This window comes from Mangifera indica, unplaced genomic scaffold (assembly GCF_011075055.1).
Source record: "Mangifera indica cultivar Alphonso unplaced genomic scaffold, CATAS_Mindica_2.1 Un_0018, whole genome shotgun sequence".
Classification (NCBI taxonomy): Eukaryota; Viridiplantae; Streptophyta; class Magnoliopsida; order Sapindales; family Anacardiaceae; genus Mangifera; species Mangifera indica.
In genome coordinates this window covers 34,377-281,285 of record NW_025401110.1, presented here as the reverse complement: position 1 = coordinate 281,285, position 246,909 = coordinate 34,377, and the positions used below count along the sequence as shown (strand labels likewise).

Below are 246,909 nucleotides of genomic sequence, written 5' to 3'. Positions count from 1 at the left end.
AGTTTCAGTGTAAAATCCCTAGCCACCATCGTAACCGTCATAAACCGACGCACATTCTCAGAAAAAATATTTGTACTTGGTTTTTCAACATAAGGGTAAAAAGAGTAAAAAAAATATGGTTTGCTTATTTTGGTAAAACTTGTCTAGGGTGGCCTAAAAACGTATAAACGCTTAAAATTTTGCTTATTTTAATTAATTACCCTTTTTCGAGTTATTAAGTGTACCACCAAGGTTTGCCAACATACCTTTTTACCTCTTGACGGTATAAATCAAGTTTTCTCACCCAAAATTAACCCATTAATATAAAAGAATCCAAACATATTAGATAAAACCACGTTGATTGGTCTATAAGCTGTGAACTTGAGTTATAAATCCGAATTATAAATTTTAGTTGAATTTTAAATTTTAAACTTAAGAATGGAATCGAATTCAAACCACCTTTATATAAATTTTAAACAAAAAGTGTTTAGCTTCGGTTTTGATCATATCAAAGCCTAAAAGCCTTTGAGTAAAATAATTCTACCTCAGACTAGATTAGACTAGCAAAATTGAGCATAAATTTTAGAAACTTAAACATATGTTATGATAAAATATAGTAGTTATTATGTAAGATTAGATACGAGCCGAACCGAGTTCAAATAGGGCCCGACTCATTTTCAACTCGTTTTTTATGAGCCCAAGCTCAAGGTCGGGCTCAAGTTCGAGCTTGCTGAACTTGTTAAACATATGTTTGTGTTCAGTTCGTTTTATAATTTTAGTGTTTAAGCTCGTGTATTCTGGCTTGGGCTTGCATTTCAAGCTCGAAAGCTTGACTTTAGACTCGTATTTTAAAAAATAAACGGTGTTATTTATTCCAAGTTAAAATTTTTTTCATTTGAGTGAGCAGCTTGTAAGCCAAGCTCAGCTCACTCAACCCATGTTTGGGTTCAAGCTCGTATTCGTTTTTCGTTTAAAATTCAGACTTACGTTCGTATTTGGGTTCATTTAAGGAAAGCTTTGGGCTCGTTCGAGCAAAGCTCATTTCAAACCCAAATAAACTCGTTTCAAATTTAACCTTATTATTATGTATTATCTTATCAACTTATAGTTTTGTTTGGGTTGAATTTTGAATAGCCACCTCACAAATTAGTCTTTTGAATAGTTATACGTGTCACTTGAAATGTTTTAAAATCATAGGGATGAATTAATCGTATAACAAATTACAAAGCGATCTGTAAAATTTTAAAATTCATGTGATGATTTAAATGGGTTCTAAAACTCTTATCTTATCTGCCCCAATTACAGGTAGGGATGGCAATGGGGAGGGGCAGGGAGGGGATATCAATCCCCGTCCCCGTCCCCGCCCCTTCCCCGTTACGGGGATAAAAAATAATCCCCGTCCCCTCCCCATCCCCTCCCCATCCCCTCCCCGTCCCCGCGGGGAAAAATCTCTTCCCCATCCCCGCCCCGTCCCCACGGGGAAAAATCCCCTCCCCATCCCCGTGGAGAAAAATCCCCTCCCCATCCCCGCCCCGTCCCCGCGGGGAAAAATCCCCTCCCAATACCCGTAAATATAAATTTTAATTCTTTTATGTATTTCAATAAATAAAATAAATCATATTCTCTCAAAATATCACTTGCTACAAGAGCTACAAAATATTCATTATTATTTTAGTTCAAATACAAAGTTTTTATAAAATCTAACAATATGCAATAATCAATCTCTTCATTAGTAGCTCTTCATGTATGTGATTTAGGGTAATTTTATAATAACATTAAATTTAACACTTTTCATTCACTTCAATTGATTTTATCAAGTTTATAATTTGTTTTTTTTTTTTGTGTAAAACCTGGTGGATTGACTAACTAAGTTTTGAAGTTGAAATAAAATTAATTTGGTGCATTTGCATTTTATGATAATGAGATTCTGGGGTCTTTTTAATATATTAGATTAATAGTTCAGAAATTAGTAAAAGCTGATAATTGATAATTCAAAAATTAGTAAAATTCAAGTTATAGTTTTAATAAATCATAATGTAAAAATTTCTAGAACTTAATAGTTTAGAAATTATTATATTAATATATTAGATTTAAGGGGTGGGAAGGGGTGGGAAGGGGTGGGGTGGGGAGGGGATGGGCCGGGCCGGGCCGGGCCGGGGAGGGGAGGGGCGGGGCGGGGAAATATGTATCCCCGTCCCTAACTACGGAGATTTTTTTCATCCCCATTCCCGCCCCTTTCCCCGTTTTTATCGGGGAATCCCCTCCCCGTTAGGGTTGGGGAGGGTCGGAGCCCCTAAAATCGGGTCCAAATTGTCATCTCTAATTACAGGTATTCCTGCTTCAATTTGATACAATTTGAAATTTTTTTAAAATCAAATTAAAACAATAGTTTAGAATTTTTTTAAATCAAATCAAATCATTTTAAATTTTAAATTAAACTAAATTAAAAAAATACAATTTGATTCGATTTAATTACGATTTGAATCATAGTTATCAATACCCTCTAATACAGGATAGATATCTTATAAGATAATATGATATAGTTGAAAAATTATATATATCATAAGATATATCGAATTAATACGATATAATAAATATATCATATGATACGATACAATTATTAATACAGATCGATACAATTTTTTAAAGAAAATGATGGTACAGTATAAGTGTTTATAAAAAATTTTCAAATGTTAAAAATATTTATGATATTTTTTAAAATAATGACGTCAATTAAATTTTCTATTATTTTATTAATATTTTATTATTTCATTTTTTAAAATGCATATCATACAATACAATACACAATACATGTATGAAAAATTAGGTTTTGATACACGATACAATATATAATTTGACTATCATGATTTGAATTATTTAAAATCATTTATTTATATATATAATTTAATAAAATTAATTGAATTACAGTTTTCTAAAAAATAATATAAACATATAAAATAAATATGAAATATATATAATATATTTTTAAAAAATGGCAAAATAAATATTAAAAAAAAGTTATACACTTAATTGTTTATTGAAAATTTTTGTTCAACATAGTTTTATATATATATATGTTAAAAAAATATGGTTTACAATTTGATTTGGTTTGAAAATCGTTCAAATTATAACCCAAATTAAAAAAATAGTTTAAAAAATTTTCAACCTAAACCAAACCGTTTTACAAACTAAATCAAATTAAACTATAATTTTTAAATTATTTAATTTGATTTTATAATTTGAATCAAATTATGCACACTCCTAACCTTAACTTATATATTTTTAATTCAGGAGAATCGGAAATCAAATATTAGGTAAAATCATCTAAAATTAATTAATCTAATTTAAAAGTGATTCGTCTTTGAAGTTCCAATTGGATGGGACTTCTGATAATTAGTTGACATTGGGTGATATGTATCAATTTTTTTTTAAACAAGAATCCTTATGTAAGACATTGTTTTACGAGATTAATCGATTATATCAAACAGATAAAATCTTAAATCTAATTATTAGTTTAACAACTACTATACCAAATAAATTAAATTTTTGATTTTGATATATTGTCAATAGATTTTAAATTTATACCCTCTTCCTTAAACACTCTGCTTATACCATTCATACTGTTGCTTATTACATCTAATACCAACAAGGATTTCTGTAATCAAAATTTTTGTAGCTGACCTCCATAAATCTTAGCACTTTGCAGCTATTTTGAAATAAATTATATTTCAAACCTTTGCTCTTGTTTAAGTCTTTAATCACTCTTGAGAATCTAACTCCTTCCCATTATTATGAGGTGCATTTTAACTCTTCCCCTTGCTTCATTTATAAATTTTGTAACACCTTAACTTCTGAACAAATTCGAATTAGAATGTTACTTATTTCTATGACATCACTCTTAATAATTTGTTTTGGACAATATGACAATTTATATACTTTCTCATAAAGAATAATTCAATAAATCGAACAATTTCTCGAACTTGAGTCTCAACCTTTACATAAGGTGGGAAGAACCAATAGGCTACATGGAAGTTTGGTTTATTGGTTTTTTTATTTTTGGTTTAACCTATTTTTTGTATTGTATAAGAACAATTAAAAAAAATTGTAATTGCTGGGGTTTAAATCCAACACTCCATCTATTAATATAGTGTGTTTGTATCATTATGTCAAGTTTATTTATCTGTTAAAATAAATTTGCATATGGTTCTTTTTATTTATTAAAACAATTCACCAATTTGATCATTGGTCAACTGGTTTGACCTCCACTTGAAATGAGCCGCCCCTTCATTGAGTCGACGTCTGGTTCGGCTTTGAAAACATTGTTTTATTAGATTGGTTTTAGAGCCTTGCAATTCTAAGGACAAGAAGGATTGATATCATCCAAGATGAGAGTGGAAGATGAAGGATGATCTGACGATTGACAGAATTGGAAGCATGAGCAATAGGGGAAAATGAAATCTGTTTTCATTGTGAAAGCAAAGAGGAACCAAATCATGACTATAAGTTGTTAGGGAAAGAGTCTATGTGAGAAAGAAAGAAAGAAAAGAAAGCTAAGCTGTCGGGTGAAGAAAATAGCCAAGCAGAAGAGTTGACTAAGAGCAAAAAGCTGTTAAGGGGACAAGCAGCAGACAACCTGGAAGAGTCAAAGTTCAAGCCATCAGAAACCTGGACCACTGAAGTCCTATATGCTGAGTTGGCAGCTATAGAGAAAGAAAAGGACAATGAGGAGATGCACAAAAGGGAGAAAGGAAGAATGGAGAAACAGATAGGGAAATAGAAGAAAGAGGAAAAGGAGAGACCCAGCCTCTCGAAAGCTAGTGAAAGTGTTTTTGGTGTTCATTTCCATTTTCTGTATTATCCTTTTGGGTAGTGCTTCATTTTCATTTGTTTTGTGTTATCCTTTTGAGTTGGAACTATTGTAAACAAACTTTGCAACTTGTATTTTGCAAATACTGCAATACATTCAACTCAATATTACATTGGCGTTGATTCAATCAGTATTACTGTTACATTGATATTACATTCAGTTTACAACAAATATAAACGGTAGTTGTTTCTAAGCCTTCCAGGTCTTATTCCAACTTCCATTAACCAGCAGATTCGCAGGTGAACTAGGGAGCTCTGGAGTCCAACCGCAGGTTCATAACATAAGTATAAGTCAGGTTGTCCTTTTGGTGGATGAAGATAGATCAAATGACAGCATCATCCTAATCGTGTACAACGAGTGACAAGAGAAGAAAGAAATTGAGTCAACAATGAATTCTAACAATAAATTGATCGACAAAATTCAATAAAATCCAATTATTGAAATTTGATTGTTTATCTATTTATCTTGCTTCTCGGCTAATAGAGAAGAAAATGGAAGTGATTAAAGAGAAAAAATTTTAAAAGGGATGAGAAATTAAAAAGAATCGACCAGTTTGAAATCTCATTTGTTCAACCAACAACATAGTCCTATGTCTACTCAAAACCCAACCCTTGTACCAGTTAATTACAACCTAAGGCCAAACTTAATTACATACCCAAGTTTCAAACATAAACCCAATCACACCCTCAATCACTCCAACTAGATACACCCAACACAACCCATTATCACACCAACCCAATTACACCCACGAGTAAACACTCTAGCCCTCTTATGAGCAATCCAAGCCCAACTAATAGACTTGATCCAAAGCCAAACTAGTATATCCTAACACTTAACAATCTAAACCCACCTCACTCATATTTGACCTAACCCAAGTATCAATTAATCACCCCAAATCAAATTAACCTAACCCTGTTCCAATTAAACTCATTCAATCCATCCTTGACTTGACTCATTTCCTTCTAACTCTTCCAAAATGCAAGAGAAACAACCCATAATCCTCAAACTCCCACAAGCTCACCACTGTCCTTATCATGCAACAACCAATTGACACCAAAGTCAGCCTTACCTTCACCTTTCTAACATTGATCCTTCCCTACAAAAATCATCTTTTGGAATAAACTTTTTCAATACATTCATTGAAAGCCAAGCACCAAATGCCATAGAATTCATTGCAAAGCTTGTTCACATTGATTCAACCCCCGATGACTCATGTTGACTTGTCAAGTTTGTCTTTGACTTGTTTTGCACATCTATAATTGAAGTTATGAATGATATTGAAGTTCCTAGCTATGTTTTCTACACGTTGAGTGTGGCTTCTTTAGGTTTGGAATTTTACACGCGAGCTCTTTGTGATGAGCAACACAAACGCCTTACTAGTTGAATGAATTCGATAGAAATTGAAAGATTGGGAAATTAGAGAGTTCTTGTGAGAACTATTTCTATTTTGGTTCTTTATTGTTGAAAGTGGAATTGGAAGTGATAGCCCATGAGCCTTTAACAAGGGAAGAAGCGTTGGACTAGGCTCGGCTCAATTTAACTATGGTGGTATAAGTAATTGTAATGGGCTTGGAACGTTTGAGGGGCAAGCATCTCCAAATTGGTTCAATAGTTTAACTAAGTCCAATGATTTAAATGAGGGATAAGCCTCATTTTAATTAGGCTCACTTTTCAAGACCTAATAACAACAACTCCACCCGTTACTTTACTTAAATTCCAATAATTGAAGGCAAGAATTTGAAATTGGTAGGTGGTCATATACCTGATGTTGTTAAGAGGGCATTTATGTGAGAATTTTCAATAATGGTTGCTGGCACAAATGAAGCTCTTATGAGCACATGATCAATTTTCTTAGTGTTAATTGAGAAGCTTTATATTATCTAAGGGAATTGTGGTGTTGGAAGTGATGTAAAAAAGGTTAATCAATTGCTTATTGTAGTCCATATAGCAACCATAGTTGAGTTGATGGTCTTTGGAGCTTGATTGGATTTTAATATAAAAGTTCTGTTTGATATCATCTTTGACAGTAGGGAGTCTAGAATGTTTGAGAATTGCGGTCCACATATGTAGATGATATGAACTTTAGGAGAACTATACTTCAAAAGTTAGCTATTGAGATTGGAGAGTTTAAAGTCATTTAAACTCCACATTGGAAGTCCAAACTTTCTAATGTAAGATTTAAGTCTCATACCTTGCACTTAGGATTTTAACATACCACCACACTTCGCAATCTCGTTGTCCATACGGGTTGACTATGTGTTAGCTCCGGACGAACACTAAAATGTTGGTGTCACCACCTGTGTTGCACAATTGTAACTGAGAGATATAGTGATGACTCTAATATCAAATGATTTGAACCTTAAGAGAATCACACCTCAATAACTAGCTATTGAGATTGGAAAGTCTAAGATTATATAAATCTCACACTAGAAATTTATACTTTTCGATGTGAGATTCAAGTCTTATACATTGTACTTGAGATCCTAACAGTGAGATAATGACTACAGACCTCTCTTTACACTTGTTATTTCGTTGAGAGATTTGGGAATTGTTACTCATGAAAGTTCAACTAAAAAAGTTTTTTTTACAAATTTTGACCATCGCACATCATCTATTCTTGGCAAGTTCTGCTACTAGCTAGGGTCATCAAAACAATGTTCTCAAAAACCCACAGCCTCGTTTGCAACAAACCCGAAATCAAAACAAAGAATTCAATAGCCTCACAAAACGAACCCAAGGCCACAAAACCTAAACCATTGATAACCAATTCGAAATAGACACTCGATCTTGAGAGGGTCTTTCCCTCTTCCATGAGTATGACAACGTGGGCTCTAAACATGATTACCCTTCATATGCTTCTCATATTTACTAACCAGTGTGTGCTTATGATTTTAAGGCCATTGAGATTTTAGACCTTTTCATTGCTTTGATTCAACATTTTGGGACGACCCACTTGGTTGATGAGGCGATTGAATTTCTTCACAAAATAACTTCTTATGATTGTGTTCGTACATTGTAGTCTAAATATAATTTTCCGTACTTAATGACAATGATAGGCTTCATGATGCTAGGGACATGTTTCGCAGTTTTTATAAAATGGATCTTCACCCAAATTCGATTTCTTTCTATATAATGTTCAAAGGATGGTTACAGAAGGGCAACTGGGAAGAAGCTAGCGAAGTGTTTGATGAAATGCTTGAAAGAAAAGTTAAACCAAGTGTTGTGACTTATAGTCTTATTGCCTTTTTGTGTAGCAAGGATGATGCGGAGGAAGCCAAGGGTTTGTTTGAGGACATGGTTTAAAAGGGGAAATACTCTAATGTGGTTACGCATGCATTGTTAATGGAAGGTTTGTCTTCTATAGGTGAATTTAAATAAGCTAAAAATAGATAATGTTTGATATGGCATATGGAGGGTGCGAACCGAAGCTTATAAATTTTGTTGTGGTGATGACTGACCTTGGTAAGAGCAAGAAGGGACAAATGCGAAGGAAGAGGAAAGGTGTTGAATCATCGAAGAACAATTTTCCAACCTTCACTTTGTGGACAAGGTGGCTCCTGTGGGGTGGGGTAATTCTAGGACTAAGTCGTGCCCACTGTATATGTATATCATAGAATGGTGGCACAACACAAAAGCAAGGACCACTTGGAAAAGGGAATACACGTGGCAGATGCAACCTTGGGCAGTTAGAGGAGAAATGGAATTAAAAGGGAACTCTAGGCTAGCAAGGGAAGAGAATTTTTATATTCCTTGTGGGTTGTAGGAGAGAACTGACACTCTAAAATTTGCTAGGAACTTAGCTTCTTTTTTTTTCCACTTTTGTCTTGTTCTCTTCAATTCTGTTCGGCAATCAAGTTGTTTGCCTTACAGCTGATACTGTATTTGTTTCATTCAATCAATATAAGCAGTAATTCATTTCAGTATTTCTGTCAATAATCTTTGCAATTCTAAGCTTTTTCATTTGCGATTGTTGATTGTTGATCTGTGAGCTTGAACCATTCTGTTTGGATTAGAAATTGGCTGGGACTATTCAGAAACTATAGTAGAGAGGCAAAACTGACTTTAAGGATTGCATGATTTGTAAGATTTACCTACATAATTTATGTTAGTCAACGTGTATGTGAGAAGAAAGAATATAAGGGGCTTTATAAGAAAGACATCTGGCAGCAAGATGAAGGAAACAAATGGAATACAGCAAGGAAAAGGTGAAACAACAAACTATCCATCCTCCAAAGAAGGTACTGTACGAGGTAGCCGTGAGAGGAGGCAATCTGCATGCTAGGAGTTGCTAGAAGCTGACTTGGCAATACCAGATTGGAGAAGCATTAATGAGGGGAAAGATGAAATATAAGGGGGCTTGAGTGAGGGAAAAAGGGCATTATGTTTTTGCATGTAAAAACTGGGAAGGGCCAGCTCTAAAATGCTGGCATTAGTTCAAGCTTTTGTATTTGGTTATGTTGACTTGTGGTTGGATATGTAAACCGAGGAGTAGTATTGTTCATCTGTAAACATTTCCAAAAATCAATATAATTTCTATTGTTCAAACACTGTTTCATTACAATATTCACATTACATATTGAATCATTTTACAATCTAGAAACTATTGTCTTGCTTGTGGCTGTTGCGTTATTTGCTGTTGGGAGGAGTGTAACTGTTGGCGTAGTTCTGCCGCAGAATGCTAAGATATTCCATAGCACAAGCTCCGGGTACCTAATAATTTAGCACAAATACTCAGATAAGAGCCCAATAATAATATTTAGTCAGCGTTATAAAGAATCACCTAGCCTTTTCAGGTTTTTTTTTTTTTGTAATGCTGACTAAGGTCTAATTCATCCACTGCTGTAGATCTTATCAACAATTCTATCTTCATTTTCCCCGCCTTGGATAAAAGATAAAAAGATGATAACAAACAAAAAGCTTGTGTCTAAGCTTAACTGTTTTCTTCTTCCCATATCTAATATGACCAAATTTAGATTAAACAATCTAAGCATAGATTCAAAATTCTAAAAATTCTGTAAATGTTTTGTTTTTAGAAAAAATTAAGAAAAAAAAATTATTAAACCTTATGTTTTCAGAAAATGATACTGATATTTTGTTGATGTTTCTCTAGGCTCATTATATGTTTAATTAATTCTGCTAATGTTCATGTGCAGCCCTTCACATGGCTGCAGCTTCACATGGCTGCAGCCAATGGACATCTTGGCATTGTGGATTATCTTGTCAGCAGAGAAGTGGTGAGGAAGAAATCTTCAAAAATATTTCCATATGATTGTTTGCGATAGCTCTTCAATCGGTGGACAATTATCTGTTGGTAAATTTGGGGTTAATTTTTTTTTTTTTGCCATTATGAATCTGTTCACTCAAATAGTACATTATTGTTTTTAAATTGGTAAAATAATTATTGGTAAAATAATTATTTGGGGTTAATCTTGGGATGTATAATAAATTGGTAAAATAATTATTTTATATATATATATATTTGTGGCCAATAGCAAAAAATTATTTTTTGTGTTTAAACTACGCTTAATTTCTGGTGGTCTGTGCCATCTATCTTTCCCATGTCTGAGCTGCCTATGACTTCTTATTAAGCCAACACACAAAAATCCAATCTGATCTAAACAAAGGATTGGATAGCGATGATTACTAGCAATGGCCAATGAATTAAGGATGTTTCACTGATAAATTTCTCCTGCATGCAAAACACTTATTTGGAATGAAAGCCTCACTTGATGAGATTATTGTAGACATTTGTCTGATAGTAGTAGTGTTTGCAACTTCCGGTATGGTTGCATTTTGGCAATGAAATTCCCTTGTCTGATTGTTTGCCTTTCATGTTCTCTTCTGTAGAGCCTTGCTTTTGTATCTTCTTTGTCTTGGATTCTGTTTACTACCACCTCTTTAAGTCTGCAAAGGATTAAACCATAAAAGTATACCTCTTATTACAAATATCATTGTCATTATGTTTAGTTATAATTGCTAAATTATATGTATGGGAAAGCTTTTTTAGTTTTTGTATCTTCTATTTTAGCAGGATGTCAATGCTTCTAATGAGGAGAAGAACACACCTCTTCATTGGGCTTGTCTCAATGGACATATTGAGGTAATCACCATGATCCATATGTACACAATTTTCTGCCATTCATTTTTAAAGTTCTTTAATAGATGATTGGTGTGGCAGGTGGTTAAAAAATTGATTCTGGCTGGAGCAAATGTAAGCATGTTAAACAGGTATTATTTCTAAAATCCAATCCCCGAGTTTGGTATCTCATTTTTCTCTAATATTCTCACCAATGTTTAATATATGTGTATAATTAATTTTGCCACCTATTGTTGTTCAGCCACAAGCGGACTCCAATGGATGAAGCTGTGAGTAGGGGAAAGATGGATGTCATTGACGCAATTAATGCAGCAGCAGCACAAGTTGAACTTGGTGATGTCTCAGTTTCCTAACTGTTTCAACTTGGTGAACTCTTTCTTCCCCCCACCCTCTTATTTTGCCCCAATTTTGTGAAGCTCTAGTGGGTTCCTCTTTATATTTCTTTGTTCCTGTGGTGATTTGGAATAATACAAATCCATTTTTTTATACAAAATTCTCCAAGATAGTGCCTGGTTGGGAGCAAGAAAGTGTGAGTTGAGTGGTTGCTTCTTAGTGCTTTAATATTTTCATTATTTCTAAGATTTCGTTTGCTCTTTCGCTCAAAAGATTTCAAACTATTCTTGGCATAAAACTAAGTGACACTAATGGAGGAATAAAGGCAAAAAGATCCTCACGCCCTTTACAGATTCATTATTGCCTCTCTTTTCTTTGTTATGGCTTTGTTTAATGATTGAAAAGAGGAATGGAACTTATCTTGGAATAATTATTTTTTTACTTGCTATTGCAGCTGCCTCTTTCACATTCATAAATAGCTTTCACACATAAAGTTTGTATTAGGAATTCCATTTTGTATCTCAATCGAGCAACAGATTTTTGTTTTTCACCTGCCCGTACAAAAGTTGGAATAACTTTCTCATGGAATATTTGAAGGTAAAAGATGAAAATAATTTCAAAACAAATAGCTGACGATTGCATGCTTTCTACAATCAGAAGCATCTATTCTAAAAAAGCATCATATGCAAATCCATTGAGGTTTTTATTGAGATTTTAATTGTCATTGCTGATGGCTCTATGGCAAAATAATACTTCAAAATGGTAGGGGATAGGGGAAAAGGAAAAAACAAAGGTCCAAAGTATCCCATATAGCGAGAATTAAGTCAATTACATTTTCCCTATCAGGTAACACCTCCAGGCCATGTTATGATGGTGAAAGACACCAATTGGGAAGCTACTGTGGGGGAAGCTTTTTGCCCATTTGTGCCATATCATTTTTTTTTGTCTCTGCAACAAAAAACATGAAGAAATATATTGAATAGAAGTTGTTTTAGGTTATTCAATTATTTAAATTGCATCTAATAGTTGTCATCTGTCCATGTTTGCTACATTTTACACATCTCTGTTGATTTCTCATACTGATAATTTTTTGAAACTGAGGTAATAGCTCAAAATAATGTTATACCATATCAGTATTTTAGTCAAATCTTTGTATTGATCATCTTTTGTATGCAGCTGATGAATGTCATCTATAAGAGTTAGAATTGTACTGGGATGGTGTGTTTTCATCTTGGTGTAATTTTGTCTGAAATCGCACCATCTCAGTGCAATTCTGTCAGAATGGCATTGTAGGATGCAGAGGTTACTCCTGATTTTTTTATCACTAAATTTCTCGCAGTAGGTGGATTCCCAGGAATGACTGTCCCAAATGGTATTCTTGGTTTTTGGCTTTTGGGATTTACTTTGGCGGATTAAAGGGCTCAGAGCCATTGGTTATAGACATCGCATATGGATTTTTGCAGGCTACCAAGATTAGGAAGGCTCCTTCATTCAGGAATGGTAGCGTGTAACTTGGAGTTCTTGGATCCAATGCAATAAAACTGAGCTCAATAATTTGAGTCCTAGCCTTTTTGATGCAATTTTAATCATAATTTCAACTATAATCGGTGCAGTTAGGATTATATTTTATTTTTTCAATTAAAGATAAAGGTTTAAGTGATAAATATTTGAATTAATAAAAAATGTATTTTATTCGTATTTTAAGTGTAATGATATTATACTAGCATTGTTAGAAATCAAGGAATAAAAGTAGTATTCTCAATTCTTTGTTACCTTTCAAGGAGAATCACCAGAACCCTGTAGAGTCAAAGCACAAAAAGGTCTGAGCTTAACTCCAGGGAATAGCAAAATTATTAAAAATTTCAAATAAAATATTAGGTTTTGTTATAAAGCAGGTGGTTTTCCACCAAAGCAAGTCAAAAAAGGCAGTGGGAATTCTTTTATTAGAGCAAGAAGAAAATGGCAAGGCTTACGCAGGAGAAACCAAAGGAGTGTGAATGCATTAATGAAATTGGAAAATTGGCTTGGAAATTTGCTTCCTTTGTTGACTGGAGGGCGGCAAATTACCTATAAATCCCCCCTCCTCTCTTCATGTAAATATAGATTTCTCTTCTCTTTTTTTCATCCGGAAATAAAGTTTCATAGCCTTGCTCTCTTCTCCTTTGCTATTTCTTCCTTTCATTTCTTTATCTTTTATACTTGCTTAATTAATTTTATAACACGTTATCAGCAGGATCAGTTTAGGTATATTATATCTTTATATTATGCCGTTATGCTACTTAAATATTATAAATACGGATATCCCAATTGTGATGTCCCAGTTGACTTTTAATTTATGTTATATTTCTGCTTAATTTTTCTTTATAATTATACAATATTTGCAACCCGAAGTTTACAAAATTATAAATCTAGACCTGAAGTCCTGAATATTATTTGTAACCTGAAGTTTACAATATTATGAATCTAGACCTGAAGTTTGGACTATTATAAATCTGGACCCGAAGTCCTGAATATCATGAATCTAGACCTGTAGTCCTGAATATCATGAATCTGGATCTGAAATCCTGAATATCATTCGTAACCTGAAGTTTACGAAATTATAAATTTGTGACCTGAAGTCATAAATATTATTTGTAACCTGAAGCTTACAAAACCAAGAATCTGGACCGGAAGTCCTGATATTATTTAAATGTTTATTTTTATTGTATTCCATTTATTTGAATATTTATTTATTTGCATCTTTATTTATTTGAATATTTATTTTTATTTATATTCGATTTACAACCTGAAGCTTGTAAAATCGTGAGAAATTCATATATATGGGCCGGAAGTCCCCAATTTCATCAAACTCTTTATTTTAATAATGATATCACCTTTGCAACCTGAAGTTTGCATAAAGTGTGAAAAATATGGACTTGAAGTCCAAAACATAATCAGAATATGTATTATAATATTCTGAAAACTAATTACAAAACCAGAAGTTTTGTATATATGGGATAATATATGGACTTGAAGCTTCCAAAATTAATCCCAATATTTCTCCTACAAAATCAGCTGTTTTGTAAATATGAAATAATATTTGAACCTAAAGTTTCAAAGATTAACTCATATATATTGTTTACAAAACCAAAAGTTTTGTAAATATGACAATAATTGAACCTGAAGTTCCTAAAATTAGATGGATAATATTAAATGGGCTTTTTACATGAGTCTCCACCTAGAATTTGTGAGCCTTGAAAAACTAACTAAAGAAAATATCCCAGAAGGACAAATACAAGGCTATTATCTTTTGGCATCATATCCCTGAAGGATTACAAGCCGAAATATGAATACAATGACTCTATATTTAGTATAACTCTGTAATATTCAGAATCTTTTCCTGAATGTGGAAGATAAAATATTCTCCACATTTTATTTTTACTCCTGTAGTAGCAATATCAGAAAAGAAATTCTGAATTAATATTTTCTCATTATACATCGTTCCCTGAAGTGAACGCAACTACCAGAAGTAGTTATTATGAGTATGAAATGCCCAAAATTTTTATAATTAAATCCATCATATATATTTATTTTGGAGTCATGCATATTATTTTGTATTTTATTGTCATGTTCTCTTCCTTTCAATATTTTGTGTACGTTATAACTAACGTAATTTTTAAATGAAAGGAAATGGACTCCAAAATTGAAGCGTTGACTTCAAAAGCTAATGTGGGAGACATATGTTTGGTGGATAGTGCAACAACGCACACAATTCTTAAGGAAAAGAAATTTTTCTTATCTTTAGCATTAATTGAAGCTAAAGTAACCACCATATCAGAATCAATTGATCTGATAGAAGGCTCCGGAAGAGCCACAATTATGTTAAATAATGGGACCAAATTAAGTATCAATGATGCATTATATTCAAGTAGATCTAGAAGAAATCTACTGAGTTTTAAAGATATAAGAAAAAATGGTTATCATCTTGAAACCATGAGTGAAAATGGTGCAGAATTCATCTGTATAACTAGTAATGCCTCCAGAAGAAGACTTATACTAGAAAAATTGTCTACTTTATCATCTGGATTGTATTATACAATCATAAAGGCAATTGAAACCTACGCAGTATCGAACCAGAAGTTCGTTGATCCAAAAGCATTTATGTTTTGGCATGATCGTTTAGGCCACCCAGGATCTACAATGATGCGTAGGATTATTGAAAATTCACATGGACATACATTACAGAATCATAAAATTTTATTGTCTAGTGAACAATTCTGCACCGCCTGTTCTCAAGACAAATTAGTAATAAGACCATCTCACTCTAAAATTGGAGGTGAATCCCCATCATTCTTACAAAGGATTCAAGAGGATATATGTGGACCCATTCACCCACCAAGTGGGTCATTTCGTTATTTTATGGTCTTAATTGATGCATCTGCACGATGGTCTTATGTTTGTTTATTGTCTACTTGAAATGTTGCATTTGCTAAACTGTTAGCACAAATTATCAAATTAAAGGCACATTTCACAGATTATTCGATCAAGTCAATACGGCTAGATAATGCTGGTGAATTTACATCCAAAACATTTGATAATTATTGCATGTCTATGGGGATTGAGGTTGAACATCCAATCCTGCATGTCCACACACAGAATGGATTAGCTGAGTCTTTTATCAAACGACTCCAGGTAATTGCACGTACTTTATTATTAAAAAGTCAATTACCTACTTCTATATGGGGACATGCTATATTACATGCTGCAGCGTTAATTCGCTTGCGACCTTCTTCTTATCATCAATATTCTCCCCTACAATTGGTCATTGGTTACCAATCTAATGTATCTCATTTGAGAATATTTGGTTGTGTTGTATATGTCCCTATTGCATCTCCTCAACGCATAAAAATGGGACCCCAACGTCTCTTGGGAATATATGTTGGATATAATTCACTATCTATTATCAGGTATCTGGAACCATTAACAAGTGATCTTTTTACTGCACGATTTACAGATTGTCACTTTGATGAGACAACTTTCCTATCTTTAGGAGAAAAGAAAATGTCTCCTGAAGTTAGGCATGAACTTACTTGGTATGTACCTACCATGTCTCATTTAGATCTTCGCACATCCCAAAGTGAAACTGAAGTGCAAAGGATAGTGCGATTACAAATTATTGCCAACCAAATGCCTGATGCATTTGTTGATACAACAAAAGTGACAAGATCACATGTTCCAGCTGCTAATACACCAGCAAGAATCAATGTGACTGCTGAACAGTCCATTCGAGCCGTGACTGATCCATCTACCTCACGCCAGAAGCGTGGTAGACCTGTTGGATCGAAGGACACTGTTCCTCGAAAAAGAAAGGTAAATAATCAAACAAATATTCCTCCAGAAGAGGTTATGGTCCATGAAGAGACACAAGCCCCTGAAGTGGCACAAACCTCTGAAGTGGTACAAAATCCTAAAGAACAGGAAAATGAGAATATTGAAATATCTTTAAATTATGTTCATACACAAGAAATGTGGAATCGTGAAACAATTATAGTTGATGATATATTCTCATTTGCAGTAGCTACTGAAATTCTGAATGATGATGATTTTGAGCCACGTATTGTGGCTGAGTGCAAACAAAGACATGATTGGCCTAAATGGGAAGAAGTAATTCAAATAAAATTAGCTATTCAAATAGAATTAGCTTCTCTAGCAAAACGTCAAATGTTTAGGCCTGTAGTTCCAACACCTGAAGACGTACAACTCGTTGGATATAAATGGGTATTTGTGAGAAAAATAAATGAGAAAAATGAAATTGCTAGATATAAAGCCAAGCTTATAGCCCAAGGCTTTTCCCAAAGGCCCGGTATAGACTTTGATGAAACATATGCACTTGTGATGGATATAATTACATTCATATATTTAATCAGTTTAACAGTCTCTGAAGGACTGGATATGCGTCTAATAGACGTAGTTACTACTTATTTGTATGGAAATTTAGACGTTGAAATTTATATGAAACTCCCTGAAGGATACAAATTGTCTGAAGCAAAAAGGGTCAATTCAAGAGGCTTATACTCAATTAAATTACAACGATCATTGTACGGATTAAAACAATCCGGACGTAAGTGATACAATCGCCTCAGTGAATATTTGAAAAAAGAGGGTTATGTGAATGACCCTATATGCCCATGTGTCTTTATCAGAAGGTCAGAATCGGGATTTGCTATTGTGACAGTTTATGTTGATGATATGAATTTAATTGGTACTCCTGAAAAGCTCTCAAAAACTGTTGAATATCTGAAAAAAGAATTTGAAATGAAAGATTTGGGGAAAACAAAATATTGTCTCGGCCTGCAGATCGAGCACAATTCAAATGGAATACTTATCCATCAATCAGCGTATATTGAAAAATTATTAAAATGTTTTAATATGGATAAGGCTTATCCTTTGAGCACCCCAATGGTTGTTCTGTATCTTGATCCAAAAAAGGATTCATTTCGTCCTAAAGAAGAAGATGAAAAGATACTTGGTCCTGAAGTACCATATCTTAATGCCATTGGAGTCTTATTATATTTGGCCCAATGCACGAGACCGGATATATCCTTTGCAGTTAATTTATTAGCCCGATTTAGCTCTGCACCAACCCGTCGCCATTGGAACGGAATCAAACATATACTCCGTTACCTATGTGGAACTAAAGATTTGGGATTATTATATTATGTCAAATTTCCTAAAAATCCTAGTTTGATTGGATATGCAGATGCTGGTTATCTTTCTGACCCCCATAAGGCCTGTTCACAAATGGGATATATTTTCACTTATAATGACACAGCTATATCATGGCGCTCCACCAAGCAGACCTTGGTTGCAACTTCTTCAAATCATTCAGAAATTTTAGCTCTCCATGAAGCCAGCCGAGAATGTATATGGTTACGGTCTGTCATCCATCATATTCAGAATGTATGCAGTCTTCTTTCTACGACAAACACTCCTTCCATATTATATGAGCTCCAACAAAGTAAAAAGATTGATGTCAAGCAAATAAGATCCAGTGAAAATCTTACAGATTTGTTCACTAAGACACTACCGACATCAACATTTGAGAAGTTAGTGTATAACATTGGTATGAGGCGGCTCAACAAGCAACCAAGTTAATCCTACTACAAAGAGGGGGAGCGTTCATCAGGGGCAGAATTCATCAGGCAAAATTTTGAAATTTATCAAATATTGGACAAAAGGTGTACTGTACTTTTTTTTCCTTCACTAGGTTTTGTCCCACTGGGTTTTCCTAGTAAGGTTTTTAATGAGGCGATTTAAGTACGTCCAACGCCAACTTACAAGACATTTAATAATTATGTTCTTTTGCTTTGATTTTTATCCCACTGGGTTTTTCCTTAGCAAAGTTAATATAATTATCTATAAATGATGAAAATCCAAGGGGGAGTGTTATAAACCCAAGTGGCTTTCCACCAAAGCAAGTTAAAAAAGTCAGTGAGAATTCATTTATTAGAGCAAGAAGAAAATGGCAAGGCTTACGCAGGAGAAACCAAAGGAGTGTGAATGCATTAATGAAATTGGAAAATTGGCTTGGAAATTTGCTTCCTTTGTTGACAGGAGGGGCGGCAAATTGCCTATAAATCCCCCCTCCTCTCTTCATGTAAATATAGATTTTTCTTCTCTTTTCTTCATCCGGAAATAAAGTTTCATAGCCTTGCTCTCTTCTTCTTTGCTATTTCTTCCTTTCATTTCTTTATCTTTTATACTTGCTTAATTAATTTTATAATAGGTTTGAATTTTTATTATATTTATAAAATTTTGATTTATTTAATATAATATTTATAAATATAATTATTATGTTTTAAATCAATCTGTTCAATCAATGACTTTCATATGATGCCCGATTATATAATTCATTCTATACATATGATTACCAATGAAAAATAAAATATAAATACCAAAAGTCTAAAATACCCTTGTGTCTACTTTAAATGATACGGGGATTATTTATTGTTACCTCGGTTGATTTTGGGAACAAAATTGTGCATGATAGAACAAGACAAAAAGTTTTATAGATTTGGAGTTGGTAATACTCCTAGTCTTCAAGAAATTTAATCATTTAGAGTTTGTAACTTCATAGCATCATATTCTACCTTTTTAATAAATAAATTGACTTTTTTTCTTCACAATACAAATTTGAGAATATCCACAAAATATTTTATAGGTAATTAATTAGATTGATCAAACTATGAGAGTTTATATGGTTTAGTCAATACTCTAAGAATTATATGGAAATAGATAAGAAAATGTAATTTATCAAATTTGCCCTAATATATTAAGGAGTTTTGACCACAGTCGAATTACGCCCACTAAAGAAAAGTTTGTCTATTAATGATATTTGTTGATTTTTAGCCAAAAATCATTCAACATTTTCACCAAATTTTATTTAAAATGAGTCTAAAGGCTAGTGTGAAGTATTTTAATCGTTGTTTTTTTTTTTAAAGTTATTGTTATGTTTTGTATTTTGGTTTAAGTTTTAAAAATTTTGCATATGAATGTTGAAAATTGGTTGTTAGTTGTTAGAAAATTATATTTGGATAGTCTATCATATGATTTTTGGCTTAAAACTATTAATTTGATAAAAAAAAATGGTTACTTTCCCATCATTGGGCATTAAAAACCTAATACACACGATCACACATACTAGGTAACTCGCATCTATCCACATTGTTCATTGAATGGGTGTTTTTGGTAGGCATTGCACCTAGTGGGGGGAAAAAGGTAGGTGCAATGCCTAGTGGGAGTTTTGTGATATTTTTCACAAAGAGGTAAGGATAAATTAATATTTTACATTTTATGGTTTTTTTTAATTTTAATGAAGTTGTTAATTTTCTTTTTTTTTTTAAGATAAGTAATCTTACCCTTTTATTTGTTTTTGATATTTGAATTAGCCAAAGTTTTGAATTGTTTTTAGATATTAGCATTGAGAGATAAAAAGAGGAAGTCAATTGCTTATGATGTGAGCTGTTAGCCAAGGTTGAAAGATTCCACCCCCCAACACAACACTTCAAGGTGTAGTTGACAGTTCAAGATCATAAAGGCATCATAGCGAAATATTCACAAAAAGCTTGACAATCAAAAGAAGCTCTTTTTGCAATACCTTCTTCAAAATGTTACTAGATTTAAAGGAGTATAAATTCAGTGTAATCCTCATACATTTTGTTTACCTATGTCTAACAAATTATGGGGACCTAGCTTTAAAGTTTTGGTCAAGAGTAAATAAAATTGTGTTTGTTTCAACACATAAAAGTTCGCCCTATAGATGGGGTTGAGATTTAGTCACCTAACTGACACACAGTCATATGTGTTGGTGAAAAGAGCAAACCATCCAAAGAAAAAATACTTTTTGGGTTGCATTTATAAGATTTATAGGGATTTGAATTCAATTTTCAAGGTGGTGGGGGAGGAGGGGGTGGTTGAGTTTATAGTCATCTGGCTTTTACATCAAGTTACAACTTTCATCCATAAGTGATTTTCCAAATAGACAAACAATAAATTTTCCTTATGGTTATTATGCCTATGAATTTAGAATTTCGTTTATATATGTTTATGTGTTCATTGTGAACTTAACAACTTCAACATTTTTAACAGGATTTCGATATTGATATACAATCACTAGATAACTCTCTATAACATGGGGTCATCTATAGGGCTATTAATTGGGTCAATTGAATTAGGTATGGTTTGTTCAAGGCCAAACTAAAAAAATTTGGACCTAAGCTTCAGATCGATCTATTAATGTCTCAGATATTTTGTGTCTAATTCATTAAAAGTTTTCAGGTTCAACCTATTTAAGGCCTAATTTGGGCATGTTCTATAACTTTTAAAACATGTAAAAACACCTCTACATTTTCTAACAGGTTTGAAAAAACCCTATAAATGTTCTAGCCGAACTTGAGATAAGAGATATTCAGACTTGATTTAATTAATGTCTGTCCCTAAACATGAGTAAATGAATACAAAACACCTTATGAATGTTTTGTTGTAGATTTATAATGCATAATATATCATATAAATTGATCTTGTTCCATTCATGGTTGAATAATGTGGATTTCAATTTTTAACTATGTCTCTTTTGCGCATGTCGTTATTTTGAGACCATGAATGACTTACATTGCTTTGGTGAACCTTTTAACTCATTTAAAGCTCAGTTTTTGACTCATTCTATTTGCATGTATGATATATCAATCTTATGTATGTCTATCATATTAGCAATGATTCTTTTGATCTATAAACATGATCAACCATGATAAACATTATTTTTTTCTTAATTCAACCTAGCACACAAACACTCGTTTGTCTATTAAAGAGCATTGTTTGATCCTAAAAATAAGTGTGATTATTATCTAAACGACACAATTAAAAGTAGTTACAACCCTTAATCTTTGATGTTTGTGCCCTTTATCAATATTATTCATGCAAACATTTAATCTTTCATTGAGACTTGATTGACATCATAACTTTGTATTTTGCCCCCTTTCTAAACATACCACCAAAATGCATTTTGTAACACATCCTTATCATGAAATATATCATTAACTTTAAAATCTCTTTGACCTTGTGCAAAACCGTTACCAACACCTGTAATAGGAAAGTTAAGAAAAGGTGAAAAGTCAATGCATTGACTTGGGAATAGTGACATGCACATTAACGGAGTAACATTGTGAAAAATTGGACTTTGACACCTTCTACTACACATAGTTTCCCCCACTAGGTTTCATAATGACTTTATATGCATTTGTTTATCCATAAATTGTATCACCAAACTCCAGATTTTTTATACTAAAACTTTTTCAAGATCTTCTGAATCAATACCAATGTTTGAATTACACCCTTGTTCTTCATATCAACTAGGTTAGTGACCAGATTATGGGTCACAATACGATTGTAAAACTATACATTAACTTGAAATGACACACAAAATTGGTCCTCTTTCAATGCAATGAGAAGTCTAACAATGTGTTGTTTTTCAAAACTCTCTTTTTAAAGTTTTGTTTATTTTTCTTTACAACTATCTATCACATAAAGAGGTATCACTTTTGTCATATTTTTAAGTAATGACAAAATACATCAAACATCATGACTACTTTAATCTTATTTGAGAATACAATGATGAAATTTTTAACCTTTATTGTTAAGTGGATACATTTTTGCCCTAGGTTTATTCTCAAGCAGAAGCTCTATGATTTCACCAATCCTTGGGTTAACGTTTCTTGTTTAATAATTAGCATTTCTGTTTCCCATCAATGTAGATCATTGTGTTGTTATCAATTGAAATCCATTTGTTCATTGTAACCAACCAAAAAAGCTACTTCAAATATTTTATCAATCATGTTAAAGAAAAAAAATTGGTTATTATATTTGTAAAATTAGTATATGAAATTTTTATGTTCATATAATTCTTTTCATTGAATATCACATAATCCTTTCATTGTAAAATATCAAATAAATATCTACTTTAAAAATATTGTATAAGGCTCAAAAGTTGAAAAAATCACACTTAAGCTCACTAGATGTACATAAAATACATACATATACATATACCACATTCACAACCATCGAAATTTCAATTCAATTTCACATCAATCCTTAACTTAAAAGAATTGAAAATTAACATAAAATAATTTTTTTCTATTTCGAATTCGCCACAATCCTCACTAAAAATGTAGTATTGATATGAAAATATGAATAAAAAATTAGACTTAACTTTATTTACCACAATTACATCTGCTTCACTAGTACGTGACAACTAATAAAGAGTAATATTATACGTATGTACTTTTTGTATACAAATAAATATGTATTTATATGTGTTATGATATGATTGGGTATCATTTTATTCTTAATTTAAAATCATTTAATCACATTACAATATATATAAAGTATTTACTTATTTTTGTATTTAAAATATATACGTATAATTTTATTGACTGACAAATTCTAACTTAGTTTCATAACATTAATTCATAAAATAAAAATTAAAGTAAAAACAAATTTAAAAATCACACCTTTAGCTCAAATTTACAACAATCCTTTATTACGATGTAGAATTAACATAAAACATATTTTAATATTAGGCATTAATTCTACCCATAGTTTGTTCATAATTTACACAAATTATAACTTTATTCACAACCATAGTGATCGATATTTTATAATATGATATAATACAAATAAAAAATTATACATGTTATAGAATATATTATAATTAATATAATACAGTAAACATATTGTACGATATAAAACATATTACTAATACAGACTGATACATTTTTTAGAGAAAATGATAATATAGTAAAAATATATAAAAAAAATTTTTAATTTTTATAAGTGTGAATAGTATTTTTCAAAATGAGGACGTATCTATTATATTTTTTATTATTTTCTTAATATTTTGCTATTTTATTTTTTAAAAACTATATCGTACCATACAATACTTGATGCACAATATATAAAACTAGATTTTCAATACGCAATTTGACTACCATATTCACAACAATCTCATTCTCTTGTTATATCCACTTTCATCCCCTCTGGTTGGCTATTTTAATTAATTACCCATATTTCTTTCTTTGCACTTGCTTATTTGCTTGTGTTGAGACACATCCATGCAGATATTCACCCACAGTTAGGCTTCACAAAATCGCAATTAATGTTTAAACTGTAAACTGAAATTGCAATTCGCTCATAGGAGTGGACTTGCGTTTGCTGTGAATTATTATAATTGAAAGATTATTATTATGAAAACCCAAATAATAGAAGAATTTGCAAGGCGGAATACAGAAACATAAAAATCCAAATGAGCATGGAAATTGTCACATTGGGAATTCAAGAGTTACGTTTCAGAGTGATTTAAGAATGAGAGAGAGCCTGCAATAACAATGAAAAACAAACAATGGCCAGCAGGATCAAATTAATGGTAATGCCAAGAGAATGAAAGAGAGACTGTCAACCAGTAAACAGATAAACAAAATTCATTGATATTACTGCCAAAGTGAGATTGATTTGAAACCCTTATTACACATTTCTTCCAGTTTTCTTATGCATAAATGAGGATAGAAAACTGTTAGTAAAGCTGCACTTCATAATACATTAACCAGTAATCCTGTGAAACATAGCAACATAAATCAGATTGAAGAAAACTACAAATTAGACACAAAAGATCAAGCTGAACATTGCCAGACTAGAAAGCTTTTTTTGATAACAAATTGCCTTTGCGAGCAACCATATGATGATAGGTCATATTGTAATATGTATGGAAGAATTTTTCTGAAGCCATGCGTGAAATAGTGTCGAATGATAGTAGTAGTATCATTGGAATTTCCAGGTTTATGTGAAGAAATTCGACACAAATGCTCAAGTGCAAAGATTATTAAGAAGAGAACTCCATCAAGAAACATGAGATGAGAAAATGAAAAGTTTGTCTATCAATGAAGCAAACAGGCCTGAAATTTGTAACACATGCATTGCTAGCTTCTAAGATTACCAAAACTGGCAACAAGTAGTAATATTTATCTATTGATGAGAAAGAGCAAAAAGGAGCTTCTCCATTTAACTTGTGTAACTGATCCTAAAATTTCTAGTGCTCTTCTGAAAACATCAGCTATTAATGACAAAGAATGACAGACAAAATCCCTATTCAAGCATCTGAAATTGGAGATGGAGATGAATAAACAAGGAGCAACTATGGTTTTTTTTTCCCCCTCTTTTTTCTAATTCAATTTTAAATACATGAATAAAGGCAATAGCTGTCTTAAGTGGACAAAAAAATATTTAAGAAACATAAACTATAAACCTTGCCAAACGGGGCAAATGCTTTAACCTACATGTGCAATGAAAAAGATAAGTATGGATGCAGGCAATGTCAGCAATGATCGACATGAAGTGCCTGATTAAAAAATTAAGGCATGTAAATGCAACAATTATATTTAAAAAAAGAGTATCAACATGTCAATTCTAAGCAAGTTCTGATCAACAAGTTTGAGCGACAGATAATGCAATCCATCCACATGGAAAAAATCAGTTCATTTATAAAATATAAACAGACATCTAAAGGGGGACAGCATGTCTGCGGGCCGAAAGGGAAAAGGCCAAGCAAGCATTTACAAATACACCAATGTTTGTAATTCATGCCACTCAACCTTTGTACTCTACATCTTTACCAAAAGTACAAAGTCCCATATACAACTCCAGAACGTAAAGTATATCATTAGAAGCCAAATTAACACTCATAACAACAAATTATCCTGATTAACATTGAATTATATCCCATCTAGAATGCTGAAGGAGTCATATAAGCAAATTCAGTTTGCTAAAACAGCTATGCAAGAACGGAAGCTTCGGCATGTCATTGATCAGAAAATATATACATTGGGTTCAGAAATGAAATGTAAAATAGATACATTGAGGTCTGGGTGGATAAAGAGCAATGTTAGAAGTGAGCAATAACAATTTACAAATTAGGATAAGTGAAGAAGCCAAGAGTACATCAAGTGTTCCTGAATGCATGCGATTTCAAGCTTGTGAAAATTTCAGAAATGAAAAAGGGGTCTAAAAAAGACATCCTAGTTCCTTGCTTGGCAATAAATGATAGTGACACAACAACTACTTCTGATGCTAAAGTCTAAAGCAGCACAATAATGATGAAAGCCACATTTGCTTCCAAGTTCAAGTTGAACCAAACAAACCAAACTAAACCAAAAGGACAGTAAACACAACCGGTGAAATAATAATCCTTTAGGGCTCAAACATGATTAATTTTATGGATTGGGAAATGTTTAGAAGAAATAAGCAAGTTAAACAGTAAATGCAAACAAGACAATATTGGAATACGTACATACGAAGGAAAGAACTATACCAGCACATTGTCTCTACTGATGATGAATTTATATACTTTACACTGTAGATTTCACCTTTGTCAAACAAAACTCTGATGAAGAAAAAGACTTAGAATAAAAGAAAAAGGCAACAACTTGAAGAAAGCATACAGAATTTATCATTACAAAATTTCAAGAACTGATCAGTACATCTACTAGCACAGAATTTTTCACCTTTATTCTCTATATTTTGTAATTTTGGTACAAAAACACATTTTCTAACAGTGGGAAAAGGTAGTTTTTTTGGACAAATGCAGATCCCTCTCATCCGAATTCAATGCCACCAAAGGCAAATAGAAATGAGGGACAAGAAAATTATAACCAAATAGCCGAAATATAATTTAAAGAGAGACTTAATAAGATAGAGGTCTACAAGGACATTAACTTACCTAAACCCTATCAATAATTAGTTGGCAGAGAAGAGGAATTAAAACTATGAAGTTTTCCTTTCAAATCTCATCCATCCACCTTCTTAGAACTTCAATTCATTGGATTGCCATAGCCCAAACCACCAAGTGAGACGCCGCCCCCGCCTGCATAAACTTCGGATGGATCTAGAATTGTAGGAGATGAAAAGCCCGCATTTCTTCCCCCACCTCCTCCCCCAACACCACCACTACTTCCAGCGCTTCCTAAATGCAATTCAGAAATGTTGGGAAAGCCCTCTTTTGTATTATCAGCTCCTTGATCATACAGAAACCCCTTGAAAACATGCCCACCAATCTTCACCACAGCCTGATATGCATACTCATCCTCACCATCCTCCACCGCCGTCACTCTAACACACTTGAACACTGCCGGTGCTCGTACTTGCCCCGGTAATGTCTCTTTAAAACTCGCATCTGTAAGCAAAATTCAACAAACCCTACTCAATTCTCTCCCTCGACAAACCCTAAACATTGAAATTCCAACACCACATAAAAACTGAACGTAAATATGAAATCTTTCAATAAAATGAGATTGAAACAACAAACCTTGATGACTAGAACTAGTATCAAAGCTTCTTGGTGGAGTTGTATTAGAAGTTGAGGTATGAGAAGTTGTAGTCTGAGAGTTTATGAGCCTAGGCTTCTTGATACCAGACGTCGACCCAGAAGAGCCAGCGCCGCCCATGGCACCAGCAGTGACCATGAGTTGCCGCTCCCGTCGCCGTGCCGCCGGAACCCATGTGCTCTTCACGTGGGTAGCGCAATCAAAACCACGACTTTTGCAACACGTCCTACATCTTCTATGGCTACAGTCTTTCTTGGCTTGGTTTCCACAGTCTTGACACGTAGTTCCTGAACTCGAAGCCAAACCAGCGCCATCACACGTAGGTTCTGAACTTTTCTTGAGGTATGGATGAGAGTTCTGATTCTGCCAAAACTGAATTTGGCTAACTTTATTACGACCATTATTCAACAAATCTTGATCTTCCAGACTTTGAGGGGGAGCTAAACAAGGCCCAGTGGTGAGCAAAGGGATAACGCCTACACCGAGAGCGGTGGCATTAGCTCCGTTGATTGGATCGGATGCCACATTGAGGGAGTCATGGTGGTGGTGATGTTGATTGAAAGACGAAGCTGGAGCCACAACAAAGACGTCACGGAGACCCACCATGCCCATGCCCATATCGTGAGGGAAGCCACAGTTGATGGGTCGAGAAGAAGAGGATGGCCAAGACCCAGGCGTAGAGTGAGCAGGAGCCGCACCGGGAAGGGGGGCGGTCGGACCGGCATTGAAGCCGAGAGAAAGGTCATCGGGAGCAGCACGTATTATGGAGGAGGAAGAAGAGGCCCAGTCAGCAAAGGCGCCAGAATCTGAAGGCAATTGTCTCCGTGTAGTAGCCACAACTGGTAATCTTGAAGGATGACTCACCTAACGGTTTATATATTCATAAAAGGATAAAATTTTTATGAAAGGAAAGACTGAGAACAAGATGATGATGATGATGATGATGAGCAAAATCTAAGGATGTATCAGAGAGTATGTAGGTTTATATGAAAGGTGGGGTCAAAAGAAAAACAGAAAGCTGAAAAGGGCGATCTGTTGTGAGAGAGATGTCAATATTACTGCTGTGTTGCAGTCTTCGCCGCAGAAATCTACTTCTGTCACTAGGCTTTTCCGAAGAAGAAAGACGAGGTTGAGAGAGAGAGAGGGGACTGAGTTTTTTTTGCAGAGCGAAAAAAGAAAGAAAGCAGAGTAAGAAAAAGTGGGGGAAGCAAGCGAGAAAAATGTGCACTAACGACTTGTAATATTCCTTCCATCTATATTTACATTTTCAAAATACAATCTTTCTACAGTAATAATAATAATATAAAACACCAAGATAATGATGATGATGAAGAAGATAGAAGAAGAACACCAACAACTTGAACGCGTCTCTTCTTATTTCTTTTGGTTGTTTCTCTTGTTTCTGAGTCTGAATTTCCCTATACAAAGCAAGGAATAAGCATTAAACTGAAGTGGTTTTGAATTATTTGGTTTCCGTCTTCTTCTTCTTCTTCTTCTTCTTGTTCAAGTCGACGTTCAACTGTGTGTGTCTCTCTCATATAATTAAAAACAGTAATAATAGTAGAGACTAGAGAGGAGGCAGAATAGGGGATATTTAGTTTTATAATTGAGTGATTAATGTTTGTCCATTCAAGGGTTGGTCAAAGAACACTTTTTCACTGGTACAATATGTTAAAATTATAAATTTTTAGCTCAAAATTTAACTTAAAAAACAAAAACTAAGTATAGACACCTCCATCCCGGTTATTTTGAAAATGGACTCTTTGGCCTTGTTTTATTGCCACTGTCCACAACGTTTCGAGTTACTTTTTCTTCTTCAATCTTGCTACTTTGTTGTTATCTTGCTCATTGGCCATCACATTACGGATGAAAAAATATCATTGCTTACCCATATTAATTTGCTAATACAAGCAAGTTTTAGCTTGATTTAGTTGACTTGTGAGATGGGAAAAGACAACACAACAATCTTGTAAGGTATAAAGTTTCACGACAGTTGTAAAAAAAAGATTTTTAATCTCTAATTAGTGAATGTAGACTCAAAAAATGACTTATGACCATGAAATTTTACATGTTTTCATTAAGACAAATGATAAAATAAAAAATTAACTTCTTATGAATGTTGTAATTGGCTAAAGTGTTATTTTTTAACGAAGATTAAACATTATTGGTCAAGTGGCATCTCCTCCTTGTCTTGGATCTTGGCTTTAACATTATCAATAGTCTCAAAATCTTCAACGTGAAAAATAATAGTTTTACCGATAAAAGTTTTGATAAAAATCTACATGCCTCCAAGAGATGGAGGACAAGATGAAGTGTTGACTCCTTTTAGATGTTATAATTGGCCAAAGTATGGTCATCCTCAAGTTGTTTTTTGGTGAAGAGCGAACATTATTGGTAAGATGAAATCCTTTTTTCATCTTGAATCTTGGCCTTGGTATTGTATAGAAATTGTCAACCTTGAAAGTGATGGTATTATTGGTTAGGGTTTTGATGAAGATCTACACCTTGTTGGGAGAAGAACTTGAGAGAAACGAAGAATAATTGTAATATTGAATGAAAGTAATGAAATCTTATCAAAGTCGCAAAAAGTGACTCACGGCCTCTCGTTGGCAATTGTGGCCCTTTCTTTGGCTATGGTAACTTTATCTTTAATTAACAGTCGAAATCACACCAATCAAGGAGTAATCTTGACTTCTAAATTTGTAAGGCCCTCTTTTTGGCAATGACAACTTTATCCTTAATTAACAATCAAAATCACACCAATCAAGGAGTAATCTTGACTTCTGAATTTGTAATTTCTTCTTTATTTCAAACTACTCCATCCTTTTTTATTCTCAAATGATTCAAGAGGTGAAATATAAAATAACAAATTAATAAAGTTATTTTAATAAAATTTTTATATTTTAAAAAAATTAATTAAAAAGTTTAACAAGTAGAAGTAATATGGTAATTTTAATCACTATTCCTAAATCAAGGTCCACTTTGTATTAATAGGGTTTAATTTTGAATAAAAAAAATGTTTTTAATTCAGATGGGGGGAAAATTGTTAAATCCCTTTTTGGTAATTTTGTGGATCTCTAAAGTCACATGGCACCTCTCCTTCACTTTGCCCAACCCCAACTCATCTTCTTCCTCCTTCCTACCTATTTCCCCTCTTATTCCCTTACTCTCCTTTTCTACGCGTGGCTTAAACTCGCCCTTTCTTTTTTAATTTAATTTTTATTTAAACTTCTCTTTACATTGTAGTTTTAGTCCTTAGATAATGAATATATATATATATAATATTTAAAATTTTATGTATATTAATAATAATAATATATTATTATTATATAATTAAATAATTTTAATAATATTTAATTATATAATAATTTATTATTAAAAATTTATTATTATATTTTATCAGACAATTCTCACCGTGTCAGAAAAATAAAAAATCTTATAAATTAAATGCATAATTTTTGAATTAATATTTAATATCAATATAAAAATTATTGAAATGAATCGAAAAACTTTGTGCAAAAATTTCAACGTAGGAAGAAAGTGAAGGGCGCAGATAAATCCCTCGAACACGCACTTTAAATAATAAAATTGAAAAAGATTTTATTATAGCAGATAATAGGGTAAAAGTCTTATTCCCACCCAAGGATTCATGAATGTCCCAATTTTCACCTGATAATTTTCAAAAACATAAAATCTAACTTATATCCTATTACAGTTAATAAAAACGGTTAGGTTAGTTTTAGAGGTAAAATTATCATTTAATTATTAATTCTAAAAAAATATAAAAATTTATATCATCTCCTCCCCCCCTAAACACTAAAAACTCACAAATTTCGTTTATAATTAAACTTTAAAAAGTTGTATTTTTTTCTTAGGTTTTCAATTTTTTAGAACACTTTTAGTACGATGATCAGCTTCTATGGGGCTCTTTATCTCTCGTGATGATGTCCCTCCCTCTTCAACAATTTGAAAGTTATTTTTCTCAACACGATTCATCCAGTTGAATAGACGAAGACGAGTGTCTTTATCGATTCTTCTTCGTTCAAATGAAGACTTGTTTTTTTCGACGAAGACCAATCTAGAAGAAGCGAGAGAGAGGGTCAGAGGGTGCTAGTTGCTGGAGAGGGGAGGTTTTGTGATAAAACTAAAATCATAGAGAGAAAACATAACTTTTTAAAGTTTAATTGTGATAAAATTTGTTAGTATTTAGGGTTTAGAGGGGAAAATTATATAAATTTTTATATAATTTTTAAAATTATTGGTTAAATGACGATTTTACCTCTAAGACTAACGAATTTTGTTAACTTTAACCATCTATGTATAATATTTTGAGTTTTTAAATGATGACATATAAGAGTTTGCAAATACATCAAACGTTCGGGTGGGAATAGTGTTTTGGCCAAGATAATAAAATAAAAAGAAATATGAGTCTGACTGTGACAGTAGGTTAGATTTTGGCAGACAAATTGGGTGAAGATTGACAACAAAAACATGTGGGTTGATTGAATTTAATAATTTATGTCAAAATTTTCAAACGCTAAAGATATGTCTAGATTTGTAAGCAAAGAATCCCACAATTTACATGTAATTTTTTTCTTCAAATCTTATTTTCACACTGCAACATCGCCCTAAAACCTATTGTTTACTCACTCTATGATGTTTATGTATTAAATGCACATGGAATAAATAGAAATGATCAAGGGTAAAAGGGTCGTTGAATCTGACTATAATAATTAGAAAATTAACATTAAAACAAAAATATAATAATAAAATTATGTATATCTATTTAGAGTACGTAAAATTTTTTTAATTAAAATCGTTTTATAAATTAATTTTTTTATCCTATGGAAAATAATTGGAGTCTAGAGAGAAAAAATACTTACAATACAAAAGTAAATCACTTTTGCCACCTGAGGTTGGGATAAAAGACTTTTTCACCTCTTATGGCATAAATAACATTTATATATCCAAAATCAACCTCCATTAATTGAAAAGAATCTCGAAACAATATCAGAAGGTTAAAATATCATTTTAACTATAACTATTTTATATTTAGAAATTATCGTATTATTCAAAATTAACAAAAATTAAAAAAAAAACCTTTGAATATTAAATTTACATTACTACCCTCTTCTTCATTTTTATTTCACCTCCACCCTTTTTCTCTTTGGGGTCAATCAAATCTTAGTGATTATTCTTGCTTTCGATGACTCATCTCCTACACTTATTCGACTTTCAAACTCATTCATGATGTTGATCTCTCCATCTGTAACTCATTATTGTAACGATATTATCATTTCTAACTCATTTGGATCGATAATGTCTCTTATTACTCATACTAACAAAACTGAAAACACCATTATGTGATCTCTCTCCATGATATGACTCAATTTCTCTCTAGTATTGGTTGCACAACCTTGTCATTCTCAACAACCTCTATGTCATGACTCAATCAGAGTGGCAATAATGATGGTGCGATTAAGTGATGGCTAGGGTTTTAGGGACTTAATGAAAGTTTTCAAACCTATAAATTTGCTAAATTCTCATGCTTAAAACATTAAGGTTAAATGTAAAAAATATGTTCTTTGTTTCTTTTTTTTTTTTCAAAATTTATTGATATGAATGGATGTTAGGGCATGTGAAAGCAGAAGAAAAAGTAAAAAGTAAAAAGTAAAAAATTTGTGCAAAAGTCTCCCTTACTCAAAATCGTGCTACTTGCTACCCACCTGTCTCCAAGGTTCATTGAATTCTTCATGCCGTAAAGACGACTTGCTCATTAGGTAGCAAACGTGTGCAAAAGTCTCCTTTATTCAAAGCACAACCACCTCTTTCCTTTTCCTCTCCCTTTAGTCTTGAGTAGGATAGATTTCAATTTCAAATTCAGGCTTGTAAGAAATTTTTCGATTATGATTATTGAAAAAAAAAGTTACATAACACAAATTTTGAGTATCTAATTAGATATTTATGATATATCATAATATGATTAAGTGATTTTGTTTTTACAAATAATTCAAACCAAAGTTTTACAAACGTAACAAGAACTTTCTTTATGAAAATTCTAATACTTCACTAGTTTTGTTAATATCTGATATTTTGATTAAGTTATTTTAAATTAAAAATAAAATATTACTTAATTATATAATGACATATTATATATATATTTAATTAAATACTCAAAACTGTATACACATAACATTGTTAAAAAATTTTACATGTCAATACATATATGAAAGATAGACTTTTCTTTTTCAATATATTTATCATCAATCATGTTAATTATAAAAACAAATTTTAGAAAAAAATTAATGATGCTAATGTCAAATTTACATTGACATCATGAGATTGACAATTTTTTTTAATTTAATGCTAATGTGAAAATACAAGTATGAAAAGCACTAAAATTATTTCGAATATATAAACTAATTCAATTGATGTACTGATATGTAATTTAACATATAAATAACATTACTCTTTATTATTTTAGGGTTTATGTTATCTCGGTAAAGGAAATTAGGGTTTTGAATTGTAAGAGAGAGCAAGGCAGCTGATTGTTCTTACGAAAGATCTCAAGTATTGCTACCCATAAATATTGTGTATAGTAATGTAGATAATTTATAAGGAGTTGGAAGAAGAAAGAATTCATAAGATTGTTCTTGATCAATAATGCATGTTTCCAACAGAAACAGTGAGCCTGTTAAACAAAGAAAGAGGCAAGCAATTCATCTTCCCTGTCAAATTTGTGAGTTTTATGTATATTATCAGATAAACAGTTTCGACTTGACAAAAACAATGAAATAGACAGTTTCTATCACAGAAAATCATCTAACACAAACACGATTCGTCGTCTTTCTTTCTAATGAAGACAATCAAGGCCAAGATGGAGAGAGACTAGGAGAAAAAGAGAATCCGACCAGAGATAGCGATGAGCATTGGAAGTGGTGACGAACAAATTTAAACTTTGAATAGAGAAAATTGTTAGAGTTTTAAATTTAGAGAAAATGTGATAAATTTTTAGTTTTTTTAATATTTATAATTAAATAATATTTTTATCTTTAATTTTAATAATAAATTTTAACAAAATGTGAGTATTTAAATTTTTTAAAGTTAATAGATTTAGGAGGGAATAATCCTTTTGGCCGAAAATAATATATATCAACATAAAATTTCAATTTTATAAGGTGAAACTTATAAATGACTTATTTTTGTCGTTTCAAATGGTGATTAATTTGCGGGTTTGATGTAATTATTAAGTCTTTAATTAGCTTAATCGGTAATTTTAAAACTGATTAGATAAGAATTGAGGAATTTCTGAAAAGGATTAATGTTTGCTAATATTAATTAATAATTAGTTAGGAAATTAAGTGAGTAAATTTTGACCCTTCACTAGTTAGGCAAGCAGTTAGCTTTTATCGATCTAGGAAGAAGAAGAAGAAGAAGAAGAAGAATTGAATCAGATGAGCCATTATTGAAGTTTACTTTTATGATTAGCCTTTTAAATCATCATTATAAACCCTCGAAGCTTCAACTTCCTTAACCCTTTTTTTTAATTAATTAATCAATTCCATTATTTCAACCCAATTTTACCATTTTTTTAATATACTTTGAGTCATTAAAACCTGTTTTATATGATAAGATCGGTGTTACGTTTTATAATTAACTAATATTTATTTTCCCTCGTTCATTTGTTTAAAAAAAGATATCATTGAGATGTTGTTTTATTTATTTAATTATTGAATTCATGAAAATATTTAAAAGTAAATTTTTACTGTTTGGTGAGCTCGATGACAGTAATTAACAGGATAAATTATGTTAATTAAGAATGATTTAAACATGATTTTACTCCTTTAACACGTGCAGGATAATGAAGAAAATGATTTAGATATTGAACTTGTCACTTCAAAAACTTTCATTATGACTATTCTTATTATTTTTTCCGAAAAGACCAATTTCCACCCAAAGTCTGGTGAAAGGCCAAACCATACCTACTAATTTTAAAGAAGGCCAAATAACTATTTCCCACCCAAGGTTTGATGTTTTCCCAAGTTTCCACCCTTTAATTATAGAAACACCAAACACCCACCCATGGCCGGTTAAATTTAACAAAACCCTAATGGTGGTAAGGGTAAAATCGTCATTTTCTCTATAATATTAAAAATAAACTAAAATAGAATCTAATTTTTCCACAGCTTAAGTTTTACAAAATCGCAGTTTCACCCTAAGGTTTCGTTTTGAAATCTTCAGTGACATCTCCGGCTCCATTGTCGACAACCTCTCCCTCTCGAAGCATCCTCTCCTTCCGGCGATCTCTTTCCTCCCATTTGGACTCCCGATCGGAGTTAGAGAAGCCATGACGATCGTCTTCCCAGACGATGAAGACGAGATCGATCGATCTCGTCTTCGTCAGCTGGGAAGACAATTTCTCTTCCCAGATGACTTCTCTCTGCGTCGGATGGGTTGGGGGGGCCATCGATGGAAGAGAAACCGTCGAGAGGGAAGGACGGCCGGCGATGGCGCCAGAGAAAGTGAAATCTCGTCTTCGTCGTCTGGGAAGACGATTTCTCTTCCCAGACGACTTCTCTCTGCACCGGATGGGTTGGGGTGAAGTTGAGGGGGGCCGTCGGTGGAAGAGAAACTGTCGAGAGGGAAAGACGGTCGACGATGGCGCCGAAGAAAGTGAAAGGGTTTGGAAATAAACCCTAGGGGGGAAATGCGGTCTTTTCAAACTTAGCTTAGAGAACAAATGTTAGTTTTTAAACTTGTAGAGGGAAAATGAGATTAAATTTTTAAGGGTTAGGGTTTCATTAAATTTAACCGGTCATGGGTGAGTGTTTGATGTTTCTATAGTTAAAGGGTGGAAACTTGAGAAAACATCAAACCTTGGGTGGGAAATAGTCATTTGGCTTTTAAAGAACTCAAATACCTATCTTACTATTTAAATTCATTGTTGGAGTTAAAGATAAAAATATTTAAAAAACTTAAAATTTATCAATCCTCCCGCCCTTCTCAATGTTTAAAAACTAATAATTTTTTCTTTTTAAAATTTGAAAAATTATCATTTTCCCTTAGGGTTTCTTCTCCTTTTCGGTGACTGTCATTCTTGGTGTCGAAAATCGGAAGATGATGAAGCGTTCCCTTGGGTGGAAAGATTGACCATCATTTGATTGTTGCCCTAGGTTTTTGTCAAAAGACAACAAAACGTCATGTTCTTCTTTTCGGCTTAACAAAAATGATTTGTGTTCATTTGACCAAAGATTAGTATCTCTAAATAAGGTTGATACTAATCTTTGGTTAGACGAAGACAATGTTTCATCATCTTTTGATAAAAACCCAAGGGAATGGTCGATCTTCCCATCTAGGGGGACGTTTCGTCATCTTTCGATTTTTAACAACAAGAACAATGGTCGTTAAAGATACGGAGAAATCTTATAAAAAGTAGTCACTTTTTAAACTTTTAATAGAGGAAAATTTTTAGATTTTTAAACCCTAATAAAAGAATATGATAAATTTTAAGTTTTTTAAATATTTTTAATTAAGTAACATTTTTTCTTTGATCCTAATATTGGGGATTTGCTGTTTAAGTATATAAGAAAGTGTAAATTTATATGGTATAAAAAGAGTTTAAATTTAAAATATTTTAATAATATTTTAATATCAATTTTTTTATTTATTTGATTTAATAATTATTAAATTAATTATTAAATTTAAAGTTTAGTTCAAACCAAAAAAATCTCCCTAACTCCAATTGTATTTAAAAAATAAAATAAAATGAAATACCTGAAATGAGGTTAGGTTTAGGTTAGGATAGTGACCAAACAAAGACAGATATTAGCGATAGCCAGCTAATAGCTTCGCCTTCTTTCACTTTCAAGGAATCATCTCAGATCTCTCTCATAGTCACATCAGAAAGTGAAGCTTTCTTTCTATTCATGGTTGACCATTAAACAGTGACTTCTATTACTTTCTTAATGAAATTGTTTTGAGCCACCTCTTAATTGAACGAGCAGGAATGGCAGGCAGGCAGGCTGGCTGGCTGCCCATTTGGAAAGTGCAGAGATTAGAATTGCAGAATCCAGAATAGGGTTTAAATGTTTCTAAAATTGGTGTGTCTTCTTTAATCAACGTGAATGCATGTTTCAAATTATTTTTATTTGCAACGGATCCTATATATATATATATATATATATATATATATATATATCTCCACTATTATGATTTTTTCTTTGGACATTCCATGCTCGACTAATCTTACACTACTACTATTAATGTATCTTTTTCAATGTATCCCTTAAAAAATAAGATATAAGCCCTGTATTAAGAGTTATTTTTTTAAATCAAAAATTTAATTCTCATATTTCATATTTGAAACCATAATATATTATCATATTTTATGGTCTTGATATTCACACAAATTGATTGTGCACTAACAAGCCCTAACAGCCATGTGAGTTAATTGTCTATTAGCTCTCTGATAACCCCAAAAAAATACTATAATATCGATATTATCACTCGTACTGTATGATTATGACTGAAAAATATGATAATAATTTTGATATCAAATGATAAAAATTTTAAGATAATCATATCTAAAAAACTAGTTATTGAGATTGAAGAGTCAAGACTATAAAAACCCCATACTAAAAGAGCATATTTTTTAATATCGAATTCAACTCTTATACCTTATACTTGAGATCCTAACATTTTTATACTCGTATATATTTATTAATATAAGTATAAGATGCTATTTTTCATTGAGATTACTTGTATTTGCAATGAGATACATTAATAATAAAATTATACATATTTATTTTAAATACATAAATGAGTACATAATTGATGCATGTCATCATGTGATTTCATGATTTTGAATTAAAGATAGGCCAAGAGACTTATTATATCATTTTCCCAAGATTTTTCTTGTTAACTTTGAAAATATCATTTACTCACCCATGAATTGTTAAAATTAACTGATTATATCATTTTCCTTATAAACTCTAAAAGCTAACAATTTTCTCCCAATCCAAATTTTCAGAAACTGCATTTTTCCTTAAAACTTGGGTTTGGGGGAAATTGTTAGTTGTTAGAGTTAAGAGGGAAAAATGAAATCAAATTTTATTTATTTTTAATATAAAATATAAAATAATGATTTTACCCTTAAAACTAACAGATTTAAATGGTCATGAGTAAATAAATAAGATTTTCAAAATTAACAGAGAGAAACTTAAGAAAACAACATAGTTTGGGTGGGAATAAGTCTTTTAGCCGTAAGGATAAAGTAATTTATAATTATATAATGACACATATAAATATGTATTTATTTATATATTTAAAATAAATATACATATAATATTACCTATATATTAATTACCTTTTTACTTAAGGAAACAATTAACATGCAGTCGACTAACTATGATATATCTTTAACATCTGTGTGTGCATTCAGTTAGAATACATACAGCTTATTTGAAATGCAATAAGATGTACAAAAACTATAAGAAATACTCTCTTAGCAGCCTAACACTACTTTGATTGATTTATCAGGAAGTACAAAATTTCAGTATTACTAATAATGATATATAGTGGTAGGTATATGGTATATAATACAAGATATGATAAATAATATAATTCGGTTATTACTTCTATCATATATATTAAAATATTAACAAAATAATCATGATTTAAGTAAAATATTATTTTATTATATTTAAATTAAATATAATAATTATTTTTATATATAAATTTTTATCATCCATAATAATAATTTATGTTAATAATCTTTTAAATAATTTATACTTTTTTATTATATTCAAAATTATGTGTATAATTTTATATATAAATAATAATTATTCATATATAATTAAATATTATTTTATTTTAAATTATCAAATTATATAATGATATGTAATTATTTATACACGTAACTCTTACTTAAATGTTTATATCATGGAGTATTTTTGTGCCAACCAACCGCATGATTGAAAGCTTAACAATTTTTTTTTTTTAAAGTTAAGTTGTCCGTTTCAACCCGAAACCTATAAATTATCAATAATATGAATAAAAGTACGTGTAAAGGTAATTTTGATCAATTTATTTATATAAATTGATATAATAATATTTTTTTTATAATTTTAAATTATTTAATTATTTAGTAAATTAATAAAAATATTTATAAATATGCTTTTTTTGATAAATTAATTACAAATAAAATAATTAAAATAATACTTGCATTGATCATGACATGAAGCAAGTAGAGCAACAAACAACAATCATCCCATTGCCATGCCAATAATAAACAAATAGTAAATAAAAAGAGGGAAACTAATTGGACGGTCATAATCCTCTGTTGAAAATTAAAGGACCACACTAAAATTAGTACGGGCCAGATGAGACAGCACGCCACCTCCGTAAATTTAGGCTGGCTTGTTCCCCCTCTATTATTATTATTATTATTGTTGTTATTATTATTACAGCATTTCTCTCTTTTCTTTGCTTCTATTTTGTATCATGTCTCTCGAGCACCGTGCTCTGGCTTTGTGTCTGGGCTTGGGTGGTGTTAATACTTTGTCCGTGGTCCTTGACCTCTCTGCCCCTCACTATTTTTATTATTATTATTTTAATTATTTTTATCAGAATTTGTTACGCCAACTAGGCTTCATGCATACACTGACAATGGAATCCTTGTGTGTTGACTTTTTTTTTTTTACATGGAAATACCAATTTTATCCTAGCAACAACATTAATAATAATAAATCTTTGAAGTTCATCCAACCTTAAAATTTAACAAACAAAATTAGAATTAAATAGTTATTAAATCGATGATTTAATTTAAAATTTATAATATTTAATATGATTAATTTAATTTTAAAAATAATAATTAGGTTAAAGTGAAATTTTTTATCGCCAAAAAAAAATTAGATTTGGTTTCACTATAATTTGGGGGTTGTATGTTAGTATATGGAACTTAAGGGGTTTAAAAAACAGAAAGTTGGATGTATTATTTTTTATAAGAATCACGTGGGTACAGTGCGGTTAAGGCGCCGACCATCACGTTTGTCTCTCCGCGTCATCTTTTTGTCCAGGTCCTTTTGCACCAGCATTTTTGTTTTTTCTTTCTTTCTTTCTTTTTTTTTTTTTTTTAAATTACATATCCACAATTTTCTTTTTTTTTTTAAATAGAATTATTTTTATCCGGGTTAATATACAGCAACATTTAATATAATATCATATAATATATATAAACAATAATATATATCAAATTAATATAATATAATAAATATATTATACGATAACATACATATTATTAATACAAATCGATATAATTTTTTTAGAAAATGATGATATAACATGAGTATATATGAGAAATCTTAAATTTATAAGAATATTTATGATATTTTTTAAAATAAGGATCTATCAATTAAATTTTTTTATTATTTATCAATATTTTATTATTTTATTTTTTAAAAGTTATATCATACGGTACATACTCAATATACGACACAAAAATTAAATTTTTGATTCATAATATGAGATACAAATCTACTACCATGTTAGTAACAAGTTATCTCTAAATGAGTGTTCGAACGGCACTCTAAATAATTTTTATCCCATTTCAATAGGAGAAAATTTTATTTAAATAATAATCTTAATGATTAGTAAAATTGATAAAAGATAAAATTTTTAAGAAGAAAGTCTGGTTTTAAATATTTATTATGTTTATAAAAATTAACTTATCTAATATAATAATTATGGATTCGATTACTTTGTCCATATTAAAGATATGATTATGATGAATGTTTTGTTTTATTTATGATTTGAGGTAGGGATATGTGATTTAGGCTTTGGTAATATAAATCTATATATACATGCATATGGCTTGAATAATGTGTGTACTAATTCGGTGAGGTTTTAAATTTACCTTGATTCAATTATATAAGTGCTACTCTTAATGTGAGATTAATGAATTGTGGAAAGAATTGGTAAAACACGACCAAATGACTGAATTACGTGAATCCACCCATAATGTGATATACAGTTGTCCTAAAGATAGAAATGACCATGCATTTGTGTTGAATATAGGAATGTAAACAAGTGTAGACTCGTGTAGAAGGAAACACACAATCATACACTAAATAGAATAGAACATTGATTATTAGCGAAAGGTCATATGTAGAACTTTTACAAGTTCGTAACGTGTAGGATCAAATATGATGAATACATGCGCAAAAAAGGAGCATGTATAAGGTCAATGCACGATCATACATAAAAAGAAAATTAAACACCCGTCCAAGATCAATGGAAAACCATTCGTAAACCTTTTCTGAGTGATTTTTAGAGATGTTTATGATATTTGAAGTACCAAGATATGCCATAGAGAAAGAAAAAGATAGCGTATAAAAAATACAATAAAACTATATACACAAATTTATGTATAAATAATGATATGTTACCATATGATTGTGTATTGTTTGATCTTTAATTTTAAACTACCCAATTTTATGGTGACATATCATTAATTGTGTACGGAGTTATACAAATTGTTTGTATAAATAACATTACTCTACAGAATAAAGGTATGTACACTAGATGAAAGCTAGATAGTAGATGTGTGCATAATTCGGCTCAAACCAAAAAATTGGATTGAATGACTTAAAAAGTACAGTCTGCTTTGTAAAATAGTTTAGTTTGAGTTGATAAATGTTTTTAAAACATTTTTCAATTTGAGTTGCGATTTGTACAATTTTAGAACTAAACCAAATCATAAAATCGTATTTTTTTAAAATACATACATACATACATATATATATATATATATATATATAAAACTATATTTGATATATTTTTTTCAATAAACAATTAAATGTATAATTTTTTTTATATTTTTATATTATTTTTTATATGTGTATATATATATATATATATATATATATATTTTATATTTATTTTACATATTTATAATTCAAACTAGACCAAACTGTTTCTTTTTAGTTTGGTTTAAAACTTAAAATAGTTTGAATTAATTTGAAAGTTTTCCAAACAATTTTTTTAGTTTTGTATGAAAATTCTATATCAACATTAATGTAAATATACATATCCATAAAAACTTATAGTTTATCAAACTATTTTCATCGCAGCATGTGTATAGAAGTAATTAAATTAAGGGAATTAATTAAATTACCCCAAAGTTAAGGTGACAAAACGAAATTATCCCTGTATTTAAATTTTAAATAAAAATGCCCCAAATTACTATATATAATGTGTGTAGTACTTAAACATAAACAAGACATAGGCTGAATATATAAAAAGCATCAAACATAACTATAATGACTGTAACATCCTCATGTCAGCTTCATGCTTACTGACCTCACATTGTAATCTCCATTTTTACTTTTTACCTACAGAACATTGAAAACAAAAGATCGAGTAATAAATCACTCAATAAATAAGAGAACTTTTACTTACAACTTGAATATATAGTCTCTTTTTTAACTTAAATTTATTTCACTTGGACTTTGTCATTGAGAGTATACTTTGGAACTTCGAACTTTGATGACACGGAACATATCTCACTTAACTTACTTATCTTGAAAACACCTTTGGTCATATTTAGTCATCTTCGCAAGCACTATGGTCCCGTAACTATGATGACTTCATCTTAGTCATCTAAGACATGTTTTATTAAAATATTTTTTTTGTGTCGATCGATCTGAATCAAGACATAGATTTGACATCTTGACCACATGAATTGTATAATGCATAATCCTTTCTCCTTACACATACTATTAGACTGCTATACACATGACTATGCCCCATTGTGGGCGTGTAAAGAGAGATTCTTACAAGATAGCAATCACAATGAAAATATATCAAAACTCATGAGAAAATCATGTTTTCATGGATATTTTATTAAAAACTTTAACTGAGGAAACCATTCCACACATCCCTGCGGATACTAGGTTTTCAAGTGTCTTATGAGAAGCATTATGGTCTCACACATACTTTATAGATCACTAGTTACTCATGTATCCTATGAGATTAGTTTTGAACATCTTTGCACCTTAACTATGTGAAAACATTCAAAAGAAAACTGGTCTCACGAAAAAAAAAACTGGTGGGATATGTTTTCATGTAAAAACATGCATGCATTCGAGCCCTTAACTCATGCTCGTAACTGACTTTCACTCTTAAATTGAGTATCTATGATACCCTAATACATTAGTGTACTCTTTAGGCATAATTTGGTACTATTATATACTTTATATGTCTTTACAATCCTTTGGGGCATTGTCATTAACGATTGAACATAAAACTTAAATTCATATTCTTGTTTTGTTTGGATGTATGATCGTACATCATAGACTAACGATCTTAAGTCTTCATGCGTCATCTATCCATGCAGGAAAAGGTAAATAGTTTTTAAACTCCTATTTGTACCCTATAAATTGGGACAAAACAATTATCTTATTTATGTGAATAGAAAATTAATTTTTGAATTTAAACTTAAATTGTATAGATATAAAAGGCTTTAAAAACATTGACGAGAAGACTTTAAAAAAGACCTAGTTATCCTCTTTAAATTTTTTTTTTAAAATTAACTCCTCTTAAGCTCTCATGACAATCTCTTTTACGTCTTTTGTAAAATTATTCATTATTTGCTAAAACACTTTTTCAAAATTTTTAATAACATAATTATAGATATAAATTTTCAAATTATAGACTGAATCATAGTAAATTTTTCTACTCATAGTTTTACTATTTTTTTTATAGTAGACAAAAGAGTTACATAACTAATGTTTTCTGATAATAGAGATTTTACCAATATTTTTAAATTCGGATAGATTATTAAATCAGTTATTTTATTGATTTATGGATTAATCTGATAATCAATTGGTTTAACCTATTATCAAATTATTATATATTTTTTAAATAATATTAAATATTTATCATATTTTTTTAAATATAAAACATATAAATTATAATTTCAAATATATTAATTAAACAATAGATAAAAATACTAATTATAAATTATTAATTTTAAATAATTTTTTGATATAATAAATTTATCGAATTTAATCTAATTTAAATAAATTAATATTTATATATAAAATAAATCTGATTAATAATTAAATTATAAACTGGACTCATAATTTGGCTAGTAAATCCAGGTTATTTTAAAAACTCTGAATTTTACACAGCACTAAAAATTGTATATATCAGGTGGTGAGGTGCAGTGAAAAAAACAAAAAGTGAAAATTTTAAATGAAAAAAAAATGGCATGATGAAAATACAAAAACCAAAATAAGTCGACACCCCTTCTCCCATCAAATGAAAGCGGCGCTCCGCTCTCCAACGCGCTCTCCTCTCTCTCTTTCTCTCTGTTTCTGTGTTTTGTTTGTGGTGTAATTTCAAGAACTGTAATGTAAAACAGCGCAGGTCTAGTTTAAGTAGGGGGCGGGAGGAAGACGCAGATGCCGAGGAGATCAGAGAGAGTAAATGAAGGCTTCCTCCAGCACCTCGAGCCGCGTGCCCACAAAACCCCCGTGTTTTTACTAGCTTTATTTTTTTTTTCTCTTCCTTCTCTCTACTTCTTCTCTCACGCGCTTCCTTCCCACGTTTTTCATCTCCAAACAAACTATTTTCTTTCACGTTTTTACTCTTTATTTTCTGTTAATATTTAATATAAAAATTATGAAATAATAATACTTTTTATTTAAAATTCATAAAACTATTTTTTTATAAATTTATAAAGTTTATTTTAACAGAAATTGCCATAATGAGAACATTTGCAACGTTATAATTTTTCCAACTTGTCATATATAAACACATATTAAAATGGTTTTATATTCTAAAATAATAAAATTACGTGTTGTTTAAATAAATAATTTTAAATTAAAAATAAATATAATTATATAATTACACATTATTTATGTACCTAAATTATATATTAAATATATGTACATATAATATTGTAAAAGATAAAATTCTGATTAATATGTTGGATTTATTTTTGCTTTAGTGTTCTTATAATTCTATTTAATAAAAGTTATATTTTTAAATTAAATAAAAATATCTCTTTATTTTCTACTTATATCTCATATAATTGAAGGAAAATAAATTAAAAGTTTGATTTCATTTCTAACTCTTGTACCTTTCAATTTATAAAAGAAAGAATAATAGTTAATTAATTAAAACATTTATCCAAAATAAAACAAAATAAACATTAATAAATCAAAAATTAATTCAAAATAAAGAGGAAATGAGGCGCGTGGTATGGAGGGGAGTGGGGGAAATTTTCTGAAGGTGGAGGGTATAGGGAAGCGTGCGAGGAGATTCGGTTTTGATGAGCCTAGGAGTAGGAGTAGGAGTAGGAATAGGCAAATCGGTAGTACAAAAGGCGGAGAGTATTACGTGGCACAATATGGAGAGTTTCAGTGACTGTTGTGAGTGACGGTCAGTTGTTCCTGATCTGGCAAAAATATTTTTACTTTTTACTATCCTTAAATTTAACCCTTTACCTCTGTTCCGTTGCCCTACATTCTCCTTAAACTCCTCACAATTTTTTGAATTTTAAATTTTTTTAATTAATAATTGTTATATTTTCTTGTCAATAAAGCCACCGAATGAGCTTCCGTCACTAACATCTCTGACCGCGCATGTAAAAAGAAATATATATTGAAAATAATAAAATTATATATATTTATTTTAAATATATAAATATATATTTTTTATATGTTGTTATATAATTAATTAATTTTAAATTAAAAATAAAATAATATTTTATTAAAAAATAACATGACATATATAATTATATATATATATTATTTGATAATGAGTATATTTGAAAATTTTTATTATTTGAAGAGTGTTTGTAATTTTTTTTAGGCTAAAAGGCTTATTCTCATCCAATGTTTGTTTTATTCTTAAATTAATATTTATTAAATATTATAAATTTAAATATTTATTTATGAGTGGTTAAAATTAACAAAACTAGTTAAATTAACTAGTAATATATTAAGAATATAAAAGGTTATCAAATTTTTCTATAAATTTAGAAAACTAACAATTTCTCTCTTAAATTAAACTTTGAAATATTATAATTTCCCCGTAAAGGTTTTTTTTTTCTCTCATTTTTTTATGTTGTCACCAATCGGTTTTCCTCTCCCTCCCATTTTCTTCTTGAAATCGAGCACCTTCTCCTAACAAAGACAATTATTGGACGAAGACAACGACTTCGTCTCTGAATGATGATGAAAAAGTGGAAGAAATGGAGAGGGAGAAAGAAGCTAATTGGTGAAGATGCTAGAAAAAAAGAAAGAGAAAAGAAAAAAATCTTGGAGGAAAATGTAACATTTTAAAGTTTACTTCTAAGAAAAAATTATTAATTTTCAAAATTTTAAAGAAAAATAGATAACATTAACTGGTTTCGTTAATTTTAATAGCTCATAAATGTGTGTTTTAGTTTTTAATACTAATGAGTATTAGTTTAGGAATGCAAAAAACTTTGTATGACCAATTAACCCTTTGACCTTTTTTTTAAGATGATAAAGTGATAATTAAATTTTATAATTATTTTTTAAAAAATTGTATCTTATAATATTATATACAATTTATGAGAAAAAAATTATATTTTTTTACATATAATACAATCTATAAATCTATATGTACATTTTTTTTAAATATATAATTAGGGTGCATAGATGATGTGTCATTATATAATTGGATGATTTTGAATTAAAGATAAAATAACACCTAATCACATGATGACATATCATCTGTATATTCAAATTATGTATCGAAAATGTATACACATAGTGTTGTTCTAATACAATAAGGGATTGGAGTACCATGCAATCAATGTGAGAATTTTCTACATAATATTATTTGATACACAATAAAAAAGATTGGACAACTCCTACAATTTTTAACAATTAAATTATATATATATATATATATATATATTGAATATATAAATAAATATATATTTGATATGTATCATCATGTGATTTAATAATTTTAAATTAAAGATAAAATAATATTAATTATATAATAACATACATAAATATATATTTATTTATATACTTAAAAGAGATATACATAATATTACTTAATTTTTTAATGATAAAAACAAATTGAAATTCGCCTCTAGAAAATCAATATGATCAACCATTTTAATTTATAAAAAATTATTAAACATTATTCTGATAATTTAAAAAACAAAAATTTCAAAAAATTTAAGATTTATTGATATCCCGATGAATAGATGAAATTAATGTTAAATAATTTCGTTATAAATTTAAATTTTCATGCATTTAAGTTCGAATATATACTACCTTTTATTATTTATTATAATATCATAATGATAATAAAAAAATTGAAGGGGGATCTTAAAAAAAAAGGGTTTGTAAGAAAATTGATAGTGATGGGAATTAGATTATATAAAATAATATATAATTTTGAGTCATTAACAAAAATTATCATATATTTAAGTATTACTAAAATAAATCAAGAGATTGAAATCTATACCAATAACTTAACAAATAAATTAAGGCCAAAAGACTTGTTCCCACCCAAGGTTAAAGTGTAACTTTAAACTCACACATTCCAACTTTTAAGAACCTAAAGTCTCACTTATAAGGAAAATTCTGTTAAAAATTTCAATTATATTTAAAGACAGAACTGTCTTTTAATAAAAAAAAATTTAAAAATTAAAGTTTTATTATATTTTCCCTTTCAGTTTAAAAATTTAACAAATTTCTCTAACTTAAAATTTAAAAAGTGATAATTTTTCCTCTAGAGTTTTGAAATTATCGCTAGAGACGACATTTACATTGGCTCTCCCTCCGGAGCAAACCCCATCCTTGGACAAAAACACTCCGACGAAGACGAAATTATCTTTGTTGAAGGGTGGGGTTTGCTCAAGAGGGAGAGTTGATACCACTGGAGACGGTGAATTTCACCTTCTTCGGTAATTGTTTTAAAACCCTGTGGAAAAATTATCATTTTTCAAACTTTAGGTGAAGACAAATTTGTTAGATTTTCAAACTAAGGGAAAAAATGTAATAAAACTTTAGTTTTTTGAACTTTTTATTTAATAAGGGTTTAGATTTTAACTTTAATTGAAAAATTTAACAAAATTTCACTTATGAGTAGAACTTTAGGTTTTTAAAAATTGGTGAGTATGAGTTTGAAATTGCACCTAGCCTTGGGTGAGAACAAGTCTTTTGGCCGTAAATTAATGAGGAATACTATGTGTACCTATTTTGGGTACGTAAATGTATACACACTCATACTTGTTATCATATAATTGAGTGTTGTATTATCTTTAATTCAAAATCATTCAATCATATAATAACATATATAAGTATGTACATATTTTTATGCCCAAAAAGAGTACACATAATTTTATCGTAAATTAATTAATAATTTTATTATAACCTCTAACCTTTCAATAAAATAATGAAATCCTTAAATATTAATTGTCATTTTTATTGTCTTAAAATCTTTTTATCTAAAATATTACACAAAAAATAAAAAACATAAATTGAGCCAAGAAAATTGTTTAATTCAAATATTAAAATCAATTTGCACTTGCTTTTCCCTTTTAGGCTACTAAATTGTTGGATTTTAAGAAAAAGAGACAAAATTGGTAGGTCTTATGATTTGAATGAAATCTTAAAGGTTTTCCAAAAGTTTAGCATATTTCAATGAACTTTACATATTTATACGTTAAACTTCAAATGAGGAGTTAAATGTAATATTTTACAATATAATAATTAATATAAAATATATTTTAAAATAATTATATATAAGGGAATTTAAGTAAATTATTATCTTAATATTTTATCATGAATATGTAAAATGAATAAAATAAAATATCGCAACAAACATTTTCTCTATTTTTATGCTAAAATATGATTAAATCTTTCGAAGCAAGTTTTAAAATCACAACAACTTCATTGGATGGGGATGAAGAGCATCGACAAAGGAACACATTCGAGAAAATGATGGAGATGGACAAGAAACTCATTTTGTAGGGTTTGAAAGATGAATATAATTTAATCACACTTTTGCCAAAAAATGTGATAGAAACTAGACGGATATATTAAAAACAATAAAATTATATTCACAAATAATAATATATTATTATATAATTATATATTACTTCATTTTTAATTTAAAATTACTTAATTATATAATAATATATTATTATTATTTATATATACAAATATATATTATTTATATATATAATACTATCTTATTAAAAATGTCTATGTATGCGGGAATTTTCTGAGATCTGCAACTAATTGCTTTAGCCTTCTAAGTATTTCGGTATTTTTCCACAACCCTATAATTTAAAATCAATCTATTACTTGCCAATTTCTGGGGATAATAACTTGCATTTTCCAAGAAAAAGGTCTTTTCCAATTATTATTATCAAAATTGAAATATTATCTTAAAAATAAATAAATTAAAAAATTATTAAATATAAATAATTATTATATTTAATAAAATTTAATTAAAATAAATAAATAAATAAATAATTATTGTGTTTGATTAGAGATAATAAAATAATATTAATAAATTATTTTATTTAAATATATTTAAGTAAAATTATTTTAAAATATTTTTTATATTACTTATTATATTAATTGAAAATGAACTTATTTTTATCTAAAAAATTAATAAATAAAAATATAATTATAATAAAATTAAGATTACTTTAATAATTTATTTAATATTTAAGGTGAATGTAGTAATCAAATTACCACCTATATTATCTGTCATATTACTATTTATAAATTGTAATATTTTATTACTGATAAACCAAATAAAGTAATATAAATAATAAAATATAGATTAACAAGATAATTTTTATCGGTTGAAACCAAACAACTCCTATTTGTAATATGGATGAATCTTAGGTAGTGGAAAATCAATTTTTATTTCATAGTTAAACTATTGATATAAAAATCGATAAACAAGTAATATATACAAATTTATATCCAAATAATAATTATTATTATATAAGTAAATATTAAAATTATTTAATTATATGATAATATATAATTTATTATATATAAATTTATATTTATTATCTATATATTTGTAAGATATAAAATGAATTAGGATCCCAAGTTAAAATATAAAGAGAACCACAATTTGGGTTAAAATAGTTACCCTATTCTAATAATTGGGCCCTAATGATGTCTAGCATAAATTAAAGTAGGAAGGATGGAGCTATGAAGTTAGAGTTGCTGTTAGTATTGGGTTCAACCTAGGCCTCTCTATATATACAAGCAGATACATATTTTATAGAATAGAATGGTCCCTAACTTTGTTTACATAGTTTGCAAGTTTTAAAAGTTGATGTGATTGGCAAGAAGTTGAGGAAGAAGAAAGAGGAAGCACCCCTGCCACCCACTTTGATACATTTATAAGATTCTAAAGTCTTTATCAAAATAATTGACAAGAAGGGTTTTAAAGCTTTGATTATTTTTCACTTTGGTCACTAATGAGAGACATTGGGATTTCATCTCTTGCTTCAATTATGTGCATAAATTATTTATCACACCCTTTTGCTTAAATAACTGGCAACTTGTTTGGTCTACAAAAAAGGTCAAACTTGGGATTTGCCTACTATTTTCAATTCTATTCTTAATAATAGACTTTGTGTTATAAAACCTCCAACAGTTCATCACCAAACCTCTTTCTTAAAGTCCCATGTGGGAAAGTTGTTTACTAGCTTTCTTGCTAATGGTTTTGCTTGTAATTATATAAGGGATATTATTAGATTTACCTTGCATTAATAAATAACATTACACGCGATAATGTAAAATTATTAGGAACCATTGATACATTAACCACACAAGGAAAGCATGAGCAATTATACTCTCAGATTTAACGGATATTATTAACTTTATCAGCTTATAAGTGGACATTTAAAATTTCGAAACTTATAAGATAAGAGCGACAATATACTAAACCTTAGGAGAGAATAAGTCTTTCGGCCTTTTAGTTAAGCTGTAAATGGGCCAAAATTGTATGTAATCAAAGTATATTGTTGGTGGGCTACATCTTTAATGATGAGACCCTGCTTTGAGAAAAAATACACAACATGTTGAAGATAAATAGACAATTTCTAGTGTATCATCTAAAATTTTATTCTTGAATGTATTGGGCCTCTTGGGTTCAAGAGTTTCTTGATTTAATGGGCCCTTTTTATTAATAAAAAACTTTGGATATTAACACAATTCTCGTCGGGAAATGTTTTTCACCCCCTCCATTTCTATGGTGACTAACTCTCATATATTGTTTTGACAAAGGCTAAAATAGTAATAAAATTTATCATTGTTTTTCCTCAAAGCCTATTAAATTTGTTCTAAGAAGGTTCTTGGAAGATTTCACAACTAATATCTGTTTACATTAAATATATCATCAAAATCAACTTGACACCCTAACTCATACAATTCAAATTATCACCTAAATAATCAAAATCATAACCAAACTCCATTTTCTATGTGTTTCATAATGAAAAATATGTTAGTGTTGATCAATATGGTTTAGAGTTTCAAAAGTTTATTATATATTTATTTACATCCCCAACAAAGTTATCAATCAGACCTATTGAATTAGGTTTGAGCTTTAGGTCTTATATTTTTTATTCAGACTCAATTCATCCAAATTATTTAGACTTCTGGCTTGTTTTGAGCATGTTTCATATTAGTTCTATAACTTTAAAGACTTGTAAAACACCCCTACGATCCCTTGTAGATTTGAGAACCTCACAAATGTATACTCGCCCATAATAAATTTTCATGTTCTATTAGGTCTTGGGCATGAACAACCTAATGTTCAAGCCCAAGCTTGATAATTTAATGAACAAATTTTTTTTGTCCAAGTCCACCTAAGGCTCAAATTATATTTAGTCTGAAATTAAATTTTTTGTATTGAATAATTGGGTCTCGGCTTGCTTGGTTCAATTAACCCCAACATGTGGTTATTTTAAAAGTGGTTATTTAAAATAATAACCTTAATTTTTTGTTATTAATTAAAATAACCATTTTAAGGGATTAACACAAAAATAATCCTAAACCATAGGGTTATAACATTGTAGTCAACATATTAGAATTTGAAAAATCACAAAATTATCCTCATATATAAACTAAAATTTACTCATTTCCATTCATTCCAAAAATTTTTAAACTCAATCATCATTGTTGTAATGGTTTTTGTCGTAGATATTTGATTATTTAGGGTGACTTTTGTATACATAATGGGAACAAGGTTGTTACATTGTAAAGATTTATCATTTTATTTATTACATTATAGAGATTTATATGTGTGTGCAATGATACTGGAAATGTTATACATGTGTGCTTAAAGGTTTTTAAACTAAGTTTCAATTTTAATATTTATTGGGAATTTAAATTGAATCAATTATTATGTTTTATGTCGTATATAAATGACATTATGATTGAAGAGAGTTTGAATAGAGTATTAAAGAAATTGGACATGACTGAGAGTGTATTGTCATTTTTGCAAAATGTGTGATTTGTAATCTAGTATGTGCATCACACATACTCGAAACCAATGAAGGTGGGGTGTTAAATGTAATTACTCATGCATACCATACGTAACGCACATAGCAAGAGTTATTAAAATTCCACCATATGTTATATATGTACACAAAATACACGTAGTAGGGGGTCATTATAATTTTACCATGCTTAAATAATAGGAACGTGTAATACACATAGCGAGGTACGCATGGTACTAAAGTATTCGTGAAATCTCGGGTTAAATGTAAAATTTGATACTATGGTTACCATGCATAACTTGGACAATGGGGCGTTAGAAAATTTTACCAGCATGCAGAATACATATAGAGGGGCTTATTACCAATTTACCGTTCTATCATAATAGGTATGTGAAAGACAAACGGTGGGCTACGTGCGTTACTCATGGCTCCATGGTGGGCATGTGCGTTACTTGCATTAATAGGTGGGTTAATTTAGGTAATATTTTATCACGAAAATTTTAAAATTAGTTTGAAAATAAATTATTTAAATATTTTATTATCAAATTTTAAAAATTAATTTGGAGATAAATTATTTAAAAGATTATTGAGTATAAATAATTATTATATTTGATAAAATTTGATAAATATAAATAATTATTATGTTTGGTTAGAGATGATAAAAAATATTAATAAATTATTTTACTTAAATATCCTCAAGTATAATTATTTTAAAATATTTTTATATCGCTTGTTATATTAATTGAAGATATGGTTATTTTTGTTATAAAAAATTAATAAATAAAAATATAATTATAATAAAATTAAAATTATCTTGATAATTTTTTAATATCTAAAATAAAAATGATAATCAGATTATTACTTATATTATTTACTGTATCAGTATTAGTAATATAAAATTACTATAATATTTTATTATCATAAATTAAATAAAATAATATAAATAGTAAAAATAAATTATCAAGATAATTTTTATTAATAAAAAACGAGCTACCCTAAAGTGTGAAATCTCAAGTTAAATGTAAAATTTGATAGTCAGGTACATGTTAACCATGGACTATCTATTCTTAGTCTCAAAATTTAGTAGTTACTCATGTAAGTGACGATCGTATTCCTACAAATATTAAAATCATTATAATCCATCTTCTCTTGGTCTCATACTTGATTTAGGTATTTAGAAGATGTATTACCATATGATTAAATGATTTGAATTTAAAATAAAATAAACACTTATAAGATGATATTTTATGATGATCAAACTCAATAACTAAACTAATATCTCTTATATGTTATTTTTTATTGGATTATAATTATTTTCTCTTTTTCTCTGATATAACTCATTGTGTTATCCATTATCATTATTTATTATCTTTTATACTCTCCGAAAAAATAATATCTAATATTTTGTATATATAAACAAATTATTTAAGAATTGAAAAACCTAAATTACGTAAAAATATTTTATTTACCTAAGATTTTATGTATCGCACTTATACTCAATGCTAAATATCAATAAACCCTTTCACATATTATGCATTATGGCATTTAATAAGAACCGCACATAAAATATATTGTAAATTATCAACAAGCCTTCTCACATATTATGGATAGATACAAACTAAGTCGAGTCTGAATATCCCTTTGACTAAACTAAGCCTGCCCACGTATTATCAACACTTGCTATAACTTATAATCAATATTGATCAATAATCACTAATGTCTTCTTAATTAATGACACTAAGTTATAATTAATAACAAGAATATTATAGAATAATCGATTAACAAGCATTCTCTTGCTGTTTCCACTTCAACCCTATGAACCTGCAAGGCGAATACCTAATTTTGTACTCAGAGATTGGCTCAAGCTTTGGCGACCAAACTTGACCCCTTAAGCCGACTAGCAGATCGTAGTGCTTCTTTAACTCCGGCGTGCTGCAAAGCAACGGGAAGGAGGATCCATCTTCATGATGATCAAACTCTTTACTTCTCTGTATTAGCCTGATTATGAATTCGGGCACCACCTTGATAAAAACCCTACCGTTTTCACCCTTTGTGTATTCGAAGGGACAGCAGTGGTGGTCGAATTCGATCATGGGGGTGACCCGTTTGCGGCTGGCTGTTGAAGACGAAGAAGAAGAAGAATTGAAGGCTGCTAGTGTTGAAGCTGAAAGAACGTTGCATGTAAAACGATCAATGGGGAGAACGAAATACGTTTGACCAGGCATGAGCTCGTCGTCGACGGCAAGAGCCGGAAGCGGGTGACCAATGAAGAAGGAATCTGCACGGCAAACCATTTTTCCCGGGGAGTTATACATGATTTCTCCGGCGACGTGTTTGCCATTGAGAATCATTGTGTCTCCTTCCCAAAAGATAAGCTTCACCGAATCCCTCATGGAGTTTTGCTGGAAACATGAACAGATTGCATTACCCATTTGAAAGAAAAAGAGAAAGATTGAAGTGTACAGAGAGATTTTGGACAATTATATAGAAAATTTTTGATTTTGACTTAGAGAAAGTCTACGTTTGTTCTTTAGTTTAGCAGAGAGAGAGAGAGAGAGACCTGGGTTGAAGGCCATTGGGACGGTGGTCAACCAAGCCGGCTTTGAATCTCTCTTTCTCCATGTGGTCAAATCTTAATCAAGCATGCATGCATCTAATAGGCTTCTTAACTTGAACTTTGACATGATAAGAAAGTTACATGGTAAATATACCAATGGTTTGGTGTGAAGAAGGTAACCCAATCTTGTGATGGCCTCAAAATTAATGCTTGTGAAATGTAAATGGTTAGAGGTAAGGCTCATGGATTAAAATGGAAAAAGGATAAGGGAAATTAATTAATTCAACATTTTTTAACTATACTATATTTATTTAATCAATTTTTTATAATTATACAAATGACTATGTACATAATATTTCATTATATTGTTTGAAGATTTGAAATTAAAATTTTGAGATCTTTTGTGCTGTGATGAATCATGGTTTGTTAATTTGTAAATTATTGTTTTGCAGTTAATTTAGTTATATAAATAATTTATTTATATTAAAAATGGAAGAATGTCTAGTTTTTGAAATTGAATTGGTAAAAAGCAGAATGTTTTGAATTTTCTGAGATGGGTATAACCGGGTAAATGGGTTGACAAGACAATTTTAAAATTTAAAATGTTAAATTATTTTAACTTATTTTTAAATATATTAAAATTTATAGAGATTTCATAATATTTTATAAAATTTTAGGAGATTTTATATTTCTAAAATACCATAATAATTAAACAAAAATATTAAATAGAATTACTAATGGGTAATATTATATGTATATAATTTTGATATATTAATAATTTATTATCATATAATTAAATATTATTTTATTGTTAATTTAAAATTATTTAATTATATAATAATATAAAATTTATATATTTAAATTATATATTAAAAATATATCTATATAATTTCTATTACCTTTTCATTATCCTGATAAAAGGGTAATCATTTCTGTCCATCAATTTAATGGTTCCACGTTTATATGTCATTTATGAACCGATGGAGATACCTTATACTCTCATACTTTGTTCAGAATGCAACAGGCACGCAAGTGGTTGACGGATTAATTGAAATCACATGGGTTTGATTTTTTTTTTCTTTCATCATTAATTTCTTTACTCTTGATTTTAATTCAATGAATTTAGTTTATAAAATTATATGTATAAATAATATATAAAATTATATATATAAATAATGATATATTATTATATGATTAAATATTATTTTATTTTTAATTTAAAACTATTTAATCACATAAAATATGTTAATGTTTGTGTACAAAATTATATATATTATTTATACATATAACACTATTTTTAATGTTAATATATTACCCACAAGAGGAAATTTAATCTCATTTGCTGACTATAATTAATATTAAAGGCCAAAAGACTTATTCCCACCCAAACTTATATCCATTAACTTTTAAAAATCTAAATACCCATTATTTTGTTAAAATTTATTTTTAAAGTTAAAGGTAAAAGTGTTATTTAGTTAAAAATATTAAAAACTCTAAAATTTCATCACACTTTCCCCCTTAGTTTACAAAAAGAACATTTTTTTCTACCTAAAGTTTTAAAAGTGACAATTTCCCCCCTTGGTTTTTTCTTTCCTTTCTCTAGCAACAACCACAATTCCAATTGACGGACAATGAATGCTATAATCTTCTTCTCCCTTCGATCTGCCTGCATTGCTATCCATTTTTGTAGGATGAAGATAGATTTGTTTTTGTTCGATGAAAATATGAAGATGAATCGTCTTTGTCTCCTCAGATGGATGAAGAATGTTCTTTGTCCGACTGCTATCTGGATGGACAAAGACAAATCTTTTTTCTTCGTTCGAGGATCGTATCCTCATCAGATGAACTTTGTCTAACAAAAATAGACGGTGACATGAGTAGACAAGAAGGAGAGAAAGATTACAGTATTCGTTGTTTATTGGCTGAAACTATGGTTGTCGTCAGAGAAGAGACCTCAAAATCCTAGGAAAAAATTGTCATTTTTCAAATTTTGAATGAAGAAAAATTGTTAGATTTTCAAACTAAGAGAAAAATATATAATAAAACTTTAATTTTTTTTGTTAAATAATATTTTACCCTTAATTTAATTGAGATTTTTAATAGAATTTTACTCATATGTAAAATTTTAGATTTTTGAAAATTGAATAGTATGAGCTTGAAATTATCTCTAACCTTGGGTGGGAAAAGTCTTTTTGCCAATATTAAAAGACATTTTGAAAAGTGAACCTCTTCTATTGATAATAAAAGTAATTAACGACTAATCACTGTGGGTTTACATTTGAATAGGTAAATTTTGATAGTGATTAACATTTTCTCACCCAATTTTCAATCTAAAAGCACTCATGAATACATATTTTATACTTTTTCATATAAATATAACACTGTTAACGGAAAAAAACTATAAAACATGTGCAAAAATTGTAATTACCATATTATTGTAATTGTTTTACTTTTTAAAATTTTCCATATAGTCCTTAATGAAATATAATTAATATATATTTACCATGTTACCCCTAAAATAAATTCACAAAACAAATTGATGATCCAAATTGCATCTCTCTACCCTTCCACTACTCTTTCCCTTCCAATCTCCTTTTCCTGTAGTCCCATCTCCTTTCCTACTTAAACAAAAACACAAGAACCCACAAAATCTTGCCAGTATCTAGAATTGCATCTTTGGGCAACCACTACTCTGTCTCTTCTACCAGTCCAAAATTTTCTCTCTTTTCATCTTTGGCTCCATTCTTGCATTTAATATATACATTAATTTTATTTCTACCATATGCATTTGTGAATGTAACACCTTCTCCAGATGGGTACCTTCTGAAAAGAATATATACTAGAAAAAAAAAAGTGTTAGTTTACTTCACTCAAATTACTCATGCATACGAAATATCTGCAACCTAACTGAACATCTTTATAAATGAGACATCCACTAGCATGTTTCTAGCGTGCAAAAGGGTATAAAAAATCAATAAAACATTCATAAATAAATGTGCATAAATATCAAGTACATAAGACATAAACTCAAAACATTATCCAATTGTTTAGGGACTAAAATGCAATTTGTAGAAGTTTGATATGGGTCTAAGTGCACATAGATTGAATTATTTTGGGATATACCAGATATGGTGAATTTAGATATTTGAAATTGTGTATTGATATTTAAGAGTATCTATTAAAGACATTCAAACTCCATTTAATATTTATCAAAATAATTGTGTCAAATAAGCAATTAAGATAACCTATGGGTGAACTATATAAAGAATTGGATTATGATTGTAACTTGTCTCATATAAATAGAGATATTTATCGTAACTCATTAAGGTTTTACAATATTTTTATGAGTTTTACATCAAGAGCTCGATTAGGATTGTGAGACTCTATCTCATGAGTTTTATAATATTTCTATGAATACCCATTAAAATATGTTTTCTTACAAAGTCTTACAATATATTTTTAGAAGGTTGTTGCAAAGGGGCATTTATAAGATTTTTCATACAGATGCTTATAGTAGGGCACACCCATAGTAGAGGTGGTAGGACAATCCATTTATAAATTTTTGTTATGGAAAAAGGAATTACAAGAGTTTATGTTACTCATGGCTAGGGTGTCAAATTATTGTTTCAACCTTATTGGATCAACATAGTGAATTACAAATTTCAGTAGATGATTTTATGAAAATGATTTCACCAATTTTAAATATATTTTATATCATGCATTACGTCTCATGTTATTGTAATTACAGTTAGTAGACATATCTTGGATGACGAGTTCATTAAATAAGAGATGTAAAAAGATAAATAAGAAAAGGTAAAGAAAGAGAAAAGGAACACTTTACTAATTGTTTAATACTTTACATTTTCCTTTTATTGTTGTAAGTAAAGGATGATCAACGATCGCCTATGAGTCAATAGAGTAAAGTCATGAGAGGATTTACTATATTATGACATGTTTTAATGAGTTATTTATTTTGTATTACTACACTTTATGTTATGTTTGAGTTTTATTATTTGATAAACATCTTTTACATGCACAATGATGGATGACGATTGAATATTATTATGATGGATACTATATTAAGAATGGATATGAGATGGTTTTGTTTTTAATTCCACTTGAATAGGTTTATAAAGCATGTTTGTTAGTTAAGTAGTGTTATCCTCTTTGGATGAGCATTCTCCTCGGAGGGTAGTAATTTAGAGAGATGTATTATGGTAAAGTTTTCAAAAAATGTTTAACAAAAGGTTTTCATGAGTTTAAAAACATTTTTCAACATGCATTGCATCTCATATTATCGTAGTTAAAGAATAACAGCTTATGTCATAGATGACAAGTTTATAAGATAAGAAATGTAAATCATGATAGACAAGTTTAGTGTCACCTGCTTTTTGAGTGTTTAGCATTCATTCATTTTCTTTCATGTTTGCAGGTGGACAAATGAGCAATGATGACTGAGGAGGAGTGTGAGGGGATTTGCCTGCTATGATATATTATGTTATGTTTATGAATGGATATACATTGTGATAGACCTGACCACGGTTCATGAACCGTCGGTTTCGGTTCCGAACCGTCGATTCACGGTTCGAAAATATAAGGACCCTGAACCGAAACAGTAACAGGACAGTTCATCCACGGTTCGGAACCGTCGGTTCCGGTTCATGGCCCCGGTTCGGAACCGACGGTTTCGGTTTGAAACTGATATTGAAAAGTCAATTCTAATACATGATCTTGATTTAATTTTTAAATTATTAATTACAATAATTGAAAATTAAAAGAAAGGCTCGGACTTAATTATAATAAATAAAATTAATTATATAAATAAATTATATGATTAATTATAAACGATAATAAAAAAATAATAAGTAAAATTAATTATAGAAATAAATTCTATAATTAATTATGAATTGTATAAAAAAAATTAAAATTGAAATTAATAAAAAATTAAGAAAGAATTTAATTAAATTTAAGAAAATTTGATTGAATTGAAAGATTGAGAGAGTATTAAGAGTTTAAATAACGAGAATGAGAGTTTGAAGGATTGAGTGAGAGAGTAGAAAGATTGAAATTTGAAAGAATGGAATTTGGAGGAGTATATATAGGAAAAAACTTTTTTAAAAAAAATTAAAAATAGGGGGGTGAATTGAGATTCAGAGAAATTGCAGGGAAGCAAGTCCCTTGCATTTTCTCTGAAAATTGCAGGGGATTGGTCCCCTGCAATTTTTCCTTCAAAAGGCAACGGTTCCCTGCGCAGGGAACCGTTGCCTTTTTAAATAAAATTAAAAAAAAAATCAAAAAAATTTCAAAAAAATTTTAAATTTTTTTCGGTTCAGCACAATAAACCGCCGGTTCATAAACCAGTGTGAACCGGCAGTTTCATGGTTCCAATTTATGTGAATCGAAACCGAACTGTAGAGCCATGGTTTCGGTTCCGGTTCAGTCCGATTCCGAGTCTGCCGATTCCGGTTCCGGGTTTATCCGGGCCGGTTTCGGTCCGGTTCACGGGCCAAACCGGCACCGGACCGTGGCAAGGTCTACATTGTGGTATGTTTTGTATTATTTCTTTTACAACTGCATAATACATTTGGGATCATATTTTTTATTGGATTTTGTTTCTGACACTTTTTGTATTCTTTCGCATATGTTATGAATTTTGAAGTTTTATTTCTTCGCAAATGTAATTCACGCATGTTTAATATTGAGTCTAAGTAATGACATCTTCTTTTCGGATGTGCATTCTCCTAGGAAGATAATTATTTAGAGAGGGATGTTACACACACACACACACACACATATATATATATATATATATATATAAGTAATTTATATACATGTGGACATTATCTATTCACAGTAGCTTCAGAACCTTAATCATTGATGTCAATACATTTGAATGCGTACTACAAAGGAGATTAATTACTAAAGTTATAAAATTTTAGCCAAAGGACTATTTGCCACCCAAATTTTAATTTAATCTCAAAAGTGTACTCACAATAAATGAAAAACCCAAACACCTACTAATGAGTTAACTTCTATTAAAATTTTTAATTATAGGTAAATGTAAAATTATCATTTTAATAATAATATTAAAAAGATATATAATTCATTATATTTTACTCCTTAGGTTTTAAAAACTAATGGTTTTAAACTTACCTAAAGTTTTCAAGCTTTGAAAAGCAACATTTGCCCTTCTAATCCTAGGTTTTTTTTTCTCCTCTTCGGCCATTGGTAACAGTGCTATCAACCCTAAGCTGTACACAAAACTCTAGCCACCATCCTAAGTATAAACTTCATTGATGAAGACGCATCTTCATCTTCGTTGATTCCAGAAGAATCGATTATACCATTTTTAAAACTAGAGTTGACCCTATTAAAGTTAATTTCAGGTAGAAATTAAAATAAAAAACAATTGAATACGAGATAGTTTTGGTTTGTTTGGTCACCCCTAGTAGATATGTGGGTAGCGTATTATCTTAATTGAACTTTTGAGATTTAAATTTTTCTCTTATATGTTTGATTTTGTTAGATGTTTATGACCATAAACAAAAAATCTCATTTTTGATAATACAACATCAAGATGGGAATGAACTAATGTCACATGTAAATATTTTTATAAAATTGCAAGCCACATGACAGTGTGATTCATACAACCATTAATATAATTAAAATAATACATATTTGAATGAGTAAATAAATGTCTATTTAAAATAATATATATATTGCCTATAAAATCAACCAACAAACTTTAACTATTTAGTACTAAATATATTTGAATGAGTAAATAAATATCCATTAAGAGATTGAAGACAAATCAGTAGCAAACATTTTCACCTTTATTTTGAATAATGCGATTAAATGACATGAGAAGGGGATTGCATAAAATGTTATGATCTAGTATAAGCACTTTCAGATTACAAACATTTATAAGGACCATTTAATCACACATATTAACTAAAGTAAACTTAGTTAATGTAAACTCATATTACTTTATATGTGCAAGTGCAAACTTGAATATGTGAATTTTCAACTTGAGTTGACCATTATATCCCTCTTCTGAATGATTTTTGTTAATGATTGGAATATAAATGCACTTGCACTTGACCAAGTCATTGTATGCAATCCTCTTTTTATTAATTCGATCAATATATAAGGTTAAATTAGAGTTGAACTGAACTTGAGTTCAGTAAGTTTGAGCTCAACTCAACTTGAGCGGGGTCAAGTTTGCCTCAAAATTATTTAAGCTTGGTTGGTTTGAAGGGAGCTAAGCTCGAGTTCAATTTGAGTTTGAACTTTGAGCTTGGCTTGGTAGTGTAGCCGAGCAAAAAATGACTAAAATAACATTGTTTTAATATGTATTTGTCAAAATTATGTTATTTTAGTTGATTTGTATATAAATTTTAAAGTTCATGAATTTGACGAGTCGAACACATTTAAAGCTCAATTTTGAAACATTTAGTTTTCAAGCTCAAGTTCGAGCTTGTGTTTGAGTTAAAATCAATATTACCTAATTAATGTGTACAATCCTTTGTTGATCTCAAGTCACGTGTCACACCAACATTCCTACACACATAAAAAGAGAAATAAACCTTAAATTGAAATAAACAATAAATTCAAAAGTCGGTCGAAATACCAAAACACCAACAATGTGTGATCAAATCATGACATTGATCAAACTAAACCCTAAATGGTGATTTGTTGTTGTTTTATAGAAGCTAACAACAAAACACCATATTTAACACAAAATGATATGCATTTAGATAAATCACAAGGACCCTAATGAAACAACCTATTAGGCACCAAATCCTTTGTAATTCTTATGAATGTGTATAAAACTTTATGATTACCCTATTTCTTATGAGTCATTGACTAGATCTTGTATATCATGGTAAATTGTTTCAAGTTAGACATATTATTGCATTTTAGGCAAATGTACACCTTAAAATAATCACTCAGTGCAAAATGTTGGTCATGCAAGTAGGTGGATGCTTGATGTACCAACTTGTATGAACAATTTTTTGCACTAAGTGATTTCTCTAAGGTGCACATTTGTCGAAAATGCAATAATGTGCCTATCATAAACCAATTTACTATAATATACAAGATGATCACCACCTTTTCAAGTAAAAGAGCAATTATAAACATTGATATCCTGTTTCCTAAAACATTCTCTTGGAATATGTTGTTTCAGTAAGATTAGACAAAATTAGAGTAATGATGAAGCAAAAGGCAAAATATTGATAGAAATTAAAATTTTCACTTAAGATAATATGCTAATCGTGTATTCTTTATGCTGAATGGAAATTATCAATTACCCTCTCAACATATTATTTAAGTGGAATGCAATTACACCCTTTTATCATATAATGCTGAGTGAAAATTATCATAACACTTATTATGTTTAGTAAAATTTTGTTTACCCTTAGTGTTTGTCATTTGATTAAAATTACTATAACCCAATTACCTTTAGTAAAAATTTTTTACATAGGGGATCCAAAATTATTAATTAAGCGCTATCTTTTGAAGTCCTTTGAGAGATGGTTAAGAGGAGTGACTTTAAGAGTTTTGGAGTATTTGTTGGTTTTATCTTTGTTTGTTTGTGGTTGGGTGTTTTTTACGGGCTCCTGTGTTTCTTTTTCCTCTTTTAATATATTTTTGTTTAGAAAAATGAAATTCTACTATGAAGATCAACGGAAAAATTTATAACCATTGTGAACAATGACAACCACACCAAATGTGAAGAAAAACCACAATAGTAAGAATGATGAAATGAGTGAGAATGAGAGTTGAGGACAATCCAAACCATTGATTTTTTATTAAATAATTTTTCATAGTGTTTGAGATGAATTTTTGCATAGGTCAAAATAAATCAAAACCATTGATCTTTTATTAAATATTTTTTTAAAGTGTTTGAGATGAATTTTTTGCATAGGTCAAAATAAGTCAAAATTCTATTTATATAGGTAAGAAATAAGTACAAGTGAATTCAAACTGAATATGTTCATACTAAGTTTGAATAAGTCCAAAATAAATTCGATTTAAGTGAGTTTGAGTCTAATAATTTAATATTTTTGATCTTAAGTTTTATGATTGTTTGACTCATAAAACCCATGAGCTTAAAAAATTTGACACGAATAAACTAAAACGATATTATTTTAATTTATACACATCAAAACAGTATCGTTTGAGTATCGAATTGAGTTTAAAACTTGATTCAAACTCAAATTTGAGTTTTACTCTTCTCAAATAAGTTGAGTTTGAACATATTTAAAACGAGTTCGATAAATTCAAACTTAGTTTAATTCAAATCCAGTCATAAAAATGAGTGCAATCTTAGAATTAATGAATACAATTGATTACAATACTGTATAACCTCTTAGTAGTTATTGATTCTCTTAATAGTTAAAAACCCAAAATTTATTAAACTTAAGGGGCGTTTGGTTTCTATATTTAAAGATTACCTTGATAATCTATCTTTTATTCTCTTGTTTGGTTTATCAGTAATAAAATATTACAGTAATCTTCTATTACTAATGCCCACATGACAGGTAACATAAGTGATAATCTGATTACCACTTTTATCTTAGGTATTTAAAGATTACCTTGATAATCTTAATTTTATTATAATTATATTATTATTTATTAATTTTTTGAGACAAAAATAAATTTATTTTTAATTAATATAATAAATAATATAAAAAATATTTAAAAATAATTATATTAAAAAACATTTAAGTAAAATAATTTATTAGTAATCTTTTATTACCTTTAATTAAACATAATAATTATTTATATCTATCAAATTTTATCAAATATAATAATTATTTATATTCAAAAATCTTTTAAATAATTTATCTTTAAAATAATATTTTAATTTTAATAATAAAATATTATTTAAACTAAACCTCCTTGATAGTTTTCTTAAAATTTTCAGTTCCTTGGGAGGGGAGGGTCCATGAGAACTGCGCAGGTAGTAAGATCTGTGATGCTGATATGTGAAAAAGTGATTGGACCCAGGATATCAACTGACGTGGCTTACTCAAAAAGTACCCGCATCAATACCATGACTTTAATTTTTATACCTTCCCCATCCCCTTCCATGTTTTAAAAAATTACTGTTCCCACATATACTTCCCTTGTATGCCAATAAAATTACGCCACGTATCAACAAGCCCTGCCAACAAGATAATCTGCTGCCCTATCATTGGCGGTGACAGGATTATATGACAGCCCTGTTCGGTTGTGAACAGCCATTAAGAGAGATAAATTGAATCATCACTCAGCGAAGAAAAAACTAAAACCCTATCTAACTGATCGGTGCGTCTTCAGAGTGCCCGATCTTGTCCTTTGGAGAGAGAGGAGACGCGATTCAAATCTTCATTTGTCTCTTTCTTGTTAGGTTTGGTTCTGATTTGATTTTCTAAATTCTAGAGAATTTTCGTTCAATTTTATCTAATGTTTTGATTTATTTGGTTGTAGATTTTTTCTGTTATTCTTTAACGTCATTTGGAGGCGGAATTGAATAAGAAAGCCATGAGGAACAATGAACGGATAGCGAATTTGGCTTTGGCAGGTTTGCTTTTCTTGATCACGGGTGTTTTAGTTGTTTCTGTGACTTATTTATTTATTTTTCTGTTGTTCTTATTGATTCAGGATCTTGTGTTAATACTGTGAAAATTTTCGAAAAGCAAATACAAATATTAGGAAAAAAATTGTAGAGTTATATTAACCCTTCTTGATGTTTGGATTAATAGAGGGGAATTTTACATGTTTGTGATGAATATTTGGAATGTGGAGGATATTCCTATATTTTAGTTAAATTTCAAGCGGTGTCAGTAAAATAAGGGTATAGAATTTATACATGTGCCTAGTAAAAAACAGGACAGAGTGTAGGTCCTTGTATTTTTTGTGTTCCATATGATTCATTTTTGCCTTGTCTGTCAGGGAGCTTGCGTATTTTTCATTAAATGATTTATGGTTGCAGGTTTAACTTTGGCACCCCTTGTTGTGAACGTAAACCCAAACATAAATGTTGTTTTGACAGCATGTCTCGCTGTTTATGTGGGATGTTACCGATCTGTCAAGCCAACTCCACCATCAGTAAGTAATGCATGTTTTGATGCACTGTATTTCTGTTTTTTGTTTGTTTACCTGCCCTCTAATCCCAGGAACTAACTTGTCTGTTATTTGTTTTGTTTAATCATGCAGGAGACAATGTCTAATGAGCATGCTATGCGCTTTCCCTTTGTTGGGAGTGCAATGTTGTTGTCACTGTTCTTACTCTTCAAATTTCTTTCTAAAGACTTGGTTAACGCTGTGTTGACTTGCTACTTCTTTTTTCTGGGGATAATCGCTCTTTCGTACGAATTCAGTTCAATATTATATTTTGTAGAATATTGAACTAATTTAATTTGCATCAATTTCATTCATGATGTCTTCCTTTGCAGGGCAACGATCTTACCAGCTGTAAAAAAATTTCTGCCAAAGCATTGGAATGAGGACGTTATTGTTTGGCATTTCCCATATTTCCGTTGTATGTAACCTCCTTGCATCTCTTTGTGAAATCTAGTTGAAAATTCTCTGAAGATTCTCGAATTCCAGTTCTCATTGTTTCTTCTGACATGGTTCACCAAATGCTGTTTTGAATTCAGATTTTCAGTTGCTTTTTTATTTTTTGGGAAAAAAAGAAAAAAATTTATGCGGATTATGCCTTTGATATCTGTTAGCTCTGGAAATAGTGGAATATTGTCTGAAAAATGGAGGCCTTACAATATCGTACAGGATTAAGCTTTTCATTGACATAACTGAAACTAGTCTCCATTGAACAGGCTGCATTGCCTTTTTGGTACCAATTCTGTTTTCATTCGTTTTTCCCATTTCTTTTTGGCTTACATGTTATGCATCCAAGTTTATTTCAAAACCAGTTTCTTCCCCTCTCATCCCATCATTACCACCCCAAATGCTCTTTCATTAATAGGAGTGTTGCCATTGTGCGTAGAGGTAATTGGCTTGTATCAGCATTTGTTAGTGTTTTGTGGTTTCATCCGCTGGATCGCTACTTGTTGCAGCTTCCTCTGGACAAAAACCGACAAATTTAGAATGAGATTACTCTAGTGTCATAATTTGTAATTTTGGACATTGCTTAGGCAGTCTGCTCTGATTTTATGTGTCATAAAAGCAATGTGTCCCATAATGACCCCATATAGACACTTCAATGAAAACTTTTAGCAGAGTGCATGGTGGTTTTTCACTTTTAAGATGAGTCTTTCTGCTTGTTTGAGAACTATGGCAGTCTAATGTTCCTCAGAATTGTCATTTGATCCCGTTGTATTATCTTGCTTGTATTATGCAGAATGATGTTTTTCTTTACACATTTCTTACACAGCTTTGGAGATTGACTTCACAAGGTCTCAGATTGTTGCAGCAATACCTGGGACTTTTTTCTGTGCATGGTATGTTTCCCAGAAACATTGGTTAGCTAACAATGTTTTGGGCCTCGCATTCTGTATTCAGGTTAGGATTCTATTCTAAAAGATATATGTGTAGTTTGTGCTTCTGGTTTCTGATTTTTTTTCCTTAAAATTTTGATTAACGAATCTATACCTGTTATATTTATGTAGCTTAATTTCATTGTGTAATTTAATTTACAAATTTTATAAAGCTGAAATTTTATGATAGCTGGAGAGTGCTTGTTAATTAATATATAAAGAAAACAATTACTCTTCCGTTAGCCTGTTATAGCACATTTCTTTCAGACTCTATTTTTAACTTATAGCTTATGAAGTTTTCTTTCTAGAAAATTCTTTCGCTATTCTTTGGTTCAGTTTCATCAAGGTAGGCACTTTATTGAGTGACATTTTTTGTTTCTGTGCAGACATGGGCTGTATGTAAAATGAATTGGATTTATTGAGATTCACCAATTACTTCTGTGTTGTAATAATCTATATTTGATTGTTTATACAATGATAAAGATTTTTGATGTCAAGGACTTCCTTTTTGTGTTATTTACAGGGAATTGAAATGCTTTCCCTGGGGTCTTTCAAGACTGGTGCCATTCTTTTGGTAAGTAATTTTGTTTTTTCATCAACTAGTTCCAGAAAGTGCGGACATTTGACAATTTGGTCCTTAGATTTGTGTTGTAATATTTATATAGCAACTAAACTTATGAAGGATTTATAATTTTTTTTTTTTGTGAAAGTGAATATTATTTTAATAAGTTTTCTTGCACCGCTGAGGCTTTAAAAATAGTAGACAATAGGATTTTCTGATTTTGTTCTTAAAATATTATTACTGCCTAACCCCTTTTTTGGCCTCATCTCCTGGTAGAGCATTCTGAGTTGTCTGGATTAATGGTATATGTGTCTTTTGACCTTTTTACACTTCCTCCTTTTCTTCTTTTTTAATTTTTATATACATGTATCTGGTTAATTGATGTATTATAGAGTTGTTCATTTCATGTTCCAGTTATGGATGCTACTGTAGTGCCTGATTGTTCTTGTTCGTTAATAGTTATCATTCTTCTTTTTCATTTTGTCAATGTCCATATATTTAAATGCTGGAGTATTTACCTTCATAAAGGCATCTAGAGTAGTCGTAACTGTATATTGCTGAGCACTTCTTTCCACTTCTTCTAAGATAAAGGTGACAATGAACTTGATTCCATTCATGAGAACCACCATGTTTAATCTTGACATTATAATTCATTGAAAGTTGATTTTTATCCGGTCAGCTCTATATACATATGTTTGTGAGTTTGATATTTTGAATCTGTTTGAATATGTGGCATTGTTGTCTGCATGACTATAACATTGTCTTCAGATTTATACTATCAAAATCATGAATTAGTTTTTGGATTTTGGTCTGTCCCCTTGCATTTATGTGACAAAGAGTACATCTCTTCAACCATGGGTTTTGCTGTCACCATAGATTGTTTAACATGATATGATATCAATTTAATGAACTCCTCTGGTGATGTTAACCCTGTCAGTGATTCTGTAATTGATGGCCCAACTCTGCAATCACCCATTCCCAATTTCTCTCCCGTAGAGGACTTCATATAGTTGAAGAAACAGAGTAATTGTTTGTTGCATATATGTATATGATTTTATTTTTGTCTGATTGAGTATTGCTAACCTTACAGCTGTTTTCTCATCTACATGCCTTCCCATGCCTTAGCAATTTCTTCTTTTATGTGATTTTGACATTCGAATCCACTGCAGGCGGGACTTTTCGTGTATGATATATTTTGGGTTTTCTTCACTCCAGTTATGGTTAGTGTTGCAAAATCTTTTGATGCTCCGATCAAGGTTAGTGGTCCAGCTTATTTAGGATATTATTCTGGCCTGATTATTGGTTTTTTTTTTTTTTTTTAAAACTCTAGTGTATGTCATATTTTGATAATCTTATCACATTGTGTTTGTTTGACTCTGTTCTGGTTGCCATGATCGATCATTTTCTCTGCAGCTTTTGTTTCCAACAGCAGATATTAAACGGCCATACTCTATGCTTGGACTTGGTGACATTGTAATCCCTGGTATGTCATTGAAAATTAAGTTCAAGGATCATCTGGTTGATGTTATTGTCAAAGTTGTGTGGGTTTGTGTTAGTAATTATCCTAGGAACCTGGGGGTTTGAACTAAAATGATGAGCCTTTTCACCAAGAAAATTGCTTATCTACTATCATTGAGTTGACAATGAACTTATCAAGTATGCGCTCTAAGTGTTGATGCACGACCTTTGAGTTTGAATTAAATTCCTCTGCAGAGTTATACTATGGTGGAGCTGCAGATATGACCTGTCATTATCTGGGTTATAAGAATTTGTGGTTTATATGTTATTGGATTTTGAAATAGTTACTCGGAGAATTTTAAGTTTTTTTCTTTTTCATTTGGCATTCAGGTATTTTTGTGGCACTGGCACTGCGATTCGATGTATCTAGGAGAAAAGGGGGCCAGTATTTTAAGAGTGCATTTCTAGGATACACGGTTGGTTTAATCCTCACAATTATTGTCATGAACTGGTTTCAAGCAGCACAGGTGAGCTATCACATGTTTTGTCAATATCCTCTACCATGGTGAATATCTTTCACATTGATTTCATATGGTTTCTCTAATTGTGATGTCTTGTTATTCAGCCTGCACTTTTATATATTGTACCTTGTGTAATTGGATTCTTGGCTGCGCATGTCCTATGGAATGGCGAAGTCAAACCGGTTTGTTCATGTCCTTATAATCTTGTTTCTGCTGCTAATTTTTACCTTGGCTAATACGACAATTTACTCTGAAATTGTTTGCAGTTGATGGAGTTTGATGAATCAAAAACTGCTGGAACATCTGAAGAAGGTGGTGACGCCAAATCTAGCAAGAAGGTAGAATGAAGTGAACACAAACCAGTTTAGTGAGAAATACTGTAGTCGCCCTTTTGAGGAACTGAAAACCTTTCAAAGCTAACTTATGCAACAGCAACATTGTAACGGATTTTGGAATTCAGCAAGAAATAATATTTCAGCCCTTTATATCTAGGTTGCTAGACCCATTTTAGACATGCCATATTGAATTTCTTTCTCATTCTTTTTCTACGACTGTGTTTTGCCTTGTTAAGGAAGAAATTTTCTCTGCATTAAATTTCAGAAAAAATTCTTCTTTTAAATTACACCTCCAGCTTTCTTGGATATGAAATATACTTTCAAGTGTATTTAATTAATACGATACGATAAGTATATTATATGACATGATGATATGGTGTTTATTTTTGATATGTACTGATAATTTTTTTTTTTGGAAATTAATAACATTAGAGGGGTGTGTTTGATAAATTTTTAAAATTTTAAAAGATATTTGTTATATTTTCAAGATGATAGTGTAATATTTAGAATTATTTGTTATTTTATTATTATTATTTTTTAAAATATTATCTTATGATTTAATATAATATGTGATATATGAGGTTTGTGATATATGATACTAGATTCGATTACTAATTTCTAAATGTTAGTTTATAGTTATTAATATTTAACGATATAAAAATATATATATAATATAATATAATATAATATAGATAAAAAATGATATATTTTATGAGATGTATCATAATTAATATAATACAATAGATGTATTATATAATATGATTCTTATTATCAATATAAATTGATATATTTTTAAAGAAAATTGTGATATAATAGAGATGTTTATAAAAAATTTTAAATTTTTATAAATGTTTATAATATTTTTTAAAATGATAATTTATTTATCATATGATTATTTTATTTTTTAAAAATTATATAACATAACATATATAAAATTTTTATAAGTGTTTGTAATATTTTTTAAAATAATAATATATTTATTATATAATATTTAAAATATGTTATATAAAATTAAATATTTAATAGATAATATGATGTAATATTTAACTCTCTGAGCACGCGTCATAATTGGGTAATTTTCAAGATTGAGAGCAGTGGACCAGGCCCTGACAAGGCTTGCCTGCGTTCATCATCATATTGTTATACATTTACTTTCCTCTTCCTCCCCATCATACCAAATTACATTTTCTGCCTTAAAAGCTAAAAATACACACAAAATTTTAAATTAAATAAAGAATTTTCTGAGGTTTATTTATTTTTTTAATGGCTAGCTGTTTTGAACAAACACCAGAAAGTATAAAAATACTCATCCTTTTGGTCAAAACCGTTGACCATTATATTCTTTCCACCCTTGCAATGACAACACCTCTATCTGCATCTGGGGGTGTCTTCATTACTTTCCGAAATTTGGAGGAGACAAATTTTTGGACCAAAGTTCAGGGTTGAAAATAATTCGTCTGTTCATTGTGCCTTCCTTGCGTTGTTCTCTTCTGTTCTTTCTGACAAAAGTTCATTAATTAATTAACAGGATAATGAACAGGAAGGAACGAGCCTAATTTCACATTTAATTAACCAAAAAAACCAATACCCAACTGATAAATAATTCAATGTGAAAAGAAAGCAAATGAAATCAAAGCCAGAAGAAGAAACAAATAACTTCTCTCCGTCTCTCTCTCTTCAATTTCATCTCTTCAGGTTTATGCAATTGAGTTTGGGTTTAATTTGTTTCCTGTTTTGAACCAATCAAACGAACAAATTTGTAGATTCGGCTTCTGACAATTTCGCCAGCCATGGAAGGTGAATGTTTTTATGTTCTGTTCTTAATCTCGAATCCTTTTTCCGCTTTGGGCAATTTTTTTTTTAAATAAATTTTATTGCGTTTATGTAGGATTTGTTTTGTTGAAAAGTTTTGTTTATGTTTTTGCTATGTGGGTTTTGTTTTATTATAGCATGCATTATAGGATATTTATTATTATTTTAGAAGAATTTAGTTTGGATGCTGAATTATGATGCCAGTTTGTTAGTTGTATTGAAATTTAAATGAGGTGTTTCCTTTCTGTTTCGAGAATCTTCTTATGTAATGGGGATGTTTTATACTTGTGCATACTTTTGTATGTTAATATTTCTTTGTTTAACCTTTTTTTTTATAGTCTGGATTGAAAGGAGTGTCTATTGATTAGAGTTATGATGATCCCATTTGATTTGTCTGTTTACGTAACTACCATTGATTTGTAAGTCACTCTGTAGTGGCTGTGCCAAATGGTTTGATCCATTCATTTTGAGATGGATATGGATGATGTTTGACGATCGGGGTTACTTTGATGTATGATGCAATGCAATGTGAACTTCTTAAGGCTTCTATTTGGAGAAGAAACATGAAGTATAAAGCATTCAGCATCCAATGATAGTAATTATTTTTCATGACAGAAGGGGTACTTTAGGAGAGGAAGAGAGGAGTCAGTGAACTTTCTATGACATATGAGGTTTGTTTTTGGTTATCTGAAGGTTTACGTCTTGTAACTGGTGCTGATTTTCATTATAGTATAGTAGGAAGCTCAAGTTTTCCTTTTAATTTGAAAGAAATTTGATTATGGGTTTCTCTCTTGCAACCATTAACTGGCGTTTATTGTTGGTATTAGCTTTTTGCTCCATTTTGTTGGAGAGAAATGTGATGGAAAGGAGTAAAATGTTAAGTAGAAACCATATGCCCTTTTGATTGGAAAAGGAGTCTAGCTGCCAATATATATATATATAAATTAATTTTTATGTTACCAAGCCCTTAGTATTAATCTTTTGTTTACCTCTAATGTAATTGTTTTATTTTTATCTATTCTAGATTCAAGTGAAATGCATTTTGAAGAAAGTAAAGTATCTCTGGAGAAGAATGTGAAAAGGCGGTTCAAGACTCAAGCTCAGGTTATGGCTTTGGAGAACTTCTATAATGGTATTGAAGTTTTGTGTGTCATGTCTCATTTTGATGTTTTACTAAACTGATTCAGTTATGGTTTGAAAAGAAATATGAATAAATGTTCTATTGGTTTTTTCCCAGAGCACAAATACCCCTCAGAAGAAATGAAAATGCAACTTTCAGAGCAGATAGGCTTGACAGAAAAGCAAATATCTGGATGGTTTTGCCACAGGCGGTTAAAAGACAAAAAAATTGATGAAGGATTAGCTAGTGGACGACAAGATCGTTCCAGTGTTATTATTCAGGATCGTGGGAGTGGACTCTGGCAAGATTCTTGTGGCAGCACCAAACAAGGGGATATTAGAACTATTGATCCTAGGGAGGTTGAGAGTCGCAGGCTCAGTGGCCAAGATGCTCCCTCTTCAGATCTTGTATATGATTATAGGAGTCAGTATACAGGACATATTAGTGGGATGGAAAGGGATGATACTTCTTCAGAAAGCAGCTCATTCTTGCAAGATAGGATTTATTCTCGAATTGATGATCTGTATACTATGGAAGCATCTAGATACAATAGACAAAATGGAGCTATTACCCCCATAAATTGCAAAGCCACTAGAAGTAAGGAATATAAGCCATCAGGATATTTGAAAGTGAGGGGTGAAACTGAAAATGCTGCTATTACTGCTGTTAAGATTCAACTGGGGAGGCAATATCGAGAGGATGGTCCATTACTTGGTATTGAATTTGATCCACTTCCTCCTGGTGCATTTGAATCCCCAAGTAATGAACCAGTCAATGGTAAGTTGTCTTTACTTATATTTATGTCTGATACTAATAATTTTCTATTGGCCCCATTACAAGGAATTCTTTAAATTGTCATTTAAACTTTTGTGCACCTTTCATTGTCAACTATTTCTAGTTTTTTCCACCAATTTTCTTTTTGTAGTTTCTCAATTTAGAAGGAAATAATTAACTGGTTCTTCTGTTCTTTGGCATTTGATGATCAAATGAATGTAACCATCACTAGCCGAATTGAACAAAGTGCCAAAATTGTTTTAAGTTAACAGGAAATAATAATTTCTGAGGAAGTTGTGTTGTGGAAGTGTGTGAATCTTCATTTATAATGATGTCATTGCTTGTCCATTGTTTGTTTATAAAATAAACATGTTGGTGTTTGAATAACGTGTGCATCTAACAAGGAATAATTTTTAACATGTGTTTTATGAAAAAAAACTCTACTAAGGTTAGTCTCAAAGTTTTATGACAACCAAGAAAGTTGTCTTTTATAGAGGTTTAATATTTACATTTTAATATATGCAGCCAAAATTCCTCTGAATTGACTCACTTTATTTAAATTCAAGCTGTAAACTCTGATTATAAGCTTTCCGAAATTAATTGTTTACAGTATTAGGCATTTATGCTTTCTGGGTTGGTAAAAACAAATTACCTGCATGTGCAGAAAGTTAAAAAATGAAAAAAAAAAAATTTGAAGTTGATTGTAATATGAGCTCCATTTGAACTCTAACTCTTAAGTATGTGACTTGATTTCCTTTTTTGGCTTTGTTTGCAGCTACCATTTCAAGTTGTTGCTTTATTTTTGCTGAATCCTTTAGCTCTTATTCTCTCTCTCTCTTTCTGTCTCTATATTTTTAAAAGACACAAAAAACGTATTTAAAGAAGTATTATTTCACAAAGAGTTGCAGTACAAGTCCGTAAATTAAAAGAGAAAAAGCGAGAATCAGGATTTTATTAAATTAAGAAACAACGGCAGCCCAACCCCTTTTGAATGTAGAAAAAATATCTTATCAAATTGCTTTGTAACTGAAGCCCTTAAAGAAGTATGAATGCCCTCCTATAGAAGCTCCACATCCTCATACTCAGCTTCTTCAAAGATGCTTATATTTCTTTCATTTCAAACAACCCAGATTGCAGTCGATATACAGCATTTCCTTGGGAAAAAAACTTTCTTACCAAAACAAAAGATCCAGGACAGTTGGAATGACACTAACAAAATCAGCCTCGCAAACATTCTTACGAAGCACTTAATGACAGAGGTGTTAATTTAATACATATAACTTTAGCTCATGCCTCATGAATGACTGTAGGTCCATTCTCTTTTTACTTTTGTTTGCTTTGTTGTAAAACTCTAATGCTGTTTGGGTCATTTTTTCTGAAGGACTTCGTGTGATTTGGAGTTTTCATGGTGTTTATCTTGTTTGGTACTACCTATTCATATAGGCTCTGTTTGTGATGAGCTATCAAATTCTCCGTCATCTCTGCTGGTAGAGCTGTAATAAAATTCTGCCATGTTAAACCTTACAACCATTTGAGCCCCATGTTTCCTAAATCCCTAATTGTAATTGCTCCTTTAGTAACCATGATTGAATCCAACCCATATCAGTTAACGAGTGGAAGAATATATATCCTCAATGTAAAACCTGTTAAAAATGACCTAAAAGCAGACTTGAATAAACTACCAAATTAGTTCTGATAGAATGGAACCAAATGAGATTTAATCACGAGATCAGGCCATTTATTATTTATTGCATCAGTGGCTTCTTTTGTTAGCTTGATTTGTTTTACATGAACCTGCTAATTAGTTTAACGTTGTTGTTAATCAGTATTATTTATTATGTTTTGGAATCTTTATGTGACAGAATATGTGCATGTCTTTTCTGTTAAATACTGCAGAGCCATCCCATGTTGAGGAATCCTCATGGCCCCATTCTTTGGATGTACCTGGAGTTGAAAAGCGAAGTGATCTTGGCACTGTAAGTGGACTTTCTGACACATTCTTATATTTCTGCATCTCAAACTGTCTGTCTTAGGGCAAGTTTGGCAACTATGCTGTGCAGTACAAACATTAAAAATCTTTGCATATACCAATGAATTTTAACTAAGATGTTTATATATATTCGATAATTAAATTTAATTTTTATTAATAATTAGTAGATTTTTCCAGTTGGACATATCTGCTCTTTAGGTACTATATTTCTGGAGCATTGAGCTCCTTAGCACAGACACATTTATGCCACACAACAGGGGGCTGGAATAGTAGCATCATTGATATGGTTGTTGCTATCACCGCCCACCAGTTCACCTCTTCCTTCGCTTGCCATTATCATCCCTTCCACTTCATGATACTAGGCATCCAAACTATACACTTCCTGAAAAGGGTAAAAAGGGGCAATACAACCGGAGTAGAGCAACAGATTACCAAGTAACCTGAAAAAAAAAAACTATTGCATATATAGAAAAATTGCGTCCTATGTGAGATTCAAAACCTTTTAAGGTAACAATTGATATGATAAAGTCATTGAAATGTTGTTTATTAGATTGAAATGAAAGAATACCACCAATTATGACCACGGTTGTAGAATTACATTTCTCTAAAGCTGATCAGACTTGCACTTCATCTTTGTTGAAGCTGTTATACATCAGTAATAATCAGATTTCTGAAAGTGGAACAGGATAAGCATAAACAATTAAGTTTTCTTATGGTTTTCTTTTGCTTTGTTCTGTTTTAGAGATATGAAGTGCGTGGTTCCAACTCCAAGATGGAGATTGAGGATTCTTATATTGGCTCGGAAAGCCTTAATACACTGCATGGATCTGATTGTCACGGCATGAAATCTTACCGTCAATCAAAACAAAAGTCTTCTCATCTATGTTATTCTAATTTCTCTCCTGGACCGAATTCTAAGATGGATGTATATGAAGATTCTGCTGGAGAAACCCCTATATACAATGCCAACCAGGGTTATAAATTGAGTAGCAAGTATGATGCTGTAGGGAATTCTGTTTTGAGAGATCATCATTGCCGTGGTGTTAGAATCACTAATGAACAAATGAAGCCTTTGTTTCATGACTACAATAACATAAACCCTAAGATTGTCCAAAACAGTGATTACTTATCTAAGCCTTCAAATATGACGCTGGGGAGCAGTAATTTTCTTGATGCAGCAGAGAGAATCACATCTAAAAGGATAGCAAAGGTCTTGTTATTATTTTATATCTTCTACTTATATTTTCACTTATTCAATGTCTCCTGTTGACCGTATTTGGCTTGAAATTGACTTATAATTATGTTTTTGTAGGTGGAGAAACTTTTCAGGGAGAAGAAGGTGATAAAAGAGAATCATGACCCGGTAAGATTAAAGAAGCATCTGAAAACTGAAATGAAAGTGAGTTTTGGCTGTGATTGACATGTTAGGTGCATACATAATTATTTGTATGTAACCAGTTTTCTGCCTTTCTTTTGACTCTTTTCCATGTTGAACTTGACATTGAAGGTTGCAAAACGACAAAAAGTTGGTCTTCCTCGGCAAGATAATCTGGTCAAATCATTGTATGGTGAAATCCCGAGATGGAGAAATCAGATTAAAGGGTTCGCATAAGTTTCTGCATTTGGTTGTAATCTTTTTGTGCTTTTATGCAACATGCTTGTATCTTTGCACATTTATGCGTCCTCACACTGGGTTGTGTATTTATTGTGCAAATGTGAAACTATTTTTCATTTCACTGATAATTTATTCCCGTTGAGTTTCCAAATTATTAATGCATTGGCATAATGAGATTACCAGTGGTTGGCAACTTTTAGTTCCCTGAAAATTAACCGAAAAAAAAAAAAAAACTTCTAGCTCCCTGAAATTTGACCTCCCAAAAAACAATAAGATACTGTTATTTCAGATCTTAATTTCTGGAATTTTTTTGGCTGCATTGGAAGTTTGAGGATAAACAATTTCAGATCATATTCCTCTCCTGTGTACATTGAAAGCTATCCATCTCTTGTTGTTTTATTTCTTTCTAAATTTTTTACTGGATATTACAGCCATCTTTTTGACTCCATTATGTTTAATGTAGGTTTGCTGCTGATATGCCATCTAGCTTCAGTGAGGATGAGACTGCAGAAACTAGTTCTTCTATGGAGTGAAGATTTTCCATTTAATGGATGGTTCAAATGTTTGAGAGTTTCTCAGTATCACATGCAGGAGACTTATATGCTCGTGTGTGACTTGATGGGGTTGTACAGTTGAATTTGTCAATATGCTAACATTCTAACATGGTAAGATCTACTAGTTAAGATCACAATCTGGATTGAACTTAATTTTTTGTCACCTTAGTGTTGTCTATGTAATGCTCCGGTGTTTATATATGTGTAAAGCCTTTTTCCCCCTCCCTATAGAGTAAACTTTTGAAATGAATTTTGATGGTATCAGTTGAATCTACTAGTTGTAGATGTATTAAATACATAGCACTTTTGAGTTAATAGTTGAGCTCTAGCTTTTTGTGAATTCATGTCCTAATTTCATGTATTAGTGGACTTTAGTGTGGATACTTTTCTGGTGTGGACCAAAGCCTGGCTTTATAAAACTGTTAATTGGTCAAAAATCTTTTGAGGTTTCTGGAATAACAAAAATTCCTCTGTTAAGAATTGCACTATTATGAGTCAAAAGTATTTATATAATTGCTGTTTTATATAGGTCTTTAGTTTGCATTATAAAAAACCTTCAAGCCTTACATATCAAAACAAATAGATTTTCTTTTTTCTGTTTGAATGGGTTGATTTGTTTAGCTATTGAGCAAACATTCAAAGCACCTAAAAAGTGAAAAGGCAGGAATGAATGAGTGGATGAGTTTGAGAAAAGAAAGCTTGAGTTTCCTCTCTTACTGAATAAGCAGTCTACATTATTGAGAATTGATGTTTCTTTAGGTTTTTGGATGTGGGAGATGGAAAAAGAAAGAAGTTTTGTGGTAGGTATTGGATGATTTGTTGGGCCTTGTTGATAAGCACCATCACTTCATGGATTAGAAAGTAGGGACCAAAACTTCCACAGTTGTGTTGTGCATGGCACTGGCTACAGTAGACATAGCAGTGTGCTGTGTCGAAGAATTTTATGGATTATAAAGTAGGGACCAAGACTTCGACACATGTATGACATTGGCTATGGTAGATATGATAGTGAGTTGTATCAAGTCAGCTTCGATATAATTCATTATGTCTAAGGGTTAGGTGTTTGAATTGATCTACTAATATATCAAGGCTCGTAGCACGATCCAACACTTCGTGATCATGCATTTGTGGTTTCTTAGTGGATCGACTTGTAAAATTATATATTTTTACAATTTTTAAAATTATCTTAAAGCAGCTTGACCCTCTGCTATGTCATAGGCTATGCCTACATTCTCTCTCTCTTTTCCCAAAAAGTGCACCATCATTTGTGTTATGTAAGCATAAGTCCCAATCAATTCATTTAATACACCCTTTTCATGCTAATTTTTATTTTCCTATAAATAACATATTTAATTTTATTTTTTATAGAATTTAAAATTAACACCCATTTATTTATTTTTTTTAATAATTTTATCAACGGAATTTATATAAAACAACATTAGGAGTATTTTAGACTTGTTAGAATTTGATAATTAAAAAGAACAAAGTACTTTTTGATATCAATTCAACAGAGTTGGAAAGAGGCCTGGCCATTATGAATGGCTGTGGAATTTCAAGTCTTCATCCCACTTTGCACATGCTTTCCCTTTTCATCATACCTTATTTCTTTCTTTTGTCCCTCCATTCAGTATTTCCTTTTATTTTCTCATTTAGATTTTCTTTTTTTTTCTTTTCCCAATAATACCATTTTCTTTTCCCTTTTATTACATTTCATTCACGTTTTAAATATGTTATTCCGAATTTTTAAATCCAAAACATATTAAACAGATATTTTCACTTTTTTTTTATGTTTTACATTTTTTACGAAGTTTTAAAATACAAAAATATCTTTTATATTTCAATTAATTGTCATAATATCATAATTATATAAAATAAAAACTTAATTTTTTGTCATTTAAAACTCTGACCTCTTTCGATAATTTTTTGTAATAACTGAATCTTGATTACATATTATATTATATTAAGTTTAATAATTAATTACATAATTTACATTTAAATTGTTAATCAAAATATTCATGAAATTTGTTAAAATTATTATTGATATTGTTGTATTTTAAATATATATTATTGACGGTGTGCTGTATTAAATCCGTATATATATGTTTCGTATTTTTTTTGTATTTTAATTTTGTGACTTTTTTAAAACATATTTTTTATTATTTATTGTATAATAGTCATATAATTTTTGTGCCATTTTTTTCATTTTTTGTATTTACTAACTGGATTTTCAATAAATCAATTAACCCTAAATTTACTTGTTTTTATTTTACAATTTAAAAAATAATTAACTGAATTTTCTATCTAAAAATTTAATCCAGGGCCATACAACTCGCTGACACGTGTATCATTATCTTTCAACTCAGACTGGAAATTTTTCTCCTAAAATTTCCAATTTGCTTACTTTCCCAGCACAGTTTCTTTTTACTATTTATCATTTTCTCAGTCACCAAACAGCCCGAAACGGAAAAATAGAAAGTAACAAAGTAGCATCCTCTTACAGCAGCCAAGCCCAAGCTAGCCAGCAAAGGCAAAAAATAAAAGCTGGCAAGTGTCAAATTACATATAAATATTCTTCAGCATTGTCCTTTTTAACCTTTTAGTCAATTCATTTCTTCCTTTTTTTTTTTTTTTTTTTTTGCTTTTTCCTATTTTTCTCTCTTTGATAAATAATTAGCTAAATAAATTTGTAATTACTCTCTCTCTACTCTCTCCTCTGTAACTTCTAATCAGATCTTCATTTCATCAAATTAAAATTTCTCTTAGATTTTCTCTCTCTTTCTCGCCAATCAAACACCTTTTCACTTCAATTATCGATCGGTTCTCGGTTTTCGGTTTTCGATTTTCTTGACTTGGTTTTCGCAACTGCTTGTTTTAGCTGTTCATGAACGTTGTTTTGCTTCGGTTTTTTGTCTCTGGACTTTCACGTGGACTTTCACGTGAGTGCAGTTGAATGAAGGAGCTAAGATTGAAGTGAGTGATCGTGATGGTGGAAGTAAATTTGAGATTGTGGTTGAAGGATGCTGTGAAACTAGGGTTTAGTTTGAGAGTGAGGGAGTTGGTGGATGGACGCGTTTGATTGTGAGAATGGATGAGTTTAAGATTGTTTAGTTTGTAGAGATTGGGAGATTTGATAAGCTTTTGTACAAAGCCAAGGACTGAGAGGATGGCTTCGGATCTTAGCAGAACCGGCCCTGTTGAGAGAGACATCGAGCAGGTATCCTTGAATTAAATGCTTACTTGGTTACAGTTACGAAATTAGGTGCATAGAATATTCTTGTTCTTTTTCTAATTATTTATTTGTTAATAGTCACTTGAAACTGGAAGGGGTGACCAGATGAAAATATGGCTCTCATATTTGTGTAACACGATATTTGAAGCGTTTGACATCAAATGGACAATAAAATAGGAATTTTAACACAACTTCATTTCTGAAGGAGTACCATAGTATAACGCCTGACCTAGATGTATAGTAATTTTACTTTGATTTTGTGCTATGGTGTGGAAGATATGGTTGGTAGCTATATAATGTGTTTAGGTGATTAGGCTAAGTGCTCACAGTAGACTAATAAAAGCTTCGGTGAATGGCATGGAGTTTTAGGCTAAGCTGTGACGATGGAGCTTTTTCTGTTTTACTTCTTTGGTTGCTTAAATTTGACGATTGGGAGGATGAAGAGGGAGACAGAGTTTCATAATTCTAGCTTAGGGAGAACAGTATTATGTTTGATATGAGTGCAGCAGTATGGCCTTAGTTTTTGACAAGGGAAATGAAATCACCCAATAGAGTGTGCTTCCAGCCAAGCCAACCAATGCTGTTAATGAAGATAGAGATTCACAATGTCAGAATATCCTAATACACCAATTATTCATATGTTTAATTTAGCCGGTGTATAACTGAATATGATATGTGGAATCTAGAATGTTTGACATTGTATATGGCTTGTTTTCTATGAGGGCTATCCTTGAGCAGATCAGAAGTCAAAGAAAGCCCTTGGGAATTAAAATGAGGAATAATCTGAGATGTTGTTTTTTGGTGAATATATTTTTGCATCAAAGAGGAAAAGCCAGGAGGAAAGAAATGCGGATGGAGATACTGATATAAGGTCTTTAAGCACAGTGGCTCCTGGAAGTGTATTAATTGATTAGCAAATTGGTATTTGCATTATGTTGATGGATTCCTTATTGCTTAAGAAGGGAAATAAGAGTGGATAAGCTGAGCAGAAGTTGCTGAACCATGTCTTGTTTTAAAATCTTGAGTGGGTCGTCTGCAAATTCAGTCTATTGATTTTTCTTTTGTACACTGGAATGCAAATTTGTCAGTGTTCCTTTCTGCTAAATCTTGCCATTGCCATTTTTGTGGTCATTTGACTATGTTCTCAATTTTCATCTTCATTTTTTATCTGCAACTCCTGAAAGAACTTAGACATAATTTTTTATTTTTCACCACAAATATGATTCATATGCTGAAGTTAGCATTTTGGATGATCTTGAACAGGCCATTACTGCTCTAAAAAAAGGGGCATACCTGCTCAAGTATGGAAGAAGGGGAAAGCCCAAGGTTTGTCCTTTCCGACTTTCCAATGTAAGTTTGATCTGATTCTTATTGACTCCAGAACACCACTTTAATCTCATGTACGATCTCTTTTGGCCATCCTCTTCCCCTAAAAATGCACCTGCCCTTTCTGGTAAATCCAATTTATTTTGAATGTGAGATTCTAATGCAATCATTTGATTCGGTTCCTATATCTTAAATAGTTATTTTTAATGTTTATATGCACTAGGTGTGTACCTTTGGTCAATGATTGTTGTTTTTCAGTACAATTCTTGTTATTTGATTCTGCTAATAGTCAAATAGTTCCTCCTGCAGATCTAAGTGTTTAATTTTGCTATTGCTTTCAGGATGAATCTGTTTTAATATGGTATTCTGGAAATGACGAGAAGCACCTTAAACTGAGTCATGTGTCTCGAATCATCTCTGGGCAACGCACTGTAAGTGTCTTGGTGGAGAAAACATATTTTTTGTAGTTACTCTATGTTGATTTTTACCATGTTTGTGCTGTTCAGTTACTTGTCTGCAGCTTGTGAAAGTAAACACATTTTAAAGGTCTGCAAACTTTAAACCTATAACCTTTTGTATCCCTTCTATAGTTTTAATTAGAAAATTTTTGCATGGGCCAGACAACTGCTATACAGTCTTACAATTATATATGTTATTCTTAGTTTGTTTTTCTTAATGAATTAGGGCAAATTAATCTGCAAATGAATCATCTCTCTTCTCTAAATCAGTCTTTTTGAAATGTCTTGGCTTTGCTCTGGTGCTATGAATTTCATTTGGGAATTCTGTTTTTTTTCATTCTGCACACTGATTATATGTGGCCTATTCTTTTCCAGCCTATCTTTCAAAGGTATCCACGACCTGAGAAGGAATATCAATCATTTTCTCTTATATATAATGACAGGTCACTCGATTTGGTAAGAATGTTTTCATTTCAATGTTTAGTTTCCTTTATTTTGTTTCTACGATGCATTTGCTTTTGATATGATCCTCTTATTGTAAAATGTCATCCTGGTGCTATATATTATTGTCTAAAAATTAATTGTTGTTGAAATTTTAATGTTTTCGGGTGATCTTAAATTATTTGTAGATTTGCAAAGATAAAGACGAAGCTGAGGTATGGTTTAGTGGTTTAAAAGCATTGATTTCACGAAGCCATCAGAGAAAATGGAGAACAGAATCAAGGAGTGATGGAATTCCCTCTGAAGCAAATAGCCCTAGAACGTACACACGTAGAAGCTCTCCTTTGAATTCACCATTTGGTAGTAATGATAGCCTGCAGAAGGTATAATTAATTCCTTTATCTACCTTTATCCCCTTGTGAGACTGTAACAGTAGGGACTTTTTTTTTCCTGATTCAGGAAGGGGGAGATCACCTTCGCCTTCATACTCCGTATGATAGTCCCCCTAAGAATGGTTTGGATAAAGCATATTCAGATATGATGCTATATGCTGTTCCTCCAAAGGGTTTCTTCCCTCCAGATTCTGCCAGCGCTTCAGGTCATTCTGTGTCTTCAGGAGGCTCAGATAGTATACATGGTCACATGAAGGCAATGACAGTGGATGCTTTTAGAGTTAGTTTGTCAAGTGCTGTTAGCTCATCAAGCCAAGGTTCTGGTCACGATGATGGTGATGCTTTGGGTGATGTTTTTATTTGGGGGGAAGCCACTGGGGATGGTGTTTTGGGTGGTGGACCTAATAGAGTCGGAAGTTGTTTTTCTGTGAAATTGGATTCTTTATTGCCCAAAGCTTTAGAATCTGCTGTAGTACTAGATGTGCAGAACATTGCCTGTGGTGGACGACATGCTGCCCTAGTAACCAAGCAAGGAGAGATATTTTCTTGGGGAGAAGAGTCAGGCGGCAGACTAGGCCATGGTGTAGACTCTGATGTCTTGCATCCAAAGCTTGTTGACTCTCTCAGTAATATGAATATTGAGCTTGTTGCTTGTGGTGAGTATCATACTTGTGCCGTAACACTTTCTGGTGATTTGTATACATGGGGTGATGGGACTTACAATTTTGGTCTTCTCGGGCATGGAAATGAAGTGAGTCATTGGGTTCCAAAAAGAGTTAATGGGCCCTTGGAGGGCATACATGTCTCATATATCTCTTGTGGACCATGGCATACGGCCATTGTAACCTCCTCTGGCCAATTGTTTACATTTGGTGATGGTACATTTGGAGTTTTGGGCCATGGAGATCGGACAAGCATCTCTATTCCAAGGGAAGTGGAATCTCTGAAGGGACTCAGGACAGTTCGGGCAGCTTGTGGTGTTTGGCATACTGCTGCAGTTGTTGAGGTTATGGTAGGGAATTCGAGCTCAAGCAACTGCTCCTTAGGGAAGCTTTTTACTTGGGGAGATGGAGATAAAGGCCGACTTGGGCATGGTGACAAGGAAGCCAAACTTGTGCCTACCTGTGTTGCTGCTCTTGTTGAACCCAACTTTTGTCAAGTTGCCTGTGGGCATAGTTTGACAGTTGCACTTACAACAGGAGGCCACGTCTACACTATGGGCAGTCCTGTTTATGGTCAACTTGGAAATCCACATGCTGATGGAAAGCTTCCCACGCGTGTCGAAGGAAAGCTCAGGAGTTTTGTGGAGGAGATTGCTTGTGGTGCTTATCATGTTGCAGTTTTAACTTCAAAAACTGAAGTTTACACTTGGGGCAAGGGAGCAAATGGTCGATTAGGTCACGGAGACACAGATGACAGAAACTCCCCATCGCAGGTGGAAGCCCTGAAGGACAAGCAAGTCAAGAGTATTGCTTGTGGTACTAATTTTACTGCAGCTATCTGTCTTCATAAGTGGGTCTCAGGTGTTGATCAGTCCATGTGCTCTGGTTGCCGCTTACCATTTAATTTCAAAAGAAAACGTCACAATTGTTATAATTGTGGACTGGTTTTTTGTCATTCATGCAGCAGTAAAAAGTCCCTTAAGGCTTCGATGGCACCTAATCCCAACAAACCTTATCGTGTCTGCGATAATTGTTTTAATAAACTAAGAAAAGCCACTGAAACTGATGCTTCATCCCAGTCCTCTGTTGGTAGAAGAGGAAGCATTAATCAAGGTCCTAATGAATTTATTGATAAAGATGAGAAGTTGGATTCTAGGTCTCGTGCACAACTGGCAAGATTTTCTTCAATGGAATCCTTCAAGCAATCAGAAAGCCGATCTAAGAGAAACAAGAAACTAGAATTCAATAGCAGTCGTGTCTCTCCTGTACCAAATGGAAGTTCCCAATGGGGAGTGCTCAATGTTTCTAAATCTTTCAATCCCATGTTTGGGTCATCCAAGAAGTTTTTCTCAGCTTCTGTTCCTGGATCTAGAATTGTTTCTCGAGCAACATCACCAATATCAAGGCGGCCTAGCCCACCTCGTTCAACAACTCCAACGCCAACACTGGGAGGACTTACCTCCCCAAAGATTGTTGTGGATGATGCAAAAAGGACCAATGATAGCCTTAGCCAAGAGGTTATTAAATTAAGAGCTCAGGTATATAATTTTCCCTAATTCTGCATCTACTTATTGATTTTGATGGTTATGAAGAGAACATCTTTTCTATAGTTTGGCTCGAAAAGTGTTTGTCTTCATTTTCTTTGATTATGGAAGAGTGTTATATCTTTGACTGAGGTACTGTCATACTCTCTGTCTTGTAATTTGAATAGATAAATTTATTCAAAAATGTATTTTCATAATGAGATCTTGATTGAGGAACTTTTGGAGTTTATCTAGGGATTGTGTCCATTAGTATTTTAATTATCAAGATTGTCATGTTTAAATTTGTTCCTTTCTCTCCACCCCTCTATGCTGAAGTTTGGAGGCAGTGTCACAAGTTGGTAGAATGATTAGCAGAAGGCTGGCTTATTTAACTTTGCATTCTAGTTGTTCATGAATCAACTTGTGCACGTGGAGCTTGACATCTACAGTAATACCTTCAGAAAATGGATTAACTAGCCAATTTTACTGATGAAATTTAAAATAATTTTTGGTTGGTTACATTTTTTCAAATATAATAGTTGATTTCATCTCTTAGGAAGTGGTGCATTCATACTATTCTAAAGTAATTGTAGAAACACTTAGGATGGTATTTTTGTGAATGAATGTGTACGTGCTTCCTTATACATTCTATAATTTTTCAAAATATTTTTACTGTTTGAATGTTCTGGGGTCAAGTTTACTATGCTTAAGTCCACTGTTCAGTTAATGTATAACTTGGGCTATTTTTAATCCTGAAACTACTTCCTGATGTTCAGGAGATCAAAGTGGGTAGAACTATCAGGTTTTGATAGAGATCTTTTTCTCTTCCCCTTTAATATATATAATTAAAAATTAGTTTTTTTTTAATTGCTAAATTTTATGATTTAAACAAGGTATATTTATACCTTCAATTTTTCCAAGCCATTTGTGTTTAGAAGGGATCTCCAAGCTTTATCTCCGGCCTAAGCTGTGTCTGAACTCTTAAGTATACAAATTCAATTCTTTTTATTTTTCAAGCCCATGTTGAACTTTGCGGGGTTGTCAATTTTTTTTTTTTTGCATGACAACTAATCAGTTTCTCCCACAGGTGGAGAATCTTACTCGCAAAGCACAGCTTCAAGAAGTTGAGCTGGAAAGGACAACTAAACAGCTGAAGGAGGCTATAGCAATTGCAGGGGAAGAGACTGCAAAATGCAAAGCAGCAAAGGAGGTTATCAAGTCTCTGACTGCCCAAGTAAGAAGGATGTCTATTTACATAAAGTAACACTTATTCTGTGGAAGTGGCATGGAATTAAAATCACTCTTAACTGACTCTAGATGCAGAATTTTCTTCTTTTTATATATTTGTTTTCTGCATTTCTTTTAATTGGTTTGGTAGTTAATTTTTTTCACCATTTTTATTGCTTTCTGGATGCATACCACACTGCTTTGTTCTGCAAAAGTATATAAACCATATTTATGCTGAGAAGAGAAATAATAGTGGACGAAGCCACCTATCCTAGGTAGTAAACCCTCTTATTACTTGACTTGTACCTTCAAGTGGCATTTGGGCACTGCAAGGTCATCATTCTGATTATGCCACTGGTTGACTCATATCCCTGTGCAATAAATCATTACCCTTTGATGAGGGTACTGTCTCGGTTTGATAAGAATGAGCCTATTGTGAGTTTAGTGAGGCCGAATGCACTCTATATTAATTAAGGTGTTTTCAGCACCTCCAACCTTGTCATTAGCTGGCACATAATATTCAATTTCAAACATGTAAAATGCCATGATATACAATTCTTTGTTCCGTGATAAAATTAATTTCTTTCTTATGCTTGAATAGCTAAAGGATATGGCTGAGAGGCTTCCTGTTGGAGCAGCACGGAACATCAAGTCGCCTTCCTTCACTTCTTTTGGTTCCAGTCCTGCTTTCAACGATATACCTAATATTTCACTTGACCGACTGACTGTTCAAACAGCATTACCCGAACCAGAGTCCTATGGATCAAACAATCTGTTGCTATCTAATGGGTCTGGCACAGCCAGTACTCGCAGTTCGGGTTATACCAAACAGGGACATTTGGAAGCAGCAACACGAAATGGGAGTAGGATGAAAGAAGGTGAATCACGTAATGATAATGAATGGGTGGAGCAAGATGAAGCTGGTGTTTATATAACACTGACCTCCCTCCCAGGAGGTGTCAAGGATCTTAAGCGAGTTCGCTTCAGGTAACACTCTTATCAAAATAACACATTCTCTTTATTAAGTAGAGGTTCAATTTTCCTTGACTGTAATGGTATATGGTAATGCAGCCGGAAGCGTTTTAGCGAGAAACAAGCAGAACAGTGGTGGGCAGAGAACAGGGCGAGAGTATACGAACAATACAATGTCCGCATGATTGACAAGTCAAGCGTCGGTGTCGGGAGCGAGGACTTGGCTCATTAACACAACAGCATCTTAAACGTTTGTAAATGTAATGGTCTTTGGATACCATTTATAGGGAATTCATATTGATCAAATTAGATTTGCCTTCCATCTTTTAAAGTATGAGTTGGTGGAAGCAAAAGTTGGTATAAAAAAAGTGAGCCAGAGGGTTTGATTGTGGTTTTTTTTTTTTTTTTTTTTAAATTTCTCCCTTGATTTTTTTTTCTTAACAATATTTTTTTCCTTGTGTGGTGGGGGGAGTTTGAGGGTGAGAAATGTAAATTCCTAGTAGGTTTCCGTGTAAATTCTTAAAGCCAAAAAATGCATATGCAGTGTTGAAGCTTGTGACAGCAAGCAGCAGCCATGTGTATTCATGGGGAAATGGATATCCGTTTAATAATTGAGAGTTAACGATCAGAAAGAAATTAAACCAAAGAAATTTATTCAATTATTTCTTAATGCTGCAATTTGACTGTAACCCTAACCCGTAAAAATCTAGATTTTTTTGATGTTATTATTAGTTATCAAGCATAAAATTTATTTTACAGGTTTAATCTGATTAGACTGTGGATACAGCTGAGTGTACATGAAAATGTATACATATTACTCACTTGTTTAATTTTGAAAATCTAAATGTTTATTTATTAATTATTAAAATTAAAAAAAAAATTAGTATTAAAGGTATAATTGTATTGTCTTTTAATAAGTAATATTAAAAAATAAAATTTTATCTCTTTTCTTTATTCAAATGTTAAAAACTAATAATTTTTCTCAATTTAGTTTTGAAAATTTATAATTTTTTTCTTTCTTCTTTGGTGTCCGAGATTATCTTTTAACCTATTTTCTTTCTTTGTTGCGGATGATGAGAAAAAAAATTTAGGGAGAAAATTGTCACTTTTCAAAGGGAAAAGAGGGGTGGACGGATGGATAACGAAAAAAACTCTAGAAGAGAAATTGTCATTTTTCAAATTTTAAATAAGAGAAATCATTAGATTTTTAAACTTAAGGGGAAAAAATGAAAATTTTTTAGCTAAATAATATTTTTACCCTTAACCCTAATAATGATATTAACAAATGGATAAATATTAAGATTTTTAATAACTAATATATGAATTTAAGATTTCACCAGACGTCGGGCGGGAATTAGCCGTTTGGTCTTTTAGCAAATATTCAACAGACTGAAAATGAAAACGGAAACTACTCAAACAATGTGTGCTTTCAAAATTCTAGTAGGGTATGAGTGTAGGCTACTTAAATTAATTTTCAGAAACTATTCATCAATACTAATGGGTTCAAATTTTACTTATTAAGACCTGTATACAAAATAATGATTCTGTATTTATATATAAATAATAATATATCATTATATAATTGAATGATTTTAATTTAGTAAATAAAATAACACATAATTACATTATAAAATTTATCTAACAAAATCAAATTCTGTGTTAAATAAACTTAGTGTCTACTACAAATAAAGATTAAACACAAGCTAATACTCATGTAGCTCAACTAATTTCTCATTTTTTCTCAAACAAAATCCTAATCTCGTATCTAAAATACATCAAACATCTTATTTGGTTTTTGAGTATTCTATTGGAAGTAATTCGAGTTCATCTTAAACTTTCAAAGATAAAATCCCTTCGTTTCGGGTCTCAAAATCTCTTCAAACATTAGTCTAGAATCATATTCCACAATCTGTTTAATAATACTAATCTATAAGATGAGTGTAAGAAACCAAATGCAAAGAAAAGAAGGACAGAAAATAGAAACCAGGCCAAGCTAAATCAAAACTAAAATGTAAAATGTTCATACCAGTTATAAATGAAAGAAAAATAGAGCTAACAATTTTCAACACAACTCACTAATTGGATACAACACAACATGAAAAATAATGGGTTATGATTGAGTTTTTTGACAAGAAATTTATTTCGGATCAACCTGACACGACACTAAATTTAATTGGGTAGTATTAGAGTTCACACAAAAATAATCCAATACGATCTGAATCAACTTGAATATTTTAGAGAAATATTACTTTAATATAATTTGTTAGAGATAAATTATATGAATGTTAAAAGACAATATCAATAACAATTGAAATCTTTATAGATTACATATAATTATATTTTTGTATAATTATCATTATTCTTATTATTGTTTATTTTTATTTTAATATTAAGTTATAGGAATTTGATTTGGTTGGTCAAATTATAAATATCTTTTAAAATTCTTACTCTTATAATTATATGTTGTATCTTTGTAGTAAAAATTTAAAATATTTACAGAATACATATAATTATATTTTTATATAATTATAATTATTCATATTATTTTTATTTTTATGTAAATATTTTATTTTATTATTAAATAATAAAAATTTAATTTAGTATATAAATTTTTATACCATTTGTTAATAAGACAAAATATTATATTATGTATTTTATTAATAATATATTGAGATAATTTAGTAAAATAATAAAAATACTTTGAAAAATGAAAATAATAGATAATTTCGGATCAATTTGAGTCAGATTAAGTCAATTAAATATTAAAGAGTTTGGTTAAAGTTAAAAAAAAATTAACATAATTTTAATTCAGATTAAGTTAAAATTGAAGGTTTCTAACATAAAATTTAAATCAATACGATACAAATATGATCTGTTAACACAAACGGTCAAGCCTAAAAAAAAAAAATAATAATACTAGTTTAAATACCCAGCTCAATTAAACAAGATTACAACACGTCTTTTTCATAACAGAAAAATAATTAGATAAAGACAAATCTTGGTCAGATGTAAATTCGAAAATGATCAGTATGTATGTTAAAGAGATAAATGCAGGAGAAAAGAAGAAGAAGAAGAAGAACAATTTGCAATTAATTGAGAGAAAGGCGTGTCCACAAATGAGGAGGAGGGGACCTTCGTATAGAAAGCCTACTGCACCCCCCTTTCTTGACTGTAAGACATGTTTATATTCTTGCATCCACACACAATTTTCAACTTGTCTACATGGTGGGAAATCCACCATATATAATACAGTATAATTTGTGATTTATAAGAATACATTTGATTTAAGTAGTATTTTATTATAAAAAAATAAAAAATTATCTTAAAAATATATTATTATATATAAATTAGTATTATTTTTTTATAAAATTTGATAAAAAATAATAAGTATAAATAATTATTATATTTAGTTAGAGATAATAAAAAATATTAAAATATTATTTTATTTAAATATTTTTTAGTATAATTATTTTAAAATATTTTTCATATTATTTATTATATTAATTAAAAATAAAATTATTTTTATTTTATAAAAATTAATAAATAAAATTAAAATTATTTTAATAATTTTTTAATATTTAAATTTAAAGTGATAATAAAATTATATTTTATATTATTAATTATATAATAATTAATGATATAAGAGTATCAAAATTTGTAATTATATAATCAAATAAAAAAATATTATTATTTATATACCAAATTATGAAAAAAAGATTTGTATATAATTTCTTATATACAACGTCATTCTTTGGCATCGAATAACGTCATTCGTTGGTACGACGTTCAGTCGGTTGGTTGGGTATTTATAGTTAGCGCAGGACGTGTGACAGGACTGGTTGGTTCATGCACACCTTAAAGCTAGAATGAATAGTCATGTCATAATAACAAAGTATTGACCGACACTTGAATCTTTGTGGTTGAGAGTGAATGACGCGCATATATATATATATATATATATATATATTTGATAAAAAATAAAATTATATATAAATAATAATATATTATTATATTATTAAATATTTATTTATTTTTATCAATAATATATCATAAACTATTCTTTCATAATAGAATTATTCATATCAAATATGTTAAACTTTGAATCTAACAATTAGTTCTATACCCACTAAATCAGAAAAGTCTATAATTTAATCTTGAAATATCATCAAATAAAATTTAAATTTATACTTATTTATATATAAAATCTTATATTTTATTATTTAAACTACTATTTAAAACAAAAAAGTGTCATTTTTTATCTGTATTTTACCCAATTTTTTAAACTTATTTGTGTGATTAATACTCCGATGGCATTCATTTAATTAGTAAAATAATATAAATGAATAAATGAGAAAAGAGACAATCTCATATATTTGTTCATATTTATGACTTTATTAAACTTATTTTGGCTTTGCAATAGGTCTATTATTTCCAAAACTTCTAATTTTCTTCCATTGTCTTCCTAAAAGATTGAGGTAATATTGAAAAATTTTAGCATTTTATAAACAATTTGCCCTATTTAGTATAGCTTATTTAATCTGAATTATTGAAATATTGCATTAAATAATTAATTATAACAAGTATAAAATAGTTTATATGAGTAATCTAATTAGCGGTTATAATCACATTTTTATATCATTTGTTATAATAAAATCATGATTATCAATATTCTACAATATATAATACGTATCTTAGAGTATAATACGATATAAATGAAAAATAATACGTATCAAAAGATATACTGAATAAATACAATACAATAGATGTATCATATAATACAATATGTATTATATGATACGATACATATTATCAATATAAATTGATACACCTTTTTAGAGAAAATGATGATGCAGTAAGAGTGCATATGAGAAATTTTAAATTTTTCGAAGTATTTGTGATATTTTTCAAAATATGTTGTGTTCATTATAATTTTTTATTATTTCATTTCTTAAAAACTATTCTATATGATATGATACGATACAATACTTAATATATAATATAAAAAATTAGGTTTTTGATAGATATCTAATATACGATTTGACTAGCATGTACAAGATACTCATAGCCTGCTTATCTTGAGAGCTGAATTTATGTCATAGAAATCCTCCATTGTTACTTGAGTCATTTTCTTCATCTCTTCTTGGAACCTTTCCATGGTTGATTTGGGCAAGCAAATCAGCAACAGAATCCCAGACTTTCCCTCCATGTTCTTGAACTCCAGGCAGAAGCTCATCATGGATGATACAGCTCCAGTTGGTCCACCATACACAGCTTTTCCCCAGCCAAATTCAACATCTGCAAGCCCAGAATTCTTCACATAAGAAAGAATGAAATTCCCCACACTCGTAAACTTGATTCGCCCCTTCATCTCCATAAGATCCGCCACAGATTGTATATACTCTCCACTCATTTGCGCCTTCGCACTCTTCACCAACTCCACAGCATATCCCAATCCCCTTTTGCACAAAAGCTCTGCCTTCGAACGCGCTGCCGGCAACGCAAATGCATTGCCGTAGTAACCCTCAGGCAGATGAAAGTTATAGCGCTTGTTTAGGACACTAATCAAACACGACAGACGAACAATCTGGTTGGGGTCTAGTTGAAGAGCAGCGGTTCGGCATCGCCATACGCAAGCCATTATTAATTCGAATGACGAACAGTTTTTGAGGTGTGGAGGAAGTTTTTTGCGGAGAGAGGTGATCTCTTCAGGGCCAAAGAAGAATGCTTTGTTAACCAAGTCATTAGGGTTTGTGTTTTTTAGGCTGTCCATGGAGTCATCGAACTGTTCGTATTCATGGTGGATACGTGTTATGCGTGGTGGATTTCTTGCAGATAAGAGGTCTCGTTGCCAAACAGGGATTGTTGAAGGCGTTGGTGCACCTTGTATCATCTGCTCCATCGTTTTCAAGAATTGCGTGAAGCCATACGCATCTGTCAGAGTATGGTTCCAACGTAATGCAAGAATGAACCCTCCACATTCTAGACGAGTAACCTATCAACGAGGAAAACAGAAAAGATTTTAATACTAGTGAGAATATTTTATAAGAAAATTTCTGATATAGGTTAATATTAATTATAATTCAGTTTAATAAAATTAGTTAATTAAATAATTGTTTAAATTATCAATAAAATTAAGTTTAATAGTTTATATAAAAAAATTTTACACATTTGAGTGAAAAGTTGTGTCTAAGTTAACAAAAATTGAGTTATATGTGAGTATTTAGGTTTTTGAAAATTGACAGGTGAGAGTTTAGAATTCCATCGAACCTTAGGTGAGAACAAGTCTTTTGGCCTTTAGAAAATAGCCAACAAATTAAAACTTACTTGAATGTACAACAGTGGGCAGCCAATGATACCATCGGAGCCTGGAACAACATAAAGTAGCTCATCCAAACATGCAAATGGTGGCTGAATTTCAGGGCCAAGTTCGTCAAGTGTGACATTAGCATCAGCCTCAACAAACAAAACCCCTTCACCATTGCACTCTACCAGAAGCTTTCTGTTATCACCTTCCCTGAGCCTACCAGCAAAAGGGTAATAAAATACCAGCGCTTTACTTAGTGAGTCTCTTATCACCTTGGCGGGGTTTTTCCCTTTCATGGCGGATGAAGGATTATTCCTGAAAAAGAATATAATTGGAACATGAAACCTTAAGCCTTCTTGATCATCTATATCTGAAAGTCTTTTCAATTCATGTGGTGTCGGCTTCGCTGGAGCGATCAGCTCGGGGGCCTGCCGTGTCACTGAGAAAGGTTGAGATTGTTTTGATGCCATTTTTTAGATAACTGATTGGTTGAATTAAAATTGATTGTTTTTCAATTCCTGCCTTTATGGTTTTCTTTTTATACTAGACGTTGGAGCAAATTAATAAGACACGTGTTGGGACAGAGGACCGTGGAAGGAAGCCAAAAGGAAAACGATGACAATGAATGCAACGATAACACGTGAATAAAAGCATGCAACAAATGTACTGCAATAAAGAATATTGTGTATATAATTTTTGTTATGTAATTTTATATATATATATATATATATATATATATATATATAAAATATATTATTATATAATTAAATATTATTTTATTTTTTGAATATTTAATTATTTAATAATATATTATTATTTATATATAAAAATTATAATAATATATTATTATTTATACATGAAATTTTATCCAAAAGTTTACACGTGAAAAATGAAAAGCAGAATGCGTGAAGAATGAGGCAACAAAAACACGTGAAAGATTACAAGTTACTTCTAATCGTCCTTTTTTTCCAATCAGTCAAAAGCCAGCACCACATATTAATTATCATCCTCAAATATTAATTATGATACCAACGACCTTTGGTTAGAGTATTTAAAGAGTAATTTAGTAATAATATTATTTTATTTTATTTATTAATAATAAAAAAATTTTAATATTTTATTAATAATAATAATATAATAAATAATATAAAAAATTGTTTGAGTTTTATTTTTATCTTACATGTTAAAAAATTATCAAAATAATTTTTATTTTATTATAATTATATCTTTATTAATTTTTTAGAAAAAAATACTTTTATTTTTTATTAATATAATAAATAATATAAAAAATATTTCAAAATAATTATATCTAAAATATTTAAGTAAAATAACATTTTAATATTATTTTATTATATATAATTAAATACAATAATTATTTATATCAATCCATTTTTATTAAATATAATTTTAATTTATATCTAATAATCTTTTAGATAATTTATTTTTGTGATAATATTTTATTTTTATTAATAAAACATTATCTAATGTTGTTAATAATAAGATAAGCATATCTTGTATTGTCTATTATCTCTAGAAACATTGCTCCGATGTCGTTCGTCCTAAGCCCAATTATATATACCCTCAATCCCAGCCAAAAACTTTAGATCTAGCCTCAATTTCATTGTCTTTCTCAAATTTTGGCGAATTCTCAACTACATGTAGATCAAATTTGGCAGTTTTATTATCACCACAATTATCTTTTCCAACCCCTTCTCCTTGAGCTAATGCATACGCTTAAGATTACATATGTTTTTTGATTTTGTTAGCAAACTCAAGATTACATATGTTTCGCTTCCTTGATGTGTTTAAGATATCCAATATATCATCAATCAATCACCAATAATCAATCAAACAAGAATCAAATTCATCAGTCAATCATCAATCAAGATCAAGCAATCCCACTAATCAAATCAATAATCAGTCATCAATCAATTTTATAGATTAGGAAATTAATCACAAGGATTAGACAATTAAGAAATTTATTTTTTTTATTTTTTTCTTTTTGTATCTCATTGTATACTAATATAAATGTAATCCTTTGTATATGGATTTACATATAAAAAATACAATTCTTTTATATTTTTCAAAATATTTCAGAATGCATCTCAATTATTAATGCTTATTTATCCTATCTATCAGGAAGTACACTATTAATAGTAATTTTTTTTTGTTAAAAATTAATTAAAAGGTTTTACAAATATGACAAAGGTTTGAGCTTAGAACTTCTCCTTAAAAGTTTTAATATTTTACCAGTTTTACTAACTTTTATTTTTTGTACCATCAATAGTGATGCCTTCAGTAGATGTCGTTTAGCTATGCATGTTAACGTCCCAAAGTGACTTGGAATGAATTTTTACTGTAGAATTTGAGTGATTATGAGACTTATTGTTCTTTTTAAAATTGTACAAAATACATATACGTATTTACAAAAATCATAAAAGGAATTAGACCCCTGATCGTTAGTTTTACGAGTAGAATCATACACAAGAAAACATGAAATAGACACTTGATAAATTATGATGTAACTTATATACTAATCTCTTTTTTCTACGCTCTCCCTCAAGAAAGGTTGTCAATGTTAATCATATTCATCTTGAATTTAATATCTTAGAAGTTGATGCGTGATAATATTTTGGTTAAGACATCAACAATTTGAATAAAAAACAACGTACAGATGTAAAAAATAATTCCTCTCTGGATTTTCTCTTTGATAAAATCATGATTTATTTTCATATGTTTTGTTCTATCATGAGGTATAAATTTTTTTTTCAATATTTATTAATGTTTTATTATCACAATACATCTTTAGGTATTCTTTCTAAAGGAATTTTTAGTTTATCAAAACCTTTTTTGAACTATATTCGACTGTAAATTTCATAAGATGTAGCTTTGAAATCTGCCTCTACACCACTCCTAGCAACAACAAATTGTTTCTTACTTCTCTATGTAATCAAGTTTCCTCATACAACTCTAATTCACACATAAATAAATATGCACGTCTTTATTTTGAGTCTTATTAAAAAACAATTCGAACACCACCTAGGGTCATCTTTAGATGCTTGAGAATACAATAGACTCCTTCCATGTGTTTCTTAATTGGGTTGTTTATAAACTGGCCTACAATACCAACTGAAAAACTAACATTCGCTCTTATATCAAAGCGATATATAAAATTACAACACAAGATGTTGGTACCTGTTTTTGCCTACGGGAGAACTTTTTTTAGTGATATTCTGCTTATAGTTATCGTTTATTAGACTATAGACAAGTTCCCTTTTTTGGTCAGATAACTTTTATAGACATATATTTTTGAATAACATGTTAAACCACATTAGAAAAATCACTTTGCATCCAACATTTTCTGCAATTATTCTATCTCACACTGTAATAGATAATATGATAGATTAATTGATCCACTATCACTGTTGTAGCCTATCAAGGCTTGCATACCATAATTGGAAAAAAAAAACATCTCATCAACAAGTTACCTTCTATATTTCATTATGGCTTAGTTTGTACATATTCTGTGAATAAAAAGGGAACATCTTTCCCCCATCAGAAATCTTTATTTCTTCCCAACTTTAACTCATAAACTCAAAATAGAAAACATATCCAATCCTAAATCAAAAAAATAAACAAATATATTTTTATTTATTGTTTCTTCTGATGAATGAGCTCTAGAACACCAAAACAAATGGGCAAAAATACTGCATACGCAGTTGCTTCTCCATGTCAATGGAAATGAACTACACTCAAAATATCAAAACCAAAAATATCAAACAAAATGATGAATTAGCCTTCACCTTCCCCAACCAAAAATTTACAGGCTCCTAGGACTACTCAGGGATCCAAAGTGAACTTTTTACAATCATTTCAGCTACTTATTTGTGGAGTCAAATAAACCAACCATTTGACAAATGCCAGCAATTTCACACACTGCACAATGTATGAACTGTTAATAGCATGTTTCTATCTCATGCCTCATGAGAAATCTCGGAAATGAAAACCTGTCAAAGCTTGTCATCCAACAAGATAAATACCTGTTTGAGTCCTGAAGATATTCCCTGTTTATCTTGGATCCAATGAGAACTCATGTTGAAACACCTGTTGGGATCTCTTTGCCAGTTTCTAAAGCTTGAATTTCGCATATCAGGAGGTAGACATCTAGTACGTTTCTTATCTTCTGAAACAAATTTCCTCAGGATGCGGTGCATCATCATCATGCCTCATTAGTTCTCATTCCCACTGCAGAGTCGGGTACTTAACGTAGGAGAAACAGGTGACAATGTAGGAGATAAAGATGAATAGCTACCTAAGAGTAGGATAGAATAGTCAAAAAAAAATTTTTAATCTGTTGAATTGACTTAATACAGAAATAGAGCAAGGATTTTACAAGAGAATCAGAACAAATGTCACACACCTCTAAAAGAACATCTCTCAAAGTCTTTGGTTGTGTGTAGCAAAATTGTACCAGAAAGCACCACTACAAAGCCACATATTTCCGATATGATGCTTGCCCCACTTTGACCATCCCAGTCCTATAATCATATATTTACCATATAAGAAATTTCATCACATTAAGCATATAATCAAATTGGTTGTATGTTATATGCCTGGCGTGGCAAAAAATAAAATAAAATCCATCAGGGGGTAAAACTTTGGAAATTTTATTTGTTGACAAAGGTTGAGGCCATGAAACACAGCCACTTCAAGAGTCATTATTAAATCTAGGGCTTCATTGGTTTGTTTGCCTCTCAATTAACAAAGTTAATGAGTGATAAAATAACAATACCTTGAACATTATTACACTGGCGAGGATTGTCAGTGATGTGAACATGACATAATAAATTGGAGATACAACCGCAGTGTTGAATGTGTCAAGTGCCTGAAACAAAACAAGGAATTTCTTTGATCAGAATATTGGCCAAAAAGAGAATTTTAGTTCATCATTCATTGCTCTCAATTTGAAAACCAATTCCTCCTTGCAGAAGAAATTGAGCATAGATTTATGGAGCAACTTCCTCAAACCAGTATATAGTGCAAAACCCTTGATGGAAAATGCTAGGTGTAATACTCTTAGTAATAGATATATGATACTAAAGTGGAAACCACCTAACTGGTTACACAAAATGATAAAATGGAAAACAAACAAATTTTGAAAAGCCAATTAGCAATACTTTACATCACTAACCTTGTTCAGATAATTCATCTGTATGATGACACATAAAGCCACAACTAACATAAAAAACCATGTCTCAGGATACAGTAACTGGTTCTTTCCCTCAAAGGTTAGTTTCAGCGAAGTTCCAAGGGCTTTAACACTCATCACCTGCACATTGATTGCAAATAACAGATAAAAAATAAGATGCTGCAATATCAGCATGTCAAAGTTAGATTGAGAACAAGGAATTTCCAAGCAGAAAAGAGGTCCAAAAGCTTGGGTTTATAGCATTTTCATAGCCAGTGTCACTTGGTGGAAAACTAAAGTTTTCTGTCCAATTTACTTGAAACATGAGAACAGATTGATCTACATGGTAACTCATAACTTACCAAGCAGAAGATAGGGAAAAGATAAAACATAAGCTCAATTCTTATTGAATCCTTAAAATTATACCTTTTTTGCTTACTCAAAACTTCAAGTGTTAGACAGAAGCAGAATATTAAAACATTCACTCAAAAAATATCTATTGAAATCCATCAGCATTTTAGTAAATCCATTATGCTTGATATAAGATTTAGAGTGTCAAATATCATGATGCTTTAGCAACCCAAGATGTGGAGTTAATCATAATAGCTCCATTCAAAATCTCAATCTGACCATCTAGTTTTAGATGCAAAAAAATGTTTTATAAATTTGAAATTTGAAGTTAAAAAAACATCTTATCCGCCAAACTTATCATATTGACATATTTTCCTATTCTATGAAATATGATGAGTAAAACTTCAAACACCAAAACTGAAAACTTGAAAATTTAACAGAGACAAAAAATTTAAAGAAAGAGGTAATAATATGTTTGGAGAGTATGGAAACAATGGTATTCAAACTCAAGTAAAAGCTGCTCAATCAACATGAGATATCCATTAAAAAATACTACTGTTCAAATTATTACCGAGAGAGAACCCATTAACGAACAAATGCCTGTGAAAACCAACACATTTGTATTTCCACACCGTGGTGCAAAGTGGAAGACCAGAATGAACACCAATACAATTACTGAGCCCACATAAAGTAAAAATGCTGGAAAACAGGAAGAAAATATAGTCAAGTCAAAATTAAAGGGTAGCTCAAATAGAAAACCAACTAAATGAATACAAACATAGTTAGTAACCTGGTTGGGTTGCCATGCCCCAAATTTCGTGTACTGAAGTGATGGGACTCTCCTGTGGTGCATGGATAATGATTACGACAGAACCGGCTATACACATTACGCATCCTAAAATTCCTAGTTGGTGCAACTTCTCATGCAAGATAAAGTGAGCCAACACAGCACTGCACCATCCAAAACATGAAAACGCACTCACTGAATCGCAAGTCACAAATGGAAGCATTGAGACAATTTCAAACAGTTGAATGCTAAACTATGAGTAATTACCTTACAATAATACTTAATGCACCAAGCGGAGTAACAAGAACTGCTGGGGCAAATGCATACGCCACAAAATTGGCAACCTCTCCCACAATCACTATACCATAGATCAGACAAAAAAATGACATTCTGCAAACAGTCCGTGAAAGAACAAATTTATAAAGTAAATCACAATCAGCATAGTATAACTATTAATGCCAAATTTAAAAAATAAATCACAATCAGCATAGCATAACTATTAATGCCAAATTTATAAAGTAGATCACAATCAGCATAGTATAACTATTAATGCCATAACAAAACAAAAAACTTTAATGCTATCTCTTATTAACACTGAATTCAAACTCCTAAAAACTAGTAATGCCCAACAAAATCTATGCTATCACCTAAAAACTTCCAATTCGAAGACCATATGAAACATTACATCTCATGGCAAAATAAAGCAATTCTAGCATAAAACAAACCTAAAGAATCAATAAAATGGTTCATCAAGCTCTGAATTATAACATGATCATAAAAGTTAACAAAATCCTACAACATCCAACAGAAAAGGAAAAAAAAATTACCCACGTAGATTGGATCCAAGCAACCTCAAAAATAAAAATAAAAAACTAAGAAAATGAAAAAAAAGAAAAGAACTTACTTGTGATCATACCAAGCCACCAAAGAGGCTCCAAGAGATAAGAAAACCCACCAACACCTACAGAAATCCAAGAATCAAAGCGTTAAAACACATAAAATAACCCCAAAAGATAATTAAAAAACATATGAGAGAGAAGAAGATTGACCAGCTCTAACACCAGTTGCAGCAGCAGCTCGTCGGAGTCCCTTTTTCTTGATGATAAAACTGGCACCAATAAACCCACTTGACATCAATGCCAAAACAAATCCTTTTAAATTGTCTTCACCAAAAGCCATCTTCAATCTTTAGTTTCTGATTTTTTTCTTCTTCTCTTCATCGAAAGCTCGCAACCATACTGAAAATGGCGTGCCAGGCTTTGCAATGATATATTGAGAGATAATTACCAAAAAAAAGGATATATTGAGAGATGCTACGGTGTGATCCAGCGTACAGCAGCGCCAAGTGTGAAACTGTGAGTGGCTCCACCAAGTACCCAAAGTTAGGAAGCGCTAATATTATTTATTAATTTTCCTAATTTATAATTTTATTTTATTCCAAATGTGAAATTGAGATCGAGATTCAAATTCAGATTTTTTTTTTTTTTCGAAGTTTCAAGACTTTATTACTTTTGCTATCCTTTTTGGTTCAAATAGTGTTTAATATTGACGTAAAATAATATTTTATTAATATAAATAGACTGTCATTATCACAAAATTGGAAGCAAATATAAATAAATATTGTTGTTAATTGTTGACATAAAAGGCCAAAATTGACAACTTATTGGTTGTATTACATTTTTGTTCTATTATTGTATCTGTGTCGGTACGATTGGATTCAAACTGAATTCATTTAAGTTCAATTTTTAGTTCAGTTTAAATGAGTTTAAAATAAATCAATCTTAACTGAGTTTAGTCGAGTTTGAGTTCAAGCTTGAACTACTCGTCAAATTTTTTAATTAAAAATTTTAATATAAAACGACATCGTTTTGATCAATATATATTAAAAAGATATCGTTTTGATCAATATATATTAAAACGATATCGTTTTAATAACGAACAATAAGCCAAACCGAATTTGAATCAAGTTTGAATTTGTTTTTTATGAGCTTAATGAGCTCAAACTTAAACTCGAGTTTAGTTATATGTAAACTGAATCAGGCTTGAGCTAGAGCTTGATTTGGCTCTTATCCAATCCTCAAGCTTGAATCGACTTGAATCCAGTCCTAGGTATGCTCGGGGGCTTTAACTTTACCAATAGAAGATGCCAAATGAGCCCAAAACAAATTGCATAATTTGTCACTCCTCTATTTGCCGACTGCCTTTTTTGTGCCAGGTGAAATCCTATGAGTGGCCTTTTTTAATAAGTAAATTTTTATTCAGATGAAGTTGAGTTTCATATATCATGACACCTAAAGGTTGAGTTCGGATAAGTATTTGTCTCATCGGATATACACATTGAAGGATTTTGGCAACAAAATTAAAATTTTTAATTTATGTTCACATCATATGTAACAATGAGATTGAAAAGTTTACATGATTTTTCAAGAAATAAAATATATAAACATGTAAACTACTTTGTACCTTGTAATTTGATTTGAAGTTTGGAAGCTTGAATCACTAAAATAAGTGATCTCTTGACTTACACCATGCAAGGAAGAAAAATGGAAGAAAGGAGAAACTTTTTCCCGGCCAAGAAGAAGAAGTAAAGAAAAATTGCATATTTTTCTTTTTTTTTCTCTCAAATTTATGGCATTAAAACTTGATAATTATCAAGTTAAACATATGTTTAATTCTCATTGGTGGAAAAGTAAAAGAAATGAGAATTTGACACATGTTAATTCATTTATGCCCAAAATTAATCATTTTAACTTTCTAAACAATTTGAAAGGTGTAAAATGACAATTTTGCCCCTTTTCCGAATCTTATTCGAAAAGCACAATTTTTATCCTCGGAAAGTGCTAGCCCACCATGGATAAATATTTTCAGCTTCATAATACCATTTTCTTCCTTGAAATATAGGTGTGACCTTCAAGGTTCATAGTGACGTAGTCGTGGGCCCCATATCGGACGATACGTTTCATTATATCATTATATAACCTAAAACTGTCGTTAACTGATATACTTCATTTTCCGCTACAAAATGAAGCTCCCACTGATCATGTGGTATCATCTAGCAATGTCCCATGACCCCTACATCACAATAAAATACAAGCTTCACATAATATCAAATGAACCTTTCTTACTCACACTTACCATGTAGTCCAATCCCTCCATCATTACATCCCGATTAAGCTTGGATTCATGGAATGTCAAAATCCAATATTTAATCTTTTCGAATATCAGGTAATACATCATAACGTGCCACATCGAAACTCTTTTCTTGTGGTCTTTTATCTACACTGGCCAGTGTTTTAGATTTTCATGTTTCTCGATATTCGTATGGGAACTCGGGAGCAGTCGAGCTGACGGATCCTTGTATGATCATCACTTGTCCTCTCACTCAAGCAACATATGATCAAAACGGCTTCTGAACGAGACATGATTAGCTTCGTGGTATACACCGTATGAACCATATGTTCCGGAACGAAGCACAACTATAATATCTCAAGTCAAAGGATCTATACACTAGTATGATTCACGATGTATCATTGACTACATATTAATGCCCATGTGATCATCGTTCAGCGGTCACGTTCGATAAACAATATAATAAAATAACCTTTGATCAGTTCTCTAACCATCAAATGGTTCCATTGTTTACCCATGTGTATATCCACCATATCTAATATCATTCATTGATATACTGTGGTGATATAGCACACACCCACTATGCAATACTATTGCCCAAACAGATTGCCTATGTAGGGAACGATTTGATGACGTTTATTAAAACTCATCGGGACCTTTTACATGTCGTATGCATGTAGTTAATATGGATGTAATATACAACTACAACATATATATATATATAAGTGACGTTGAAAACATGTGAAGTATAACAGAACTTTTCTTTTATTAATAATGTATATGCAAGATATACAACCCTTAAAACCAATTAAAGCGATTGGTTTTTAGGGCATATTCTAACAAAAACTCCCACTTGCACTAAAGCCAATCGCTGTAGTACCTAATGCCCATCTTCTCTAGATGCTGGTCCAATAGTCTTTGTGTCAGTGCTTTAGTTAGTGGATCTGCAAGATTGTCTGTCGAAGCAATCTTCTGAATGACAATATCTCCAGCTCTAACGAATTCTCTCAAGATGTGATATTTTCGTTGAACATGTTTTGACTTTTGATGCGCTCTTGGTTCCTTTGCCTGTGCAATGGCACCAGTATTGTCACAGAATAGAATTACTGGTTGACTCATCTGAGGAACCACGCCCAACTCTGTGGCGAATTTACGCATCCAAACAGCCTCTTTTGCAGCTTCTGAAGCGGCAATATACTCAGCTTCTGTAGTAAAGTCTGCAGTAGTCGATTGTTTAGCACTTTTTCAACTAACTGCACCTTCATTACAAACAAAAATAAATGCAGACGTAGACTTTCTATCGTCTACATCCGACTGAAAATCAGAATCTGAGTATCCTTTGAGCGTCAACTCTGAACCCCCATAACCTAGTATCAACTCCTTGGTCCTTCTCAAATACTTCAGGATGGCTTTTACTGTTGTCCAGTGTCTTTCTCCAGGATTTGACTGATATTTGCTTACTGCATTAACTGCAAAAGCAATGTCTGGTCGTGTACATAACATGGCATACATGAGACTACCTACTGCCGAAGCATATGGCACCTCACACATTCGTTGTCGTTCCTCATCAGTCTTTGGACACATATCTTTTGATAGATGTGTTCCATGAGGAAACGGTAGTAGACCTCTCTTAGAGTCTTGCATGTGAAAGCGTTTCAACACTTTCTCTATGTACAACTTTTGAGATAAACCTATTAATCCTTTCGCTCTATCTCTATAGATACGAATACCTAAAATATAGGTTGCTTCTCCAAGATCCTTCATGGAGAAAGATTTCGCTAACCATAGCTTAACGTCAGTCATAGTGCCAATGTCGTTTCCAATTAATAATATGTCATCTACATACAAGACTAGGAAAACGACAATTTTATCTCTATCCAATTTATAAACACACGGCTCATCCGGATTTTTAATAAAACCGAATACTCGAATAGTTTCATCAAATCGAATATTCCAGCTTCTTGAAGCTTGTTTTAATCCATATATAGATCGATGTAGTTTGCACACTTTATGCCTCTCGGTAGCGGATACAAAACCGATTGGCTGCTCCATATAGATATTTTCCTCAATATACCCATTGAGAAAAGCAGTTTTAACATCCATCTGCCATATCTCATAATCATAGTGTGCTGCGATGGCTAGGAGAATTCTGATGGATTTAAGCATCGCGACTGGTGAAAAGGTCTCCTCATAATCCAACCCTTGTTTTTGAGTATAACCTTTAGCTACCAATCGAGCTTTATAAGTTTCAACTTTTCCATCCTTGCCAATTTTTCTCTTGAAGATCCATTTACATCCGATCGGAACTATTCCATCAGGTGGATCAATGAGCGTCCATACTTGATTGACATTCATAGATTCAATTTCTGAATTCATTGCCTCTAGCCATCTACCAGAGTCAATATCCAATATCGCCTCTTGGTAAGTTCTTGGATCCTCTAGATGCTCAGTTTCTCCCATTAGAAGAGATTCAAAATCTCCTTCTGTCAGAAATCCATATCTCTCGGGAGGTCGAGACACTCTAACAGACTTTCTTATTTGAGCCGTTGTAGTTGGTATAGGTGATTGTATACCTGGAGGATTTACCTGAATAGGCTCGGTTACGGGCTCTCCAGACTCTTCTTCGAGCACAATTTTTCTTCCTGCACCACCTTCCTCTAAGAACTCTTTCTCAAGAAAATGTGCATTTCTACTAACCATAATTCTTTGATCAGAGTGAAAGTAGAAATAATATCCTAAACTTTCTTTTGGATACCCGATAAACCGACCCTTTTCTGCTCGGGACTCCAATTTATCAGTTCTAACCACTTTGACAAATGCAGGACATCCCCAGATTTTTAGGTAGTTTACACTTGGAAGTCTGTCATACCATAATTCGTATGGTGTTTTCTGAATGGACTTCGATGGGGCTTTATTCAACACATGCAGTGCTGTCTGAAGAGCATATCCCCATAAATAAACTGGCAAATCAGTAAAACTCATCATAGATCGTACCATATCTAATAAAGTACGATTTCTCCGTTCAGACACACCATTATGCTGTGGTGTGAATGGCGGAGTCAACTGAGATAGTATTCCTTTGTCTCTTAAGAACTCCTGGAATTCTGTACTCAAGTATTCACCTCCACGATCTGAACGTAAAGCTTTAATATTCTTCCAGTCTGGTTTTCTACTTCCTTTTGAAACTCTCTGAACTTTTCAAAAGCTTCAGATTTGTATTTCATTAAATACAAATACCCATATCGAGAATAATCATCGATAAAGGTAATGAAGTATGAAAAACCTCCTCGGGCCATTTCATTAAAGGGGCCACACACATCAGTGTGTATCAACTCTAATATATTTTTGGCTCGCTCCCCTTTATTCTTAAACGGAAGCTTGATCATTTTTCCTCGAAGACAAGATTCACAAGTAGGATAGGGTTCTGAACCCAATGAACCTAAAAGTCCACTTTCTCCTAATTGTCGAATCCGATCCTCTCCAATATGACCAAATCTGTGATGTCATAGAACTATTGGATTTATATGATCCCTAGTTCTTTTAGATGATTTTGAATACATAGTGCTATGTAAATCAAGCTCTACCACATACAAACCATTTGTATTGATAGCATTTCCCACTAATCTATTCCCAAAATAAATTAGACATTCATTTCCATTAAAGGTAAATTGATAACCATTTTTACACAAAACTGGAATAGAGATGATATTCCTGGTGGCATTAGCAAAATACAAAGTTTTATATAAAGTTATTACATGCCTAGTAGGTAACTGTACATTACATACACCTACAGCCTCTGCGGAAACTCGTGTCCCATCAGCCAGTCTCAGTGTGATCTCATCACGTTTCAAGGCAGAACTATTCTGTAGATGCTGTAAACAAGCACAAACATGTGAAGTTGCAGCAGAATCTAATATCCAGGAATCAATGTTTGAATTAACATTTAATTCAAATTCAATTACATAACACTGATATGTACCTGTTTTGCTTTTTCTCAGATCATCAAGGTATAGGGGACAGTTCCTCTTCCAATGCCCCTCTTGGTTGCAATAAAAGCAATTGCTCTTCTCCTGCTTCTTTTCTTTCTGTGGAACAGATGGTCGTGGAGGCTGAGAACGTGCTGCGCCAATGCCAAAACCCTTCATCCTAGAAGGTCTGGCAGTGGTTTTCTTAAAACCCTTTCTTTGTACTTTTGGTCCACCAGATCCCATCTGTGAACCTCTCCACCAAGGCTTTTGAGCTTGCCTCTTTTTGCCTCTCGTGGCAAAAGTAGCTAGCAACTCAGCTGGTGTTTTCCCTTTCTTCTCATTGTTGTAAAATTCTTGAATATCATTGAGAAGATCAGGGAGAGTGCGCTCAATCCTATTGAGATTATAATTTGTAATAAACGGCTTAAAAGTTGGAGGGAGTGAATGGAGAATCAAACTCACCCGAACATTATGCGGCAAATCTGTGCCCATAACTTGTAACTCCCCAGCCTTATTAATCATTTTAATAACATGATCATCTGGGGAAATGCCCTCCCTAAGCCGCATGCTGAATAGTGAAGTCATCAAATTATATTCCTTCACTCGAGCATTTTCACTATATAATTGTCTTAAAGTAGTGATAATTTCATACGCACTCTTCACGTTCTCAAACCGAGTTTGAAGTTCAGAGTTCATTGATGCCAGCATATAACTGCGAACTCGTAAGTCAGCATCTACCCATTCAGCATAAGCCCTTTGCTCTGTCTCAGGGGCATCAGGGTCCACTGCTGTTGGTAAAGGTGCCTCCAAGACATAAGCTGACTTTTCAAGATTGAGAACGATGGTCAGATTTCTCAGCCAATCCTTAAAATTTGGACCAATAAGCACATGCGAGTCCATCAATTTCAGGAGTATATTGTTTGCTGTTGACATTTTGAGATTCTAGATCACAAGAGAGAATGCTGCAAGAAATAACAAATTCATTAGAAATTACCAATAAACCTAATCTTATTAGCTCCCACTATTTTATTCAAATCTTATACTTCCCCGGTTGAAGATTCGGAAAGTTCATTGGATCACTTTCTAGTGGGGAATCAAATTCTTATCAAACTTGACAAACCGCACATAATAGATCTAAGTCCGTCAAGCTCAATAAGTAGGAAACGATTTCCTTTTACATTCTAAATGCAAGCTATGATTCATGTGAGCCTCTAGCTTTGAGCACCGCACATAATAGATCTAAGCACTCTAAACTAGTCAAATTCAACCCATCGTGCTTTCCAGATATAATACCCCATCACTCCCGCACATAATAGAATCTAGGGAATGACAGAAATAGTACTGTAGACACCAATCGACTAATTTTACGTCATATGACATAGTATCCGTCACATAATAGAAATTTAGGATGTCTAGCCTTATGACGTAACCCTAATCAACCCACAATGGAAGGCTCGAATTTGATATTGAAAATTTAGGGAAGATTTTATTATTATTAATAAGAGTCATTTTATATCTTGGGTAATCTAGTATATATCTTTGGATACGTATTTGTCACCCAAGACATATTACTAAATCATATTCTTACAATTTATGCCATTGAAAACTTTTCTAATATCCTAAATGGTATTGAAAGAATATTTCATGCCTAAAAGTTTTAGTTCTCTAAAACACAAAACTATGTGTTATATACCATAAACAAATTATATGATAACATAAAACATAAAACTTAGGCATGCTATTGAACACATATCAACTATATTATTCAATAAACAAAAGAAATCATATTTTCATACAACTTAGCATATCACATATCTAAAATGTACATTAGGTTGATCTTGCATATAAGACATCCAATATCTTATAATTTAATCCTAGATTAGCAAACTTGAGTTTTTATTTATGTATCTAAGACAACAAACACATCTAACATGTTAAGTTTATTTCAATCTAGCATACATAATATTAAGCATTTAAAAGCATGATGTTGACCATGTCACTATGTCTCAAATATATAGCATACACATGTCACACATTAATACTATCATAAATTCTTTTAATGACATGACATTTTGGGCATCCTAGTCAAACATTCATACATATAAATTAAATTTGTAATTTGGTAAACTTAACAAATAATTTACCATATTTCATGCTTTTCATTCAAGTTTGCTAAAATACAAACACATCCAATGTTTGGTGTCTACAAGATCAAACCATAACAAGTAAACAAAGTAATTTAAACCAAAATTCTATATTACATTTTTCTTGAAACCAACCATGAAACCCTAACTCTTGATGTTTCCAAAACATATACCAAGTTCACCAAAATCTCACTAACCATGTTTCAATTCATACTTAAACATGAAAATATTTTAGAATGACAAATTGTAATATAAATACATAACACATGCCAAATATGAGCCAAATTCACAAGTGTCATGCATTTCACCAAATCATGACATATATGAATCATTCATCACTCAAACATAATTCATCTCACCATATAATAATTATTCAAGCATGAATATGGTTACTCATAAAGTAATTTATCCAATCCAAGCTATTAAGAATTCAATTCTCAATCAAACCAAGTCAAGCACTAGTTTAAGGAATTAATAACAATTCAATCAACATTGAATGTTATTTCCATCAACCAAACACATGGAAATCATGTCAACTTGTTCATGCCCTTCACCAAGTCTCACAAACTAAGTTTCTTAAAAAACACATTCCCATGTAAAGTCAAGATTAAAATTCATGTGAATATCATGACAATCATGTATAAATCATGATTAAACCATTAATTTAAAAATCACCCAAATTTCTAAAATTAGGGTTTTTTTTTTTATTTTAATTATGTCAAAAGTTATCCAACACAATTTCAACAATTTAAAGCTTCTCCAATGCTATTAAGACATTCCTAATAACATATGTACACTTGGTTTGAACCAATCACACATAACAAAAATTATAGCTTAGGTTTTGATCACTAACACTTCCAAACACCTAAAATTATGGCATGTTCTTGTCATTCAAGGATCAAACTCTTGCTCTGATACCATTTGAAGGATTTTGGCAACAAAATTAAAATTTTTAATTTATGTTCACATCATATGTAACAATGGGATTGAAAAGTTTACATGATTTTTCAAGAAATAAAATATATAAACATGTAAACTACTTTGTACCTTGTAATTTGATTTGAAGTTTGGAAGCTTGAATCACTAAAATAAGTGATCTCTTGACTTACACCATGCAAGGAAGAAAAATGGAAGAAAGGAGAAACTTTTTCCCGGCCAAGAAGAAGAAGTAAAGAAAAATTGCATATTTTTCTGTTTTTTTTCTCTCAAATTTATGGCATTAAAACTTGATAATTATCAAGTTAAACATATGTTTAATTCTCATTGGTGGAAAAGTAAGAGAAAAGAGAATTTGACACATGTTAATTCATTTATGCCCAAAATTAATCATTTTAACTTTCTAAACAATTTGAAAGGTGTAAAATGACAATTTTACCCCTTTTCCGAATCTTATTCGAAAAGCACAATTTTTATCCTCGGAAAGTGCTAGCCTACTATGGATAAATATTTTCAGCTTCATAATACCATTTTCTTCCTTGAAATATAGGTGTGACCTTCAAGGTTCATAGTGACGTAGTCGTGGGCCCCATATCGGACGATACGTTTCATTATATCATTATATAACCTAAAACTGTCGTTAACTGATATACTTCATTTTTCGCTACAAAATGAAGCTCCCACTGATCATGTGGTATCATCTAGCAATGTCCCATGACCCCTACATCACAATGAAATACAAGCTTCACATAATATCAAATGAACATTTCTTACTCACACTTACCATGTAGTCCAATCCCTCCATCATTACATCCCGATTAAGCTTGGATTCATGGAATGTCAAAATCCAATATTTAATCTTTTCGAATATCAGGTAATACATCATAACGTGCCACATCGAAACTCTTTTCTTGTGGTCTTTTATCTACACTGGCCAGTGTTTTAGATTTTCATGTTTCTCGATATTCGTATGGGAACTCGGGAGCAGTCGAGCTGACGGATCCTTGTATGATCATCACTTGTCCTCTCGCTCAAGCAACATATGATCAAAACGGCTTCTGAACGAGACATGATTAGCTTCGTGGTATACACCGTATGAACCATATGTTCCGGAACGAAGCACAACTATGATATCTCAAGTCAAAGGATCTATACACTAGTATGATTCACGATGTATCATTGACTACATATTAATGCCCATGTGATCATCGTTCAGCGGTCACGTTCGATAAACAATATAATAAAATAACCTTTGATCAGTTCTCTAACCATCAAATGGTTCCATTATTTACCCATGTGTATATCCACCATATCTAATATCATTCATTGATATACTGTGGTGATATAGCACACACCCACTATGCAATACTATTGCCCAAACAGATTGCCTATGTAGGGAACGATTTGATGACGTTTATTAAAATTCATCGGGACCTTTCACATGTCGTATGCATGTAGTTAATATGGATGTAATATACAACTACAACATATATATATATATAAGTGACGTTGAAAACATGTGAAGTATAACAAAACTTTTCTTTTATTAATAATGTATATGCAAAATATACAACCCTTAAAACCAATTAAAGCGATTGGTTTTTAGGGCATATTCTAACACACATATATATCTTTTCCCCTTTTTTTAGAGTTGAATCATTTATATTTTGAATTTGACTGCTTCAATTTAATAATCAATCTTATAATCACTGAATTAAATAAAATAAAAGTTTAATCTTGATATATTATTAGAGAATACTTGAACTTATACTATTTTTTACATAAAACCTTTTATGTTAACTCTTAAAGATTATAAGGATGGTTAAAATTATCATTACGAAACAGAGTATTTTATGAGTCATGTATGAACATATACATTGTATTAACTACAATATATTATTAATTATCACAACACAACTTAGCCCACCACAATATGGTATGATTTTTTCAAGGGTTTTTGGAGTTTCGAAAAAAATTTGAGTGTATTTTATAATTTTAATATACTTTTTAATAGTTTGAAAAATGATAATTTCACCCAAAAAAAACTAAACTTAATGCAATAAATTAGGGGTTTATACCACTTGTATTTTTATATTTATCTTGTTTTTTTTTTAACATGTTTATTGTATATGTAATTGATGTTTATTTATATATTATTTGATATTCTAAAGGACTATAATTCAATTCTTATTTATTAAAAAAAATATTTGGAAGTGAATAATTTTTAATAGGTTCAAACCATAATTCAAATCAGACTAAATTGTGTTTGTTTAGTTTATATTGGTGTAGTTTGAAACCTAAAACAATTTGGTTTAAAATTTGTTCAAACTATTTTTTTTTCATTTTAATTTGAAAAAGTTTTTAACAATATCAAATCAGACCATATACACCTCTATGTCTTACTCATTAATGACCCCAACATAGGTCATGTACAGTCAAGTGTTTAAGGTGCACGATCGTTCATCATAGGCTTGAAAATTTTCAAAAATTCTAGAACAAATAATAATCGAGTGTTACAAGTTGTACTTTCTCATGAACAAGATATAATATAACTATGCACAATTGTTCATCAAATGTTAATGATCATACGTTTGTTGGAAGCCTGTATTCTTTGACTTTGGTTTGAATTGGTTGTGATCTAAGTCATGCCTTGAATAAATTAGTACATTTTAACTTGCTTTTGGCAATAATCAAAACACTTTGGTGGTTTATCAATGTTGATTTTTCTTTTTACAATTCATAACAATGATTGAATCTGAGATGAACCGAGTTTGAGATCAACTAGACTTGAGTTGATTCAAACTCAAGCTCGAACTTGTTTTAAAGAGGTATTCGATTTTGACTCGTTTAAAAGGAGTCAAGCTCTAGTTCAGCTCAAGTTTGAGCTTGAACCAAACTTTGAGCTTAGTTTGAAAATCAAACGACATCGTTTTAGTTTATTTGTATTAAATTTTTTAAGTTTACAAGTTTAATGAACCAAACACCCTTAAAATTCAAGTTCAAGCTCAAGTTCGAAAATATTAAATTTTCAAGCTCAAACTCATATAAATTGAGCTAGTTTCGAACTCATTCAAACTGAATTTGAGTTTTAGCTTGAATTAACTCAATTCGAATATAATGCTATCTATTACATGTCTTAACATGTTTATGTAAATCTTGAACATGTTTGAAGTATATCTTAAACATGTCAATGTCTTTATATCTCTTACATGAACTTCTTTAAGTGTGCATCCATATCTCATGTAGGGCTCTTACATTGTCCAGGATCACTTTCTAATAAAAGAGGGTTATGTCACAATGCAACTTTTCTTCTGCCATGACACTAACCTTTTGCCCAACTTTTACCGTCATCTCCTCTGGTCATGTTATGACATAGAATGTCTTGTGTCATGCTATGGCAATCTATCTCAATGCACTAGATTTCCTTGCAAACCTTCCACTTACCTTATTGGGAAATCAACCACCAACGGCTTAAAATCTCTTTAATTGGTCAAAACTTGCAACTCTATTACACAAGATTTAGGGTTCCTTCAATTTATTTGTAATTACTCAAAATTGAAACACAAAAAAAAAAAAAAAAAGGGCTAGGAGATCTTACTTCAGTCTCAATTTCACACCTTTAGCCTCGATTTCAAAATTCCCCTTTCAATTGATCAAGATCCCTAAATCAACAAATTAGGGTTTTACAAAATTGGCCTTAATTTAAATCTAACATGAAATAGATGTGAGGTTAGCTTACCTTGGATTCTTAATTGCTGGAGCCACTCTAAATTTCCATTGTTTCAACAAACACTGAAATTCCTTTAGGAGAGATGGCCTTTTGCATGAGTCCAAATTTTGGGACTATTAAATAACTATACTTTTATATACTAATATGGAATTTAACTCTTACCCTTCTTCAACCTAATCCTCTAAATTAACCAAATGGCTAACTTCTCCCCAAATTTATCATACTAATTCTCACCCTTAATCTTACATAAATTTCTTTTAAACCCCCTCCCCAACCCAAGGGTCTTAATTCAAAAATTAATCAAAAGGGAAAAGACTGTAATATCCTTTATACATGCCTGCGTGGGTTATATAAATACATTTTTGAATTTAACAAAATACACTACATATCATGTCAATAATTAAGATATATGCGTGTGTAAATAAATAAATAAATAAATAAATAAATACATATTAGAGTATACCCCAAATTATGCAATATTAATTTATAATTGTTACGTGGATGACATGACCATGTGTTAATAAATTGGATGTAAAAATTGTTACACATATCTGCTTTCTCAAATTAATATTCATTAAGTATTGAAAACTTAAAGATCTATTCGTGAATTATTAAAATTAACAGAATCAATTAAGTTTTAAAGGTGAAATCTTCATTTAATCATTAATATATTAAAAATAATAAAACATTATCTATTTCTCTCATAGATTTAAAAAATTAATAATTTTTTCTAAAATTAAATTTTGAAATCTTACATTTTCCTTTCCAGGGTTTATTTCTCTTCTCCCTCCCTTTTCCAGTATCGTTTTCGACTGACTTCTCTCTCCCTCCCATTTTCTAGCACCATCTTTGGACAAAAATGAGTGTCTTCATCTTTGTCCACTGCCAAAGACTTTGTCTTTGTCCGAAGACAGTGCAAGAAAAAGGAGAGAAAAAAAAAGAAAAAAAAATGTTACATTTCAAAGTTTAATCCTAGGAAAAATTATTAATTTTATAAATCTAATAGAAAATAGATAATATTAACTAGTTTTGTTAATTTTAACAGCCCACACGTGGGTGTTTGAGTTTTCAATACTTACCGGATATTAAATTGAGAGTGCAACAAACCTTGGGTTGTAATAAGTAGGGATGGCAACGGGGAGGGGCGGGGAGGGGATCTCAATCCCCGTCCCCGTAGGGGATATCAATCTTTATCTCCGACCCGTCCCCACTACGGGAATAAAAATGATTCCCTGTCCCCTCCCCGCAAAGAAAAATTTCCTCCCCATCCTCTCTCCATCCCCACGGGGAAAAATCTCCTCCCCGTACCCACAAAAAAAATTTCTTTTTTTTACCTTCTAAACATAATATAAATATATTAAATAATATAATTAAATAAAATTAAAATTAACCCTCTATTTCAAAATATCACAAATATAATATATTAACTATTTTAATATATACAACAAAAACCTAAATAAATTTGAAAAATATAAATAATTTAAAACTATAAAAAAATATATTAGTATTTTAAATAAATATATTAATATAAAGAGATGGAAATGGGGATGGGGGCGGGGGTGGGAAGGGGATACATGTATCCCCATCCCCGGCCTGTCTCCGATTGCGGGGATTTTTTTCATCCTCATCCTCGTCCCCTTTTCCATTTTTATCGGGGAATCCCCTCTACATTAGAGTCGGAGAGGGTTGGGGCCCCTAAAATTGGGCTCAAATTACCATCCATAATAATAAGTGCATAATAATGACATGTAATATACAGTAGAGTCCAGTATGTTATAGTAAAAATGGGGAGTTTTTCCTCCTCCATCTCCACTCTTATTAATCTTAAGAATTAATGCTGGCTTTAATGAGTAACCATCTTCTAATGATATTATTAGCTGTCCATTCTGAAAGTAATCATTTAATAGTGATTAGTTAACTTTGTTGGCAACCAAATCAGTTAATATGAATAAGAGCAATCTGTTAACATAAGAGAATAACCAGTTAATGATATGCTGTTCTTACAAGAATAATCAGTTAAAAGTGTTGCCAAACTTGGCAGTAATCAGTTAATATATTTTGTTTCTGTTGTCTAAATTGTCTCTTATAAGTCATCTTCTTGAAAAGCCAAAACAATTTTCCTTTCACCCTTTTTTCTCCATGAAAATTTATCACAACTTTCATGGAACTTGCTCAACAAGACCACTTTGATCGTCTTCCTGACGCTCTTCTCCTCCTCATCTTCAACAAAGTGCTTGACATCAAAGCACTTTCTCGCTGCCTTTCTGTCTGCAAGCGCTTCTCTTCTCTGATTCCTCAAACCAACACTCTCTTTGTCGCCATTCCGCCTTGCATTCCCACCTCAAAACCCGCCAGTGGCTTGTGTTTAGCCTCCCTGAGAATCTTCTTAAAGGGGGTCTTCACGAAGCCGCTCAAACACTTTCGTCGAATCGTCACATTGGAGTCTCCTTCAGGCAAAAGCTCAAACTTCCAGCATTCTTTCAATAATGCGTTAAAGAAGTTTGAAGATGTCAAATTTATTCACATTCAGTTTCCCTTTTATGGTAGCGGAATTGACTTGGTGGGTGGCGATTGCTTGGTGAAATGGAAGGCGGAGTTCGGTGGACAACTCAAGTCTTGCATTATTCTTGGAGCCACTTCAAAATTTCTTCAAGAAGAAAAAGAATCACATCAACAAGAACAAGAAGAAGAGCGATTTATAACTGATGATGAGCTCAGAGTTCGAATAATATGGACGATTTCTTGCTTGATAGCAGCTTCAGCGCGGCATCATTTCTTGAAGAAGATTTTGTTGGACCATCCGAGTCTTGAGAGTGTGGTGATAAGTGATGAGAAGAAGCAAGGTAAGCTGTGCATGGGGCCCAAAGAGCTGGCTGAGATAAGGGGTTGTATGGAGTCTTCTACGCCGTCGAAACCATCGTTGATTGGGAGGACTCGAGTGCCCGACTTGAGTGTCAAGTTATCGTATGCAACGGAGTTGGTGTTACCGGCGTCAGGATACAGGATGAGAGGAGCTACATTAATGGTGATTAGGCCTGTTGATGGTGAGTTCACAAGGAAGGAGATAAGTGATGTAGAATTTTTGGAAAGTGGGTTCGATGGAGAACATGGAGAAGACAAGGTTTTCGCAGAAGCTGTGAGGGAAATGACCAAGATGAAGAAGAGTTATGTGATGACAATGAATTCATTTTGAGCTAGTTATTGTATCATGTTTTTAAATTTATTTTTACTTGTTCCATTTAGTTTCTTTGTAATTTGCCAGTAAAATCTTGAAAAATATTTAGGGTTTATGTTCATGCAATTATGGTTAATTGATAGATCAATATATTTAAAACTGTTTTTACATGCGTCCAATCTTACATGTAGTTGAAAACCCTAATGATTTTAAAAAAAGGGAAGAAGAGTGTCAATTTTAATATCTTTGTTGGAACTATCTTTTTGGTCATGAAAATCTAAATTGGGCAAACAATTTTATAGATATCTTATTTTTAGAATAAACGAATTTGAATTATGCTCAATCAATTAGAATGTATATTGTACATACAATAAAAGAGTATATTTATTTTATTTAGTTATTCAGTTAAGCTAGTGACTTTTTATTAGAGTAGGTAGCAACAACTATTTCATTTGGCAAACGTATTTTTTTACTAAAACTATGTTTTTGTGTTTTTGAATCATTTTGGTTTCCAAAATGGCCGAAATTGGTAGGATGTAAGATTTATTTAGCTACATTTTATAGAACAACTTGCTTTCAATTTTTTGGTGAATGATTTCTTGAGCACACAAAAAACTTTCCTAGCTTAAGAAAAATGACATCTCTAAAATATGAAGCTTACAAAATAAGAAAATAAAACACTGGATTGGATTAAATAAGTTCCAAATATAGGATAATGCATAAACAATGTATCAAGAAGGAGACTAGGCAAGTATCAGGAAAGTGCAAACAAGGAAAGCAAATTATACATTTTTTACATGTTGGCCTTAAGTAAACGATTGAAGAAAATTGAGTACATGGGCTGCTGGTGAATCAAATCCTGGAAGCGATCAGTGGAGTGTTCACCTGTAAGTATGCACTAGCAGCTCCAACTCCACTTCCCATCTTAACCGGATAGCCTACATCTTTTAACACCATCTCCACACCAGCAAGACAACCCAACAGTTGCAGCTGAAAATTAATGAAGAATATACAGATTAGGCTCAGACAGGGAACTTCAGAAGCAATTCTTATGAATTGTAATTCTAGTATCTGAAATTGATAGAATCACTTGAGATGGAAAACATGCCTCATAGGGGATTAATCATGCCATATATTGTCAATTCAAAGAGCGTCGACTTCAGTATTTTCCATAAAAAACAGTTACAGCATGCTAATGAAACATTGGCATTTGAAGGATGAAGCGTTGCGGTTTCAACATTGTTTGAAACTATAACCAGTATGCTGGTATAATTGTGGCTATCGTTTGCCAAAAAAATTTTTCAACCATGATGCAAAAGGTCACTTCTATTTTTATGACATGAAATATATGATATGAATGTTACCTCATTTATGTGTCCAAGATGGCCTATTCTAAACACCTTTCCAGCTACTTTGTTTAGACCCAAACCTAAGCTTAAATTATATCTCTTCCATGCCCTCCTTACGATCTCTGTGCTGTCGATATAAGGGGAAACAACCACAGCAGTCACAGTGTCACTGAACCACTCTTCTCGTTGGGTGCAGTTCTTTAATCCCCATGCCTCCACAGCAAGCCTGCATTCAAATTTCAAGGCCTCTTTAGAGCACAATTTAAATTTTATATCCCAGAATAAAAATGAAATTTAAGATCTCCTCAGAATTCCCAAAATTACTTTTCATGCCACAGAGCTTAGAGTCAGAAGGTTTCAGTCCCTTCAAGGCATAATACTGGGAAAAGCTCGATTCAACAATAGATGTTTGATTGTAAAATACCATTTTAATGTGTGATCTTCGAATCAAAAGGATAACAAACCTATAATCCCCACTTTATTGATTGAACAATTTTTTTTTGGTGAGTTATTGATTGAACAATTTTTGTGTTTTTGTATCTCGTACTTAAAGATAATTTTGAAAACTACGTCAATATAAATACGATGAAGCCAGAAAGACCTCACCTGGTAGCTTTGCCCAAACGGGTGTGCCTTGCAATCACATTGTCGAGGCCTTCTTCGAATATCAAATCCAAAGCAGCTCTCAGCCCATACAACAGTTGGATGGAAGGGGTGTAAGGCCAATAAGTTCCCAATTGATAGAACTTCAAGTAATCCTTCCAGTCAAAAAAAACTCTCAATGACTTTGCAGTCTTGGAGGCCTCCAGAGCTTTGGGGCTTGCACAAACAATGCCCAGCCCAGTAGGAAGAGAAAGAGCTTTCTGAGAGCCAGTTAAAGCCACATCTACTCCCCACTCATCCATGCGAAAATCAAGGGCACCAATGGAGGACACCCCATCAACAAGGAAAAGAGCTGGGTGCCTGTAATTGTCTGAAAAATCCCAAAAGTGGATAATGGTTAAGTTATCATTGTTTACTCAACAGCCACTTCTGAAACTTTTTTTATGCAGTGTGCCTTATAGAATTCTGATTAAGATCTAAACCAACAAATGAAGAAACAAACTATGCACATTTCACAGTTTGGTAAAGGAAGTTAGGTATCTTTACAATCAGAAGTTAAATTCTGTAGAGCAAGATATGCACTTACCAAGAATTCTTCTCACTTTAATCAAGTTGTTGGTAACTCCAGTCGCTGTCTCATTATGCACAATGCAAATTGCCTTAATAGTGTGTGCAGTATCTTCAGCAAGTTTCGATGCCAAAATGTCAAGGTTAGCACCTTGACCCCAATCACTTTCAACAACATCAACATTGAAGTTTAGACGTTGCTGCTGGTCAATCCAAAGCAAACTGAATTGGCCAATCAGAAAAGACACAATTCGATCACCAGGTGATAAAGTATTTGTAAGCGCGCTCTCCCAAGCACCAGTACCTGAAACAAAATCGCAACAACGAAAAACAGAGACTGAGGTAACAAAATACATGATATTGTTTACCAAAAAAATTCCTTTTTCTTTTTTAGATGAAAAAGCATCCTTCAAAAAATATGAATGTTTCAAATTCAGAGAAGTTGTATAAATCATCCTATCATTCTCATAAATAGCTCTCCAACTTTAATACCAAGAGATCTTATCTGTATCAGAACTCAAACCAGCTTACTATCAACTAATTAAAATCCGATTTTGACACTGAGATACAATTTTTTCAAGACTAACAGCCATAGACTATAAGTAAAACAATAAAGTTAACTCATTTGATGATAACAATACCTGTCGTTGGAATCAGAAATGGAGTTCCAGAAGTCGTCTTGAAAATTTTCTTAACATCCTCAAGAAGAACTTTTGTCAATGCTGGAATTGCAGGAGACCGGTAATCCTCATTGTTCCTGTTCATTGCCCGAATAACCGGGTCTGGAATATTAACGGGCCCTGGAACAAAGAGATGGTTCTTTCCTGGTCCATACACGTAGTCCATCTTCCTCGCCTTGGAATGTCACTAAAAAGCCGAAGTTTGACAAACTCTAGCTGCTTCAATGTGTCAAAACACCTCAGCTAAGAATTCAAAAAAATGGAAAACAGATGTCAATCATAGATTTCTGTCACAAGCATGTACCCTGCGAACATATACATTTTACTAGAGCTAAAACTTAGGGAATTCCAAATTCATAAGCAAACTTACAATTTTCCTTTTTAAATTTTCCTTACTGGTTTCTACTAAATTGAATTCATATTCATCCTTAGACATGCAAAACAAGGAAATCCTCAGCATACAAGAGCAATTACGACAAACAAGAGCTAACAACTACAACCAGGAGTAAAAAAGTCAAATTCAACTTGACTGAGAAGATAAAAACCAGAGAAGCAATCGATCTTTTAAGTACAATTTGGTTTTGAGTCTGTACTGACACTTGGATAAAAATTAGCTATAAACCAGATTCAACAGAAACAGTAATATTATTAGTTATCATGCCAAACTCAACATATGTTCTTGAAAAAAAAAAAATTATTGCGATCATTTGGGAAATAATCTAACAAATTAAAATGATAAAATTTGACTTGACTTAAACTTTTTAACAAGATTTTCCTCAATTCATTTCAGAAGTTGAAAATGTTACCCATATGCATTTTTTCAAAAATAATAAGCTTACATTAAGACCATATTTCAAAATTTTAGAGGACCCATTTAAGGAAAACATAAAAAATGACTGAGCTAATGGTAAAAGGAGAAAGATAGTTACAAGACTTGCAGAGAGTTTACCTCATATATGTGGGATTATCCTGTTTCAGCGATTCAACAGGAGATGTTTGTTACCAAAAGTATACTACAATATAAATATATTATATAATTATATCATATTTCATTTAAGGATAAGACAAAGCAACCAAAACAAAACACATCAATGAATTTCAGTTTACAACACCAGAGCTGAAACTCTGAGTGGTTTCCAGCGGAGCCTAACTTAACAATAACAAGGGTTGTCTTTTAAGGGGTAGGTTGAGGGATAAAAATGGAGAAACCCCGAGTGATAAAGCATAAGTTTGAAACATGTTTATTGTATATCAATATTAATCTATTAATTTACTTAGTATAAAGATTACGGGACTAATTAATAGATTTAAGGTTTCATTTTATTACTATGACCGGTTTAATCCTAAAATAATGGTTTAATTTAAGTAAGATTTTTTGTTAAGAAAAAAAAAATAACAAGGATCAACTCAAATTCTATTCAAATTTAGAATGAGTAACTTGAACTAAAACTCAACTCACTTGAATTAATTAACGAGAAAATAGTTATTAGGGATATAGAAATATAAAAATATTGAAGAAGATGATGAAAAGACTCTAACTTTTTGGAGACTTAATGAATCAAATTGGATTGACTGCTCAGAGCTCGGCTCATTTGTTTCAGACACCGAAGTGGAGCTCACCTCATACTGAAATTGAAATATCATTCACAAGTCTATTTATGATCTGCATATAGTATCATAGGCACAAAACGCAAAATTTCAAACGACAAAACTCCATTGCTCTGATTGTTCCAATTTAATGTTAAAAACGAAATTTTAGTCAAATTTTACAAATTTTTTAAACTACAAACCTTTCTTATACCCTTTTGTCTACATAGCAAAAACGTAGAACTTGAAACATATACACGAAAAGAAGTATAAATGCAAACGTGTGCATGCATACAACATAATAAAACGTATAAAGTGAGTGAGAAATGAAGAGCACGGACCTATGGATTGTTTGAGGAAGAAGAAAGAAAGAGGCAGAGTGGATGGTGAGTTACGTTAAGGTAGTATGAGAATGAAAGAGAAAATTGAGATTTATAAGAGCGCGGGAGAGCCAATCAACTGTCAAGATGGGACCTCTTTGCTGGTCATACGTGGCAGATAATACTCTTCTTGCGGCTGTGAGTGAATTAATTATCAGATTTGTTTGTCTGGCTGGTAATTTCACTTCATAATTAGACCTGAGTTGGTTTTCATTATTTAAATTTTGGAGCAAAAAATTAAAGCTCCAACATATAGCAAGAAAGAATGCCATGTTTGTAGTCCATCCAGTGGACTCGGGATACCATATCTCCAACATCACCATGCTAAGACTGAGACTGAGACCCTCCAACTGAAATTACTTATTGAAATACAAAGGACACTCCAAAAATATTTGAGGACAAGGGATTTAGCACCAACAGATAAATAGAAAGAAGCGTTGAAAAAAGGGATTTGGAAGATGATAATAGGAAGTATGAGGTTGAGAAAGCAATGTGCAAAGATAAAGCGATAAAAGGCTGTGAACCACACCCTTCTCTTGTGGGAACAATCAACACAAATCACTTTTTTCAGCTTCATCTTGTTTCTTTCCGTTCTTTAATAATTTTGGAACTTGGCTGCATCACAAAAGTGTCTTTATCTTCCAAGTGAATAAATATTATTTTATCTTTAATTCAAAATTGTTCAATCACTATACATAATCCCCATGTGTGGGAACTAGACACATTTGGTAGCAATAAATTGAAACCAGGCTACAAGAAGTCAAGAACTACAATACAATGATGGTGTTATTGGAACTTCAGTATAAAATTCTCTCATGCCAAAGGAATTCAGATATGTAGGATGGTAATGAGCTACAAAATTAAGCAAAATTGATAATGTACAATTTCTCAATAGCATAATACATATATATACTGTTCCCCTGGCATCTTGATATTTCTAACTGGTGTGATTTTTTCTCTTGCTAATTTTCGTTATATTACACGTAAACAATTTACTCCACTCATTCTTTAAGGAAAATACTAAAAAATCATGGCAAGACTGCCATGTCTCTTGCTATGTCAAATTGACCTCTAGGCTTTCTTCCTCAGTGCAGTGTCTAAATGCGATTCCCTCCCTTACAGATCAGCAGCCGTAACAAAACCAGGCTGGGTCTGTGCATTTTTTATTCCCATGGCAATAAAGAATTCCAGAGAATATTTAATGGCTTAATAGGAAAATTCTACCAGGTGAAAGCCAACCGGCGTCAGTCTTCAATCAACTGAGCTCATAAATCAGAGAAAGACTGCTACTTGATTCCTGAAGGGAAAGCGGGTCTGCGTGGAAAGCCAGCTTGACGTATCCGATAAGGTCTCTCATTACCAAATCGTCTGCTGTCAGTAGGTGCCGCCCCAAGAATTCCCAGTGAGCTTGGATCTGATACACGAGCACCGTTACTAATAGGTCTTTGCAATATGGCCTGAGCTGGGGGAAAGGCTTCAGCTTCCGCTCTTCTCCTTCTCTTCCATGCTTCAAATTTTTTTGTGTCAATACCCTTGTGAATTGGTTCTGCCGTTTGATAGGTGGTCACATTCTTGTACCCCTTTGGCCTAGTGAAGGTAGAAAAATTATTTAGATAACTACTGTCAATAGGACCAGAAGCAGAGCCATTAATGTGGGAGGGTCCAACCCCTGCCTCCTCGTCCTGCTCCTGCTTTAGTTTTGAATAAATCTGATGAAGCCTCTCCCCAGAAAGATTTGAGAAGGTGGAGACATAGTTCCACAATCGCATGGTCATCCCTGCAATGAGATTTATTATCAAGCTCTAATGTGAACATAAATCTAATAAATGAGAAATGCAAGCAATGTAGTAAGAGGTAAAAACAAAATAATTTAAGCAATATACTTGCAGGAGAGAGAGATGGCCACAAACAGTAAGCAGCTAATAAATGAAGGTATGGAATACTCATCAGTTGAATTAAATAATCAAGAAATTATGCAAAATGAAGATACACATACTATCTTGTTTATACAGTTCCTCTTCATGCTCTAAAACAATTTGGTCTATCCTTCGTCCTATAAGCTGCAAGTAGTTCCTAATTCTTGAAAGCACCTGGAAAAAATGACAGACCTCAGAAAGTTAAGACAAAACTCTGGTATATTTATGTATATAATAGACAAAAAAAGGGATAGATAAACAAACAAGACTGACCTTTTCTTTTGGAAGATCAGCACTGGTGGTCTGCAACCTGTGAAGACGCTGCAGGGTTTTGATTTCAGTAATCATGACATCTTCACACCATTCCATCCATTTCACTTCCTTAAACTGCTCATATACTTCCTCATTGTCAGACATTTCACCCTCTTCTTTTACTAAAGGTTCGACTCTTTGAGGTTTATGTCTATCTTTGGTAATTTGGAAATTGAACTTGGAGGTACCAGACTTTCCTTTCTTGCCCTTGATCTGAGATATTGACATGTTAAGAATATTTCCTTTCTCCTTTTTGGAAGCCTTGCGACCACCTTTAGCATTGGCACTTTTTCCACCAACAGCTGCAAGTTCCTGGTGGTAAAGGCCCTGATCATCAGTAAACTCATCCAAGACATCAAGGCATAATTCATAAACCCAAAGAAAGGTCCAAGATGATTTTAATAGATAATGGCAGATTCTGATATATCTGAAAAAAAGGGGGGACACCACAATGTGTAACATGTGAGGGCACATTATGTAAAGTGTAGCAGACAGAGAGAACATTCACCTGGAGGTAGGTATCTATCTGGAAGTAAAAGGCTCAATAATTGCATTGATATCAATTATAACAGTAAAAAGAGGGACAATAAACTGCTATCAAAGACAGCTTGAAACATTGAGAAACACCAAAAGTAGAATATGCACAGTGACTAAAAGTAGAGTAAGAAGCCATATATATACAGAGAGTGCAAGCAATACTGCAAGAGTGATCACCTACCATTTCCAAAAGTGTGTTAGCACGCTCTTTCAGATTTGGTGCACGTGGTAGAAAAGTCTCATGGTGTTGAAGTTCAACAGGAGCAATCTTCTTAGTAAGGCCAAGCCTATCATCTAACCTTATTTTTTCCCAATTGCCAAATCCATGGTAATATATACCCAGAAGCAATCTTGCATCATCAACTGAATATAATATCCAACGGCAAAATATAATAAATCACCAAAACCATTAAAAAAAAAAAAATCCTTTTTCCAAAATATTGAATAAGATAATGAACACCAATAACAGGACCAAAAGATCAGATGCACATACTTTGATTCCACCCACAACCTTTGGACCAATTTGTAGGTTTAAGATACATCAGCACTCGAAATTGCTTAATAGGATCTTCATAGCGAATTATGCGCTTCTCCAAGAGTTGAAGTTCTTGGACACGGGTTAGTAGATCATTAGCCTTCACAGAGACACCAAAAAAATCCAGCAAAGGACCCTACAAACAATTAAAATAATATCATTATATTATCACATTGAAAACATCAATATGCAGTAGCAGAAACATTCAAAACCAACCTTTGGGTCCAGACTTCCTTCTTTGACTGCATCTGTACACCCCTCAATTAAAATATCAAAAAGCTCAATCTGTGCTTCAGGTGGAACTGATGCAACAGCACCACCAACCTCCACAGCTATTTGACCGATTTGACTGGGGTTCCCAAACTTCATAACCTAGTTTTTCGTTCACAAAAAAAAAAAAAGGTGAAAAAACTTTCACCAAAAATGTTATGTAGTTAAGCAAAGAAACAGAAACATAGTTCCTAACCCCCGAACAAAAGATTCTAAACACAGTTTAACCAGCCAGAAGCAAGTCTAACATACAGCATAACACAAGAGGTATTGTACTAGTCATTAGAAAGAGATCAAGAAACAGTTCGCCAATAAAAAGCATGAGCAGTGAAAGGAGTTGAAAAAAGATATTAGAATAATTTAAAGGACCATAGTTACTTATTATGCTTCAGGTGTTTAAGATTTTGTATCCACCTTTCAGGAAACCTTTTATGCTTCTTCGCTACTAAAGTATCATCAAAACAATTATTCATGAGGAGGATAGATCTATTTCAATTTATTAGTTGACTTAAGTATTAACAGAATGCAAATTGATTAATGCACAATAGAACTACCATGAATTTCTATTAAGTTCTCAAGTCAAAAACTGATTACTTCAAACAATCAACTTTAATTGTTACACTGAAATCAGAATCTCTGAGTTAAGACCCAAATGAAGTAAAGCGAATAGACCCCTCAATTATTAATGTCAGAGTGCTTCAAACAATAATATTTAATTGGTACAGCGAAATCAGAACCTCTGAATTATATAATTGTAATACCAGAACTGCTCATGTTTATACATACTGAAAGTGAGTTCAGTAAACATTTCAATTCTACTAGTTGCTATTCTCACTGGTTCAAGCTCTTAATTAAGCTAAGCTTGGACCTTACATGAATAGCACTGTGATCTACAAGACTAAAGCAAAAGTTTAACAGATTTAATACGCTTAGTTCCAATTTAACATATGTTGTTCATTACAATTCACAAAGAGCTTACAGGTGACAAAATGTTTTTTTGTCTACGACCAGAAGTTGAAAATTTGGAAATTTCCAAGAAGCTTTTCTTAACCTTTTTCAAAGTTTAAAACTTTTAAGGTTTTACTAGAAGAGAAATACATATTAGCATATTCTCTCTCCTTTTATTAGGGGTTGCTATGTTTGTCTAAAATGGCATGCAGACAAGGATATGACCAAGTTTGCTTAGAACAAATGTACAAGCTAGATCAAAGTAGAAGGCTAACAGATTTTTAAGATCATTAAGCATACCGCACGAGAAAAACGCTGTGCATCTCTCTTAGAAAGATTCCCATAAGACCATTCTCTCACTTGTGCAGATGCTCCCTCCATAATTGGGAGTGTGGGAACAGAAAATTCTGCTTTGCGGTGCTTCTGGACTCTCTCTGGGGGATCCTGAGCCTCAGACCCTTTCTTCTTCCTTTTACTACCTCTCTCAGGTTCATTTGCCTCTGCATAGCTCTTAGTATTCCTAGCAGCACGAGGAGCTAAAGCTTCCTATGAGGAGGAAAAATAAAATATTAAGCACATTTAAAGCTCCATAATATTATAAAGCACAAAATTAAACCTCAACAAGACAAAGAGTTTAGTAATGTATGCTTTAATTGAAACATCAAGTAGGTTCATACTTCAGCTTGAGCTACATCATCAGGTTTTATCCAACGACTCCAGAAAGTTGCATCATCTTCAGCATTACCGAAATTGGCAACCTGGGTACAATGAAAGAAACAGAAAAGAAATCACGGAGAAATAAAGCAAATCTGCATGATTGAAAGCTAACACAGCAACTAGAAGACCAACTTCAACCCTGGTATTTTCCCACCTACAGACATTAACCCAAAATAAGGTAAAAAAAGATGAATTAAAGGGAAGGGAATTAATAGTAAATTTCATCACAATGACTGAGTTCTTTGCTTGCCTTAAAAGCACTGAGCAGTTCATTCCCTTGCTCTCCTTCAGCTTCCTTCTCCTCAACTTTCTCTGCTCTTTCAAGTATTTCATCAATATCCATACTTAAAAGTCTTTTTTTACTTTCTTCATCATTTCTGTCTTCTTTAAAAAGTTCCTCAGCCCCAAATCTCAAAATAGCAGAGAGTTCATTCTATAATAAAAAAAAGGTAAAACATTAGAATTTAATAAAAACAAAATGAATAAGGAACAATTCAGGATACTGAAAATGTCACAGATCCACTTAAGATGAGAGCAATGGAAATGAAAAAGAAACTACAGCTAAAATAGAATCTCAAATATAGGCTATATGATAAATAGTTCTAATCAAAGAAAAGATCAACGTGCATGCCCTTACTTTGTCAAAATAACTCCCTTTCTTTGCTTCTTTCTTCTCCAGCCTACCCTCGGCATTTAACTTTTGGATCACCAAATGGTCAAGAACCTATAAAGACACATTTGACACAACAAAAAATGTTAAATAATTGGGGTTGGAGGAAAACTGAGCATGTGAAAGTATATAGCATTATTTACACACAACGTAGGCATATAAAAACACATGTATGCCATGCGACTTTTGGGTAAATGACATGAAACACTTAATGATCTATGCATTCACCATCTTTTTCTTAGCACGCTCCAGGATGTCTTCCTCAACACTTTTGCTTGTAACAAATCTATAGATGTTGACAACTTCTTGCTGCCCAATTCTATGAGCTCTACTCATTGCCTGAAACAAAATTGAAGTCAAAATAGTAATACTTGACAGGTTCTTTACACCATGCAAATAAACCAAACAAATAATGATGACAGGTAAAAAAATTCTTATCATAAAATAATAATGACAGACAGAGAAAAATGATGCAATCTTGTTCAAGACCTGTAAGTCATTCTGTGGATTCCAGTCAGAATCAAATATTATAACTGTGTCTGCTGTTGCAAGATTGATACCAAGGCCACCAGCACGAGTTGAAAGCAAGAAGCAAAAATCCTCACTACCAGGTGCATTAAAATGATCCATAGCTTGCTGGCGAAAATCAGCCTTTGTACTACCATCAAGCCTTTGAAACTGGAAACCTCTATAAGACATGTACTCTGCTAGTATATCCAACATTCTAACCATCTGCAGAAATTTATCATTGAAACAATCACTAAGTCCTGTTAGTACCCTCTTGATTTGAAGTAAAAACTAGTCAACACTAAAACTATGCGATGTGTGCTTAGAAATCCTTATACCATTAGAATGTATTAAACGCACAAAAGTTCAAGTATGAGAAAAATGTTACAGATCACGGCGCTTTTGATTCAATAAAAACCGGTTTTAATGTTTTTATTTTTAAAAATAAATGTGAAAATGAAAATAAGAGATTTGATTCAATGTTTTCAAAATTTAAATATGTCGACAAACATTTTCTGAAAACAGCATTTGAAAACGAAAACAAATAGAATATGTTCATAAAGAATATATTTGTTCTAACAGAAATCACTAAACTAGAAAAGCAAGCACCACTGTAACCATAATTTATGCTCAAGACTATTAATATACCTGCACAAATGCCAATAGATGTTTCCACAATATGAATAGGTCACATTATTTTCAACTTCAAGAAACATCATATAGAAGGTCAAAAAACTTTCAGTAAGTTGACAGGAGCATATACAGTGGAAAGATTTGCAAAACAAACCTGGGAAAAGATCAACACACGATGTTTTGTCTCATGCAACCTGGTTAGAAGCTTATCAAGTATAACAAGCTTCCCACTGCTCAGAATAATTCTCTCCAATTTACTGTTATCATTAATGCCCATGTCCCCACCATAACCATGGTCTGCACTCTCAAATAGGAAGGGATGATTGCAACATTTTTTCAACTCGACAACAATATTCAAAAGTGAAACCTGCAATGCACAAATTTTCCATATTCAAAAGGGATGATTTTATTGAGTGGATCTTTTTTGAGAATAACACTAATAATACAACTATGGAAACAATATACATTATTACAATGGTTGAAATTTGTTAACAATATTTTTAACAGTGTACTTAACCTAAATATTGTCCAGATGTCATTTAAATATACTTACTTGATTCCCACGAACTCCCTTGTTCAAATCATGGAAGTTGCGCTCTAGAATCCACTTATAGTACCTATAACAACATAAGGAGCAAAAGGTCATTACTTATCTAAACAGAATATTATACTATTATATTATAATACTTACTGCTTCTGAAGAGGAGACATTTCAACTCTAAGAATACGTTCAATCTTTGGAGGCAAGGACTTCTCAACATCCTTAATGACTCTCCGGAGAATGTGAGGCCTCAGTTCCATATGAAGATTAGCAAGCTACATGTAGAAACCCACAGATATCAGAAGATGCTTCATGATGTATACTTGCGAAAGAAATAACTGAAGGAGAAATTTTGTACCTCATTTTCATTGAATGAACTAAGATTCTTGTAATTTTGGACGAAATCATCCTTACTCTTGAACTTATCAGGATCAAGAAAGTGAAGCAAAGCCCTAGCAAAAGAAAATAACAGTCTTCAATTATCAACTTAGCTTCCATATTACTTTTGAACTTATCATTCTAACTCTTAAACTGATATGCAAATACCTAAATGACTTTCATTTTATTTATGTACTAGGGTAAATGTTGAAATTAGTATTTAAGGATTTGATTACCTTTCATAAATATCCTTCAATTATTTAATCACACAAATAATGTAATTAAATATATGAATATAAAATTAAAAAATATAAAACTATATATACTCACAGAAAACAAATTCCTGAGTGGTCAACAATTTAAATTTAAATAATAAATTAGTTTCATTCAAATTGGTTTAAATTAGTTTATTAGAGAAATTTAAGCCTACCTATATACAATCTTGTTGAATCCAACACTACATCAGCATTGTACACTTGATTCAAAAGCCCAGTGTACTACAAGGTCTCACATCACTAATGCCTAATTAGCAACATTTTGCAGATTTACTGATCTTCCAATAGGTCAGTATGAACTCTACATCGGACTACCTTGGTCTTGTTACTCTATCAATACTTCCATAGATGCAGACAAACTTAGCAGATTTGTTAAAAGGAATGGTTTTGGTAGGTTAATTTATACAAAAGGATGTTGCTTAACATTAGTAATACTCAATGATAGTTAGATGAACTCTATGTTTTGCTAGGAGATATAGAGAGCTCACGGTTAAGATGAATTGTATTAATGGAATGAAGGATCAGTAACAAATAAGTTTTTGCATGTGGACAGCAATTGCAGTGCTAATATGCTAACATAAAGAATACATACCATAGCTCTTCCACACTATTTTGCAATGGAGTGCCAGTAATAAGCAACTTGTTTTTGGTGCTAAATTCCTACAGAAAATAGGCAATCATTAAGAAGAAATGACCGAAGTAAATTATCAAAACCCCAATGTGCAAAACAAAAAAGTAAAATTAATAATGAAAAACATGGCATACCGAAAGTGTTGTATACAACTGCGCCTCACTATTCTTTAACCTATGCGCCTCATCAACCATCAAATAATTCCATTTTATCTTGGACAAAACAGCTTTGTCCTTTAGGATCACTTCATATGTGGTCAACAAGGCATTAAATTTTATAGGCCTACCAACTTTCTTATCATTATAAAACTCATATTGCTGGCAAACCTGTTAATTAAGGAAACAGAGAGAAGAAAAAGACTTGGAATCAAGAGAAAATTTGTTATTAAGAAATAATTGAACATGCTAATCAATGCAAACAATGGTAAAACAAAAATAATGTATCTGACAAGAACTTCTGTTGGAATATACGTCTCACATTGGGAAGAAATATAAAAATGAAAGGGTGTATAATGTAATGCGTATCCAAGTTAGATTGGTTTAAGTCATTTTAACAATTGGAGCCCAAATATGTTAAAGCTCATAGGTACTTAGATTTCTAACATGGTATTGGAGCATCAAAGGCCTAATAGCAGTTGTTCCAAGACATGTTTAAGCATGGAGGACTGATCTGAAAGAAGTCAGACCCTTTGGTTAAAACCCAAGTAGATCCATGGGCTAACCAAGAAAAAATAGACCTTGTTTCACACTGCCAAGCGCCAGACCCAAGTTTAGATGGGTCACCCCATATATCACAAGTGTCAACTGATAGCCTAGTTGCACTTGAAGGAGAAAGTTGGAATATACAAGTCGCACATTGGGAAGAAAAATAAAAATAAAATTAAAAAGATATATAATGTAATGGGTATCCAAATTAGATTGGCTTAAGTCATTTTAACAATTGGAGCCCAAGTATGTTAAAGCCCATAAGTAATTAGATTTCTAATGAATTCTATGACAACACTTAAAAGAAATTAAGAAAAAGATTACTAGCCATCACAACACAAAAAAGAAATGTCCAAATAATCTTGAAATGTAAAATCCAAACACTAACATAATAACATTACTCACCTCTCGGCTTGCACGGGTACCAACATATACAATAATATTCAAGGTAGGAAGCCACTTTCTAAATTCTTTCGCCCAATTAGACAAGGTGGATAATGGTACAACCACGAGAAATGGACCAGGTATTTGTTGGGCATTCTGCAGACAGCATGAGAAAATTGTTTTTGTTGGACTTAACAACAACATTTTCCAAGTTCATCAATTGAATGGAGAACAAAATCTTCACCTGTAAGAAACCAAGCATTGACACTGACTGAACAGTTTTACCGAGACCCATTTCATCAGCCAAAATGACATTGGTATCATTTCTCCAACTGCCATATGGAAACACTAATTACTACATGTATGACTAGAAAGCTTTAAGAAATCAAGTACCAATACTCAAGCCAATTAGAAGAGCATACCTATTAACCAGAAAATTCAAACCTTCAAGCTGATAATCACGAAGCTTTCCACGTTTTAACCATTCAGGTTGTTCATCAAGCTTTCTTAAACTTGCTAAACATCAAAACAGATATAAGATTAAATTGTTCACATGTATGGCTTACATGATTGAGGAAAGAAGAATTCAATGAAAAGAGAAGAGAATTAGAAAAAGAAAGATAAGATTGGGAAGAGAAAATACCTTAAGGAGAATAGAGTTTTCTTATACACACACACACACACACACACTCCTTACAGCTCATGATACAAGATGCTAAAAGAGGAATGGAAACAAGAACCCACAGAAACGCCACTATGTTACATACCTTTGCTCTTCTTACGCTGGTGATCAACCATTTTCCCTTGTACAGCCATTGCAGCCTCTCGAGCCTGACAAAAAATACAAATTACAAACCCTTTACACCATAATTCTTGCATGCAACCTCAGAAACGAAATGTACAAGTACATTATACAGAAATGGAAGAAACTGTAATTTTTGCATGCAATCTCACAAACGAATGATTAGTCACAAACCTCAATACTATACAAAATACTGTTATAATTTAAGAATGCTCACGCACCACCACAGATAGCAAGCTAACTATGCTAAAGTTATAATTACGGCAAAAGATAGATACTGTGCAAAGCTATAAGGGTTGGTATCTTTTTCTTAAATCTTCAAATTGAAAACTTAATTTAAATTTTCAGCTATTCATTATCTTATTAAAAGATGTAGAGACTAAATAAGTTGTTAGCAATGAATGTAACTTTTTGACTTCTGATTTTAACCATTGAATTAAAATAAATGAAAGGGTGGAAATTTAAATTAAGGGTGTCAGTAAAAAATTACAGTTAAAAAAATCTCATTCCAACCATAATTCAAGAAAAGAACAGATGATAAACTTAGCTCGACACAAAGTGTCAAGTAGTGCGAAAACTTGAGGCATGTCTATAGTGATTCACCCATTCATAATATGAGGTAAAAAAATGAGACTTTATAATTATCGGGTGTAACAAACAGAAAAAAAAATACCCATGCTGAATGAAGGCTCACTAAAAGAAAATGAAAAATGAGGGGTAAAAGAAAAAGGAACCTATATGATACTCTACCTTGTACTCATCAATAGCATCTTGAGCAAAAGCAATATCTACATCCTTCTCCCTAAAACCAAACATCAGAAAGCATTATTATATATTATATATTAATTATTGTCATGATATAAAATTCATCCTCATATAAGAAGCAAAACAGAGTAACAGCATAAAAAAAGAGGAAACCACTAATGATAAAGTGATGAAGCCCTTTCTTCCCCTTCAGAAGAGCCTAGATATACTGCTTTAGCTTAAATGATATTTTATCCAAAGAAGTACCAGAAACCAGAGGCTATGATTTACATAAGATAAAGATGCAGTTGTGCCAAAAACGAGATAACTAGTCTCATTTTGAATACAAGATTAGAACGAATGATAAATCCAGTCTAGGTATACCAGGTCACTTCTGCATATGAAAGGCCTTGCCACTTGACTAAATACTCTGGCATCACATTATCAGAGCTATCTTTACTTATTCGATCAGCAATTATTCTCTCAACCTGAATAATTACAGAAACATTAAACAAAAAGAAAGAAAACTTGACATATTTAAGGGCAGTGGATAAAATGGTATATAAATGCAATAATGTGAACCTGACTATTTTGCTTGATGATATCCAAGTCCATTTCCTTACTCACATCATTGACCTCAATCTACAGGCAAACAAAATAGCAAAAATAAGAAACAGGTCAGCAGACTTAAAAATATTTCATTACAAATCTATGTCATGTGAATGATCAAGCATCAAAGCAAAATGACAAAGACATAATGTTTTGATAGTATATAGAAAGATAAAATAAATTACCATAGCAAAAGAAACAGAGTATACTCATTGGCATCCAATAGCATGCCATTAATTATGAGAATTATTTAGGGCAGAGGCCAGAAAAAATATGTAGAAGACAGGACTGTTTTCATGAACTTCCTCAAACTTTCATGATCCTACTATGAAGTAATAACATGTCCTCCCAGAAGCAAGTCAAACAACTGAATATTGATTTCCACATAACAAATAACAATAGGACTAAGGAGATACAGTATCTTAAAAGCTATGCTATTGCCCTGTTTTTGGATAAATATTTATGTCCATTCGGGTCTTACTAACCAAGATACAAATCACAAGTCCAAAGGAATAAATCAATAAACTGCTTATTGCAAGTCCACGCATGCATTAGAAAAAAGAACTTCAAAAAATAAATTTGGGGTAGATAAACCAAGCATTACCTCTTCACGTGAAACAGCCTTCCGGTATCTTATATCCTCCATTACTTTTTTTGTATAATTCAAAACCTTTTTAAAACCACTAAGCTGCAAACTCAAATATATAAATTATAAAGGACAGTTGCACAATAAAGGGGAAAAAAATAAATAACAATAATATTAAAAGTTGCATGAAAAATAAACTCTCATAGACTCAAACAGAGAAATAGTCACTGCTCAACAGCATGCATGCATGAACAACATGTCTAAGATTGAGAATTAGAAGCATACATTTTGAAGCTCAGCAAATGATTTCCACTGACAATGCAAATGTGACTGGCCTTTCCATTTTATTAGGAATTCCACCTCATTCCAATCAGGCTCAGAATCAAACAAGTGACTTAACAGCACAGGCTCTGTTGATCTATTGTTCTTTAAAGCATCTTCCGCCATGCCCTTTGGCTGGTGCCATAGCACCTTTTCAATGGTATCACCATCTTCCTCCTCTATCTCATCCTAGACAATTGATTGCAAATGGGAAAAAATAAAAATCAGATCTTTCAAACAGAATGCAGAAACAGAAGAAAACTTCATGGTATGATGGGAGAGGAACAAACAGTTTCACTCAAAGAAAGTATAGTTTAGTCAACTAAAAGACAGACAACAAAGACATGCATACACAACCATACAGACATTAAACTCATTGTTTATACAAATTATGATGAAAAATGGATTAAACCGATCAACAACAAACTCCTTGAAAACAAAACACCAAACAACTAACTGACAAGTCACTAGTCACAATTAGCTTTCAAGCATTTGTATTTGGCAGCAAGTATAAAGGCAACATGATTTATGATACAAGGAAAGTGAAGAGATCATCAATACTATTAGATATTCATAGCAAAAAAAAAAAATCAATGTCTAGAGTTTTACATCCTATAATCTCAAGCCACGATACAAGTTCTTAAGAATGAACAATTATCCCTAGGTTAGAAGGATTTCAAGATAAAAAGCAGAAAACTTATCTCAATTCAGCATACATCATTTTTTGAAATTTTAGTATGCAGTGTAAGAAGCTTAATAGCTCTTTGATAATAAAACATTAGAAGCAGAAAAAATATCCACAAACCCCTTCCAGACAGACACATATACACAAATGAAAGAGGAAGAAGAATCCAGTAAGACTATAGGGTTTGATAATCAGCCTATATAACCTTCCAGTTTACATCACAAAGTATTATTTACCAGATTAAGCCAAACATCCATTTTACTCCTAATTACGGTAAATAAAAGAAAAACGTATCAAGTTAAGAATATAATCCACAAAATTTGAAACCTAAAAACAATATCTAATAATAGAAGTAAATACAATAAAGGGTAAAAAGACCTTTTGGGGCTTTTTCTTCTTGCTTTCATCAACTTCTTCACTTTCATCACTCTCAACATATGATACCTTCCGAACTGACCTCGTTGAAGTACGAACCTCACTGTTTTGTCCAGTAAAACTCGTCGACATTGTAGACCAAGCATTGCCTTTACGAAGTTGCACACCTCTCCTGGTCATGCTCTTGAAAGCCTCATCACTCTCACTGTCAAAGTCCTCAGCAGAGTAATTGTACTCTTCCACTGATACTTTCCCTCTTTTTTGTCGACTAGACGCATGCAATGATTTATGTTCTCTAGCAGATTTTACATTACGATTGGCTTTCACACCACGTTGTCTACCCTTTGGTTTCTTCATATAATAAGAATCATCATCATCAGAGACATCTAGATCCTCATCACTAATTTCTTCTTCATCAGATTCTTCAACATCCCAGTCTCTATCCTGATAAAATTGAGGGGAAACAGTTCATTAACATGCACAAAGATAAAATCACTTACAAAGCAGCACATTCAATACCAATTCATGAACCAAGTAAACAATACCTGCCAAATATACTTCTCACTAAATGGATCATCAACAACATGAATAAGATAAGTATACAAACCAATATACAAATTTCAAGTCAGTCTTTGAAGTCCTTATCGTAAAACTGACTTTCCTCATGCACAAGTACAAGTCTACAACCCGTAAGATAGCAAACACCGTGCACAAAGCCTTAACTTGCTGAACTTATTTAATAAATGGAATTAAATGCTTAAACACTTTAAACCATACCTCATCCAAAAACATACCCCTCAATCCAATTCTGTGATGATCACTAGAAACACCCAGACAGATCATTGCTAGAAATACCCTTCCACCAAATACCATTCTGGTAAATAGAATAGGAATATAGCCAAGAAATACCCTTCTATCATGATGAAGACTCCAACACAACCCTTTTTCTAGTGCCCAAGCCTAATTTTACCACTCGACCATCACAAACCACATTTGAGAGTTACATTCTCATCATGTAGAGTTAAAATTTTTCCAATACCATTCACATCAAAATTTTATAGAAAAAATATAAGAGATACAGAGGACCGCAATTTTGGTGTACTCTTTCAAGACCATCAGGAATTAAATCACAAGTCATTTAATTTGCCAAAGGCAAGGCTGCCTAGACTCTTTTACTTTCTCTCCACAAATTTTCATCTCTCTCTTCTCTTTTGCATCATTTCCTCATGACTAACTAAAAAACCACAACCAAATCTTGAAACCTGCCTTTGAAACTCAAAAACCATCATTATTGAAACCTCAACATCTAAATCAACCAAAAAACAAGGAGCAATTCATTCCCATTTTTAGCAACAAGTCGGTCCTTTACAAATACTAAAATTTTCCCCTGATGCTTAAACAACTTTAGAACAAGTCAATATTTTCACACAAACCCATTAAATAATAATCATATTTACATTAAACACCCTCAAAACTTTGCATCTGTATCTTAGAACCTAAATCTCAATGTTTTCTCCGAATCTAGCCATCAGAGAGACAAACAACATAAACAATTTCCAAACGTCTCCTAGATGATTAGCTGTGTGGTGTCAATTGTCCAGCACATAAAACATCTACAAGCAATCCAAAATAAACTGTTTTAAATTCAAATTTTTATAATAACAAACATGAAAGTGACTTTATCAATAATTTCACACCTTTTATTAACTTTCCATAGTTTCAGTAGCTAATTTCATCCAAAATGTCACAATCTAATATTGAATCAAGCACGTCACATTTTAAATTTTTTTAAAACACTTGAAGAACGGTTATTTCATGTCACTAGGCTTAACACAAATCATAAAGATAACAATTTCCCTTGTCAACAAAGATGAAACACATGTTACATTCTAGTCAATATGTACAAGAAAATGGAATCTAAACATAGAAAAGATATATTTCACCAAGTCTTGGCTGCATAACATAATAGAGATTACTTGTAAAGGGGATAAAATCATAACCATAGAAAATTAAGCGAAAGGCAGTAGAGATTGCAATGCAATAACATTATTCCTCACTAGTTAGTTGGCTTGATGACAAATTCACTAACCTTGTTGCCAGTGCGACCACTTGTAACACCATGATCAGGCTCAAAATCTGCATCATCAGGGTCATCTGCAAATAATAAGACAACAATGTTTTCATTCCTAACTTTCTAAATTGAGAAGAGATTAAGGACTATTTCCTTTGCTCTTTACCCTATTGTTGTTCTCCACAGTTTGGAGAGCACCAAATTAATTTTAAGTAATTTACCTTCTTCATCCTCATCTTCATAATCAGCATCATCATTATTGTCATTGTTGTCATCATATTCACAGCTTTTTAAAGCTCTTGATCTTCTTGCAACATTGTTATTAACAGCTGCAGGCTTAGACTGGGGCCTAGAATTCAAGCCAACAGAATGGCTGAAGCCTCTATAATGCATGGAGTCACTTTGATCTTCCCCATCCTGCTCATAGTACTCATCAGATAACATCTCATCTGCTGGTACATCAGACTGAACTCTTGGCCCCTTGCCAACTTCTTTTTGCCCCTCATCATCAGAATCAAATCTATCATCCCTGTCATCCAGTGAATTGTCTTCAGACCCTTCAACATTTTTATATTCAGATTTTGAATCATGCCCAGAATCAGACCCCCCAGCAGCAGGGCCCATAGGTTGGCAGTCCTTCCAAAAAGTTGAACCCCATCCCCCACCCAAAGCTGTTCTCCTTCCAGAAGGCTGCATATTTAAATCTCTCACACTGCCATGATCATCAGCAGCTACCTCATTCTGCAACCTACTAGCATCATCTAATTCTCCATCGCTTTGATACTGTACATCCATATTAATATCAAAACCTCTTTCACCGTAAGTCCCATCTACATCCTCATTACCTACTGAGCTGTGAATTCTACCAACACTTTGTTCTTGGCCTTTGTCTTCAAGTACGCTTTGTGAAACTGTTTCGTTAGTGAAATTTCTATAAAAAGCCATTCTCTCGCATGAAAATTTTATTTACACCTCCAGCTTTCAGAAAGACTTTGTTATGCTTTCTTCAAACCCCTGAGCAACAAATAAGACATAACCTCAATACAAAAAATGCAGAAAGAAAGAGATAGAAGCGTAAATGGAAGTAAATAGGCAGTGATAAGCAGTTTGATCGATAAGAAAACAGAAGGCAAAAGCCACTCCCCGAAACTTCATTCCTAAGAAAAAGTAAGCGTCAATTAAAAAATAGTTCCTTATTTTATATAGGAAAAAATAAGTCACAGGGTTCCCTCAGAAAGCTCAATTGTTTGCGGAAATTAATGGGCCATCGAAACAAACATTATTGTCTTCTACGGTCGTAAACTTCATTAATTCTCCATTTGCATTCATAACCAAAAAAAAAAGGAGGAAAATGAGTGTCAGTTGGTTCTGGTCATTCAACAGAACGACAGGCGGCATTGAAAATTCAAACTTAACACAAAAACATTGAAAATAAAACAACATTCACTTTATTAGATCAAACGTAATAAAAAACTTATTAGAAACACGAGAAACGAGTACAAAAATGACTTCATCAAAGCTCGAAGCAAATAACCCCACGAATTGAACAAAATCCCTTCTTTAACAGCCGAAAAACTCAATCAGACACAAAACAAATTGTACAACCAGATCAAACAGATCCACAATGTCCAACTCGAAAACAGATAAATCCATCACTAAAACCTCTCAAGACTCCCCCTCACAACACAACTGAAACCCTAAATTCGCAATCGGAAACCCTAAATACAAACTTTGTTCCTTGAAAACACAAAACTCAACCCAAACAAAGCAGAAAAAATTAAATAAAAAACACGTGACTAAACCCACTCATTCATCTTCACACAACGGAGTTTGACTGATCAGGTCAAGCTTTTTCACATTCACAAAAGGAGAGTGCGCAGGTTAGTAATCGTGCGCACCTTCTTTATCGCCGGTAACTGAATTAAAGCACCGGCCAGGGGAAAGAAAAAAATTAAAAATTAAAAAGGACAAAAATAGAAAACGATGACGTATGATTGGTGTAATCTTTCGGGTATGGTTTTCGGGTCAGGTATCGGGTACGGATTGCGGTTACTTGCGATGGGTGGTCGTTAAAGAGCGGCGAAGGTGGGTAAATAGGAGAAGGATTGTGGCAGGGGGAAGAGGGAAGACGAAGAGGCGTAGAGTTTGGATTAATCGCCGATCAGAAAAGAGGAGAGAGAGAGAGAGAGAGAGCGCTTTGTTGATATGCTTATGATAATCAAATGAGAAAATCATAAAGCGATATCAAGGGTTTTTATTTTTTATTTTTGCCCTTTGGAGAAACGTGCTTATAGTAAACTTTCTCTCTCTATAAATTTCTATTTCTTCAATATTTAAAAAAGCATTTTATTTATATCAAGAGATTTTTCGGAGAAATATATAACGTATTAATTTATTTGAAACATATAAATAAATATATAGTTAATATATATTATTAAATAATTAAATAATTTTAAATTAAAAATAATATAATATTTAATTATATATATATTAAAAATATATATATATAATTTACTTCATAATAATAAAATTATACATACGTATTTTAAATATATAAATAAAATATATAATTAATATATATTATCAAATAATTGAATAATTTTATATTAAAATAATATAATATTTAATTATATGATGATATATTTTATATATATATATATATATTTATTTATTTATTTATTTATTTATATGCTAAAAATTGAATACACTTAATTTTACTCATCAAATAAACAAGAATCTAAACATGAAGTCATTATAGCTAATAGATTACAAACTCTAAAAGGCCCCCATATTTCAGTCTAATTTTCCATTCATTGCATCCTTATCGTCATTTTCAACATTTTTGTCCCATTTTCATAATCTGTTTAGCCAAATATTCAACATCAAAACTGTTACATTCACCCTCCAAATCTCATAAGATGTTTCTTATCCATTTTTTTCGATTTTTAAGTCATATTCATCCATTTTTCCATTTCATTGATGTTTTTATCTTTTCTGATCATCATTGAGCGTTTTTTATAAGTTTCCAATAAGATTTTAACATGAAAATGGTAAAAAGATTAGATTTCACATTCTATTGCAAAAATATTAGATATTTAAGCTAAAATCTTATGTTAATGTTGACTATTTGGGGTTTATATTTGAAATTTTACGTTTAAGATTTTCAAAAGGAAAAATTTTGATTTTTGTAATCGTTTGATAATTAAGTTATGAATTTATTTGCAATTAATAAAATTTGGAGCGTGTTTTGAGTAGATTAAGTTGATTTGAATGTGTTTTTTATAGATCAAGTTTTTTTTTTTTTCGCTTGTAAATCGAAATTGAATGTACACACTAAACTTTAAAAAAATTCGACATATTATGTTAAACATTAGATCAAGGAGGTTAATGATATAAACATAAGGTAGAGAGTTTAATAATAACTTGTCATGTAATGCTATAATGTATAAATTTCGGGTGGATACAAAATATTATAAAGAGAGCCTTATGAAATTTGTTATCATGATGTTGAAAAAAAAACATAAGATTTCGTACTAAACTTTAAAAACAGTTTGACAAATACTCAAACTTTGTATACGAGAGTAATTGATGTATATAAAAGTTAGGGCACTTCTTGAATTTTCTCTAATAATGTTAGAAAGCATGATTTAGGGGTGTATGAACAATTTTTACAAGCTAAGAGGGCAAACACCATAGACTACATCATGGTACCTTGTAGCTCATTATATCCCCTTTTAAAGTTTGGTATAAGGGTGTCTGTGCAACTTTTAGAAACTAATGAGGCTAAACTAGCCCTATTAAGTATCTTATAAATCTGTCAACTACTCCCATATTTAAGGTTTTGTATGAGGGTGTATATGAAATTTTAATATATATAAAGGGGGTATTAGATATTTTTCATTATAAGATATAAAAAAATCCTAGTGTGAAATCTCAAATATTTTTTAAAAAAAGTTTAGGAGATAAGGTTTAAGGGGTGAATGAAGATCTGGGGTATATGTACAAATCTTAAACTTTCCTGGATTTATTGTATTGTATATATTAGTGTAAATTTTGGAACCTGTTTTGCAAAAGGATGCATCCAGTCAGAAAAAAGAAACTCTCAGGGAGCGTTTGGTTTGAGTTTTTTAAGATTACCTTGGTAATCTATATTTTATTCCTTTGTTTAGTTTATTAATAATAAAATATTACAGTAATCTTCTATTACCAATGCTGACATGACAGATAATATAGGTGGTAATCTGATTATCACATTCACCTAAAGTATTTAAAGATTACCGATGTAATATTAATTTTATTATAATTATATTATTATTTATTATTTTTTTGAGACAAAAATAAATTTATTTTTAATTAATATTATAAATAATATAAAAATATTTAAAAATAATTATATTCAAGGACATTTAAGTAAAATAATTTACTGTAATTTTTTATTACATTTAACCAAACACAATAATTTTTTATACCTACCAAATTTTATCAAACATAGTAATCATTTATACCCAATAATTTTCTAAGTAATTTATCTTTAAGGTAATCTTTCTATTTTGATAATAAAATATTACTCAAACCAAACGTCCTTTCAGGGTTTTATTACACAACTAAAGCAAGCCCATAAGAAATTCCAAGCTGCTCACCATTTCAAAGTACACGGGATAAGTCAAGTCTATAAGAAGGCAATTAATGAGCAAGAGATGATATTGGAAAATTATCAACAAATGTTGTTCAAGAATACATGAATGGCGTTGTTCCTCTATTGCGATGTCACTAGATTTAATGGTACATTGACACATTCAATACTAAAAAAGATCTATAAGAAAACCTCAAAGGAAAAGTTCTGGTTTAGACTTAATAAAGTTAACATTTGTTTCAACTAATTCAATATTTTCCTTGATTACAGAATTGTGATTTAATCATGATACTAACATGTCAATATACATTTCTACCTCCTCAATATAAAGATTAAGGAATGTATATTTTCAAATGAATTGACTATGATATAGTCTTGGAGTCCAAGGCATGAGGGCCATTCCAACAAGGATATGGTCAAGTGGTTCTATATTGTAACTACGTTTCATTGTTAGGTGTAGGCAATTAGAAGGCTATCAACCTTGATGTGCTTTATCTTGCTAACAACCTTCCATAATATAATGAATACATATGGGTATTCTCGTGTGGGACATGACCACATACTCGTTGAGTAGGATGATAACTCCCTATTACAATGAGGCAATGCATCATCATGCAAAGAAACAACACCCTTTTGATGATATATAATCCAATGGATTTCCTATTAGCATTCTATGTATGAATTTGACACTTTCGTTATTGATTATACACTTCCTTGAACTTCTTTTATTTTCATTTTTTAAGCCACATTAAATTATAGTTTACAAATGTGGATATATAAGATAGTGGACAATCTTGAGAAATGGTGGAGTTAAAGTCACCCTCAGGTAGACCTGGCCACGGGCCGGTTTGGCCCGTGAACCGGACCGAAACCAGCCCGGATAAACCCGGAATCGGAACCGGCAGACCCGAAACCGGACTGAACCGGAACCGAAACCGTGGCTCTACGGTTCGGTTCCGGTTCACATAAATTGGAACCGTAGAACCGCCGGTTCACACCGGTTTATGAACCGGGGGTTTACTGTGCTTAATCGGAAAAAATTTGAAATTTTTTTGAAATTTTTTTGATTTTTTTTTGAATTTTATTTAAAAAAGCAACGGTTCCCTGCGCAGGGAACCGTTGCCTTTTGGAGGAAAAATTGCAGGGGACCAACGGTCCCCTGCAATTTTCAGTGAAGTTGCGGGGACGTCCCCTGCAATTTTTGGCATTTCAGTTCACCCCCCCCCCCCCCCCCCCATTTCTAATTTTTTTTTAAAAAGTTTTTTTCTATATATATCCATTTAAATTCTATTCTCTCAAATCTCAATCTCTCTACTCTCTCACTCAATCTTTCAAACTCTCATTCTCATTCTTTAAAATCTTAATATTCTCTCAATCTTTCAATTTAATCAAATTTTCTTAAATTTAATTAAATTTTTTCTTAATTTTTTATTAATTTCAATTTCAATTTTTTTTATACAATTCATAATTAATTATAGAATTTATTTCTATAATTAATTTTATTTATTATTTTTTTATTATCTTTTATAATTAATCATATAATTTATTTATATAATTAATTTTATTTATTATCAAAAAATGACAAGTAATGGAAATTATAGAATGTATTAGAATTGACGGTTCAATATCGGTTTCGAACCGAAACCGTCGGTTCCGAACCGGGGCCATGAACCGGAACCGGCGGTTCCGAACCGTGGACGAACCGTCCTGTTACGGTTTCGGTTCAGGGTCCTTATATTTTCGAACTGTGAACCGGCGGTTCCGAACCGAAACCGACGGTTCATGAACCGTGGCCAGGTCTACTCTTAGGTTTTCTGCATTGTTAAATGGAAGTCTGACTAAGATAATCCCAAAAAGGGTGAATAAGATTATTAAAAATTAAAACTTCCACATGAGATCAAGTAATATAATATAAACAGAACAACTATATTCACAAAGAAAGGAGAGAGACAGATATGACTCAGATTTATAGTGGTTCAGAGTTTTTTGACCCAAACCTCCTATGTCCACTTATTTAAGCAATCAACATGAAGTTTTGCTCGTAAAGAATATCTTCATTATAATAGTTATTTGAGATTTTACCCAATTATCATAATTGATATGGGATTATGTTGATCAATAGTTATTCAGGATTTTACCTTACAATAGTTATATGAGGTTTCACCTAAGTAAGATAATTACAAGAAATATGTTAAGTAAATACCTCTACAAAGACATATTACAAAGATTAGGCATAATAATTCTCTCATCGATATAATACATAAATTATGAAGAGAGAGAATTAAGGAGAAAATGAATATTTTTTTTACAAGTGTATTCATAATTCTAGAACACATTTGTTGTCCAGGAACATAGTTACGATAAAAAATACTTCTATATATTAGGGCAAATTTATCTAACTTTATTCTAATGACTACATCCATGTAATCCTTGGATAGTTCACTAATTTGTACACATCCATTCAAACAAGACTATTTTAATTAATTTCCCTATATGTAATTTATTTATGGCATTTTTTTGTTGGTCGAATGACTATTTTCCACTTGAACTTTATGAAATGATGATTTCCTACTCGAAAAGATGATTTCCCACCCTTTAAGTGTGACAATTCAATTTTCCCACTCACTCATTAAAGTTAGACGTTAGTGTTAATAATTAAACAATATTTTTGTCACTTTATACTATATAATAGGAGTAATATCACTTACACCTCCAATAATACAAACAAATTTACTTTCACCTAAGTAATTTATATTTGTCTTTTTACCTTCTTATTTGTCTTTTTTATTTTCCTTTCTCCTCCTCCTTCATTTCTTGGCCACTAGAAAATACTTAAGGTGGAGTTGGCATATTTGGCCATTACTTGGTCACGTTGCCCTCACCTGCAACAATAACTAAATGTGACTTGTCTAGATCTACCTCTATCAAGTTAAGAAGTTTGGCCTCATTGACACATGAGATTGAGAGGAGAAAAAGTTGTCAGGGTCTCACCATTACCTATATGAGCCTTAAAGCTTAAACATGAACAATAGTCACCTTACTTGACTTTTCAAGCTTCAATCCATGCCTTTAGATTTATAAGTTGTTATTTACATATTCACCAATTGTCCTTTGGTGTTGCTCCTATGGCATCTTTTTGGAGGGGGAGTTGGCCCTAGCCAGTATTGCACATGTGTCGACATTCAGAGGCACCAATAATAGTTTTCAAGTTGTGATCATCAAACTTTTCTATTTCAACTCTAACCTTCTGGTTTACTATAGTATCCCCTATCATTTCTCTTCTAACCCCCACCTTTGAAATACTTGAGATTTGAATATAATCTAATTTTCAATTTAATCGATCAGATCGATGATTGACTTATATTGAGGCTTTGTTTGGGTTCAGACTTGATCCAATTATTAAAACATTAATTTTTAGTTTTTATAATTATTAATTAGGTGTGGATAGATATTATAAATTTTTAGAGGTTATCAAAACATAAAGCGCATTTTTGTCTTTTCACCAACTTTATAAAAAATTAGCTTTTTTTATTAATTTATTCAATAGCCGAGGAGACAAATGAAGTTTTCAAACTCACATGTAGAAAATTGTTGTTTCATTAAATTTTGGGTTGGCAATAAGGTTGTCCTTTATTTTTAATAGGCTAAAAGACTTATTCCCACCCAAGCTTTAGTGTAAACTCAAATACATATCTATTAATTTTTAAAAATTTAAATATCTACCTATATGTTAAATTTTGCTATCACTGTTAGAAATAAAATTGTCATTTAAAATTTTTATTTAAACTCATGTTTTAGGATTACCATTAAGTTTTGAAATTTTTATTTATGCGCCCTAATCTCATTTTTTTCTAATTTAAAAAACTGACTTCCCCCCTCTCCTAAGTTTAGGGTTGCAGATTTTCATTTTTTTCCCATATACAGTGGCCCTCCAACTTTTAAAAAATTTTCAATTTCACCCTTCACTCTCCCTCAGTTTCAAGATCTCATCTCTGATGACCGTTCATTGTCTCTGATCATTGACTTTCTCCTTTTCGCCTTCTCTCTCCCTCCCCTTTCTAGCTTCCTTTGTTAGAGACAAAGATGAAAATTGTCTTCGTCTTCGTCTCTGACAAAAGTGGCCGAAGAGGGAAGAGAGAGTGACTAGAAGAGAGAGAGAAGGTGAGAGGAAGAGAACCAATGGCCAGAGACAAACAATGGTCATCAAAGATGAGATTTGAAACTGAGCGAGAGTGAAGGGGTTTAAAAGTTGGGGGAGGGGGCGACTGTATATGAGAAAAAGATGAGAGTAGAGAATATAAATAAAAATTTTAAAATTTAAAAGTAATTCTAAAATATAAATTTTAATAAAATTTTTAAATAATAATTTTATTTTTAATAATAATTATAAAATTTAACCAGACGAATAAATATTTTTAAGTTTTAAAAAATTAATGAGTATTACTATAGCTTGTATAGCTTGTGTGAGAATGAGAGTTTTGGCCCTTTTAATATTTGAAGTAAGATCTGATTTTGTTAGATTTGTAGTGCGTCTGTTTGTGTAATGATTTGTATGGTCGGTAGGAAGATGAACGTTGGAATATGATAAATAGGGTTGACGTTATGTGTGTCCCAAAAAAAAAAAAATAATAAATGAAGGGTGAAAATTTCCCAATAATATAACCGCCTTTCTTTTTCTAGTGTGCTTTTGTAATTAAGAATCTGATTAAATTGGATAGCGATATAGCACTGGCTCTGGACTGGACACGCCTTTCCACCAACAAGACCGAAGTTAAACAGTTAAGTCTGAAGTCTGTCTCTAAGTTTGACACTTTCAGAAGTTCAAAGAAGATTCTTTCAAGACTTTAATGGTGGTGTTTTTGTTAAGATCTGCTATTTTGAACCCTTTCTTTTTTGTCCTTCTTCAAGTGGTTCAATGTTAAGCTTTTGCTTCACACTTAAGCCTCCTTCAGTCTACAGCATCAACAGTTGCAACTGGAGGAGAAGAAAGCCCCGAGTGCTTCAAATTTCTGCTGTTTCTTACCAGAAATTTATTGACTTTGCTCTCAGTGAAACCAAACGTCATGCTTTTTTGGTCCCTTCTCCTCTGCAGGTTCTTTTTTCATAAATATTTAATTTTGTCTTCGGGGTTTGGTTTGATCTATTTTGTGTATCCATCTTTTGGGTTCTGCTTTGTGCACAAGTTCTTGAATGAGTTAAGTTAAGATTGAGCCTTTTGTTAATCCGCCAGATTATATATTGGTTATTGCTATTCATTTCTGGGAGAGTACTTTCTTTGATGGCCGTGAGGAATGTAGATATAATTAAGAGCTTTGCTGTAATTATCATTTCAAAATTTATTTTTTTTCTGTGTTTCTCTTGTCTTGATGTGGGTAATGACATTTAGTATAATATTTTGAGTTGTTTTAGTTTAAGTTGAAAGTAGAAATTATCAGTTCATTGTGTGGGGAACTGTCTGGTACATAGGTGAATAAGCAGAAAGAAAATTAAGCTTTTGTTGATTCTGTAAATTAGGCTGATTCCTTGTTGATTGTGGGAATACCTAAACCACTATCTCAAAAAAAACACTGCTTCCCTTTAGTTGCCAATTTCCCGATAAACCAAAGAAGTGCCTACCTTGGAAAGCTTGATTTCTCTTTTTCCTACTCCATATTGTAAAGGATAGATGACCTCCTTCTTGTTGTGAAGGATTGACGATTAAATGCCATTTGAGGAAAGCCCATGAAAAGATTTGTTACATTTACTATTTTCAAACATTATCTGTTTCTATTTTCAGTTGGGATGCTTAATCATCTTATATCTTAAAAATTTTCATCCTGCTACCATAATTGTTATCATAACTGATAATTGTAACTAGTGAAATAGATAAAGTTAGTGTATTTGACATGAAACTATCATAGTTTATATTCGAGTTGCTTATAAATACATAAATTATTTTGTAATTAGGAACACTTTGATACTTTGACTGCAATGGATGAAAAAACGGAGCTGCAAATGTCATCATTCCAAGCCCCCAAGATAAGACTCCTGCGCAGTATGTATATTCGAAATGAAGTAATGCAGGTAGTATCTCTAACAACATTGTTACTTCTGTACATAATTACCTGGAAATTTAGAAGAGTCCAACAAAAGCTGCATCGCATCAATTTACATATCTGTTTTCCAACTATGATGTATGAAAATTTTAGGGTCTTGTTTGAGACAATTTATTTTGATTTATAGATGATTTGCAAGCTGTTTTTTGAAGTCAACAAAATAACATCTTGCTCACGTCATAAAGAATTCTTAACTTTATAGACTAAATATGTCATCATGTAACTGCATTATCGCTTACTAAATTGATGGATGTGATGTGACAGCATGTAATTTCTACTCAATTGCATGGGTTATTCTGATGCATAATGTTCATTCTTTATGTACTTGTACCAATGCAGTTCTTTATATTATCTTTCAGGTTTTGGATTTTGCTGTCTTCCCAAAACCAGAATTTGACATGCCTATATTCTGTGCCAACTTTTTTACAAATGCTAGCATGAACATTGTTGTCCTGTAAGCTTTCTTTTTCCTTCCTTATCTTTATTTTTGGAACATATATTTAAAGAATCAATTTGGTTTAATATTACTGAGCTTTCACTTAATGATAAGCTGTGATAGACAGGCTCTGTTTAGTAACTTGGTTTTTCTGTATATTGGCATGTAATCTATGACTTACCATAACTATAGACATAACTTTGTTTTATTGGGGTAAGATGGAGCAAGGGAACATTTGAAAGTTTGGAACTCACTCTTCTTTTTTATTTGCAGGGACCTAAATCCTTTGCATGACACCACTTTCCACAGAGAGTACAAAGAGAAGTACTACAAACCATTAATGCCTCTTGGTCTCAAGTATGCCAAGGTTAGCGCTATGCTCGGTCCTGGCACATTTTATATATCATGATTTTGTGAAGTGTTATATTCTTTATGGATCCTCTCTAAAATTTATGGTGTGGTGACTGAAACACAGATTTCATGCAGCTTTTACCTTGGGGAGGAAAGCTTACAAGCGAGTCTATAAAATTTTTTTCACCTATAGTGATATGGAGCAAGTTTACTTCAAGCCAAGACAAGCACGATGCTTTATATTCTGCATTCATGGAATACTATAAGGTAGAGCCTACCTTTCCTTTGGCATCTCTTGATTTATATATTTTAGAAAAAAAAAATACCAATTATGCACTTGAGACTTGGATCATTACCTATCCTGATGTTCCCATTACAAGCTGCAGATGACTTAACTATTCTTGTTTCTAATTTTTGCTCTCTAGGCATGGCTTGAGTTAATGGACCAAGCAGTAGAGGGGATAGAGGTGTCTCAAATTATGTGTAACTGTGAAGCACAACATAGATATCTAACATGGAGAGCAGAAAAGGTATGGTCTTGCAATGCTTCACAAGCAATATCTGTGCTAAATTTTGAATATGCCAGTCATGATATAATATCTGCTGTCTGATTCAAATAATATTTTTAAAAAATCAAGAGACTAGCACTTGATGTATCTCCAGCACGTTCAATTTTGTTGCACTCATGAGCACCAGGTAGTTGTCAAGATAAATGCCTTCAGATGGAGAAGGTCTGAGGGCCTAACATTTTTCAGACAGGACAGAGGTGTCTCAATTTATGTGTAACCGTGAAGCACAACATAGATATTTAACACAGAAAGCAGAAAAGGTTTGTTCTTGCAATGCTTCACAAGCAATATCTGCTCTAAAATTTGAGTATGACAGTCGCGATGCATTATCTGGTGTCTGATTCAAATAATATTTTCAAAAAATCAAGAGACTGGCACTTGATAAATTTCCAAGGATGTTCAATTTTATTCCACTCTTTAGCACCAAGTAGTTGTCAGGATAAATGCCTTCAAATGGAGAAGCTCTGTGGGCCTAGAATTTTTCAGATTCCTCTTAGAGTGATATACTGTGACAAGAAAATAAAGAAATGCATCCTGAAGTTCTAAATGCCAATTCAAGATAATTTTTCCTTCACATAGCTGTAGTATAACAGACACATTCAACATGTCGTCTTGTACAGAACTGTCTTTGCTTCACACAACGCAGGCATCCATGATGCACCAAGTGCCTGAACAGCATTGATTATCATAGCATGTTTGTTCGGGATTTTTTTTTGATTGAATGCTGCATCCTCAGCTGTGAATTCAACATAAATACAGGAATCATATTGAGTTCGACCTTTCAAGGGTTGAAGTTGTGTAGACCCTTTGAACTCTGCCCTCTCTCCTTCTCTAACTGGTTTATTAATTAACTTCTGGAAAATAGGATCCAGGTCATGGAGTGCTGAAGAAGCTGATAGGTGATACACTAGCAAAGGTAGCATTTTACAGCTTAGAAAATTTAGTCTCACTATTGATAACTCGTGCAGCTCTAGCTATTCTCAACAGTTAGTGTTGCACTCCATGACTTAATTATCTAATCCACAGGACTTGCTGAGAAACTTTTTATTTAGCGGAGTCAACGAACTAGGAAGCAAGAAGTTTCTGGATTACTTTCCTGAGTATGGCTGTGAGGACGGGAGTATAAGTGAAAAGCGCAGCATCATCGGAAAGTCTTTTGAGAACCGCCCCTGGGATTCCCAAGGAGAATTTGTTGGTAACAACATTGAGAGCTAATATGTAAGCTTGCTTGCCCATTTCCTTTTCTTCTCTAGAAATAAATGTTTCATCCTACAGCTAATATGTAAGTTTTTAAGAGAAATTTCTTAACCTTTTTTCCAAGGTTGAATTGAAAAAGGACCATTTATCCTGAGTCTTTCATTCAACCTTGAATAAATGTTGATAAAATTGCTAATGAAACTGTGAAAACGGTTTTTGAAAATTTTGATGCATTTCTATTCATTTATTTATTTCTTAATCTATTTCATCAAAAGAGGATGTAACTTGTCAATCCAAATCAATTATTTCCTTTGTTGTTGTTGGAAATTAAATGTACTTCATAAACTAAACCTTATGATAAAACAATATTATTTATCATAGTTGTGTACATGTATCCTGAATCCAGTGATATATTCTGAGGCTGATCATTGACCTCCTGCAGCTTTAAACAGTTCTCGCCATTTCTGGGGATCACTTCCTGGACCCTCCCCCTGATAAATTCAAACTTTAGTCTTAAAATGAATGAATATATATATATATATATATATATATATATATATATATATATATATATATATATATATATATATATATATATATATATATATATATATATATGCATCTGAGAATTTTTATGTATGTATATATTTGCTTACCTCAACTGAGTTGATCTCGTAGATTTCTCCTTCTGTGAATTCTATGTCAAGTGCCTGTATGCAAGCTTCTGCAACCACAAGTCTACTGACCTCTCCAACAAGTTTATCACCTGAACCGAGTTGCAACCCACATAAGTAGAGGAGAAAAGAATGAAAAAAATACCTGAACATTCATTTATTTCGGATATTCAACACAGAAAAGGCTACTTTATGCGTTATTAATCATCATTGATCACCTTCCATAACGGAGTTGGTGGACCAAAACTATGTTTCATTTTTCATACACTGCATTTATTGGTATTGCAGATTCATCAGATCAAACCATCCTAATATAATTACCCAGTTGCCTCATCTCTGATGAGTTCACTTCATAATTAACCAGAAAATGAAATTTGTTCAAGTAACATCAAAGATTAAACTCGAAAGATGGTGCAAAATATGGGTTAAGATTCACTCGGCACCTGAACAAGCCAATCATGCCCCAGCTTTCTGAGAGCTATGATTGTTTGCCCAGGATTCTATAAAAATATTCCAACGTTTGTTATTCAGACAATTATTTATCAGTCAGCTTTTGTCAAGTAAGCACTCAGAGAAGAGAACTGCATATGGTTCTTGATCCTGGCCTTTGTTTCTCCATGGAATCGATTCTTAACAACTTATAAGCCTGATATACTTGAACCTTGTCATGTCGTCTTGAAAACTGTTAGTATATGCATTCACACTGCCAAATTGCTAGGCTGTTATAGTGTTTGTGTAATCTTTCATAGATAGTGATTTATAATCTTTATGGCACTCTAGATTAAGTAAAGCTCTGAGGAACAGTAATCCGCCTCTTTTCAGTACTAATCATTTTCAGTTTGCTCCATTTGAAAGAACTAAAAATGGCTTACCTTTGCCTATAAGAACTGCACGACGTTTCCCAGCTGTAGCTTTGAGCAAAGTATTGAGGTCATATGATGTGTAAGGTCCATCTGTCAGTCTACCAGGTCTGGTAAGAAAGAAACACAAGCATAAGTCAGAGGGCATACAAATATATTCAATGAAACATAAAAATCTTTCTAAACTCTACAACAAACAAATAATCACACTCACCTGATTATTGTATATGGAAGACCAGAATTGCGAAGAAAGTCTTCCCCCATTTTCTTATATTTGAGAACACCAAATAGATTCATGATGCTGAAGAAGTAAATTGAACAAAATTATTGAACCATAAGTGGCATAAACATGGAACACGCAACTGCATCTAGGTTTTGCTGATAATTTAAAACTAACTTCATAATTTACCATACGAGCAAGAAGTAGCTTACCTCCATGGTATTTCATTGAACTTGGTTACACCAACTGATGAAACAAGAACAACTCTCTTCAGTGTAGAGGGCAGTGCAGACACAAGATTTCTCACACCTTCCCAATCTTCAAAAAGCACAATAATGTCAAAACCATTGAATGATACACTGATAATAACAGTATGCAAATATGTCATAAGGTGTAACTTTTTATCGTCTGTGCACTGAATGCTAGAATAGATTAAGCATAATCAAAGTTGTTCATAATATGCCACAAGTTGTAATAAATAAAAATTTACTGATTGTTCAAGTCTAATGCTACTGCACATCCTGTTCTATAAGAACAAGATTTTTTAATCAATGCATACTTTGTTCAATTTTTTAATCAATGTATACTTTGTTCAATTTTTTAATCAATGTATACTTTGTTCAACGAAGTACCTATAGTTGTTCAACATTGTACCAGTGCAATTTGAACCAGAGGGAGAAACTGTTGAGGCTGTTTCATAAAGAATGTTTGATTGTCTTGCAATTTTTTTACTCGAAAAGCATAGCCATTACCTACTCTTTCTGGTGTATTATCCCCATCCCATCTCTTTGAAGGGAATGCTGTCGATCCCGTGCAGCAAATAACATGTGTAACACCCTACAAGAAAATGTTTCAAAGATTAAAATATTTGTATCTTCACCACTTAAACACACAGTACAACGATTTAAATGAATTGATTCATAAATAGGAAAGGACAGTAAAGATAGATGGAGAGTAATCCCTCACCTCAAATATAGATGGATCTACATCCTCCTGGTTCCGAGTGTCACCTTTGCATACCTATACCATAAACTTGCTCCACATGAACGAATAGAAAAAATAGAAGAAAATTCATATACATTATAAAGTAAAAAGGGCACCTGCAGGTTTTCCTCATCATGTTTGCCGAACAGAGTAACTGCTTTCTCAGGATTTCTGATTAATAACCGTGCTTTGATATTCCGGCTAAGCAGCGATGCCACTATCAATTGCCCTGAAGAGAGAACCAACTATCAAAATTTACAAACAACAACCATGGCATTAAAGGAACAACTGAAATAAAGAATTAGCATACTTTAGATCAAAGCAGTACGTATTAATTCAGTCCAACTAATTTTCAAGGCTAAATTTTCTGGGAAATGCCATCGAAATCCCAGTATCATCACCAGGGTAAATATCTTCCAGTAAAGTCAAAATTTTGTACCATAACATACATCAATGGAAATGCTGCCGATTTTGTTAGCGGGATAAATATCTTCCAGTAACCCGAAATTTTTTAAATATGTTTATAACATTTGAAACAAATAAGTAATTAAATTGTCATTCAGTACAAATTAGGAATTATATAAAAGACTAGAAGGAAAAAGACCAATAGATGCCTACCCACACCACCAGTGCCACCAACAACAAGAACAAGCTTAGAAGACGAAGGAGGGGCAGTTTGGGAATCTGAATTTGGAGCTTGAATCACTTCTTGCACAGTGCGAAGAGCTGATGATGATCCAGCTTTGGAGCTTGAAACAGTCTTCAAGGACGAAAACCCAGAAGATGTAGTAAGGGGTGGAAGTGTAAGAAGAGGGATTCTTAGCGGGTTTTCTGGGAAATTTACAAGTGGGCGAGGAAGATTGGTAACGGGAGTGAAGAAGAGTTCGGTAGCCATGAATGAATGAATGAAGCTTGCAAATGCCGAGAGAACAGAGAACCGTTGGAGTTTGTGGTGGTTATATTTCAGATCATAATTCCGAAAATACCCTTAGATATATTTTTCAAGAGCCAATCTTCAAGGCAACATGTGTCCATGTCATGCCATGTTCATACAACCATAAATGGCACTATTTATTTGCAAGTTCATGTATGCCATGATAAATTTTCTTATAAAGATAAAATTGAGAGGAGGAGATCAATATGTATTTTGATCATGAAAATCTTATGTAAACATACAATGGTCATTGTAAAAACTTCTACTCTCATTTTGATCTGTGTTACAAATAATATAGTAAAACTATTATAGTAATAAATAACTTTATTAAAAGATAATAAAAAATCTCATGTGTCAAAGTTATTTGTTGATGTCTTGATGTATGTTGTAAATATGTTCACAGGCTGTTTGCTAGAGGATTTCATGGAGATGATTACTCTAGTGCTTATGAAACAAATTTTTGAATGAACAATGGTGTATGTGATTTTTTAATTTGAAATCTCTGAAACGTCTTGTGTATTGATTGGTTTAGTTTGATATCAGTCTAACATAGTCCTTAAGTTAAGGTCATGGAATGATGGTGATTGGATATGTCGTGAAGTATATCAAGATTATGATTGATCAATATAAGATTCATTACTGTCGAGTCAAGATAAATATCTCACTATGTAACTTAATTATGATAATATTTCCTATTAAATCTATAGTCATAGCAAGAATGGGTCTTCCCCAAATCTAATATTAGTTTGATCATTGTTTGATTAACTAAACATTGATATCAAGGATAATTTAAAGTAAACACTATTTTCATGTCTCAACTTTTATGAGATAACGACTAATGAAATGATTAAATTGCATAGTAACTATATTATTGGCAAGTTCTTGTCCTTAATAGACACTTTATCATCTATGCGATTTGAATATCTTGAAACTTTGTTCTTTTGTTGTTATAGATAACATATTGATAATATCGTGTGCCAGTGGGGCACTAGAGTGAAGATTGATTTGAGGTTTAGAAATAGTCTTAAAAATGACCTAGTCTTAGAAGAGATACTCTAATCCAATCTCCAAATTATTTCAAAATAAATTATAAATTATGCAATGTTTTTATGTGCCACTTTCTATGAGTCATTACTAAAACTATGAAAGTGTGAGATGCATTTTGCCCTCCTTCTAGTGCCTAATTATTGTTGTGATTTCTTGTTACTAATTGACGTATGTAATTTAAAGTTTTGCGTAAGATAGATTATAACAATAAGAGTAAGAGTTTGAGAGGAATCAACTAAGTCAACTATATGTGTTTAAAATTAGGCCAAATGACTATTTCTCACCCAAGGTATGCTGTAATGACAAGTTTCCACCCTTTAACTATGGAAACACTAAACACCCACCCATGATTGGTTAAATTTAACAAAACCCTAACGGTGGTTAGGGTAAAATCGTCATTTTTTATATAATATTAAAAATAAACTAAAATAGAATCTACTTTTGCCCTCATAAACTTTAAAAACTAAAATTTCCCCCCAGCCTAAGTTTTAAAAAATCACAGTTTCACCCTAGGGTTTCGTTTTGAAATCTTCGGTGACATCTTCGGCTCCATTGCCGACGACCTCTCCCTCCCGAAGCATCCTCTCCTTCCGACGATCTCTTTCCTCCCATTTGAACGCCCGATCAACATCGGAGAAGTCGTGGAAGACGAAGAACTTCGTTGGTGAAGACGAAGTTCTTCATCTTCCCAAACGAAGACGAGACGACTCATCGTCGTTTGGGAAGACGAGACGACTCGTCGTCGTCTAGGAAGACGAGACAACTCATCATCGTCTAGAAAGACGATTTCTCTTCCTAGACGACGTATCTCTGCGCCGGATGGGTTGGGGTGGAGTTGAAGGGGGTCGTCGGTGGAAGAGAAACCGTCGGGAGGGGAAGACGGCCGGCGATGGCGTAGGAGAAAGTGAAAGGGTTTGGAAATAAACCCTAGGGGGGGAAATGCGATCTTTTCAAACTTAACTTAGGGAAAAAAATGTTAGTTTTTAAACTTTTAGGGGGAAAATGAGATTAAATTTACCACCGTTAGGGTTTTGTTAAATTTAACCGATCATAGGTGGGTATTTGGTATTTCCATAGTTAAAGGGTGGAAACTTGTCATTACAGCATACCTTGGGTGGGAAATAGTCGTTTGGCCTTAAAATTAACATGAAAGATAAGTGAATGAATGTAAAGTTAAAAAAAGAAGGAAGCATGACATCAAGATTTTTATGTGGTTTGACTCAATAATTAGAATGACTACGTCTACAATGTTTTTACTAGTTGTTTTGGAGGGAAAAGACCTCATTTGAATTCTTTGTCTCCCTTGAAAATCAATCTATAATTTTGAATTTAAATAGATGAGTTATTTTTGGTAACCAAGAAACTTTGTCTAGATTGGTTGGATGGACAAACCTCGAGGTGCAGTGACTAGACCTACAACCACTATGTCAGATAAGTTAAAGTTTTACAAATATAATATAAACTCGAACACAAGTATTTTCTTTAAAAGTTTTAGTCTTTCACCGTTTTGTTAACCCTTATAGTCTAAATAGATGAATTTATGTCTATATTGATAACTTATATTTATATGGAAGTTAACATCTCTATTGGGTGGCTGTTATGAAGGTTTTGTAATGTAAGATCTGATTTGAAACTTTTCTCTTGATAACCGTCAAATGATCATTTTCAAATTTTAAATTATTTTGTCGAAACTCTCTTGGTCATTGGTATGCAAATATTTGAAGCCTCTAACTAAATTATTCACTGTTGTCTGATTCATCTAATCATCTTTTGATGGATGACCCCATACTTCTCATTTTTAACCTTATAATGCCACGAATACGACCTAATCAATAATTAATAATAATTTTCACTCAAAATTAAAACGTGATTATAAAATAATAATATTAAAAATAAAATTATTATTTTATCTTTAGTATTTTATTTTTTAAAATTATCATATAATTATAAATTAACAAAAATAAAAAATAATATTTTAAATATTTAAATTATATAAAAAATTATTTCTTATTTTCTCTTCGTTTGTTTTAATAAATAGAGATGTCTTTGTCGTATGATTGTATATTAAAAGTAAATTATAATTTTTAAAAATATCATAGGTCTTTAAAAAAATTTTAAGAGGTTATTGAAAATTTTAAAAAAGTTTGTTGGTCTTTTGGAAATTTTTGGCATATTATTTTGCCCCTTAATAATTTCAAAAATAATAATTACACCTAAAAAAAACTAAATACAATAATATTTTTAAAAGTTAAATTATCATATTTAAAATATATGAATTTAATAAAAAAATATTTTTTTATGTTTAAATTTAATAAATATTAAAAAAAAAATTTTATATTATTATTTTTTTAAATAGGGTTTGAATTTGAGTTTAAATATTAAAATATTATTTATATAATTAAGAGTAAAAAAAATGTTTTTAAGACCACACCTTGGGTGGAAAATTTTATTTACTCTTATTTTAAGTTTTTAACAATAGCAGTGGGGAGCTCTTGTTATTCCTGTAATTGTTGGGAGATTTTACTAAAACCTCAGGGGATTGTTGTCATTAGTCCCAACCGCCAAGAGACTTTCACGAGTCAAACTGTGAAATCGAAGCCATAAAAACCGATTGACTGCAGTTCTCTGAAAACACTAAGAATTCTAGCAGAAATGGCATCAAAAGCTCTCTCAAGATTGTCCAGTCTTCACAATCATTTGAGCCCTAAAGTAAAGTCAAACTCTTTCGTATTTCTTTCATTCATCGTTTTTTTTTTTTTAATAATATATATTTATTAATTTTATCTGGCGTTCAGGGTTTAGTGAAGCTTTCTCCAGACGTGAGTGAAGCTCTATCCAATGGAGAAGCTGTTGTTGCTCTTGAATCTACCATTATCTCCCATGGTATTCTCAAACTGGCTCTCTCTTTTCTGCTTTTATTATTCCCTTCTACTTTTGCAAGTAACGTTGCTGGGATTTGGTGCAGTTTGAGAACAATAATATTTGTAGTCACAAGAAGTTGCATACTTAGTTTTTCTGCTTTTGTCAATCCCTCTTAATGTGTTTCCTTGCTGGCCCGGCAATGTTACTGGGATTAGTTGCAATATGAGAATAGTCTCATGTTGCAATGTGTTGAATGTTTTAGTATTCCTTGCATTAACAGCTGCAATTTATCTCTTTTCTAGGAAATTCTTTTTGGTAGAATGAAATTTGATTTAAGAACACACCTCATAGTATTGTAGATTTAATCTTTTGGGATCCCAAAAGTTTATCTCTGGTGACTACTCTTGAACTCTGTATGTTTTATTTTTGGGCTTGTGGAATAATTTATTTGTTTGAAAGAGTGAATGTGAAGGAGTTCCTGTTCTAATTTTTATTGTGACAATTGTGTGACATTGTGAAATGTGTGATCCCCTAGTATATTTTTGGTTGAATATGCTGAATTTCATGGTTTTATTAGCATTTGTTGCTTATGTGCAGGGATGCCATATCCTCAAAATTTGGAAACTGCAAAGACGGTGGAGGCAATTGTCAGGGAGAATGGAGCAGTTCCTGCAACGATTGCTATTTTAGATGGCGTGCCATGTATAGGTGTTTCTCTTAAAGTTTTTCTTGGAAGCTTTTTAAATGATAGCATGAAGGAATCCAAACTCTTTTCTATCTTATTGCCAGGTTTTAAATTTTGAGTACCTTTTCTTGGGGTACCTGAATTGTTTCCTGTTTTCTTTGTGGGATCGCAAAATTGGATCCAAATGTTAGACTCAGCAGCCTCTTTTTTCCTCTTATATGGTGGTTTAACATTTTATTTTCCCATGTTGCTAAGATATTGCTTTATGTAGGTTTGAGTATTGAAGAACTGGAAAGGCTTGCTAGGTTAGGAAGTAGAGCACAAAAGACAGCTCGGAGGGACATTGCTCATGTTGTGAGTGGCACTTAGATATCAATCACCATTTTCAATAAGGCTCTCTTATGAATGATCTTCTTATATGTATTTTTTTCAGTTTCTTCCTTGTTTTGGATTTTAATGTTCACGTAATATGAAATTTCTGTTGCATTACAGTTTTCTTGAATGAAATACTACACTGAATTATATCTAGCCATTTTGAAAACATATTATAAATGGTTTCGAAAAACCTGTTGTGTTGTAATTTCCAAAATTTTTTTAGCAGAAGAGATGATGGAATGCCATGAAACAATACACTGAACCTTCTATGCTGATTCAATTCACAATTAAGTTCATAAATGACTGATGCACTTTTCAGGTGGCTACCAGAGGGAATGGTGCAACTACTGTTTCTGCAACAATGTTTTTTGCTTCAATGGTAACTAACTTTAGGCTTAATTGTCTTAATTCTCTGTGCTTTGGCTTATACAAATTTCTTTGCATTTTTTTTCTTTCCAATTCTTGCAACATTAATGTTTATTTTGCTATTACTTAAATGCTCAAATTTCAATAGGTTGGCATCCCTGTATTTGTTACTGGGGGAATTGGAGGTGTACACCGGTATGGAGAGCAGAGTAAGTTTTGCATCCATTTATATCATGATAATAGATACTATTTGTTGTGCAATATGTTTCTTAATTTGCAATCAAGGAGTGATATGAGATGGCCCATCTTTATGACGTCTAGTTATGCTTTGTTAATTCCGAAGCCATTCTATATTCTGTATTGCAGGGGTCTTTTGAATTTTTAGTTGCAAAATTCAAACAATGTGGTTCATTAATCATCTGACTGTAGTAAGATGGTCTACGTGTAGATGAAAGAAATGGTTCTTTATTATGAAAAGCCGTGAACCTCTCACTTGGAATGATGTTTGCTGTAACTTGTTAGGAACCTAGCTCTTATTCTACTAAAACACAAAATTAAAACATAAAAAACATAATAAACTAAAACTATTTCATTAATCAAAATATTACAAAGATAAACCGAACATTTCGAAGAGTTCAGGGCCTCTCATTTTCTGGCCGTTCGAGGCGTCATAGACCTCCCTAAATCAGCCAAGGATAGCTGCCCTCAAACAAAACCCTAATATATTTTCTTCTTTTCTTCTTTTAAAACCCAAAACATATATTTATAATAGAAATTGACCATTGGATTGAGGACAAATGTCTCAATCCTAACATTTCCCTCCCCTTCAAAACCATATTGTCCTCAAGATGGATATTTATAGATTTTTTTTTCTTTTTAAATTTTTTTCTGATTTTTTAAATTTTTTTAATTTTTTTTTATTATTATTATTATTTTTTATCTCCCTACCCTCTCTCTCTACTGTTGCTTCTTCACTTTTTTTTTTTTTCAACACCCCACATCTTTTCTTTTTCTCTTCCTAAGAACCCCACTTATTGCCTTCTTTTCTATTTTCCCAACAAACCACAGCTCTCCTCCTTTTCCCAACAAACCAACCACCATTGCCCTCCACCTTTTTTCTTTATTTTTTTCTCTCTCCTTTCTCTTTTCTTCTCCTCGTTTTTTCTCTTCTTCTTTCTTCTCTGCTTTTTCTCCCTTCTGTCTTCTGACTTTTTTTTTTTTTCGCTTCCGCCGGCATTTCATTTTCTTCTCCTTCTTCTTCTTCTTCTGTTTTCGTTTTCCTCTTCTTCTCTTTTTACACTTTCGGACTCATTTCTCCTTATGATTATTCTTCTTCAAGTCAGCCTCTTCTGTGACATTTTTTGGCGACTCTTCACTTTTTCTGGCGAATCTTCACTTTTTCGACTATCATCTGTCTTCCCCACTGGATTGAATGCTCTGATACTATTTTGTTAGGAATCTAACTCTTATTCTACTAAAACACAAAAAACATAATAAACTAAAACTATTTCATTAATCAAAATATTACAAGGATAAACCGAACATTTTGAAGAGTTTGGGGCCTCCCATTTTCCGGCCATTCGAGGTGCCAGAGACCTCCCTAAATTAGCTAAGGATGACTGCCCTCAAACAAAATCCTAATATATTTTCTTCTTTTCTTCTTTTAAAACCCAAAACATATATTTATAATAGAAATTGACCATTGGATTGAGGACAAGTGTCCCAACCCTAACATAACTTTAGCAAGATAGCACCTACTTAATCATTGTATCATGTGATGGGCACACAAGAACTTGTCCTTTATTTTTATAGAGCTATTATCCTATTTTTTAACTGGTTGCAATTTAATATTATAGCTCTTGCTGTTATCTTGCCTCCTGTGGTTGGGAGGTAGAAAATGTTTTTTGTTCTTGTTTTTTATGATTATTTAAAATCAAAAGATAATATAGGATTATACATGCAGAAATATCAATGGATGAGATGAGTCATATTAGTTTTTGAAGGGCTAGACCATAATCCTTTTTTTTTTTTTTTTTCTAGAAACCATTCAATTAGTAATTCTCTGCACCATTTCTTGTTTTGATGTTCTCTATGCAGCAATGGATATATCCTCAGATCTTACAGAGCTTGGAAGAACTCCAGTAGCTGTCATCTCTGCTGGTGTAAAGTCCATTTTAGATATTCCGAGGACCCTTGAGTATTTGGTACTTACTATTTCATCTCCAATATCTGTATAGTGATTCGCCTCAGATTCTGAACTTTGTCACCATCAGTACAGGAAACTCAGGGAGTTTGTGTTGCTGCCTATAAGACTCATGAGTTCCCAGCTTTTTTCACTGAAACTAGTGGCTGCAAGGTATTAATGGTCAACTTTGTCTGGTGCATTTTCCTTTGAGTTATGATACATAATGAATATTTAGGTTTTAATATAGAATTCAATATATGGTGGTTATCTAAAATGATATTCAATGATGGTGCCTAACAGTCATATTGGTTTTGCTGTGGTGCTCTCTTTTCACCATCATAAAAAGAGAGGTTTATCCAAGCAAATGTCCATGCATTAGATATCTTAATTGGTGGTCACACAATTAACTTGATCTCATTAGTAATCATATACTAACCCATTTTCATTTTAATGGTAAAAAATAGATAAACATTTCTTCTTCAATGGGAAGAAAGAGCAGAGTGGGGAAACAATTTGACATGTTGGAAGCTCTATTTCTCTCTCTCTCTGATGTAAAGGACTCCTCAAAAGAGAGGAGGTCAATATACTGTGCTTGCATTTTCTGGCTGGAAGTCCCAAGAAGATTTTTAAGTTCAGAAGCCATTAGAATAATGATGGTTGCTGAAATGGCTTCTAGATTGCAAGTGAATTAAAATGCATATATTTATTCTGTGCATGCTTTCTTTTAATTTTGGTTTGTGTAAACATGTCTTCTTTGACTTTTGACAAAAATTTAGGTGCCTTGTCGTGTCGATAGCCCACAAGAATGTGCTCGGTTAATAGGCAAGTGAAACTGTTGGCTCATGTTATATTTATTTTAATAATAAAAAATTTGTAAGTAATTCCTGTTTTCTGTTATGGCGGTTATTATCGATTTCAGATGCAAACCTAAAACTTAAGCTTGGATCTGGAATCTTGATTGCTGTTCCAATACCAAAAGAACACTCAGCTTCTGGAAACTTAATTGAGTCAGCAATCCAGACTGCCCTTAGAGAAGCAAGGTGAAATCATCTTTTTCTCATCAAACATAATTACATTTCCATTTTATAGTTTCTTTATATACGTTACCATGGACCTAATTCTACTTGACCTACAACTCTTGTTCGACAGGGAAAAGAACATAACAGGAAATGCTGAGACTCCATTTTTGCTTGCAAGAGTGAATGAATTAACCAGAGGAGTGTCACTCTCTTCAAGTATCCTTTTCTTATTATATTGAAGAATAAGTGTATTTGTTTACATTCTTTGCATGTAATTGGTGTTTAAGCAGCAGGACACCGCAGCTGCTTGTGAACTTTTTAATTGCATAGGAACAGAAAAAAAAAAACCCTGTAATAGTATATTAATAGATTTTATATTTCTACTTTGAGTTGCAAATGATGTTTTGAGTGTTTCTTTATGCTTAACTAAATTTTTAGACATTGCACTTGTGAAAAATAATGCTCTTGTTGGCGCTAAGATTGCCGCAGCTCTTTCCCAGCTTAGACAACATTGTAGTTAAGGTAAATTTCATATTCTTTATTGATTTGTTTATGATGTTTCAATAAAAATGTACTTTTTAAATTAAATAGAGAAAAAACAAGCTGCATCTCTTAAAAATTTGTCATTAGATCTGTATGTTACTTTGATCATTGCTCATGAGTCATTGAGAAATTGCCATTGTATTATCATCTTTTTCTGGATTTTCAGTGTGCTCAAATTTTCTAGCAGTAATTATATATATTTTGAAGTGAATAGATTGATAGTGTGTACTGGTGCTCTAATTATTTCTGTAGAGAGAATATTCTATAATTTCGTATATATGAAACTATTAAACTTAAATTGAGTACTTGGAATAATTTGAAGTGAGACTATTTTGCATTCTCTCTATCCCTGATCCCTTCTTGTATGAGGTATGATTTGATTTTGGCTTTCGTGGTTCTGATTTTTGGCAGGATTTGTTCAGTTAGCATTCTATGCTCAAGATAGCTTGGATTACACACATATTTACATTATTTTGAATTTAATTTCTTCCAGTTCTAATAGACCAAATCAACCATTAAAAATTATGTAGATATTGAACTTCTGAAGAAAAGTTTCAGCCTATTTTGATAATTTATATGCACTTTTAGAAGTTGTGTGGAAGGAAAGACCATGGAGACAAGGAATTAAACTGAATGCTAAGGGGAAAAATGAAAAGGAAAATCATCTCATTTGTGATAATATCACAAGATATCCTTACATCAACATGAGAGTATCTTATATAAGTTATTTTTCTGTAAAAGTGGTGTTTTGTAAATTGTGATGAGATTTATAGTGAACCTCTACAATATTGTGAGATCAAAATCTTCATGTCTTCAGTTAATATGTATTTGCTTTAAAATGCATGTAAATTTGTTATGCCTTAATCTGATAGAGAAGCAATTTTGTACAAGTTTTTATGGAAATTTATCATAATTTTATGAGATCAACTTATTGCAAATTTGCAACACAAACCATGAAAAAAAATCAAACCAAAAACCAGGAATTTTTATAATATATAATATAATGTATCAATGCATCGTACGTATTCACACGCATTAGTATGCACCCACGTGAATGCACCCGCGCGCACTTAGTGATTAGAATGAAGTAAATCTGTACTTCATTTAGCTTGTTATCGGTAACTCTCTTTGTTCATCATGAAAATTCTGTTTTTGTGTAGCTTCATTAGTGAAATCAGTGGCCTTCTGATGGGGGTTAACCCTGGTTGGTTAGGAACCTTCATAGAGCAATCAAGGCTTAGACTAATGTATGTCAAGGATTATGGTAGTGAAACAGACAACTCGTACTCAAGGTATGACCCAGTTAGAGCCTAACAGATTCTATAGGCTGATGGAAGGGTCCTTTTACGGGCTTGAGGTCGCTCAGCTCATAGTCAACCTAACCTTTTATGGAGTCTAAGTGTTTGGACTACTCCGTTTTGGTATGGAACCAACCCGTACGAGTTTTGATGTACAGGATCCTTGTACTACAAGGCAAGTACAAAGCATACTTTTGCATAGATTAGTGGTATAAGAGGTGGATTGATAATTTTGACTCAAAGAGATTAATGACTTTTGCCCAAGACTTAAGAAAGATTAAGCTACTGTATTCATGGAGAGAGGAGTGTATTGAAAGCTGATTTTCCCTTCGAAGAGAAGGGACTGCTATTTATAGGCAAAGTTTACAAGCAAACGAGATGTCAGCTGGAGGGCATCTATTACAAGCGTAAGCGCTTACATCACAAGCAAATAATTAAAATGACATGTGAAAAGATACAAAAACAAAATAATTATACATATGGTCGGCATGTGAGGCCAAACAGTCTGGGCCTAGAGGGCCAAGTGGGGAGACGTGGAGGATCCTGGACCTTGAGAGGTGGAAGTCGTGGTCTTTGTTGATATCATTCTGTCGGATAGTTGGTGGTGTTGGGCCACCAGAGCATCGATTGCGTCAAAGTCGATATCTTCGAGGGATTCAGTTTTTTGAGAGAAAAAATCGTGGAGGACGGGGAGATTGCCACCTAGGGAGTCTTCTGAGTGGGTGTCGGGAGCACTATCTTCTGGCATATCAGCATGAATCACAAAATGTTTATAATTATGGGTGCACGTGCTTTGAGAGCAAAAAGCAGGATATGAATCTTTTTGTAGATATTTGTATACCGTTGGATCTTGATCATAGGTGGGATACGTGGCTGGATCAACATCAGGATGGACTGGAACATGAGGGAATTCTCCTTCAATTTCAATGATGCGCTGAGGATTATGCCACGTGGATAAAGACAGCTCAGGAGATAATTGAGGTGAGATATCCATGTCTTGTGAGCTGGAAGTAGACTTTGTCGGATTTGTCATCTTGTGGCGGTTATTGAGCTTGGAGTAGAAAATATCTCGGTCATGTTCAAGCTGGGCCATGTAGGGGGTCGGATACTCTTCCCAAGGGGCGTCATCAGCAGACGTAGGGCAGACCTGGTGGGGAATAATTGAGTTGGCTTCAGTGATGGAACGTTCAAAGTTACGGTATTCTTGGGTATATGTGGTACGGTATTTTTGTAGGCTGTATGGAAGATGCGCATATTTGCAGGTATGGGTTTCAAATAGTATCTTTTTGTGATATTTGAAGACTTGGGCCTTTCGAGTGAAAAACAGGATAGAGTGTTGGGCTTCGGCAGGTCGACTAAAACTTTGGTGGTCCAATTGGTACTGGAAGAAAGTACAAGTTCACTAAGGGAGGTGATAAAACCATTGGAGAAAGATCCTGAATAGAAGGAACTCTGGATCATATGGGCCATGTTCGATATGATGGAGCCAGGTAAGCATAAGGCTAACAGGGAATTCAATGGCTATAGTATATTTTGCAAGTAAATACCATAGAAACCATAGGGAATTTCAAGTGAAATCTCGAGTAGGGTTTCTGATGGAGAAGAGAGTGATGTAAGGAAACTCGGGATGAATGCCAATAGAGCCAAGTGTGTAGGGACCGGTGTCTTGGATTGTTTTGGTTTGATAGGAAAAAAGTAAGGTTTTGAAGGTCTCGGTCTCATCAATGGGTAATGAGGAGTAGAGGGAGGAAAATTCAGGAGGTAAATCTGAAATTCCAGGAGGTAAAGGATTGGAGGAAGACATGGTATAAATCGAAAGTGGAGGTGAGTATAGGATAAGTGGTTTGGATGATTTTTTATACGAAGGTCGGGAAAAGTAATCAGAGACAATGTGGTCTTTTCCTTTGACATGTTTTATAGTAAAAAAGTAGTTTGAGAACCACTCATTCCATCACATAAGTTGTGGATTAGGGAGGCGTTTGGATTTAGGGACTAACATGGATGGGAAAGAGGTCATGTCTGTCTCCACTGTGAAATGATGTCCACTGAGATGAAATTCAAACTTCTCAATTCCTCTTTTGACAACTAAGATATCTTTGAAGGTGGAATGATAATGCAATTCTGAAGGTTTGAAGTGTCCACTCTTATATCCATATATGTGTTTGTGTCCATTGAGGTCTTCAAGAAGAATGGCAGACTAGTGGTCATTGTTTGCGTCAGTCTGTAAAATTCTGGTTCCTTCTGAAGGAAGTTTTAGCGGGGATAATTTTGGAATGAGGGCCTTGAGTTTTTTAATGGACTGGTTGTGTACATCTGTCCATGAAGGAAGTTCTTTTTGAAGCATCTGGTAGAGGGGTTTGATGTAATGGCTAAGGTGTGGGACAAACTTAGAGACATAGTTGACAATTTCAAGAAATTGTTGGATCTGTTTTTTAAAAAGATATTCGTCAGGAAAATCTTGGAGGTGGATTCCAATGTGAGGCTGAGGAACATAGGATCCATTAGAGATTGTCATTCCCAGAAATTCTATGGACGATTGTGTAAGTAGCATCTTCTTTTCAGAAAACATGATACCATGAGATTTGACTAGGTTATGGAACTGAGTGAGGAGAATGACATGGTCTTTATTATTTCGGGAAAACAGCAGGATATTATCAATGTAAATGAGAGCTTGGTCTTGTATTGGGTTAAAAATCTTGGTTAAGGCTTTTTGGAATAGTGAATGGGCTGTTTTGAGTCCGAAAGGCATGACAGTCCATTGGTAATGATGACTAGGAAGGGAGAAAGCAGTTTTGGGTCTGTCTTCGGGAGAGATACCAAGTTGCCAAAATCCAGCTTTAAGATCAAATTTGGAGAGGACTGTAGCTTGGGCTAATCTTGCAAAGAAATGTTGCTTATTAGGTATTGGAAATTTGTCATCTTGTAGAAAACTGTTGAGAGGCTTATAATTGATAACAAGCCTTAGTTTTCCTCTGATCTGTTCTACACGTTTGTTGACATAGAATGATGCACAAGCCCAAGGGGATTGAGTAGGTTCGATAAGGCCTTCTTGTTTGAGTTGAGCCAATTCTTGTTTTGCTTGTTGAGTTAGGTCAGGATTAAGTCCATGATGACTTGCTTTGGTGGGGTTGATATCTTCATTCTTTTTGAAAGGGAGAGTAATAAAATACTCAGGATTTTTTCACAAAGAATGATTGCACTTAGTGAGAAAATCTGTATGTGAAGTTGCACATGATTCCAAAATGATTTGCTGCTTCAGAGCTTCAAAAGGGGTAATAGTGAAGTAATTTGGAATTTTACTCCACGGAAGGAATTGTTGAGTGTGTTGTAACCCATCAGAACGCAGGTAGACTTGTTTGTTTAGGAATTTTTGAATGAGGTCAAAGCCAATAATTGCATCTTTGTCAGGAAGGTCAGAGGCAAGAAACTTGTAGCTGATATTGATGGAAGGAAAGGGTTGTATTGTGAAAGTCTTGCTAATAGCCTCAGTAGCAAAGACTTCATTGTTTGCAGCACGAAAGTATTGTTTATAAGGTTGCCAATAACTAAGAGGGGTGACAGAGGGCTTGAGAATTGAAGAAATTGCTCCTGTGTCAATCAAGGCGATGAGTTTGATGGGGCGCTCATATTTATTTAGCAAAAGCTTGAGTTCAGCCAGAGGTTGCTGATGTTGTGGATGATGAGCTTGTAACATGACTCCATAAGAGGGAGACACTTCTTCTTTTTCAGAGGAGTTGTTAGGAGAATCATCAGTCTGGGAGTCATAAAGAATGAAATCCAGTTCTGAGTGTTCTGATTTTGTTTCAGAGTAAAGAGATTCCACATCATCATTGGCTAAATCTGCAATTTGAGAGATATGTTGGATCATCTTCTTCATTTTGGCAAGAGGGCATTCTTTAGAGAAATGACCTTTCTTTTTGCAAATGAAGCAACGATCATTTTTCTTGAAAGATTTCTTTCTACGAAAGAAACGCCGTCTAGATCTTCGAGGTTTGAAGAATTGAGTCTTTCTTCTGTACTTGGGATTGTATTTTCTATGATGTCGTTTCTTGGTGGTACGACAATCACAAGTTTTATCACTATGAGAGCATTTGATCTTGAGGTCAGGACGGTCACAAGTTCGTCCTAATGATTTTTCAAGTTTATCCACATTGATAAGAAATTTGTATTTGTTGCAGAGTATTTGTAATTGGTTGAGCACCAGTTGATAAAGATCACCAAGTGTGGTTTAGGCCAAGGTGCGGCCTTGGAACTCAAGAAACCGGAGGGTTTCATTGCCAAGAGGTTCGGGCAATTGGTTGAGGTAAGCCTGTTTCAAGTTTGGGTCATCAACACCTTTGAGATTGTAAAAACGAGCATGGGCTTTTTTGAAATGCTTTTCCAGATCTTTGGGGTTGAAGGAACAATATTTGAGCTTAAAAAATTCTTCACGGGCCTGGTCTGCAATATGGGTCGGACTGCCTAAAAATTCCACATAAATATTGTACATGAATTGATCAATATCGGGAATTTGTAACAGTTGAGTCTATCTATACTGAGCAAGAGTAATCCACCATTCTTTCAAGTCACCAGTAAAGTGAGAGACAAAAGAGGTTAAAACCTGTACAAGATTGGCACCAGGTTTCAATATCTCAGTATTAAGCCAACCAGTCATTTCATGGATACGATTTCGATACTGAGGTACTGGAATATCATCAAATGTAAAAGTCTGAAACTTGGAAGTAGTATTGGGCACATATTGGGATGTCCGAGAAGGTTGTTCTGAAGGAAGAGGTTTTTCTATGGTAGACTCAGCTTCATCTTGGGGTTGTGAAGTTTGACCATATTCATAGGCCAAAACAAGTTGAGTATCAGAGAGAACAGAAGAGGTATCTGAAATTGTGACTGAGGATTCAGTACTTGGTTCTGAGAATCCAGATGTGGAGTTTTTAGTATGAGCCATGAGATAATCACTGATAAGATTAGGAAAGATAGCGTGTTGAGAGGGTAATGAATCAGTATGGGTAGTATCAATGGGTTCAGATATGACTATGGCTTTTCCATGAGAAGGGGGAGGGGGAGGAACAGGTGTAGGAATATGTCTGAATGGGAAAGAAGTATGGCGAGGTTTAGGAGGTTTAGGTTTAGGTTTTGGATGGAAAACAGAAGAGTCTCCAAAAAGACTTTTATAATTTGTAAATCCTTGAAGGTAACGGTCAGTGTAAATTTGTTGTGGTTCTTTAGGTAAAAGGCTAGGAGGAGGTGCATCATAAGGGTGGAAAGGCAAAACAAGAGGAATAGCAATGCGAGGCCCTTGTTGGACCATGGCTTCCAAATGAGCTAATTGAGCTTTAAGAGAATTCATCTCCTGTTGTTGGTAATGGAAATGAATTTATTGATCAATACAAGACATAATGTCAGTATGGACTTGTTGGATTTTGAGTTGAAGAGCATCAATAGGCTTCATCACCAAATGGGCCTGGGAGTCTATTTTCTTTTCAATTCGTTGGGTCGTATGGTGTAAGTCTTGTAGGACTTGGTTTTAGGCCAGAGCATTTTCAGACTGCCAATTGAGAATGATTTCGGTTGGGCTGACTCGTTCTGGAGTGCCATCAGGTTTAATAGTCTGAGGGTCTTTGATTTTCCATGCCTGAGTTGTTCGTTGGACTGGATCAGAAACTGGTTCCAAAGGAGAAAATTCTGCAGGTTAAAACATCATACAAGGAGAAGGAGAGGAAACCAAAGATTGTACTTTTGGAATCCATTTTCATTGGGACTTAAGTTTTGGTGTGGGGGAAAAATTTGAGTAGGTGGGTTTTGGGGCTCATCGGAATCATCAGAATCATCTTTTGAATCATGCCAGCCAGTAGGAGGAATATAATCAGTGGTATCAGCAAGTGGATTTTCACGACCATAAAACACAACATAATTAAATTTTCTCGAAATGATAAAGATCATGTTATCCTCCTCACTCAGTTCCATAACCTAGTCAAATCCCATGGTATTAGAGTCATACCTCTGTTAGTTTTATTCTTTGAGTATTAATTATTTTTGCCCAAACTTAATTTCTCTCTCATGGCTTGTCAAACTCCTACTCCTCAAAGTGATACTCATATTATTCCTGCCCCCACTATTGCAACCTTAACCCGACATTTTTCATACAAGCTGGATAGTCTGTATGAAATCAAGTACCTCGATAATGAATCTCGTCTTCCTACTACAAACTTTATCTTCTTAAACCCCTACCACAATTACTTAAAACCCCTCACATCTCTTCGTCGAACCTTAAAGACTATCATTCACCCTTCAGCTGTAAAAATCAAAGAGTACGTTCAAAGTACTTCTTTCAGTAGTTATCAACTTCCTGCTACAATTGCTAAACAATACATTACTCTTGAGTATCCTGCTCATTTTACTCACGAATGGCTTGCTAAAGGATACACTCACTTGCACTTTGGTGCTATCCGATTTGCTCTCACCTTTCATGGCCGTAAATGTCTTCCAACCACTTCAAGGATCACCCTCTTGGATACCGGATTTCCCAATTTTGAACATGCTAATCTTGGAACTGTCCAGACAACTTTGAATGCTGGTACTGTCATGGTGACTCTTTTTCCAAATTTTTGTATGTCACTCTAAGACCCCTTGGTTTGTCAAGCTTTAAAGTTTCAAGTTCAAGTTACATGAGCTGTTCCCCACAAGGTCAAACGTTGATGGCAACCATCCACTACCAGATTGTTTACAGAGTCCAAAATCATTCACTGGATATAGCTACACCAGATCAGACGCATGATGTTATTTTACTCACAGTTGACACAGATCGAAAGCCCTATTGTACCCTTGTCCCAAAACAGATGCCAAAGGATCAATTGGAAGCCCTCATTCCAAAAAAGTGGTACACTGCATATGAACAGATCCAGACAACTGAAGTTCCACCTTTCAATACACGAATCCTCAGTTTACTAGATCTACCAGTGGCCGACTCTCTATCTCTTATGATGAACCTTCTTCATCAACAAAACAACCTCAGTGTTTTCCTACCCAGTTTTCCTATGCACCATTTGGTGATACTCCCCAAGCAGAAATTTATGGATTCACCCCTCGAGGTGAAACTATTTACCTGCTCCAACCTCATGATCCTGAGAATCCTTAGTGTCAATGTGTTTCCTGCACGGAACAAGCAAACCCTTTTTCTGCCTCTAATCATCGTCGATTGGCTCGGTCCCAGTTTGCCTCCAAAACTCCAAAGTTCGATACTCAACGCCTTTTTTGGCAACGGTATAAAACTGGTGTCCTTGGATATGATCTCCTTGGAGACCCTTCTGGCAAATTTGATTATGTTGTGTATTATGGTCATAAAAATCCACTTGTTGATACCACTGATTATATTCTTCCTACTGGCTGGCATGATTCAAAAGATGATTCTGATGATTCCGATGAGCCCCAAAACCCACCTACTCAACTTTTTCCCCCACACCAAAAACCTAAGTCCCAATGGAAATGGATTCCAAAAGTACAATCTTTGGTTTCCTCTCCTTCTCCTTGTATGATGTTTCAACCTACAGAATTTCCTCATTTGGAACCAGTTTCTGATCTAGTCCAACGAACAACTCGGACATGAAAAATCAAAGACCCTCAGACTATTAAACCTGATGGCACTCCAGAACGAGTCAACCTAGCCGAAACCGTTCTCAACTGGCAGTCTCAAAATGCTCTGGCCCAAAACCAAGTCCTACAAGACTTACACCATACGACCCAACGAATTGAAAAGAAAATAGACTCCCAGGCCCATTTGGTGATGAAGCCCATTGATGCTCTTCGACTCAAAATCCAACAAGTCCATACTGACATTATGTCTTGTATTGATCAACAAATTCCTTTCCATTACCAACAACAGGAGATGAATTCTCTTAAAGCCCAATTAGCCCATTTGGAAGCCATGGTCCAACAAGGGCCTCGCATTGTTATTTCTCCTGCTTTCCCTTTCCACCCTTATGATGCACCTCCTCCTAGCGTTTTACCTATAGAACCACAACAAATTTACACTAACCGTTACTTTCAAGGATTTGCAAATTATAAAAATCTTTTTGGAGACTCCTCTGTTCTCCATCCAAAACCTAAACCTCCTGAACCTCGCCATACTTCTTTCCCATCCAGACATATTCCTACACCTGTTCCTCCCCCTCCCCCTTCTCATGGAAAAGCCATAGTCATATTTGAACTCATTGATACTAGCCATACTGATCTATTACCCTCTCAACAGGTTATCTTTTCTAATCCCATCAGTGATTATCTCATGGGTCATACTAAAAACTCCACCTCTGGATCCTCAGAACCAAGTACTGAATCCTCAGTCACAATTTCAAATACCTCCTATTTTCTCTCTGATACTCAACCTGTTTTGACCTATGAATATGGTCAAACTTCACAGCCCCAAGATGAAGCTGAGTCTACCATGAAAAAACCTCTTTCTTCAGAACAACCTTCTCGGACATCCCAATATGTGCCCAATACTACTTCCAAGTTTCAGACTTTTACATTTGATGATATTCCAGTATCTCAATATCGAAATTGTATCCATGAAATGACTGGTTGGCTTAACACTGAGATGTTGAAACCTGGTGCCAATCTTGTACAGGTTTTAACCTCTTTTGTCTCTCACTTTACTGGTGACGTGAAAGAATGGTGGATTGCTCTTGCTCAGTATAGACAGACTCAACTGTTACATATTCCCTATATTAATCAATTTATGTACAATATTTATGTGAAATTTTTAGGCAGTTCGACCCATATTGCAAACCAGGCCCGTGAAGAATTTTTTAAGCTCAAATGTTGTTCCTTCAACCCCAAAGATTTGGAAAAGCATTTTAAGAAAGCCCGTGTTCGTTTTTACATTCTCAAAGGTGTTGATGACCCAAACTTGAAATAGGCTTACCTCAACCAATTGCCTGAACCTCTTGGCAATGAAACCTTCCGGTTTCTTGAGTTCCAAGGCCGCACCTTAGCCCAAACCACACTTGGTGATCTTTATCAACTGGTGATCAACCAATTACAAATATTTTGTAACAACTCCAAATTTTTTATCAATGTGGATAAACTTGGAAAATCATTAGGACGAAATTGTGACCGTCCTGACCTCAAGATCAAATGCTCTCATAGTGATAAAATTTGTGATTGTCGTACCACCAAGAAACGACATTATAGAAGATACAATCTCAAGTACAGAAGAAAGACTCAATTCTTCAAACCTCGAAGATCTAGACGGCGTTTCTTTCGTAGAAAGAAATCTTTTAAGAAAAATGATCGTTGCTTCATTTGCAAAAAGAAAGGTCATTTATCTAAAGAATGCCCTCTTGCCAAAAAGAAGATGATCCAATAAATCTCTCAAATTGCAGATTTACCCAATCATGATGTGGAATCTTTTTACTCTGAAACTGAATCAGAACATTCAGAACTGGATTTCATTCTTTATGACTCCCAGACTGATAATTCTCCTGACAACTTCTTTGAAGAAGAAGAAGTGCCTCCCTCTTATGGACTCATGTTACAAGCTCATCATCCACAACATCAACAACATCTGCCTGAACTCAAGTTTTTGCTAAATAAATATGAGCGTCCCATCAAAATCATCGCTTTGATTGACACAGGAGCAGTTTCTTCAATTCTCAAGCCCTCTGTCATCCCTCTTAGTTATTGGCGACCTCATAAACAATACTTTCGTGCTACAAACAATGAAGTCTTTGCTACTGAAGCTATTAGCAAGACTGTCACAATACAACCCTTTCCTTCCATCAATATCAGCCACAAGTTTCTTGCCTCTGACCTTCCTGACAAAAATGCAATTATTGGCTTTGACTTCATTCAAAAATTCCTAGACAAACGAGTCTACCTGCGTTCTGATGGGTTACAACACACTCAATAATTCCTTCCGTGGAGTAAAATTCCAAATTACTTCACTATTACCCCTTTTAAAGCTCTGAAGCAGCAAATCATTTTGGAATCATGTGCAACTTCACATACAGATTTTCTCACTAAGTGCAATCATCCTTTGTGAAAAAATCTTAAGTATTTTATTACTCTCCCTTTCAAAAAGAATGAAGATATCAACCCCACCAAAGCAAGTCATCATTGACTCAATCCTGACCTGGCTTAACAAGCAGAACAAGAATTGGCCCAACTCACACAAGAAGACCTTACCGATCCTACTCAATCCCCTTGGGCTTGTGCAGCATTCTATGTCAACAAACATACAGAACAGAGCAGAGGAAAACTAAGGCTTGTTATCAATTATAAGCCTCTCAACAGTTTTCTACAAGATGACAAATTTCCAATACCCAATAAGCAACATTTCTTTACAAGATTAGCCCAAGCTACAGTCCTCTCCAAATTTGATCTTAAAGCTGGATTTTGGCAACTTGGTCTCTCCCGAAGACAGGCCCAAAACTGCTTTCTCCCTTCCTAGTCATCATTACCAATAGACTGTCATGCCTTTCGGACTCAAAACAACCCCTTCACTATTCCAAAAAGCCTTAACCAAGATTTTTAGCCTAATATAAGACCAAACTCTCATTTACATTGATGATATCCTGTTGTTTTCCCGAAATGATAAAGATCATGTCATCCTCCTCACTCAGTTCCATAACATAGTCAAATCCCATGGTATCATGCTTTCTGAAAAGAAGATGCTACTTGCACAATCGTCTATAGAATTTCTGGGAATGACAATCTCTAATGGATCTTATGTCCCTCAGCCTCACATTGGAATCCACCTCTAAGATTTTCCTAACGAATATCTTTCCAAAAAATAGATCCAACAATTTCTTGGAATTGTCAACTATGTCTCTGAGTTTGTCTCACACCTTAGCCATTACACCAAACCCCTCTACCAGATGCTTCGAAAAGAACCTCCGTCATGGACAAATGTACACACCAAGTCCATTAAAAAATTCAAGGCCCTCATTCCAAAATTACCCCCGCTAAAACTTTCTTCAGAAGGAACCAGAATTTTACAGACTGACTCAAGCAATGACCATTGGTCTGTCATTCTTCTTGAAGACTTCAATGGACACAGACATGTATGTGGATACAAGAGTGGACACTTCAAAATTGCATTATTATTCCACCTTCAAATTTAACTGTCAAAAGAGGAATTGAGAATTTGAATTTCATCTCAGTGGACATCATTTCACAGTGGAGATAGACATGACCTCTTTCCCATCCATGTTGGTCCCTAAATCCAAACGCCTCCCTAATCCACAACTTATGCGATGGAATGAGTGGTTCTCAAACTACTCTTTTACTGTAAAACATGTCAAAGGAAAAGACCACATTGTCCCTGATTACTTTTCCCGACCTTCGTATAAAAAGCCATCCAAACCACTTATCCTATATTCATCTCAACTTTCGATTTATACCATGTCTTCCTCCAATCCTTTACCTCTTGGAATTTCAGATTTACCTCTTGAATTTATCTCCCTCTACTCCTCATTACCCATTGATGAGATCGAGACCTTCAAAACCTTACTTTTTTCCTATCAAACCAAAACAATCTAAGACACCGGTCTCTACACACTTGACTCTATTGGCATTCATCCCGAGTTTCCTTACATCACTCTTTTCTCCATCAGAAACCCTGCTCTAGATTTCACTTGGAATTCCCTATGGTTTCTATGGTATTTACTTGCAAAATATACTATAGCCATTGAATTCCCTGTTAGCTTTATGCTTACCTGGCTCCATCATATTGAACATGGCCCATATGATCCAGAGTTCCTTCCATTCAGGATCTTTCTCCAGTGGTTTTATCACCTCCCTTGGTGGACTTGTACTTTCTTCCAATACCAATTGGGCCACCAAAGTTTTAGTTGACCTGTCGAAGCCCAACACTATCCTATTTTTCACTCGAAAGGCCCAAGTCCTCAAATATCACAAAAATATACTATTTGAAACTCATACTCGCAAATATGCCCATCTTCCATACAGCCTACAAAAATACCGCACCACATATACCCAAGAATACCGTAACTTTGAACGTTCCATCACTGAAGCCAACTCAATTATTCCCCACCAGGTCTGCCCTACACCCCTTGGGAAGAGTATCCGACCCCCTACATGGGCCAGCTTGAACATGACCGAGATATTTTCTACTCCAAGCTCAAAAACCGCCACAAGATGACAAATTCGACAAAGTCTACTTCCAGCGCACAAAACATGGATATCTCACCTCAATTATCTCTTGAGCTGTCTTTATCCACGTGGCATAATCCTCAGCCCATCATTGAAATTGAAGGAGAATTCCCTCCTATTCCAGTCCATCCTGATGCTGATCCAGCCATGTATCCCACCTATGATCAACATCTAACGGTATACAAATATCTACAAGAAGATTCATATCCTGTTTTCTGCTCTCAAAGCACGTGCACCCATAATTATAAATATTTTGTGATTCGTGTTGATATGCCAGAAGATAGTGCTCCTGACACCCACTTAGAAGACTCCCTAGATGGCAATCTCCCCGTCCTCCACGATTTTTTCTCTCAACAAACTGAATCCCTCGAAGATATCGACTTTGACGCAATCGATGCTCTGGTGGCCCAACACCACCAACTATCCGACAGAATGATATCAACAAAGCCCACGACTTCCACCTTTCAAGGTCCAGGATCCTCCACGTCTCCCCACTTGGCCTTCTAGGCCCAGACTGTTTGGCCTCACATGCCGACCATATGTATAATTATTTTGTTTTTGTATCTTTTCACATGTCAATTTTTTTTCTTTGGTATCTTTTCACATGTCATTTTAATTATTTGTTTGTGATGTAAGCGCTTACGCTTGTAATAGATGCCCTCCAGCTCGCATCTCGTTTGCTTGTAAACTTTGCCTATAAATAGCAGTCCCTTCTCTTCGAAGGGAGAATCAGCTTTCAATACACTCCTCTCTCCATGAATACAGCAGCTTAATCTTTCTTAAGTCTTAGGCAAAAGTCATTAATCTCTTTGAGTCAAAATTACCAGTCCACCTCTTATACCACTAATCTATGCGAAAGTATGCTCTGTACTTGCCTTGTAGTACAAGGATCTTGTACATCAGAACTCGTACGGGTTGGTTCCATACCAAAACGGAGTAGTCCAAACACTTAGACTTCATAAAATGTTGGGTTGACTACGAGCTAAGCGACCTCAGGCCCATAAAAGGACCTTTCCATCAGCCTGTAGAATCTGTTAGGCTCTAACTGGGTCATACATTGGGTACGAGTTGTCTGTTTCACTACCATAATCCTTGACATACATTAGTCTAAGCCTTGATTGCTCTATGAAGGTTCCTAACCAACCAGGGTTAGGCTTGACTCTTGTGCCTCACTTTAGATAATTAGGCCAGTAATATACCCACTTTTGATCACATGCCTAATCACTTTGACGATATGACCAAGTCTGACCCGTTTCTCCCAAATTTATTATTCAAAATTCAATAAAATTATATATATTTAATATGAGTACGCATATGAGTATATATTTGATATATATTATTATGTGATTAAGTGATTTTAAATTAAGAATAAAGTAACATTCAATCATATAATAACATATATAAAAATATATTAATTTATATACAGATATTTGGTACAAATAGTATTGCTATGCAAAATTTACTCATCAACAAAAACTCAAGCTCAAGAAACAACTTCTTAATTACCAAAAAAATGGATACATATAGTTTGAAAATATTGATGTGATTTCTCATCAATGATTAGAGTCTGAGAATATTCTGATAAATTTATTAGGGGTGTGCAAAAATGATTATGAAGATGAATTGAGATAAAGTAGAGAAAAAGATGACACCAAAGTTTTTTCGTATTGATAAACGAAATGCTTACATGTATAGTTTTTTCATTAGTTTTTAAATAGTACAAGAATAATACAACAATTTTTTTGAGGACAAAGTACATTTGAACCCTCTTTTTTCTTAAGGTTTTGAGTCATGATTTTGAATTTAAATAGATGAAATTATGCCTGAAAAGATGATATTTTATTTTTTTAAAAGTTAATGTCTCCGTTGGATGATAATTATGAAGATTCTATGACATGCGATTCGGTTGGAGTCTTCTTCTGATAATCATAGAAGAATTTTATTCTTATAAGTTCTAAATTTGATATTACTTGGTTGTTGGTATTTAGTCCTATCATAGTCTTGAATATGTTGTAAGCTTTGACTTGAATAATCGATTAGTGGTTGTCCACTATCATATCTTTCACACTCAAAACCACGACCACAATCATCCATGGCTACTCCCTCTGTGAGATAAACACTTTTCATTATCTTCACAATTCTGCTTGTTAAAGACCTCAACAATGCTAAGGAGGAGTGGCAACGTCCATGCGGGAGTGTTGACGACCCTGCCATCTCACTTGGTTGCTAGAAGTAACCATATAAAAAACTAACCCCTCAGTTTATTGATCGTGTCTCTTCATATTCTTATGCCAAAATCCACCGAGGTTTATGTTATATTTATGTTTTTAAAACCAAACCGGTGGTTAAATTAGTTGTTTCACTAATTTACGATTCTACTGGTATAATTTATTTTTAAATTATTATATATTTTTTGAATAGTATCAAATATTTGTCACTTTATTAAAACATGAAATATATGCGATTCATTAAAAGCAACTCTATACAATTATCAATAGCAATCAAGTGTATTTTCTTTTTTGCAACATAAATTTCTATTTCAGCAAAATAAAAAAAATTAGAAAAAGTAAAAAAAAATTTTAAATATGTTAATTAAATAATCGACACTCTATTACATTGATAAAAGAAAAAAAACTAATTACAAACTTTAACATTAATTCAATTAAGATTTTATAAATTTTAATTTTTTTAACTTATTATATAAACCTGGTTTTATTGGGTTTTTTTCGTTTTTTTTGTTTGAAGGGTTTATTAGGTTTAACCAAATTAACAAATAATATTTATATAAATTGGATCAAAATATGGATTGATTTATAGTTTAATTACTCAAATTAATTGATTTGATCTAATTTTAAATATATTAATAAATATTCTGTCCATGTAAACTCCCTGACTAATGGTATATTATTATTTTTATTATTAAAACGAATTTGATTCAGTGAGAAAGGTGATTGTATATTATTGAATACGGATGAGGTGATTTTTGAATTGTTAAACTTCCACTGTTTGAACAAAGAATCTACTGGCTGTCTCTTTCATTTTCATGGCGGCGGAATCTTGTAACCTGAGAAACACAGTTCCATCACAACATTATTAATTAGAAACCATTTTTCTCAAACAAAAGCCCTAATAAAATTAAAACTTCTGAGAGTTTGATAATTTACCTAGAAGAATGTTGCACTGATTAAATTAAAGAATTAATTCAAATCAGTAAGAACAATGAGGGAAATTCTATTTACTTACTTCCACATCTTGTTCCAGGAGTAAACTGAGTACCACAATACTGAGCAACATGAACCAGATTAATCTCAACCGGGTTTATCACAAAGTTGCACAAGCATGAACTGCTAACCTTCCTCACCGCCATGCAGCACCGTGGAGATGGTAACATATTCGGCTGTGGCATTACAACATAATTCTCGCACTCCATTCCAACCATTAACATTTTCGCTTGACAGAATATTGGATCAACTTGTGCTAAAACTTTGGTGCCGGAGATTAATAATCCGGCAAGTATCAACACTGCAAGGCGCTTTACACAAACCCTAGGGCTCATATTTCCGCTGTATTGGTTTCAGAGTATGGTGACGGGTGGTTCGAATATATATAGGAAATAGAGAGAAAGAACGGTCCGCATGTGGGTTCACAAAATTATTGTGTTTTATAAGATTCTTGAATTCAAAGGCATGATTTCGATACAGCAGTCTTGTAGCACATCAACATTACAACTAGAAGTAAACTAAATAGTCATAGTATTTAGTGTAAGAAAGCATGAATACAATAAGATTTTTAATGTGGTGGAATAAGAGGCCTATGTTCACAGATATGTTATTGATTGTTTTGAGAGATTTGTAGCAAGAGTACAATTACTACACGAAATATTGTAGAAATTTTTTCAATGTTCTTAAGTCTCTATATAATTTTGAATTTATAGAACGAGAGATTAGAGTTATATGTATAAATAAATATGTAAAGTATAATATCTCGAGTCTTGATGGGTCTTGTTATCATTTGATAAACTTGTGCTCCCAGTATAATAAACGAGTAATTACACTTCAATTATAACTGTTGATATTATTGGAAGTGTTTCTAGGTAATAGGAAACTATTTTTCAGAGTTAAAGAGATTGTGAGAATCAAAATAGAAAACTTATGTTCTTCTCATTGCTTCTCACTACAACATTATGCATATTTACTCATTGTGTTCATTGTTGCTGAAAATACAAATTTGTGTAGCTAAATGTTTCAGTTACAATTACCTTTTTTGGTAGCTTATGTAGCTAGAAATAGCATAACTCAAAGAAAGCCATGCAATATTTCCTTTATATTTTGGTAGTGGATAAGACCATTGTACATGTAACCAAAAGTTAAATATTTTTGCCATAACTATAACACCCCACTCTGAATGTCTTATTATTTAGGGTAAGGTGTTACTAAAATCTAATATGCAGGGATAATATTATCAATTTAAATCAATGAATCTAAAATCAAATATGCATAAATATATATCTTATATGAATAACCTCAAAAGTTTTTATTTATGAAAAATAAAAGCCAAAGTCTTATCAATATCCCAACCCAAGCACAATAAAATCTCTAATCATCAATTTCAATGTGCTAGCACAATAATAAAGTCTGTAATGAATCGTAATTTCATAATTAGGTTATTTAATATCTATAAGTCTATTATTTGTATGCCACTCCATCATTAATATGTCGTTTTGTCACCGTCACCGTCACCTACAAAATGCAAAAGAGGAAAATGAGTATAAAACACTCAGTTAGCATGAATGATCTATAAAACATTTTTTAATCAAATTTATCCCTCTTTTTTACTAACCCAATTTATCTCTTATCTCAATCTTAGGCTATCAAAATTCAATTAAATCTAAGGGAATTGATACACCCACTCTAGTGACCACTCTCTAGTTCTGATTGTCTAGTTTTATTGTCAATCGATAAAGTCACAATCGTGATTTATCAATCTATGAACCTCAATCATCAGATTTTTTATGTCTTGATAGGTTTTAGCCAATCGATAAACACGTAGTCTTGACAAACATCTTTTAATCTAAGGACATCAATCAATGGACTTCACCCTATCTACGAATTGTCTAATTCATGAGTACTTCCTTAGTTAGCTTATAGTCTCATCATCTATGTCTCATAGATATCATTTTATCTCATATCTCATCAAAATAATTAATCTCTATTGATACCTAATCTTTGTGAACTCTCTCTAATTTTTATCTACTCTATTCTATCTCTACTTAGATTTCTCTCAATCATATCTAATCACTCTCTTGGGTATCTCTCAACACCTCAAAAGGCTTTATATCGCAATCAAAATCATAAAAAAAAATTATACTTTGTGTACAATATATGCATAACCAAGTCATGACCATACTTTTTCTTTTATATACAGGCGTACACTAAGTAATGCATGGGCGTTACACCATTAATATTTTAGACACCTCTTCAATTCTTTTAATCGTTATACTAATGTGGATTGAGTTAGAGAGGAGATTGGATTGCAGAAAGAGGTGGTTTTCAAAAATATTTTGTGGGTTGTTTTAGGAGTAATATGATAAATTCTTAAATGTGAAATAATTAGGGTTAAGATAGTAATTACAACTTATGCATATGTGTTAGAGCCAATTTCATTAGTGGTGTTAGATTTTAGATGAAAACATGTGTTTTATGTATTTAGTAAGTGAAAAAGTGTTTTTAGCTCTTCGGCATAAATGTAAATATTGGATGATGCACTTCATGTATTATTAAAATTTTGAAACTTACATTTTTATTATTTCATTGTCAAAGTTTGAATAAGAAAATTAAATTTTATTATGTCATAAAAAATGAGAATATTTCAAAGTTAATTTAATTTGGTTAGAGTTTTCCTTTTTTAAGTAATTTTTTTAGAGTTTTACAAACATGACAGAGGTTCGAATTCAGATTTTCAATTTAAAAGTTTTATACTCCACCAATTTCGTAAATTAATCTAATTCGGTTAGTTATTTCATACAATATTTTCACATTTCAGAAAGCACACAAAATGATATTGCAAAAATAACATTATATGTCACGAGAAATGAGAATATTTACCTTCCAAAAGATACGTTCTGAATGATATATCATTAAATTCATGCCTGCATTTTCATACATAGTCTATGCTTTTAAATTTAAAAAAAAAAAATTCAGTGATTTATTGTACAGGTTGGTTCTCTTTTGCATCGAGGGGGGAGAATTGACTCCGAAGATTGAAATTCCGGCTGAGACAACCTTTCTCGACTTGAAGAACATAATTCAAACACGTTTAGATGTCGAAGTGTCTCGACACTGATGTTAAACGATAGAGAATTAAGGGATGATCAGCTGATTGCTTATTTGGGGCTCAAATTCCCCGCAGTTCTTCTTGTTGTTGCACCCTTGAGTGGACAACCAAAGTTCAGCATCAATGTGAAGTCCTCCATCCAGGACTAAAAGGCGAAGGTGAAGGAGACGTATACGTTTGCTGATTTGAAGAAGAAACTTGAGAAACGTACTGGAATTTCATTCTAAATATGACACTCTATCACCTTTATGAAGAAATGGAAGATGCTTACTATGTTTGCATGGATTCCAAAGTTCAGATGATATATTGTCCGAACATGTTTTGCAGGCCCGCCTGAGTGAAGTCCGGTCATTAAACCAGGGAAATGAAGAGTATTATCTTAATATATACCATCAGAAAATTTGAACCTAAACTCTCCACTTTGACAGTTCATCTCTTTATCATCCAAACCAGCCGTTGGGGAAATTTATACTTTCTTTATTAGTAAACTTAAAAAAAAACAAAAAAAAAAAAAAGGCATACATAAGAAAATTACAATATGCAATATTAAAATTTTTAATATCTTTGAAATTGGTGGATGACCCGGTACTGTGAAGCCCGAAAAAATCATAAATCACAAGGTTAATCAGATAATAAATTACATTTCAATCGATGCAATGAAAATAAAATTTGAAGAAAACTTTTTATTCTTGCTTCCACATTTGAAGCCTTGTCGAATCGCGAGACCACATTTTCTTGCTACACCAACCGCATTCATCATGTTGTCACAAGTCTGCATAATGGGGTTAACAAACTTGCAAGAGCTGGGTATACCAAAAATTTTCAACCCTCTACAACACTCCTATGATAGATTCATTTTCGAGTCTTCAACAAACTTGACACATTGGTTTTTTAGGTCAGAAACCTTTAGAATTCCTTGAAATAGAGTTGGCCAATGGAACCTATTTTAGAGTACCTTAGCTGTCTTAGTAGCACTCAAATGACCTCCTTACTCAAGAGAATTACAATAGGCTGGAATACTTTTCATCTCATCTTACGGTAAACATTGTTGCACAATCCCATCAAAACATTTTTCGTAAAATAGTAGTTTCTTCCAATAATAGTTCTTTACCTCTCAAAGAAACTTTTTCTTTTGTTGGTAATTCATCTCTAGAGGCAATGCGCTGCATATCATATAATTCACATAATTCTGTCAGATAACATGAAATCATGAACTGCCTCTGAATTAGTAGCAATAGAGAATGGGATTCCGCCAAAGATGGATACTTATGTGATGCCTTTGAGAAAGTTTGAGAGACGCGGATTTCTTAGGCCAAAGAGTTTATTTGATTTTAATATCAAAAAATATCATTTCATCATATAATAATATATATTAATTAAATATATATTTATTTGTATATTTAAAATAGATAAATATAAAATTATTTCTTTAATATATATAGCGTCGTTTATCCATCCACCATAGATGCATTTGCATATAAATTCAATCTCCAAGAACTTACCCTACCCATCCCTCAAAGAGTTGCCGAATTATTAAAAATAATAGGGCCAAAATCAATAACTAAAAATGAATTACACGTTGCTTATAGAGAACGCATTTATCTAAGAAAACAAAATGCCAAATTGGTTACAAATTAAGCAAAACAATAGGCTAATTCATTAATAATTAGATATGATAATTTAGAAGTGGTGACACAGACAAATATTTGTTAATAAATTCAGGGGCACTTGGGGCCTCCTCTCTTGGTCTTCCAATTATTGTAGCAAGGACAAGTTTGCTTGTTGCCATAGGTGCCAGAGGGCACACACAGACACTTTGCGCAGCATTTTTGACAGAAGAACATGCATGGCTTCTTGTAGGATGTGGCTGAGCATCTGTATGTGCATTTTGGAGCACATTCTGCACACAAATCAAAACCCAATTTCATCAATAAAAACTGTTTCAGTATAAAGTCACAGTATTTACAAGTTCTACGTTGAAATATTAACCTACTCATGCATATACTATAGCAAAATCCCTATGAAAATTGAAAAACCATATCCTTGGGGCATTTGGTTTCAATAAACAAAAATTATCATGAGAATATATCTTTTATTATTTATAGGAGCCAATTTGGTTTCTAATTAATAAATATTACCTTGATAATTTTTCAGTAGTAAAAAATTACGATAATTTTCTATTATCAATACTAGTATAACAAGTTATAAAGATGGTAGATATTAAAATATTACCAAAATAATCTTGATTTTATTATAATTATATTTTTATTTATTAATTTTTTAAGATAAAAATAATCGTATTTTCAATTAATATAATAAATCATATAAAAAATATTTTAGAACAATTATACCCAAGAGTATTTAAGTAAAACAATTTACTAGTATTCTATTATTACCTCTAATCAAACATAATAATTATTTATACCTACAAAATTTTATCAAACATAGTAATCATTTATACTTAGTAATCTTTCAAATAATTTATCTTTAAGATAATATTTAAATTTTAGTGTTAAAACATTGTTCAAACCAAATGTCTTCATATTACCTTTTTTGGTTTGTCAATAATAAAATATTATGATAATTTTTTATTATCTATAATGATGTAGAAGGTAATGTAGGTGGTAATGATTATCATCTTCATTTTATATATTAAAAAATTATTGAATTAATTTTGACTTTATTTTAATTATATTTTAATTTATTAATTTTTTAGGATAAAAATAAACTTATTTTTAATTAATATAATAAGTAATATAAAAAATATTTTAAAATAATTATATCAAAACTATTTAAGTAAAATAATATATTATTTTTTTATTATATTTAATCAAACACAATAATTATTCATATATATATATATATATAATTTTATCTGATATAATAACTATTTATATTTAATATTTTTAAATAATTTATTATTAAGATAGCCTTTTTAACTTTAATATTAAAAAATTTCCCCAACTAAATGCAGCACAATGAAAAAGGGCCTCATGGAACTTACCCTGAGGATGGAGGCTGCCCGGTGTGGTCCCGTACTGCAGTGCCACCAACCAACACACACCAGACCGGAGTTAGCTAAATGATAATAAAAGCAGGTTTGGCAATTTATGGCTTGAAAGGGAGACTACAACTTTTAATAAATAAATAAATAAATATATATATATATATATATATATAATAAGATAATTACCGTTCCATGGTTGCCTTGTGCCTTTAGCAGGGTAGAAGTTGTATCTCCTGCAATAGCACCCTGTATTACAAACGAAAAAACACCTCCCCTTTAACTTTTATACAACGTTGTCAATCTCAGTACAAACATTGAAAGGTAAATTTCAAATATTAATGCACAAGGAGGTCCTGCTGCATACGATATTATTGTGCAATAGCATGTGCCTTTGTCGGGGGTTCAACATTTAATGTGCACAACTACAAGTTTTAACGACTAGAAAATTTTATAAATGTGAGTTAACATTAATTATAATTTAAGTTTAATAAAATCAAGTAATTTAATAGTTTAATGTCAATTTACAAATAAGTTTAATTTAACAATAAAAATAAATTCAATACACTTTACAGATTTAACTAGACGATTTAGTATGAGTTTTTCGGTTATTAGATTTTTAATAGAGAGGTATAATCTTTTATAAATTGGTTAAGTCTCCTCTCCGAAACCTAGTTGTTACAATTTTTTCAATAAAACTCATCATAAGGCAGGTTTCAGAAATAGAAGACCAGTTATTGTATATTTATAATTTTCAAACGATTCTCAAAGACATGACTCATAAACAAATTTTTTTATAACCCTAATTTTGATTTTGTATTTAGATTAAGTGTATAACACGGTAGTCTATATGCTATGGGTAGTTGTGACTGATCAAAATTAAGTTTAACATTAACTAACTATCCCATTCATGAAGCATAGAAGTAACTGGTTTAGAAGACAGAATGAAGCAAACTCACCTGCTTTCCAGCATGCAAAACAAGCATGGAAGCCACGAAAAGTAAGAGAATGCTGAGGAATCTAGCCATTGTTGTCTAGAGAAGACAGAAAATTGAATGCAAAGAGAGCAAGTGTGAGTGAGGACTGTTGTTGTGTGAAAACTATGAAGAAATGAATTGGTATTTATAGACAAAATTGCCATATGGCTACTGGGGAGTTTACTCAAAAGGGTCCCAAAGGGAGAGAACACTTATCTCATCCATGTGCTCTTTTATTCAGTTTGGGTCCATTTACATGTGAATTCACATGCCCATCTTGCTCAAATTTTGGACACTGAAAAACCTCAACATGTAGACAAAATATTAAATTCAATATTAACAGAAACAAACTGAAAACCTTGAGAGCTGTACCCAGAAACATTTCTCAACCACTAGTTTCAACCTTCAAATTTATTTCTCTTTGGAAATAAAAAAGATGGTTTTTTTTGTAGGGGATGGATTTGTTGCAATATTTGCTGGCTGTCTTTGTCTTCTTAAACGGGAAATAAAAAGTGGGTAGGAAACCTATGTGGGTATCCATGCTATTGCATCTCTTGTGAATCACAAGAAGGTTATATATATCTTATGACGTTAGTCATATGTATATATGTTCGTGTTATATGGTAAAACTTTTTATTGAGCAAACTCATAGAACAACATTCAGTTAACTAATTACAATAATAATGACGAATAACTTGACATATAAATAGATATTTCTTGCTTAGAAGAGGTAATTTGTCAGTTTACATTCAATCTGTATCTCATGTCAATATTGGAAAATCATTCTATCTTATCAAATTGAGGTTAAATTGTTACCATATCTCTAATGTAACGGCATTCGAAATTAATTTTTTAAATTAAATTTGAATGGTAACTTATAAGATTATAAAATTTTCTTTTTATTCTATAAACATAAAGTATTACCCGAAGAAAAGGGCATGATTACAAAATGGGGATCATGATCATAATCATCATTGTATTGTATAGAGGATTACATAAAAATTACCTTAAGGTAAACGATAAGGCTACTAGAAAGATACAATATATTCTCACTAGAGATTCTATTAAAATCAAGTCATTTTTACATCTCTTATAAATATACCTCACAATTTATCGGAATACTTTTTTAGAGTTGTTAATAACATAATTATGGTGGTAAACTCTAAACAGTAGGTTAAACTATATTAAAAACTTCATTATGTCCGATTTGTTCACATTCTCATATATTATCGTATAATGGACACAAAATTGTTTAGTTAATTCTAATTTCCCTTATTAAAGTTTATCCTAGCAATGTTCAAAATTGTGTACTTCCAATGAGAATTTTTTGTGTATAGGATAAATGTAAATTTTTGTTTAATTTTTAATTGAAAACAGTAAATTTTTGTCATTTTAATGTCTGTTAATTTACATATAGGGTGTAAATGCAATTTTTTTTATTATTAAAAACATAAAAGATTACCAAAAAAATAGATTATTTGAAATATTGCTTAACACAACTTTTTTTTGATAAAACTGATATGTATAAATAATTATTGTATTCGATTAACAGTAATACAAAAATTAAAAAATAAATTTTACTTAAATGTCTTTAAAAGATTATTAATTATAAATTAGTATTGTGTTTAACTAAACTAACATATTTTAGGTTAAAATATTTTTTTTGTGTATGCTGTAAAATATTCACAATGTTAATTATATATTAGGAATTTTTTTATAGTCAAATAATGAAATTAATTAATTAAATAATTATTTAATTGATCATATTATCAAATAATGAAATTAACTAAATTTGATTGTTGGATTGTTTATGATTTTAATTCAAAATGAGGGTATTTTTGCCCCAAAAATTTAACAAGCAAAAATAAATTATAATAAAATTAAAATTACATTTAGTAATATTTTAATACTTTAAGATAAATGTGTTAATCAGATTACCTTTTATATTATTTAACACTAATATCTTAATATTAAAAGACTACCGGTGTTTTTTTATTGTTTCACAAACCAAATAGTTAATGTTAATAATTAAATATATATTATCAAAATAATCACATATTATCTCGAACCAAACATCAACATAGTCGTTATTGTAAACCTCATTAAATGGTATGAATAAATTATTCATTTCTTTTATCCAACATTATTAAAAAAAAATCGTATAGAACTTTCACTATATATATGTATTGTCTAGTAATATATCTTTATCTCTGTTCTTAATTAATATAGTGAATATTATATAATTTAGAGTGTGTTTAATTTAAGTAATATTCTATTCGTAAAGATAAAAAATTACGACAAAAATAAATTATTTAAAAGATTACTGGATATAAAGTATTACTAAGTTTAAAAAAAATTAGTATATATAAATAATTATTATATTTGGGTAGGTGTAATAAAAAATTATTAAGATGTTATTTTACTTAAATGTGTTTGGATATAATTATTTTAAAATATTTTTCATATTATTTATTATATTAACTCAAAATAAAGGTTTTTTTGTCCTAATTATTAATAAATAAATAAATAAATATTAACAAAATAAAAATTATATTAATAATCTTTTAATATTTATAGTAAAGTTGGTAATAAGATTATCTCTTATATTAATAAAAAATAAATTACTAAAATAATTTTTTTTTACCGTAAACTAAACCTCCCCTTATTATAAACTATGTATCATATATTAGCCAGGACAATGAATACTAAGGTTATATATTTTATATCATTTTAGATTGTATAATATTATATAGTAAATTATTATTCTCCACTTGAGGTTTGGGAAAACCATTGGCACCCCTTGAATTCAAAATTACAAAATGCTACCTAAAAATTAATTTCATTAACAAAAAATTAATAGTAAAAGTACAAAACAGTTTTTTTTTTTTACCGTCTAAAAAAATTAGTACTGGATTGTACTTTAATTGATATGATATGATAAAATCATACCTTAGTTGGTCTGATTTAACAAAATTGATGGCGAGTCCTTCACAAATAATATTATAATACGATAATTTAATAATTATGTATAATATAATAATTTACATGTTTAACACTATGTGGGGATGTTTTGATAATATGATTGTGTTTTGGGTCGCATTTTATAGTATTTAGATTCAAGAGATGAAAGTTGTGTTTTCCCAAACATTAGATGGGCAATTGCAATTCAACATTAATTAATATATATTATATTGGATAGCACAGTGTATAAGGAAATGTAATAGGAAGTTTGGTGCATTGTCTTCGTTAAATTTATATTTATTTTTGTAAAATTAATTAAAATAATATAATTTTATTGGTACGAATATAGTCAAGATCCCAAATTGATATTTGTTTTACTCTCATCTCTAACCTTAGGAACCTAGCTTTTAAAACATTTTTTCATCAAAAATTTCATCTAAAATTCAATTAAAATGGAAAATGTTTTAAGAAGAAATGTGTTGTTAGTCGACGAAAATTGCTTCTCAGTGATATTAGGGGTGTGATTTAAGTGTAAAAACTGTTTATTTCGTCAAAAATTTTTGATAATAATATAATAATATTGACTGCAAAAATTTGATATTTTAAATGAAAACGATAATAATCATATAAAAATTTTAAAAAATTGAATAACTTATTTAACACTAACGTTGTGACTCAGTTTCGGAATGATTTTGACCGTAAAATAGAAGAAAAATGACAAATTTTAGAGTTGGCGACATTTTTCTTGCATGTGATGGTGGTTACTATGACTTAAATTTTGCAATTCTTAGAAAGCTATAAATGCTTATAATGGGTGGTTGATGTAGTGGCTTGTGCAAACTTATCTCTATGACTTTTTAAAAAAATATTTTTCAATAGTATTGATTTAAGTAACACATCAAAAGTTAAGAATTTATTAGAATAATATACTAATAAATCAAAAAATAAAAGGATTTATTATTAATTTATTTTTATACTAAAATTATTAATTATTATATCACAAGTATAAATAATAAAAAAACCAAATTATAAAAGATTTTTAGTTAGGAAGAAGGTAGGCCCATTACCGGCTTGCCCAATGAAGGCCCAAGCATGAGCCCAAATCCACATAAGGTTCAAAATCAAATCTTGGTTCAACACTATTTTCGAGTGTATTGAAATATAGTAGTTAAATCGCATATTTTATCCTATTTTATATTATATAATATGTGTTTTAAATAATAAAATAATCTAATAATTAAAAATTTTAATTAATATATCATCATTTTAAAAAATATCACAAATATCTTTAAAATTTTAAAATTTTTTATATATATTTTTATTTTCCCTAAAAAAATATATCAATTTATATTTATAATATATATTATATTATAAAATATATATCATATTATATAATATATTTATTATATTATATTAATTTAATATATTTTATAATATATATAATTTTTATATATATATATTTTATACGATATGATACTTATAATTATTTTTTCTGACCTCCAGTGAAGATAATATGTATAATTGGGTAGGTGGTTTCATTTTTATAATTATTTTTTACCTAAGTAATTTGTATATGTAATTATTTTCTGTAAAATAAATTAAATAGAAAAAAGAAGTAAATGCTTGGTCACTCTGGTGTAAATTTTCAAGCTTACAGGGGTTACTTAATAGAAACCAAACCTTGATTTACCTTTTAATTCTAGACGCTATAGCCTACAGGAGAGTTTGAAATTTTAAAATTTGCCGTAACTTTACAAAAAAGCCCAAACGGGCCGGACCCGTTTTCTTTTAGGTTTGCAAGCTGAATCCTGCACCCCCTGCAAGTCCCTCCCAGTCTCTCACTCACTCTGTAACTTAATTCTTCTCCTTCTTCTCATCTGGAGGAGCAAAGTTCTTCTCCGCTTCCGTTTCGCTCGCTTCTCAAACTTCACAAGGAAGATTGATAGAGAGAGACGCAGAATGAGCAGTTGGAAGAGTCTCCTCTTACGAATCGGCGACAAGTGTCCCGAGTATGGCACCTCTGGCGACTTCAAAGATCACATTGTCCGTACAATTCTTTCGCTGGCATTCTCTCTCTCTCCTCTGTTCATTTTTGTATGTCGTTTCGCTTTCTTTGTTATCACGTGAAATGCATGTACTGAAGGTTGTTTTGATTCTGATTTTGCAGGAAACATGCTTCAGCGTACTTCGGCGAGAGCTCGAACACTCAGCTAACGATATTTTGCCCGTAAATTTCTTTTCTTATGTTCCTATTTCACGAACTTTAAACTAATGTTGTAAGTTTTGAATTTATGAAAATTGAACTTACTTGCACTTTATATGTTTAATTTTTCTGAGGGTTTAGTTTTCTGTTTGATTTTTTTGTGGGCAGAAATTTACGAGATCATAAAAGAAAAAGATAGTAATGGTTTTGGGAATGTTTATGATGAATATGCTAGAGATGATAGTGCGAATCTGCAGTACTGGCCAAAGAATATTTAAGGCTGGAAAAGTCAGTTTGAAAGTTTTTAATTTGGATGATGAAAAATAGGTCATTCACCAATCAGTAGGCATTGATTTCAAACACCACATTTGCAATAATTTACAGGTTTTAAGTTTAATACGCCAATAACAGAGAAGCTTAGAGTCCAATATTAAGTTTTAAACATGATGCATGGTTATTAGAAGTTCTACCTTTAAGTAAGCTGGAATTCCCCAAAGCATTACCAACTGTGATGGCACTTCTCTGGGCATGTGTGTAATTGAACCCTCAAATTTATTATTATATTTGAGTCTGTGTGTGTGTGTGTGTGTGTGTGTGTGTGAGAGAGAGAGAGAGAGAGAGAGAGAGAGAGAGAGAGAGAGAGAGAGCAATAAGTGCTTAATATTATATTAGTACCTGTCAGCAGAAAAAAGTAGTTTAGGTTCTTGAAAGAAGCTCTGGTAATTAACAATTTTGTCTGACTGACAACTCTACATTTTGCAGTATTTATGGAATGTAGGTGACAATAATTATAACTTAGAACTAACAATGGTTCTATCGAGTTATAATAAAGTTTGGGATTTCTAGTTTGTTCATATGTAATTGTGTGTTAAAAAATCATTATGATACATTCATTTGCAAATCAAGGTTATTCTTGTTTTGTTGATTTAATTGTTATTGCATGTATATAGTGGCTGGTATGTATTGGACTTGCACACTTTTTTAGGCACTTGCTTGTCTAGCTGTGTTATAGTCATTAATTTTAATGTTTGATACTCTTGTACTTGTGTTACTGTACCTGTTTTTCTAACAGAGATTTGTGTGTTCACAGAATAAGTAATTATTTGTTAGCTGAATGTCTCTTTTTGTATGGTTCAACTATCATAAACATGCTGACTTAATTACTTTCTTCTTCTTGGCAGTACCTTCTACAATGTGCGCAAAAAATTCCTCACAAAATTCCTTTATATGGGACATTGGTAGGCTACTTCTTATGTCCTCATTCTGGTCTCTTCTTTGTTTTTGTTTCTAATCCTTGGATGATATTCTTTCTACTTTCACACGTCATGTTCAAATTAATGTGAATTTAGCACAAATGTTTTCTTGGATATCTTTCAATTGGCAGAGTGTAAGCATGTATAAATATTATGGTGTGGGGTAGATATTGAAGTCCATTGACCCTATCAAAAGCTTATTACTTTTACTTTGGGCTTGTGTACCAAGTTGTGTGTTTTCCTCTTAAGGACTTGAATTCTGAATAATACAGATGGGAATATTTTTAATCAGTCACTAATTTTTCTCACCAAATTCTAATTGAGAGAGAAAACAACCACCAGCTAGCATGAACCTCAAAGTAAAACAATTTCTCTTAGTATCTCATGATCAAGGATGGAAATGACCCCTAAGTGTGCGAGATATACACACATTTTCCTTTGTCTCTTGGTTGCAGATGAAGTTAATCCTAAATTTGCAAGATTTTGGCACATTTTCCTTTATCAAAAACACTTGGTTCATCAAGAGGACTTCTTGTCTCTGGGTTGATTACTATTTTCAGTATTTCTATGGGGCTTTAATTTCATTTCTTCTCCCTTATTACTATCATTAAAAGCAAATTAATAAGCATCTGAATCATGTAACTTATGTTAATGAGTCATCCTTTTTATCTTAGATGTACAGAAAAAGGACATCTTGGTTTTTAATAGTGTGCTTTTTGATAGTTGATCGCTTCTATAAGTCATATCTGAAACTAGCTTCCTTTTTTCCTTTATTTTATGTTCTTCAGATTCCTGCTCAGTTGGCATATCCTATGTAATTTTATAAACCTCTCTCTATTTTCTCTGAGTCAGGTTGGTTTGTTGAACTTGGAAAATGAGGACTTTGTTAAGAAACTAGTGGAGAATACTCAAACTACTTTTCAGGTGAGAAAGTCCAGTCAAAGTTTACTAGTTATTTTTACAGTTTATTGTCTATTTTGAAATGATGGATGATAGGCAAACCAATTTTTGAGCTGGGGTCATGCAAATGATATACTTGAGTAGATGTTATAGCTTGTTATCAGCTGGTAGGGATGTAAATTCACTGTCTGTAAATAGTAATAATATTTTCCCTGAATAATGTTCTGACTCTCTATGTGGGGGATTTTACAGGATGCCTTAGGTTCTGGAAACTGTGATCAAATTCGTATTTTGATGCGATTTCTAACTGCTATGGTACGTGTGTTGTTGTAAAGGTTTTGTTAAGTGGAAAAGGACTGGCATGTTTGCTTTGAATTTTAATTTTTCATTTTGAGCCAAAATTCTGAGAGGATAGATGACTTGCCTGTTTTTCTACATCTGTGCCACTTTAGCTATTATGGTTTACACCAAGACCTTGTAGGAAAATATGTTGGAAGAAGTTATAAATTAAATCACATGTAACCATGTGATGTGGCTATATAACATGTTTCTTGGTGGATAGTGTTCACTTATTGTGGATGTGATGCATAATATGTAGAGTGTGTCTTAGAATCTTTTTACAACCCTGTTATGTGTAAAGAGTGAAGATGAGGGGTTTTGCTTGCTTTTGGTATGATCGCATGAAGCGTATGTTTTGCATAAAGCTTATGATGCTTTACTAGGTGCCGCCACATGGGCTGGGCTGGGCTGGCTAATAAGGAAAACCATTCCAGCTAATCATATATACAAAAGATCAGAGTTCTTATAAATTTATGAATTTGAGGATCATTCATCCAGATGGAGATATTAAGTCCTGCTGTTTTTCATTATTCTCTCAGGATATTCACTTAGATATTAGATTTTTTTGAGATAAGGTTTTAATGTTTATTTATTTAAGATTTTGCAAATACCTAATATTGTGAGAAAATTGTTAATTTTGTTCTTTAATCTATGTCCTTCAGATGTGTAGCAAAGTTCTACAACCTGGTTCGCTTGTAGTTGTTTTTGAAACATTATTATCATCAGCTGCAACTACAGTTGATGAGGAGAAAGGAAATCCCTCATGGCAAGCATGTGCTGATTTTTACGTAACATGCATCTTGTCTTGTCTCCCATGGGGAGGTGCGGAACTTGTTGAGGTGATGTATATTTTGGTGCTTTGGAGATAGTTTTCCGAAGTTTGCTGACATGATTTCCTGTTACTTTGGATCTTATACTTATTACTGGTGTTATTGCTTATTTTATTTTGTTTTTCTGTACAAACTGGATATATATTTTTTAATTTTGCTGTTTATTTATGTCAACTAGGCTACTCTGGATGTTTTGGAGGATCTTATAACTTATTATTGGTGTTACTGGTTTTTTCACTTATGTTTGACATTTGGAACAGAAATTTAAATAATTTGGTAAGCTTTAACCTGGGGTTTTGATTTCATTAATTGTCTATAATTTATTGGATGTAGTGAAGTGAATATGGAGCAGTGTATCTGATTCTTTGGTTGTGGGAAGCAATTACATTGTTGGTAATATGCTTGCACTTTGGTTTCGACTTTTTTGGATTTTAATTTTTATAAGCTTAGGCGGCATTAATAATTTACTAGCTTTGGTGATAGTTGCTTGTTACTGTATTCTACGTGTGTTTTGCTTACTTCTTTCTCAGCTTCAGAGTTGAATTGTCCTCACTCAAAATGCACACAAGTTTATCTTTTTTCTGTCAGCTGACAATACTTATTAACGTTCAGCAAGTCCCTGAAGAAATTGATAGGGTCATGCTTGGCTTAGAAGCCTATTTAAGCATTAGAAGGCGTGCTACAGACACTGGTTTGTCTTTCTTTGAGGAGGATGATGATGAGTCTGGGAAGGGTGTTGTTGAAAAGGTATGGTCTCTGTATCATTGATAATTCTGCTGGGATTTTGTTGTTTAAGTGTTATATGCTATAACATTTTTCTTTTAGGAACAAATTCTTGCATTTCGATATCAATCATTAGATTTTGAAATGTAGTTCAAGGTGTGTTTTCTTGTTGTGCATACCTTCTTGCCCATGTAACTAACACCATTATTCTTTCCCAATTGAACTAGGAAAATCAAATGTTTTCTGTGTCAACTATAGCACTATATGGCTTGTGACTAAAACATCAACTACTTGTGTCCTATGCTTCTATTGTACACTTTATAAATGAACTGCATTGTAGCATATATAACTTGCAAAGCTGTAAAGAACAGCACAGGAAATACAGAATTCTTATAATGTACTAAGGATTCATGCTTTTTCTGATTATAAAAATTAGGCTGTGAAGATTTTCTAAGCATAGTTCTTCAGAATGGCAATGAAGTTATATATCCTTCTTCGAGTCCCTATCTATCTTCAGTCCTATTATAATTTTGAGTTACTTATTTACTATTAAGCATTGCCAGGATGTTGTTCTGATCGCATGAGTTGGATGAGATATCAAAGCATTTATCACCCATACTCCTAAAACTGAGTTTTTACATCATCAACTGGAGGAGGACACATTTGTGAAAGAAACTAATGATCCTTTCTTCAGATGCTACTATTATTGCTTGGCATTCATTCTTCTATAAGGCTTTGGCCATGCACAATCTGCTGAACAAAATTTTAGTTTTTGATTTATCTAGGATATCCCTTTGCTTCATCAATGTGTTTTGATTTTTTATGTTCAGGATTTCTTGGAAGATTTGTGGGAGCGGATTCAAACCCTATCAAACAATGGATGGAAAGTTGATAGTGGTAATGTTACTTTTAGCTCACTTTATTTCTTTTTCAGTTCATTCATTAATGAGATAGTTCAGTTTATAGTGGTAATAGGTCCATGGAGGATGGATATTAAGCTAACCAACATTTACTTATTATTATTTTATTCTTTTGGTTTGTCGTTGAAAATACTTTGAAGAACTTTCATTATAACTTCTTGAAGTTACTTGCAGCTTTTTTATTTGATTTTTGTTATTTTACTTTTGTATATGATTGATTTTATATTTTCAAAATTAGCTATGAAGGGTTTTTCTAATCACTGAAACATGTAGAGATAGAAGAAAAAAATAACTTTTGTGACAACTAATACTTTCTTTCCAATTTGATATCTCAAGTGTTCGCTAAAGATGAGTGCTACTTCTAGATCCTACAACCTTGGGAGTTAGGAAGCTTGTAGATTATAATATCTCAAGTATGTGTCCCCAAGGGGATTTCTGTTGGATCAAATCTTTCGCTTTGACAGAAGCTTTTCTACCTGGTGAAGAATAGCCTTTGTGCTGTTGAGCTCTAAAAGTAAAAGCTTTTACCATTAAGCACAACCCCTTGGGGTTCTACAGAAAAGTGATGCTTAACTGTGAATTTTATCAGAGTGCAATTGAACAATTATTGATTCACAATATTCCTTATTGTGATTGATTGAATTAGTTGTACACTAATCCATCTTCTGTTTCATGATTAACTCTTGTGATAAAAGCTATTTTTTTGCTCTTCTTGAGCTTGTGTTATGTACTTTTATTTGCCAGTTCCAAGGCCTCACCTTTCATTTGAAGCTCAACTGGTTTCTGGGAAGTCTCATGAATTTGGGGCAGTAAACTGCCCTGAGCAACCTAATCCAGCTTCAACGTTTTCTGGGATAACTTATGGTGAACAAAAGCATGAAGCAGATTTGAAGTATCCTCAAAGGATATGCAGGCTTAATATATTTTCGACAAGTAAGAGTGAGGTAGTAATTTTAAATATCTTTTCATGATTGTTAATATCAATATGTTAATCTATGTTTTTATGTTTTGGTAGTCGTAAATCTTGAGGTTTGCAATATAAATGTTTCATGGTTGTGCAAACTTTATTTACTGAATTTATTGACATTAGCTTTTTATGCCACACATATCAGGCTTTTGGATTAGCAAAAGATGAAGCTTTATTAAGTCTTTATCCCAAATTTGCCATTTTTTATATCCATAAAGATTAAAAAACACAGGCTAGATTATGTGTGGACCTACAGTTATGAAGATTTTCTTTTGGTGGAAAACGGATTTTTCTTTGGCCTCTTTAACTTTTTCACCTGCCTAACTTTAGTTCCCTAATAGGACATGTCTAATTGGACTTCTCTGACTTAAGCATTTTTGTGGCAAGACTGATACTGATCTTTGAGTAGAGATTTTAGTAAATTTTTTGTATAATTTGATAAGTTTAATACCAAGTTCTGTGACAAGGAACCCACCAGTTTTTCATTTTTGAAGGAAACTGAATGATTTTCTCTTTTTGCTTGCAAGCTTTATATGCTGTGTTGATCAGAATGAGTTATGTTAACCACTGCTTTTCGGGTCTATTTTACTTATGTAGTAGCCCACTTATTTCTCTGCGTATGATGTAGTTGAATAAAATATTTGTGATAGGATTTAGATTATTTTTTAAGAAAGATTAAGATGAAAAAAAGTTATGAACTATCTAAAGCTATATATATATATATATTGTTTTGCTTGAGACATATGATTGGCTTTCGTTTCACTAGGGTTTGAGGGATGAGAACCATAGTTATTAGTATTTTATGATACATGATACGTATTTTATGGTACGACTGGTGTAAAATGATATGTATTATGAAGTATATTGAATTGATATGATACAGTGAACGTATTATACGATACGATACATATTATCAATACGGATCGATATAAAGTAGTAGAGACGTATATGAAAAATTTTAGAATTTCAAAGGTATTTGTAATATTTTTCAAATTGATGATGCGTCAATTCGATTTTTTTATTATTTTATTTTTTAAAAGTTATATCATACAGTATGATACAAAATTCAACTACTATGATAGGAACTTGTACATGATATTAATCCTAGATATTGGACTAGAAGGAATTACTTACATATTAATCCTGTTCAAAATTATAATGCTTTATGATATTTAGATTCTGAATTTATACAATTTCAGCATGTTTCAGACTGTTAACAGTTTTTTTAAATTCATGTCAACCTATTGATGTTCATTATGATTTATTCATGGGTGAAAATATAATTTTTTTTTTCTCTTTTTTGCCATTTTGTTTGGATGACAGGATATGCAACCTATTGATCGCGTCATCGTGGAGGAGTACTTGTTGGATGTGCTTTTGTTCTTCAGTGGCTGGTTTGTCTATGCCTTTGATAATTATTATTATAGTTTTGATTATGGTGTCTTCTTTTTTATTGATTGGATAGATAGTACTCTAATTATAAGTGAGTTTGATGTTAACAAAAACTTCTCATCTTTGCTATGTTGAATCACAATACAATCGTTGTATATTGAATGGATGTTCTCAGGAAGAGGATATCTTTCTTCTTCTCTAACACTAGAAATAATTGTCATTATGTATGTCTTATATTCAATTTTGACTAAGTTGTTGCATTTATCATGACTTAACACATATGGTCTGCAGTTAGCATTGGCTGCTTGTTCAATATTATGCATCTTGTTTTTCATTAATGTATTTTTTTAGTTTCTTATCAAATAAATAAATAATATGAAGTGTTGTTTCATAAATCTTCTTCTAAAGGTTTATTCCACTGGCTTCTGGTTTCTGCTGTTTTTTGTTTGTGTTGATAAAGGTTAGCTTGATTTTAAATTCCTGGTTTTGAGCTTCTGCTTATTTCTGGAAAGTCTTTGCAAAAAGAAACTTAGTGATCGACTCATTTTCTATCCATTTAATCTTTTTTTTGGAGGTCTTTTGGCCGTTCTTAATTTTTATGTTTCTTGATTCATGCAAAGCTAGTCGAAAGGAATGTGCTTCTTTCATGGTCAGTTTGCCTGTGCCCTTCCGATACGAGTATATTATGGCAGAGACCATCTTCTCACAGGCAAGGAAGAACCTTTGAATAAATTCTTCAACTTTACCTTTTGCTATTTGTGAATAAAGTGAAAATCTATTGTATTGCAACTTTGGGGTCAAGGGTTAATATATGTTCTAAAATTTTGATTTCTTGTCCTTAACTGTTTAATAAGTTCTACAGTTTGTGAATATTGTTGTAATCTCATTTGAAAATTGGAAAGGGATTGCCCTCTAGAATCCCAGTCCTCAACCTCTCGCTGCAACTTGTCTGAATCCTGAAAAGTATTGCAAACATGATTGCTTTTTATTTGATTGCTGAGACTAGGTGCACATAGGAAACGTGGCAGTTTCAAATTTGTTTATTCTTTTGGGATTGTGAAAATGAGATGCTGATGAATCAAAAAGTTTGATTTCCTTAATTGCTACAAGATGATTCTTCAATGCTAGTTTATTTGGTTTACGTTAAAAAGTAAAATGTTAAATCTTACATGGAAAGCTGGAATTGAAACTTGCTGTAGGTTGAAGGCCCAGCATAGTATCCTGGCTAACAATGGTTTATTATTTTACTTGTAGTTGCTTTTGCTACCTCAACCCCCATTCAAGCCAATATATTACACATTGGTTATTATGGATCTCTGTAAGGTAATATGGAATATTGCGTAAATCATGTCTGTCTTTTTGTCTTCTTTTCCCAAATGTTTTGGGAAAGCAACTTTTCCAAGGCAGTTAATTAAAGTTTCTGAAATGAGATTTAATGCACAGGCTCTTCCTGGGGCCTTTCCTGCAGTTGTTGCTGGTGCAGTCCGTGCACTTTTTGAGAAAATAGCTGACTTGGATATGGAGTGCCAGACACGGTTTATTACGTGGTTTTCACACCACCTGTAAGTGTGGAACCTATAATATCTACCTGTGCAATATTGACATTCTGTTGCAGTGACTTGATATTCCTGCTTTCTTAGATAGATGGGTTCTCTTTATTCCTGTGAATGCTTGTTCCACTGTTGTTTTATCTTTTTTTGGGATCAAATACATATTTTTGTTTTTCTATCAGAAAAAGAAAATTGTTAACCTCCATACTTTTTCTTCTTACTGATGGACCTTTTAGTTGGTGTGTGTTTATTTTTTTATGGCTTCTCTTTTGGCAGATCAAACTTCCAATTTATCTGGCCTTGGGAAGAATGGGCTTATGTCTTAGAACTCCCTAAGTGGGCTCCACAACGATTGTTTGTTCAAGAGGTGTTGGAAAGGGAAGTTCGTCTATCATACTGGGACAAAGTTAAGCAGGTAATTATCTAAGAGCTGGGAAAATTTATAGACAGACTTATCCAAAACTGATGCAGTAAAACGAGTGTGAATGAGTCTGTACTCTGTATTAAATGTTCCAATAAGTAAAGTAGAGCATTATTCAAATTTAGGAATGAAATGGTTTACATAATTCTTGTGTCCAAACTTTGCAAATTGGTAGTCTTGATTTTTGCAGGTACAAGATCAGGATGCATCTTTTTTGAATCTAAACTGAGCATAGAACCGTACATGGTTCCAGACTTTGTATTCAGTCTATCATCTTAATACTTGAGCATTTTGTTGCTGGGATGTCAGTCTGGTTACTCTGAACTTTGCTTGGAGCTCACCATGTTGAACTCATATTAAGGAGCTGTGGGCTCAGCTGGATAACTGAGCTGTGGCTGGGAGTTCTTTTGTAGGCAATGCCAGAGCAGACGTTGGTCTGGTTCAATGTTTACCAATTTATAGCCTCATGAGTAGTTATAATCAAAGTTCAATGAACAGTTGGGATTATAATTTGAAAGTAAATTTAGAGTCTATCTCTATTTCTCCCATTTAAATAAAGAAATGCTATAAGTGTTGGCTTGGGAAATGGTTTATGAACAAACTCTTAACATATGTGATTGTTGATAATCTTATTCTGTTAATTGTGTTTGGCATGCTTTTACTTCTTTTTAACTTGTTTTCCTCTTTATATATATTCATATAGAGCATTGAGAATGCCCCTGCTTTAGAAGAGTTGCTTCCCCCAAAAGGCAGTCCAAATTTCAAGTACAGTGCGGAAGATGATCAAGAAAAATATGAGGAATATACACTTTCTGCAGAACTAACTAGTAAGGTCAAAGGAAGGCAAAGTGCACGTGAAATAATTGCATGGGTAGAAGAAAGCATATATCCTGTTCATGGTTTGGAAGTAACCCTCAGTGTAGTGGTACAGACACTTCTTGATATTGGATCCAAGAGTTTCACTCACTTGATCACTGTCTTGGAGAGGTACGGCCAAGTCATTTCAAAAATTTGTCCTGATCAGGACAAGCAAGTGATGCTGATAGCAGAAGTGAGTTCTTACTGGAAGAACAATGCACAAATAACAGCCATAGCAATTGATAGAATGATGGGTTACCGTCTTATTTCTAATTTGGCTATTGTGAGATGGGTCTTCTCTCCAGCGAGCATTGACCAATTTCATACATCTCATCATCCATGGGAGGTATATCATCACAGTTCTTTATGAGTTGTTTTCTCCAAATGAATTGTGTGATTTTTTTTTTTCTACTGATTGTATGGTTTTTCTTCTCCTGCATGAGAATAATGATATCAATCTAGCAATTTCAATTACAAAAATATGGGAGAGCAGAACTTCCTTCAAGTTAAGTAGACAAGAACAGTTATCTTAAAATACCAGTCAAAATATTACATGCTTTAACCTTAGCAAAACAAGTTCAACAATCATTCTCTATAAACAATTGAGATGTGAACATTTCGTATTTTTGCCTTAAGTAGTACTTTCATATATCATGCTTTCGAATGTGAGAGTTTGATAAGAAACTTAGTAGAACCACAATTTAAAAACTAGCTATTAAGATTAGAGAGTTTAAGACGTATAAACCTTACATTAAAAACTCATATTTTCCAATATGAGATTCAAGTCTCATACTTTGCACTTGGAATCCTAACACACCACCACACTCTACAACCCCGACACCCATGCGAGCTGGTTGTGCGCTAGCTCCCTACTAGCTTTAAGCGAATACTGCAATGTCGGCGTCATCACCTGTGTCGTATGATTGCAACTAGGAGACGTGGTGATAACTTTGATATCAAATGATATGAACCTTTGGAAAACCACACTTTAAATGCTAGTTTTTGAGATTGGAGAGCCTAAGAGTATATAAACCCCACACTAGAAGTTCATATTTTTCAATGTGGGATCTAAGTCTCATACTTTGCATTTGGAATCCTAATAGAGTTCCTCTTAATTAAAATGATCCAATTGAGAGTGGAGAAACAAAGGCTTTGTTGTTATTTATATTTTGATCTGAATAACAATGATTTTGCTAGCCTAAATTGTTACGGTGAAAGCTTTTACTACTAAACTTGAATACCACTCTGATGTTGTGGCTTGCTTGCATACCTATTAATCTGATGGTAGGACAACTTTTATTTTGTTTTCCCTTTAATTGTTTAGGACTTAAAAACTAGCTTAGCAGAATTGCTTTCCCTCTCAATATTTTTAGAATTATTTATTATTATGAACTCTCTTTTAAGTTTTATCTTCCCTGTCTCTTCTTCCCATTTCAATCTCTACAGATCCTCAGAAATGCAGTTAACAAAACATATAATCGTATCTGTGATCTAAGGAAGGAGATTGCATCTCTTAAGAAGGATGTTGCATTAACCAAAGAAGCTGCGGCAAAGGCCAAAGCAGATTTGGAGGCTGCTGAGTCAAAACTTACACTGGTAGATGGTGAACCTGTTCTTGGTGAAAACCCTGCAAGGACAAACCGTTTGAAATTACAAGCTGAAAAAACAAAGAAAGAGGAGGTATCAGCCCAGGAATCTTTAGAAGCCAAGGAGGCTCTTTTTGTTCGAGCAGTAGATGAGAATGAGGTATGTTTTATAAGATTAACTGTATTATCTCAGTTCTCTATCTTAGATCTCGCTGCTATTTTTTCAGTAAATTACTGTAGTGTAATGAAGTGGATGCTGTCATTTAAGAATTTAAAAAATTTAGTGGGAACAAAGACAAAGAAGAAAGCTTAGATAGTCTCTTGATTATGTATGAAACTAGGTTATATACTTTGTGGCAAGAAAAAAGGGTATTCATTTAGAATTAGTGATCATGTCTTGATTCCTCTGATTTTAGCGCAAAGATGTTTAAATCAATGGGTTAGGCTATGAGATAAGGCTTTCTGTCCCCTCCCTCCTTTGAGTCTCAGTACATTATCTTTGAGAATGAACAAGAAAAGAGACTACTGGTGACTGAATGGCAATGTTTATTACGGCCTGGGCAACAGTTAACCTTATTACTCCTTCAGACTTTCCTTGCATTAGTTGTCTGTGCGTTCTTATGTGATGTATAGCATTGATTTCTATATAACATAATGATAGTTGTAAACTTGTAATGGCCTGTGTCATTTGACAATTGTGCTGGATATTTTAAAAGAGTCTGTATATTACTTGTCATCATGTACTTTTCTTTTATAAATTCATGTTTCTATTCTTCTGATCTTAATTCATTAACTCTGCTTCTTATGTCGACTACAACTGGCATGTACAGTCGTTGTTCCTTTCTCTTTACAAAAGTTTCTCAACTGTATTGAGTGAACGCCTGCCTGATGCATCAAGAACTGGTACAATGCGGGAATTAAAGTCTGTCCCTGCAGATGCCATGGCCATTGACACTGAAGACTCATCAGCAATGGACTTGGACAATGAGAATGGAAGACCTAAAAACAGGTTTCCTCCTTATGCCAACCATCATCTTTTCTTTTATTTTTCCCATCTCATGTAAATACATTCAAGCTGATGTGATAGTTAATTTGCTTTATCACTTAATGATTCCAGTCAGTCAAACGGCGGGAACACAACTGATATTTACAACATAGGTGAAAAAGAGCAATGGTGTCTAACAACACTGGGCTACGTCAAGGCCTTCTCAAGGCAGTATGCTTCTGAGGTAAAACATTGCTATTTGTCTGAGTTTCTGTTTCCTTTTTCTCTCTGTCAAATTGATGGTAGTACATGTAGTGTGGCATGCAGCGATGCATTGAGGCCATGGATTTATTGCATGACTGACAACATGTTCCTGACATGTATATTTATCATATCGTTTATGTTACTTTAATTCATTCTTCAAAAGAATCATAATGTCTACATGCTCAAAAAATAAAGTAATTTTGTCTCTGAGGAATTCAATTGCATTGGTGTTTCTATAATGGTAGATATGGCCCTGTATCAAGAAGCTGGAAGCTGAGGTACTAACTGAAGATGTGCATCCTCTTTTCCGTAAAGCAGTTTACTCCGGACTAGGTTGGCCGATCAACTAAGTCTAGTCTGGTAATTCATTGTTGTAAGTTACAAAATTTTAACAGTCTTTTGTCTAACGTAGATGACATAGACAGATGAAAGGGAAAGAAACCATGTTTAGTGACAATGTTCAAGTAGGTCTCGATTTAAATCTGATTCAACTATCTGGTAGATTAATGAACAAAACAAAATATCAGCGGCTAAGATGATGAACGGATTATTCTGTGTAGAAATAATTATTATTTAGCTGTAGTATAGCTTTAGTCACAGAGCTGAGTGGTGATATTAGAGCAAACGTTGGTCTTGGACCGCAGTCTGCCATTAGAGTTGTATAATTGCTGTTGTAGAAACATGATTTTATTTTATTTTTAAGTCGGATATATCAGGTTTTATGTATAAAAGAATATTGTTGACAGTCAACCATGGATGGGCTGTCCCTCCGAATCAGGTAGCTGCATGTCAGGTGGTTGACTTCTCTTTTTTTGAAAGAGTGTTAAGTACATTTCGTCCTTGAGGTTTGGCCTAAATCCTTAGGTGCAGTAGAATCTGACAGTAACATTTAGGTCCTTGTCAGACACCAGTTTTATCAAAGGATTTCACAAAAAAATATGTATATGAGAATAAAAATTACCAGAATTATGAATAAATAAATGGATACTAAGCGAAATTTCTTTTAAAAAAAATTATTACAATTATGTTAATTATAAGAAAACGAAAAAGTAACATGGAAGAGGTATTTAGTGTAGTAATTAATAACTTATAATGTATAAAATATATTTTATAATACAGTTAAAAAATAATATGTATTTTGAGTTATATATGTATTTTTTTTAAAATAAAGATATAATAGAAATATATACAATAAATTTTAAAATTTTGGGTGTATTTGTGATTTTTTTTAAAATTATGATTTGTTAGTTAAAATTTTTATTTTTTTATTTTTTCAGAAGACATATTTTATAATACAATGTATAATATAAAAAATGTGGTATTTTTATATAATATACGGTGCAAGATTTAACTATCATAGTATAAAAAGAGGATTTTACACATTTCTTATTTGACAAGGACTTAAGTGTTAATGTTAGATTCTATTGGACCAATCATGTTTTTGGCTAAAACTCAATAATCAAATGGCTTTCTTACTTGGTTTGTTGGCCATCTCACACCAAAAAGGCTAAATTTCGGAGATGGAATTTTCTGATTGACAGTGAAGTTAGATAATTTGGTTGATGAAGTTTAGGAATGAAATGACAATGAAATGAACATTTAGCTTACACTTTCTCTAAATTTATCATAATTAATATCTTAAGAGGAATAATATGCGTATCCATTTTAAATACATAAATGAGTATATATTTATGTGTGTCATCACATAATTAAGTATTATTTTATCTTTAATTTAAAATTATCTAATTATATAATAACATATATAACTATATATTTAAAATAGGTATTCATAATTTTATTGATGTCTTAATTATAATAAATTATGCATCAAATCAAATGTTATTGATAAAAGGCAATTCTCATTTGAAGATACGCCTGCCAAATCCAAAACATTAAACATACATCAATCTCATTTTTTTAAATTGTTTGGAACAATGATGCCAAAAATTAAGTTATGTGAATTACTGTAAATATTAAATTTGTGTATCCGGATTCAATTCCGATGAAGCCCATTTTAATCAGATGCAAGATGTTGACGTTAGTTGATTTTCACGACACCATTTGTCCACATATTGAATTTCATTGGGAGATAAGGTTTGTGTTTTTTGTTTTTGCAAGAGAGGAAGAGATAATTCTTTTCTTTGATAAAAATAACGTAATGTCGTTGTTACTGGGAAGAGATAGTTTTTGGACAATTTATAAGTGTTTAATTACCCTCAAACTCCCTTCCAATAACTACCCTTAGCAGTTAAATTCAACCGGGTCAGGTGGAGGTGTACATGGACCCAATAAAAATTATTAAAAATATTTAGATTATTTTTCTAATTAATTTTCTTCTCATGTAAATATAAACTTGTCAAGAGATTTTGTCTAATACAATGTTTTATACCTTAAAGAAAGTAACACTTTGTCTATATAGATTTTAATGACTATTAAGAGTTAATCACAACATTGCCAACAATAAAACTAAAATGTAACCGACAGTCCTAAAATATGGAGGTGCTGATAGTGATATTAATGGCATACTAGAGTGAATCATCAGAAAGAGAGAATATATTTTTTGAGATGTAAGTGTAATATTTTTAAATTTTGAGGAGAGGTAACTGTTAATTTTAAAATATAAAAACTTTAGATGATAAGGTGAAAAAGTAACTTTTTAAAACTAAGTTAGAAGAAAAATGGTTAGTTTTCAAAACTAAAATAGAAAAAGAGAATAAATTATTATTTCTTTAAATAAAATCTCTAGTTGATATTTTTACCCTTAATAATAATAATTAAATTTAACAGATAAATAAATATTTAATTTTTTAAAAGTCTACGTGTGAAAGTTGAGGATGCACTAAGCGTTAGGTGAGAATATACCTTTCAGGTTTTTTTTTTTTTTTTTTTCAATCAAATTGGAAACATTTCTAATAGGCTTACATGTTAGCAGTGCTTTTTACGGTTCTAAAAATGAATGAAAAATTTTAATAAAGCCTTTTGCAAATTAAAAAAAAAAATTCATATTTAGAAACAGACTTTTGTTTTTGTTTTTGTTTTTTTAACTTTGAAAACACTTATACTATCAAAATCGAGGAAAAATTAAAATAAAAAAAAAATTTCAAATTTATTGGGTCAATCATAGTCCCTCCTCAAATTAGTATTTTTGCTTTAAAAAAATTTATCTATTATTTTATATTTTTGTTTTCAAATATTTTTTATATATTATTATTTTTTTAAAAAAATTTAAATTCCATCCCTTTCTTTCATGGAAGAAAAGAAGTAAGAAAGGTTGTCAAAACTCAAAAGAAGATATTGATTTCACGTTTTTTGACTGGTTAACGATCAAGTTTTGTTTCTGTTGAAAGATTTTTTTTCTTCATGATGCAGAAGGGGGTTTGGTAGATGAGAAACTTATTTTCATAGGATAAGAGGCTGCCATATCAAGCCAATGCTCCCAAAGGTTACCCTCTAACCTCTCTCCACCTCCCCCTCTTCTCTTAAGTTAGAATCTAAATATTATTGTAGATCCTTGCCTACAAAGCTGGGATTTTCAGTCAAGTGGTCAATTAACATTATATTTGAGCAAGCTTGACCTAATGATCTACTGTTCTAATCCCTTGAATGTTAGTATTCTATGAAAGCGGAATCATGTTATTTTGCAGCCCTTTCAATGTTTACTGCCAAAAGTTTCCAAGATATCTCATTCTTATTTTTCATAGCTGACTAAGGCTCTTTTGTGATCTTTCTCTTATTTTTGAATTTTGCCTAAAGATCTTCCTCTCTTGCTGTGGACATCTGCTCCTCCATTGTAAACATTAGTTCTCATTATTACTATACTGTTCTTTTCCTTTTAAAAAAAAAAAGGGTAAAGTTCTATATTTTCGAAAACTTGATATTCTCTATGCAGAGTTCATCATTTTGAATAAGCTCCATTATTGTTCACAGTGTCCGGTAAAGAGATTAGCCCCTTAGGGCAGCTGCACCATATCAAAAATTATGTCATGAGAAGGATACTCAAAAAATTAGGAAAGTTCTTATGGAGAGAGCTGAAATGGGGGTGAAAAGAATGGCAAGAAAAGCAGGAGCATTGGTAGGATTGAGAACTCTCAAGTACTTAGCTCTACCTTATATTTTTTGATAGAGAAGTTTTGAAATGTCGGAAATATATATTGAGTTTACAAGTATGAAGATTGAAACCCATATTACACAAAACCAATTAGCTTGTGTTAAGGTCCAATCCACAACACTAATATACCACTCTCTTATATTCTATTAATTAGATGTGAAACTCTTTTTCTTTATTTTTTATTTAAGTCTCCAACATGAAAAAATAATTGAGCTGATTTGAATGCAATAATGCTGTTTCAGTTGTATATGTATGCTTCATAGGTTTATCAACTGTAATACATTGTTGTACTACTGATTTTTGTGTTCTACTTTCAGGTGGCATCATCTCTTGCTTAGATTCCATGCTTTTACATGTCTTCCTTTGATGAAGGATGAAATTCTTGAAGTGGCTGGGAAAACATACAAAGCAGGAATGTCTCTCTTCGTAATCAAAGACACAGAAAAAGAGTTGTCTCCATAGGTTTTGCAAAAGAAATTGCGAGAGTCGCTCAAGGTGTGCAATGTTTTGCTTTAAACGATACCATTTGTTCTTCGTTTGCATAAGATGCTTAATACAAAATGTTTTCTGCGGGAAAATATTATTACTTGCCAAAATTTTCACATGCTGTTATTTGACTTATTTCAATAACAACCAAGGATGCTTTATCAGCCTTAAAGAACACATGATTTTCTAAAATTTTTTGGGGAGCCTTGAAGGGCAGGATTTAAGGGACACATGTCTTAATCAATAGTTGTAATTAATTTTAAAAACTTACCCCTCCTCATTCTAAGTTTTAAAAAGTTATATGATCTTTTTTAAAGTTTATTTTTTAAAACCAAACTTTTTTGACAGTCTTCTTTAGCCCACGAACTCTCCTTCTCGACACGCTCTTACTTCGACCGAAATTCCCCCGTTGTTTCTTTGTTGTACATGAAGACGAAGAGCTGAAATTGTTTTTTTCTAGACGAAGAATCGTCTTTTCCAGCCAAGATGAGTCCGAAAGAAGGGAGAGAGAGAACCAAAGGGTGCCTATTGCTAGAGAGGGTGAGGTTTTATAGGAAAATTGAAACTTTAGGGGGAAAATTAACTTTTTAAAATTTAACCTAAAAAAATTATTAATTTTTTAAACTAAGAAGAAAAATGATATAAATTTTAATATTTTCTAATATCCCCTATAATTAACAAATTTTATTAAATTTAACAATTTATATGTTAGTGTTTAGGTTTCTAAAACCCCACATATGTGTGTGAAAACGGGGCTAAACCTTGGGTGAAAATAAGTATTTTGACCTTCTTAATTCCTAGTTTTTGCCACCTATAATAATTGAGTCATAAAGATAAACTTCATATATTAATTTAATTGAGTTGATCATAAGTAATATACAAAAACTATTGTCAAAAATACATGTACTCATTTTTTTTGAAATATCATAGTATAGTAATGTTTTATATACATATTTTTAATACAAAAATAATATGTTATTATATGAGTGAATATTAATTTATTTTTAATTTAAAATCACTCAATTATAATATATCATTTATGTATTTATTCATGTACTTAGAAGAATGCATACAAAGTTTTATTGGTTTAGTATCTCTTTAAAAAAAAAAAGAAAATCGAAAACCAAATGAATTTTATAAAACCTTAGGGGATGTGCATGATATTTACCTCCTACTATAAAAATATTATAGAATAAAATTAAATCAACCCTAGGCTACAGGCCGCCACACATCATCTTCTTCTTCTCTGCCTTGAAATTTTACACTGAGGCGGTATCTCTGCTCTGAAGAGCCACCATCACAGGCGGCACCGTTTCTTTCATCCGAAGGCGTCACTAGCGGAAGAGCCTCCATTACCAGCGGCACTGATACTAGCACACACCGTCACAAGCGGCAGGTAAGCAAACCTATTTCTCTCGACTCTTTAAACTATAATTTCAGCGTGATTTGTGTGTTAATCTTCTTTGTTCCTATCGTACGCAGGAAAAAATGTCTTGTTTTTGTTACTGTTGATCTAATCACTATATTTACATTCAAAATGTTATTTTCAGGAAGAACAAAAAGGAAACGATTGATTGAATCTTTTTTTTTTCTAATTTTCTGTGTTTGTGATGTTTTTAATGAAGTTTATTTTATTATGTAGTAAAGTAGTTAAGTTTATTCTTTGATTGTTGTTGATCAAAATGTTGCAGAAAATAAACTTTTGAGTTTGAAATATGGAGTTAATTTTTTAAAATTTCAATTTCTTAATTTTTATTAGTGTTTTGTTCAATAGCTTGTGTTACTGTTTTGCATCTCCAAGTCTAGTTCTTTTCTTTAGCGGTAGTTTAATATGGTGTTTTGATAGTCTGGCATAACTGAAAGCAGAAGTCTTGCATAACATAGTTTGCTAGTACGCACATACTTGGCGTTACTGTACTTGGAGTTTGTCGATGTTATAATGCATTTTAGGTTTATTTTTTATTATCTTTTGGTTTCCCTTCAATAGAAGGATGAATATTTGCGGCATTTTTTATAGATTGTTAGCTTGGTTTTTAGTTTTTTCTGGATCCTTGTCAATAATCCAATTTTTTACTTGCAAATTTATACTTTCTTATAAAAATAGTATGATATATTTTAGGGAATGCTTCAATACCAACATCAGAACTTTGACCAGCCAGCTAATCTAAGGGCTGAGAGAGCCAGTGTTTTATTGCTTCTATCATGCTTTAAGTAGTAATAGTTTTGTGTGCTCTTGTCATGAATAGATTTGGATTTCTAATGCCATGGTGGATTGCAAGCTATGAATATATTGTTGTGTATATATATTCCTCTGCTGTTTCTAATTACTTTATTTTCTTACATATTACTTTTTAAATCTTCACAGGCAAGTGCTTGAAGATGGTGCAATATAATTTCAAGAAGATTACTGTTGTTCCTAATGGAAAGGATTTCATTGACATCATTCTATCCCGTACCCAACGTCAAACACCGACTGTTGTTCATAAAGGATATGCCATTTCTCGGCTCCGTCAGTTTTACATGCGTAAGGTAAAATATACGCAACAAAATTTTCATGAGAAACTGTCTACAATCATTGAAGAGTTTCCACGTCTAGATGATATCCACCCTTTTTATGGAGACCTTCTGCATGTGCTCTATAATAAAGATCACTACAAGCTTGCTCTTGGCCAAATAAACACTGCAAGGAACCTCATCAGCAAAATTTCTAAAGATTATGTGAAGTTGTTGAAGTATGGTGACTCGCTTTACCGTTGCAAGTCTCTAAAGGTTGCTGCTCTTGGTCGAATGTGTACTGTAATAAAGAGAATTAGTCCTAGTCTGGCATATTTAGAACAGATCAGACAACACATGGCAAGGCTTCCTTCAATTGATCCAAATACAAGGACTATTTTGATTTGTGGGTACCCTAATGTTGGAAAGAGCTCATTTATGAATAAGATTACCAGGGCTGATGTGGATGTCCAGCCTTATGCTTTTACCACAAAGTCACTGTTTATAGGTCATACTGATTATAAGTATCTGAGGTATCAGGTGATTGATACCCCAGGTATTTTGGACCGGCCATTTGAAGATCGTAACATTATTGAAATGTGCAGTATAACAGCGCTGGCACATCTACGAGCTGCTGTGCTGTTCTTCTTGGACATCTCAGGATCATGTGGATACAGCATTGCCCAGCAGGCAGCTCTTTTTCACAGCATTAAGTCTCTGTTTATGAACAAACCCTTGATTATTGTCTGTAACAAGACTGATTTGCAGCCACTGGAAAATATATCTGAGGAAGACATGAAATTGGTTATGGAGATGAAAGCTGAAGCATTGAAAACTGTGATGGCTTCAGGAGGAGAACTTGAAACTGATGAGGGGGTGCTATTGACCATGAGCACTTTGACTGAAGATGGGGTTAGTTTGGTGAAGAATGCAGCTTGTGAGAGGTTATTGAATCAAAGGGTAGAAATGAAGATGAAAACCAAAAAGATAAATGACTGTATGAATCGGTTTCATGTAGCAATGCCAAAGCCACGGGACCAGAAGGAAAGGCCACCTTGTATACCTCAGGCAGTTTTGGAAGCTAAAGCCAAGCAAGCAGCTGAACACGAAAAGAGGAAGACAGAAAAGGATTTGGAGAACGAGAATGGTGGTGCTGGTGTATATTCTGCCAGTCTGAGAAAGAATTATATCTTGTCCAATGATGAATGGAAAGAAGATATAGTGCCTGAAATTCTCGATGGCCACAATGTTTATGACTTTGTTGATCCAGATATCTTGTTAAGGCTTGAAGAGTTGGAACGGGAAGAAGGTTTTAGGGAAATAGGGGAAGATGATGATTTTGAACAGGATGGTAATGAACTGACCCCAGAAGAGCAAGAAGCACTGGCAGAGATCAGGAGAAAGAAAAGCTTGCTCATTCAACAACATAGGATCAAGAAAAGCACTGCTGAGAGTCGGCCCACAGTACCTAGAAAGTTTGACAAGGAAAGGAAGTACACGACACAGAGAATGGGGAGGCAGCTATCATCTTTGGGACTGGATCCTTCTTTGGCAATGAATCGTGCCCGCAGCAAGTCTAGAGGCCGTAAAAGGGAGAGGTCACCTGACAGGGGAAATATTGATAATGGTGATGCTATGGATATGGATGTGGACCAACCAAACAAGAAGCTGCGGCTGAGGTCCATGTCCCGGTCAAGGTCAAAATCACGACCTCCTAGTGAAGTTGCCCCAGGAGAGGGTTTCAAGGACTCTGCTCAAAAGGTCAAGGCAATCAAACTGGGCAAGAAATCTGTTAAGAAGAGGAACAAGGATGCTCGTCGTGGAGAAGCTGACAGAGTTATTCCTACATTGAAACCAAAGCATTTGTTCTCTGGAAAACGCTCCATTGGAAAAACCCAAAGACGGTGAAGTTCAAGGTATATAACTCATGCATTGATCTTAATTAATTTTTTCCGGTATCTATTTACCCATCTTCAGCTCCTTAATATCTCCATGCTTAGGTGTTTATTGTATTACATACATATATAAATGCGTGTATAATTATTTTGATCAATAGACTTGATCTTCTTCTCTAATTGTTTAATTATTCATACCAAGGTACTAGTTTACGACTCTATCATTTTATACCAAGCGTGTCAGAATAATCTTCCTAATTATTTGTTTGTTGTACGTTTATAAGGGCTATGTCGGGCATCCTTTTCAGCTTGTCAGCTATGGTATGGATATGGCTTTCGCACTTGCAAGTGAGAATGGTGTATGTCCAGCAGAGGTGCTTGGATCATAGTACTGTACCTGCTGATCAAAATTTTGGCCTGAGGTTTTGACCTTGGAATTTTTTTTCTTCTTTTTCTCCTGAGAATTTCTTCTGTTACAGAAATTTTGAATCCGGATATTCTCTAACTTATGATGTTGCCTTTTTAAGTTTATACCTCAAAGTCTTTAATGTGACTTGGTGAGCGATTTCCTTGATATTTTATTTGAGATAAAAGTTGTCAGATTATTATACTGTCATAATTGCGTTGTCATTTATGTTGCCCTGGTTTATTTCCATTGAAAGCATTCAAAATATGGCAGTACTGATTCTGAAACAAGAAAAATAATATGCTTTGAATGCTTAGAGCAAACTAATTAGAACTTCTTGCGGAATCCAGCTCAATTTCCTCCGTCTTAAATCAAAGAAAGCATGTCCATTATCCGAGAGGCTATTCTGTCAGCCTCCTTCCATGACCTGTTGAAGTTGAACTCGCCCCAACTGCTTTAATTTGTGCGCTAAGAGCATATCCAAGTTGGACTCAACAAGTAGGAGCGAATACTGCTGAAGATTCATGCAGCGCTTTAGGGTGCAGAGGATCAATGAGTCTGAAAAGATGGCTTGTCGAGCTTCAGAACTTGTTGGTTGATCGCCCTGGAGATGAAGGTAGCATAAGTATGGTACTTAAACTCCTTCCCACTTTTTATAGAGGTTTCATTGAATCCCTTAATTTCAATTCTCTGATGAAGTCTAAGATAAAGAAGATCACTATAAGGTTGTGAGAGATTGCAACTGTATTTGAAAGAGAATTCAGGGTCTGGAGGGTGGACCGGCAAAGTCGATGAAATGTAAATGATGGTTGTTGTAGAGTAGTTTGCAGCTCAAAAGAAATTCTACTTGAGGTACGGATGTCTCGACAAATAACTAGTGATTAGATAATTCCTCCTATTTGATACTTCATGAGAAACAATTTTTTTCAAATCAAATCAACAGCTAAGCTCCCACCAAAAGGAGAATCAATCCAAAAAATTCTGCAAGATATTTTCACTGCTAATAGCTGAAATGCAATATACCAATTCTGAATCCATCTCTAATGATCAATTCAATTTCCAGCACTTGTTCAATGAAACTAATTAGTTTCACTTAAATTAGCATTTATTGGCTTCACTTCCCTTTTGAATTAAATTAGAAACCAGCAGAGAAGCAAACAAAGAAATATTAAAACACCAAAATATAAATTGAATTTGAGTTAAAATTCTGCAATCTTGCTTTTATGGCCTCATTAAGGGTATTTTTGTCGTTTCGTAATAAACTTTGGCTATTTTTGGAATTCTTTAAAAAGTTGCCATTTGTGAGGAAACCCCTTATGGGGCCTCATCCTGGAGTCAAACGAAACTCGCCCAAGTCGTAAACAAAAAGACAGTGAGAGCAGGTGAGGGCAAAACAAATTCCTCAACCACAACTTTCTCTGAAATTTGAAATTTCACTTTCCCGCGCTTTCTTGGCTTCCAAACGCCGGTAATCGCATCACTACTTCCTAATTTGACTTCTTTTGTTCATTGAATGTCGGCATTTCTGTGTTTGGCCTCGGAGAACCCAAGGACAAAACAACGGAAAACTTTATTCAATGCGAAAATTCACCATCTCTTTGGTTTTTTTTTTTCCTCTTTATGCACTTGTTTCTTTGAAAAAAATTAAATGAGCTTGTTTGCATTCTTTGATGCAGATGGAATCTTTGTACGTGAAACTCTATGATAGGTTCAACAAATTGAAGGTATCTGTTTCTCTTTTTCTTTTCATCTTTGTGTTTTTGTTAATTATCACCGAGAAATTAAGGAAAAACGTAGGAAATGTTTGTCCTTGCAGATTTGTATTAGAGAAAACAAGAAGCTGGTTTTATTATTATTTTTTAATTTTGTTGTGATTTTCAGAAGAAAAAATTCAGTGAATTTGAGGAAATTAGTAAAGATCAAGAATTGAAGTTTCTAAAATATGTGAATGGTACGTATTCTTCAGCTTAGCTAGGCAATTTTACAAATTATTGAGTTTCTATTGTCTTGATTTATTAAATTGCAAGAATTAAGCGCCACGAATGAAATGGAAATTTTGTGCATCTACTAGATTTGATTGTATATTATTTTGAAAATAAGTTTGATTGATTATTGGAAGCCAGTTGTGAGTTCTATCATCCGCACAATTTATGTCAATTCATTCACTTCTGGGCCGACAATTTTAAAATATATTGATGCAATTTCTTGTCACCAACTGGTATATGCAATTTGTGTCTTGCACAATATAGGCTTAGATAGCAGCAATAGAATCTAACGAGACTTTGATATGTCTACTACTCCTGTGGGATATAAATATAACTTAGATAAAACAAAAAGAATGAAAAAGTCACTTGTCGGAACAGCTTGGGCTTATTCAGAGACATTCCTCGTGTAGAATTTTTGCAGGCTGAGGATTACCGTATAACAGCTTAACATATATGAAGATCTTAAGTTACTGAGCTTTCTCAAGAAATCCTGTTAAATTTTCTGTTCTTCGCTTTGTTTTCGAGCTTGATGTTGGGGCCTATCAAAGGGCTTTTGCAGCATGTTTGTATTTTTAGGTTTTGTTAGCTCATAAATGTGTTTTCATTGCTTCAAAATGCAGCTTCTAGATATTTCAGTTAGTGTTGTTTTGATCATAAGCATTTATCAACTGCTTGTGTCTGTTGCCATCTTTGTAAGCATGATGATGACACTCTTAGTGTTTGTTCCTCTTTTGTAAGTCTTTGTGGATGAAAGAAAATATATTTGTAACACAGGTTTGTGTGACACTGCCAATATGATTCGAATTATTAAGTTTAAACTAGGATATTATTTGTGTCTGTTTAACTTCATGAACCGAAAAAAAAAAAAGATAAAATTTCGCTTCATCTTATCTCTGTATAAAACCTATGAAATGTAGTGGTTTTTAGTGGTTTTTCTTTTATATATTTGGTTTGCCTTATTTACTAGAATTATAGGTCAAATTCAAATTTTTAGAAATCCTCAGTATTTTACTGTTTAATTCATATCATTGCAGCTGCAGAAGAGTTGATAGAATACTTGAGAAATGAAAATGACCAGTTACGTGCTCAAGTTAACAACTTGAGAACTGAAGTGGACTCCATCAGGCATCACTTTCAAAGCTTTCCTTTCTTTCTTTCTTTTTTCTTTTTTTCTTCTTGTTCTTCTATTTGTTGCTGCCGCTTCTTCTTCATTTACTCTTCTATCAATAACAGAACTCTGCAACATATTTACTTTCATTCCAGGTCCACCAACAATGAGCAAGTTGTTGAATACCAAAAACTTTTAACAGAAGAGAACCAAAAGAGTAAGAAATAAATGAGTTAATTTGATAGAATTTTTTTGGTTAACTCTTCCTGTAGTGGTAAAATTCTGCACCTCGAGAACCCTACCTCATTCCATCTGGATACATTATATTTATATGAAAAATATCTCATGCTTATGAATGAAATAGAATTGATTCTGGGTAAGAAGGTTTGTGTGATGCCCAAGGTCTTTGATAGTCATTGGTTTAACATATTGTTTACTATGACATTTCAAGTTGATCAAGTTATGTAAAAGATTCTGCTTTTAGTTTATACTTGGATTCGCTGTGAATTTCTTAGAAGATCTAGCTGACAGATACCACCTCATTATGTAGGTTAAAACATTTAAATAAAAAATTACTGAATCTGTCCACTTTTGAAGTATTGAATGGCAGCAATTTGATACCCAAGCCTTTAAAAGTATTGGCTAGCAGCAATGTGTCCACCTGCAATTTGAACTTCAAATTGCTGCCACATTTTTTGATGAGTTCGTGTCTGAGCTCATTATTTGCTTTTGCCTTAAGATTCAACTTTTAGAGATTGTATCTAAATGGCTCTCTTGATGCCCAAGCTGTTTTTCTTATTTTTATGGCTCATGTCTTAATATTGTTTAATCATTTAGGGAAAGTGACTGATTAGAGTGTTCTTAAAGCTCACTATTTGTTGTATATGTTGGAAAATTATTTGTTAATTTTCTGGCCAAGTGTTCAAATCATGTTCATTGTTGAGGGTCTAACAAATGTGTAGATAAAGCTCTGTCCGAAGAAGTTGAGAGGCTCCGAAAGTTTAATCAAGAGAGAATTTCTTCATGCTTGAAGGATGACAAAAATGATTACATGCAGCTAAATACTCCTGAAGGTGCTCAAATTGCACCCGTAAAGTTGCCCATGAGCTCCTCTAAAAGAATGACAAGAAAGCGTAGCAGGGAAATTAGGACTGAGAGAGAAAGTACAATTATGCCTAGTTCTGGTGGCCAAGATGGTGCAATTGCAGGAGAATCAGCAAAGGATTTATCAAAAGAAACTGTGTCGAGTGGCGCTTTTGTATATGATCAGCTGGTATGCCATAAAACTCTATGCCTTTTGTGCCAAAATAATTCATTTCCTCTCTGACTGTTGTACTGTAATTTCCAGCCAGAATGCTGCAAAAGAGCTAACGACAAATCAGGTAGGTTTTGAAATTGAGACGTTACATCTTTTACTTGCACAATATGTTATTGGTGTTAATTTTTTTTTTTTTTTTCAATTTAAGGTGATATACATAACATTAGTTCTGCCAACTGCCTTTTTCAAGCTCTTATTGAATACTTAGTTGGCATGAAATTATCTGCACTTATCCATACTGATGGAGTAAGCATTTCAGCTCTGCATCAATCAAGTGGTAATTCTTAATTCTGGAATTCTTTCTAGTTACTTGAGTCTGCTTTTTCTCTCCATTTCAGTTCTGCTTAATTGTTTCTTTCCATTATTTCCAAATGTCATTTGAATTGTGTATTTATGTTTAATATTATCCAAATTAGTAAAGATCTTATTGGATGAAAAGGAAATATACATGAGTAGGAAGATACAACTCATTATAAAATCTTGAACAAAATCCAAAAATATTGAAATTCCACATCAAACCTATGAATGGGTAAAGTGAAGGCTATATTTTGATGGTGTGCTGTCCTAATTTTTTAGCATTCAATCCAAGAGATGGAATATGTACTTGGAAACAAAATCTTCTCTTGGGACACAAATGAAGGAATTTGAGTTTAGTTTAAGACTAATATCAAGACGGCTTTCCCATAAAAAGAGAGTCAGCTTCATGCTTACATGGATTGTCATATCATCTATTGTTCATAGGATACATTCCATGTGCATGTATATTCTTAACTGACACTCATATACGGGCAATGTCGATGTGATATGAACTTCGAAAGCTATATATAAATTGTATTGGAGCTTTTGTAGGATCAGTTGCTTAACATTGCCTATTGTGTGAATAACAGGTTACTCATTCAGTCTAACCTGGATAGAAAATGTAGGCGGGAAGGAATCGGAGCTGCTCTACCGTGTAGTTTCTCTAGGAACATTTGAGAGGGTAGCACCCGAGTGGATGAGGGAGGTCCTAATGTTTAGTATAAGTATGTGTCCGATATTTTTCGAGAGGATAGCCCGTGTGATCAAGCTACATCGCTAATAGCTAATTCTGCAAATTCACAGGCTCGTTTATTTCCTTTTAGATAGCGATGCCGAAATGTTCCTTTTTCTACTTGCTTTAGCATATGTGAAATTATGTAGTAAAATTTGTTTGTCATATTCACATAATCGTGAGACTTGAACCGCTTTTTTCTGATATATTTTGATCATTTAGATGAAGAATATTTCAACTTAACCCTTTTAGCAATTTGCATGAAATATAAGTATGTCCTGGATCATGAAGAAATTCGTTCTTTTTTATTTATATTTAAAAGGGATAATCAAAATATCATTAACTGAAATTTATATAATCGTGTTTCATTTTACTTGATTAAGCTTGGATTGTCAATCCTCTATTTCTTAAATGGCGAAGGGTGTATAAGTTTATCTTTTTACTTCAAAAATAATAATTTAAATTATAGATGGATTGTGTTATTGGTAGACTAAATATATATTTATTTTAACGTATTTTATATTAAAAAATACAATTTTTAATATGTTTAATGTTTTAAATAGTTTTGCTTGATAGTGATTTTAAGTAACCTTTTTGATATATACATTAAAATAAGAAGTAAATTAAATTATCCATCAGGGTTTGGTGTAAAAACATTTTTTACAGCCTGTAAATGGTATAAATATCTAAAAGTCTCACTACATAAAGATAAAACAATAGTTTTATTATTTATAAATTTAAAAAAAAAAAGTAATTAAAAAACTCTTTTACATATTAGACTTAAATGTTTAAACGTAATGTGTTAATTTAAACTTTTTTTTTAATCAAATTTAAAATATTTAAAAACTTATAAATTCATCTATACTTTTTTTGAAAACTGTAATTATTGATTACATTTTTTTATCATTGTCATGTTCTCACTATTACTGACTCTCATCATTCTTATTATCATTGATAATAGTCTTCACTTGAGTTATTAATGAAGTGAAGTTTGTTAATTGAGTAAAAGTTGTTATTGAAGACAACCTTCACTTGAATTGTCAATATACAAAAATTGTTGTCGATGATAGCCTTCACTTGATTGAAGGTTGCCGTTGATGACAACTCATTGCAACGATGATGAGGGGAGTGGAGGCTAATGATGGGGAGATAATCAACAATTAGATTTTTAAAGAAATGACGAAAGTAAAAAGAAATGGAAATAAAAGAATTCCAATGCAATTTCAATTTTTAAAGGTTTTTAAAATTTTTGTCGATTTTATCATCATTTTAAAAATAAAATAAAATTTTTTATCTTTTAAAGATTTTTTATCTAATAAAATTTAATTTTGAAGAAAAAAAATCAACCAAAGTGGGAAAATGCAATTTGTAAGATAGAAAAATTAAAAAGTTATATCATATATATATGACTTAACCTTTTTTAGTATAAAAAAACTATACATATACATTTTTAGTACATAATTTAGATACACAGATGATATATTATTATATAATTGAATGATTTTGAATTAAACATACAATAACATATTATTATATAATAATATATCATATATTAATATAAATTATATAAAAAATATATATACATATAATATTGCTCTTTTGGTATTAACTTAAAAATAAAATCTCAAATTTAAGTAATGGATGGTTTACAAATACAATCAATTTACACCCATGAAAACTAGCCGTTGCTAAACCTAAAGACAGCACGAATCTAAGCCGTCCTTTTCCTGCAAAGTCCATAGTATTTTATAAAAACTCCACCAAACCACACAAACCGACACCGTTTAACATCTCCCTCTCACAATTTAAAAGCAAACCCAACAGCCTCCGGTCCCCACTCTCCCCTCTCTTTCTGTAACGCTCCCTTCAGAAGAATAAGAGAAGTAAAAACCCCACTTCAGGCTCTTCTTCTCCTTGTTTTTTCGCTTTCTTAAAGCAAAATTTAAACCTTTCTCCTGTTTTTCTCCTTCTGGGTTATATAGATTTTGTTGTTTCATAAAGAATTAATCAAATTAAAGAGGAAGAAAGAAGCGAAGTTATGCCTACTGTTAACGGGCACCAAAGCAACACTCCGGCTGCCGCTCCCGCCACTGCCACCGCTACTGAGCAATCTGTTAACCCAGTCAAGACCGTTGACAATCCATCTGTGCTAAAAAGGTAATACTTTTATTTATTGCCTATTGTTTTGTTTAATAAGTAATTCAAGTTTTTTTCTTTCTTTTTTTTTTTATTGTTTGTTTTTGTGAATTTAATGTGGGTATAGGAGGGTTTGTTTAATCTCTGCCGGTTTAATTTTCTTGGTTTTTAGGATTTTTTTTTTTCTTTCTTTTTATTTTCAAGGTGAATTGTTTTAGTTCTTGAATTGGGTTTTAAGTTTATTAGATTGTATATTTCTATTAATTGTTTTGGATTTTTGGGATTTTTAATTGGTTCTTTTTAATGTTTGATTGAACAGGTTGCAGACGGAACTGATGGCCTTAATGGTAAGAACACTGATTTATAGTGCTGTTTTCTTTTGTTAACTTCCTAATTTTTCTGTTTGGATGGAGAGAAAATTGAGAACTCAGAAATGGAAAGTTACCGTTTCACTGAGAACAACAATTTTATTAAAATTTAAAGTTGCTTACAAATGAATTTATGCCGTAATCTGTGATGTATTTTCTTGTTATTTTACCTAATTTTCTGTTTGGTTGCTGAGAAAATTAATGACTCAGAAGAGGAAAGTTGTTGTTTTGACAAAGTAATATTCATATTTTAAGGCATAAAGGATTAAATTTTGAAGTTTCTTACGAGTGAATTCAATGAAATTTCAGATGAGTGGAGATTCAGGGATATCTGCATTCCCTGAGGAGGACAACATATTCTCCTGGAAAGGTACAATCCATGGAAGCAAAGACACGGTTTTTGAAGGAACAGAGTACAAGCTATCCCTTTCTTTCCCTTTTGACTATCCATTCAAGCCTCCAAAGGTGAAGTTCGAAACCATTTGCTTTCATCCCAATGTTGATCTCTTTGGCAATATTTGCCTGGACATTCTTCAGGTAACCTTCCTCTTTCTGCACATGGTTGTCTGCCCCAATTGTCTCTGTGAAGTTTTCAAATTTTCATATCATCTGGGTTCAGTTTCATGTGGTTTAAATTTACAGGATAAATGGTCTTCAGCTTATGATGTGAGAACAATTCTGATATCAATCCAGAGCTTGCTTGGAGGTATGTGAACACTTTTTTTTTTTTTTTTCTGTATTTGGATGATTGTGATATCTTGTTTTGTATGTAAATTGTTCTTATGATTTTCGCTTTTATTTTATGTTACTTTCAGAACCAAACATCAGTTCCCCTCTAAACAGTCAAGCAGCACAGCTATGGAGCAATCAAGCAGGTATATTGAAAGTATATTTACAGCCCTCTAAGATGGCTTATTGAAAGTATATTGAGTGCATTTAATATAAATGTTGATTTTATATCAAGGTAAATGAAATATTAATGCCCTTTTTGGTTTGTGTTTTAGCTTATCTGATAAATTTTCTTGATATATGGCTTTTGCAGAATATAGGAAGATGGTTGAGAAATTTTACAAGCCTCCAAGTGCATGATTTGTGAAGAGATGGTCAATAGTGGGAAGTGAAGTCTGATTGATATAAAAGAAACTCCCTTCTGTTTTCTTGAAGTAGGGAGAGAATCAAGATTCAAAAATGTGTGTTTGTTGAGTGTGGATTTGTTGTTATTCTTTGAGAAGTGTTGCTTGTGTCTCTCTTTACACATTAAAGGGACCTTTATCAATGAATACATTTTTTGTTTTTTAGTGGAAATGAATTGAATTGATGCTCTTTTAAATCTCAAAATTATCGCTTTAAGCAGAGTTACTTTCCCCTTCTGAAAGTTATTTGGCAAAAAGGAACTTGTTTTGAGCATCATAGACGAAATTCTCAAAGTGATTCGGAATTTACAATAAATAGAGTCATATATGTGTAATCTTTTTTAGTTTCTGATGATAAGTGTTGTTGTTCACAAGAGTGTCCAATATTTAGATTCACTAGCAATTTTCAAAAGCTTATTATGTTATATAATCAAATCTTGTTATTATTATTTTTTTGGTAATTAGAAACTTTGTCCGTATTTGTTGAATGCGTAAATCCAGAATACAATGATTGGATCCATACTTACTGCATTAGATAAGTTAAAGTTTCATAAACATAGTAGAGGTTTGAATCTCATTATTTTTTCGCCTTTAGTTTTTATGAAACCTGATATTCTGTTAAAAAGAGAAAATTGCATTTTACTTTCCATCCAAGAGAAAAAACATGTCCCTACAAGAAGCCCTGCAACAATATAATTGGTTGAAAAAACTCTGAAACCTTATAGCTTAAATGGAAATAACAACCATGTTGGTCTATAAACAGTCAAATCATGGTGGTTTTCACAAACAATCAAATCATGTTGAACCTACAAGCACATAACTGAAGTGAAACCCAAGTGTTTACACTTGGCCAACCAGTAGTAAGTGTTTACATTATCTATAACGTATTGAACACCACTGGCCGATGTGGAGGATTGGAAACTAGGCCTCCGTGAGTCCTGAAAATTGCGCCATTTCTATTAGTTTTCATATTACTTCTTCTCACCTTGGAGACAGGAAGAATTGACGATGATGATAGTTATCATTTAATTGAATTGGGTTTTGAATGAGGCTTTGTTTACAAATAACTGTTCAATGACTTTTAACTTGAAATATGCAGGAGAGATGTCAGAGACAGTCCGAGAGTTCATTGATTATATACACACACACACATACATATATTCTTATAAGTGAAATAAATATATTCATGTACCAACTATTATTCAGTGACAGTAGGCATCTCATAACAAAGTGAGGTATGAAACAAATATATGTGTTGCAAATACTTGTTTAAAGAGCTTCAGATTGATAAAAGTAAAGTCATACATCATCCCTGCAAACCAAATTTTCATGATGCTCTACCAACTTCATTCTTACTGCCAATACCAAATATCACTCTTACATATTCTTACTGCTTTACTGATGTCAACTGCCTCAGATTGCATTTCTGTAACTCCTTGTACTTCTCAATCACCCCGATCATGCACACAGTCTACAAAAGGAGAAAATTGCAGAACCCATATCTTTCTTCAGGAAACCATTATAAAAGAAGCATGAAAATGAAAAGATTGATAACCATGGAACCATTCACATTCTATTGAAGCATGAAAATGAAAAGATTGATAACTATGGAACCATTCACATTCTAATGAAGCATGAAAATGAAATGTTTATCACCTTAACAATTTCAACTATGATTGTCTTGTCAGGATTGCTAAGATCAACCTTATGGGGTGCAGGAACAGATCTTGCCACAGCATTTATTATTTTCATCCTGTCAATTCCGGTATTTGCACGAGCCTCATACAACACAGCAAACTGCAGAGAACAGGTATGAGGTTACAGACAATCCCACCACATATGATAGATTTCAACTCTTAGTGCTATAAGGTTACAGACAATCCCACCACATATGATAGATTTCAACTCTTAGTGCTATAAATGATAACTGCAATTTGGATCAGAGCTCCAAATCCTATCATGAACAAGCTGTTGTGATAACCCTAGTGTTTTAATCTGATAACTTCTTTAGCTTTTCTGTTATATTCAACCAGGAGGGAATCTAACATGGCAAATCACAATCAAAACTAGGATAAGTGAGTATAAATGAGTTTATCTTAGACAATTTAACATGTCATTATCCCACTATTAATCAGCAAAAAAGAGAAAAAAATCTCTGGTAAGCACATTGTTAAAATTTAGTATTTATTTCTTATAAAAAAATTATATGCAAAGATATTTAATTTCCTAGTTTAACCATATGAAAATTTTCAGGCAAAATAGGAGAAAAATCACAACATGATTAAAATTAACAAAAAAAGCAATTAAATGAAATTTATAAAGATCACACCTTTTGAGGGTCCTGAGTTTCCACAGGGAAATACTTTTCCACAAGAGGTTTTATTGCTCTTTGAATTTCCTCTTCTGAAGCATAGCATGACACTTCAACTGGTAATACTCTTAAGATGAACCTTTAGATTAGGAAACCAAAGAGAAAATCTAAGTAATTAATTTCACCGACAAAAAGTTAGGTTTTTCTTATGTGCACATTCATTATATAGCTTTAAAGGAACAATGTATTAAACCTCGACACTGGTTTCCTTGTCAACTTAGCAGATGTCATCATGTGTTGTACAATGTCTTTAGGGCTGGGGTCTCCGTCTCTCTTCCGCATTTGAACGATGGCAACACCATTACAGCCTGAATCAAGGTTGACAAAGCGCCTCTGTTTAAACAGAATAACAACCATCAGTCCACAGAAAAATTACAGAATATTTAAATCATCCTTGGTCTACAGATAAGCAGGAATGTCTTTGAAATGTCTAGGTCAGCCCATCGGATATTACAATAATATGAGTGAAAAGGCCGTTGAAATAGTAAAAAAACTCAATGACAATGCTGACTCTTTTTAGTTTTTAATAAGGCAAAAAGCTGAAACCAAATCTCTAACACAAAAAAAAAAAAAAAAAATTCTTAAGATTCTTTAAAATGTGCATCAAGTATGACTAAATAAGTATAGAGGCTTAATCAACTCACTGGCAGCTAATTCACTCACCTTATTTTTATCACCAAGTTCTTTGAGCTCAGCTTCAATTAGTTTATCAATGGATTTCTCCACTTTTTCGTTCAGCACAGATTTTAATGCTTCAGGTTCTAAACACTGCTTCTTGGCTGGCGGCTCCCCAGACTCTTTATTTTCACTATTCATCCCCTCAATTTCATTTCCACTGCACACCTCATTCAAATCATGAGGATTTGACTTCTCATTTGTTAAATTTTCATGACTTGCATTACCATCTTCACAAGAGTCTGATTGCTTCCCTTCTCCCTTCTTCCCTTCACCCCCCTCTTTATCCTCTCCAGCCACCACAACCTCTTCCTCCTCCTCCTCCTCCTCATCATCATCAGTGTCATCATCTTCACTACTAGAAGATGCAAATACAATCTTTTTATTTAATGGTTTATTCGGTTTCCCAGCAAGGTTCTTACCAGAACCCTCTTTATTGATCAACTCATCAAAGAACTGCAAGAGAAAAAAACCAGAAGCTCAATTTTTTAGAATAAAAAGTATAATTTTTACTGCTATCAGAAAGAAAGCACAAAACACTAAGATTAACGAGTGTCCACTTTAAGATTTAGAAAAAAATCACTTGTAAAAAGGACCCTCTACAGCATAATGAGTCCCTAAGCAAAAATGTACACTTATTTCTCCAAATTACTTTGTTTTCACCTTCTTCTAACAAAAATTGCGTATCCATTTCATATTTAATGACAGTCCAACTCCAAAAACTAAAATCAACACAATATCTTTAGGCATAAACACACAAACATCAATCATACTACACTTACATAAAAAACAATCAAGGTAACACTAAGCAAAGGTTCCATGAACCCGGAACAACATAATGCCAACTCACCTTGCAATTGTAACATTCAACCTAAACATGAATTGTAATATGAACACAAATGTCATCTTTATATCATTAAATATTTGGCTGATAATGTTATCAAATTGTGCAGTACCGTTATCGGACCGGTAACCTAAGAAACTAAAACCCTAAACCCACACAACGGTCAAGCTGAAACAGACAAACAACAATCATAATCCAACACTAACAAAACCACAGTAAAAAGATATTAAAGCAAATTAAGATAATACTGATTAAGGGTTTAAACAACCACAAAATCAAAACTTGAACTTGCAGTACATTTGCAACATTCAATTAAAAATGAATTCCGTGACTGATAACTAAATATCACAAATTATGTGCAGTAACGTTACCGGACTAGTATCATACTGTTGAAAAACTGGACTTGATAATAAAAAAAATAAAATAAAGAATACCCAGATAGAAAAAACAATGAAGATACATACAGAATCAATAACGAAGAGGGCCTCGTGAGCAGCTTGACGTTCCCGGCCACCATCGCAGGTGATGAAAAAGCCTTGAACTCCGGGCCTCAAAGGGTAGGTTCCTTTCTTCTTGACTGGTTTGTTGTAAGGGAGGAATTGCTTTCTCTTCTTGCCCCCGAAGTTCTTGCTGTTGCCTCCACTCTTGGGTTTGTTTTCAGCCGCCATTGGAGCACACTCAATCTCTGTATTTCGGATGATAGTAACCAATTATTTTTAGGAACTCTGCTTGTGTACTGTTTCGAGCCTCGTGGGAGAGAGAAAATTATCGGATTTTTAAAAAATAATTTTACAAATTCGTTGAATTTGAGTTTTATTGTGATATTTTGAAAATGATTTTTTTAATTGATTTTTAAAATTTTCAAATAAAAATATTCAAGTTTTGTAGTAAGAGAATAACCAAAAAAAGCCTTATTCCCACCTAAGTTTTACTGTGTCTCTAAACGTTCATTTACTAAGTTTTAAAACTTAACTATCCACTAACCATTTAACTTCAATGAATTTTTTTTGTTATTTATAATGGTAAAATCGATATTTTATTATTTATATTAAAATAAATAAAATTATATTTCATTTTCTTCTTTAAATTTAAAAAAATTAATAATTTTTCTCTATCCAAAAGTTTGAAAACTCTTATTTTCCTCTTGTTAAGGTTTTATTTTTTCATTTGAGCTTTCAACAACTAATCGAATCCAATTGTCAGCTGGTGTTCTATGCATCTTCCTCCCTGGTGGTTTTTTCAGTGTGAAAATCACCCAAATTTGGGTCAAACAATATTACACAGATCTATGCAACATCACACAGATATATGCATCGTCTAACCATTTATATGTTAATCAAATGATGATGCACAAATGGTCGGACGATGTACAGATCCGTGCAACATTGTTTGATAGTTTCAATCAGATTTTGGGTGGTTTACGTTGATAAACCATTGGGGAGAGAACCAATGTGTTTCATGTCAAGAAACCATTGGTTGCCTGAAAGCCCAAATGAAAAAATCAAACCCTAATAGAGGAAAAATGTGAGTTTTCAAACTTTTAGGAAGAAAAAATTGTTAGTTTTTTAAACTTATGAGGGAAAATTAGATATAATTTTTTTACTTTAATATTAATAATAAAATGATGATTTTATTTTTATAATTAATTAAAAAATTAATTAAAATTGAATAATGAGTAAATATTTAAGTTTTTAAACCTTACAAATGAATGTTTGGGTACTAAGTAAAACTTTTTAAACCAAAACGTCTTTAGGCCTAACAGAATTTTTGGTGTTACAAGTTATCAAATTCAAGTCAAAATAAAGAACCCACGATCGGCCCAAAGCCCAAAACAAGCCCATTCACATCGCAAGTTAGGTTCCAGATTGGGCCTCACAAAAAAACATACCAAAAATACAACCCATGATAAATTCAAAGCGAACCAAGATGTGATAAATAATTAACGGGTAAATTTATTTTAAATATATGAATATGTATATTTTTATATATCTTATCATATAATTAAATATTATTTTATTTTTAATTTAAAATTATTCAATCATCTAACACATATAAGTATATACCTATTTGTGTACTTAAAATACACATACATAATTTTATTCATAATTAAAGTCTTGAAAAGAATGTAACAAATCATTATCAATCGAAATTGGTCCAAGAAATGGAAGGGACCAATTCTATTGCCAGGCTTGAACCACTTGTCAAATTGACGTCAAAATTATAAGGTCGGTGGAGGAAGAGAGGTCAACTTATGGAAAGGAGTTTGATTTCAGAAGGAAATAGTGGCCAAATAAAAATGAATCAAATAAAACCAATGATGACACAAACAAGATTAGAGATAGGGGGAGGTTGTCACATGTTAGTGGCAATGAAGCCAAGAGAAAGGGGAAATTCATAGGTGGGGTGGGGAAGCCAATATATAAATGACAATTGATGATGTGTTGTAAAGGTGAGATGTGCACAAAATCAAATGGCCCCCATAACCTGGTACCCACATAACCATTGTGCCTTCTACCTAAAAGGGTTGTTGAAATCCAATTGGTCCAATTAGGTGTATAACATTTTTTGTCTGAAAATACTTATTTCTGATAAACATCTTCACTTTGCCAACTTCACTTTACAATGAACCTTGATGAAATATCTAAAAATATCGAGGATACAATGAAAGGCCTAACTTTCTGAGAAAAGATAGAAACTCAAGGGGGCAGGCTTTTATCTTTGCCATTTTTAAAAAGGATATCATATTTTAGAAAATGAATTCTACATTTACAGAAGCTATATGTATATATAAACAATCATATATACTTATGGCGGCTGTATGGCATCGGTATCGGTGTCGGCGTCAACACTATTGGATGATGAATGCAGGGCTGCTAAGATGGCTGCTCCAATGCCTGAACCATCTTTTGTTTCCCTAAGAATGACATGTTCAGCAATTTCTCCACCCAGAATTTCAGTCAAGGCTTCATGCAAGTACTGTCTGAACATTGTGTAATTTGAGTATAACCCCCCTTCGATGGCAACAACAGTTCTTCTCATTTTCACATTACTAGTAGTTCTCCCACTTGCGAGGCCACTGCTCCCATCACGGCCAATCTTTTTCAAGATCCCAACAATGCCAGCAGCTGCTAGCCGAGCAGCTCTACATGTTACCGCGTCACATATTTTTACAACAAGCTTTCGGACCTTTAAAGGGACATCCGAAATCTGGAAGGAAAGATAAAGTGACAAAAAGAACAAGTGTAGGGTTTAAGAACAAAGTCAATCCATTGACTAAAAAACTTGATGGGACAATAAACCGAAGGAATGAGACAAGCAACTTATCTACCTCCAGAACCTCTTTCAAGATTCTATCCACTACTGTCAACTCAGGAGAGTCATCTTCATGCATTGCAGCCATTAAAGGTGTCCTGAAATAAATACAAAGAAAGAATCAAACTTTATTGAATAATTGAGGGGCTATGATATAGAGCATAAGACTCATCATATTGAAAAAGCAACTGGCAAATTTTCACCTGCAGAACAATATCCAATTAGATTACACTAAAATGCCCCCTTCTCGACTTGTGAGATGCAACTACAGTAGATTACATATTGTCTTCTATTTTTTTCAACCATTTATTGTTACACTGCTCTCAAGTTAGTGGAAGAATTTGGGCCACGAAGAGATCAGTAAAAGTTGAAAAATTACAAGTTGAAAGGAGATGGTAAGAACTAGAGGCCTTTCAAATACACTTCCAAGTGTAAGTCTGGAAGTACAATACATCTTTAGGTGGTTTAACTTTTCTTTCATTTACTGCTCCAATCTATCAAACATAAATACCTATATTCCAGAGAAAAGCAGCCAAAAAGGAAGAGCTGATGGTAGAAAATAGAAGTCAACACAAACATGGTATCACTAAAATATCATTTATGTTTTCACATAAACTTGAACTTTTCATGAGACAGCAAGAAAGCAAATAAAATATGAAAGACACATACCTGAGGATAAACGGCACTGATAAACTGGAAGAATCAGGTCCAAAGATATCAGACTCCTGTGACATCCGGAGAATCACTCGTCTGACGATATCACCCAAATACATTCCTGATATCATTTTTTCAAAACCCTGCAGCAAAGTGCTAAAAGATTGGAGCAAACCCTTCAATTATTATCTGATAACAGAACTCAAAACTGGACCTTACCATATCATTTGGATTAGGACTACCAACATCTAAATCAATATCATATAAAGTTCTAGGCAGATGCGATGACCAGAAATTTCCCCATTCCATATTGACAACCTGCAAAGAAAACACTAACCTATTACCAGTGTATATACAATGAGATACAAATTAATATTCCCTTTGACAAAGCACAGGGAGATGTGTAACTGAGGCACAAGAAGGGATACCATGCCTCCAGAAGTTGTAAGAAGTCCCTGACACTTGATAATTGCATCCGTCCGCTCCACATAGCAGGCATTAGAGCCTGTTCCAATTATCACTGCAGCAACAGTGTCCTCATCATGATAATGCCCAAGAGCTAAAGTCCCCACAGAATCATTTACCTGGTTAGAGTAATCAAAAGAGAAAAGTATGCCTATGATCCTCTTTCATAAGACAAAAAGTGGAAACACATTCAAACACATTTTTTCAACTTGTAAATGGTTTTTTAGAAGTCATGGCCATGATAAATTCAGAGATTTTTTTTGTCAATAAATAAATGCAACATAGAAAAAGGGTGTAGTAACCTTTATGGGAAAGTTAGCATATTAGTTCTCTCCAACTTAAAATCTTTTTTGGTACATCAAGTTTATTTGTAACATATATTCAACAATGGTTTGTCTTAAATAACCCATAACCAGAAATTCAGAAATAACTATAAAGCAATCTTATTTAAATTTGCCAAAACCAAAATCTAAGGCCTTTATGTCAATTTCTGCTTAAAAGTAAAATATGTATCTGTTTGTACGCTCTATCTATGACAGGCAGAGCAAATCATGAGAGATCTTAAAATTCTAAAATTATATTACCATTCTTGGCTTAATGAAACTAAGCAAAGTTGATTACATTGATAGAAGAATTTTATATTCAAGGTAAATAGGACCAATAGTCCCGTTTTTTATGATGATAATGTGTGATTATATTGAGACCGGTGTTTAAATGTCATAACATATATTTTTTACTATTGATAGTAATGCATTACGTTTGTTTAAGGACCTGGCTTATTTTGGCCACATGACCATCATAACAATTTTGAATAATATTAAGAACAATGAAATTTCGATGATAACTAGAACAGTTTCAGGTAAAACAACAACCCATGAAATTTGAAGTGTCAATGACCATGACAATGAGTTATCTTAGCGTATTTTCTTCATCCTTTATGTCAACTTCACTTCTTATATATAGATCCTCCTTTTGCACTATCTTATTCAAATATGTACACCAAAGTATCATCCCAACTCAACTTAGCTAATCCTTTATCCAAACATCAATATAGCCCCCAAGCAAAATCAAATTTTTTAACATTAAAAATTGTAAAAGGTCCATAATGCAAGCTTAAAACTGAAGAATACAAAAAGCTTATTGAGAAAAAGGACAAAGTTCTTACCAATACTGCCACCCGCATATCTAAACCTTTCTTGATCAATGCTTCTTGTAAGTACTGGCCGACTTCCTTATCAACCTACAATGAGTTGTGCCCTATATGAGTTAATGCTAATATCTTTCCTCGATTACTTAAATGTCAAAGAATAAATAAACTTCAGATAAACTCAATATTCCCTTAACATTTGAAATAATCATTATGAGAAAATACTAATCCAACTTAGTTCAAGAAAGGCTCAACTTGTACAATATCATAGCCAAGTCAAAACCCAATGCAAGCCAGTGGGCTCAGACAATTTTAAGTACTGCTCCACCAAGCGTTAAAAAGGTCTATAGATGCAAAGAGCAATGTATACAGAGCTCACCATTTCAGTTAAAACATCATACAAAGATAATAGTTTAACCAACACAGCAATTGGCTTAGAGAAATTTTTCATATGATTCTAAAGCATTTTAGAGTTCAATTTTAAAAAAAAAAACCAATCAACTAACCATTTCTTCAATTGCAAATCCTTTTGTCCATTTGATAAGAGTCCCAGATGACACAGATGTTTGCCTAACAGGAAAGGAGAATGTAAACCCAAGTTCCTTCTTTTTTGCTGCAAAGGACTCAGAACCATTTCCTTCTTTTTCCACAAACTGCTTCAAAGATGAAGCCATGAAATCGAAGAGATCCTGCAGGCAATAAAACAGACATTTACTTTTATATAGTAGTAGATGACAAGATATAAAATTTGTGCTGAAAGAAGGTAGCATATAAATTACAGTTTGGTATCATATAAGGTAAAATTTGGAACCTCATGTGTGCCACTCATCACGCATCGAGGAATAGGTTGCCGTTCCACTTCTTGTGCTAGGATAGAGGACCTTTGACCTCCTAGCAAAACCCGCAAGACCCTAAAATTAGTACCCCCAAGAACCAGGGCATAATAAGTTCCTTTCTCGCTCCTGTTGACAAAAATTGCTTACAAATTTACTAGTACCACTTATGAGTGAATTAAAAATAAAAATTAAATATATATAAATACATTACTCAATCGACAGGTGTTATGATTGTAAGAACAGAATTTAACAGGAAAATCACCATATATTCTCACTAGGGCATTATGATTGTAGTTATAAGTTTATGAAAATCCCACCCCCACCCCAAGACAAAATAGTTGAGCCTGTTCGACTTGCTAATGATATGCTGACCGAAGCAATTATCAGCGCTCATACTACGTAATAATTGCAAAAATTAAAGTAACCTAAAATGTATGTATTTCCAAACAAATCTGCAATTAAACTGCCAAATTGCATCTGCAGCTGAAGAATCTTAGCACCAGAGAGCAACTGGCACTATTGTAGCCAGCCCACACCATTATTGGTAAAATTTAATTACGAAAAGATAGTGTAGACTCATTCCTTCACCTACATGCACAAGACAAATTAGAAAAACAGATAGATTCCATTTCAGGAACCTAAACACAGTATCCTCTAAACAGTTCCACCAAGACTAAACATAAATAAAGGCAAATAGAAAAATGGAACCTGTTCGATTCAATTAGCCTTATGTCTAAAGTTTTGCAACAAAAATACCCCCTCCCAAACACAAAAAGATTAAACATATATCACGATGTCGAACGTCAAAACAACATATAAATTCTTCCAACATAGCTAAATCACTGAAAATCTAAAAGATTTAAACAAAAAGATTACACTAATGCCAACCCCAGAAACCCTTTCCTGTTATCAAATAAAAAATAAATAAAATATCAAGCCCTCCAAGAAACGGCGATGAAACAAGGCAGTAACATCAAAAAGACAACTATCAAAAAAAAAAAAAAAAAGGGAACAAACCTTAAATTTGACAGTTTTGAACAAAAACAAGAAGCTACAACAGAAAAAAGGTGATAAATTAATATACCCAGAGGGAAGATTATCAACAAAAGTGAGCAACATTTTGAGCTTAGACCCTCCCTCAGAAGCTAACCCAGCATGCATCTCAACAGCCATAGCATCAACAACTTGTTTAAGTCTTCCCACACTGGTTTCACACCCTTCTTCCAACTCTTTCAACAATCCCATAATTCTTTTCCACTTCCTCCTAGTTTTAACTCTCTTTCCCACTACCAATCCCGCCGCCACACACGCCGCCACTGCCACCCCAACCGTCAACACCACCAACACACCTCTCCCCATCTTTCTTTCACTCACTAACTCAAAACTCCCTCTCTACACAACCATATAACTACCCTTATACTAAACCTTCTGTCTTTGATCAATTAACCCCAGAAAACGACACCGTTTCACCATGGAAGCCCGTTGTATCAATCTATACATGAACCAACAACAAAATCCAGAAAAAGATCCTCAAAAACCCACCGTCTAGAATCCATTTGCTGATTGAAAACAGCCTGTTCGACGAAATGCTCAAAAGAAAGGTTTAGTTTTATACAAATTACTAGAATTTTAGAGAGACAAAGCGAGTCTTTTTTGTGAGGGGGAGAGATCAAGTTGTGATTATTGGAAAACGAAGGAGATGAGTACTTATATGGGATATAGAATGACGGATATGCCCTTGGGAAAGGCTTTTTAATGGCGGATTTGTTAAGAGAATATTTAGATTTTCCTTTTTATTTATTTACGGTTTGTGAAAGATTACGTGAGGCTGGTGAGGATTTTTTATTTTTTGTGTACCAATTTGCCCTTGTAGTTGGTTGATATTACGGTCTTGCCATAGCAAGCTTTGTGAAAAGTCGTCCACTTTGGATTTGAAAGAAAGATGATGTTGACTAAAAGAGAAGTTCCAAAAATTGACCACTTGAGGTTAGATTTAATACCAAAAATCCCCCTAATTGTATTTGAAAGAATAAAATTACATTTTCCCTCCCATGGTTTGGCCTAAGAACCATTTTCCACCTCTAATGGGCATATATAACGTTATTTTTATCTAAAATCAAACTATTAAAAAAATTAATAACGTAAAGATAAAATAATAATTTTAATACCATTAATTTAGAAAAAAACAGTTTTCTATCAAACCTAAATATTTTAAACATAATAATTTAATTATTAAAAAATTTAAAAACTCATAAATTAATCTATAAAATTTTTTCAAACCCCTATATATTTTGCAACTATTATATAACTCAATTATTATAATATGATATTGTAACATCCTTCCTTAGAAGTACTACCCACCGAAGGAGAAATGTTACGAATTAATATTCGTAGCGTCTATTTTTTTTCTTTTAAAAAATACTTTAAAATAAACGCATCATTAAAAGTGTTTAGGAAGTATTCCAAGAAAACTAAAAATATGGAAGCGAACAAAAGATGTATATACTCATATGAAGACTCATCTGAAAGTATCTGAAAACAGGGAGTAATCATATGTAACTGTACCATAATCTCAAAGTCAAAAGTCCATAAAAACATGCTACTGTATGCATGTAATATAAACCAGAGATAACCTGCTCCAGCCAGATCTACCTACGCTGACCTGACCCTGCCTCGCAGCTACCTCGATCACCTGTACCTGCAGTCAGGAAAGAAAAGGGAGTGAGTGATAAGAACACTCAGTAAGGGGAAAAATTAAGTAAATTATCCTTTTTTCCTGTTCTAACTCACTTTTGGGACTCAACCCCACATCCTAACCTCTATAAGAGATTGATGGGGTAATTTAGTTCACTCTTTACTATTTGGGTCATACTTTGTCCCATCTGGTGTCTATTTAATACTTTCTGGAAGCTAACTATAGGGATTTGGCACTTTTTTTTAAGCTCAAGCTCTTTTTCTTTCACTACACTATTTCTGACTCTGAATTAAGCTCTACTGCGAGCATGCTCTACTGCGAGCGGACCCTACTGGGGGTCTATGTCCTACTACGGACGTGTCCTACTGCGGACGTGCCCTACTGCGGGCGGTGTAGTGTAAAGTGCCCCCTCATAGTTTATAGCATACATACGGGTCTTATATTTTACTAAATTTGCTTCCATTTAATTTTATTCATAACTCACCAGACATTACTCTTGGGACGACCCCTAAATCTTGAGTCCCAAATTCTTTTTCTTATTTTTCTTTCTTTTTCTTTCCTTCTTTTCTTTCATTTCCTTTCCTTTCTTTCCTTTCTTCTTCCTTTTCTTTCTTTCTTTCTTTCTTTCCTTCTTTCTTTCCTGCCCAGAATTGCAAAACACTGTTCACAGAACAGTCATTTAACAGGGCAACCTTCTTTTTCATACAATTTAACATCCCAAACGGTTTCTAATTCATACAAGCTATATATCATTGGAAAGAGGATTCAAATATCTTTCCAACGACCTATAATAGCACTCATAATTCAATAGATAAGGCAGTCAAAACGTGAGCTAAACTCAGTGATAAAATTACGAAATACTGTTCACAGAACAGACATTTAGCAGGGCAGCATACTTTTTATACAATTTAACAGCCCAAATGGTTTCTAAATCATACAAACTATATATCGTTGAAAAGAAGATTCCAAGATCTTTCCAACAAGCTATAATAGCACTCATAATTCATTCAATCAGGCAGTCAAAACAGCAGATAAAGTCAGTGGCAAAAACTGCCTCCCCTGTTTTTCTTTAGTAAAACAGTCCTTTCGGTTTATACAATCTTTAACAGTCCAAATGATCTCTAATTCATACAAGCTATATATCATTGGAAAGAGGATTCAAAGAGCTTTCCAACAAGATATAATAGCACTCATAATTCATTCAATAAGGCAGCCAAAACATGGGACGAACTCAGTGGCAAAAACTGTAAATATTCTGTAACTTTCTGCCATGAGCAAAATCACATACATAGACATCCCAAATGGCAAAACAACATTCCTCAACATCAAAATCAACATATATAATATAGATCTAAGGAACCAAAACCCTAAAACATATCACATATCAAGGAGGAAACCCCTTACCTTATTTCAAGTCAAACCTTTGCAAGTTGGTTTTCTCCTCTTTGTTTTGCTTCCTTTATCATCAAGACAACTTTAAATCAATACCAAAACACTCTAACATATTCACATAACATGCATATAAACATAGATGAAAGAAGAAGGAAGGAGATCTTTGGTTACCAAAGCTTCCAAGTGCTTCCTTTTCTTTTCTTCTTATTTTATCTTCTAATATTCCTTCAACTTCTTCCTTTGGCTTCAAGAAAGCAAAGAAAAGAACATGAAAGGAGGCTGCTGGAGTTTTTTTTTTACGGGAGAAGATGTAAATGAAGGAAAAGTCTTCTCTTTCTCTTTATATCTAAAGCCTTATCCCTTTCTCTTTTTCTCTTTTCCCTTTTTGCCCTTTTTTTGCATTTTTATATATATATATATATATTTAAAATGAGAAAAATCTCAAAACAGGGTCAAAAGACATAATTACCCCTGGAATATACCTGAGGGTATTACAACTCTTCCCCCCTCACAAGAATTTCGTCCTCGGAATTCACAAAAACAACTCTGGATGCTTCTCCTTCATGGTTTGCTCCATTTCCCAGGTAGCCTCCTCTAACTTCTGGCTTCTCCACAAGACTTTTACTAGAGGAATCTGTCGGTTCCTTAGTTGTTTAATTCTTCTGTCAAGTATCTGAATCGGTTTTTCTTCATAACTAAGGTCTTCTGATAACTTAATATCTTCTGTATTCACAATCTGGAAATGATCACCAAGACATTTTCTTAACGATGAGACATGAAATACATCATGAATCCGGTCCATACTCGTTGGTAAGGCTAATCTGTAAGCCACTTTACCAACTCTCTCAAGTATCTCATATGGACCAATAAATCTGGGAGCTAGCTTTCCCTTCTTTCCGAATCTCATCAAATGCTTGATTGGAGCAACCTTTACAAATACAAATTCACCTACATTGAATTCCAAGTCTCGACGTCGATGATCTGCGTAGCTTTTCTGTCGATCTTGAGCTTGTTTTATTCTCTGCCTGATCAGTTGGACATCATCAATCATTTTCTGGGTCAATTCGGGCCCAAGGGATTGGGATAACACATCTCTCTCTCCTATCCCATCCCAATGAAGAGGAGAACGACACCTCCTACCATATAATGCCTCATAAGGTGCCATCTGAATAGTCGTCTGATAGCTATTATTGTAAGCAAACTCCACCAAGGGCAACATTTCTACCCACGTGGCTTTATGATCTAGGCAACAAGCTCTCAACATGTCTTCCAAAATCTGATTAACCCTCTCCGTCTGACCATCTGTCTGAGGATGATAGGCTGTACTAAATGCCAAATTAGTACCCAAGGATCTTTGGAGACTTTTCCAGAAAGCTGATACAAATCTTGTATCACGATCAGATACTATGGTCCTGGGTACACCATGTAATCTAATAATCTCCCTAACATATAATCTCCCCAACTGATCTGTGGTAGTAGTATCTTTGATGGACAGAAAATGAGCTGACTTGGTCAATCTATCAACAATCACCCAAATAGCATTACATCCATTCTGAGCTCTAGGGAGTCCACTAATGAAGTCCATGGAGATATGCTCCCATTTCCATTCTGGAATAGGTAGAGGCTGAAGTAACCCTGCAGGTCTCTGGTGTTCGGCCTTAATTTGCTGACAGGTGAGACATCTAGTAACAAACTCACCTATATCCTTTTTCATGCCTGACCACCAAAAATGTCTTTTTAAATCTTGATACATCTTTACACCCCCAGGGTGGGCAGTGTAAAGAGAACTATGAGCCTCTGTAAGAATTTTCTGTCTCAAATCAGTTATCTGGGGAACATATACTCGATCTCTGAATTTGAGAATTTTATTCGATACTTGAAAATCTGTCTCAAGACCCTCTTGAACCTTTTGAAGTTTCTGTTGACACCATTCATCTTGTGTCTGAGCCTCTCGAATCTCATCTAGGAGAGTGGGTTGAATCTCTAACTTGGCGAGAGCCCCAATCACAAGCTCAATCTGCTCTCGGTCCATCTCTCTCTGAATTTCTCTCTGGACCGTCAATTGTGATATCATCACGTTTCTACTAAGGGCGTCTGCAACCACATTAGCCTTACCTGGATGGTATTTAATATCACAATCATAGTCTTTTACTAGCTCGAGCCATCGCCTCTGCCTCATATTTAATTCCTTCTGAGTGAAGAAATATTTGAGGCTCTTATGATCAGTATAAATATTACATTTTACCCCATACAAATAGTGTCTCCAAATTTTCAAAGCAAAAACCACCGCTGCTAACTCCAAATCATGAGTGGGGTATCGTGTTTCAAATTCTTTCAATTGTCTTGAGGCATATGCTATCACCTTGCCTCGCTGCATCAACACTGCTCCTAAACCACCATGTGAGGCATCCGTGTATAAATCATACTCAACTCCTTCCTCTGGAAGTGATAACACTGGAGCAGTAGTCAATCTTCTTTTCAATTCTTGGAAGCTTGTCTCACAGGCATCTGACCATTGAAATGGTATTGTTTTCTTTGTGAGGGTTGTAAGAGGTCTAGCTAATCTGGCAAATCCTTCCACAAACCTCCGATAATACCCTGCCAAACCTAGGAAACTACGAACCTCTTTGACTGTCTTTGGTCTTTGCCATTCAACTATTGCCTCAATCTTACTGGGATCCACTGATATACCCTCTGCTGAAATCACATGCCCCAAAAAGGTAACTCTATCTAGCCAAAATTCACATTTTGAGAATTTGGCATATAGTTGTTTCTCTCTCAATCTCTGAAGGGTAAACCTCAAGTGTTGTTCATGCTTCTCTCGACTGCAAGAATATACTAAGATATCATCAATGAATACCACAATAAATTTATCCAGGCAGTCATGAAATACCCTATTCATCAAATCCATAAATACTGCAGGGGCATTTGTCAATCCGAATGGCATCACTACAAACTCAAAGTGGCCATACCTCGTTCGGAAAGCTGTCTTGGGTATATCCTTCTCTGTCACTCTCACCTGGTGATAACCAGATCTCAAATCTATCTTGGAGAAGACCACGGATCCCTTCAACTGATCAAATAAATCATCAATCCTGGGTAACGGGTACTTGTTCTTAACTGTGGCCTTATTTAGCTCTCTGTAATCAATGCACATTCTCATAGACCCGTCTTTCTTTTTCACAAATAAGATGGGAGCTCCCCAAGGTGAATGGCTCGGTCTAATAAAACCATGATCTAATAACTCCTGAAGCTGCTTTTTTAATTCTTGTAACTCAGCAGGGGCCATTCGATAGGGTGCTCTTGAAATAGGTGCTATGCCAGGTGCCAACTCTATGCTAAACTCAATCTCTCTCTCGGGAGCTAATCCCGGTAGCTCACTTGGAAACACATCTGGAAACTCACGTACCACTGGTGTTTCCTCAATAGTTGGGCCTGACTCAACCTTGCTCACTATATAAGCCAAATATCCTGTACACCCCTTTTTCAACATTTTACTAGCTTTTAACATACTAATCATCAAACTCCGGATATGACCCTCACCGAACTCAAATTGATCTCCAGAGTCTAGGTTAAATCTCACTTTCTTCTTTTTACAATCAATTTCAGCTCCGTATCTCCCCAAAAAGTCCATCCCTAAAATCATGTCAAAATCTGGCATTTCGAACACAATTAGATCCACTAGTAACTGTCGACCCTGAATCATAATACTCTGTCCTAGTAGCATCATCTCACTAATGACTGACCCTCCATCAGGCAATTCAATCATAATCCTCTGGGCTATTCTAACAGGTTGCAACTTTAACCTCTCAAGCAAACCTTTGGCTATAAAACAATGAGTAGCCCCACAATCAATTAAAACATAAATAGGAGTATCAAGATAGAGAATCTGACCCGTGACTGCTGATGGGTTAGCCTCTGCTGGGCCCTGGGTGATCGTATAAACTCTGGCTGTAGCCCCTCCTATAGGCTGCTGCTGCTCTACTCTAACTGGGGCAGCTGTACAGAAACGAGCAATATGTCCAGGCTGACGACATCTGAAACAAACTGCCTGACCTGTCAAACACTCTCCTCTATGGTGCTTCCCACATTTCTGGCAAGCTGGTATCTCAGGTCCTCTTTGTTTCTTTCCACTCTTCCAGTTCTTTTTCATGCCTCTGAACTGGAGAGGTCGTTTACCCTTTCTGTCTCGCTCTGGCGGAGGGCCTCTTTGTGCTGAAGCTGAATCACTACTCACCGGGGGAGCTGGCATGGTAGTAGGAGGTGTAACCTTTTGCCCTGTAGTCTGACCAAACCTCCTCCTAACAAAAACCTCTGCCCTCAAAGCTCTATCAAGGGCCTCTGCATAAGTTCTGGGTGGCTGCGCCCCGGTCATAACGTCTCGAGCTATCTCTGGATCCAGCCCGTACACAAACTTCTGCATACGCCCCATTTCTGTGCTAGCTATCTCAGGGGCATACTGGGACAATTGATTAAACTTTGTGGAATATTCTTTTACAGAGTCTGTCCCTTGCACTAGACTGATAAACTCCTGGGCCCTGATACAAGTAACATCGGCGCCCCTGTACTCTGCCTCGAATCGGCGCCTAAACTCTGTCCATGTCATTTCTGAGACATTGACCGTCTCCCTGACTAAGTTCCACCATATTCTTGCCCCTGATTTGAAAAGATAAGTGGCATATCTCACTCTTTCTTGGTCAGTCATGTCAAACAAGGCCATGGCACTCTCTACTGATTCTAACCACTCTTCAGCTGCTATTGGGTCCCTTGCACCATCAAATTTTTGAGGTTGGTGCATACTAGGGAGGTTGAAAATAGGATGTAACTGAGTCCTCACTGGGGCTGCTGTAGATGCTGAAGTAACCTCCCTCATATCATGCCCCTGGATTGGCGGCGTATGAGCCGTCTCACTTCCCTGTGTAGGAGCACCTTTGTGCTCTCTCATCATCTCTCTGAAAATCTCTCGCACATCATGTGCACTGAGTGCCCCCTGGGGTACCTGAGGGGCTGCTCCTTCATTTTGGCCCCTCTGAGAGGGATCTACTGGTGGTTGACTCATAGCTCCTGAAAATGAACACATTAGTTTCATAAAACTCAGCAGGTATAAATGAAAACTTAACTTACAGTGATCGGCTGCGAGGGTGGTCAGCGTGGCTGAAGGGTATTTCATCTCTGTGTTACTTTGATTACTCCATTTTGTTTTAGAAAACATCTTTTGGGTTCCAAAATCATGCTCTGATACCAACTGTAACATCCCTCCTTAGAAGTACTACCCACCGAAGGAGAAATGTTACGAATTAATATTCGTAGCGTCTATTTTTTTTCTTTTAAAAAATACTTTAAAATAAACGCATCATTAAAAGTGTTTAGGAAGTATTCCAAGAAAACTAAAAATATGGAAGCGAACAAAAGATGTATATACTCATATGAAGACTCATCTGAAAGTATCTGAAAACAGGGAGTAATCATATGTAACTGTACCATAATCTCAAAGTCAAAAGTCCATAAAAACATGCTACTGTATGCATGTAATATAAACCAGAGATAACCTGCTCCAGCCAGATCTACCTACGCTGACCTGACCCTGCCTCGCAGCTACCTCGATCACCTGTACCTGCAGTCAGGAAAGAAAAGGGAGTGAGTGATAAGAACACTCAGTAAGGGGAAAAATTAAGTAAATTATCCTTTTTTCCTGTTCTAACTCACTTTTGGGACTCAACCCCACATCCTAACCTCTATAAGAGATTGAGGGGGTAATTTAGTTCACTCTTTACTATTTGGGTCATACTTTGTCCCATCTGGTGTCTATTTAATACTTTCTGGAAGCTAACTATAGGGATTTGGCACTTTTTTTTAAGCTCAAGCTCTTTTTCTTTCACTACACTATTTCTGACTCTGAATTAAGCTCTACTGCGAGCATGCTCTACTGCGAGCGGACCCTACTGGGGGTCTATGTCCTACTACGGACGTGTCCTACTGCGGACGTGCCCTACTGCGGGCGGTGTAGTGTAAAGTGCCCCCTCATAGTTTATAGCATACATACGGGTCTTATATTTTACTAAATTTGCTTCCATTTAATTTTATTCATAACTCACCAGACATTACTCTTGGGACGACCCCTAAATCTTGAGTCCCAAATTCTTTTTCTTATTTTTCTTTCTTTTTCTTTCCTTCTTTTCTTTCATTTCCTTTCCTTTCTTTCCTTTCTTCTTCCTTTTCTTTCTTTCTTTCTTTCTTTCCTTCTTTCTTTCCTGCCCAGAATTGCAAAACACTGTTCACAGAACAGTCATTTAACAGGACAACCTTCTTTTTCATACAATTTAACATCCCAAAC

At 32.5% G+C, this 246,909-nt stretch overlaps 21 protein-coding genes and 1 long non-coding RNA gene across 44 annotated transcripts; 12 read left to right on the top strand and 10 right to left on the bottom strand.

Annotated features, from left to right (window-relative positions):
• Positions 1–7,942: 7,942 nt before the first annotated feature.
• Positions 7,943–11,296, top strand: LOC123205863 (serine/threonine-protein phosphatase 6 regulatory ankyrin repeat subunit B-like). Its single transcript, XM_044622909.1, has 6 exons — positions 7,943–8,126; positions 9,444–9,552; positions 9,957–10,080; positions 10,878–10,946; positions 11,025–11,074; positions 11,185–11,296. Exons 1-6 carry the CDS (start codon positions 7,943–7,945, stop codon positions 11,294–11,296), a joined length of 648 nt encoding a protein of 215 aa, XP_044478844.1.
• Positions 11,297–26,284: 14,988 nt separating this feature from the next.
• LOC123205874 (protein LATERAL ROOT PRIMORDIUM 1-like) lies at positions 26,285–28,744 on the bottom strand. The gene is made up of 2 exons (XM_044622927.1): positions 27,163–28,744; positions 26,285–27,030 (listed from the first exon to the last, which is right to left on the bottom strand). Exons 1-2 carry the CDS (start codon positions 27,797–27,799, stop codon positions 26,669–26,671), a joined length of 999 nt encoding a protein of 332 aa, XP_044478862.1. The 5' UTR covers positions 27,800–28,744; the 3' UTR covers positions 26,285–26,668.
• A 25,508-nt stretch (positions 28,745–54,252) lies between these two features.
• Positions 54,253–55,181, bottom strand: LOC123205900. Its single transcript, XM_044622958.1, has one exon. The coding sequence runs from the start codon at positions 55,142–55,144 to the stop codon at positions 54,491–54,493; it is 654 nt and encodes a 217-aa protein (XP_044478893.1). The 5' UTR covers positions 55,145–55,181; the 3' UTR covers positions 54,253–54,490.
• Positions 55,182–65,513: 10,332 nt separating this feature from the next.
• Positions 65,514–70,786, top strand: LOC123205890 (signal peptide peptidase-like). The gene is made up of 12 exons (XM_044622946.1): positions 65,514–65,665; positions 65,746–65,839; positions 66,251–66,366; positions 66,475–66,626; positions 66,714–66,799; positions 67,652–67,779; positions 68,278–68,328; positions 69,486–69,572; positions 69,730–69,799; positions 70,165–70,301; positions 70,400–70,477; positions 70,562–70,786. The coding sequence occupies exons 2-12, from the start codon at positions 65,800–65,802 to the stop codon at positions 70,640–70,642; spliced, it is 1,026 nt and encodes a 341-aa protein (XP_044478881.1). The 5' UTR covers positions 65,514–65,665; positions 65,746–65,799; the 3' UTR covers positions 70,643–70,786.
• Positions 70,787–71,959: 1,173 nt separating this feature from the next.
• On the top strand, positions 71,960–78,835 carry LOC123205901 (homeobox-DDT domain protein RLT1-like). Of its 3 annotated transcripts, XM_044622960.1 has the most exons (9): positions 71,960–72,427; positions 73,058–73,113; positions 73,467–73,574; positions 73,680–74,339; positions 76,233–76,312; positions 77,069–77,536; positions 77,639–77,725; positions 77,834–77,928; positions 78,405–78,835. In XM_044622960.1, the coding sequence occupies exons 3-9, from the start codon at positions 73,478–73,480 to the stop codon at positions 78,472–78,474; spliced, it is 1,557 nt and encodes a 518-aa protein (XP_044478895.1). In that variant the 5' UTR covers positions 71,960–72,427; positions 73,058–73,113; positions 73,467–73,477; the 3' UTR covers positions 78,475–78,835. The 3 variants fall into 3 exon arrangements, with proteins under 3 accessions (XP_044478895.1, XP_044478894.1, XP_044478896.1); XM_044622959.1 differs by lacking the exon at positions 73,058–73,113 and having other exon boundaries at positions 71,961–72,427; XM_044622961.1 differs by lacking the exon at positions 73,058–73,113 and having other exon boundaries at positions 71,962–72,427; positions 77,639–77,689.
• Positions 78,836–80,966: 2,131 nt separating this feature from the next.
• LOC123205892 (PH, RCC1 and FYVE domains-containing protein 1-like) lies at positions 80,967–89,318 on the top strand. Of its 4 annotated transcripts, none has more exons than XM_044622949.1 (9): positions 80,967–81,709; positions 82,988–83,050; positions 83,392–83,481; positions 83,884–83,964; positions 84,138–84,332; positions 84,409–86,541; positions 87,614–87,760; positions 88,355–88,740; positions 88,825–89,318. In XM_044622949.1, the coding sequence occupies exons 1-9, from the start codon at positions 81,659–81,661 to the stop codon at positions 88,955–88,957; spliced, it is 3,279 nt and encodes a 1,092-aa protein (XP_044478884.1). In that variant the 5' UTR covers positions 80,967–81,658; the 3' UTR covers positions 88,958–89,318. The 4 variants fall into 4 exon arrangements, with proteins under 4 accessions (XP_044478884.1, XP_044478883.1, XP_044478885.1 ...); XM_044622948.1 differs by having other exon boundaries at positions 82,988–83,074; XM_044622950.1 differs by lacking the exon at positions 82,988–83,050 and having other exon boundaries at positions 80,968–81,709.
• A 4,399-nt stretch (positions 89,319–93,717) lies between these two features.
• LOC123205894 (methanol O-anthraniloyltransferase-like) lies at positions 93,718–95,549 on the bottom strand. The gene is made up of 2 exons (XM_044622952.1): positions 95,050–95,549; positions 93,718–94,717 (listed from the first exon to the last, which is right to left on the bottom strand). The coding sequence occupies exons 1-2, from the start codon at positions 95,497–95,499 to the stop codon at positions 93,785–93,787; spliced, it is 1,383 nt and encodes a 460-aa protein (XP_044478887.1). The 5' UTR covers positions 95,500–95,549; the 3' UTR covers positions 93,718–93,784.
• A 2,951-nt stretch (positions 95,550–98,500) lies between these two features.
• LOC123205895 (probable magnesium transporter NIPA3) lies at positions 98,501–102,629 on the bottom strand. 5 transcript variants are annotated; one of them, XR_006499906.1, is made up of 10 exons: positions 102,417–102,629; positions 102,260–102,316; positions 101,623–101,713; positions 101,359–101,519; positions 101,140–101,267; positions 100,221–100,358; positions 99,822–99,914; positions 99,450–99,567; positions 99,070–99,341; positions 98,501–98,965 (listed from the first exon to the last, which is right to left on the bottom strand). XR_006499906.1 is itself a non-coding variant. In XM_044622953.1 (9 exons), exons 1-9 carry the CDS (start codon positions 102,532–102,534, stop codon positions 99,259–99,261), a joined length of 999 nt encoding a protein of 332 aa, XP_044478888.1. In that variant the 5' UTR covers positions 102,535–102,628; the 3' UTR covers positions 98,501–99,258. The 5 variants fall into 5 exon arrangements, 1 of the variants encoding a protein (XP_044478888.1); XR_006499905.1 differs by having other exon boundaries at positions 102,405–102,628; XR_006499908.1 differs by having other exon boundaries at positions 101,623–101,745; positions 102,417–102,490.
• A 14,794-nt stretch (positions 102,630–117,423) lies between these two features.
• LOC123205862 (F-box protein At4g18380-like) lies at positions 117,424–118,455 on the top strand. Its single transcript, XM_044622908.1, has 2 exons — positions 117,424–117,875; positions 117,981–118,455. The coding sequence occupies exons 1-2, from the start codon at positions 117,424–117,426 to the stop codon at positions 118,453–118,455; spliced, it is 927 nt and encodes a 308-aa protein (XP_044478843.1).
• A 647-nt stretch (positions 118,456–119,102) lies between these two features.
• Positions 119,103–123,718, bottom strand: LOC123205903 (serine--glyoxylate aminotransferase-like). 8 transcript variants are annotated; one of them, XM_044622963.1, is made up of 8 exons: positions 123,565–123,656; positions 123,176–123,262; positions 122,586–122,649; positions 121,598–121,879; positions 120,976–121,260; positions 120,393–120,759; positions 119,802–120,012; positions 119,103–119,427 (listed from the first exon to the last, which is right to left on the bottom strand). In XM_044622963.1, the coding sequence occupies exons 4-8, from the start codon at positions 121,800–121,802 to the stop codon at positions 119,290–119,292; spliced, it is 1,206 nt and encodes a 401-aa protein (XP_044478898.1). In that variant the 5' UTR covers positions 121,803–121,879; positions 122,586–122,649; positions 123,176–123,262; positions 123,565–123,656; the 3' UTR covers positions 119,103–119,289. The 8 variants fall into 8 exon arrangements, with proteins under 8 accessions (XP_044478898.1, XP_044478903.1, XP_044478899.1 ...); XM_044622968.1 differs by having other exon boundaries at positions 121,598–121,852; XM_044622964.1 differs by lacking the exon at positions 122,586–122,649.
• A 720-nt stretch (positions 123,719–124,438) lies between these two features.
• On the bottom strand, positions 124,439–142,004 carry LOC123205867 (protein CHROMATIN REMODELING 5-like). 3 transcript variants are annotated; one of them, XM_044622912.1, is made up of 31 exons: positions 141,561–142,004; positions 139,976–140,768; positions 139,773–139,837; positions 137,687–138,127; positions 136,588–136,812; positions 136,321–136,404; positions 135,690–135,749; positions 135,492–135,595; positions 135,114–135,165; positions 134,329–134,392; positions 133,984–134,077; positions 133,806–133,893; positions 133,583–133,717; positions 132,608–132,799; positions 132,435–132,502; positions 131,548–131,641; positions 131,340–131,464; positions 131,202–131,265; positions 130,803–131,015; positions 129,998–130,240; positions 129,737–129,847; positions 129,476–129,562; positions 129,089–129,271; positions 128,799–128,879; positions 128,422–128,667; positions 127,120–127,275; positions 126,862–127,039; positions 126,550–126,731; positions 125,793–126,143; positions 125,600–125,693; positions 124,439–125,380 (listed from the first exon to the last, which is right to left on the bottom strand). In XM_044622912.1, the coding sequence occupies exons 2-31, from the start codon at positions 140,697–140,699 to the stop codon at positions 124,890–124,892; spliced, it is 5,295 nt and encodes a 1,764-aa protein (XP_044478847.1). In that variant the 5' UTR covers positions 140,700–140,768; positions 141,561–142,004; the 3' UTR covers positions 124,439–124,889. The 3 variants fall into 3 exon arrangements, with proteins under 3 accessions (XP_044478847.1, XP_044478848.1, XP_044478849.1); XM_044622913.1 differs by having other exon boundaries at positions 141,653–142,004; XM_044622914.1 differs by lacking the exon at positions 132,608–132,799.
• A 7,082-nt stretch (positions 142,005–149,086) lies between these two features.
• Positions 149,087–153,258, top strand: LOC123205883 (phytochromobilin:ferredoxin oxidoreductase, chloroplastic). The gene is made up of 8 exons (XM_044622939.1): positions 149,087–149,479; positions 150,334–150,450; positions 150,842–150,936; positions 151,192–151,285; positions 151,405–151,536; positions 151,695–151,799; positions 152,704–152,754; positions 152,865–153,258. Exons 1-8 carry the CDS (start codon positions 149,303–149,305, stop codon positions 153,051–153,053), a joined length of 960 nt encoding a protein of 319 aa, XP_044478874.1. The 5' UTR covers positions 149,087–149,302; the 3' UTR covers positions 153,054–153,258.
• Positions 153,259–153,316: 58 nt separating this feature from the next.
• LOC123205882 (sanguinarine reductase) lies at positions 153,317–156,733 on the bottom strand. Its single transcript, XM_044622938.1, has 9 exons — positions 156,392–156,733; positions 155,890–156,002; positions 155,756–155,809; positions 155,542–155,626; positions 155,002–155,107; positions 154,784–154,870; positions 154,582–154,679; positions 153,692–153,801; positions 153,317–153,526 (listed from the first exon to the last, which is right to left on the bottom strand). The coding sequence occupies exons 1-9, from the start codon at positions 156,666–156,668 to the stop codon at positions 153,461–153,463; spliced, it is 996 nt and encodes a 331-aa protein (XP_044478873.1). The 5' UTR covers positions 156,669–156,733; the 3' UTR covers positions 153,317–153,460.
• Positions 156,734–160,253: 3,520 nt separating this feature from the next.
• LOC123205881 (pseudouridine-5'-phosphate glycosidase-like) lies at positions 160,254–166,679 on the top strand. 2 transcript variants are annotated; one of them, XM_044622937.1, is made up of 13 exons: positions 160,254–160,463; positions 160,550–160,637; positions 161,214–161,324; positions 161,573–161,655; positions 161,996–162,055; positions 162,191–162,251; positions 164,140–164,246; positions 164,321–164,398; positions 165,004–165,049; positions 165,147–165,267; positions 165,377–165,462; positions 165,685–165,768; positions 166,320–166,679. In XM_044622937.1, exons 1-12 carry the CDS (start codon positions 160,407–160,409, stop codon positions 165,765–165,767), a joined length of 981 nt encoding a protein of 326 aa, XP_044478872.1. In that variant the 5' UTR covers positions 160,254–160,406; the 3' UTR covers position 165,768; positions 166,320–166,679. The 2 variants fall into 2 exon arrangements, with proteins under 2 accessions (XP_044478872.1, XP_044478871.1); XM_044622936.1 differs by having other exon boundaries at positions 160,255–160,463; positions 166,201–166,679.
• Positions 166,680–187,115: 20,436 nt separating this feature from the next.
• Positions 187,116–189,693, bottom strand: LOC123205878 (protein GAST1-like). Its single transcript, XM_044622933.1, has 4 exons — positions 189,549–189,693; positions 188,779–188,838; positions 188,590–188,623; positions 187,116–187,485 (listed from the first exon to the last, which is right to left on the bottom strand). Exons 1-4 carry the CDS (start codon positions 189,615–189,617, stop codon positions 187,304–187,306), a joined length of 345 nt encoding a protein of 114 aa, XP_044478868.1. The 5' UTR covers positions 189,618–189,693; the 3' UTR covers positions 187,116–187,303.
• A 4,661-nt stretch (positions 189,694–194,354) lies between these two features.
• On the top strand, positions 194,355–208,413 carry LOC123205886 (nuclear cap-binding protein subunit 1-like). 2 transcript variants are annotated; one of them, XM_044622940.1, is made up of 19 exons: positions 194,355–194,570; positions 194,695–194,754; positions 195,912–195,968; positions 196,836–196,907; positions 197,136–197,198; positions 197,885–198,061; positions 198,665–198,799; positions 199,606–199,672; positions 200,440–200,639; positions 201,986–202,056; positions 202,679–202,763; positions 203,309–203,377; positions 203,498–203,616; positions 203,881–204,019; positions 204,729–205,229; positions 206,330–206,629; positions 207,300–207,478; positions 207,587–207,698; positions 207,964–208,413. In XM_044622940.1, exons 1-19 carry the CDS (start codon positions 194,487–194,489, stop codon positions 208,066–208,068), a joined length of 2,595 nt encoding a protein of 864 aa, XP_044478875.1. In that variant the 5' UTR covers positions 194,355–194,486; the 3' UTR covers positions 208,069–208,413. The 2 variants fall into 2 exon arrangements, with proteins under 2 accessions (XP_044478875.1, XP_044478876.1); XM_044622941.1 differs by lacking the exons at positions 194,355–194,570; positions 194,695–194,754; positions 195,912–195,968; positions 196,836–196,907 and adding an exon at positions 196,928–197,050.
• Positions 208,414–210,997: 2,584 nt separating this feature from the next.
• On the top strand, positions 210,998–212,398 carry LOC123205888. Of its 2 annotated transcripts, XR_006499904.1 has the most exons (3): positions 210,998–211,160; positions 211,646–211,790; positions 212,144–212,398. It is a non-coding gene; the product is annotated as an uncharacterized LOC123205888 (long non-coding RNA). The 2 variants fall into 2 exon arrangements; XR_006499903.1 differs by lacking the exon at positions 211,646–211,790.
• Positions 212,399–213,513: 1,115 nt separating this feature from the next.
• LOC123205887 (nucleolar GTP-binding protein 1-like) lies at positions 213,514–217,319 on the top strand. Its single transcript, XM_044622942.1, has 3 exons — positions 213,514–213,708; positions 214,678–216,721; positions 216,985–217,319. The coding sequence occupies exon 2, from the start codon at positions 214,692–214,694 to the stop codon at positions 216,711–216,713; it is 2,022 nt and encodes a 673-aa protein (XP_044478877.1). The 5' UTR covers positions 213,514–213,708; positions 214,678–214,691; the 3' UTR covers positions 216,714–216,721; positions 216,985–217,319.
• A 1,099-nt stretch (positions 217,320–218,418) lies between these two features.
• Positions 218,419–222,791, top strand: LOC123205876. 2 transcript variants are annotated; one of them, XM_044622929.1, is made up of 9 exons: positions 218,419–218,574; positions 218,783–218,830; positions 218,988–219,057; positions 220,126–220,216; positions 220,355–220,416; positions 221,162–221,472; positions 221,548–221,581; positions 221,666–221,794; positions 222,405–222,791. In XM_044622929.1, the coding sequence occupies exons 2-9, from the start codon at positions 218,783–218,785 to the stop codon at positions 222,593–222,595; spliced, it is 936 nt and encodes a 311-aa protein (XP_044478864.1). In that variant the 5' UTR covers positions 218,419–218,574; the 3' UTR covers positions 222,596–222,791. The 2 variants fall into 2 exon arrangements, with proteins under 2 accessions (XP_044478864.1, XP_044478865.1); XM_044622930.1 differs by having other exon boundaries at positions 218,438–218,488.
• A 1,556-nt stretch (positions 222,792–224,347) lies between these two features.
• Positions 224,348–226,356, top strand: LOC123205877 (ubiquitin-conjugating enzyme E2 20-like). The gene is made up of 6 exons (XM_044622931.1): positions 224,348–224,704; positions 225,003–225,030; positions 225,361–225,588; positions 225,694–225,757; positions 225,867–225,926; positions 226,094–226,356. The coding sequence occupies exons 1-6, from the start codon at positions 224,586–224,588 to the stop codon at positions 226,138–226,140; spliced, it is 546 nt and encodes a 181-aa protein (XP_044478866.1). The 5' UTR covers positions 224,348–224,585; the 3' UTR covers positions 226,141–226,356.
• A 986-nt stretch (positions 226,357–227,342) lies between these two features.
• LOC123205873 lies at positions 227,343–230,860 on the bottom strand. The gene is made up of 6 exons (XM_044622926.1): positions 230,539–230,860; positions 229,219–229,686; positions 228,749–228,888; positions 228,514–228,634; positions 227,841–227,981; positions 227,343–227,655 (listed from the first exon to the last, which is right to left on the bottom strand). Exons 1-6 carry the CDS (start codon positions 230,740–230,742, stop codon positions 227,572–227,574), a joined length of 1,158 nt encoding a protein of 385 aa, XP_044478861.1. The 5' UTR covers positions 230,743–230,860; the 3' UTR covers positions 227,343–227,571.
• A 1,830-nt stretch (positions 230,861–232,690) lies between these two features.
• LOC123205861 (hexokinase-3-like) lies at positions 232,691–238,216 on the bottom strand. The gene is made up of 9 exons (XM_044622907.1): positions 237,573–238,216; positions 236,464–236,614; positions 236,159–236,341; positions 235,671–235,745; positions 234,469–234,624; positions 234,260–234,358; positions 234,056–234,183; positions 233,403–233,484; positions 232,691–233,281 (listed from the first exon to the last, which is right to left on the bottom strand). Exons 1-9 carry the CDS (start codon positions 237,845–237,847, stop codon positions 232,880–232,882), a joined length of 1,551 nt encoding a protein of 516 aa, XP_044478842.1. The 5' UTR covers positions 237,848–238,216; the 3' UTR covers positions 232,691–232,879.
• Between the last annotated feature and the right edge of the window lie 8,693 nt (positions 238,217–246,909).

Coding starts and splice junctions, on each gene's coding strand:
- LOC123205886 (XM_044622940.1), top strand. CDS start 194,487: ATGAGCAGTTGGAAGAGTCTCCTCTTACGAATCGGCGACAAGTGTCCC. Junction 198,800..199,605: donor GGAAGGGTGTTGTTGAAAAG/GTATGGTCTCTG, acceptor TTTTATGTTCAG/GATTTCTTGGAAGATTTGTG. Junction 204,020..204,728: donor ACTGGGACAAAGTTAAGCAG/GTAATTATCTAA, acceptor ATATTCATATAG/AGCATTGAGAATGCCCCTGC.
- LOC123205887 (XM_044622942.1), top strand. CDS start 214,692: ATGGTGCAATATAATTTCAAGAAGATTACTGTTGTTCCTAATGGAAAG.
- LOC123205867 (XM_044622912.1), bottom strand. CDS start 140,699: ATGGCTTTTTATAGAAATTTCACTAACGAAACAGTTTCACAAAGCGTA. Junction 135,166..135,491: donor TCATATGCAGAAGTGACCTG/GTATACCTAGAC, acceptor GTTTGGTTTTAG/GGAGAAGGATGTAGATATTG. Junction 126,144..126,549: donor CTAACACACTTTTGGAAATG/GTAGGTGATCAC, acceptor CTTTACCACCAG/GAACTTGCAGCTGTTGGTGG.
- LOC123205878 (XM_044622933.1), bottom strand. CDS start 189,617: ATGGCTAGATTCCTCAGCATTCTCTTACTTTTCGTGGCTTCCATGCTT. Junction 188,624..188,778: donor CACAAGGCAACCATGGAACG/GTAATTATCTTA, acceptor GTGGCACTGCAG/TACGGGACCACACCGGGCAG. Junction 187,486..188,589: donor GGGCAGCCTCCATCCTCAGG/GTAAGTTCCATG, acceptor ATTTGTGTGCAG/AATGTGCTCCAAAATGCACA.
- LOC123205877 (XM_044622931.1), top strand. CDS start 224,586: ATGCCTACTGTTAACGGGCACCAAAGCAACACTCCGGCTGCCGCTCCC. Junction 225,758..225,866: donor AATCCAGAGCTTGCTTGGAG/GTATGTGAACAC, acceptor TGTTACTTTCAG/AACCAAACATCAGTTCCCCT. Junction 225,927..226,093: donor GCTATGGAGCAATCAAGCAG/GTATATTGAAAG, acceptor TGGCTTTTGCAG/AATATAGGAAGATGGTTGAG.
- LOC123205882 (XM_044622938.1), bottom strand. CDS start 156,668: ATGGCTACCGAACTCTTCTTCACTCCCGTTACCAATCTTCCTCGCCCA. Junction 155,810..155,889: donor ATGATGAGGAAAACCTGCAG/GTGCCCTTTTTA, acceptor TTTATGGTATAG/GTATGCAAAGGTGACACTCG. Junction 153,527..153,691: donor ACGAGATCAACTCAGTTGAG/GTAAGCAAATAT, acceptor TGAATTTATCAG/GGGGAGGGTCCAGGAAGTGA.
- LOC123205901 (XM_044622959.1), top strand. Junction 74,340..76,232: donor AAGTAATGAACCAGTCAATG/GTAAGTTGTCTT, acceptor TAAATACTGCAG/AGCCATCCCATGTTGAGGAA. Junction 76,313..77,068: donor AGCGAAGTGATCTTGGCACT/GTAAGTGGACTT, acceptor GTTCTGTTTTAG/AGATATGAAGTGCGTGGTTC.
- LOC123205862 (XM_044622908.1), top strand. CDS start 117,424: ATGGAACTTGCTCAACAAGACCACTTTGATCGTCTTCCTGACGCTCTT. Junction 117,876..117,980: donor GAGTTCGGTGGACAACTCAA/GTCTTGCATTAT, acceptor TGATGAGCTCAG/AGTTCGAATAATATGGACGA.
- LOC123205900 (XM_044622958.1), bottom strand. CDS start 55,144: ATGGGTAATGCAATCTGTTCATGTTTCCAGCAAAACTCCATGAGGGAT.
- LOC123205903 (XM_044622962.1), bottom strand. CDS start 121,802: ATGGACTACGTGTATGGACCAGGAAAGAACCATCTCTTTGTTCCAGGG. Junction 120,760..120,975: donor TAAAGTGAGAAGAATTCTTG/GTAAGTGCATAT, acceptor GGGATTTTTCAG/ACAATTACAGGCACCCAGCT. Junction 120,013..120,392: donor CGTTTGGGCAAAGCTACCAG/GTGAGGTCTTTC, acceptor ATTTGAATGCAG/GCTTGCTGTGGAGGCATGGG.
- LOC123205873 (XM_044622926.1), bottom strand. CDS start 230,742: ATGGCGGCTGAAAACAAACCCAAGAGTGGAGGCAACAGCAAGAACTTC. Junction 229,687..230,538: donor CCCTCTTCGTTATTGATTCT/GTATGTATCTTC, acceptor TTTCTCTTGCAG/TTCTTTGATGAGTTGATCAA. Junction 228,889..229,218: donor AACTTGGTGATAAAAATAAG/GTGAGTGAATTA, acceptor CTGTTTAAACAG/AGGCGCTTTGTCAACCTTGA.
- LOC123205894 (XM_044622952.1), bottom strand. CDS start 95,499: ATGGCATCAAAACAATCTCAACCTTTCTCAGTGACACGGCAGGCCCCC. Junction 94,718..95,049: donor GCCCACTGTTGTACATTCAA/GTAAGTTTTAAT, acceptor CCTCGTTGATAG/GTTACTCGTCTAGAATGTGG.
- LOC123205861 (XM_044622907.1), bottom strand. CDS start 237,847: ATGGGGAGAGGTGTGTTGGTGGTGTTGACGGTTGGGGTGGCAGTGGCG. Junction 236,342..236,463: donor TGATGAGTGGCACACATGAG/GTTCCAAATTTT, acceptor TATTGCCTGCAG/GATCTCTTCGATTTCATGGC. Junction 235,746..236,158: donor GATTTGCAATTGAAGAAATG/GTTAGTTGATTG, acceptor AACTCATTGTAG/GTTGATAAGGAAGTCGGCCA.
- LOC123205876 (XM_044622929.1), top strand. CDS start 218,783: ATGGAATCTTTGTACGTGAAACTCTATGATAGGTTCAACAAATTGAAG. Junction 221,473..221,547: donor CTTTTGTATATGATCAGCTG/GTATGCCATAAA, acceptor TGTAATTTCCAG/CCAGAATGCTGCAAAAGAGC. Junction 221,795..222,404: donor AGCTCTGCATCAATCAAGTG/GTAATTCTTAAT, acceptor TGTGAATAACAG/GTTACTCATTCAGTCTAACC.
- LOC123205881 (XM_044622937.1), top strand. CDS start 160,407: ATGGCATCAAAAGCTCTCTCAAGATTGTCCAGTCTTCACAATCATTTG. Junction 161,325..161,572: donor AGATGGCGTGCCATGTATAG/GTGTTTCTCTTA, acceptor TGCTTTATGTAG/GTTTGAGTATTGAAGAACTG. Junction 161,656..161,995: donor GGAGGGACATTGCTCATGTT/GTGAGTGGCACT, acceptor TGCACTTTTCAG/GTGGCTACCAGAGGGAATGG.
- LOC123205890 (XM_044622946.1), top strand. CDS start 65,800: ATGAGGAACAATGAACGGATAGCGAATTTGGCTTTGGCAG. Junction 66,800..67,651: donor GCATTTCCCATATTTCCGTT/GTATGTAACCTC, acceptor TTTCTTACACAG/CTTTGGAGATTGACTTCACA. Junction 69,800..70,164: donor TGGTGACATTGTAATCCCTG/GTATGTCATTGA, acceptor TTTGGCATTCAG/GTATTTTTGTGGCACTGGCA.
- LOC123205892 (XM_044622948.1), top strand. CDS start 81,659: ATGGCTTCGGATCTTAGCAGAACCGGCCCTGTTGAGAGAGACATCGAG. Junction 83,075..83,391: donor GTCCTTTCCGACTTTCCAAT/GTAAGTTTGATC, acceptor TATTGCTTTCAG/GATGAATCTGTTTTAATATG. Junction 86,542..87,613: donor TTATTAAATTAAGAGCTCAG/GTATATAATTTT, acceptor TTTCTCCCACAG/GTGGAGAATCTTACTCGCAA.
- LOC123205883 (XM_044622939.1), top strand. CDS start 149,303: ATGTTAAGCTTTTGCTTCACACTTAAGCCTCCTTCAGTCTACAGCATC. Junction 150,937..151,191: donor AGCATGAACATTGTTGTCCT/GTAAGCTTTCTT, acceptor TTTTATTTGCAG/GGACCTAAATCCTTTGCATG. Junction 152,755..152,864: donor TAGGTGATACACTAGCAAAG/GTAGCATTTTAC, acceptor TCTAATCCACAG/GACTTGCTGAGAAACTTTTT.
- LOC123205874 (XM_044622927.1), bottom strand. CDS start 27,799: ATGGGCATGGGCATGGTGGGTCTCCGTGACGTCTTTGTTGTGGCTCCA. Junction 27,031..27,162: donor TACTAGTTCTAGTCATCAAG/GTTTGTTGTTTC, acceptor TTTTGCTTACAG/ATGCGAGTTTTAAAGAGACA.
- LOC123205863 (XM_044622909.1), top strand. CDS start 7,943: ATGGATCTTCACCCAAATTCGATTTCTTTCTATATAATGTTCAAAGGA. Junction 9,553..9,956: donor TTCCATAGCACAAGCTCCGG/GTACCTAATAAT, acceptor ATGTTTCTCTAG/GCTCATTATATGTTTAATTA. Junction 10,081..10,877: donor ATCTTGTCAGCAGAGAAGTG/GTGAGGAAGAAA, acceptor CTATTTTAGCAG/GATGTCAATGCTTCTAATGA.
- LOC123205895 (XM_044622953.1), bottom strand. CDS start 102,534: ATGGCTTTTGGTGAAGACAATTTAAAAGGATTTGTTTTGGCATTGATG. Junction 101,714..102,259: donor GTGGCTTGGTATGATCACAA/GTAAGTTCTTTT, acceptor TCTATGGTATAG/TGATTGTGGGAGAGGTTGCC. Junction 99,915..100,220: donor AGATGAATTATCTGAACAAG/GTTAGTGATGTA, acceptor GTTTTGTTTCAG/GCACTTGACACATTCAACAC.